The sequence below is a fragment of the Rhizophagus irregularis genome, chromosome 16, assembly GCF_026210795.1.
Source record: "Rhizophagus irregularis chromosome 16, complete sequence".
In the NCBI taxonomy this organism is placed as follows: domain Eukaryota; kingdom Fungi; phylum Glomeromycota; class Glomeromycetes; order Glomerales; family Glomeraceae; genus Rhizophagus; species Rhizophagus irregularis.
This window is the reverse complement of record NC_089444.1, coordinates 2,849,824-3,137,664: the sequence shown is the minus strand read 5'-3', so window position 1 is coordinate 3,137,664 and position 287,841 is coordinate 2,849,824. Positions and strand designations below refer to the sequence as shown.

The 287,841-nt window shown below is 26.2% G+C and overlaps 46 protein-coding genes across 48 annotated transcripts; 25 read left to right on the top strand and 21 right to left on the bottom strand.

Annotated features, from left to right (window-relative positions):
* The first annotated feature begins 6,446 nt into the window (after positions 1–6,446).
* On the top strand, positions 6,447–8,544 carry OCT59_008404 (uncharacterized protein). 2 transcript variants are annotated; one of them, XM_066142434.1, is made up of 6 exons: positions 6,447–6,673; positions 6,988–7,173; positions 7,242–7,351; positions 7,410–7,739; positions 7,811–7,892; positions 8,102–8,544. In XM_066142434.1, the coding sequence occupies exons 1-6, from the start codon at positions 6,473–6,475 to the stop codon at positions 8,102–8,104; spliced, it is 912 nt and encodes a 303-aa protein (XP_065999316.1). In that variant the 5' UTR covers positions 6,447–6,472; the 3' UTR covers positions 8,105–8,544. The 2 variants fall into 2 exon arrangements, with proteins under 2 accessions (XP_065999316.1, XP_025172368.1); XM_025320016.2 differs by lacking the exon at positions 8,102–8,544 and having other exon boundaries at positions 7,811–8,043.
* OCT59_008403 (uncharacterized protein) lies at positions 8,213–9,771 on the bottom strand (the record flags this gene model as incomplete). The annotated part of the gene is made up of 7 exons (XM_066142433.1): positions 8,213–8,484; positions 8,554–8,601; positions 8,664–8,785; positions 8,851–9,025; positions 9,106–9,236; positions 9,305–9,575; positions 9,645–9,771. The coding sequence occupies 7 exons, from the start codon at positions 9,769–9,771 to the stop codon at positions 8,213–8,215; spliced, it is 1,146 nt and encodes a 381-aa protein (XP_065999315.1).
* Positions 9,772–10,781: 1,010 nt separating this feature from the next.
* OCT59_008402 (uncharacterized protein) lies at positions 10,782–11,006 on the bottom strand (the record flags this gene model as incomplete). Its single annotated transcript, XM_025320015.2, has 1 exon — positions 10,782–11,006. The coding sequence occupies one exon, from the start codon at positions 11,004–11,006 to the stop codon at positions 10,782–10,784; it is 225 nt and encodes a 74-aa protein (XP_025172366.2).
* A 6-nt stretch (positions 11,007–11,012) lies between these two features.
* OCT59_008401 (uncharacterized protein) lies at positions 11,013–11,737 on the bottom strand (the record flags this gene model as incomplete). Its single annotated transcript, XM_066142432.1, has 2 exons — positions 11,013–11,396; positions 11,489–11,737. 2 exons carry the CDS (start codon positions 11,735–11,737, stop codon positions 11,013–11,015), a joined length of 633 nt encoding a protein of 210 aa, XP_065999314.1.
* Positions 11,738–19,231: 7,494 nt separating this feature from the next.
* OCT59_008400 (uncharacterized protein) lies at positions 19,232–20,738 on the bottom strand (the record flags this gene model as incomplete). Its single annotated transcript, XM_025327229.2, has 7 exons — positions 19,232–19,248; positions 19,321–19,575; positions 19,656–19,725; positions 19,790–20,006; positions 20,069–20,292; positions 20,368–20,535; positions 20,640–20,738. 7 exons carry the CDS (start codon positions 20,736–20,738, stop codon positions 19,232–19,234), a joined length of 1,050 nt encoding a protein of 349 aa, XP_025172365.2.
* Positions 20,739–21,371: 633 nt separating this feature from the next.
* OCT59_008399 (uncharacterized protein) lies at positions 21,372–22,061 on the top strand (the record flags this gene model as incomplete). Its single annotated transcript, XM_025327228.2, has 3 exons — positions 21,372–21,734; positions 21,800–21,949; positions 22,020–22,061. 3 exons carry the CDS (start codon positions 21,372–21,374, stop codon positions 22,059–22,061), a joined length of 555 nt encoding a protein of 184 aa, XP_025172364.2.
* A 2,601-nt stretch (positions 22,062–24,662) lies between these two features.
* Positions 24,663–26,184, bottom strand: OCT59_008398 (uncharacterized protein; the record flags this gene model as incomplete). Its single annotated transcript, XM_066142430.1, has 2 exons — positions 24,663–25,789; positions 26,103–26,184. The coding sequence occupies 2 exons, from the start codon at positions 26,182–26,184 to the stop codon at positions 24,663–24,665; spliced, it is 1,209 nt and encodes a 402-aa protein (XP_065999313.1).
* A 2,379-nt stretch (positions 26,185–28,563) lies between these two features.
* Positions 28,564–30,082, bottom strand: OCT59_008397 (uncharacterized protein; the record flags this gene model as incomplete). The annotated part of the gene is made up of 4 exons (XM_066142429.1): positions 28,564–29,325; positions 29,402–29,738; positions 29,882–29,921; positions 29,995–30,082. The coding sequence occupies 4 exons, from the start codon at positions 30,080–30,082 to the stop codon at positions 28,564–28,566; spliced, it is 1,227 nt and encodes a 408-aa protein (XP_065999312.1).
* A 5,471-nt stretch (positions 30,083–35,553) lies between these two features.
* On the top strand, positions 35,554–36,384 carry OCT59_008396 (uncharacterized protein; the record flags this gene model as incomplete). Its single annotated transcript, XM_066142428.1, has 1 exon — positions 35,554–36,384. One exon carries the CDS (start codon positions 35,554–35,556, stop codon positions 36,382–36,384), a length of 831 nt encoding a protein of 276 aa, XP_065999311.1.
* A 248-nt stretch (positions 36,385–36,632) lies between these two features.
* OCT59_008395 (uncharacterized protein) lies at positions 36,633–38,121 on the top strand (the record flags this gene model as incomplete). The annotated part of the gene is made up of 13 exons (XM_066142427.1): positions 36,633–36,635; positions 36,892–36,912; positions 36,998–37,026; positions 37,106–37,129; positions 37,208–37,230; positions 37,352–37,363; positions 37,444–37,487; positions 37,552–37,585; positions 37,664–37,698; positions 37,768–37,800; positions 37,885–37,891; positions 37,981–38,020; positions 38,112–38,121. The coding sequence occupies 13 exons, from the start codon at positions 36,633–36,635 to the stop codon at positions 38,119–38,121; spliced, it is 315 nt and encodes a 104-aa protein (XP_065999310.1).
* A 27-nt stretch (positions 38,122–38,148) lies between these two features.
* OCT59_008394 (uncharacterized protein) lies at positions 38,149–39,293 on the top strand (the record flags this gene model as incomplete). Its single annotated transcript, XM_066142426.1, has 8 exons — positions 38,149–38,155; positions 38,253–38,269; positions 38,515–38,556; positions 38,638–38,664; positions 38,741–38,778; positions 38,920–38,954; positions 39,027–39,046; positions 39,105–39,293. The coding sequence occupies 8 exons, from the start codon at positions 38,149–38,151 to the stop codon at positions 39,291–39,293; spliced, it is 375 nt and encodes a 124-aa protein (XP_065999309.1).
* Positions 39,294–47,094: 7,801 nt separating this feature from the next.
* On the top strand, positions 47,095–48,881 carry OCT59_008393 (uncharacterized protein; the record flags this gene model as incomplete). The annotated part of the gene is made up of 8 exons (XM_025327226.1): positions 47,095–47,380; positions 47,454–47,488; positions 47,565–47,674; positions 47,738–47,878; positions 47,994–48,282; positions 48,395–48,436; positions 48,528–48,564; positions 48,652–48,881. The coding sequence occupies 8 exons, from the start codon at positions 47,095–47,097 to the stop codon at positions 48,879–48,881; spliced, it is 1,170 nt and encodes a 389-aa protein (XP_025172361.1).
* Positions 48,882–50,943: 2,062 nt separating this feature from the next.
* OCT59_008392 (uncharacterized protein) lies at positions 50,944–52,472 on the bottom strand (the record flags this gene model as incomplete). Its single annotated transcript, XM_066142425.1, has 2 exons — positions 50,944–52,138; positions 52,216–52,472. The coding sequence occupies 2 exons, from the start codon at positions 52,470–52,472 to the stop codon at positions 50,944–50,946; spliced, it is 1,452 nt and encodes a 483-aa protein (XP_065999308.1).
* Positions 52,473–62,569: 10,097 nt separating this feature from the next.
* Positions 62,570–66,700, bottom strand: OCT59_008391 (uncharacterized protein; the record flags this gene model as incomplete). 2 transcript variants are annotated; one of them, XM_066142424.1, is made up of 11 exons in its annotated part: positions 62,570–62,830; positions 63,188–63,409; positions 63,505–63,684; positions 63,793–63,900; positions 63,978–64,403; positions 64,468–64,589; positions 64,803–64,842; positions 64,912–65,310; positions 65,383–65,793; positions 65,869–66,243; positions 66,317–66,700. In XM_066142424.1, 11 exons carry the CDS (start codon positions 66,698–66,700, stop codon positions 62,570–62,572), a joined length of 2,928 nt encoding a protein of 975 aa, XP_065999307.1. The 2 variants fall into 2 exon arrangements, with proteins under 2 accessions (XP_065999307.1, XP_065999306.1); XM_066142423.1 differs by lacking the exons at positions 62,570–62,830; positions 63,188–63,409; positions 63,505–63,684; ... (2 more) ...; positions 64,468–64,589; positions 64,803–64,842 and having other exon boundaries at positions 64,906–65,310.
* A 1,098-nt stretch (positions 66,701–67,798) lies between these two features.
* OCT59_008390 (uncharacterized protein) lies at positions 67,799–69,325 on the bottom strand (the record flags this gene model as incomplete). Its single annotated transcript, XM_066142421.1, has 2 exons — positions 67,799–68,972; positions 69,066–69,325. The coding sequence occupies 2 exons, from the start codon at positions 69,323–69,325 to the stop codon at positions 67,799–67,801; spliced, it is 1,434 nt and encodes a 477-aa protein (XP_065999305.1).
* A 6,895-nt stretch (positions 69,326–76,220) lies between these two features.
* Positions 76,221–77,818, bottom strand: OCT59_008389 (uncharacterized protein; the record flags this gene model as incomplete). The annotated part of the gene is made up of 2 exons (XM_066142420.1): positions 76,221–77,445; positions 77,562–77,818. 2 exons carry the CDS (start codon positions 77,816–77,818, stop codon positions 76,263–76,265), a joined length of 1,440 nt encoding a protein of 479 aa, XP_065999304.1. The 3' UTR covers positions 76,221–76,262.
* A 2,821-nt stretch (positions 77,819–80,639) lies between these two features.
* Positions 80,640–82,010, top strand: OCT59_008388 (uncharacterized protein; the record flags this gene model as incomplete). Its single annotated transcript, XM_025327225.2, has 2 exons — positions 80,640–80,697; positions 80,770–82,010. 2 exons carry the CDS (start codon positions 80,640–80,642, stop codon positions 82,008–82,010), a joined length of 1,299 nt encoding a protein of 432 aa, XP_025172359.2.
* Positions 82,011–86,571: 4,561 nt separating this feature from the next.
* On the top strand, positions 86,572–88,089 carry OCT59_008387 (uncharacterized protein; the record flags this gene model as incomplete). The annotated part of the gene is made up of 2 exons (XM_025332404.2): positions 86,572–86,828; positions 86,922–88,089. The coding sequence occupies 2 exons, from the start codon at positions 86,572–86,574 to the stop codon at positions 88,087–88,089; spliced, it is 1,425 nt and encodes a 474-aa protein (XP_025172357.2).
* A 1,867-nt stretch (positions 88,090–89,956) lies between these two features.
* OCT59_008386 (uncharacterized protein) lies at positions 89,957–90,415 on the top strand (the record flags this gene model as incomplete). The annotated part of the gene is made up of 1 exon (XM_066142419.1): positions 89,957–90,415. One exon carries the CDS (start codon positions 89,957–89,959, stop codon positions 90,413–90,415), a length of 459 nt encoding a protein of 152 aa, XP_065999303.1.
* A 1,156-nt stretch (positions 90,416–91,571) lies between these two features.
* OCT59_008385 (uncharacterized protein) lies at positions 91,572–93,108 on the top strand (the record flags this gene model as incomplete). Its single annotated transcript, XM_025320013.2, has 2 exons — positions 91,572–91,828; positions 91,927–93,108. The coding sequence occupies 2 exons, from the start codon at positions 91,572–91,574 to the stop codon at positions 93,077–93,079; spliced, it is 1,410 nt and encodes a 469-aa protein (XP_025172356.2). The 3' UTR covers positions 93,080–93,108.
* Positions 93,109–96,186: 3,078 nt separating this feature from the next.
* On the top strand, positions 96,187–97,149 carry OCT59_008384 (uncharacterized protein; the record flags this gene model as incomplete). The annotated part of the gene is made up of 5 exons (XM_066142418.1): positions 96,187–96,203; positions 96,330–96,499; positions 96,581–96,823; positions 96,901–96,993; positions 97,082–97,149. 5 exons carry the CDS (start codon positions 96,187–96,189, stop codon positions 97,147–97,149), a joined length of 591 nt encoding a protein of 196 aa, XP_065999302.1.
* A 934-nt stretch (positions 97,150–98,083) lies between these two features.
* Positions 98,084–99,606, top strand: OCT59_008383 (uncharacterized protein; the record flags this gene model as incomplete). Its single annotated transcript, XM_066142417.1, has 3 exons — positions 98,084–98,291; positions 98,495–99,155; positions 99,282–99,606. The coding sequence occupies 3 exons, from the start codon at positions 98,084–98,086 to the stop codon at positions 99,604–99,606; spliced, it is 1,194 nt and encodes a 397-aa protein (XP_065999301.1).
* Positions 99,607–101,042: 1,436 nt separating this feature from the next.
* On the top strand, positions 101,043–102,561 carry OCT59_008382 (uncharacterized protein; the record flags this gene model as incomplete). The annotated part of the gene is made up of 3 exons (XM_066142416.1): positions 101,043–101,299; positions 101,409–101,788; positions 101,942–102,561. 3 exons carry the CDS (start codon positions 101,043–101,045, stop codon positions 102,559–102,561), a joined length of 1,257 nt encoding a protein of 418 aa, XP_065999300.1.
* Positions 102,562–106,274: 3,713 nt separating this feature from the next.
* On the bottom strand, positions 106,275–107,825 carry OCT59_008381 (uncharacterized protein; the record flags this gene model as incomplete). Its single annotated transcript, XM_066142414.1, has 2 exons — positions 106,275–107,513; positions 107,760–107,825. 2 exons carry the CDS (start codon positions 107,823–107,825, stop codon positions 106,275–106,277), a joined length of 1,305 nt encoding a protein of 434 aa, XP_065999299.1.
* Positions 107,826–114,296: 6,471 nt separating this feature from the next.
* Positions 114,297–114,581, bottom strand: OCT59_008380 (uncharacterized protein; the record flags this gene model as incomplete). The annotated part of the gene is made up of 1 exon (XM_025329335.2): positions 114,297–114,581. One exon carries the CDS (start codon positions 114,579–114,581, stop codon positions 114,297–114,299), a length of 285 nt encoding a protein of 94 aa, XP_025172351.2.
* Positions 114,582–121,610: 7,029 nt separating this feature from the next.
* Positions 121,611–123,311, bottom strand: OCT59_008379 (uncharacterized protein; the record flags this gene model as incomplete). The annotated part of the gene is made up of 4 exons (XM_066142413.1): positions 121,611–122,477; positions 122,545–122,940; positions 123,015–123,136; positions 123,308–123,311. 4 exons carry the CDS (start codon positions 123,309–123,311, stop codon positions 121,611–121,613), a joined length of 1,389 nt encoding a protein of 462 aa, XP_065999298.1.
* A 185-nt stretch (positions 123,312–123,496) lies between these two features.
* On the top strand, positions 123,497–126,395 carry OCT59_008378 (uncharacterized protein; the record flags this gene model as incomplete). Its single annotated transcript, XM_066142412.1, has 12 exons — positions 123,497–123,595; positions 123,700–123,867; positions 123,943–124,166; positions 124,230–124,359; positions 124,511–124,580; positions 124,661–124,915; positions 124,988–125,185; positions 125,268–125,429; positions 125,499–125,663; positions 125,826–125,945; positions 126,026–126,200; positions 126,266–126,395. The coding sequence occupies 12 exons, from the start codon at positions 123,497–123,499 to the stop codon at positions 126,393–126,395; spliced, it is 1,896 nt and encodes a 631-aa protein (XP_065999297.1).
* Positions 126,396–130,246: 3,851 nt separating this feature from the next.
* OCT59_008377 (uncharacterized protein) lies at positions 130,247–131,072 on the top strand (the record flags this gene model as incomplete). Its single annotated transcript, XM_066142411.1, has 4 exons — positions 130,247–130,263; positions 130,437–130,489; positions 130,684–130,731; positions 130,801–131,072. 4 exons carry the CDS (start codon positions 130,247–130,249, stop codon positions 131,070–131,072), a joined length of 390 nt encoding a protein of 129 aa, XP_065999296.1.
* A 4,568-nt stretch (positions 131,073–135,640) lies between these two features.
* On the bottom strand, positions 135,641–140,395 carry OCT59_008376 (uncharacterized protein; the record flags this gene model as incomplete). Its single annotated transcript, XM_066142410.1, has 13 exons — positions 135,641–135,709; positions 135,781–136,158; positions 136,222–136,596; positions 136,665–136,870; positions 136,940–137,048; positions 137,119–137,508; positions 137,591–138,019; positions 138,095–138,442; positions 138,515–138,928; positions 139,025–139,384; positions 139,456–139,836; positions 139,909–140,197; positions 140,388–140,395. 13 exons carry the CDS (start codon positions 140,393–140,395, stop codon positions 135,641–135,643), a joined length of 3,756 nt encoding a protein of 1,251 aa, XP_065999295.1.
* A 4,179-nt stretch (positions 140,396–144,574) lies between these two features.
* OCT59_008375 (uncharacterized protein) lies at positions 144,575–146,866 on the bottom strand (the record flags this gene model as incomplete). The annotated part of the gene is made up of 7 exons (XM_066142409.1): positions 144,575–144,703; positions 144,784–145,017; positions 145,140–145,166; positions 145,239–145,637; positions 145,715–146,092; positions 146,164–146,547; positions 146,624–146,866. 7 exons carry the CDS (start codon positions 146,864–146,866, stop codon positions 144,575–144,577), a joined length of 1,794 nt encoding a protein of 597 aa, XP_065999294.1.
* Positions 146,867–148,505: 1,639 nt separating this feature from the next.
* On the top strand, positions 148,506–150,038 carry OCT59_008374 (uncharacterized protein; the record flags this gene model as incomplete). Its single annotated transcript, XM_066142408.1, has 2 exons — positions 148,506–149,547; positions 149,713–150,038. The coding sequence occupies 2 exons, from the start codon at positions 148,506–148,508 to the stop codon at positions 150,036–150,038; spliced, it is 1,368 nt and encodes a 455-aa protein (XP_065999293.1).
* A 13,892-nt stretch (positions 150,039–163,930) lies between these two features.
* On the bottom strand, positions 163,931–166,748 carry OCT59_008373 (uncharacterized protein; the record flags this gene model as incomplete). Its single annotated transcript, XM_066142407.1, has 8 exons — positions 163,931–164,298; positions 164,608–164,800; positions 164,891–165,070; positions 165,176–165,277; positions 165,344–165,724; positions 165,798–166,193; positions 166,263–166,464; positions 166,741–166,748. The coding sequence occupies 8 exons, from the start codon at positions 166,746–166,748 to the stop codon at positions 163,931–163,933; spliced, it is 1,830 nt and encodes a 609-aa protein (XP_065999292.1).
* Positions 166,749–175,513: 8,765 nt separating this feature from the next.
* Positions 175,514–176,817, top strand: OCT59_008372 (uncharacterized protein; the record flags this gene model as incomplete). Its single annotated transcript, XM_025319076.2, has 6 exons — positions 175,514–175,583; positions 175,652–175,888; positions 175,952–176,010; positions 176,093–176,299; positions 176,402–176,447; positions 176,525–176,817. The coding sequence occupies 6 exons, from the start codon at positions 175,514–175,516 to the stop codon at positions 176,815–176,817; spliced, it is 912 nt and encodes a 303-aa protein (XP_025174608.1).
* Positions 176,818–178,594: 1,777 nt separating this feature from the next.
* Positions 178,595–178,893, top strand: OCT59_008371 (uncharacterized protein; the record flags this gene model as incomplete). Its single annotated transcript, XM_066142406.1, has 2 exons — positions 178,595–178,615; positions 178,699–178,893. 2 exons carry the CDS (start codon positions 178,595–178,597, stop codon positions 178,891–178,893), a joined length of 216 nt encoding a protein of 71 aa, XP_065999291.1.
* Positions 178,894–184,400: 5,507 nt separating this feature from the next.
* OCT59_008370 (uncharacterized protein) lies at positions 184,401–189,917 on the top strand (the record flags this gene model as incomplete). The annotated part of the gene is made up of 16 exons (XM_066142405.1): positions 184,401–184,703; positions 184,786–184,876; positions 185,057–185,184; positions 185,248–185,592; positions 185,683–185,773; positions 185,915–186,072; positions 186,153–186,243; positions 186,388–186,545; positions 186,629–187,027; positions 187,110–187,490; positions 187,566–187,635; positions 187,756–187,964; positions 188,039–188,425; positions 188,505–188,975; positions 189,048–189,480; positions 189,724–189,917. The coding sequence occupies 16 exons, from the start codon at positions 184,401–184,403 to the stop codon at positions 189,915–189,917; spliced, it is 3,909 nt and encodes a 1,302-aa protein (XP_065999290.1).
* A 7,390-nt stretch (positions 189,918–197,307) lies between these two features.
* OCT59_008369 (uncharacterized protein) lies at positions 197,308–199,535 on the top strand. Its single transcript, XM_025319078.2, has 11 exons — positions 197,308–197,443; positions 197,531–197,552; positions 197,633–197,686; positions 197,772–197,871; positions 197,955–197,995; positions 198,085–198,189; positions 198,269–198,347; positions 198,439–198,618; positions 198,696–198,736; positions 198,813–198,986; positions 199,060–199,535. Exons 1-11 carry the CDS (start codon positions 197,351–197,353, stop codon positions 199,416–199,418), a joined length of 1,248 nt encoding a protein of 415 aa, XP_025174611.1. The 5' UTR covers positions 197,308–197,350; the 3' UTR covers positions 199,419–199,535.
* A 3,959-nt stretch (positions 199,536–203,494) lies between these two features.
* Positions 203,495–206,629, bottom strand: OCT59_008368 (uncharacterized protein; the record flags this gene model as incomplete). The annotated part of the gene is made up of 8 exons (XM_066142404.1): positions 203,495–203,741; positions 204,023–204,042; positions 204,200–204,331; positions 204,425–204,814; positions 204,889–205,281; positions 205,354–205,740; positions 205,816–206,211; positions 206,294–206,629. 8 exons carry the CDS (start codon positions 206,627–206,629, stop codon positions 203,495–203,497), a joined length of 2,301 nt encoding a protein of 766 aa, XP_065999289.1.
* Positions 206,630–213,005: 6,376 nt separating this feature from the next.
* Positions 213,006–216,645, top strand: OCT59_008367 (uncharacterized protein; the record flags this gene model as incomplete). Its single annotated transcript, XM_066142403.1, has 9 exons — positions 213,006–213,317; positions 213,388–213,457; positions 213,831–214,210; positions 214,289–214,358; positions 214,560–214,690; positions 214,762–215,151; positions 215,231–215,701; positions 215,776–216,208; positions 216,452–216,645. The coding sequence occupies 9 exons, from the start codon at positions 213,006–213,008 to the stop codon at positions 216,643–216,645; spliced, it is 2,451 nt and encodes an 816-aa protein (XP_065999288.1).
* An 8,451-nt stretch (positions 216,646–225,096) lies between these two features.
* Positions 225,097–225,597, top strand: OCT59_008366 (uncharacterized protein; the record flags this gene model as incomplete). Its single annotated transcript, XM_066142402.1, has 1 exon — positions 225,097–225,597. One exon carries the CDS (start codon positions 225,097–225,099, stop codon positions 225,595–225,597), a length of 501 nt encoding a protein of 166 aa, XP_065999287.1.
* A 726-nt stretch (positions 225,598–226,323) lies between these two features.
* On the top strand, positions 226,324–227,086 carry OCT59_008365 (uncharacterized protein; the record flags this gene model as incomplete). The annotated part of the gene is made up of 5 exons (XM_066142401.1): positions 226,324–226,432; positions 226,683–226,730; positions 226,800–226,844; positions 226,920–226,985; positions 227,052–227,086. 5 exons carry the CDS (start codon positions 226,324–226,326, stop codon positions 227,084–227,086), a joined length of 303 nt encoding a protein of 100 aa, XP_065999286.1.
* An 8,221-nt stretch (positions 227,087–235,307) lies between these two features.
* Positions 235,308–237,501, bottom strand: OCT59_008364 (uncharacterized protein; the record flags this gene model as incomplete). Its single annotated transcript, XM_066142400.1, has 10 exons — positions 235,308–235,628; positions 235,703–235,806; positions 235,873–235,993; positions 236,074–236,444; positions 236,527–236,640; positions 236,721–236,734; positions 236,824–236,907; positions 236,988–237,101; positions 237,189–237,252; positions 237,360–237,501. 10 exons carry the CDS (start codon positions 237,499–237,501, stop codon positions 235,308–235,310), a joined length of 1,449 nt encoding a protein of 482 aa, XP_065999285.1.
* Positions 237,502–248,871: 11,370 nt separating this feature from the next.
* On the bottom strand, positions 248,872–255,799 carry OCT59_008363 (uncharacterized protein; the record flags this gene model as incomplete). Its single annotated transcript, XM_066142399.1, has 17 exons — positions 248,872–249,146; positions 249,415–249,434; positions 249,641–249,735; positions 249,832–250,218; positions 250,286–250,669; positions 250,742–251,125; positions 251,198–251,572; positions 251,644–252,018; positions 252,095–252,481; positions 252,555–252,929; positions 253,001–253,375; positions 253,452–253,838; positions 253,912–254,307; positions 254,384–254,782; positions 254,863–255,258; positions 255,334–255,539; positions 255,784–255,799. The coding sequence occupies 17 exons, from the start codon at positions 255,797–255,799 to the stop codon at positions 248,872–248,874; spliced, it is 5,232 nt and encodes a 1,743-aa protein (XP_065999284.1).
* Positions 255,800–264,995: 9,196 nt separating this feature from the next.
* OCT59_008362 (uncharacterized protein) lies at positions 264,996–267,061 on the top strand (the record flags this gene model as incomplete). Its single annotated transcript, XM_025319082.2, has 11 exons — positions 264,996–265,088; positions 265,185–265,206; positions 265,291–265,344; positions 265,424–265,523; positions 265,601–265,641; positions 265,725–265,829; positions 265,899–265,977; positions 266,051–266,227; positions 266,308–266,348; positions 266,432–266,605; positions 266,703–267,061. 11 exons carry the CDS (start codon positions 264,996–264,998, stop codon positions 267,059–267,061), a joined length of 1,245 nt encoding a protein of 414 aa, XP_025174619.1.
* A 2,891-nt stretch (positions 267,062–269,952) lies between these two features.
* OCT59_008361 (uncharacterized protein) lies at positions 269,953–271,486 on the top strand (the record flags this gene model as incomplete). The annotated part of the gene is made up of 4 exons (XM_066142397.1): positions 269,953–270,091; positions 270,164–270,565; positions 270,635–271,369; positions 271,461–271,486. 4 exons carry the CDS (start codon positions 269,953–269,955, stop codon positions 271,484–271,486), a joined length of 1,302 nt encoding a protein of 433 aa, XP_065999283.1.
* Positions 271,487–271,738: 252 nt separating this feature from the next.
* OCT59_008360 (uncharacterized protein) lies at positions 271,739–273,972 on the bottom strand (the record flags this gene model as incomplete). Its single annotated transcript, XM_025319083.2, has 2 exons — positions 271,739–273,726; positions 273,816–273,972. The coding sequence occupies 2 exons, from the start codon at positions 273,970–273,972 to the stop codon at positions 271,739–271,741; spliced, it is 2,145 nt and encodes a 714-aa protein (XP_025174621.1).
* A 6,382-nt stretch (positions 273,973–280,354) lies between these two features.
* Positions 280,355–287,108, bottom strand: OCT59_008359 (uncharacterized protein; the record flags this gene model as incomplete). Its single annotated transcript, XM_066142396.1, has 15 exons — positions 280,355–280,770; positions 280,939–281,218; positions 281,305–281,679; positions 281,762–282,145; positions 282,225–282,599; positions 282,672–283,049; positions 283,122–283,508; positions 283,586–283,954; positions 284,017–284,391; positions 284,466–284,840; positions 284,906–285,280; positions 285,352–285,732; positions 285,797–286,168; positions 286,243–286,617; positions 286,692–287,108. The coding sequence occupies 15 exons, from the start codon at positions 287,106–287,108 to the stop codon at positions 280,355–280,357; spliced, it is 5,634 nt and encodes a 1,877-aa protein (XP_065999282.1).
* Between the last annotated feature and the right edge of the window lie 733 nt (positions 287,109–287,841).

Below are 287,841 nucleotides of genomic sequence, written 5' to 3'. Positions count from 1 at the left end.
TTTCTTTTTTTTCAAATTCAAATTTTCAGCTCTTATGAAAGTGTCTTTTGGTGCTTAAAATTTTTACCGGTCTTTTATTATTAAGATAGCCAAATGGCATATTTTTATGCCTATAATATTAGTTTTCATATAATATTTTAGTAATTTGTACCTTGCATTGGCGGAACTGTAGATTCCGTGCTATTAGTAAATATATATATAACTTTCACCGGAATTTAATAGCCAAGTTTTATGGTTCACTGGCGGATCACGAATTAAATATTAACTATATCATTAGTAAATTTCTCACACATCTTTTCCTAAGTAATAAGTTTCCGATTATTTCCGTCGTTTACACAGACTATTAATAGACAAATATCCGTCTAACGCCCCTAATAATAGAAAAACTAAAACCTTTGTCATTTTCACATGGGTTTTATTTCCATGTAGACACTGTCTAAACCCGCCAGCCCTTCCTCGACAAACAACAAATGATTTATTGATCGCTCGCGTATTTTCTTTTCACTGATCTTTAACCGAAAAATAAATTTGGAATTATTAATCGGAATTTACGTACCTTAATTATTGGAGAAATCGTGCCGCATAGAATAATATGCTTTTCACTTTTGTAAATCGTTCCTTTCAATATTTTAACGAAAAAATTCCTGTGTTATACACTGTATGTATCTTACCCTTGATTTTTTTCTTATTCCATCAAACCATCCATTATATAATAACAGTGATAATACGAACCCACTATGCTCTGCATGTTTGATTATTTCAATGATTCGATACTGAATTTATATATATGTATATATATTTCAAACATTCACATTAAACCGATCCGGAATGATTATTCGTACTATGATATAATAAAAAAAAAAATTATATCTAAATAACAAGTTGCGGTTTCATTTGATGAATCTAGGAGAAAAAGAAACCAATTATAAAAATAAGATAACAAGGTAAAAAAAAGCCACAACTTTCTACTTCTCGTCCAAATATCCCCAAGCAACAATATTCGAACACACGACCATAGCAGTCCAGAAAAGAATAACAGCGTAACGTTCACCATAACCTTTAACAAATTTAATGAATTTCATATAATAGAGAAGGCTAAGAAACCACAATTAAAAGAATTTGTACAGATCCCTAATCTATTTACGATGATTATATAAAGTCAATCAGTAGGTGTAAGTTTTTTTACAGTAAATGAAAATAAATTTATTTTTGAAATAAATTTTAAGATATTGGAAAGGTAGTAGAAATAAAATTATTTCTTGGGTCTGTTAATATATCAGTCATTGTATGATATGATGTAGAATATTTACAAGCAAATTGTTTAATATATATATATATATTTTTACCGGAAAAATTTTGTGAAAAAAGGGGAGATGAGATTTTAATTATAGGATTTGATATAAAAAAGACTCTGTTTTTGTTCGCCTTTTCATTCACTGAAAGTCAATCAAAAAAAAGTATAGTGGAATACTTTTGAAGCATGTTTTTTAATATTTCAAATATTTATTTGGTAAATAAATCGTTTAAACGTTCTCTTGATTAATATTAAAGTTTAGCCAATTTTACTAATTCATAAAAAAAATTTTCAATAATACGAACCAAGTTCATTTCCATATCCGGATTAATTTAATAGGTGTACTTCCTCTAAAAAAATTACTCTAATAATTGTAAGTCTTTTATACCTATATAATAATATATTTGTAGTTCGAAATTGTACCATTATTTTGCACAGAATACCCAAAAATTTTGATAAAGGCCCTAAAATGATTCAAAAAAAATGATTTTAACGTGATCTTAGACTAGAATCGAACTAGCCGAAGCACAGTCATGCTCTCCACCAGGATAAGATTTAAAAAAAAAACTTATCTGTTTTCTTAATCTTTTAAACACATAGGAGAAAGAAAAGAAACAGATTAAAAGAAGAGAAACACCTTAATAATATGGAAGAAACTAACTAGAGCTATGACTTCAAACACCAATCGGCAAACACAGAGGGATGCTATGGCTGACCAGCCGGGAGACAGAGGGCATATGCTATGGGTTTATCACGTTTCCAATAAACCAAGGTCGTCTACAATCACAATGTATATTATATTATACATATGGTCTAGTAAGTTCAACCATCTTCATTATACTGGTGACCAGATGTAAAACCTAGACATCACCAGAAATAATGGGCGTTTTTACTAATAAAACTGCAAAACAAACTCCTTTTGTACGAGAGAGATACCTCGTTACGCGTGACGACCAGATGTAAAACCTAGACATCGTCAGGAAATGGGCGTTTTTACTAATAAAACTGCAAAACAAACTCTTTTTATACGAGAGAGATACCTCGTCAAGGTTAACAGTTTATTAAAAAAAAACTGCAGAACCATAGGAAATTTTTTTTTCAAAAATGGGGTTTATATAAATAAATAATTTGATATTTTGTAACTATGACTCAAATGTAGTGTTACGCGGTTTACTACATTTTGATCAATATTACATGATGGTTTTTGATGTAAATGAAAAATTTACATAATATAAATTTTTATAGTCATCTATAATCATTTCATATCGGCTGATTGGAAAAATCAAGCCAATTAATATTTAAGCTCAGTTGATGGGTTCATTATATAACTGATGGGTTACTTATTGTCATTTAGCATATAAAATTATGGGAGGCTTTTCTGATCAGCCGATATGTATTTGAAAATTCTTATTAATTACAAGTAACGAATATCTCAGAAAAAAAGTAACTAAGTAACTATTATAACCAATTATGACTCAAACATAGTGTTACGAATATCTTAGCTATCATGTAGTATGGTAATATGAGTCATTTAATGTTATACTAAAAAAATATATTTATGGTTAATAGAAATCTATATCTAGTATAGAAATATTAATCGAAATTCTCATACGTGTTGAATTAGTTTTTCTTTCATTTATGCTTTAAAACCAAATAAGTAAATTTCGGAAAAAATCTGATAAACATAATAATGTTGGAGACACAGTCAATATATAAGTTAAACAATTATGAAGAATCATTATAGACTGGTTCAGGTACTAACTTTACGAAAGTTAATGATCTATCTATTAAATTCATAATATTTTGTCATTGCACAGATAACATACTATTGTTCAAAATCCAATAACCAATCCAAACATGTGATCAAAATCAGAATTGATCACTGATCGCAAAAATAAACCAATTAACGCCTGATCAAGCTACACACCAATAATTATCAACCCAAATCCCGATTTAATAACAAAATACACCGAAAGTTTTTTATTATAATATATTTGAACCTTAACCCTTCTTTTTACTCCTTTAAAAAAAAGAAGAAAAAGAGAAAAAGTAGGCTACCTTTTTTAAAAAATAAACTATGATTTTAAGGGCTAGCTATTTAGCTGTTATTAATAGTATAAGATTGATTAAAATTGTATAATATTGTTGAGAATGATTAGGTACATATTATACCTTCATTAGTACGATAATCTTGAATGGGTCTGTTATGTACTGTACATTATAATTATCCTCATAAATAATTTTTGGCGTAAATCATGAATTAAGTCTTTTCAAGTGAAATTTGAGATTTTCCTGAGTCTCTTAGAAAATTCTTCTCGATGATCGCACTTGACGAATTGAATTTTATAAATAAATTTATTGTCCGGTTATAATACAAGAGTTAAGCAATTTCTATGTGTTCAAGAAGTCATAGAAGTCATTAAATATATTTCAAATGACTTTTATCGAAAGCCCATAATCTCAGAATCAAAATCCCGATAGTTAATAACTTGACGGTCAACCCGAAATTTTTTTTAAAAAACAATTAAAGCGCATAAAAATTTAAAAATGCTGTGACGCAGTAACGGGTCTTAATTTATAATTAAGCAACAATTTTGAACTTAATTCCGGTCAAAGTCCTCATAATTCTGGCTAAAATAGCCATCATAATGTGGACCAGAGTGTACAGTATATTAATATATTAGCTAATATTAGTTTCATAAGGAGCGATCTTTTTTAACCAATTATACATATAATACTAATTTAAACAATAAAAATGTTTAATTTTGTGTCATTGCCCTTAGTATTAACGCAAATTATTTGTAAATTGAAATTGTTTCAAATAAATCATAAACTGACCATATACAATGCACAAATTACATTTCCATTTCGTATTTGTCGTCTTATTTTTTCATAAATAATTTTCTTCAAACCATTGAACTACATACATCAAGACATTCTTGATTTTTAGGATATTAATTAAGAAATCAAACACAGTTCTGATGGTAAAATGCAAAGGTAAATAAATGTCATGGCAGGTGATTGAAACGTTCATAGGTTGTCTTCTAAATCAGAAATAATTGCATTGAAAATTAACCAATCTCAAATTTATCCAGTCGAATCTCAGTCAGGTTTTGACTGTCAAGAATTCATCAGGATTCTGGTTGTCAGGATTTTGGATTTGCATTTATCAGAATTTTGGTGTCGGGATTATAGACCGTTGATTGTCAGGATTTTTGGAGATCTCTTGTTTGGACTATCAAAAATGGGTTTACCACAATATGGTATGACGAAAAACTAGAAATCGGTTTTCCTAAAAATTAAGGAGTTTGTTTGTCTGGCATCCAAAAGTTTCGATCTCCTATAATCAATAACCTTATAATACACGTAATTCATTGATATTTAATTTTTTCGCATATTCTATGTTCAAAACAATGGTTTGATCTCAACCAAGAACGTGATCATCAAAATAATCGTGAAAAAAACACGAAAAGACCAGTGATATATGGGCGGTATAGTCCATAGCCAATAATCACGTATATTAGTTCATCATGTATCACGATTACAAGCAGAATCATGTAATTTATTCTACTGCATCAATAAATAATTCGGCTGAAAAGACTATACATTGTATCTAGAATATTTTTCGAGATGTATGATAAATAAAAAAAGTGAGAACTAAAGTCTCACTTGGATAAAATAAATCGCGTCCTATATGAAAGTTGTAATCGAATATGCAACCTGAACTTGATAAACATCAGTATCGCGAGAACAAGTAATTGAAGTAATTGCATGTCAAAGCTTTATGTATAACAAAAAGACCTCCCTGTTGATTCTTGTATATCGATGGTATAAAGTTTTTTTATTATAATTTTAAATGGATCTGTTGATCAAGATTTTTGTGATGCGATCATATTAACGCAATTTCCTCCAAAAGTGTATTCCAAGATCATCCTGGAATTATATAATAAGATGATGTCCCGGTTAGTGAATCCTTTTATCTGCCTTGTGCAGTAAAACAAAATCAAACGAAAAATTCAAACTGATCAAATTTACCATTATTTTAAATCATCGATATCAACAATCAAACAAACTCATATAATCCACAAAGTAATAATAAGGGTATGTTGGTTTGATTTCTCGACTTGATTCTGGATTCACGTCTTCACGATGCTAATAATTTTTCGAGTTCAAGGATGTATCACCATTCTTGCATTCGCCGAGAAAATCGTGATCATGATCGCCAGCATGTTGTATCATTGGCACAATGAAATACTACGCAATATACCAAATATATTTTCTGGCAATGGCATCCGAATTCTTGATGCTTGGCGTAGTATTGTTCTAGCGATAAAAAAATCGAAACAACTTTATTATAACGCACTAAGTAACAAATTTCTTGAATATGAAGCGGTGTGGAATATTGTTGATTATAGCGACAAGTGTGAATCGGAAGCCCTCACCTTGTTTTATTTTTTTTTTATCTCATTGCTAATCTTCCTATAGATTCGAAATCATTTCATCTCGGTGTTCTCTTGTGGGAAATGATCTACTACATAGCCTGTGTGAGTGAGAGCGATATAAATAGACGAAAATTCTGTAGATATAAGAGATGTAATTTAGTGTAGAGAAAGATTATGGGGAGAGAATCTTGTAATTAGTAATAGATGTAGAAACGAAATTATTCAGAAAGCAAAACAAAGAAATAACTTTGATGCTGGGACTTGCATTAAATGGCCTAGGACCGCGTACTCCCCCCTCTTTGATAGCAGCATAAATTTCAATTGCTACCTCTAGCTATGTATTAGAAAAATCAATGATAAATTTTGTTCATACTACAGTCAGACCTCCATAATTGCACACCCCTTGGGACCATATGCATAATTTTCAAAATAGTGCATTTAAAGAGGGTGTGCATTTATAAAGGTAAAATAATTAGAGATCATATAAGCTTGGGACCGAACCAGAGGGTGCATTTAGAGAGGGTATGAGTGCAATTATAGAGGTCTGACTGTAATATACACGTGACTAAAAATTCAAGCACCCTAATAATTAGGGAATGATCTTACCGGTCAGCAGACAGGGGACACAAAAGCCAATTTACATATATGATTCCGTGTAACCAAGTGGTTTGTACGATATAATAATTTTTGCTTACGCGTTTATTGATCTTGTCCCAAAATTTTTCTTTCTTTAACCATGTCTGATAAAAAAATCCACCGATACTTTTTAAGCCGAGAATCTTCGAAATGGGATATTGTTGATTTTTTGGAGGAGTCTAGCGAAGAGCCCTTCGAAAAAAAGATAGACGTATATATTAAATCACTTAATAACCTAGCCAATTATAAGCGAGGAAAACAACGCGAAAGAGCGCTTACGCTTATTGACAAGTACAAGGAGGCAAGTAAAGAACTTTTTTTTTATTTTAATAGGAACAAGTAGCGTGGCACGAAAACTTCTCGTTTCTTCGCCATTCAAGACTTTTTGTTGAGCTATAAAACTAAAGTCGGGGCACGGGCGACCTTTTCGGTTCTTTTGCCTGATGTTCAAGACTTCTTGTCGACCTGGCTTTGGTCCCATTAGGGCACGGGCGACCTTTTCGGTTCTTTTGCCTGATGTTCAAGACTTTTTGTTGACCTGATGGGATGAAATCAGAGATAATTGTTAAAGACTATTCAAGAATATTACTAATATTTCTCAGTCTTTCATTTTAGGGATTTCGACCTGACCGCCAAAGGGCACGAGAGTGGAAGAAAGAGTGTAAGCCGGCTAGAAGGATTAGTGGACCCTCATTCCATTTTCACAAACCAAAAATTGTGGATAGCTCTGTAATAGGGGTAAACAACGGAATTTACGAAAATAAAAAATCAAAGAAAAGAAAACATGAAAATCAGGAAGAGGTAATCCTTAAATTACGATCAATTATATAATGAGGACTTTTCTTAATTCTTTTTCTTCATTGTTCTAGAATGCCCGAAAGCGATCGTCCCCAGATGTCAATGATCAATCCATGCTCTATGACAAGGCGATAACAGAAATTAGCATTGCACAAGAAAATAATATTGCTTGTCAGACGATGTATGTATCAACTAGTTCTTTTGTATTTTTTGAATCCTTCACTAACACGTAATTATAGGCCGTTATGCTGGGGTATTATTGATCTTAGGGTAGAAAATGTCTCACCGTGCCCTAAACATCCTCGTGCAAAAGAACTTCTTCCCCCAGCCGAAGTTCTAAGACTTCAAAAAGTAACCACCGAGTTCGTAAATAAAGGATCGAAGTTGAGTTCATCTACCTTGGCACTATTGGAAGTACTTGAATCAAATACTTTCAGTTTAAAAAAATTATGTAAAGAAAAGCGGGCTCACGGAATCAAAGGCGTTTGTTCCTTACTCCGTATTAACACGGACAAGGTGGACATATATGACAAAGACGCGCAATATATTGGAGAGTGTTTAGACTCTTTGTAAGTTTTTTTAATCATAATCTTCGATTACTCCTGTCAATACTCTTTCTCATTTAACATTATCGTTATAGTAACGAATGGATACGTACGTACGGCGGATACTCCCATATAGAAAGGACTGTTGATATGCATCTCATTGGACCATTTTCAAAGGTGATTATAAAACATGTAATGTATGCTTGACGTTGTATGTATTGTATGCTTATGTATGCTTTTATTGTATCTATACATGTATGGATATTAAAAATGAACGTATGCTATGTATGGCATACTTATTTTCGCCATACATAAGATTAGGATTTGCAAAAAAAAAAAATTTGAAGTATTATAAATAAAATTAATATTTTTTAATGTAATTCTAGTGATAACACAGACATTTACAAAGATATGACAATATTCACTCATAAGGAATTAAATTTATTTATATAGATTATATAGATATGATAAAAAAGCCTATAATATTCAATATTACATTAGTCAAGATTAAGTTCTTTGCGCAATTTAAGATTTTCCAATTCTAGTTTTTCGATTTCTGCTTGGGCTTTACGATCTGCTGTACGTCTTTCTGCCAATTTCATCTTACGTTCTTCTATTTCTAATTTTGAAATTTCTCGTTCACTATCACTTTCATTAATATCAATTCTACTTCTTTTGGCTTTTGAGGTATTTTCACTTGTGGACGCCTTTCTTTTTCCCTTTTTTTCCAGCTTCTCTCTATTAGTTACATCCTGTAATGGTACTTTTTCTAATATAATTAAAAGAAATTAAATGATTAATTAATAAATAAACAAGAATATTATATTGATAAGCTTACTTTTTAATTCCTTATTAGAAGTCTCCTTTTGACTTCTTTTATTAGTATCTATTGAATTAATATTAATTTTTAGAATAAATGGTTAAATTATATTTATTATTATTATTTACCTTTTCGTGTCATAGCTTTTGCCTTCCGTTTAATCTCACTTTTATCCCTTCTAGTATATGGAATCCCAAATTTGTCATTAATTTCAGCTGTCTTAAAGAGTCTTTCATCAAGCCGTCTGCCTCTAAAAAGAATTTAAAAATTAAAAAAATATGCTAGTTGAAATATATGATAATAATTAACACTAACCTCATAATTGCTGTAATAAGTTTCAATTGCTTTCCCTCACGGTTGGCTTGAGCATGCGCTGCTTTAGCTACATTAGTATTATTTCCATGGTGATCCCAAATTTCATTTTCCATATTTGAGATGTGCTTATTTAAAGATGCCAAAACATAGGGTTGACGATAATATTGAGTCCAATCTATTATATGAGTATTTAATATTATTAAATTATGAAACTAAAAAAATTAAATTTTTATGAATTATATTAATATTATTTACCCATTATACGTTGATTATTATATGATTCTAATTTTTTAAAACATCCATAAACTTCTTCAGCACTAGATTTAGTTGGAATGGATTTTGCTAATAGATATACTTCATTATCAAATTTTTTAGCTATCAAATTACTAAAAATAAAATGTATTAATATGTTAAATTTTTATATATCAAAGTTTATAATTTAAAAATTTTTTACCGATTAAAATGGACCAAGCATGATTTAAAAATGTATGTTAGATGTTCTTCCCAGTTTTTGCTAGGGTCTCTTTTTGCTAAAGCCAATCCTAATCCTTTTGCTTGACCTGCGTCAAGGTCTCCAAGAATGCATTCCCAACCTGTACCATCAATGTGATAAAATTTTACTGGTATTTCACTTAAATTTTCAACCACCTCAAAAAGTTGAGTGAATAGGCGTTGGTATGCATCAGCTGTAAATATATTGGTATAAATACGACAATAGGATAAAACTAAAAAAGTATAAAGTTAATTTTTTGTAATAGAAAGATAAGTAACGAATTTATAATTAAAATATTTACTTAATTTGTGAGTTTCATCATATGAATTGATTTCAAATTTGTTAATATCCCCATGCACTCTCTTGAATGTTAAATCAATTTGAAAACACTTTAAATTTTGCAATGCTTTTGCTTGGAAATCAAGCATGCATAAAATTAAAGTTTGGCCATCTTTAAATTGCTCTATAAAAAATAATTAATAATAAATTATAATTATACAGTATGTAAAAAATTCCAGTAAAGTACAACATATACTAATACTTACCTATCCCTTAAACTGTAGGGGTTAAAATTAATTTTAAAAATTTTTGAATTTTTAAAATATCTTAAGATCTAGTGATCATAGAAAGATGAAATTATATTTGTTAGATTCCTCTTATTAAGGCGCATTTAATGGTAATAAAATCATAACTCTAAAATTGATAGATAAAATGTTATATTAATTTATAAATTTTTAGATTTTATAAGTTATCCTGTCACATAATATTTGTAGAAGGACAATTTTTATTTCTATTAGATTCTTCTTATTGAGACGCATCAAATGGTGGTAATTTTATATTTCTAGGGTTAATAGATAAAAAGATATTTCAATTTAAAAAATTTAGCTACTATTTGTTATAATTTGTCGATCATTTACTTTTGAAAAATCATTATCCAAATTGAACTTTTTTTTCGATTTTTACTTAGAAAATACTATAGAAAACTAGCCAGTATTTTTTTTGTTTCAGTACCCACCACAGAATACGGGACAAATTCGAGCGTATTAATTAATAGCATCACGGGATCAATGATCAGGGATCAGAGCATATTATTTATATTTGAATTTTAATATTAAAATAATTAAAGTTCGTAAATTTTAGAAATGTAAGGATGCATTTGTTTATACGAGATTATCATAAATGTTGTAAATCATCATTAGAATAATGAAGAAAAAATAAATTGTTTCATTTGATGTATTGTTTTAATTTTATAAAAAAAAATACAATAAATTAAAAATTAATGTGAAAAATTTTATATATTTAATAAAGGAAAATAAGTTTTATGCAATCTCCGATACCTTTTTTGTTTATTATTGACTTTTTTATGCTTAGGAATTATATGGTTAAAAAAATATATATATATATTTTTAAAAAAAAATAAGAAAATAAATTTTATTATTTAAGTTTCACTAGAGGTTTCGTTTTTGGTCATGGTTGGAAGGGGGTTTTCTTGTAATGCAGATGCTAGTGATTGGCTTCGAGTCTTCCTGGTGGGAGATAGTTGTGAAAGTGTAACACGACCTCTTTTTGAATGTGGTGTAGATCCTCTTGGTGTACGAGGTGTGTTTCTTGAACTTGTTGACTCTTGGTTCAACCATGGTAGATTAATGGATTGAGCAGACATATTAGGTCAGTTGCTAAAAATTAGTGATATATCATCTAATTTCAAGATATGTTTCCCAAGTATAGACTCTTCAGTTGTGCTGGTATCTATGATGGATTCTTGATAATAGAGTAGGCCTGATAAAATTGCCATCGTAGATCTCATGGTTTGATTGATAGAATTAGTTTTATTGGCCAAATAATTAATATTTGAATTATGTCTCATCTCTAACCAAAAATCCTTTGGTTCTCTATCTCCAAGATTTTCTTTCACGTGAAAGTCAAGAACAGATTCGCCATCTACATTTTTAACAGTTTGAGTGGTCAAACCCGTCACCATTATGTTTATACCTACAGCTGGCATCATATCAAAATCAAGACTTGGCATAGGTTTAATGGATGTAGCGTTGACCTATTGATTCAATTTTTTCAAAATTAATAATTTGATACTAATTTTTATTTTATTTTAATTTTTGTTTTTTGAACTAAAAATAAATAACATACCATGTACCATCCATTGCAGGCAATTAATTTACCTCTCAAGTAAATTACCTGGCCATTTTCAAATTCTTCGATTTGTGTATCAATTTCTTTATCCAATGGAACAAACGCTTTAATTTTTAGATATATGATTTTGGTTGGGTCTTTATCACTCAGTCTGGATATTCCAGTTATTTCTTTTATGCTATATTCCTTTGTTAACCTCTGGGTTGAATTGTGAATGTAGCATATTGTACTCAACTTTGCTGGCATTAGAGATATAGAAGGTTAGAGCTCGAACAAGGGTCAGGTCAACCCGGGTGACCCGACGGGTTGACCCGAAAAATTCGGGTCGGGTAGCAAATTTAATGACCCGACCTCGGGTCGGGTCAGTCACAAGTCGGGTACCTGACCCGACCCGTTGACCCGATATATTTTGGGTCAATAAAAGACGTTTCAGCATTTTTTATATATAAAAAATGCCAACCCGTTTTTTTTGACCCAAATCCGACGTTTGTTCATAAAAATAATAATAATAAACGTCTTTTTTTAATGAAAAAACGCCGAACCCGACGTTATTTCATTAAATAAATCAAAAAAAACGTTTTTTAATGAAAAAACGCCGAAACCGACGTTATTTCATTAAATAAATGAAAAAAACGTTTTTTAATGAAAAAACGCCGAACCCGACGTTATTTCATTAAATAAATAAAAAAAACGTTTTTTTAATGAAAAACGCCGAATCCGACGTTATTTCATTAAATGAATAAAAAAACGTTTTTTAATGAAAAACGCCGAATCCGACGTTATTTCATTAAATGAATAAAAAAAAAACGTTTTTTAAATGAAAAAACGCCGAACCTGACGTTATTTCATTAAATGAATAAAAAAAAAATGTTTTTTTAATGAAAAAACGTATAACCCGACGTTATTTCATTAAATAAATCAAAAAAAAAACGTTTTTTTAATGAAAAAAGCCGACCCGACGTTTTTCATTAAATGAATCAAAAAAACATTTTTTTTTTTAAACATCAACGGGTTGGGTTGGGTACCCGACCTGACCCGATATAAAAAATGTTTTGGCGTAATCTAATATGTAAGAAAAATGCCGAAACATTCTTTTCCACAAAATAATTGTAAAAAAAAAACGTTTAGAGTTTTTTCTTATAATTTGATATATAAAAAACGCTGAAACGTTTTTTTTTGATCCAAAATATCGGGTCAACGGGTCGGGTCGGGTACCCGAACTGACCCATGATATTCGGGTCGGGTCATCAAATTCGTGACTCCCCCTCGGGTCGGGTTAAGTCAATTACCCGACCCTACCCAACCCGTTCGGAGCTCTATAGAAGGTAGATAAGATATTGTAATTTTTTTTTTTTTTGAGAATAAAACTGTATATTTGAAAAATATAAATATACGTTTTTTTTTAAGTAAAAAAAAATATCAGAGTATTTATATACGAATATTCAATAGATGAAATGATAATTGGATTTTAATTTGAAGAAAAAAAAATGTAAAGTGTATGAATTTACGACATGAAATTTTTTTTTATTTAAAAAAATTAAAAAAAAGACTTAAAAAAAATGGTTTAATTAAAATATAAGGAATTCTTTTATTAAAGTTTTTAAAAAAAATATGATAAAGAGTGGATTCTTTTTAATAATCATTCTTGCACTCCAGAATAAAGATTCATTTTTTTTAAAAAAAATTTTTATTTGATTTGATTAACTAAAGATGTATTTTTTTTTTTCGATAAAATAAAAGAGTCTGATCGCCGCAAAAAAACCTATTTTAGGATTTTTTTTTTTTAGAAGCACGAGTTAGGGTGTCCAGGATTTCATGGTACGATGACCCAAAAAGTATGGTGTGATTTAGACAAAAAGTGTGATTTGGTGTGATTTTAATTCTGGCCAGATTTAGTGTAATTTTGGCCGGAGTTAATAATATTATAATAGCGCAAATTTTATTATTTTATTTATTTTATTTATTAACATATACAGTAAATTTAATTATTCGCTATCTAATAAATCATAATTAACATTACCACCTAAATTAAAATAAAGAAAATTGAGCATCTGAATACTTTCTTCTTTAAGTGCAATCCTTTTATCTGATAAAATGCTTTTATAGCTAGAAAAACTACGTTCAACATCTACCCCAGACACTGGTAACCAAATATATACTAAAGTTAAAGCACTAAGTTCTGGTAATAAATGTGTTTTACCTCGCCAATATACATCTAAATCTATTAATTCCTCAACTGATTCATTAAGCCCACAATAAATAGCCCATTCTTGGATTAAATTATCAGTAGGAGAATGAAGCACTTCAATAATTCCATAATCTGTCATATTATGATGTGCTATATTAGATTGAATAAATCTTGGATCAAAGCATTGTATTGCTCTAAATAATGATAAAGCTGGATGATGAGATAAGTGTTTTTCGCATTTTTCATATGCCAAAGAAAAAGCCTGAGAAAATATCATGGCAAATGATTCCTCATCACAATTTGCTTCAGCTAATATTTGATCTAATTCATTTGAAATTGGAGGAGTGCTTCTTCCTGATGAAAGAAAAGCTTGAAGGCTAACTATTCTTGAATAAACAAATGGAGCTATTGCTTTGTTTCGTATTTTAAAGAATTCCAAATCATTAACCAATCTAATTAAATTCAATAAATGATTAGTAACATTATCAATTGTATAATTACTTTGATAATTTTCTCTTACCTGCCACAATTATATGTAATAAAACAAATAAAAATTCTAACATATAAAATATGATTTTGGTGTTGACAAAAAGTATTAAGGTATTGAATAGCTTTTGAATCATGATTAATAGAATATTCTGCATTAATAAATGTAATAACATGAGGATATAAAGGTTTAATCCAATGTAAAAATGAGAACCATGAATTCCATCGTGTCTTTACTGGTAATAGTGCTAAAGTAGGAGATTCAATATTATTTTGTGATAAATGTTCCTTCCAACGAATTTTTCTTTGTGAATTATAAACAAATATTGTTTTAAAATTCGCAACCAATCTATCAACTAATTCAAATTTTTTAAAATCAACCCATGTTTCCCCAATCAAATTAAGAATATGTGCTAAGCAGCAATTATGTTTCATTCTTGGTAAAAAAGGAGATAAATGTGAATATGCCAATTTCATATAAGAAGCATTATCAGATATAAAAAAAATAATATTTTTGTAAGGAATTTTGTAAAAATGAAGTGTATCCATGACAAATTGGGAAATAGATGAAGCATTTACAATAGATAAAAATTCAGTCCTAGCCAATTTAGTTTGATTATCAAAACTAAATAAAAGATTAACAGCATGACGACCACAACGATCTGTTGTTTCATCAATTGTTATACAAATAATCTTATCAATAATACTATTCTTTAAGTTCTGAAGTTCTATTTCATATGATAATGGAAGATATTTCTCACGAAGCTGATTTGCTCCAGTAATTAACCCTCCTAAAAATATAATTAATTCATTAATTAATTATTGAATTAAAATATTACATAAATTAAAAAATTACATACCATTTTTACAATATTTCATCAAAAATGGTTTGAGTTTTTCAATCTTTTCTAATGGAATATCTGCAAAAGTGAATGCTTCAACAACTTCAATATTAATTTTTTCTCTTTCATTCAAAGTATTTCCAGTTAATGAAGGTATGGTTCTTTGAATTAAATAATTAGAATTATTTGCATTTTTTTTTATTATTTTCATGTTTTAAAGTTTGAAGATGTTTATTGATAATGGATTTTATTTCATGGTCAACTTTTATATTACAAAATCGACACCACAATACACTGCCTTGAAGAATATAATTTTCTCGATATATGGAACTTTGAGATAAACGTACATGAGCGCTAACCATCTTTGTAAAAAGTTGATTATATTGTACGAAAAAAAAATAGATCGATTTATAAGATCTACAGCCAATCAAATCTAATTTACTGCGGAAAGTGTGAAAAATGTGAAATTTTGCCAAAAAATGCGGTCACACCAAAAATGTGAAAAAATGGCAAAAAATGCGAAAAAAGTGTGATCGCTCCATCCTGGACACCCTACTAAGAGTATAACGCCCACCCTCCCTCCTTATGAACCGATGGGCTATATATATTTTTTTTCATTTTAAAAAAAAAATAAATAAATTTCGGGTTACTCTACGCGTATTACGCAATATTTACTTACACAAAAAAAAAATTTTATTTTATACCCAATATAAATTTATCAATTTATTCAATTTTATACCAATATAATTTATCAATTTATTCAACAAATCAAAAAAATTTTCTTCATTATCTTCATATATAAAAAATTACTCAATGTATTATGCAATATTTACAAAAAATAAAATAAAGAAAATTTTACGTATTACTCAATATATACTGTATTATATAATATAAAATTTGTCAATTTATGTAAAAATAAATAAACCCATATATTACTGCAATATAAAATTTATTTTTTTCATAAAAATTTTACGCGTTACTCAAAATTAACTTATTACGAAAATTATTACGAAAAATATATTTTGTAAAAATTATTTTTTCTTCATAAAAATTTTACACATTACTCAATCAATCAATATATTTTCCAGTATAAAATTTATTTATTCATAAAAAAAATAATTTAAATCAAAGAAAAAAAACTGATCTTTATTTGTTTCCTATCTCTTTTTTTTTACTCATTTACTCAATCAAATTTCATAATTTCATAATTTTTACATTTACATAAATAAATAAATCGAATAAATTCATGTAAAAAAACTGGTATAAAAACAATTAATCAAAATATAAATTATTTCCAAATATATAAGTTGTTTACGATATAATATAAATTTTTATATATTAACTATATAAAAAAAGGAAAGATTCGGATGATGTGGCTTAAATAATTACAATATTACATAAATTACTCGTGCTAGGGTGTCCAGGATGGAGCGATCACACTTTTTTCGCATTTTTTGCCATTTTTTCACATTTTTGGTGTGACCGCATTTTTTGGCAAAATTTCACATTTTTCACACTTTCCGCAGTAAATTAGATTTGATTGGCTGTAGATCTTATAAATCGATCTATTTTTTTTTCGTACAATATAATCAACTTTTTACAAAGATGGTTAGCGCTCATGTACGTTTATCTCAAAGTTCCATATATCGAGAAAATTATATTCTTCAAGGCAGTGTATTGTGGTGTCGATTTTGTAATATAAAAGTTGACTATGAAATAAAATCCATTATCAATAAACATCTTCAAACTTTAAAACATGAAAATAATAAAAAAAATGCAAATAATTCTAATTATTTAATTCAAAGAACCATACCTTCATTAACTGGAAATACTTTGAATGAAAGAGAAAAAATTAATATTGAAGTTGTTGAAGCATTCACTTTTGCAGATATTCCATTAGAAAAGATTGAAAAACTCAAACCATTTTTGATGAAATATTGTAAAAATGGTATGTAATTTTTTAATTTATGTAATATTTTAATTCAATAATTAATTAATGAATTAATTATATTTTTAGGAGGGTTAATTACTGGAGCAAATCAGCTTCGTGAGAAATATCTTCCATTATCATATGAAATAGAACTTCAGAACTTAAAGAATAGTATTATTGATAAGATTATTTGTATAACAATTGATGAAACAACAGATCGTTGTGGTCGTCATGCTGTTAATCTTTTATTTAGTTTTGATAATCAAACTAAATTGGCTAGGACTGAATTTTTATCTATTGTAAATGCTTCATCTATTTCCCAATTTGTCATGGATACACTTCATTTTTACAAAATTCCTTACAAAAATATTATTTTTTTTATATCTGATAATGCTTCTTATATGAAATTGGCATATTCACATTTATCTCCTTTTTTACCAAGAATGAAACATAATTGCTGCTTAGCACATATTCTTAATTTGATTGGGGAAACATGGGTTGATTTTAAAAAATTTGAATTAGTTGATAGATTGGTTGCGAATTTTAAAACAATATTTGTTTATAATTCACAAAGAAAAATTCGTTGGAAGGAACATTTATCACAAAATAATATTGAATCTCCTACTTTAGCACTATTACCAGTAAAGACACGATGGAATTCATGGTTCTCATTTTTACATTGGATTAAACCTTTATATCCTCATGTTATTACATTTATTAATGCAGAATATTCTATTAATCATGATTCAAAAGCTATTCAATACCTTAATACTTTTTGTCAACACCAAAATCATATTTTATATGTTAGAATTTTTATTTGTTTTATTACATATAATTGTGGCAGGTAAGAGAAAATTATCAAAGTAATTATACAATTGATAATGTTACTAATCATTTATTGAATTTAATTAGATTGGTTAATGATTTGGAATTCTTTAAAATACGAAACAAAGCAATAGCTCCATTTGTTTATTCAAGAATAGTTAGCCTTCAAGCTTTTCTTTCATCAGGAAGAAGCACTCCTCCAATTTCAAATGAATTAGATCAAATATTAGCTGAAGCAAATTGTGATGAGGAATCATTTGCCATGATATTTTCTCAGGCTTTTTCTTTGGCATATGAAAAATGCGAAAAACACTTATCTCATCATCCAGCTTTATCATTATTTAGAGCAATACAATGCTTTGATCCAAGATTTATTCAATCTAATATAGCACATCATAATATGACAGATTATGGAATTATTGAAGTGCTTCATTCTTCTACTGATAATTTAATCCAAGAATGGGCTATTTATTGTGGGCTTAATGAATCAGTTGAGGAATTAATAGATTTAGATGTATATTGGCGAGGTAAAACACATTTATTACCAGAACTTAGTGCTTTAGCTTTAGTATATATTTGGTTACCAGTGTCTGGGGTAGATGTTGAACGTAGTTTTTCTAGCTATAAAAGCATTTTATCAGATAAAAGGATTGCACTTAAAGAAGAAAGTATTCAGATGCTCAATTTTCTTTATTTTAATTTAGGTGGTAATGTTAATTATGATTTATTAGATAGCGAATAATTAAATTTACTGTATATGTTAATAAATAAAATAAATAAAATAATAAAATTTGCGCTATTATAATATTATTAACTCCGGCCAAAATTACACTAAATCTGGCCAGAATTAAAATCACACCAAATCACACTTTTTGTCTAAATCACACCATACTTTTTGGGTCATCGTACCATGAAATCCTGGACACCCTAACTCTTAGATTTAGGATTCATTATTCTTATTATTAAATCTATAATCTAAAATCTAAGATATTAAATTCGCAGGCAAACTTTTCGTGTTGATCACAACCAAAAAAGAGTATACTTTGCAAGTGTTTTGATGATCATTTGACCGGGAGTCTATGGGGCACATTATTTTAAAAAATATAAAAAAAAATTGTACCACTATATTTCAGAGAGTACAACAGATTACCGAATAGGAAAAGGCTATTGTCTGTTTTTTACTCTACGATAAATATTGGTTTATATAATAAAATATTTTAAGGTATTTAAAAGTGTCTTTAATTAAAAAACAAAATTGCAGGCAAATTTGGCTGCAAAACAGTTTAAGGGATACGACGCACATAGTTATGCATATCAAATTTTTTACACTGAACACTATACATAACTCCTAAGTTTTCCTGCCCATAGGGATGCATATTTTTATAGCATTTAGCAACAAGAGATCTGAGTTTATCCACATTGTTTAGTGATGCATGTACTTCTGATAAAGTATCTTTATCAAAAGTTGCTTAAATGCTACTATTTCCTATTTAAAATGAAATGAAATATATGTTATAAATTATTATTAATATAATTAAAAAATATTAAAGAAAATCACCTGCTATTATTGAGCGTGAAGTTACACTATCATCCGAAGCAATAATGTTTTGGATCATTGCTTGCAGCTCATCCTTAATACCCACTGGTGTGCGTTCTGGTGGTGGTGGTGGATGATTGTGCGTACCTATACATACTAATGCAATATAGGGACATGCAGCCAAATCATATGGAATAAATTTAATGAACTGCACATTGCATTTTCGCTCAATTATAGTTCCTCGCATAACTTGACCATCTTGAATATGTGGAAATTCTTGATAAAATAAATTAGTTAAATTCATTATATAATTATATATATTTTTTTATATATTAATTAATTAAAATTAATTTTACCACATGAACTTATTCTTGAAGCACGTGAAACTATGGTGCAGCATTGATTTTCATTATTATTCTCGTCAATCTAAATTCATTATTACAATTAATAGTATCACATAAATTAATAATAAAACATATAAAATACTTACAACTCGTCCTTGAAAAATATCTCGTAATAATTCCAAGTCAATCTCCCCTGGAACTTTAATATAGCGATGCCATTTTTCTCTTCTAACCCATTTGTCACATCCAATAATATACTCTTCACCTCCATTTTTAATAATTCTTCTTAATTTTGCTTGGCCATCGCAAAGTTGATTGTTAGATTTATATTTACAAGCTGTTGATTTTGCAGCAAGAAAAAATCTAATAATATGCAATAAAAATGTTAAATTTTTTTTAAAAAACAAATAATTATATAAACTTACGTGTAGGTTTTAGTCTTTTTATTGTGCTGATGTTGGTTTAATTTGATAAACATTTCTGATTCCATATCAACTTCGTTATGCTGCTCATTAATAAAATCTGGATCTGCAAAGGAACAATGTTTGATACCTTGACATTTTCGCACATCTTTCTTTACTGGTACTCCAAAATAAGGACAATTTTGGATTGAAATTGATCCTCCCGCTCCATTATTAGAATATTGGATCTAATAAATAACAAAAATACAAGCAGCAAAGTTATTAATTAATGGCGAAAATTTTTAATAGTGAAAAATACTTACATCATTGAAACAAGCCATTGGGTTTGCCCAGCCAGTAACATTAAATACTGTGGCTATTCCTTGTGGTGAAGTTTTAGGATATTCAATAGGAAAGGCTGAATGTATAACCTCTGAAACTGAAAGGTATTTTGTGAAGAATGCTATCTGTTCTGCATCTTCATTAGCATCCTAAACAGATATTAAAATTTCAGAAACCCAGAAATCATATTCAAATAGTCATACTAAACCTGACTTTATTTAATATAAAATAAAAACATAATAAAAGAGCAAACCTGTTCATCCATTAATTCAGAATATTCATTTTCAGATATAGTTTCATCATCAGATATAGTCACAATATCTGAAAGAATAACAGGATTTACTTTAGACATAGTGATAAATGTAATAGAAATATTTTTAAATGAAAGTAAAGGTAATAAAAACGCGATAGCAATATTTATTTTTAAATGAAAAAGTAGTAATAGATGTAAAAATATTTATTTTTTAATAAAAAGAAAAGAAAGATTATAGTAATACGCGTTGAATTGTATTAGCCAGTACACAATCATTATGAAAAATGTGTAAATAGTTAAATTTGGAAATAAAATGTGTGGCATTAAATCAAAATTACCATATTTATCATACAATACATACATAATTAGAAAACACCATACATTACATACATTAAAAAGTTTTAATAATACAATACATACAAAGCTAACCATACAATACATGTTTGCTATATACCCCATTTTCAAAAACTCCAAATGTAAAATTTATATAGTAAGTCTGTCCTTGTTAATTATTTTCTCCCTGCTACTGTAAGTCTGTTTTACCAAGGTAATCAACAATTCTTTGCTTTATAGCGGGGAAAGTCACTCTGACGCAGATAGAGATGAAAAAACTTCTCGATCGCCATCAGAACGAACCGGAAAACCTTGTGACTTTATTTTTTGGGTAAGTTTTTTGCTTGACATTTGGTGTAAACATATGATTTCAACTGACAGAAACAAATCTGCAGAAGAATGGCAATGAAGTTGGTATCGGTGAGAACACTGGACCAACGCATAAGGATCATCATGCATAAGAAAAGCATCACCGATTTTGTTGACGTAATCAAGGTTGCCCGAGCTCAGCACATCAGTTTTCAAACTAAATGCATAGAAAAGAGCGGAAGTAATCCTCTCCCATTGGATATTCAGAATAAATTAAAGCTTGTACCAGTTCCTTTCTTTCAAGTGATCGGAATGACGATCCGATTTTATATTTTAATTCAAATTGACGGTGACTTATATGGTATATGGGAATGGTCATCCCAGGATTTGCCAAAAGAAGAAGACGACATCATTACTGCTGTGTTTTTATGTAAAAAATTTTTGATTCACAGAGTAGGTTTTTTCCTCTATCTGTTTTTTACTGGTTTGCTTTACTTCTGACCAAGGTACCATTTTAGAATCTTCTCAACAGAACTGGCCGCCTAAGTAAAAAAGTTATCACAGATTCGCGAATTTTTGGAGAAAATGTAGAGAACATGCAAGTTCCTCGATATGTCAAGGAGCCAATTAAACTGAGTTCTATAATAACTCCAAGAACAAAAAGAGGGGTAATTATAATTAATTATATGTCGGCTTTCTTAATATTTTACATCTCATGTAAATTTGTTTTTCTTGCAGTCAAGAAAAGCTTCATGTTCACCGTGTCCAAGATCGAACTGAGAAACATTTCTATACCACATATGTGATGTGCTTATCTAATCAAGGTAGTATATTGATTGATGGATTTCGAGATTGTCTTTTATTCAAATATTTTAATTTAACTTGCGTTAATTTAACTTGCGTATAACAATTTGTGTCATTTATTTATTTTATGAAAAGCAGGAGAATTACGATTCATAAGAATAAAGAAGAGCGGACACCATTATAAAACTTCGTCCAAATCAATAAGGAGCGGACCCTCGCTAGAAAAGCCGTCTATTCCAGTTCGGAAAAATTATATGCCGATCAATTTGATTTCGCCATGTGACTTCAATTGCTTTTGTATTGAATAAATAAAATCGAAAATTTTCTTGGCAAAGCGACTAGCGTAACACGGGAAACGTAGCGAATGAACTTTGTATTTAATTTTATATTTGTAAATATACATAAAGTAATTGTTATATAAATAGTTAAGTATTGTTCTAATATTGTATTATTAATGTTTGAAAGAATTTCTTTTAAAATTAATTCTTCCACGTATGAAATTATTTTTTTTTAAAAACTAATTTCTGTATTGTCAATCAAATGTTTCTTTTTTCGTCATTAATAATTTAATATTATAATCATACCAAATAAAGGCTTTAGAGCGAATTTCGGTTTCACAATTTGGTTTCACAATTTATGGAACAATATGTATATGTTGTGGCGAAATATGATACGATCAACACGATCAACACGAGAAGAAATAATTTAAGGGAAATTATGCGGCGCAGAAGCTTCAGCAAAATGAATTTTTTGCTAATTATTTTGAGAGATAGGCATATAACATAAATAAAATATAAATATACAAAGCTTAATAAAAATTTATACTTATTAAGGCTGGCAATATAAGCAAGATAATTAGTAAATTATTTAAGTAATCTTCATAATTAAAAGTTGGAATTAAAAAATTGGAAAAATAGATAAATTTTGATCCAAAATAAGGTAATATTCAGAATATAAAATTTAACGTATTTTAATTCTCTTAATTAGAAAAATTAGTAATATTTTTATGATTATATCACCCAGAAGACATCACCATAAAACTAATTTTAATCTTTTTTTTTTAAAAAAAACTTTCTTCGTGACCAATCTTGAACTTCTTTTCAAAACAATAATACTGATTTTTGGATCAGTTGTTTCAGTTTTCACAATGTATTGTATATTATCAATTCATACTTAATTGAATTTTTAATTCAGAGTAAAATATTAGCCAAATAAACTCGTTATATATAAAATTATTTACGAATCACTTAACAAATTGTTTATAGGTGAAATCGCTTAAGTGATTTTACTTAGGAAGAAAGTTAAGCAAAATTCTTTTTTTTTTTTTTTTTTTTTTTGATCATTTTTTCATTTTTCATTTTATTATTTTATTCATTTTTTATTAAAAAAAAATATATATATTTTTTATCCATTTTTAATTGAAAACAACATTTTTATTCATCCATTTTTTAATTAAAAAAAGTCTTTTGATCATTTCTCATTAAAAAACATTTATCTTTTTTTTGGTTTTTTTCGTATTTTTTTTTTCGTTTTAATTTCATTTTTTATTAAAAAGATTATTTCATTTCTTTTCATTTCTTTTTATTATTAAAAAACCATTTTTTTTTGTTTTCTTTCTGTTTATATTTTTTTTTAAAGAAATTGCTGTTATAACTTTAATACTCTCTAAGGATGTTATATACAAATTATGAACCTATTTTTGGTTACGTGTATATTTTTGATGGAATTTTTTTGTCACATCAAAATTATAATATGTCAGATATACAACGTTAATATTTTATAGTACATGACTAAAAAATTTTAACTGACCTGACCTTTTTATGTACAGTATATTTTGGAGTGCGATCTGATAGCTTTTGCTGAATGATCATTTGGAAAGGTTTATTTCCAAATCTAACTTGTCGTTCAAAATGCATAAAGTTACAATTGCGTGACAAATTCAGATAAGTAAAAAATAGACTCGTAATTTACTTTTTATAAGTTATATACTGAAAATTTGGGCATAAAAGAAATTTTTCTGTAATTTTATCATTAAATAACGCAGTAATTAAACTTACATCAGAAAATTAAAAACCCAAGGACACATGAAAGTTTATTTAGCACGTTTAAATTGCACAATATTTTTTACAAATTATGTCTTTCGAGTTCCCAAAAATCGTATATAATTCAAAAATTCAGTTTGATAAGATCTTTTTTTGGATGATTTCTCTGGCACTTTTTTTACACCTATTTTTAGTGACAGCTTTTTGTGCTAATTATAAAAATTAAAAAACTAATGAATAAATATAATTATTCCTCACTTATCCGATGTTCAATATACACCTATCCATCAATTTTTTTAGCAAATTCGGTAGTATGACCGTTTAGAGAAAGTCATTCTTATTTATTGTTCTTCGGTGTATCTTTACAACTGATTTGCTTTATATTAAAAAAGTTTCTATTCTTTTACAAATTATTTATTTTTATTGAAAAAAAGGGAATAAATACATTGAATCAATCAATTAGAGCATAGTTATTAATAATTATATCTTCCTTTTTGAAACAGAAATAAAAAATAAAAATTTGATCAATAACTTACTATTGATCAATTATTTGAAACACTTCACATTCTTCTACATCAAAATTATTTGTGGTTTTTCTAATTGATTTCTCATAAGAACTTTTTATACTACGACAATATTCTTTCCTTGTATAATAATTTAATCTCAATATAGTTAGATCGCCATCACCAAATGACGGACCCATTATAGATGAATTTATTAGAGCTTTACATTCATCCATTACACGACTTAAAATGTGATCTTCAATTCTATCATTATTAAAAGAAAATATAAAACTATCTTTAGTAATATTCCATACATTATCCGATTCCCATTTAATTGGATTATATCCTCCAAGAATTTCATTAGTATCTTTCACTTTAATAATTGTTACTGTGCGAGATTTGTTGTCACAAATTTCGTGAAATTTATGTCGTGTAAATCCATCGCGGGATCCGCGAAACAATAATTTAAATTCATAAGGAGAAGTTAACTCGTCAGTAATTTCTAATCTATCGATCCATTTTGATATCAATTCAGCATGTTGAGATGTAATAATTTTTGAATCAATAGTTCCTAAGTTAACTTTCTTAGTTATACAAGGTTTTGACTTATCACTTGGCTTGATATTAGGATCAGAAAGACTTATAAATGTTTTTAGTAGATTTACATGTAATTCTTCAGGTAAAATTTCTCTATAAGGAAATACCTCATCTAAAAATTCTTTAGACGTTAAATTATCGAAATTAATAAATGGAATAAATTGTTGTAAGGTGCTCTTTAAAGTGTTAAAATCGTCTTTTGAATAGTTTGTGACATTAGAAGGAAGTTCTGGATGTTGTGCGAGTCCCCATTTAAGAACGTATTTCCAAATTTGAATTTCACTCATTTGAAGATTGTCATTTTGAATTATTGTGATCAAAAGTTTTTCTGGAATTGAGGAGAAATTTAATAAGTTAAATATTTTAACTGGCTCTTTTGCCATTAAATCGGTACAATATTTTTGAAGTTCAGAGAAAGAATTATTTTCAAAGCTTGTTTGATATATTAAATTAAAATTTTGTTCCATCCAATTTGTTTTGTTTTTAATCAAAAAAGATTGTAAATAGGGAATTAATTCCTGAAGACTAAGTTCATTAGCGGCAACTAGGATTTGAATTATAACTGAATTATCATATTCATTTAAAGAAAGGTTTCCACCATAAATATACCTAAAAAAAAATAATTATTTATAGAAAAAAAAATTATTTTATTTAATTATTATTAAAAAGCGTCAACTATTTTTATCATTATAAAAATTTTTTTCTTACCTCAAAATTATTTGAAAAATTTCAGGAGAAATATTTGGTAATTTAATGTGTCAAAATATCATCATTTTTCTTTTTATTCTTAGTTGATAAAATTCTTCTCAAGTAAGGGGAACGATAGTGTAATATAACCATATGAGCACGAAATATTTTTATATAAGGATCATTACCAACTTCAATAGTAATATCATAATATTCTTCATCATTTAAAATCTCAAGTAAATTTTGTGATAATTTTGGTAATAGTTCCATTATTATTTTTTTTTCTTTTTTTTCTTTTTTTATAAAAGAAAATGAAAATGAATCCTAGTTTGTGGATGATTCAGCCTTATATAACTAGTGTATCTCGTACAACGTTGAACACTTATGCACGTGACTAAATTTTGCATATACGACAATCATGTTTTCTTACTAGTATTATGGGAACTCAAAATGAATTAAGCTATAATGATAATTTGGATCATTTGTCTTCCAATCTAACGACAAATTTTTCTTCGGGTTAGTAAAAAAATTAAAAAAGGCTCACAGATCTTAATGATCAACAAAGTTGGTTTTTTTACTTTATAAAAACAAAATGCAGTACGAAAAACAGAAAATTAAAAAATAAATTTATTAAAGGATTAGATTACGATATATTTATATACGGACGCGAGTAAAAGAGAAAATAAAAATTCGATAGGTTTGGTTAAAATGAGCGCGTCGAATAAAGTATTAGATAAAGAATATTTAAGGATATCAAATAATTTTGATGTTATGGAATTGGAGTTAATGGCAATCTTTATAGGTTTTACTTCAGAGGCTAAAGTTAAAATTTACACGGATAATATGACCGCGGAAACAATTATTTAATCGCGAAGAATTGAGAATTGATGTGGTCTACAAGGACAATTTGGAATATTCAATCTATAGCTTTGTGGAAATTGGTATATAAATTTATTAAAGATAATAATTTTACAACAATTATTAATAAAGTTAAATCTCATTCGAACGATTAAGGGAATGACATGGCGGATGCGTTAAGTAAAATGTCCCTCGAAAATAATGATAATTCAGAAATATTTATTAGTATAAACGATGAAGTAATATGAGAATATTTAGCTAATTGGAGAAAAATATTGATTAAGGAGAGCCCTAGAGAATTCATGAAAAAATTAAATCAATATAGGTATAAGGCGGAATGGTTATCCCTAGACATATGCAGGTCGATGCGAATGAAAATAATAGATATTGAGATTGGAAATTATCATTTGAGATAATCATGAAAGAATTTAGATCAGATATTTCATAGAATAACAATGAATGCGTGGCGTTTAATATTAAAAATTACTTAGAAATTTTACCTACGATGAGCTTTATTAAACAAAAGAAATCCAGAAATTTATTCACGAAGTATATGTATCAGATGTAATAGAACAGGATACATATTTGGATTTGTAGTGAAAACAATGTCACAATGATTCAATTAATCAATGTAGCATACGATCAGTTGAAAGAACGATTAGAAAAAAGTAGTTATTAAAGTTGATCATAGGTTACACGTCAAATTATTTAATATATTGAATGAACGATCTTTAATGATTAATGGAAGAATTTTTCACGAAGCTATAAAAGTGATAGTTTAATAACAAAAGTTTATTTTGTGAAATTTTAAAGATGCGATCAAAGAATTTGTATCACTAGCTAGGAAACATATATGGAAAATTAGATGTGAGGATATTAATCAATAAGAATTAAGCAAAGGTATTAATAGAAATGTTAAACAGACGGGAAACAGGAATTGCTCTTTAATTCCTTGTTATAATGTTAATGAGAAAGTTAAACAAAAGTTTGTCAAAGATACTTTGGATAGATGGGTAGGTTATCATTTAAAGACGGGAAATAATATTAAGGAAATATGTACGATGTTAGATTTATCGGATTTATGGAATTATCATAATTTAGTTGTATTTAGAAGTTCTAGGGAAGAATATTCTATATTAGATTAGATATTAGATTAGATACTTTATTGATGTGATACTTTTGTGTCTATATTATAATTGATTATTGATTATTTAGTATAATTTTTTATAATACTAATAAAGAGAGAGAAAAAAAACAGAAAACTAATGACATGACAGTTTATTTAACATAAAATGTTTTATAAAAATTGTTTTTTGAGTTGTCAAACATCACACTTTATAAAATCTTGGATGATTTCTTTGACACTTTTTTTTTACACGGCACAATATTTTAATGGTAAAATACAAAAATTAAAGAATTGTTAGATAAATTATAATTTATCGGATAATTCTTTCTATCTTAATCATCTCTTTCGGTAATTTATCCGCCCATTAATAATAATTCTGCCTTTTTTTTATAAATTCGATAGTATAATCACGCTTGGGAACTTCATTCGGTACATGTGGCGTCCGTTTATGCAAAGACGTTCTTATTTATTGTTCTGTGTATCTTTACAACCTTTTTTTTGCTTTTACAAATTTTATCGAGAAAAAAAAACAGAGAATCTATCAATTAGAATATAGTTTCATTTTTATGTATCATAAATTTTAATAATCCCAATTTATTAATAATTATATTTTTCTCCTTCAAAATAGAAATAATAAATTAAAACCTGATCGATATAATCAGTTACTATTGATCAATCATTTGAAAAACTTCCCATTCCTCTACATTAAATTTATTTTCAGTTTTTCTAATTGGTTTTTCATAACAGTTTTTTTTACTCCAACAATAATCATAAAAATAAGACTCTTGAATACCACTTATTTCACACAATTTCCATATATTAAGGTCACCATCACCAAATGTTGGCCCGCAATCACGACCATTATATATGGCTTTACGTCCATTCATTACACGACTTAAGATGTAATCTTCAATTCTATTAGTATTAAAAGAAAATATAAAACTATCTTTAGTAAAGTACCAAAAACCATTAGATCCCCATTTAATTGGGTTATATCCTCCAAGAATTTCATTACTGTTTTTCACTTTAACAAGTGTTACTGTGCGTGATTTGTTGTCACAAATTTCGTGAAATTTATTACGTGAAAATCCATCCCGAGATCCGCGAAACAATAATTTAAATTCATATGGAGAAGATTCGTCAGATTCGTCAGTAATTTCTAATCTATCAATCCATTTTGAGATTAATTTGGCATGTTGAGATGTAATAATTTTTGAATCAATTGCTTTTAAATTAACTTCCTTAGTTATACAAGGTTTTGAATTATCAGTTGGCTTGATATTAGGATCCAAAAGACTTAGAAATGTCTTTAATAAATTTATAAATAATTCTTCAGGTAGAATTTCTCTATAAGGAAATACTTTATCTAAAAATTCTTTAGATGTTAAGTTGTAGAATTTAATAAATGGAATAAATGTTAAAATCATCTTTTGAATAATTTGTAATATCAGAAGGAAGTTCTGGATTTTGTGCATTTCCCCATTTAAGAACATGTTCCCAAACTTGGATTTCACTCATTTGAAGATTATCATTTTGAATTATTGTGATCAAAAGTTTTTCTGGAATTGAGGAAAAATTCAATGAGTTAAATATCTTAACTGGTTCTTTCGTCATTAAATCAGTACAATATTTTTGAAGTTCGGAGAAGGAATCATTTTCGAAGCTTGTTTGATATACCAAATTAAAATTTTGTTCCATCCAATTTGTTTCATTTTCAATTAAAAAGGATTGTAAATAAGTGATTAAGTCTTGAAGACTAAGTTCATTAGCGGCAATTAGAATTTTAATTATATCTGAATCATCATATTCATTTAAAGAAATGTTTCCACCATAAATATAACTAAAAATAAAATTTTATAAATAAAAAATTTAAAAAAAAAATTATTTATTATTTATTAAAAAAGCGTCAATTATTTATCATTTTTTTTATCTTAAGATTATTTGAAAAATTTCAGGCGAAATATTTGGTAATTTAATATGTACTAAAGTTCCATCATTTTTCTTTTTATTGGTTGACAAAATTCTTCGCAAGTAAGGAGAACGATAATGTAATATAACCATATGGGCACGAAATATTTTTATATAAGGATCATTACCAACTTCAATAGTAATATCATAATATTCTTCATCATTTAAAATATCAAGTAAATTTTGTGATAATTTTGGTAACAATATATCAGCCATTATTTATTTTTTTATAAATTAAATAAAAGGAAAAGGAGAAATGAATTCTAATTCCGTGGATTGTCCAACACTCCAACTTATTATTGTATTCTGCCTAACGTTACATTTATGGCACGTGACTAAATTTTGTTACAGCGAAATGGCGTCTCCTATTTACATTTTAAGAATGCCCTTTTCACTAAATGTTTCAGAGATAATTTTCATTACTGGTATTATTTTAGCAATTTTATGGCTATACTAATTTTCGCCACTACTTCCATTGATTCTGGATGAAGAACCGGGTCCGATTGAACAACATCTGGAAATTTTTTCGATTTGTAATCATCCGGACCCATGTCTTCTGCTGTCATTATTTGGAATCCGTGCTAATTCCACGTCGGACCCAATGGGAACCTGGGGCGAAAATTATATTATATCCTTATTTTATTAAGTAGTTTAGGAAATTCAAAATGAATTCAGAAATGACGTCATTTCGTAAGGTAGATGATGTACATTTGTAGTTATTCATTTCCTAAAATGGATGATGACGGATGGTATAATCCTAAAATTTAAATGACGTCATTTCTGGCCATATCGATTTTCTTTCCTCACCCTTTCGCATTCACCAAGGGCAACATCTGCAACACCCATTATAAAACAATATTCGGAGTGTTATAATTCTGTCAATTTATCGGTGAAACTTAAAATATTTAAAATTTATTATATATACACCGGTTGTCTTTTTTTCACCTTGAAGTTTTGATCACCCTGTGTATTTTGTCCATTTTCCTTATTCAATTATTTGTCCAGACTTCTTTTCTGACATTGAATCTTGTTCTCTATACTCTGAAAAAAGAATCACTCAAATAGTTGGCGCCACGAAACAGTTTGAGTGGTAGTAACTATTCTTTGATTTGTTCAACTTAACCCATTATCCATTTATCCATTATCAATTGATTGAGAGTTTTCTTTGTCATTCCTCTTTCCTTTACGTCCTTACCCTCTTTTTAATCTGTTTTGATGGTTTCTATAAGTTTTCTGAAAGTTCACATTTTGCTCATTTCTTCGTTAACTTCAAAAAATCGCAACCGATCTTTGACCTTCTCGAAGTACTATGTCATCATTGATGAAAAATCATCATGTTTCAATTGTTTAATGATAATTTTTCATCATGATTCAACTGATTCATGATGATTTTTCACCATGTGAAATGAAAACTTTTCATCATGTGACGAGTTTCTTACCAATATACTGGTTTCTTATAATACAAATTTGGAAATTTTAGTTTTTATTCTGGTATTTGCTATTATCACGTTTATAAAATTATAAAATACATTGCAGTCAACTACAATAATGGAAATAATCGCTACCACCCGGTTAAGATTAAAATCCTAGACGTGCCAATCTTGTTCGTCCAGTCGTCTCTACAGTCTACACACACCCTCTTTACTACTTACTACCTTATCCTCCCAAAAAATAAAAATAACTTAAAATACAAGGAAAATGTATTATCTAACATTATAGAAATCTAATATATTCCCCGAAATATATATTATTCCTAATACCTTTTTCACCAAAAAATCTACTATCCAAAGAATTGAATAATATTATCTAACCTATTTTTAATATTTTTATTTTTTTCGTGATATTATATTCTTTTTCACAATTTTACATCGTTGGGATCAAAATTTGTTCTAAAATTTGTGAAAAATAAAATTTCGACAGCCAAATAAAATGTGTATTGCTAAATATCACCGCTGCCAGCGATTGTAGAATTTTGGGCAGAATTAAAAACGTCATGAAACTCTGCCCGTTAATATTTACTAATGCTAGTGCGGTGAAAATCACCTACGGTGAGTTTTAGGCATTTAGCAATTCTCAAATAAAATATTTGTAAATCGATAAATGTTGATGAATTATAATGAAATAATGAAAATACTCCAAATATCAACTATTAGTCTTTAAATGTTGTTTTACTCAATAAAATGATATCATAATATTTTAATTTTTAATATAAACGTTGTTTTAGTTTAGTTTTATGTTTATACATGTCCATTGGTCAAACGTTTCGTCATCAAGTCCACACAAAGGACATCAATTGCTCAAAGGTAGATAATTCTTCTAATAAAAATTTTAATTTTAACGATAACTTTCTTGAACTTTAATTAATATCAATGTAATGAATTTCTGTTATACGATATTTACTAGATTTAAAAATTCTTCTAAACCTTTAATTTGACTAACTTCTATTAAAACTTTCTTAATTTTTTTTCAATAATAATATAATTCCATCATGGAATTAAATCGAGTTAAAATTTGTAATTTTAAACGATAAAAGATAAATTCGAATAATACTGTATGTATTTTTACATATAGGTTAAATTATTATTTAATGTGCTGTAACTTTCTCAAAATATTAAATTATTATAAATAATGTTCTCACATAACATTCCCCAAAATATTATTCAACATTAATTTAAAAAATTTGACGAGGTAAAATATTCAATTTTTGATCATTTAATGTATTATAAAAATTAATCAAATTTTGCGAATCTGTAAAAATTGTTGCTGTATACTACCGCGATTAATTCACTTCATAGTGATGAAGGCAATTTTCTACATTCTTTGAGAAAAAAAGATTGTACTTTGTTATTTTCTTCAAAAATAAATCCACTAGTTATATTACAATTTTCACTTAATTAACGATCCATCCGTCAAATATTAAATTTGATCGCTATATTTTTAATAATTCATTTCTAGTTGGAGAAGGTTCAATCTATTTTAAAATTAATTATTATTTATTATTAATAATGGTTATTTTGCTAAATTTGAGCTACCATCGTAAAAACTATTTTTAAAGGGTAAAGATTTCGCATAATCCATAATATAATTAATTGCTTAAATAAAACTACCTAGTAAATTATTACTGTATTTTCTAATACTGCCTCTAGCTATAATAAAAACATCATCTCTTTTTAGCCGTAATTATACAAGGCGTTTGATAATTATCATAAACACAATATTTAGATAGTATATTATTTGTTTATGGCGTTGTTTTTTGGAGTAAGAACGCGATAAGGCACGTGCATTTATCAGTCAAATATTCTGTAAACCAATCAAATTTTAATATTTCGTGCATGATGTTCAAAGCCATAGGCAATAATAGACAACAAAATATAAATATTATTATATGAATTAGTAAACAACTAAGAAAAAAATAATTTAATGGCATATTGATATTTCTTACGATTATTGAGAATCCAAATCACGGGTATGAATAAAATTTGTTATAGAATGTTTCCAGATATAAAATATATCAATATTATATAGTACCATATTCTAAGAATTTCAAATTCCAATTAAATATACCAGTATTACATTTTTCTTAATCAAATAATGTTCATTTTAATCAATCTTCTTGTCAAAAAGTACCATACATACGCTTCTTTTGTTTAAAGGCTAATGTTTAATCTTCCACTTGATTTAACTCACTGCGAAAATGATAGGCTAGGCATGATAAAGGGCGCACATAAAATAAAAATTCCTAAATTATATTTCGGTAACATCTGTTTAACTTAATTGTCTGACATGATATGTAAAATTTGTTATTTTAGGCACGGAAGCAATCTTACAAGGTGTGGGAGTCAGTTCGAAGTTTTAATGAATTAGGGTTTTATTTAGCATTTGTGTTTAGCAAAAATCACTAAAAAGGTAAAAAATCAGGCGAAGTAGCTAAACTTATGATACGGATTATCATACTTTGAGAGAAAAAACAACGTATTATCAATCCTTATCGTAACAAAATTTAGTCTTCAGAAAGTTGTAATTAACCGTGACTAATAATTGTAGATTTGAGAATAAATATTAAAGAATCTTCTTTATGCTAAACGATAAAATTAAACTTGGTGTCCATTATTCCGACTTATGACTTAAAGACAAGTGGAATGAAGTCTCCCCATGTATGGTTGTTATGGGTCAATGCAAGCGTTGTAGTATTGTAGATCTATTAAACCGTCTCCAAAGAAGGATGTATATACTTTCCAATACTGATGATTTAAATCTTCTGGATCTAATAATCGTTGAATTGATAGTCACTTTAATTTGTCAAATAATGATTATGAATGGTCATTAAAAATTTATTATTAAACCTATTAAACCACGATTTTCTACATCACATCCGATCAATGAAGCTCATAACTCATGAATTGCCGATCATTTATCGATCATCACTAGTGCCGTTATATTTTTTTTTTTACTTCATTGAAAAATTTCATATATCAGAATATTACAGAAATTTACTGAAAATCTTATTTATATCAAATTTTAATTAAATAAATTTTTATCCAAATCAAATCATTACTGGCCAACTTTCATAAGTAACAATCTTTTTTAATTTTTAATAAGCAAATATTATAATTAGTTGAATTCTTTACAAGTAAAAAACCTGTATTAATGAGCGCAAATATTGTATTATTTTTTTCATAGATTATATATGATATAAAGAATATCTATGCAAAGTTTAAACTTCTGCCATGCATAATTTATCTTCTGCCATCAATTTTTAGTGCGATTATTCGATTTTATCACATAAATCACATAATACATCTATTAATTTTGCTCTAATTGAAAATTTCAGATATTAATGTATCTTCAAATTTTATTTATAAATTTATATTATTTTAACTTTTACATTTAATTTTTTTTAACCAAATCCAAGCATTATTGGCCAAGTTTTATAAGTAGTTTAATTATTGAGCGTTAAATGATCGGCAGGTGATAAAAGCTGAAAGCATGTCCGCCCTGTTTCATGTGTGTAGTATGCAAGATTGTTGTATAAGTATAGCACACAATATGAAGCTCTTATTGATTGTTGGGTCAGAGAAATTAAAGATAATCATCTTTTTCATATTCATCCAATAAACGATGTTCCAAAAAAAAAATGAAAACGAACACATTTTTATGGCGCAATCTAAAGTATTATAATTCCTGACACCATATTTTTTCATAATTTTGGACATTTTCCAGACATTTTATAGGTATACTGGACAATTTCCGAACAATTTTGGTGACAAATTCTGAATATTCTTTTTTCATAGGGTAGTTTTATGCAGTTTTACGTTGAATCTGATTCGATTTGATAACATGCAGACTGTCTTTATTGAAGATTACTAAAAACAATCACTAGAGAGTCTCTTTAATATGTGGGTTAGAATATTTATCGTGAATCGCATAAAAATAACCATTGTTTTGGAAATAGTGGAGATACATGACATAATTTGATGTATGCACTGTATGCACTTGGAAGATTATTTTCATTTAAATTAACGAATTCGGTTAAGTGAAAATCATTAAAAATTACGAATTCAATTTGGAATCACAAATGTTGATCCCACAATTTTTAAATAACCCATCTGTCCTCATCTCAGCGTTTTGATAAGATAATTTCTCATATTTTTCGCAAATATTTCTCAATTGTTTGCTAAAAATTTGCAATGACAGACTACGATCCATATAATGATTTCTGGGGAGATTTCCTTACAGGAGTCGTAGTGACCATTATAGCCACACGAATAAGTGATAAAACTAAGGATGAGAATGATGGTTGCAATAATAAAAAGACTAAGAAAAAGAACTACCTTGATATTTTGGATGACTTTATAATTTTTGGTTCGCTTCATGCCATGAATATTTATTATTTCTTCAAGTGGTGGAGATATGAAAATAAATTTACCAAAGCCTTTGGGGTCATTATATTTATCTATTCAATTTTCTTCTTATTTTTTGCGATTTTTTTTAATGTTAAAGATGTTAAAGATGAGAAAAAAAGGGGGTTTATGAGGGGACACAAATGTCTTATTTTATTTATCACAGCGCTTCTTTTCTTTGTTAATCCAAGTTCTATTAAACAAATTGAAGTCCCTAATGAATTTAGCATGAATAAGAATTTTCACAAAAATTGCGAGGTTGGTAATTTATTGAAATGGATTGCAGTATCATTCTTAGCGGCTGCATGGATCCTTTTTCTGTCTATTTGGTACAATCGATCGAACGAATGGTGGAACGAATTGTGGAACAAACAACGGTGGATTATACAGTTGAACATCAGAAAATTCGTTATACTTATTTTTCTTATTATTGCGATTTTAATTCAATCTGTCAGGAGTGGTTTAGTATTAAGTAATAATTTTTGGCAAACAAAAATCACAACAGCTCTTACTATAGTGGCAATAACCAGATTAATTGACATTTACAAAAATGGTGGTTCAAGTTTGTATGCGGAAATATTTTGGGGGAAAGATGTGGATGAGTCTACAAATCCATGATTTACATATGATAAACTAAATATTTGACGAAATATTTTTCTTTGTGTCCAAGATATAGATAAGTCAAATATATTGTTAACCATTTTAATTGCATTCCTCAAAAAATGGAATGAGAAAGCGAAGATAACAGCAGCAATAACCTTATATTATTTATTAGTGTAGAATACTATTTCAAGTATCATCAAACATGTAATTTTATTAATAAAACTATGATACCATTTCAAACATAAATATCTAATTACCGAATAATGGTAATAATGTAATATTACAAAAATTGATTATCCCATTCGAAACCGGCTGATCGGCAAAAGATAATCTTTAATATTTAAAAACTTTTTTTGACTTTCTTAGGATCTTTTCGACTTTGATTGATAGAGGTAAATAAATATAATTTTATTTTTTTTATAAAAAAAAAAATTTTTTCATGAATGGCGTCTTATTTTTTTCAGCTTCGGTCTAAAATTAACTTTATAGAAACGTTTTACTAACGTTTCTTTTTTTATGTAGGAATTACCAGCGAACTTTAAGGTGAAAAAGAGTTGGAACTTATTTCTATCTTTTTTTTTAATTTAAGAAACGTTAACGTTTTTCTCATTATTTTTTTTTTTTGTAGGGCACCGGCTTGAACGAACCAGCTTTATGGTAAGAAAGAGTTTTTTTTATCTTTTTTTTTTTAATTTAAGAATCGTTTTAACGTTTCTTTTCATTATTTGTTTTGTAGGACGATACAAAACCGAACTTTAAGGTAAGGGGGAAGGAGAAATTTTTTACTTTAAATTTAAGAAACGAACTGACGCTTCTTTTTCATTGCTTTATTTTGTAGGACGCTGGCTTGGACACAAACTGGTCTTTAAGGTAAAAAATGGGGAAAGGGGGAAGGAGGAAGAGGATTTTTTTATTTAAATATAGGAAACGAACTAACGTTTCTTTTCATAGTTTTTTGTAGAGCGCCGGCTTGGACTATAAGGAGGGAAATTCGGTAAGGAAGTTCTTGACTTTTTGTAAATAATTCTTTTCAACGAAACGTATAACATTCCGTTTTTTTTCTTCTTTTTATAGGCTGCTGGTTCTTCAGGGTCTTCGAACGCATGGATGTAATGGAGGTTCGAAATTTTTTTTTAAAAAATTTGTTTATTTTGTTTTTTTTTAATTTTTTTTTTTTTGTAGGTGTCAGTTTCTTCGACTTTGAGACTTGGGTCTGGTAAGTTTCGATTCGAAAATTCGAAACGTTTTTTTTTAATTTATTTTTTTAATCTCTCTTTTTTTTTGTATGTATTAGTTCTTTCGGCTTTAGGACTTGGATATGCTGATCTGGTAAGTTTCTATTTGAAAATAATATTTTTTTAGTTTTCTTTTTTAAAAAATTTTATCTTTTTTTTGTAGGTACTTCGGCTTGGACTCGGATATGCTGATATGGTAAGTTTCTAATCGAAACTTATTTGTAATAACATTTTTAATTTGTTTTTCTTATTAAAAATCATTATATCTTTTTTTTTGTAGGCATCCGGTTCTTTTGGCATTTAACTTTGGATGTTGGTTTCTTGGACTTTTTCAGTTGGATTACTCGACGTTGTGATTTCGGTGTTCTTTTTGTAGGATGGTACCTTGCTGTAGATCGGCGGCTTAGAATGAATTGGTCAGTTTCGGAGCAAATCTTTGCATCGAAACTTTTAAAATTTATATAAATATATATATATTTATTTTGATTTTTCTTTTCTTTTTTGTAGGTATCGGTAAATTGAGCTTCCTGGATCCTGAGACGATATGATCAGTAAGTTTCGAAATGGTTCATTTCGAAACTTTTTTAAAGTTGTTTTATAATTTTATTTTGAAAATACTAACCATTTCTTCTTTTGTCTATTTTGTAGGTCTCTTCAATTTTTGGGTCAGCTTCTTTTGTTTTATTCAGTCCATCCGACATAATTAGGGGTAAGCTTCGAAGTTCTACTTCGCTTCGAAACTTAAATTTTTTTTTGTTTTTCTTTAGAAACGTTAACTAACGTTTCTTGTTGCTTTTTTTTGTAGGATTCAGGATCGGTTATATGGGGTTTCGAAGGCATATACCTTCGAATTTATTATTTTTTTTTAACGAAACGTTTTACAAACGTTTTCGTTTTTTTTCTTTTGTAGGTCCAAGACGCCCATTTAGAAGGCTGGACTCCTATTTCAAAGGTATATATATACCTTCGAATTTTACTTTTTTTTTTATTTTAACGAAACGTTTTACTAATGTTTTCGTTTTTTCTTTTGTAGGTCTTGTGGCTTGGACGCGGGTTTAAAGTAAGTGTTTTTTTTTCTCTTTCTTTTTACTTTTTTCAACGAAATGTTTATTAATTTTTCATTTTTAATTTTGCAGATGGCTCTTCGGGTCTCTCTGGACACAGAATTCGTGAAGTGCTTTTCATCTATTAAAAAATTTATTTTAACTTTTTTGTTTCTTTTTGTCTTCAACCTGGAATCGGATTTCAATTTTTTTTAAAGCTTTTTTCGAAACTTATTGAAAAGAGACTTATTTTTTTTATTATTTTTTTGTAGGGACTTCAGCTCCGACTTAGATACCGGATTCCCAGGTATACTTCGAAACAAAATTTTTGAAACATTATTATATTATTTTTTTTTAACTTTTTATTATTATCTTGTAGGAATCCTGCCTTCAGGCAAAGTAAGTTTCGAAGTTTTAAAAATTTAAAAATTTTGAACTTATTTGTTTAAAGAAACAGTTTACTAGATACATGCAATTTTCCGAACTGGACCCTTTTCTGAAACATACAATATCTCGAATCCTAATATCTCAAATTCCAATACCCCAAATTCCAATTGAAACATGTCTATCCAGGTTACTTTGGTATGATCGTCCACAATCCCCTGAACGAACCCAAAAGACAAAAAAAATATTAGTAATTAATTAATGCTAAAGAAAAGAGGAAAAAGAAGAAAAGAAAAATTAAAAAGCAAAAAAATTAGAATGGGAAAAGATTATATCATTTATATGACTACTGTTACTATCGATTTGTGTCGGGGTCACGTGATAGTAACAGAAATTCGTGTCACGTTTATCGTAAAATAAAATGAAATAAAGTATATATGTAAAATTAAGAGTTATATGTATGATTTTAAAGTGTATATTTATTCAATGTAAATAATAACTTAAAATAATCAAGCAATACAATAAATAAATGCTAATACATAATAAATTTCATAAATAATATCAGAATAGAATATTGCTGCCTCTGCCGGCGATCTGCAATATTACCGAATAAACTATACTAAAATTTAACACTAAATAAACCTTAATCATCCCCTATTCCCCACTGTTCGCCCGCTCTATATATATTGTTCGAAAATTCGGTATAAATTATACTATGTATAAGTTAAACTTCATATAAATTATACCAAGTATAAATTACACTTAGTAAAAGTATAAGTTACACCGTTACACTGCGGATCGCTGCTAATTTCTTGAACTTTCCATGTGGCGCAGATCCGCGTAACACTACCTACCAATTTTCCTATCCCAGATATGTAGTACAAATCACGTGAATAGTATAAGCTACGTGAGTCAGCCAAAAAAATTACTATTAGTTCTACACATTTTTCCATGGCCGGAATTATTATAATGCCAGTCAGCGTCTAAAAAGGGAAATAAATTCCGGCCGGAATTATCTATAAAAGGAAAGAAATACATGATTATTTTGGTCAATTCTACGCACCTTTTTATGTCGGGGTCCTACTAGTAAGGCGCAGTAAGGCTGTAGAAAAAGCACAACAAAAACAAAAAGAACATTACAATAAGAAATTTAAACGAAAAAGCCGGATTTGAAATAGGAGATCAAGTATTGTTATATGACGCAGCAAAGGAAAAACAATGGAATGGAAAATTAAAAGAGAAAGGACCATATTATATTCACGACACAATTAGAAATGAGCATACAAAATTAAAGAATTAGACAGAAGGATTTTAAAAGCAACAATTAATGGAGAATTATTAAAGAAATACATTTTCAGCAAAAAAAAATAATAATTTTGTAAATACTATTTGATTGATTGAGCGGGTGGTCATAGGTTTACGATAAGATTCATTTCATTCGATATGGAATGCTTACGATAACTATTTTTTTTCTTTTTTACTAAGATTGGTTGTCAGAAAAAGTAATTGGTTTAAATATTATTGATTATTATAATATTCATTGTCGTACTACACCATCATTATTAGAAACACATTATATCAGTATCTCCTAATATTTTACAAATAACATTTTAATAACATAATATTTTAATGCATAATCCTAAGGGATTTAGTTATTGAAAAGTTTAAAATCATTTTATAAATCAAATAGGTAAATGTTATTATGAACAAAATGAATTATGGAAACAATTTTTGATTGAATATTCTTATGAAAATAGAATTGAAATTCTTAATATTCATAATTATGATAAAACATCAGGAATTAAGATATTAAAAATTCCTATAATAGGGCCACTTCATATTTCTTTGTTATGGGCGTGGTTTCTATAAAGAATGGTTAGTAGCTTAACATAATTGTAAATGCAATCATTGTTTTTTAACTATATCATTTGGGGTTCAAAAAAATGATATTAATGTTATTTCAGCATATTTATTCATAAATTAAAGTGAAAAGGGGGACACTTTGAAACACTGATTATCAAAAAAAAAAAAACTTTAAATAGAATTAAAAATAATTTAAAGGAATTAAGAAATTTTAAATTATAATAATAAATATTAACTTCGAGGGAAGTCATCACATATTCTAGTTACAAGTCTTATTATATTTTCAAAAAATTTATTTATTTATATAATCATATACGAAAAAAAATGATCAGTATATTTTGATATTTAGAAATGTCTAATCACCAAAAACATATACGCTAATAAAGTTATAATCACAAATTGATCTTGGCTATTTGATTATAAAAATCATCTGAAGTCTATAATAAATTAATTCGTGATCACATATAGGATTCGGGGATAATAATTTTACTACTTTTAGAATCTCGCGTTTTTTACATACACAACTTCTTTTTTAAAGTCAAAACGTATGGGAATATATATCAACCAATTTACCATCCTTTCTAATTTTACGCTCACGCAGCCCTTACAAACATCCTTTTTAATTCCCTACACTCCGTAATATTGACTTATAAAAAATATTACCAACCCAATATGAGTATAGGCTACCTCATTTTCCTACTAATAAAATAAAGATCTGCCATTGACAAAATCCTCCTTACTAAAGAATTACATTTATATAACAAATTTAACATTAATTTCCCCAGATACGAAGATTTTAGATGAACACTTTCCTATAGTATGCGACATACCTAACCTTAACTTCTATGACGTTAATTCATTACGCTACGAAATTACAAAATATCACATGAGAGTACCGATCGGTGTTCTGACTTCCAAATGTTCTGGTCAAATTTAAAAAGATATGCGCAAAAAAAAATTATTATGTTTTTACATAAAAGTAAGATTATAAGCGCGTAAAAAAAATTTATTTATTACTAAAATGTTAAATGTAATTTATACTTACGTGCCCTACCCGTTAAAAACTTATTTACAATTTACTAATGAAAATTATAATTCACTCTTGAGAATTTATTACATTCCCACCTAATTGTTGTACGCTTTTTCAAAGTCAAAGCTAGAATTCTATATGAAAAATTGCACATATAGGGCAAATTTTACGCGTTTGGAAAATTTTCGCGCGTGTAGGGCTACTATGATCGATCTACAAAATATTTATTTACTTAGCATCTATGAAAGCTTGACGATATAATAAAGTTCGTAAGACGTAAGATATCTAAACAAGATAAAAAAAACGTTAGTATAATTGGACCATACTCTATAAAAAAAAGCTTCCAGAAAAGTGTTGGTATCATGCTACCAAGTGGTTCACCTAGAACTTGCACAATAAAGACAATTCTTTTTTTGTTTTTTATTTTTTTTGTTTCGTTTTTTTTGTTATTTATTTTTAAGTCCCCACTATGTAGTCCTTTGGTAAACCACTGATAATTCATGACACCAACTATAAGAGCCAGGTACATAGGCTAATCCTGCTCCAGGAAAGCCAGTTTCTCCTATATTCTTACTCCTCAGCTTTTTTTTTCTGTAAACCAGTATCATTAAAACTATGCTAAGCAGGGAGCGCAAGCTTACCTTTATTTATTTTTGGAGTTGTTGCTACCTCTTGGAAGTGCCTTCGACGCTACAACAGTGGTACCAACTATTGCACTGAGCGCTACAGCCTACAGCCACTCCAGCCTTATGCTGGAGGAACGGCCTTCACAACTCAAGTATAAACAACGTAAGGAAAATTTTATATTAAATATACTATTTCCCATAGAAAGAGGTGTATTTTTTTAGGAAAGGAACTTGAAGTTTTGAATATACTTTTCGTAAAGTAATAATATTTTTAATATTTTTATATTTTTTCGTAAAGTAATAATGTTTTTCGTAAGTAATAATATTTTTGTAAAATAATAAAATGTTAGAAAGACGTTTGAAGTTGAAAGAGGCTTGGAAAAAGTTTGAGGGTGTATATATACTTGTTAAAAACCTTTTTTGATACACTATGACTAATAACACTTGTTATGACGATATTACATCATTTTCTCTATTACATAAACTTTTATCAACTGCCTGATTATCATAAAAATCATTTTTACCCAATTACTATAATTTTTTTATATAGTTATTTGTGACAAATTATTAGGTGTATACTAAGCATGACTCATAATTTATTATAAGTAAAATATCTTCTGATATTTATCGCAACATCTTAGATGATTCTTTAAACGTGACAATAATGGATGATCTTTTAAGTGAAGCATCTTATGAAGTATACGGTAACAAATGTTTAGTTTCTATTATTAATTAAAACATTAGCCCATAATTTGGGATCCTGTACGTAATCACGAAATTTATAGACGCACGATCGAACAAGTTGACGATCCCTTTTCCTTTAGTATAACATAGAGAACATTATATACACTTTACCTCTCCCAGATGAACTTAATAGATTAACACTCGTAGTCATACACTAATTTTAGTACCTTGCAAAGGATGTAGTTTACCCCTTATTATAGAGACTTACGCCCTAAATGCGTTATAATGAACAATACTTCCTCAATTGTAAAAATTTCGATTCATTCACGTAATTATAATTCGATACCTAGGTCTCACAAATCAGCAGTTTTTACGACTTCACCTTTAAAAATATTATACGTTAATACTCGAAGGGTATTTAAACTTTTCGGTTTTCATCTTCTTTTAATAATTCTCCCAATTTTAATATCAACTTAACGCAAAATTACCAATAAATTGACATCCGACTGACAAAATTGAAGCTTAAATTGTCACTTAACGAGTTAACGTGACGCCTCACGGAACATTTAATGGATATCAAACATTTAAAATAACTTTTACAAAAGTCAAAGTTCATCCTGTTGTCAATAGTTCCTATGTTATCTCATGTCGGTGTCATCAAGCCTATTAGTAAGCATTTCGGGTTGATTGCTTTAGGAACAAGCGTATCTCCTTCCTGACGGGCTTTCTAGGCAAGTGTATCAGGCTATCAGCTATCACAACAAGAGGCGTCTAAAGAAACATCAACTGAGCGAACGCCTAAGGAAACATCTAAACCTGTCGCACATTTTAAATCCCCTACTACCTCTAGGCCTGTCACGCACACCTACCTTCCCTTTTTTCTCCCAAAGTGCGAACGTTATTAATGTTACAACTACGCTGGGGCTCCAGATGAGCAGGAATAGGATATTTTTTTCATTAATATATTAAACATTTTTAACGTTCTAGCAAATTTTAGCGTTAGTATTTTTTTTTTCATATCTATAATGCAGTAATGCAATAAAATTTATTTTCTGATGAAGCTATATTAGTAGCCGGAATTAACGTTAACTCTATCACGTGCAAGTGCATACCTCCTAAACTCGGGCCAGTTTGTATGTTAATATCATACACCCCGTGAATGACGTTCCATATAAGCACCCCTTTTTTGCACTTAATGCCGGCCAAGATCTTCATAATTCCGGCCAAAATCGCCATAATTCTGGCCAGGGCTGGGATCTATTTATGCTTACTAACCGCAAAATACCAATATTTCGATATGGATAAAGATTTCCTGCGACTTATATGTCTTCAACGTCAACTTCGATAATAGACAATCCTTTCTTTATACTGCAGTGCGGAACATCACCTTTCATTTTACTCTTAATTCCTTCACCTTTAGCCCCTACCTCTTTTTTATTTATTTTTTTTTACGAAACTAAAAAAATAAAATTTAGATTTTTTTTTCTTTCATAAAAATTTGCTTTTATAAACAAAATGGCACGAATTCTTGAATTGTACTTATTAGTCTTCGCTATTTTACTTGTGAATTTTATCTCTGATTCTCCAGTTGAATCCGTTACGAAACGTAGAGCTTTAAATTCTCGTAGTGAAGTATTACGGTAAGCAATTTTTTTTTCTTTGAGATTTTTTTTAATAATTTTTTAAAAAATTTTATTTAGTGTCGTAACCAAATTATATTATATATCAATGTACTGATGTTATACCATCTTTGAGCTCATATAAAAATAATATTATTTATGCTTTAGAAAATCGAATTGAATGAACTAAAGAAAAAATTTAATAACTATAAAATGTAATTTGTTTTGTAGATTTTACATTTCGATAATTTAAAATTATAATCACAATATAACAAAATATTCAAATAATTTTTTTTTTAGCTAAATTGATTCAACATTGCATAATAAATATAATGATACTAGCTTTTTTTAAAAAAGTTATTCCATTTACAGGTATATACTCTAAACGATTGATCTATTAATTTATTAGTGTCACTTTTATTATCAATATTCTTTTATTATATTGATCGTTCATTGGTCCTAAATATTTTTATTATTTAAAAATAAAACAAAGAATCTATCGTTCGTTACTTGGCATTACACATAAATACTTCATCTATCGGAATCACAATATTTTCAATTCCGATTATAACTCCGCGATCGAAAATCAAAATATTTTTTATTATTTAACAATAATTATACGGATAAAATATTATCAAAAATGTTAGTTATGTACATATCTGGTGAATTGATTAATTATGAACATTTCGAAAATCAAAAGTAACAATATATTATATGAAACACGCGCGTTTCAAACGAAACGCCTAAATGAGAATTGGATCAAGCGAGTTTTTGTAATAATTTATAATAATAATAAATGACAGTAATAATAAAAGAACTAATTTTAGAAACTTTTTTTTTTTAAAAAAAAAATAAATTTTTATAATAGATCATATTCATTTTTAAAATCAATATATATATATATATATCGATGAATAATAGATTAATTCTCGAGTTTGAATTCAATTTAGAGTATATAACGTCATAATGTGACACAAAAGATTCAAAAATGGGATGATGATTTTTATTTTTAAATATTTGATATCTTTTTTTGGATTTTATTTCACTAAAAATACAATCACATAAATTAAAAATTTCTATTTCTTGACTTTTTTGTTTTTTCAATAATTATCATAATTAGATATTTATAACTACACGTTTCATCGTTTCAAGTATCGTATTATTCACTTTTTAGGTTATTACATAAATAGGGGTTTTTTAAAACGTTTGAGTACATATTATCAAGAAACTAGTGATTGTTACAAAATAAACCTAAAAATATTATAATGATAACGGAAATTTTTAAAATGCTGTAATGCATTTTTATTTCAAAAAAGGTTAAAAGTAATAATACACAAAATTATCTATAAAAAAAAAACAATATTTATTTATTAGAATAATATGAAAGTGCTTTTTTCTTTTAATGTTATTAATGATTAGCATTAAGCGTTTTAATGATTTATACAAATCCGCAAATAAGTGTCCATTGTGATCACATTTAACAATAATTGATATCCATGTATATATATGTAAAATTATAGGGGTTAGAATATAAATAGATTTAGGTTAACCTTTTTTGTTACCAGAATCACATGACAATTTCACGGGTCTTTGATCCGGATTTACGAATCCTTTCTTTCACGTGACAAAATCAGATTTAAAACGAGAGGGGAATTTTGTGATCATTCTTGCGTCATTTTGTAAACAATTGCGAATTTTTAGGAGATCATCATGATTGGATTTGCAGTGATTGTGTCATTGAAAAAAGATCTCCATTACAGCAATTTAAGATTTTTTAATATACATTAATTATCTCTATAATTATCATTTATCTATATTTGAAACATAATGTAATAATGATTGATTATTTAATCGGTACAGCCTTAACAGCCTAATTTACAAATTTATGATATTCTTTAATATTTACATGAAATATAGCATAAATATATCTAAAAAATACATTATTTTACGAATTTCATTCGTTAGTGAGTAAAAATTTCGGAGATTATTTAATTAATTGATGTCATTTCGTATCTTTTCCAGTTACTTTTTAGAGATTAACACGGGGTAAACTCAAACTAAATGCATCAAATTATTTTGGAATATTGATTTAAGAAGTTGATGTATAATCGTGTTTATCCAAAGTTCACGTATATATATAAAGATTATTTTCTTTGGATTGCTTTTTCTTAACATTGTTATCCTACATACAAAAAAAAATAAAAAAAAAAATTTTAAGGATAAAATGTGTTCTAAATAATAATGTCTCAATTATCATTAATTTTCATGATTTATTCGTTGCTCTTTTTTTATCCAATTTTTATAAACGCCGAAGAAAACTACAGTTCTGATAATAATCCTGAACAACAAAGGTTAAATGATAATGAATTTCAAATTATAGTTTATACTTATTATGTTGTAGGATCTTTAAATGCAATTGGATGTTCCTTCGTATTTTGTAAAACTTTTATAAAATGGATGTTTTGTAAAAAAAATAAAAATAGGTTAACAATGAGTTACAGATTACCTTTCTATACCGCCATTTCAGGTATTTATTGTTCGCTGATCACTATGACGTTAATTGATGCGATATATATAAATTTTTTTTCCTGTTTATTTAGATTTTGGAATTTTTATTTCTGGTGCGATAAATATCGTAAGTTTTCACTTAAGTCTAAAAAATATTAAAAATATTATAAAATACCAATTACATATTCTTTTAATGATCGTAGGCACATACGGCAATATATGCGAGAGTATGGGAACAACCAATGTGTACAATAGTAGGAGCATTATCTTGGTTTTTTGTTTCATTAAATTTATCTCTTTATGGTGTAATAAGGTATGAAATAAGATTTACTTCACTTTAAATATATACTTATTCTTACGTAATTAATTTTATTAGCATTATGACTTACATAAGAGTATGCAGAGATATTTTTTTTGATACTGGTAAATATGATTATAAATTATGGACAATTGTCTTCTTAATTATTACGATATTACAAATAATAGCCGGTCCATTTTATGGACCAGAAAAATATTGGTATGTTAAAAAAAATATATATTTAAATAACATTTTTTGATTTTTTTTTTTTAATCATTATAATAACCTTAATTAACCTTAATTAACCTTTTTATAATAATAATCTTTTTTTTAGGTGCATTGGGAAATCGAAAAATATTGTATTTTCAGTAACAAATTTTACTTTATATTTTATATTATTATTTACAACTTTAACATGTTATATGTTAATTTATAAAACAATTGAAGCAACTTTTGCTGAAGGAGGAGAAATTAATAATTATGATGATGAGAATAATGATAATAGGGATAATAGAAATGATAATAGAGATATTGAATATACAACAATATCTGATACAAAATGTATGATGGAGAAGAAAGCTTCAGTTAAAATTGCTAGTTATATTTTAGTATTCTTTATTCAGGTAAATAATTTATTTGAAAAATAATTATATATATATATATATATATATTTTGAAATGTGACGATTTGCGATTAAATTTACAAATACTAATTAATAAATGTATTTAATAATAGTGGACTCCAGTACAGGTTTCTAATATCGGATCGTGGTGTAATGTAAGTTTTCAATATTATATTGATATTATTATATAGTATAAGATAAACTACAATACGCTAAGCAATTGAACCAACTTTTTTTTTTAATTAGATTGATAAAACATGGATTTATGTTGTTGCTGTGATAGGTAATTAATTTATAAAACACGATATTAAATAAAAATTACTTCAATTTTATTTATCAAAAAAAAAAATAAATCTTTTTTTTTAATTAGGAGTTAATTTAGGTGGAATTGGAAATGCAATACAATATATGATCAATGAAAGAAAAACTTTTCATCCTACACAATACAAGTCGACTACCTCATTACATATCAAAACAAAACTAGATGAGGAATCTTATCCAAGTCCTGCTTCAATTGAATTAAACGATTTACCCATTAATATAATTATCGAAAATAATAATGAAATTAATGTTGAAAATGTTGAAAATGAAATTGTTTGACTCAAACTTCTTTCAAATAATTTTTAACATAATGAACGGTTAAAATATTTAATATACACTATAAATCTAAATTTAAGCTATTATTATTGTATCATTCTTTATTTATGATAAATTAATCTAAGATATGTATTTTTAATGTTAAAGAATAAAAAGTATTAATTATGTTATATGGATTCATGTCGTTCGTTTTAATATTTTAATTTACAAGTCATAATAAGGCCGGGAGTGTCATATATTGGTGTGGGTTTAAATGTTTAATAACGAAAATAATAAAATTTCACCAAAATTATCTTGAAATTTTCTTGAAGCGTAAAAAGTACAAAATGATTATTTATTACCGTATTACTTCAGTTACTAGGACAATATTAATTAATTACTCATTTAATTAATTACTCTATTAATTAACTGGTTAAGCAATTCTTATTTATTTGTTTGTAACATGTCATAAACTATTAAATAATTTTATATTTTATCTTGGTAAATTCAAATAAGGAATATTTCAATTATTTGATTAAAAATACTTAAAATACTTAAAAGTTTTTAATGTTCGTATCTTTAAATATAGATTGGGTCTGGTTATCATTATACTACTTGTTATAAGCTCCAAAACAAACATGACATGAATCACAGACTCACATTATTATTAAAAAGTGGACTAAAGTTAGATAGAGAAACTTCTTACACATTTGACGGAAGTTGGCACACAGTATTTGCATTTCACGTCTCCAATTTATTATGTTGTTCGTTCAAACAATGACATAAAAGTTTCGCATCAGCAAATTTTAACTTCCCTATTTGTGCTATATAAATTTGGTACGGCTTATAGTCATAAAGGATACCTAATGTTAACTTATAATTTGAAAGTAAATTTCATCAATTAGAACAGATTCAAATTAACGTATACTTTCATAAGAACCAATCTTAAGTTTGACATTCAAGTTAAATAATAAAAATTTATTAAGTATAAATTAGTTAATGGGCAGTCAGGCAGACATGAAATCTTGTTATTAGTAGCACGTATTTAGATTTCGCATTAACTCTTTATATAAAATACTTTTTCTAAGGGGTTCTCAAGCGACTCCTCAATGGGATAACATAGTGATACTCAATCATTACGACCAATTTAAATAAAGATCACGATTATATTTTGAGCAACCACTCTTCGCTTACTTAATTATCATATTGTCCTTCAAAGAGTCGTAATAAATAAAGTAAACTATGCAACAAGCAAAAGAAATATCTCCAGCGGTAATTCAAAATGCTCTCTTTGTAGATTACACAAACCTTCAAATGTTGATGAGTCTCGGACTGTGTAACAATAAATTAGGCAAGAATAATGCGAAAATGTGCCGGAGTTTATCTGTTAGGTATGGGGAAGATTTCTATCCAGAATTCTGGTGATGCCTCTTTTTTCATATTTTCAAATTTTTGGACGAGATGGTTATGATCCATATGACTTACTTGGTTGCTTGTGGTGCTTGAATTATCCCATCAATGATAATTGATAAATTTTAGCCAATCAGCGTAACCCTATGGAAAAAAGTTGTTTTAGACCTCCAGTTTTATTTATCGGAATTGAAACTCATTTAATCTTTCATGACCGATATTCCTGTAATTAAATTGAAAAGAAACGACATACAGAAAAATTTTAAGATTATCCTTTACGGTAAATTTAGTTTGTTTAGTCTTCAAAATAAATTTTCGAAAATATTCAATCACGAGAATTTATATTATGGTGGAGAAAAATTTTGTTTACCGTAAAAAGAATAAGTTTTTCAGACGATTTTACTTTCCTGAATATATTTTATTTTTATTTTTTTTTAGCTTTATTTAAATTCTAAATACGATTTTTTTGGTAAATATGAAAAAAGTAAGTTTATCTATTTTATTGTCGCTGTATTGCTGAAGCTATTCTTTTTAATTTAACAAGATTATTCTAATGAATAAATATACATATATATAATCAATTGATTAGAATATAACATCAATAGAACATAGTAATTTTCTAAGCTTTATTAATAATTATATTTTAATTCAAAAAAACTCATCGCTATTAATTTTTCTACGCAATTTGAAACACTTCACATTCTTCTACACCAAAGACATTTTCAGTTCTAATCGATTTTTCATAATGTCTTTTTGCACTATAACAACCTATACAACCCCATATAATAAGATCACTTCCACCAAATGATGGACCATAACTAGGATTATTTATTGTAGCATAATTCCCATTCGTTACACGACTTAAAATATAATTATCAATTTTATTATTGCTAAAAGAAAATATAAAATTATCTTTATTAGCGCCGTTACTGATGTCTGATTTCCATACATTTGGATTATACCCTCCAAGAATTTCGTTACTGTCTTTCACTTTAACACATGTTACTGTGCGTGGTTTATTATCGCAAATTTCGTGAAATTTACCTCGTGAATGTCCGTCACGAGATGCGCGAAATAATAATTTAAATTTATACGAAGAAGCCAACTTGTCCGTGATTTCTAATCTATCGATCCATTTTGAGATTAATTCAATATGTTGATAAGTTATAATTTTTGAATCAATAGTTCTCATATTTTCATATTCCGAAAGACCTAAAATATGTTCCGATTCATCATCAAGAACTGGAAGACTTGAAAAAGTATATTCCGATTTATCAACTGGTTTGCTATTAGGATCTGAAAGACTTAAAAAAGCTTTTAATAAATCTTTATATAAATTTTTGGGAAATATTTTTTCATAAGGTAACACTTTTTCTAAAAATTCTTTAGAAGTTAAATTATAAAATTTAATAATTTGAATACATCCTTGTAAAGTATTCTTTAAGCTTTTGAAATCATCTTTTGAAAAGTTTGTAAGGTCAGAGGGAAGGTTGGGATTTTGAGCAAGACCCCATTTAAGAACATATTCCCAAATTTGAATTTCACTCATTTGACGATTATCACTTTGAATAATTGTAACTAAAAGTTTTTCTGGGATTGAAGAAAAATTTAAAGAATTAAATATCTTATCTGGTCCTTTAGAAATTAAATCAGTACAATATTTTTGAAGTTCCAAGAAAGAATCATTCTCATAGCTTGTTTGATATATCAAATTAAAATTTTGTTCCATCCAGTTTGTTTTATTTTTAATCAAATAAAATTGTAAATATGTGATTAATTCTTGAAGATTAAGTTCGTTAGCAGCAACTAAAACTTTAATTAGGTCTAAAGTATCATATTCGTTCAAAGAAAGTTTTCCACCGTATATATACCTGAAGTAAAGAAAATATTCTTAAATTAAAATATTATTAAAATAAAATTTATTTAATCGTCTTTAAAAATTAATTACCTTAAAATTATTTGAAAAATTTCAGGAGAAATATTTGGCAATTTAATATGTACCAAAGTTCCATCATTTTTCTTTTTATTAGTTGACAAAATTCTTCGCAAGTAAGGGGAACGATAATGTAAAATAACCATGTGAGCACGAAAGAACTTTACATAAGGGTCATTACCAACTTCAATAGTAATATCATAATATTCTTCATCATTTAAAATTTCAAGTAAATTTTGTGATAATTTTGGTAAAAGTTTATTATCATCCATTCTTTATAAATTTTTTAACGTTAGCGAAAAGAAAAAGTATTAATCCAAATACGTAAATGTTAGACCTTATATAATTTTCATTGTACTCTGTGCAACATAACATTATATTATGGACAAAAATAAATATGGTTAAACCTGCGTGTAATTCATGTGTAACAAAGAATATATATTTATCTCGTTACTGCGTATGAATAAAAGGCGGTGATTGAACAAAATAAATTTTTGGTTAAGCGTTAAATAATGAAAATCATAAAAGGTATAAAAAAGATAATTGTAACATGTTCAAGATATTTGTGAGTTTCAGTGCAGTAATAACTAACTAACAAGTTTATAGTATTACTGATAATACAAATTGAAATAATATGATATAAAATTTGGTATCATCCTTCGCCCATAACAAGTGTCGACAAATAAAGAATTTTTTGATAGTATCGAGTAAAATCTTTTTGAATAAAATACAAAATAATCAATACGGAATTAATGAAAAAAATTTCAGAAATAATTTTACATTAAATTTATTTAAATTGATTTTTAAGTAACCAATCAATTCTTTTGGCAAGTTCGTAATTTTTTGAAATATCGTAAATATTATGTAACATGAATATTCTTTAAATAAAGTAAACGAGTTTTTCATACCGAAATTAGATTTTTAGGTAGTAGTGGTAATTGTACATCCTCCGTCTAAGGAAAAAAAAAATACAAGAGAATTTTCTTATTTACACGAGATTATAAAATTTCATTTTTTATTTTATTCGTATCGACTAATTTTGAAAACCGTAATAATTAAATTTACGCATCATTATTTATAGAAAATATAATAATTTATAAATCTATAAAATTCAGTGGGGAAAATTTTATATTAATCATGTGTTTATTCATAAAATTTTTCTATCTGGCGTTATATAAAAAATGTATATCATTTAATCTTTTGGCGTAAGTAAAAATGTCTCAAGTTTTTAATAACCAAGTTAGTATACTACTTTTGATTGTAACAGTATTCCAAACGACCGAACTATTATATATATTTGACATTGCGTATACAAAGTTCCGATAATTTTATTCGTTAACGTTATAAACCAATAAATTGGTTTAATCCATTCTATATACATAAGAATCAGAAGGACAAAAATGAAAAGACCTTAAAAAAGGTATTTTAAAATTCTAAAGCAGCTCATTGTTTTACGTTACTTCGCATTCAATCGATGATAAAATTACGTTACCGTACACGTTATAATAGTTTTTAATGTAAATGTGCCATAATTCAGGTCATTGAATCACTTTGAGATTTTTGATGATAATAACAATAACTTATAAAAATTGAGAAATTTGAGAATTATTACTTACCACAATTACAATGAGCATAGCATTTGTAGCAATATTCACAAGCTTCTTTATTACTTATGGCGCCTTCACCAAATCTCGCGATGCAGTGACAGCTATCTCCATACGTTTTGCCAGTACTTCCACAGCAATAGCAGCCTAATAATAAATAATAATAAATAAATTTTAATTAGTTTATAGTCTACGCATAGGAGAATATTAGGCAAGTTATATCTCATATCAAAATCTCAAGTGATTCAACGACCAATTTTACTCACACATTATTTACATCTACGATTTGTAGAAGGAAGGAGAATATTGCCGCTTTAAATATTATTTTTAAATGATGAGATTAGATTTGTACAATTGGTTACGATCATTTAAAACGAAAATGATCGGCTAAAGGCGTTAAGTCTTATGTCATGATTTTCATTTGAATATCAAAGCCACATTCCTTTAGCGGTTACTCCACTCTTGAAACGCATGTGTGTTCTTTGTCTCATTTCTATTCATATAATCACAATTTAAAAAATATTATCTAATCTTTATTAACAGTGAATGCCCGATATAATGAACCTTTTTTTTTGGAAAGTTAACGAGATAATTTTTGTTAATTTAAATAGTCTATAAAAAAAGATAATTTTTTCTCTTATTTAAACGATCAAAATTATAATTTAAATCTTTTTTATTTGTCCTTTTATCATTTGTTACGTTAAATTAAGAATTATTTTAAAGTTGAGAATTTTACAATTCCAATTACCATGACAACGGCACATAATAGTTTACTTTAAACCAGTTATGGGAGTCCAATTGAAAAAAATTTGGACTATTGGGCTTGGACTAATTGGTGATAGTCCATTCCAACCGATAGTCCGATTGAATTCTTATAGTCCCAGTACTTTTGAATTAATTCATTAATATTATTAATCCAACAATTTTATTTCAAGCTTAATAATTTTTGTAAATAAAAATAATTAGTTGATTATTTTTGATTCTATATCTTCAAACAAAATTGTATATATGATTATTTAGAATAACTAGTAATAGTACAAAAGTGACAATTTATCCAATAAAATATGGATTTGGACTTATCAAAGTCCAATAGTTCAATTATCCAATTGTTCAATTGTCCATTGGCCCCAAAAGTCATCATTACAACTTTCTAATTAACTGAATTTAATCAAGAATGATCGTTACCGACGAATAATTAATTCAACAAATTATATTTTAAAAATTATATTTTAAGGATTTTTTTTAATGTTGGATTTAAAAATTTCTATGAATTCTTCTCTAACATAATTATATCGTTCTGTTTTTTCTACCCTTAATCAAATTTTTACGTGAATAATAAATAATCTATCTTAAAGTTTCATTATTACTGTAATTGTAGAAAAACTAAAAACGTGATAGCTAATTAATGATTTCGAAAATACAAACTGTTTAAAACATTTTGTTCTCTTGATAATTAATAATTTTATAGGAAAATTATATAATCATGATTCTTATCAAATACCAGATGCTTTATTTCAGTGTTTGACGTTACAATTGTTAACGATCAACGCCGCCAAAATAACTACTGTAGCATGCTAGATCATTATAGTATATGTGGTGTAAAATAATGTCGTACAAATACAAATTATCACATATATAAGGCCGAACAATTAACAAATTTGAATTAATTCCTTTTCTTTCCTTTTTTAACGCCGAAATTATAAAACATGGAGGAGGATAATAAACTTTTACCAAAATTATCACAAAATTTACTTGAAATATTAAATGATGAAGAATATTATGATATTACTATTGAAGTTGGTAATGACCCTTACGTAAAAGTTTTCCGTGCTCACATGGTTATTTTACATTATCGTTCTTCTTACTTGCGAAGAATTTTGTCAACTAATAAAAAGAAAAATGATGGAACTTTGGCACATATCAAATTATCAAATATTTCACCTGAAATTTTTCAAATAATTTTAAGGTAAAACAAATGATATTTAGGTTATTCTATTTTATTGATTTTATTAATAATGTATATATATATTTTTTTATTTTAGGTATATTTATGGTGGAAAACTTTCTTTGAATGATTATGATAATTCGGATATAATTAAGGTTTTAGTTGCCGCTAATGAACTTAGTCTTCAGGAATTAGTTTTATATTTACAATTTTTTTTGATCGAAAATAAAGAAAACTGGATGGAAAATAATTTTAATTTCGTTTATCAAACAAGTTTTGAAAATGATTCATTCTCAGAACTTCAAAAATATTGTATTAATTTAATATCTAAAGAGCCAATTAAGATTTTCAATTCATTAAATTTCTCTTCAATTCCAGAAAAACTTTTGATTTCAATTATTCAAAATGATAATCTTCAAATAAGTGAAATTCAAATTTGGGAAAACGTACTTAAATGGGGACTTGCTCAAAATCCTGAACTTCCTTCTGATATCACAAATTTTTTAAAAGATGATTTTAATACTTTAAAGAATACCTTACAACAATATATTCCTTTTATTAATTTTTACAATTTAACTTCTAAAGAATTTGTTGACAAAGTATTTCCTTATAAAGAAATTTTACCTGAAGAATTATGTACGGATTTATTAAAAGCTTTTTTAACTCTTTTAAATCCTGATAGTAAGCCAATCGACAAATCAAGATCTCAAATAACTAAAGAAATTGGATTAAAAACTGTTGATTCAAAAATCATTACATCTCAACATGCTGAATTAATCTCAAAATGGATCGATAGATTAGAAATCACGGACAAGTTGGCTTCTTCGTATGAATTTAAATTATTATTTCGCGCATCTCGTGACGGACATTCACGAGATAAATTTCACGAAATTTGTGATAATAAATCTCGTACAGTTACAATTATTAAAGTGAAAGATAATACCGAAATTCTTGGAGGTTATAATCCAATTGAATGGGGATCTGATGGAAAATATGGAACTACTAAAGATAGTTTTATATTTTCTTTTACCAATGATAGAATTGAAAATTATATTTTAAGCCGTGTAGTGGATGAAAAATGTGCTATGTATAATTGGTCTGCTTATGGTCCATCATTTGGTGAAAATGATCTTATTATGTGGAACATATTCAATATTAATTATTGCAAAAAATTCTCTTATGAAAAATCGATTAGAAAAACTGAAAGTAAGTTTGATGTAGAAGAATGTGAAGTATTTCAAATTGATAGTCATTGAAATTTACTTCTCTATCATTCTTACTCTTTGAAAAACATTTATGAAGAACATAAAAGGTTGAATTCGCTACTTACTATAGTCTTTGACGCGTAAGTTGGGGAGCTAGTTTTATATTTTTTTTATCTTTGTATAAATTAATACATATATTAAAACGATCTAAGTTAATAAAAATAAAGCTAAGTTGGTGTAACTGTTCCAAAATTACAATTTATTAACTCATCAAATAAAATAGTTATATATCAAGTATATTAAATAAAGGAAGTTTTAAAGATACAAAACGCTTAAAGGACGAAAATCGAAGGACCGATGAAAAAGAAACTGGGGAGAAACGGCTGATTCCGGAAACACCATCGCCAACACGATTTTTGAAGAATATAGAGAAGTATAAGAAGAGGTTGAAGCAACAATAATAGAGAGGAGAGCAGATTTTAGATGGGCTGATAGGGTAATTTGTAGCTTATAATCGAGTTATATTATTTGTTATTTCTAGATTAGCGAGAGCTTCCCTTAAATTTAGTTTCTTAGAGAGAATTCTTTAGTCTTTAGTAGATAGTTTTTAATTTTAGTTAGGTCCTATTAGAGTGTATCAGGTTTGTTTGTTTTTTTAGTATTTAATTTTTTTTGTTATATTTGTTTTATTTGTATTAGGATAGATTGAACTCTGTTATAGAGGCGTTTCGTGTTGACGAACGTTTCTAGGTATTTCTAAAAGGGATTTGTCTGTCCTTAATAAAGAGATGCGTTACAGTTTGAAAAAAAAAAAAGTTTTAAAGATACAGGAAACAGTAAAAAGTAAATAGTTAACTCTTTTTATAGCGAATTTTGATATAATGAATTTCACAATACAACAAATCTTCAGCATGGTATCGATTTTAACATATGAAAAAGTTCTTTTCATATTGAATATCATCAATTAATTTTATATATATCGTTTAACGAAGTTATTTTTATAACTCGCATATACAAAATAACTCTTTATATGACGAATTTTCATTTAAACGAATCTGTTCTTCGTATAATGAAGATTTTCACAAGATAAATTTTGGCAAAATAATACAAACAAAGTGTATCACGTGCAATAAATTCTTAAATTTGTAAATATCACGATTAATATGTGGCAGTTTGTAAATATCACGTCTTTATCACGCAATTATCATACTTATACGTATGAGATTGTCATACATTTCGTAATTCATTGGTTACTTGGCGAAAGCTTATTTTCCCATAGAGCTCATCATTATAATATAGTGTATCCCAGTTTCTTTTGTTTTATTTTCATTAAATAAAATACAATTAAGCATTCTACAATACTACGATTTATACAAAATATGAAAGAAACCATTCAAAATGCAGAGTTCGAGACTTTATTGGCACACGATAGTTCAGAAGATTTTTCTGATACTGACAGGCAAGTAATAATTTGCCTTTTTCATGACATTGTCTAAATGAAAAAAAACAAGACATGTGGGATTTTTTTTTCTTGAATAGTATGTCCGATGATGTATGCAATGAAAACATAATATAAGAAGTAGAAAATACCGACAAGAGTGACATTTCAAAGATTTATGTCGGTAAAACATATCAAGTTGGGATCATGTAGCAAATATCATGAAGAAATTTGCTGCTGCAGTGCTGCTAAAGGTCATGGAATGCGAATTGGTGGTGAAGTATTGAAGCGAACTTATTTGTGCCGGCGCCGGAAAAGCCAGGTCTAATTAAAAGGGTCCTACAAGTGTATCATCTTGTTTAATATATGGATTAAAAAGAGTAAGGGTTATCTTGAAGTCACATAATTCAACGACCAACATATTGGACATGAATGTCATCCATCAGCAAGTCAATTTATTCCAACATAACGAAAATTACCAGAAGAGTTCCTTGAAGAAATTCATTTTAATGTTATAAATGCAACAGAACAATATCGGATTATTCGAGAAAAATTTAAGACTAGAATATGCCGACTGGATCTTTATAATGCTATCAGTAAATTTCGACGTGAATCAACACCAGGTGAAGAAGATGCAGGAATGTTATTAAAAAGGCTTCATGATAAAAAACTGAGGATCCACGATGGATAATTTCAATGAAATTTGATCAAATTACTTCTTCATTAACCCATCTTTCTTGGATTAGTCCTGAATAGCAGATTTTGTGGTTGCGATACCATGATGTGATAATGCATGATAATACTTACAAAACAACTGGTATAATCACCCATTGTCTCTTTTTGTTATTTCAGACAATAATTTAAAGAATCGAATTGTAGCACAAGCAATTGTTGATGATGAAACACAACTTTCCTATGAATGGGCCTTTCAATGTGTAAAAGAAGCAACTGGTGCGTCATCAAAAGTTTTTGTAACTGATGGTGATCTTGCAGTTAATGCCACAATAACAATACAATTTCCGAACACTTTTGACATACATTGCGTTTGGCATATAAGCCAAACTTACCAAAACAGTTGAAATAAAAGCTAAATTCTAGTTTTGATGATTGGATTTCTATAAAGAAGAAATAGTTTAAGGGAAAGAACAATTTAACAAAAGGTAGTTGAATTATAGTGTATAAACTTTTGTACAATTTGAAATAATGGTATTAGCATATCTACCAAACTTCAAAATTTCTGATATTCAATTATGTAATATTTTGTAAAGTTTATATTAAAGGGAATATATAATAAAAAAAATGATCGAATAGAGCTAATCGGATCAAATTTAGACATTTATAATATCGATTCTAAGGAGTCATACATATACGTAATGGTTATACCAAATAGTCATTACTTAATGTTAAGACACATAGTGGGGAGATGGTTTGAGGATTTGGGATATTTCTCTAATCATGATTTTTATACGCAATTTTTTAATACATTCTTTACTAATAAGATGTCTAGCAATAATCTCTGAAGAATTCTAATATTTTTTTTTTATTATCATAGTATGAATCGCAATATGTAATTTTTTTCTTTTAAACAAATAATAAACCAAAGACGCGTTTTTACTTTACTTTGGTATATTTTGTCGTGTGATGTAGCGAGTGTTGTCCCACGCTTAGAACAAACGATGAGTTCCAATTAGTCTATATGTTCTTACGCATATACTTAGGTATTATTTTTTATTTCCATTTCCATCATTCTGTATTCACATAATTACTCGTTAACATAATAAAACCTAACAAACATGATAAACACAATTTATTTTCATTACCGAATGTATGGAATTCCCAATTCTAAGAAGCACAGAGTTCTATGAATTCTATGATTTTTTTCTCACGTACATATAGGATAACTATTGAGTACTCTTCGGATAAATGAGCAACTCATTATTTCCATCTTTTCACTTACAGCTTAACTAACTTCCTCGTTCTTATTAAAAATGATATATAAAGACGTTTCACAACTTGGAAATTTCCACTAACAATAGAAGAAGCGAGTAGTATTCATCCTGAAGTGGAGAAATTGTTGAATCGAGAAGTAATCAATTACACAAAGAAAAAGATCATCAATGACTGAAAACAACTGCAAATACGACTCCAGGTGTGATTGATACTCTTAACAGGTTAGTTTCATTCGAATAGACTCTTTTTGAACGAGAAAAAGAGATAACTGATAGTGAAAATCCCTTGCGCCAACGTGAAGAAGAATATGTGAATAAATTGAACAAGCGAAAATAGAAATTCAGAAAACAATAACCAAACAGATTAAATGGATATCGAAGCTTGTCTTAGTGCTGAATCCAAACGTTTACAAGATGAACATGAGAGATTTGCTGATAGCTTGCGTTTATTAAAGAAAAATCTGGAGGACAAATATAATAACAAAATGTAACGCATTGAATCTCATGAAACTGAAATGTTGGAAGAAAAAATAAAAAAATCACACAGTTATTCCATTGCCTTTACCAAGGATGATATTCAGATAATAAGAAAAACTCTTGCTTCTGCTGATAAGTCCATAAGAATGCTGGAAAACAAAGTTTAACAATTAGAAGATATTATCTCCGCTAAGAAGAAAAAAATTTTTACTCTTTTTGACCTGTTTTTTTCTTTGTAGTGATGATACTATATAACTGAAAAAATACAAGAAGAGATAATGTGAATTCACAAGGTAATCAGTCCTAGTCAGGGAGGTTATAGATAGTTCCTTCTTTTTGCCAAACTAGCAATACTTGTAATTTCGTGAGACTGTGAGAGCTATTTTTGTCTATCTCCGAATCTATCCTTAATTTTTTAGCAAAAAATCGTGGCTCCAATAACAAATGAGAAAAGCTAATAGTAATATTAGGAAAGTTTTATTAGCGATGAAATACTTTATTTTTTTCATTTATTGCTTTATTTTTTTGAGACCTTCAGTAATTTTAATATATCAGAACTTCAATTTTAAATATAATGACTTTGGAATGTCTAGTGTGAGAGAAGTCCCATTTCTTGGTCATTATAATTGTGTCTTTAAATTTTCTAAATAATAAAATTTTTTGTCATTGTATTGTGTTACCTTTTTATAGGTTAGTTATTTCTAAAAATTTAATTACATTTGTTAAAATCAATGATTTCTGACAAGGTTGATTGAATTGGTATTTATAGTTTTTTAATTGATCTAAAGAGAAAATATGTAATATTAATCTTTCACAATAAACATCATTATTGAAGACATTGAAATTGTGTAATTATTCTTTTTTTTATATCTCTTTTTATTACTCAAGTATTACAATAGTATTTACACTTAGTATATTTGTTATCATATTTGATTTTAAAGAGAGAGATATTTATATACTCAATCGAGGAGAGACTTTATTATTAAAAAACATATTACTTTTACTTTTATTCTATGGTTATAAATCCCTACTTTTGCAATTCTTTATTTGAGTATCAAATGATACAATGGCCTATTTAAATACATTATTAATAATAATCCAGGAACCTAATCAGATATTTTACTAAGAATATTAAGAATGAATTTATTTATAACATTATTTAATGTAACACTAAACTTTAAGTTATTCATTATGTGTATTTGTTTGATAAGAATATCAATATGAATATGTCTTATAGACATTATTATATATTTGGCAAATGAATTTATTTTATCACTTTCATTTTTTTTTGTTATATTTGCTAATTCTGATTATTGAATGTAAATTTATTATAAAAAAAATAACCTTAAATATCATTTAAAATTTACATATATTACTTTTATTCAATACTTACATACAGACATGAGGAATGGAAGTATTATTTTGAAAATAAATAATACAAATGTATCAAACAATTTCACTCATATATTTTATAGAAGACGGAATTATCTCTTACTATTCTGAAAATATTGATTTACGATGATGTTACACATTTTTAAATAATGGAGGGATATATAATATATTATACAGTTTATCCAATTACAAACTGGTTTATTTATGTAAAATAAAAAACTTACATAATATAAATACAGTGTTGGACAAAAACTATGTACTTAATTGCAAATTTCCTATAAATAAAATAACAGTTATAAAATATCAAATCAGGAGGATAATTTAATTTAATGATAAGAAAAAAATTTGTACTATCACTATCACTTGATTAGATTATTAAGATCTTTTGTAAAAGGATTAAGTAAACGAGATGTATAAATAGCCTGTGAATGAATAGCTGCTTGGTAATTTTTAATAGATGAAAAATTGGCTTTTCTATATTCTTCTGCTTTTTTGAATTGCATTTCAATTTCTTCATTCTCAACAATGTAGAAATCCACTCCAGATGACTTATAAAACGATGTGATTAAATCATTTACTTCAAAAATATTTGGTCTATTGTTTGGGTCTGAATCCCAACACTTTTTCATTAAATTAATATAACAGCTTGGTGCTTCTGGTTCATATATTTCAGGTCTAATTCCTTTACAAATATCTAATGTTAGATGGTGGTCATGTGCACAATTGTAAAAAGGCTGTTGTCCAGTTGCTACAAAATACATTATCATTCCAAAGCTATAGATATCTGCTGCTTGAGTATAAAGCTTTCCTTTTAATACTTCAGGAGCCACATAGGGCATAACTCCATAAATATTCATTTCATCTTTATTACCAACTTCTCCATATAATCCTGTGTCCGAAATTGATATATAATTCATATTAAAATCTTTTATATTACTTAAAAATAATATATTTCCTGTGTGAAAATCATGATGAACCATATTTTTCCGATGAATTTCTTTAAGACCACAAATGATATTATCCAATACAGATAATTTAGCTTGCCAATCAAAATATTCATAATTCTTATTTATCCAATCATTAAGATTTCCCTTTTTAGCATATTTGAGAACTATAATATATTCTTTTGTATCCGGATTTTGAGATATTCCATATATATTAAGAATATTACTACTCCTATTTATTGAGTACTCTTTAACCTATTAAAATACATTGATATCAAAAATAATTTAAATATATTATTATTTCTTTCGTATAAAAAATAATTAAAAATGATTTTTAAAAAATTTTATACCTTATTTAAGAATTCATTACTAATATTCTGTGAATTATGTAAACATTTTAGGGCAATTACTCTATCTGGATTCCTTTCATATATTTCTTTAACTTTATCATATTCTAATAGACCATCTTTCCATTTTGCTGAATATACTGTAGTAAATCCACCTTTACCTATTTCCTTAATATTATTAAACTGATTGTATGGTATCCATTCAAACAATATATCATTATAGTCATTTATTTTTAATTGCATTTCTTGAATAAAATCATCAACTATTTCATTTCCACTCAAACAATTTACTAAGTTCATTAAATCATTTTGAACCAAAATATAATCATTCGTATTTGGATTTTGAGATATTCCATACAATATAGGGGATGGCCCATATTTTGTTGAATATTTTTTAGCCTAATAAATAATAGAAAAAATTAATACATTTATATATTATTAAAATGTAGTACAAATATTTATAAGAAATTTTATACCTCATTTATTAGGAAATCAATAGAATTTTCTGAATTATGTAAACATTTTAAAGCAACTCTTTCATATGAATATCTACTAGAATATCGACAATTAATATTACCAATATTATCAATGTGACAACCATAGTATTTTGAGCATTTTGTTGGACCATCCTTCCATACTGCTGAGTATACTGTCACAAGGTTATTTTTGCTTGTTTCTTTAATATCATCAAATTGATCATATGGTATCCATTCAAATACTACATCCTCATGGTTATTTATTTTCAATTGCATTTCTTGAACGAAATCATCTATTTTTTCATTTCCACTTACCCAAGTAAAATTTTCTTGAACCAAAATATAATCATTTGTATCTGGATCTTGAGATATCCCATGTATTTTAAGAAACTCCTTACAAAATTTACTTGTCGAATATTTTTTTACCTAAGTTATAATGATATGAATAAGTATATTTTATAAAAAAAGAATGGCAATTAAAATTTTATACCTCATTTATTAGAAAATCAATGAGATCTTGTGAACCATGTAAAAGTTTTAAAGCAAATGTGGAGTTTCTTGTATATTTACTACAAAAATTATCATAACGTAATGTATCATCTTTCCATACTGCTGAATATATTGTAATGGAATTATTTTTCAAAATTACTTTAATTTCATCAAATAGATTGTAGGGTATCCATTCAAATATTATATCATTTTTGTTATTAATTTTTAATTGCAATTCCCGAATGCAAATATCAATTTTTTAATTTCCACTTGACCATTCCAGAACTAAAATATAATTGTTTGTATTTGGATCTTGAGATATTCCATATATATTACAAAATACTCTGTCAAACATATTTGTTAAATATTTTTCAGCCTAAAATATAAAATAAAGTGATAAATATACTATTAATAGTATTAAGATATTTTGATAAAAATGTTATACCTCACTTATTAGAAAGTCAGCAGAATTTTGAGAGTCATGTAAACATTTTAAAGCAACTTTTCTATTTGAAAATCTTGAACTTACGTATTCATGACCCCAAGTATTGAAATCTAATGGACCATCTTTCCATATTGCTGAATATACTGTTATAGGGCCATTTTTGTCTGTTTCTTTTATTTCATTAAACTGATTGTATGGTATCCATTCAAGCATTATATAACCATAATCATTGCTGTTTATTAATTGCATTTTCTGAATAATAAAGTCATCAATTTTTTCATTACCACTTGTCCATGCAAGAACTAAAATATAATTATTTGTTTTTGGATTTTGAGATATTCCATGTATACTACAAATTTCTCTATTATACATGACTGGTTTTGTTAAATATTTTTCAGCCTAATTATAAAACAAAGTAATGAATATACTTATTATATTAATAGATGTTAAGAATATTTATAAATGTTATACCTTATTTATTAGAAAGTCAACAGAATTTTGTGAGTTATAGTATTTTAAAGCAACTTTTTTATTTGAATTTCTTGTGTAATTACTATAATTTTTACCATAATATGGTTGTTTATCACAATACAATGGACCATCCTTCCATATTGCTGAATACACTGTTATAGAACTATTTTTGACTATTTCTTTAATTTCATCAAGTTGATTGTATGGTATCCATTCAAATACAATAGCACTATAGTAATTCATTTTTAATTGCATTTCTTGAATGAAATCATCAATTTTTTTATTTTTACTGATATAATTTGCCAAGATTATAGAATTATTTTGAACTAAAATATAATCTCCTGTAACAGGATTTTGAGATATTCCATACAATGCTTGAAATGCTTCATATTTTGATGGATATTTTTTAGCCTAAATATAAATAAAAGAAATTGTAAATATAAATATATTGATTAATGCATTTAAATATTTGAAGAAATTACATACCTCATTTACTAAATAATCAATGGATTCTTGTGTGTTATGTAAGCACTTTAAAGCGACCTTTTTATTATTTGAATCTCTTGTATAACTACATTGTCGCATTGGACCATCTATCCATATTGCTGAATAAAATGTTATAAGGCCATTTTTGCCTGTATCTTTGATTTCCTTAAACTGGTTGTATGGTATCCATTCAAGCACTATATCACCATACTTATTAAATTTTAATTGCCTTTCCTGAATGAAATTGTCAATTTTTCCATTTTCACTAATCCATGTATAATTATTTTGAACCAAAATATAATCTCCTGTATCTGGATTTTGAGATATTCCATACAATACTTGAAGTGTTACATGTTTTGTTGAATATTTTTTAGCCTAAATATAAATAAAAGAGATAGTAAATTTATTAATTAAAGAAAGTATTTAAATATTTAAGTAAATTTCATACCTCATTTATTAAAGAATCAATAGATTCTTGTGAATTATGTAAACATTTTAAAGTAACTTTTTTATTTGAATCTCTTTTATAATTGGCAACAAAATCAAAATTACCACTTAATCCAGCAAGCTTGCATATAAGACCATCCTTCCATATTGCTGAATATACTGTTATAAGATCATTTTTTTCTGTTTCTTTGATCTCACTAAACTGATTATATAGTATCCATTCAAATACTACTTTGTATCCGTAATCTTTATTATAGATTTTTGATTGCATTTCCTTGACAAAATTATCAATTTTATCATTTCCACTAGTCCAACATATTTGATTTTTTTCTAAATATTTTTGAATGTTAGATATCTCTAAAGAATTTTTTTTGGAAAACATCATTATATAAACGCTTAAAAAAAATTCATTGATATTGAAGTATTTCGATTATATTTATATGTAATTCACAAGTGATAAATTTGTACACAAAAATTCCAAAAATGATAAGCTTATGTAAGTATTACATAAGCTTTCGAAATGGTTGAAATCGATGTCAATCACGCAGCACAAAAAAATTACATATACGAAAAGAATTCAAATCTTTATAGCTTTGAACAAATGAATTTTTAGATCATTTATTGATTAATAATATTATATGCTTGATTTTATGATTTTATGAAATTTTATACAATAAATTAATTTTGGGTGTTCATGACGTATATGATTGATCATTAAAAATGCGTAAATCTTACACTTTTTCTATATTGTAGCACAAATAATATTACATAATAAGAAGGTATAAATAATAATTTTATCAATTTTTAGTTACTACTGTATATCAATTTAGTTTTTAAAATAACATTTCATAATAAATTGCAAATAAGCAATATAGTAAGTGAATTCATTTTATAATTTCATTATTAAATAACGTGACTTTATTTAAACCAATATGACAAAATAGAGATAATTCAACAACAGATAATAATTCGAATTTATAATTTATGAAAATAATTTTATGGCACAAACAAATAAAATCTGGGTACATTATTGAATTTTGAATAATATATAGTCTTTATTTTCAAACAAAAAAATAATAGACATATGATAAATTATAGCTAACGAATTGTCAACAATTCCATATTTTAGGTTTTTATTTATTCTTATTTATATACTTTGTATCTTTATCTCAATAATACTTACACTTATATAAAAAAAATAAGACAGTTTATATTTTAGATTCTATAAATTGAATCAAATACGAATACTCATTATGAAAGTACACTCATAATTATCTAATTTATTTATTTTCGTATTTTATCATTTCCTGTATTTCCTGACTTTAAAATTCATCATTATACAGTACTTCCGATAAACTATTTGATATATGTTTGGTTAGGAATAGATTTAAAATTAAAAAGCTTATTAATAGTTAAAATAAATTCATCTATAGAAAATTGAAGTATTACTGTTTTGTGCGTTTATTTATTGTGATACAATCAATTATTGCTCAATTATTTGAAACACTTCCCATTCTTCTACGAAAAACTCGTTATCAGTTTTTCTAATTGGTTTCTCATAATATCTTTTTTTACTACGACAATAATCATATCCTGCCGAACTATCTAATTTCCATATAGTAAGGTCGCCATCACCAAATGACGGGCCTCTTATAGATGAATTTTTTAGAGCTTTACGTTCATTCGTCACACGACTTAAAACGTGATCTTCAATTCTATCATTATTAAATGAAAATATAAAACTATCTTTAGTAATAACCCACCCACTAACAGATTTCCATACAAATGGATTATATCCTCCAAGAATTTCGTTGCTTTCTTTCACCTTAACAATTGTTACTGTGCGAAATTTGTTGTCACAAATTTCGTGAAATTTATTTTGTGTAAATCCATCACGGGATCCGCGAAACAATAATTTATATTCATATGGAAGAGTTAACTCGTCAGTAATTTCTAACTTATTAATCCATTTTGAGATCAATTCAGTATGTTGAGATGTAATAATTTTTGAATCAATAGTTCCTAAGTTAACTTCCTTAGTTATACAAGGCTTTGACTTATCACTTGGCTTGATATTAGGATCTGAAAGACTTAGAAATGTTTTTAATAAATTTATACATAATTCTTCAGGTAGAATTTCTCTATAAGGAAATACTTTATCCAAAAATTCTTTAGAAGTCAAGCTGTCGAATTTAATGAATGAAATAAATTGTTGCAAGGTGCTCTTTAAAGCATTAAAATCGTCTTTTGAATAGTTTGTAACATTAGTAGGAAGTTCTGGATGTCGTGCAAGTCCCCACTTAAGAACGTGTTCCCAAATCTGAATTACACTCATTTGAAGATCATCATTTTGGATTATTGTGATCAAAAGTTTTTCTGGAATTGAGGAGAAATTTAATGAGTTAAATATCTTAACTGGTTCTTTTGTTATTAAATCAGTACAATATTTTTGAAGCTCGGAAAAAGAATCATTTTTGAAGCTTGTTTGATATATCAAATTAAAATTTTGTTCCATCCAGCTTGCTTCATTTTTAATCAAAAAAGATTGTAAATAGGGAATTAATTCCTGAAAACCAAGTTCATTAGCGGCAATTAGGATTTGAATTATATCTGAATTATCATATTCATTTAAAGAAAGCTTTCCGCCATAAATATACCTAAAAAATAATTATTTATATAAAAAATTATTTATTTAATAATTTATATTAAAAAAGCGTCAATTATTTATCATTATAATTTTTTCTTCTTACCTCAAAATTATTTGAAAAATTTCAGGAGAAATATTTGGTAATTTAATATGTGTCAAAATATCATTATTTTTTTTTTTATTATTAGTTGATAAAATTCTTCGCAAGTAAGGAGAACGATAATGTAAAATAACCATGTGAGCCCGAAATATTTTTATATAAGGGTCATTACCAACTTCAATAGTAATATCATAATATTCTTCATCATTTAAAATTTCGAGTATATTTTGTGATAATTTTGGTAATAATTTATTATCGGCCATTATTTTTATTTTTTTTTTATAAATTTAATAAAAGAAATGAGTATTGTGAAATGAATCCTAATTCGTGGATGGTTCAAACCTTATATGACTATTGCATTTCGTACAACGTTATACATTTATGCACGTGACTAAATTTTGCATTTACGAACTCACATATGTCCGATCTGCGGAATCGGCCTAAATTAAGGATTTAATTGAAAAACGTGATATTTGCTTCACTGATAAAAAAAAAAGTAAATAGACTTTACTTTTGAAATAAAGAATATACTATCCATAAACGCAAATAAACAACGTGAAGATGGTTTTTAACGTTTATAGTATAGAAAAGTTTTTTACATTACTTGTATATTGAATATAATTTGGAAAATGGTAACCGTTAAAGTCCGTCGCAGGATCTTTTTTTATTTTTTTAATTATAACATTAAACAAAAAAAAATTGATTACAAAAAATAGCAAAATTATCAGTATTACAAAAAAAGGAATATGGTTGAAAAGATTTTTTAAAACATATTGAAAATCATTGAACGTCAAAAAATTTCTTCAGCATTCTAGTGCTAAGAATGTTATTATAGAAAAGCTTTGTTTATTTTTATTTAGTTTATAGTTTATTTATTTATTGGGCTTATAGACGGAAATCGGAGACTTAGAGGTGGGTGGTTAAGATGGCTTAATCATCCGATCGGCGAATGGTGAATTTGCGAATTCGATTTGGAAAGGTGTATGTGGTTTTATTTTATAAATAGATAGATATACGAATATTACACAGCGCCGAAAGAGGCAGTAATATTGTATTTTATTTGTAAATAAATAAACCCTGCCGATTTGTTTCCAATTTCTTACACATAAACTATTCGTCTTATTTTATCGCAGTGTTCATTATCACTTATTAATCATTTTTTTACATGATTTATTTCCGATTGTCAGCTATTTAACATACATACATTCTAGATTATCTCACCACTGGCTATTTAACATCATATTACCTTACCGATTGTTAACCGATTTATCTTTCTGTTATTACCTCTATAATCATCGAAAATTGGTAGTAACATTATTATTAGTATTATTATATTGATAAATTTACTATTGTATAAAATTATCATATGAAAATTGGTATAATAAAATAATATTTACCTATGAAACATCTGTGAGCTGTCATTAAGAAATTACATTTGACATATATGTTAAAGAAAAATATATTCCATTTATTATATTACTTTATAAATCCTCCCTTCACTTTTCTAACTAAAATTTGATTGCATCTCTTTAATTAAGCTCGAAATTGGTATTTTGATATCTGTTTATTCCTAATACATGTTATGTATATTATGTTAAACGCACAGCTTTAAGTAAATAACTTGCACTTTAAATTTTTTTATACTGATACTATTAATGCAATCTTATAAACAAGTTTACATGGTCATTTACTATTATTTAATCCAAACTGAAATATTTAGATGTCCACATTGGACAATTTTATATTTAAACGAGTCAAGAATTCATCATATGTAGTTTAGAATCATATGGTATATAACACCCATTTATCGTACATCAAAAAGAAATTTAAGCTTGAATAATAGTAATGGCAACTCATTTAATATAGTCCTGATATTTAACTCAGTATAATAGAGTAAAGTGACGTGAGATAGTCCATCATAGATCCTTAGACCTATTATATATATAGTAAATCAAACTGTCACAAATATGACGCTATCTAGGTTGTATTTCTCCCTTAAATGTAAAAACAGAACTATTAACAAATGTAAATATGATGCATTATAGACAAATTCATGTCTTCATAAGTTTCTAAAAAAAAATTTTTCAAGAATATCTTCACCATCAACATATGTTAGTCATTAATAAACATTCTTTAATTTATATTTTACTTGTATTTATTAAGTATAATTTATGAAATCCATTATTATGCAACAAAATAATAATAAAAATTAAGGTAATTAGCTATAAAAAATACTGATACATTACATTAATTTTTTTAAGTAAAAATTAGTATGCAAAAATAAGTTATTTATTTTAATTATTCTTATAAATATGAAGCAATCGAATTATGATCACACAATGACTATTTTATAAATACAAAATTAAACTTTACTTTAAACAAAAGTGAGAATCAAAAGCCAATATGTTGTTATTGAATCTTATATAATTCATAGTGATGTGGACTTAATTGGAATCAACTGTTAAAATATTTTTACCTTTTAGCGTTTTAGTAGTTTTAGATAGTTGTTGCGATTGTTAAAGCTATAATGATCTTACCCGAGGTGACGTAGCCCTGAGCTCCTGACCCAAAGTTTAATAATAGTTTGTTAAAACCTAAGTTTAAAGTTAAAATTAACTTTTGAATATAATATGCATTTGATGAACAATCTGTAGAGAGAAATAAAGCGAGACGATCCTCGCGGCATGAATGTTAATGGACTGGTCAGTAATTTGTGTTATGCCACACATTCCTAAATTTATCATAATAAAAGTAACGAAAGAGTCTACTGTATGTAGGTAGACCTTAGTTTAAAACAATTTCAACAACGTTGGTTAATTGCTTTAATTATAATTATGGTTAAGTCGGCATGACTAATAATTTACTGGAAAGTTAGCTTCTTGAATAAGAACTTGTTTCTATAAGATGAAACGGTTGAGATTACAGTACTAGTAGGTACGGTCCCATAACTCAGAAAAATATTAAATGTATTGTAGCTGCAAATTTACGAGACTGGGATATGAAACAATAGTAAATTATTAATCAATCTTACGAAATAATGTTAGAAAATAATTTTTTATAATTAACCCAACACTGTTTTATCTCTATGTTTCGAAAATTTATCAATGACTAAATAAATTAAGAATGTTAAAAACTGGATTGAAAGTGTTCTAACAATCATATTATTTAAATTTTAAAGATTTACCAAACTAATTTTTTTTTTTTCGTTGAAACCTCTGCGTCGCGTATTTCATTGAGAATCGTGTTCACATTGTGAAATCAAATTAATATTCGAAAAATTTAATATTTTTTTTACAGTATTAAGAAAAAATTAAAAATTTATTCAAAACAGTAAAAGGTCACAATTTGATTAATAAGACAATATGTCAATATTAGAGTAATACTTATTTATTTTTAACAACTGGGCCGTTGTTCAGACCATGATTTTTGACGAGCTGCGTAAAGTTTTTTTTTATAAATATAAAAATTCGTTTTTTTTTGTCAGACAATAAATTTGAAATGTTACGTGTGAAACATACTATTTGATATAATGTACATTAAAAGGAATAATTTCGTTTTAAAATACTTTCTTTACTCGTCGAAAAAAATTTTCTCGTATTCATCATTACGTCATAATGTCAATTATTAAATTTTCCTTATAAAAATCTCGTTGAAAATATTTCACCATTAAATATATTTATGAAAAATTTATTCAAAAATATATATAAAAATATAAGTAAATAAACTTATTTTCACCTTTAGAAAAAAAACTTATTTATTTCTCTTTAAAGTTGTTTCTTCATATCATCCAGAAATAACTTATTGAATGGTCGGTCTAAAAAACAATTCGTACATAAAATTTATTTATGGAAATCCTCAACTGAATGAGGTCATGAATTGAATTTATCATTTGAATTAGAACTATTGGATCATTTCATACACAATTTGGAAAGGTTTAATACATTCTAAGAATTAAATTATGAAGGGAAAAAACTCAATTGAAGTTTAATTTCTGCTATCGAGGTGGACCATTTAGTCCTCGTGTTAGACACTGTAAGGTAGTTATATCTTGACAAGAAATTTACTTCAAAATTTTTTTTGATGGATAGAATATTTTGTCAACTTGTATGAACACATTATCTTAAAGATCTTTCCAGTTTAGATTACGTTTTTGTTTACGGAAAAATGATTTTAAAAAAGAATGTTGCGTAATACTAATATTTACTAAAATTAGAAACGGTCTTATCTTTTATGTGCAAGAAAAAATCTTATTCTATTTGAGTTTTGATGTTCAAAAACGATCTAATCAAATTTAGTATCATTTGTGGTAGGTATTCCAATTGATTCCTATTATTTATACTTTTATCAAAGAGTCGGAGAACTCATGCGACACAAATAAACAAACCAAAAAATTGTTAAACATTTTTTACATATCTTTTTTTTGCGTAGGATATTGTTACACGAATAAACTTTTTATTTTTTTAAAAAAAAAATAAATGTTAAATAATCTTTTATAGTAAATTTATCAGTAAAGTAATACATTAGTAAATTTTAATAAAAAGCATTTTATTATTTTTATTTTTCTATTTATTTAAATAAATTTTTTTAATAAAAAATCTAGTTTTTTCTTGGGATAGGTTTTTTTCTTAAAAAAAAAAGGTAGAAAAAGAAAATAAAAAGTAGATTTTTTTGAGAAATACGACTTTTTAAAAGAAGAAAAATGAAAAAAGGGAAAAAGAAATAAAAAATTTTTTTTTTTTTAATAGAAATAGAAATTTCATTAAATTAAATTAAAGTTATTATATTAGCGTCAGATATTATAATCGTAATTATTATTGTTAAAGAATTAAATAAACATAAAAATGCTATATTTTCTAATTCAAAAAGTAAATAAATAAATAAAAAATACAATAAATAAATAGTCATCCTGGTTGTGCAGTTTTCTAGATTCAGATCGAAGAACTTAGATAAACGGATAACTAAGCCCAACCTTTTATTTCCAAAAAAGTATATTGTTTTGAAACGGTCAAATAACTATAATAATAAAACATGATTTTGACATATTAAATCATAAAATTTTTGTTACGGTATGTTGGCTTACTGTATGAAGTTTTTTTTTCTGTGGCGTAACTTTACGTCAATAAATGCAGAATGAACATGTACTGTATATTTAATATTTTCTCCATTAATTCCTTTTAATTTAAACCATGAAAGTAAAATATACGAATAAATCTCTTAAGGTTTTTCTTGTTCTTAAATTTCAAATATTTGGGTTAATACCGATGATCTTGAAGACTTTGATCTAATAGAAGGAATTACGTATAATATTGTGCATTCTATGTCAGAAAAGAACTTGGTTAATGTTGATGGAAGAGTTCAAGTCGGTGCACCTAATAAATCTGACCCTAATCAACATTGGACCCATACACAAACCTACACACAACAACCCACATACAGTACCTAGTAAAGGAAAACGTAAAGAAAGAGGAGGAGACCTTAAGGAAACTTTTATTCAGACGGACAGACGGATATTTTAGTATAGAAGTTATATAGTTCGGATATAAGAAAATGCAGGGTGACGTAACTATCAAATCATCTACATAACACTTCGCTACTTTCCGGACAATAAGTAACTACTTATTCTTATTTGCTTTTAAAAGTTTTTAACAAGTAATATAGTTGTAAAAAGTATAAAAGCTTTGAATCTAAAGTAAAACTTGGTATGATTTTATTTGTTGATTTATCTACTATTTATTTTATATCATAATTGTACCGTCCAAAAAAACCTTAACCGGTTAATATTAAAAATATTTTAAAAACTTTTTTTACTGCAAATTTTGATTTTACTTGCATATTTAGTTATAGGAAGACTATGTATGTATCACTAAAATTATTATAAATAAATAGAAAAAAATTCGGTATTAAAACTTCAAGTTTAGGAACACGTGGCCACAATTTACATGTCTCTGGGCTGCATTATATAAATCTGACTAGAATTATGATAAATATAGTTTTAACCGGTTAACCGATTTTCAAAATACTTTAACCGGTTAACCGTCTTAACCGGTTAATTAACCGGTTAACATTAACCGGTTCCAATCCCTATTTTAAACTTAGGCAAATTTTATATATTCAAAAATCTGATGGTGGGAAACTTATGTGATTTTTATAACTCCTTGTCAGTAATGATATTTATTTTAATATCATTAGAATCACCTTATTTAAGGCTTTATTTTGGTATAATTTTACTTTATTTGAATCATAACTCATAAGCTACAGAAAAAATAATTTTTTTGAAATAATAAACAATACATACGAAATTAATAACTTAAATAAATATAAAATTTATTTTTCTATGAATTATTATTATTAGACTATTATTAGATTCTGCTCAGATAGAGCCTTCAATTTAGCATGATTTTGTTTGAGTTTTTTGAAACTTTATGCACGTGTTAGCATTGTCCATCCGATCATTTCCATAATAGTTTTTAAATTTTTTATCATTAACTAAAGGCCGATTCCGTATATGATGTTTTTTTACAAAGTATTACGGGTGAATTAAGCTATAATGATAATTTGGATCATTTACCTTCCAATCTGACGACAAATTTTTCTTGGGATTAGTAAAAAAATCGAAGAAGACTTCATTGTTATTATTATATATGTTGCATGCTAAAAACTTGATTTTTCTATTCAATTAAAAACAAATTTTTATCAAATGGCGCAGCAATTAGTATGAAAAAACAAATATCAGAAAATTAGCAACCCTAAAGATGACATAGCAGTTCGTTTAGCACGTTTAAAATTACAAATATTTTTTATAAAAATTGTTTTGAGTCATCAAACATTAATTTGTTTATGATTAAATTCACTTTATAAATCTTGGACGATTTCTTTGACACATTTTTACCCGGTACAATATTTTTAGTGCTATAAATTATCATTTTAACGAACAATTATTTCTAATTTAACCCTCACTTCCGTTAATTTATCCGCCTATTTACAATTCTGCTTTTTTATTGATAAGCCGATAATATAAGCAGATTCACTCGCTTGGAACTTTATTCGGGTTTATACAAAGATGTTCTTATTTATTGTTCTGTATACTAACGTTACAACCTTTTGGTTTTATATTAATGAAACTCTATCTTTTTTACTATTATGGATCATAAACCCAATTTATTAATGATAAATTAAAAACCTGGTCAATGTAATCAATTACTATTGATTAATTATTTGAAAAACTTCACATTCTTCTACTTTAAATTCATTTTCAGTTTTTCTAATTGGTTTTTCATAAAAATTTTTTTTACTATAACAATAATCCAACATTTGAGTAGATTTCCATATAGCAGTTTTCCATATAGTAAGGTCGCCGCCACCAAATGATGGACCGCGATTTGGTCCGTTATTAATGGCGTAATTTTTATTCTTTACACGACTTAAAATGTAATCTTCAATTCTATCAGTATTAAAAGAAAATATAAAACTATCTTTAGTAATACACCACACATCATCAGACTTCCATTTAATTGGATTATATCCTCCAAGAATCTCATTGCCGCTTTTCACTTTAACGAGTGTTACTGTGGAAGTTTTGTCGTCGCAAATTTCGTGAAATTTATTTAGTGAAAATCCATCACGGGATCCACGAAATAATAGTTTATACTCATATGAAGAAGTTAACTTGTCAGTAATTTCTAATCTATCAATCCATTTTGAGATCATTTCAACATGTTGTGATGTAATAATTTTTGAATCAATGGCTTTTAAATTAACTTTCTTAGTTATACAAGGTTTTAAATTATCACTTGGCTTGATATTAGGATCCGAAAGACTTAAAAATGTTTTTAATAAATTTATAAATAATTCTTCAGATAAGATTTCTCTATAAGGTAATACTTTATCCGTAAATTCTTTATTGGTCAAATTGTAGAATTTAATAAATGGAATAAATTGTTGTAAAGTACTCTTTAAAGTGTTAAAATCATCTTTTGAATAATTTGTAATATCAGAAGGAAGTTCCGGATTTTGTGCATGTCCCCATTTAAGAATATGTTCCCAAACTTGAATTTCACTCATTTGAAGATTATCATTTTGAATTATTGTGATCAAAAGTTTTTCTGGAATTGAGGAAAAATTTAATGAGTTGAATATCTTAACTGGTTCTTTCGTCATTAAATCAGTACAATATTTTTGAAGTTCGGAGAAAGAATCATTTTCGAAACTTGTTTGATATATCAAATTAAAATTTTGTTCCATCCAATTCGCTTTATTTTCGATCAAAAAAGATTGTAAATAGGGAATTAAATCCTGAAGACTAAGTTCATTAGCGGCAATTAGGGTTTGAATTATAACTGAATTATCATATTCATTTAAAGAAAGGTTTCCACCATAAATATACCTAAAAAAAAAAAATAATTATTTATAGAAAATAAATAATAAAATTATTTTATTTAATTAATTATTATTAAAAAGCGTCAACTATTTTTATCATCATTATAAATTTTTTTTTCTTACCTCAAAATTATTTGAAAAATTTCAGGAGAAATATTTGGTAATTTAATATGTGTTAAAGTTTCATCATTTTTCTTTTTATTGGTTGACAAAATTCTTCGCAAGTAAGGAGAACGATAATGTAAAATTACCATATGAGCACGAAATATTTTTATATAAGGATCATTTCCAACTTCAATAGTAATATCATAATACTCTTCATCATTTAATATTTCGGTTAAATTTTGTAATAATTTTGGTAATAATTTATTATCAGCCATTTTTTTTTTTTAAAAAAAAATTCAATTAAAAAAGAAAGAAATGAATCCTAATTTTGTGGATTGTCCAACCTTATTATTACATTCTGCATAACGTCACATTTATGGCACGTGACTACATTTTGTCACGGGTATGAAGCGATCACACGTTTTCATTTTAAGGATTACTTTTCATCATATTACGAGTATTTTGGGAAATTCATGAATTAAAGCTGTAATAGTAATTTTGAAGTAGCACATTCTTTAATCACGTTATGAAAATGTGACGAATCGAGATAATATTACTACAATGGTTTTATAAAAAATTTACATCCGAATCCCGAAAAAAAAGATTTCCGACGCTAGTCGGACATCGAAGAAGGACTCCAAAAAAAGGAAGCGTCCGGAATGAAGGATGATCAGAATAAGAAGCTATTTGGGCAATATAAATATAATGGACAGAAGGTTAAGACCCGGCCAACTAATAATGGAAAGGCCAACAAAGAGTTGTTAGTAGAAATTAGTGCCTTTTAAAGAAGCATGATAGAGGATTTGTTAAAGTAATGACAATAAATTGTAACAAAAATTTAATATTAATCAAACTTGCATTAGTTCATATTATTTTATTAGATTTTTTTTAAAAAAAGTTCGTTTCTCTTTTCTTGAGTTTCGTATCGAAAGAGAATTTTAAATTACTTAAATCGGAAGATTTTTTACGATCCCTTCCATATTAAATTAGACCAATTATTGAAACTGTCAAAATATAATCGTACTCTTTAACCCCTTTGTATACAGTTCACCCTCGCTATAGTGAAGCTCATGGGCTGAAGGTTAAGATTCACTATAGTAAGGGATTCACTATAGCGAAGGTGGACTGTATTAAGAATTATTATTTATATAGAAAATCCGTACCTGAGCTTTTCTTTACTATAGCAAATTATTCACTATATAAAAATTCACTATAGCGAGGGTGAACTGTACACCAATTTACTTTTCTTAATTAATTTTGCCAAAAAAAAGTACGTGGCCTTCACTGCATTTTCATATTAAGATTTTATTTTTATGATCGTAATGGGACACAAAAATCGGCGTTGACGTGAAATCACTAATCATATAAATTTAACGAGTCGCTTTCTTGTTTTTTTTTCATAAAAAAATTTGAGCATAGATATATTATGAGGAGCCAATAAAGGGTTAAAATCTATTATTTTTAATCATTAATTATTGTATTTTATTTGTTCAAGTATTAAGTATTTTAAAAAGTTCATTAATTAAATAAATAAATTAATTAAATTTAAAATATTTTTTTTTTTTTTTTAAAAAAAAAAGAAAGAAACCTATTATAAAATTAAATAACCGTTTGAAGAATGCTAAAATTTCTAATTATAAATTTCAACACTATTTCAACTTATAAAATAATATAATGCCTTGTTTCCACGCCAGATTCTTCTACAATTTCAAATAACGGTCAAAAACAATTCTATATAGCCTTTTAAAAATGAGTAAGTTAATTAGAAAATTTTTTCCCATAAAAAAAAAAATACAGAAATATTATAAAATAGCAAGTAAATAAAAAATTCATACTGAAACTTACAAAACTACCGTCTACCGAAAACGCTATCTAGTATTACTTCTCGTCTATAAATATAAAAAAAAATTCATATATACATATACAAAAATTTTGATCATTAGTTGGAGAAATTTTCATATACGGTAATATCAATTTCATAGTATGTATTAATTATATTAACAAAATTTTTATTTCGTTGTCTCGCAACAAGTTAAAAAAAAATATTTTATTAGTACTCACAATGTCATTCTAGCACTATTCCATGAAAGTGTAATCCAAGCGTGTTCGTTCTGTGATCTATAAAAGTTGATCCAAAGTGTGATATCAAGGTCAAGCAGCAAATAGATTGGAAATTTCTACTAAAAAATGTCTGTTTATTAGAATACACTAATACACTAAAGAAAAAAAGAAAAAAAAACAGTTTTTAATGATCGGCGTGGCTTAGAAATTGTGTTTCATGATCAACATCAGGATCAACCATTTTTGAAAACGGCTAAGGCTTTAAAGTTTTCATATTATGCACAATTGCATGACTATCATTTTTTTCTTCTTTAATATGAGCCACATCAATCAAAAAATTTTTTTAATCGAGTACGACTATGAAAACTTAATTCATGAAGTTAATGACAATGATACTAATAATAAATAAAAAAATATTACGTCTATGGTATTACCATTTCTTTATATAAAAAAATATAATAAACGCACATGTATATTATGATAACAATGTAATACAAATAAAATTTTTCATTTCGCCTCGAGTTCTTTGAAAATCTTGTTTTACAATTGATACTACTGACCCGGAATGATCTGCATTAGAATGAATATTCAAATCTGAATAATGTAACTTATTATGCAAGCCCTAATAAAATTTTGTTGGAGGCTTACGTATTGTAGAAATCAATTAACCTATTAAAAGATTATTACCCAGTGTTGTTCTATGAATTTCCTTTTTAAAAGGGAAACCGTATTCTCATAATGGCAATATACATGAGAATGAGAAGAATAGCCGACAATTGAAAGAATAGATTGAAGATCTTTAAAAGAAATAGAAGAAGATTATTTAATTAAAATTTAGTATCATTGATGATAACAATGAAAATTTCTATTCAAGGGAATTTGGTAAGTCAATATAATGTAAACTATTGATAGAAAATTTCGAATTCCAAAAACTATATAAACCCTCACTCTTCTCCCTTCAAAAACTCTCCAGTTCGATCTGAAATAAATTAAAAGTTCGAAATCAAAATAAAATAAAAAGTCTAAAATTCAATTATGAAGATAACAATAGCTATTTGTTTGGCAATTTTGGGAGTTTCAACCCTTAATGATGGTGAGTATATATCTCGATTATAAAAAATACAAGTAAAATGTTTTTTTCTAATTTCATTTTATATATATGTAGTTACTGCTGCTCCTACTCCTAATGGTGGGATTGAATTAAATAATAAACGTGACGAGTCACCTTCTTCATATTATTATGATGATAAGAAGAAGGAAGACAAAGATGATCATTATTATTACTACAAATATGATAAAGACGACTACTACAAGAAAGATGACCACAAAGACGATTACCACAAGAAAGATGACTACGAAGATAAGGACAAGAAATACTACAGACGTAATGCCTTAGCTTCACCAGATGATTCCTACAATGACGATTACTACAAGGATGATGATTACAAGAATGAGTACTACTACGAAAAAGATGACCACAAAGACGATTATCATAAGAAAGATGATTACTACAAGAAAGATGACCACAAAGACGATTACCACAAGAAAGATGACTACGAAGATAAGAACAAGAAATACTACAGACGTAATGCCTTAGCTTCACCAGATGATTCCTACAATGACGATTACTACAAGGATGATGATTACAAGAATGAGTACTACTACGAAAAAGATGACCACAAAGACGATTATCATAAGAAAGATGATTACTACAAGAAAGATGACCACAAAGACGATTACCACAAGAAAGATGACTACGAAGATAAGAACAAGAAATACTACAGACGTAATGCCTTAGCTTCACCAGATGATTCCTACAATGACGATTACTACAAGGATGATGATTACAAGAATGAGTACTACTACGAAAAAGATGACCACAAAGACGATTACCATAAGAAAGATGATTACTACAAGAAAGATGACCACAAAGACGATTACCACAAGAAAGATGATTACTACAAGAAAGATGACTACGAAGATAAGAACAAGAAATACTACAGACGTAATGCCTTAGCTTCACCAGATGATTCCTACAATGACGATTACTACAAGGATGATGATTACAAGAATGAGTACTACTACGAAAAAGATGACCACAAAGACGATTACCATAAGAAAGATGATTACTACAAGAAAGATGACCACAAAGACGATTACCACAAGAAAGATGACTACGAAGATAAGAACAAGAAATACTACAGACGTAATGCCTTAGCTTCACCAGATGATTCCTACAATGACGATTACTACAAGGATGATGATTACAAGAATGAGTACTACTACGAAAAAGATGATCACAAAGACGATTACCACAAGAAAGATGATTACTACAAGAAAGATGATTACCACAAGAAAGATGATTACTACAAGAAAAATAAAAAAGATGACAAGAAATCTTATTAAAGTTTTTTTTGATAATTGATTACATGAGTGAAAATAGATTTTTATATAAAATTTATCTATCTACTAATTAATTACCTTTCAGAATTTTAATTTGTTTCAAACTTTTTTTTTTTATATTGTAAAATATCGATCTTATTTGAAAAAATGTGAATAGTTTTTTTTTATCTGTAAATTTTTAAATAGTCCCCTTCTCCTTCCCCTTTTCTTCCTATATATATTTAGTAAAAGAAAGGATTATAAATATAATAATCTATTATTACAAAAAAGAGATAGGTTAAAATATTTAATCTATTTGTATAAAATTAAGTGTAACATTTGTCATAGAGTTCAAAAAAAAAGAATAAAATGAAAATTGGATACTTACTAAATTATTCTTATATTATTTCATCATTTTCTTTTTATTTTTCGTCTTATTAGTAAATATTAACTAATATAAATTCAATATAAACTTTATAATATATTAACGCATTAAATTTATTTATTCTAGAATAATAATAATAATCAATTTGAAAATTCCATATAGTCTAACTCGTTGTACTAGAAAACGAAAGAACACGAAAGAACACAAATAATTTTATCCAAAATAATTTTTATTCACTATTAATTTTAACTTACTAAATATTTTATACATATGCTAACCATATATATACTATCGTAACATTTTAAAAATAAGCCTTGGTTAAACTTTATCGTACAGTGATGTTATGATGCCACGTACAGTGACGTACTATATTATAATTTTTTTTTTCTCACTATAAATTTAACAATTTACCTGTAATAATTATTTCAAATTCTGTTACCAATTAGATCAATTAGATTAAAAAGTTAAGTTTCAACAATACAAATTCAAATAAAAAAGATTACTATATAAAGATTGGTTTCTTCAGATAGATTAAGAATAAATTCGTAAATTTTATGATCTTAAATTTAATAAGCATTTTTTTTAATTTATTGACACAGTTTAAAACATAATTCATGCGTCCAATCGTATTTATATAATTTATTATCAAAAAATTTTAGGAAGGCGAACGTTTAATAATATTCAAAAAATGAATTTCTGATTTAAAAAAAATGAATTCACGAACAAACTGAACCAAAATAAAATCAAATGGCGTTCATTATGCATACGAGTACAAATTATTAGACGTGAAAAAGTTATGTATTGATATTAATCGAAAGAATGGGCAGGTAGTTAATGTTAAATATTTAGTAAAAATGGAAATAAATATTAAAATAAATTTAAATTCATCTTTAAAGTCAAATTTACTAGCAATATAATGATTATTTTAATTAATTTTAGCATTTAAGTTAAAGAAACTATGACATATTTTAATACCTTATTTAAAATATAATATTTTATTTAGTTCATAAAATAGTAGTTACAACTTACAAGTGACCTGTGCAATGAATGCACCCTATCAGTTTTAACGACCACCTAATAATAAAATATCAAAGAAATTTCGTATCCCATTTCTTCAACCTTCTTAATATCAAGATTACAGTCATAGGCTGTCAAAAAATTGATTGTCATATTTTATTTAGTTAAATAAAAGAAAGTGTAACAATTTAAATTATTTTAAATAAATTGTACAATAATATATAAATATATATTAATCTATAGGTTATAAATAATCGTTGTTATAAGAAAATATAAACCTGGTTTTCACTATATATTATAATAAACTAATAATCTAATTGAAATATAATGAAATTTCATATGTAGCGATTAATTACTAGTAGAATTAATATTATTATCAGTAAAATGTAGTGCTATTATATTCAATGGATTATATCCTCCAAGAACTTTTGCTAATATCTTCGCATCATTCATTTGTATTTAGTCAAAAAGGACTAGTATAAAGATGTTAATTTCCAAAGACCAAATATATTTGAAGTTGTACTTCAGTATATCTGTAACAAAGACTGATCATTGTTCTTTAGCGATTTTTATCGATGCAGGATCATGCATGAAGTATTGGAGATTTAACATTTCGTATAAAGGAAAAACAATAACTTTTTCATATCAATTTTAGTGCGGAAAAATGGAATGAACCGTTTCCGGTCACCGGTACTCTGAATGAACGCACTCTTTCCATATCAGTAATCAGGATTTTAATTATTTTTGAAGAATAACGTTAAGTAATTTAATATGTATACAGTTTTGCAGTTAAGTATTAAAAAATGCAAAAATTTTACTTTTTATAAGGAGATAAAATTTTTTTATATAAGATGAACGATAATTTTTATAAGGAGATAAAATGCTTCTTATATAAATAAAATACATTTTATATGATGAATGATAATTTAAAATGTCCATATATAGAACTTCTAGTAATATTATAACATTCTTTCGGATATCATTAAATTTCAGTGATAATTTTGATAATATCTTTTAATATGAAAGTTGAGAAAGAGTTTTGCCTCATTTCGTAAATGAACAGTTGAGAAAGTAAATGGACAGTTATTTAATATTATTCGTGTAACGTAAAAAGTTCTGTTCCACTGCCACAATACTGCCACAATACTGCCACAATTAATATAATCAATTAATGATAGATTGCGATAAACATCAATATATCTAAGATGTAGCAACTATAGATTGGTTAAAAAATTCTCTAATATCAAAATATCAAGTAAAATGCTAATCACATGAGTTTTGGTCATTTGGTCGCACATAAACTTGCATTATCGTTGGAAGACGATGATGTATTTTATCTATTGATAATTGATCGGATTCTATTATAATACTAATTTTAGAAAGTATCGCTTTGAAAAAAAAGGAAAGTATGGTTTGTATCAAAATAGGAAATGGCTAAACCTCTTTTTTTGCAGCGAGTCGAAAAGCGGAGTAATTCAATATATCGAAAAGGTATTAGTGATCGACGTGCCAATAGTTTCGTGCTACGAAACTTTATGCATCATCATATGACTAAAAACGAGTTTAAACCATTTATGGATAGGTGTCGGTAATTTGGTAATTTAGTTCCCCCTTTTTTGATTCTTTTTAATCCTTTTAAAAACGATTATATTTTTACAATCAAATGTAGGTAACAATAAGACAATAAAAACTATTTTTTTTTTTTCTTTCGTAAATTATTTAACTGACTCAACGTATTAATTTATTAAATTTTTAGATAAATATAAATACTATATTATATGATGTTTAAATCATTTCAAATATGGAATTTGTTAAATATTTTTTTGCTATTAAGCATAACTCAAATTACCTATTCAGTCCCAAATCAAAATTGGACTTTTTGGAATTATTCAAATAATGGACAAAATAAATCTTGTGCAAATTATTGTATTCTCACTTTTTCTATCATAGGATTTGTAATTTTATTATTAATCATATTTGCGATTTTGATTTATTATCGCAAGAAAAAAAGTTTAGAAATTAGAAGGAGTGATAGTATGTCAGAAGTTTATACTGGTTATTAACGTTAATAATTAATAATAAATTATTTTCTTTTCGTCATTTAATGACAGAAATAAAAAATATATTTTGTTACGTTTAATATACAGTAATGTTTTATACGTTAAACATGTTTAATATGTTACAAATTTTTTTTTGAGATTAATTATAATTTAATTATAATTATTAGAAATTAACGATTATTATATAGGAAAATTATAATCTTTTTTTATTTTTAGTTTTTAAAGGATAATAATATTGTCTTTTTCAAATAAAATAATTAAAAAATGTTTTTCTGCTGACTTATTACTAATTAGTCTATATTATCTTATTATTTAATTCAAAATGTTCAATAGATAATTGGTTGAATACCTAAAACTCAATAAATCTAGAAGTAGAAAAATAAATTAAAAATCGTTTATATTAATTAAAGAAAAAAAAATTAAACGATATCAAATAAAAATCTGCATACCGATATATTTATATACAATATCACTTATATTCCCAAATGTATGATTTTTCTTATTGTTTGTTTATCTGCAAGTAATTAATAATATTCATTAATGATCGTTTATATCCCCATATAAATACATATTTTAATGTCATTACTAATAATAATAAATAAAATATCAGTACTCAGTAGAACTTTTCTCATGTCCATTATTAACATTATTATTCAATTATATTATCATCAAGAATTAATAGTAATGTGTTATAAATAAATATATCAAAATAAGAAAAGTTAAGAAAATCAAACAATTAAAAATTAAATATGTCTTGATATTCACCAGCAGTAATAAAGTCTATAGAAAATAAAAATCCCTAACGAAAGATCCTAAATCATAATTATAGCACGTAAACTCTCTTTGACAAATTTTATCATAAAAATTAAAAACGACGCAACAGACAAATTAAATAACCAGTGTATTCACATTGTAAATTAATTATAATTAATACCCCAGGACAAATAAACGCGGAAGGTTGAAAAAATTTCGTAAATTTTTTAATCACGTGCTATAAAATGATACGTTGTACAGAATTGCAATTATATAAGGTTTGGACCATTCACAAATTAGGATTTATTTTCTTCCATTCTCTACATATTTTTTTTTTTCATTTCATTTTTTAAATTTATAAAATTAAATAATGGCTGATAATAAATTATTACCAAAATTATCACAAAATTTAATCGAAATATTAAACGATGAAGAATATTATGATATTACTATTGAAGTTGGTAATGACCCATTCATAAAAATATTTCGTGCTCATATGGTTATATTACATTATCGTTCTCCTTACTTGCGAAGAATTTTGTCAACTAATAAAAAGAAAAATGATGGAACTTTGGTACATATTAAATTACCAAATATTTCTCCTGAAATTTTTCAAATAATTTTAAGGTAAGAAAAAGAATTTATGATAAATAATTGACGCTTTTTAAACAATTAATAATTTTTAAATTTTTTTTTCATAAATAATTATTTTTTTTTTAGGTATATTTATGGTGGAAACCTTTCTTTAAATGAATATGATAATTCAGATATAATTCAAATCCTAGTTGCCGCTAATGAACTTAGTCTTCAGGATTTAATTCCCTATTTACAATCATTTTTGATCGATAATAAAGCAAATTGGATGGAACAAAATTTTAATTTGATATATCAAACAAGCTTTGAAAATGATTCTTTCTCCGAACTTCAAAAATATTGTACCGATTTAATGACAAAAGAGCCAATTAAGATATTTAACTCATTAAATTTCTCCTCAATTCCAGAAAAACTTTTGATCACAATAATTCAAAATGATAATCTTCAAATGAGTGAAATTCAAGTTTGGGAACATATTCTTAAATGGGGACATGCACAACATCCAGAACTTCCTTCTAATGTCACAAACTATTCAAAAGACGATTTTAACTCTTTAAAGAGCACCTTACAACAATTTATTCCATTCATTAAATTCGATAATTTAACGTCTAAAGAATTTTTAGATGAGATATTTCCTTATAGAGAAATTTTACCTGAAGAATTACATATAAATCTATTAAAAACATTTCTAAGTCTTTCGGATCCTAATATCAAGCCAAGTGATAAGTTAAAGTCTTGTATAACTAAGGAAATTAACTTAGGAACTATTGATTCAAAAATTATAACATCTCAACATACTGAATTGATCTCAAAATGGATTAATAAGTTAGAAATTACTGACAAGTTAACTTCTCCATATAAATATAAATTATTATTTCGCGGATCCCGTGATGGATTTACACGACATAAATTTCGCGAAATTTGTAATGACAAATCCCGCACAATAACAATTATTAAAGTGAAAGGCAGCAATGAAATTCTCGGAGGATTTAATCCAATTAAATGGAAGTCTGATAATGTGTGGAGTTATACTAAAGATAGTTTTATATTTTCATTTAATAATGATATAATTGAAGATTACATCTTAAGTCGTGTAATGAATGGAAGTAAAGCCATATATAATTTAGATAATTGCGGTCCAATATTTGGTGATGGTGACCTTACTATATTAGGATACGATTTATTGGGCGAATATTGTCGTTGTAGAAAAAGATCCTATGAAAAACCAATTAGAAAAACTGAAGATGAGTTTACTGTAGAAGAATATGAAATTTTTCAAATAATTAATCAGTAGTATGTTACATTGATTAGATTTTAAATTTATTATTTCTATTTCAAAAAGAAAAAATATAATCATTGATAAATCAAGATTATTAAGTTTATGAAGTATGCTCCAACAACAGTATTAATGCTTTTTTTTGTCAACAAGCAAATGTGTAGAAATAGAAGCTTTCATTAGTATATAGCAAGAAGGTGTTGTAAAGACATAAAGCAGCAATAAATAAGAACGTTTTATCCCAAAACGAACACTGTATGGAGTATAGACTGAATGAAGTTTCCAAGCGAGTAAATACTGGATTATTGATGGATAGGATGTGTGCAGATCAGTCACTGGAAAGCCTAAATAGAAAGGACTTAGTATTTATTAGCTTTTTTAATTTTTTTTTATAATATTCACTATAAAAAAATTGTCATTTAGAATTGGGTAAAATATATTGATATACAGTATAAGCCAAAGAAATCTTCCAAAAAGAAAAAAAGATTTAATTTTTAACTTATTGTTTGGGAAACTCAAAAGCATAATATTATTCTTTTTAATAAAGTTATTACATGTGATATTCATTTAGTTAAACATTTTTAAATGTATTGTATGATTTATTAAGTTTAAAAGAATTTACTAATGCCGTAGATTGTTTTTTTTCGTAATTATTACTGCGCCATTTGATATGTAAATTTCAAAGATGAAATTTATTTACTTTGTTTTTTGTTGAATGAAAAAATTATTTTGGGTAAAGTTATTTGCTTATCACTAACTGCTAATCATCAGATTGAGACCAAGTTATACTATCTAATAAAAACATCGATATATAATAATTCTATAAAATTTGTATAATTATAACTTTACGCACGTTGAATGATATGTCATATTGGAGGATAAACAAACGTACGAACGTGAAGAAAATATCACATGATCAATATTCAGTCACGTGACAAATTTTTTACGTTGTACAGAATACATTTCCACAAATTAGGGTTCATTTTCTCCACATACTGTATTTTTTTTCTTTCTCGTAGGAAATAAATAATGTCTAAGAATAAATTATTACCAAAATTATTACAAAATTTAAGCGAAATATTAAATGATGAAGAATATTATGATATTACTATTGAAGTTGGTAATGACCCTTATATAAAAATATTTCGTGCTCATATGGTTATTTTACATTATCGTTCTCCTTACTTGCGAAGAATTTTATTAACTAATAAGAAGAAAAATGATGGTACTTTAACACATATTAAATTACCAAATATTTCTCCTGAAATATTTCAAATAATTTCGAGGTAAGAAAAAAATTTTATAATGAGAATTGACGCTTTTTAATAATAATTAAATAAATAATTTTTTTAAATTTTTTTTTATATAAATAATTATTTTTTTTTTTAGGTATATTTATGGTGGAAAACTTTCTTTAAATGAATATGATAATTCAGATATAATTCAAATCCTAATTGCCGCTAATGAACTTTGTCTTCAGGAATTAATTCCCTATTTACAATCCTTTTTGATCAAAAATAAAGCGAACTGGATGAAACAGAATTTTAACTTGATACATCAAACAAGCTTTGAAAATGATTCTTTCTCCGAACTTCAAAAATATTGTACTGATTTAATGACAAAAGAGCCAATTAAGATATTTAACTCATTAAATTTCTCCTCAATTCCAGAAAAACTTTTGATCACAATAATTCAAAATGATAATCTTCAAATGAGTGAAATTCAAGTTTGGGAATATGTTCTTAAATGGGACATGCACAACATCCAGAACTTCCTTCTAATGTCATAAAATATTCGAAAGACGATTTTAACGCTTTAAAGAGCACTTTACAACAATTTAGTTATTCCATTTATTAAATTCTACGATTTAACTTCTAAAGAATTTATGGATAAAGTATTACCCTATAAGAAAATTTTGCCAAAAGAATTATATAAAGATTTATTAAAATCATTTTTAAGTCTTTTGAAACCTAATAGTAAGCTAAGCAATAATTTAAACCCTCATTTAACTAACTTAAAAGCTATTGACTCAAAAATTATAACATCTCAACATAACGAATTGATTTCAAAATGGATTGATAGATTAAAAATCTCTGACAAGTTAGCTTCTCCTTATGAATTTGGATTATTATTGCGCGGATCTCGTGATGGATTTGCACGAGATAAATTTCATGAAATTTCTGATGGTATACCTCGCACGGTAACAATTGTTAAAGTGCAAGGTAGTAACGAAATTCTTGGAGGATATAACCCAAATAAATGGGAATCGGATTTTGTGTGGGTATTACTAAAGATAGTTTTATATTTTCTTTTAATAATGATAGAATTGAAGACCACATTTTAAGTCGTGTAATGAATGAAAATTTCGCTATTAAAAACGGAAGTATTTGCGGTCCATCATTTGGTAATGGAGACCTTATTATATGGGAACTTGGCTATTGTCGTTGTAAAAAAAGATCATATGAAAAACCAATTAGAAAACTGAAAATAATTTTGCTATAGAAGAATGTGAAGTATTTCGAATAGTTGGGCAATAATAAATTATATTTGATTAGATTTTTAATTCATTATTTCTATTTCAAAAAAAAGAAAAAGTATAATCATTAACAAGTAACACTATTGAAATTTATGATATAAATGATATAAATAAATTAATTTTTTTTTTCAACAAACGATAGTGAATAGTCGTGTAAAAGAATAAAAATTTTCATCAGTATATAGCAAGAAAGGTTGTAAAAAATTTCTTTGCCTAAAACGAACACTATATGAGCTGAATGAAGTTTCCAAGCGAGTAAATACTGAATTATTAGTGGATAGAATGTATGCGGATAAATCACTAAAAAGCCAGGGATTAAAATAGAAAGAATTTATTTATTAACTTTTTAATTTTTTTATTTTACTATAAAAAAATTGTCATTTAGAGTTGAGTAAAATATATCAGTATATTTTTGAAAGTAGCCAAAGAAATCTTCAAAAAAAAAAAAAAATTTAATTTTAACTCAAACTTAAAGCATAATATTATTCTTTTTCATAAAGCTACTTACATGTGATATTAGTTAAACATTTTTAAATGTATTGTATAATTCACTATAGTCGTTTAAAAGAATTTACTAATACCATAGATTTTTTTTTCGTAATTACTGCGCCATTTGATATGTAAATTTCAAATTATTTATTTTGTTTTTTTGTTTTTGCTGAATAAAAAATTATTTTGGGTAAAATTATTTGCCTAACACTAATCATCAGATTGAGACCAAGTTATATCTTATAAAAACATCGAATGACATGTAATATTGGAGGATAAACAAGTACTTAATAAAAAGATGAACGGGATGAAATATCACATGATTTTTGGCTTATTTAGTCACATGCCAAAATGTTTACGTTGTACAGAATACATTAGCTAATTATATAAGGTTGGTCCATCATTCCATCCACAAATTAGGATTCATTTTCTCCCACATACTGTATTCTTTTCTTTTCTCATAAAAAATAAAATAATGTCTAATAATAAATTATTACCAAAATTATTACAAAATTTAACCGAAATATTAAATGATGAAGAATATTATGATATTACTATTGAAGTTGGTAATGACCCTTATATAAAAATATTTCGTGCTCATATGGTTATATTACATTATCGTTCTCCTTACTTGCGAAGAATTTTATCAATTAATAAAAAGAAAAATGATGGAACTTTGGCACATATTAAATTGCCAAATATTTCTCCTGAAATTTTTCAAATAATTTTGAGGTAAGAAAAAAAATTTTATAATGATAAAAATAGTTGACGCTTTTTAATAATAATTAAATAAAATAATTTTTTTTTCTATAAATAATTATTTTTTTTAGGTATATTTATGGTGGAAACCTTTCTTTAAAAGAATATGATAATTTAGATATTATTCAAATCCTAATTGCCGCTAATGAACTTAGTCTTCAGGAATTAATCCCCTATTTACAATCTTTTTTGATCGAAAATAAAGCAAATTGGATGGAACAAAATTTTAATTTGATATATCAAACAAGCTTTGAAAATGATTTTTTCTCTGAACTCCAAAAATATTGTACTGATTTAATGACAAAAGAGCCAAATAAAATATTCAACTCGTTAAATTTCTCCTCAATTCCAGAAAAACTTTTGATCACAATAATTCAGAATGATAATCTTCAAATGAGTGAAATTCAGGTTTGGGAACATGTTCTTAAATGGGGACATGCACAACATCCGGAACTTCCTTCTAATGTCACAAGCTATTCAAAAGATAATTTTAACACTTTAAAGAGCACCTTACAACAATTTATTCCATTTATTGAATTCTACAATTTAACTTCTAAAGAATTTATGGATAAAGTATTGCCTTATAAGAAAATTTTGCCAAAAGAATTATATAAAGATTTATTAAAATCATTTTTAAGTCTTTTAGAACCTAATAGTAAGCTAAACAATAATTTAAACCCTCATTTAACTAACTTAAAAGCCATTGATTCAAAAATTATTACATCACAACATGTTGAAATGATCTCAAAATGGATTGATAGATTAGAAATTACTGACGAGTTAACTTTTTCATATGAGTATAAACTATTATTTCGTGGATCCCGTGATGGACTTACACTACATAAATTTCATGAAATTTGTGATGGTATACCTCGCACGGTAACAATTATTAAGGTGAAAGATAGTAACGAAATTCTTGGAGGATATAACCCAATTATATGGGAATCGAGTTATGTGTGGGGTGTTACTAAAAATACTAGTTTTATATTTTCTTTTAATAATGATAGAATTGAAGACCACGTTTTAAGTCGTGTAATGAATAAAAATTGCGCTATTAGAAACGGAAGTGCTTACGGTCCATCATTTGGTAATGGAGACCTTATTGTATGGGATTTTGGTTCTAGTCATTGTAAAAAAAGATCCTATGAAAAACCAATTAGAAAAACCAAAAATAATTTTGCTATAGAAGAATGTGAAGTGTTTCAAATACTAGTTGGGCAATAATAAATCATATTGATTAGATTTTAAATTCATTATTTCTATTTCAAAAAGAAAAAAATATAATCATTGATAAATCAAGATTATTAAAGATTATGATGTATGCTCCAACAACAGTATTGACGCTTTTTTTTATTAACTAACAAATGTGTAGAAAACAGAAGTTTTCATTACTAGTATATAGCAATAAGGGTGTAAAGGCATAAAAGAGCAATAAATAAGAACGTCTTATCCTAAAACGAACACTATATGGACCGAATGAAGTTTCCAAGCGAGTAAATACTGAATTATTGATGGAAAGATTAGTCACTGGAAATGAAGCCTAAATAGAAAGGACTTATTTATTAGTTTTTTTAATTTTTTTTTTTAATATATTCACTATAAAAAAAATTGTCATTTAGAATTGGGTAAAATATATCAGTATATTTCTGATATATAAGCTAAAGAAATCTTTATTAAAAAGAATAATATTATGCTTTTGAGTTTCCCAAACAATAAGTTAAAAATTAAATCTTATTTTTTTTCTGAAAGTTATTTACCATTTGATATGTAAATTTCAAAGAAGAAATTTATTTATTTTGTTTTTTGTTGAATGAAAAATTATTCTGGGTAAAATTATTTGCTTATCACTAACTGCTAATCATCAGATTGAGACCAAGTTATATATTATACAATTTTATAGAATTATTATATATCGATGTTTTTATAATTATAACTTTTACGCACGTTAAAACGTTAAATAAACAAACGATGAAAATATCACATGATTTTGGTTGTAATTATGCCAAAATGTTTACGGGAAAATCTCGGCCATCCTTAACCTGATCCACCGGTCCAAATGCTTATCCTGGGCCAGTCAAATTTGATTGGCTAATTTCAATCAATAAAATCAATAAAATCAATTTTTTTTTACTTAGCCACACGAGTTTATATACACACAATAATACATATTAAAAGTTTTTTACCACACATCTTTTACTTATAAAAATATTGTAAGTATTATAACTACAACTATTTAAACATATGAAAATATAAATATAAAGAGTAAAAATTAATTGTGTGAACTCGTTCTTTAATATTTTTTTCTAGTAACTATGAATACTTCCGAACCTGAACCACAACAATCTTCTGAATTAAAAATTTCGGATATATTTAAAAATCATGAAGAATTTGTAGCAAGAGCTCAAAATTGCGCGTCATATTGCAATTTTCAGATACGGTTGAGTAAAGTAGGTCGTGATAAAGAAAAAAATATTATAAGAAAAACAATCTTATGATCACGCGCAGGTGTTTCTGAAAGTAAAGAGGATAAAGTCAACTCAAGAGATCGTAAATCTCAAAGATGTAATTGTCCATTTTTTATCAGAGCTTTACTTGATAATAATAGTGGACTTTGGCACATTTTAGCCATGAATTTGGAACATAATCATGAAATGGTTGCTCCTGAACACAAAATGTTTCTTAGTAGTGAAAGAATAATTCCTCAAGAAATTAAAGATCGAATTATAGTTTATCATCAAGCAGGCTGTAATGTACCAACTATTCGTTCAATTCTTAAGCAAGAATATAAAGACTTAGAAACATGGATCTATAATGATATTTATAATTTCATATATCAGTTAAATGGTAAACAAGAACAACGCTTTTTTGAAGCAGAAGAATTTATAAATATCTTAAAACAACTTAAAAGAGAAATTGATGGATTTGAATACGAAGTTAGAGTTGATGTTAATACAAATGAATTACTTCAAGTAATTTGGATGTATCCTGATCAAAAGCGATATTATAGCAGATTTTTAGATGCTATTGTTTTTGATAACACATATAAAGTTAATAGGTTTAATATGCCATTTGGGATTTTTACTGGAATAAATAATTTCGGTCAAAGTGTATGCTTTGCTGGAACTTTAATGTGTCGAGAAACAATAGATAGTTTTGTATGGGTATTTAATACTTTTTTTAAGTTTGTTAATAATTATTCACCTAAAGTGATGCTTACTGACGAAGACAAAGCAATTTCTCAGGCGATAGAGATCACATTTGGACAAAATACTAAACATGTTTTATGTATATGGCATCTTTGGAAAAATGTCATCAAAAATATTGCTAATGTTCTAGGAACAAAATGGCGGGAGTTCACTAAATCATTTTACGATTGCATAAGAGAATATGAAGTTGATAATTTTATAATTAAGTGGCAGCAACTTAAAGAAAATTTTCCAGATTCAAAATCACATTTAGAAAGAATGGATAAAATAAAAGAGAAATGGGCGCCTTGCTTTATAAGAGATACATTTTTAGCAGATATGACAAGTACACAGCGTGGTGAATCTATGAATAATTTAATGAAAGGTTATATGGATGCTTCCCATTCATTATTGGATTTTTTAAAAGCATTTGAATCAGCATTAGAGCAGCGTGAAAATGATTTACAATTAGCTAAATACAAGCAAATTCATGAAAATGCTTTTAAAACATTAAGTCCACTTGAATATCAGGCCTCAGAAATATACGAGTTATTTATGTATTGAACTATTAGATTCAAGGTATGTTATATATTATAAATATCTTTTTTTATTGTAACAATGTACTAATACTATAAAATGCATGATTTTTTTAAAAAAAAATAGAACTGAAACGATGCAAACTTATCAAATTTACCGTTTTAATCATGAAACCAAAACTGGAAGAAAAGTGGTACATAATGGTGAAACAAATAATACACTACCTTCTCAGGAATTATCTGCCGACATATTATTCGTGTAGCAACACAACTTAATTTAAATAATCTTCCAGAATCATTATTTCATAATCAACCCTATAAAAAAAGAAAATTCGGAATCTGTCCTGAAAAGTATGGAAAATGTCCGGAAAATTTCCGTGCGTCCGGAAAACATTCGGAAACGGTCACGTTTTGGAACACTTTCCGGATGCACAAATTCCAGACATTTTCTTGACACTCCAGAATTTGTCCAGAATTTGTCCAGAATTGAGCGTCCGGAAAATGTTCCAAAACATGACCGTTTCCGAATGTTTTCCGGACGCACGGAAAATTTCCGGACATTTTCCATACTTTTCAGGGCAAATTCCGAATTTTCTTTTTTTATAGTGCAATGGAGAAAAGATCCAAGTAATCTTGTTTTAACGCAAAATTTTCATTTATTTTGTAATAATATTCAATCTCCAAATGACAAAATTATTGAATGTGTTGAAGATTATGAATATTTGTTATTAAAAGTCTTTCATGAAATAAAAGGATTGGTAAAAAAGTACCCGGAAATGGCACAGGAATTTTATACTACAAACAATATTTTATTACAAAATTAAATAGAATAAAAAGTGCAAATAATCAAAAAACTTGTAAAAGTACAACAAAAAATTTAATTAGAAATCCCCAGACTGCTACTAATAATTCAAAAAAAAGAGGTATTTGTAATTGTTTTTTTTTAAATTAATTTTTATTAATGTGATTATATTATTAATACTAGTTTTACTACGTTAAATTAGAAAAAAAAAGTAAAGTAATGAATGACTTATCAAATAAAAAACGGAAAACAAGATCCAATAATAGCAGTGGATTGTCATTACAAGAAAAAGAAAATATTCCCAAATATGATGATAAAAAAAATGATAATATTAACGCATCTAGTTCAATACATAGGGTATTTCAGAATTTACCACAAATATCAGTGACGGAATTAATGGATATGGAAATAGTGGAAATAGACAATGGTTTAAGCAAAAAAAAAGGTATAGTCTTATCACTATTTATTATATTTCAAATTTAAATATCAAAAAGGTATTAAAGATTAACTATACATTACTAGATAATGAATTATTTTGTCTTTTTTGCAATCAATCTTTGCCTAATCCTTTACCAAAAAAGTTGCTTGATTATTTGAAAATATTACAGAATAAAGGTATAAAAATAACATTTATTTATTATTATTTATCTTTATGATTATAAAAATTTTCTCAATTTATCGTTACATATTTGTTTGTTTTTAGATAAAATATTAGAAACTGATCGCGCAGAATTTTGTTTTATGCACTATGCAGAAACTGCAATTGTATAGTAATTATTTTGATGTAAATAATCTGTCAATAAAAAATTTTTTAATAGTAAGTGTAATTCTTGCACGAAATAAATACATTATAAAAAATTATGCATTTTTTAGTTGAAAATTTAATTTTATTCTGTCTGTATTTTGTATATAAAATTCAGTATGAAATTTATTAACTTGTGCTACAAAAATATAACAATTTTTGCCCAATCAAATTCGAGGTCCAGGATAAGGATGCTCGAAAATCTTACCACACCACCCTCGGTTACACAGTGACATTTAGCGTCACATTGTCACGTGATATCCGCGTTCGCATTTTTTATATTTATCTGAGGGACGCAAAAATATGAATCTTGACCCGTCACATGGATTAATCTTGACCCACTGCATGCACGTTGTCGATCACATATATTTTACAATACACCATGAATAGGATCGACAACGTGCATGCAGGTGGGTCAAGTTTCACGTACGTGACGGGTCAAGATTCATATATTTGCCTGAGGGACAGTTTTTTTTACTAGCCTGATCCTTATTTGTCACAACATCGGAAATCACACCAGGACCCAGAAATATATATATAGGGGTCAGGTGATGAAAAAATTTTTTTACTACGCATTTTTTCAGGGCCGGAATTATGATATGTCAGTCGGTTACTATAATAGGAAATAAAATTCTGACTGAAATTATCAAAAATTATCTAAAAAAGGAAAGATTTTCATGATTTTTTTAGTTCAAAATACGCAAACTCAAACCTGACCCTTTTATATATATTTCTGGGTCCTATCACACCCCAACAAATATTTTGTGTAACCGAGGGTGGTGTGGTAAGACTACCCATGTTAGAATACATTAGCTAATTACATGAACTCCATCGGTCCATCCACAAATTAGGGTTCATTTTCTCCATATTGTATTTTTTTTCTTTTCTCGTAGGAAATAAATAATGTCTAATAATAAATTATTACCAAAATTATTACAAAATTTAACCGAAATATTAAGTAATGAAAGTAATGAAGAATATTATGATATTACTATTGAAGTTGGTAATGACCCTTATATAAAAATATTTCGTGCTCATAGTATGGTTATTTTACATTATCGTTCTCCTTACTTGCGAAGAATTTTATCAACTAATAAAAAGAAAAATGATGGTACTTTAACACATATTAAATTACCAAATATTTCTCCTGAAATTTTTCAAAAATTTTGAGGTAAGAAAAAATTTTATAATGATAAAAATAGTTGACGTATTTTAATAATAATTAAATAAAATAATTTTTTTTTCTATAAATAATTGTTTTTTTTAGGTATATTTATGGTGGAAAACTTTCTTTAAATGAATATGATAATTCAGATATAATTCAAATCCTAATTGCCGCTAGTGAACTTAGTCTTCAAGAATTAATCCCATATTTACAATCCTTTTTGATCGAAAATAAAGCGAATTGGATGAAACAAAATTTTAATTTGATATATCAAACAAGCTTTGAAAATGATTCTTTTTATGAACTTCAAAAATATTGTACTGATTTAATGACAAAAGAGCCAATTAAGATATTTAACTCATTAAATTTCTCCTCAATTCCAGAAAAACTTTTAATCACAATAATTCAAAATGATAATCTTCAAATGAGTGAAATTCAAGTTTGGGAACATATTCTTAAATGGGGACATGCACAACATCCAGAACTTCCTTCTAATGTTACAAACTATTCGAAAGACGATTTTAACGCTTTAAAGATTACCTTACAACAATTCATTCCATTTATTAAATTCTACAATTTAACTTCTAAAGAATTTACAGATAAAGTATTACCTTATAAGAAAATTTTGCCAAAAGGATTATATAAAGATTTATTAAAATCATTTTTAAGTCTTTTAGAACCTAATAGTAAGCTGAACAATAATTTAAACCCTCATTTAACTAACTTAAAAACCATTGATTCAAAAATCACTACATCTCAACATACTGAATTGATCTCAAAATGGATCAATAGATTAGAAATTACTGACAAGTTAACTTCTTAATATAAATATAAATTATTATTTCGCGGATCCCGTGATGGACTTACACGAGATAAATTTTATGAAATTTGTGATGGTATATCTCGCACAGTAACAATTATTAAAGTAATAGATAGTAACGAAATTCTTGGAGGATATAATCCAATTAAATGGGAATCGGATTATGTGTGGGGTATTACCAAAGATAGTTTCATATTTTCTTTTAATAATGATAGAATTGAAGACCACATTTTAAGTCGTGTAATGAATGAAAATTGTGCTATTGTAAACGGAAGTATTCGCGGTCCATCATTTGGTGATGGAGACCTTATTATATTAGAATACGATTTATTTAGCGTATATTGTCGTTGTAAAAAAAGATCTTATAAAAAACAAATTAGAAAAGCTAATATTGTATTTACTATAGAAGAATGTGAAGTTTTTCAAATAATTGATCAGTAGTATGTTGCATTGATTTTTTAAATTTATTATTTCTATTTCAAAAAAGGAAAAAGTATAATCACTAACAAGTAAACATTATTGAAATTCATGATATAAATAAATCTATGCTCCAATTAAAGTATTAATTCTTTTTTTTCTCAACAAACGATAATAAATAGTCGTTTAAAAGAATAGAAATTTTCATCAGTATATAACAAGAAGAGGTTGTAAAAATTTCTTTGTCTAAAACACTATGAACTGAATGAGGTTTCCAAGCGAGTAAATACTGAATTATTAATGGATAGAATGTATGCCAATAAACCACTGAAAAGTCAGGGTCTCAGGGATTAAAATAGAAAAAACTTATTTATTTTTTTATTTTACTATAAAAAATTGTCATTTAAAGTTGGGTAAAATTATCAGTATATTTTTAAAAGCCAAAGAAATCTTCCAAAAAAAAAAAGATTTAATTTTAATTCATTATTTGGGAAATTCAAAAGCATAACATTAGTATTCCTTTTCATAAAGCTATTTACATGTGATATTAGTTAAACATTTTTAAATGTTTTGTATGATTTACTAAGTTTAAAAGAATCTACTAATGCCGTAGTTTGTTTTTTTTCAACTACCCCAGTGGCAATTTAGCGATCACGTGACCAATTTTATCGATCATTACCAAAAATTGTAAGCAGATTTAACGAAAAAATAAAAAAAATAAGAATAAAACACAATATAAACGCCATAAATTTTTTAAACTTACATGGTTTGTGTATTTTTGAACGCTCTACAAATTTACCTATACGATAAAAATACGCTTAAATATAAATTTTTGACTTTTTATATGATAATTCGTAAATAATTAATTTTACAAAATTCTGTATTCAAAACTACCTTTATTGCCTAAGTAAACTTGCAGACCAAGCAAATTTAGGTATAGTGTATGAATTTTAAAATTAGAAAATGTCTGTAGTAAGTTTTATTCAAAAAAAATAATAACAATAAATTTTTTCGTTAAATCTGCTTACCATTTTTGGGAATGATCGATAAAATTGGTCACGTGATCGCTAAATTTGTCGGTGCCACTGGGGTAGTTTTTTGCAACTAAATTTTCATGATTACTGCGCCATTTGATATGTAAATTTCAAAGAAGGAATTTATTTATTTTATTTTTTTGTTGAATTTTGTGCCTGACACAGAGTGAGTGTCACTAATCATCAGATTGAGACCAGGTTATATCTTATACAAATTTTATAGAATTATTATATCGATTTTTTTATAATTATAACTCAAACGTTCGAAACGTGATGAAAATATCACATGATTTTTGGCTGCAATTATTTAGTCACGTGCCAAATGTTTACGTTATACAGAATATATTTAGCTAATTATATAAGGTTGGTCCATCACAAATTAGGATTTATTTTCTCCACATTTTTTTTTTTCATAGAAAATAAATAATGTCTAATAATAAATTATTACCAAAATTATTGCAAAATTTAACCGAAATATTAAATGATGAAGAATATTATGATATTACTATTGAAGTTGGTAATGATCCTTATATAAAAATATTTCGTGCTCATATGGTTATTTTATATTATCGTTCTCCTTACTTGCGAAGAATTTTATCAACTAATAAAAAAAAAAATGATGGTACTTTAACACATATTAAATTACCAAATATTTCTCCTGAAATTTTTCAAATAATTTTGAGGTAAGAAAAAAAAATTTTATAATAACAATTGACGCTTTTTAATAATAGTAATTAAATAAAATAATTTTTAAAATTATTCTTTTTTTATAAATAATTATTTTTTTTTTAGGTATATTTATGGTGGAAACCTTTCTTTAAATGAATATGATAATTCAGATATAATTCAAATCCTAATGGCCGCTAGTGAACTTAGTCTTCAAGAATTAATCCCATATTTACAATCCTTTTTGATCGAAAATAAAGCGAATTGGAGTGAACAAAATTTTAATTTGATATATCAAACAAGCTTCGAAAATGATTCTTTCTCCGAACTTCAAAAATATTGTACTGATTTAATGACGAAAGAACCAGTTAAGATATTCGACTCATTGAATTTTTCTTCAATTCCAGAAAAACTTTTTCTTTCGATAATTCAAAATGATAATCTTCAAATGAGTGAAATTCAAATTTGGGAACATGTTCTTAAATGGGGACTTGCACAAAATCCAGGTCTTTCTGCTGATGTCACAAATTATTCAAAAGACGATTTTAACGTTTTAAAGGGTACTTTACAACAATTTATTCCATTTATTAAATTCTACTATTTAACTTCTAAAGAATTTACAGATAAAGTATTACCTTATAAGAAAATTCTGCCAAAAGATTTATATAAAAATTTATTAAAATCATTTTTAAGTCTTTTGGATCCCAATAGTAAGCTACTAAGCAATAATTTAAAACCTCATGTAACTAACTTAAAAACCGTTTATTCAAAAATCATTACATCTCAACATACCGAATTGATCTCAAAATGGATTGACAGATTAAAAATTACTGACTATAAGTTAACTTCTCCTTATGAATTTAAATTATTGTTTCGCGGATCCCGTGATGGACTTACACCACATAAATTTCACGAAATTTGTGATGGTATACCTCGCACGGTAACAATTATTAAAGTGAAAGATAGCAATGAAATTCTTGGAGGATATAATCCAATTAAATGGTATTCTAGTAATATATGGGGTTTTACTAAAGATAGTTTTATATTTTCTTTTAACAATGATAGAATAGAAGATTACATTTTAAGTCGTGTAACGAATAAAAGTTTTGCCATAAATAATGGAGATCCGTATGGTCCATCATTTGGAACTAGAGACCTTATTATATGGAAACTTGGTCATTGTTACTGTGAAAAAGGTTCTTATGAAAAACCAATTAGAAAAACTGAAAATAATTTTACTGTAGAAGAATGTGAAGTGTTCCAAATAGTTGAACAGTAGTAGTTTTCAAATTTATTATTTCTACTTAAAAAAGAAAAAAAAATTTTAATCATTAATAAATAAATTTGATATAATCACATATATTGATCTGGATGGGTAGCACTTAGTAATATAGCTTTTTTTGAATTTACAAAATAAAATATAAATAAAGTGACTAGGCGATCTGCTTCAATCAGCAGTATTAATGCCTTTTTTTCCTCAACAAACAAAAGTAAATACTTGTGTAAAAGAATAAGCTAGTAAAACAAGGATAGGTTGTAAAGATATAGAAGAGCAATAAATAATAAGAACATCTTCACCAAAACGAACACTCAGACGAATAAATCTACTTATACTATCAAATTTACTGAGTCGTCAATGAATAGAATGTATCTGTATAAATCACTAGAAAGTTAGAGGTTAATTTATTTATTAGCCTTTGAAATTTATTTATATATCATAAAAAATTGACACTAATAATTTAGTAAAATAGTCAAAGAAATAAAAAAGATTTTATAAAACTCAACTTTTAAATTACGAATGATTAATATTTGGGAACTCAAAGACATTATTATTATTTCAATATATAATTTTATACGTTTAAATTGAAATAATTTACCGATGTCAGATTTTTTTTTTTTGTAATTACTGCGCTATTTGATGAAAAATTTCGAAAAAAATAGTACTATTAGGGTAAAATTTGTGCCCTATAAACGAAATATGTTAAATTCGTTTTATATCTGTGTTCATGTGTAAAAAAGTCTAAAAAAGCCCCATTTTGTCTGTACCATTTTGTCCGTTATTGCAAAAAACAAAATTAAACAAAATGGTGCTTTTTTAGACATTTATTACATATGAGCACAAATTTAACTTAGTTCGTTTTATAGGAGTGAGATTAATAATTTTGTGCATGTTAAATAACGAGTTAGATTAGAAGATGATTTTCCTTATATCCAAATTACTATTTCAGTTTATCTTGAGCTTAGTGAATAAAGCGGAATATGATAGTAATATGGTGACGGCATTAGCGCAATTCTTTTGTTCATCTTATAATATTAATGGAGTAATGAATATGGGGCAATATAAAAAGTTTTTTCTATCCAGCGATCATGCGTATAATATTAATCACGATTAATGTGTCACAGGATTTACTGCTTATCTATCAAGATATGTCTCAGTCCTTTGGACGATCACGCAGAGATGCGCATAAATTACTAGTGTATATATTGCCGGATTCGAGTGACGAATACCAACTGAGGTATAACCCAGAGTGTTATTATTATTCCTACTAGTTAATCAGAAATGTAAAGCTTCTTAAGACGGAGATAAGATGTAAACTATCGAATTAAATAAATATTTTTATTATGATATTGTAGTGAATAAAATACTGATTTGATCGAAACCCAAGTTTAGTTGATGTTGTATATTCTATATTACCAAAGGAAACCTTTTACTGATGTGAATTGTGTTGTCTAATGGACCTCTTAACATTTGTGAAATGCAAGAAATAATAGATAATACTAGTATGTAATAGTATTGTTTGTTATTGATAATAAAATCCATTCGCAGAAATAGCATTATATCACAACATTTTATTAATACATAGTTCGAGACGTAGCCATGATACATTGGGTGTTCCATGTTTCATATAATAAATATTAGACGCTCATTTAAAGCGGATAATTGGATTATTGGAATTTCTGCCAAATTGCAATATATGCAGAATTTATAAATATAATTACAGTGTTACTAATTTTTTTTAGAAAAATATTTATCAAATAATCTGCATTATCTTGTAAAGATTTAAGCTATGTAACGGTTGATTCGTTCTTTCCATTAAATTATCTGAAAACTTTTAAAATTTGACAACTCATGTTATATTAACATTTGAGCAATACAATTGATTTAAATAAATAAATTATAACCTTAGTTAGAAATATGAAATGAGCGATTTTTGCGTAAATTCTAAAGAAAAATTATTGTTTTCGAAATGTTAATGACTTTTTTTTAAAATAAAAACTATCTAGTATTTTACGAAAGAGACAGATATTTAGAGTACTTCCACGAAATTTGAAATGAAATTGTTAAGAAGAGTCTAGAGTTATAAAAGTTTGAAAAAGAATCATTTTTTAATAGGAAACTTCTTATAACTGAAAGCGAATTATAATTTATTTTAGAAAATCTCTAATAGTAAATTTTTATATGATACCATACATAATTTTAGGAAATACCTTATGAAAAAATCAAATTAAGGATAGAAATTTTATCATATATCACTGGGGTGTTCCATCAATTAAGTAAATCAAAATTATCTTCTGAATATTATTTTTAATTGAAATAGATTGCGAATTTAAATCATCAAGTATAATGTTGAAGTTAATAACAAAACAGTTAAAAATAAGTAATATAACCATCATGATAATAAACAATACATCCGAAGAAATACCATATTTCTGTATATCAAGAATATACTTCGTATGAGATACAAGACAGAAAATATATATTTACTAGCAATAAGCGTTTTCAGTGAACCCAATTCTTCAAGAATTTGTTTCTTTGATTCCGTTAATTTCTCGTCTAGATTAGGGATGCCAATGGTCAGTTCGGTTCAGTTTCGGTTTTAAAACTGCAGTTTTCAACCAAAATTGACCTGACCGCAAAACTGACTGATAAAACTGACTGATAAAACTGGACTATAAAACTGGTTGCAAAACTAAATAAAATAATGTTATGAAAGGACTAATTATAATTTCATTGAAATAATGCCGATTTTGTGATTTTTCAGAAACAAAAAATCACGTGATCAATGCATATAAAAATTGAAGTTTTGCCAATAATTTCTAAAATTTTAATGTATTCTTGATGAAAAAGCTTAATTTTACAATAGATAACGCTGAAAAGGTTTTATATTCTATTACATAACCTTATCCCCAGAGTTGCTTGATCAAATTATTTGAAGCTCATATCAATTCCCACAAATCTATCAATCCATCCTTTTACCTTTTGTATATGATTTATTATTAGATATATGTATATAATAACATCTGGAGATATCGTTGTTCGTTATTCAAAGACCCAGGATTGGATACAGATACCGCATCGTCACGAAATAACAACAATTCCTTCATCTAACATCGGTTACATTAATCCCTATATGGATGTCAGACTTCGCTACAATTAAGAAGGTAGGTTATCGCCACCTCTTCGAATTTTTTTCACAATAGTTGTTGGTTTAATTTCTTAACATTTTCCATTAGATAATTTGATAATCTTCCTTTTATTGACATTTAGTTACCACTTCCCTTATAAATTCTTTTTTTAGTTTAATAGCATCTCGGTACTAGTTTATTTGTGTTCCTATTTTTATTATCGTATCATCTATCGGGTCGCGTAAACTTTGTAGATTACTCATAATCAATTCCTGTATGTACCATTCTTCTTGTCAACAAAATAAAATAAAATAATCCGGACACGCATGTCCGCAGTTGATCGATCATATACGCCTTAATAAGGATCAAAAACACCTGCATGAGAAAAATAGAAAAATTCTTTTTTAGTTTGCAAATTACATAATAAATTACCAGCATGAATATGATAGAATTATTATAATAATACATGATATTAATTTAACCCAACTATACATTATTATAATATACATGATATTAATTGCTATACATTATTATAATAATACATGATACTAATCAGTAAAATCTAACAAACAATAATATCAATCATTACTCCAACGAATTATCAGTATATCTGACCCTTTTAGCTTGAGGAGTGAACTCCGTAAAACTTTTTGGACGTGATTTGACAGCTCTCTTAGGAAGACGTGGTAAAGCTGACATTAGCTTTCCATTGCGTATAGTATTTGTTTTCCTATTAAGCAGTGCTTTAAGTGCAATTCCATCTTGACTTACATCTGTCCTCAAATATGCCACTAAATTCAATGCATTTGCAACATCAACCTCTTGATTACCAGTATGAAGTTTGAAAGTGATGTTGTTTTCTTCATAAGCATAAATCAACGTTCCCTTTTCCTCATCATAGATTGCTCTCATTAAACCCAGATGAATAGTTGTCCCATTTATCAAGCCAATATGAAGACGAGTTGAATTTACTTCATCTTCCGATAGATAGAATGCAGCTGTGAGAATGCGATTATATTCGAATGCAGCTTCTGCTGTCACGACTACTTCGTCCTTATGGACTGAAAATCCATCAGTCTCAGACTCAACTATAAAAAAGGGAAACTGTTGATCGATACTGTTAAAGATAACAGCAGCAAAATCGGATCTAGCTGACCCGTTCTCGCCGTTACCTGGGATTTGGTGATGATATTCCCAATTTACATCGATATCATCATCTGAATAAATAAGGAATGTATCAGAAAAGATTTTGGCCCATAACTGTGATTTTATATGATTTTCTGAGGGTTTACTCCCTGGGCCTCGACATGGTGTTGGTGAATAGAGAAGGACTGAAATAATTGTTGTTAATGTTGTTGCTATATCAATAATGCAACAGTTTTCCTTCGTACGAAATCCACATAACGTTGCTATCCATTTTTTGAAACCACAGTTTGTATTGTCCACAACTTCCTTGGAAATCAAACTACGCATAATTAAAACCGCGTGATGAATCCGTTTATTTTGGTTTTCCATAAGGACAAATTCTAATAAAGACATGTTAATGGCCGGTCTAGGTAAGCTGATAACAAATTCGAAGTTATTGAACAGAGAATGGTCCACAACAGACCACTTAAGCATATGAGATAAGTGTCGGGCTCGTTGTGATTCTTGTTCTACATGATGACTCCGCATTTCTTCAAGAACTTTTCTATATGGCAAAAGTAATGTGCCAATATGTGGCTCAAATGTTAATTCTTCAACAGTTGAGTTAGGTTCCTTCTCATTCTCAATTTCGCGTGATTGTTCATCATATGAAGGCGGAATTTCGAGGGTTCTCTCATTCTGTATGGTAAAAAAAAGATTAGCAAACAATTTGCTAAGTCAGCAGGAGACAGCACAAGTCACAACGAGCATATGCTAGGCTGTGGCTCGCTTCCCACCTCGGCCAAAATTGGCCTCAACTCGACCATCAGTCGCGGAGTACAGCTCCCACAATGTGCACGCTGCAGCGATGTAAAGGCCAGACACTCTTCTTCCCCGTGCCAGCAGCGCAGGGTGTAGTACAAAATGTTATAAAACAGAATGTACATGTCGTGGCGTACATAAGGCTGAACGCTCTTCCTCCCCATACCAGCAGCACGGGGCGTAGCACATTTTCAGCAAGAGACAGGACAAGTCACAACGAGCATATGCTAGGCTGTGGCTTGCTTCCCACCTCGGTCAAAATTGCCTCAACTCGACCATCAGTCGCGGGGTACAGCTCCCACAAAAGAACAAAATGTGCACGCTGCAGCGATGTAAAGGCCAGACACTCTTCTTCCCCATGCCAGCAGCGCAGGGTGTAGTACAAAATGTTATAAAACAGAATGTACATGTCGTGGCGTACATAAGGCTGAACGCTCTTCTTCCCCATACCAGCAGCACGGGGCGTAGCACATTTGCTAATTCATGAAAATACTGACCTTTAAGTTATTTTGCAGAAATAACGCTTTTTGACTTGCCCTCGTATTGGGCTTTAATTTCTTAATTAATATGTTCAGTTCTGCGCCTAAAGCGTTATGTGACTCGCTTCTTGAGGAATTGGGTATTTTTTCAATGAAAAATTTATCCCATGTTTCCGTATTCCCCCATTTGGTATAGTGTTTTTCCCAAAAATCTGATATACGGGTACACGTTAGAGTATTTAGAATTTGATATTGTAAAGAACAATAAATACTTACCCCGATATCGTACTTCTTTCAGAACTTCTTCAGGTAAGCTTCCTGTTGGCATGTTATGTTATGTTTTTAAAGAAAATAATGTCAAACGATATTAAAAAAAGTAAAAAATCAAACAGAAAACAAGAGAACTGTGCGCGTTTGAAAAAATAATAAAAAATTTGATTCTGAATTTATTGATTATTTGCGTAATACGTAATATTCATTTGTAAGACTCATTTGCCCTTATTTGATGGTTATGGCTTATTGATTATTTGGTTTTATTGGTTATTTAAGTGATTTATTGATTTAATTTTGATATTCCGCTCCATATTTTTTTACTATATATCACATGTTTTCCTTCTGAGATTAGACTACATAATAGTCTATAATATTCCCATAAATAAAATTAGTTTTATCAGTTAATTGAAGTATAGATATATAGTATTGTTTTAATAATTTTTTTTATATTATACATTTAACATAATAATAATTTACTTACAAAAAGTATAATATAATATATGGGGAGTACATATAAATTACGATATAATTCTTTCATTATAAAAGAATTAAATTTTTTTTCATATATCCTAATTAATTTCGGTATGTCAGCCAAATGTTTTGCTTTGATCAATTGAGCTGCTCATTCCTAAATTGTAGTCAAATTTTATAGAAAATTTGCTTAACTTATAATAATGTAAAAATTCGTTAACTCTGATTTTTCATTTTTAATTAGAAAATACCATGAAATTTATTATAAAAGTATCGTTTTTGGATATAATCATTTTTTTTGATACTTTAATTATCAATTTAATTACAAAACATATTTGCATATTTTTATAAAATAACTCATGTTTATTTTAATAAAGTAAATTTCAAGTTAAATTCTATTTTGTCCTATACAACTTTTCCAAATACAATAAAGAATAAACTAAAAAGGTTACTAATAAATATCCCCACCATTTACAACTGGGTAGCAAATTTTACATGTATTGATTTATCCGTTCCCAGGAGATTTTGCGGTAAAAATTAACTATTAGTTATTTCCTATCTTTTTATCATCGTGGCTCCAACGATCAATGATATCTATGGCTTTGATCATCAAAAACAACTGATCGTTTGGTATATATATCTTTAATATTAGTCCAGAAATTTTGCTTTTAATAAATTGATTTTAAGATACGAAATTTAATGTTTGGAAAGCAAAAGACAAAAGTATTTGAGCTATCTGTTAAATAAACTGTCATCCTTTAGGGGATTCGAATCACGTGACTTAGAACGTGAGAAATTTTCTTTTAATACTAATTCATATTAAGATGTAAATTATTTTACAGTTTCAATTAGCGGAAATATCTATTATAAAGTATTGTAATGGAAAAATAGTTAATTTTAAATTGAAAACTGATGGTAAACATTATTATGGTAATAAACTGGTTTAAGATTATGGCTTTACTTGATTAGTTTACTTTCTGTTGCAACAATTCATTATTATTATTATCCGATCTTTTGTTTAAATTTAAAAATTTATTATTAGATATTTAATAATTAACATACTTAGTATTTAGTAATTGCATTATTTTTTTATTTTTTTTTATTCTAATAAAAAAAATCATCTTAATTTCTTTTGTTGCATCTTCTTTTCGGTTGAAAAAAAACAATTTTATATGTTTGGGATATCTGTATCTAATCCACAATAAAAATTTTCACAAAAAATTTTCATTATGCTATAACTTCCTTTATTAACTCTATACATTATTAGAACTGATATTAAAGTCAACAAAAGCAATCTCAAAACTTTTTGTAAATCTTGTATAGAAGAGTTGAGAGAGAAAGAAAAAAATCGATAATCCAAAAATTTATTGGGTAAAATATAATAACGAACAAGAGAATACAAATTATTATGAATTTCATTATTATCTTTTTTTCTATTATTTTCTATTTCTTTTCTTTGTTTTTCTTTTATAATTTTTTTTTATATTCATTCTTTTATTCAGACAATGAAAATTTAAAATAATTACCAAGATTATAAAATATTCTAGGTTTAAAAATTCTTGATGCTTTCATATTTTATCCTAATTTTTATATTATTAAATTACCAATTATTTTTTCACTCTTTTTTTCAGCATTTCTATATACTATCTTTATTGTTAAATCCTATTTTATTTATTCATCCTTTTTTTCAAAAAAGTTAGTAAAAGAAATCATACTAATTTAATTGAGATTCAGTCCGAAAAAAAATAAACCATAGTTATTACCCAAGAAATTATTCTGATGATTATATGGTATCTCTAAGGTCGCATTTATAATTTCTAATTGACGTTTTTAATCTCAATATTATTATTATATTAATACTCACTAATCATCGAAATATAGCCACAAATTTCCTAGCCTAACCTATTATCTAACAATCCGTTCAACCTAATCGTTATATTTGCATGGTTTACTTTATTGACCTTTTTTAAATAGTCTTAACATTTTTCGTTAATTGAAAATTTACCCACGAATAAAAATTAGCTAATAATAAATAACGAATCTTATACTCGTATCGCAATTCCTTGGGTTTTTAATTGCTGGAATCATTTTTCCATATATTCCATATATACATTTTCTCATAAAATTTGATGATACAATAAGATGAATATCTAAAAATAGAATCTTCAATTTCCAAAATGAAGAAAATAAGAACAACGAACACTGCAATCACGTGGGCATTATGTTTAGACTACCCACATAAATAACCGTTTACAATTGTGTTACCACATCGTGCGCAAAAGCAATTATTCATATGAATACTATGAATAAATTTATACTGTAATACATACAATACGTACAGGTAACAACATAAGATGACTCATGTAAATAGGTTGTGGCTTTTAATTGATTATGTATTACTTAAACATGACGAGTCAGGAATTGGCCGTAATCTCGGAACATCAATTTTAATTTCGGAATTTTGACCAATCAAATTTAATTTTCCATCCCTAATTGGAGTTCCTTAACTTACGTATCATGTGTACGATATTAACGTACGCACTGGCTGGAGTTAAGTTTAACGCTATCACGTGCAAGTGCATGTCGTTACGGTCTCAAAATTATCAGACTACTTTTTGCTCGTAAAAAGGAGATCGATTAATCATAAAAATTTACATCGCATCAATAAAGTATCTACACTAAATACATGACTAATAACTTAGTTAGCCTAAACTAATCCAAAATTTTTGATTAGTACATAAAAAAAAAACCTATAACTCTTATCAGTGTAAATACTATAACTTATTTATACCCAATATAATAATATTATAAATTCCTTTTACTATAAAACCAATCACGAGAACCTAGCAGCGACACCAACTTGTCTCTTATTTTAATTATATTAATTTATACCAAGATAAAAAAAAAATATAAACTAGTTCCCAACTTACGCGCCAAAGACTATGGTAAGTCGAACTAATGATTATCAAAGGGTAAGAATGACAGAGAAGTAAATTTTCAATGTCAATCAATTTGAAATATTTCACACTCTTCTACATTAAACTCTTTTTCAGTTTTTCTAATCGATTTTTTATATGAGGATTTTTTGCAATAATTAATATTGAATATGTTCCATATCATAAAATCACTTTCACCAAATGATGGACCATATAAAGAACCATTATATATAGCATATTTTTCATTCACTACACGGCTTAAAATATAATTTTCAATTCTATCATTGGTAAAAGAAAATATAAAACTATCTTTAGTTGTTCTATAGTAAACATTAGGTCCCCATTCAATTGGATTATAACCTCCAAGAATTTCGGTACTATCTTCCACTTTAATAATTGTAACTGTACGAGATTTATTATCACAAATGTCGTGAAATTTTTCTGGTGTATGTCCATCACGGGATGCGCGAAATAATAATTTGAATTCATATGATGAAGTTAACTTATCTGTAATTTCTAATCTATTGACCCACTTTAGGATTAACTCAGCATGTTGAGATGTAATAATTTTTGAATCAACAGTTTTTAATCCAATTTCTTTAGTTATTTGAGATTTTGATTTGTCGATTGGCTTACTATCAGGATTTAAAAGAGTTAAAAAAGCTTTTAATAAATCCGTACATAATTCTTCAGGTAAAATTTCTTTATAAGGAAATACTTTGTCAACAAATTCTTTAGAAGTTAAATTGTAAAAATTAATAAAAGGAATACATTGTTGTAAGGTATTCTTTAAAGTATTAAAATCATCTTTTGAAAAATTTGTGATATCAGAAGGAAGTTCAGGATTTTGAGCAAGTCCCCATTTAAGTACGTTTTCCCAAATTTGAATTTCGCTTATTTGAAGATTATCATTTTGAATAATTGAAATCAAAAGTTTTTCTGGAATTGAAGAGAAATTTAATGATTTGAATATCTTAATTGGCTCTTTAGATATTAAATTAATACAATATTTTTGAAGTTCTGAAAATGAATCATTTTCAAAACTTGTTTGATAAACGAAATTAAAATTATTTTCCATCCAGTTTTCTTTGTTTTCGATCAAAAAAAATTGTAAATATAAAACTAATTCCTGAAGACTAAGTTCATTAGCGGCAACTAGGACCTTAATTATATCCGAATTATCATAATCATTTAAAGAAAGTTTTCCACCATAAATATACCTAAAAAAAATATATATATGCATTATTAATAAAATCAATAAAAAAGTATAACCTGAATATCATTTGTTTTACCTTAAAATTATTTGAAAAATTTCAGGTGAAATATTTGATAATTTGATATGTGCCAAAGTACCATCATTTTTCTTTTTATTAGTTGACAAAATTCTTCGCAAGTAAGAAGAGCGATAATGTAAAATAACCATGTGAGCACGGAAGACTTTTACGTAAGGGTCATTACCAACTTCAATAGTAATATCATAATATTCTTCATCATTTAATATTTCAAGTAAATTTTGTGATAATTTTGGTAAAAGTTTATTATCCTCCATGTTTTATAACTTCGGCGGCGTTAAAGGAAAGAAAAAAAATCCAAATTTGTTAAATGTTCGGCCTTATATGTGATGATTTGTATTTGTACGACATTATTTTACACCACATATACTATAATTATCTAGCATGCAATATGATCGGCGTTGATCGTTAACAATCATAACGTCAAAACACTGCTAATTTTCCTGTAAAATTATTAATTATCAAGAGAACAACCTGTTTTAAACAGTGTGAATTTTCGAAATCAGTTTTTTTGCAATTACAGTAATAACAAAACTTTAAGATAGATTATTTATCATTCACGTAAAAATTTGATTAAGGGTAGAAAAATAAATCTAAAGAAGAACAATATAATTATATTAGAGAAGAATTCATAGAAATTCTTAAATCCAACATTAAAAAAAATCCTTAAAATAAAATTTTTAAAATATAGTTTGTCGAATTAATTATTCGTCGGTAACGATCATTCTTGATTAAATTCAGGAAACAACAAGGATTGGGATGAAAGATAAAAGGAAGAATAATTTTGAATTTGATTATTTATTTCTTGACGGATTTAATTAGAAAGTTGTAATGATGGCTTTTTGGGCCAATGGATAATTGAATTATTGGACTTTGATAAGTCCAAATCCAAATTTTATTGGATAAATTGTCACTTTTATACTATTACTAGTTTTTCTTAATTATCATATATATAACAAATTTAATTTGAAGATTTAGAAGAATCAAAATAATCAGCTAATTATTTTTTATTTACAAAAATTATTAAGCTTGAAATTAAATTGTTGGATTAATAATATTAATGAATTGACTCAAAAGTACTGGGACTATAAGAATCGGACTTAGAATGGACTACGAAAGAATTTGATCACCCAAGATTAAATTCGACCCCTGCTTTATCGTCCCATGATTAACGTGACTAAATTATACTAAACTAAATGTCTAACCTATCTATTTATCGTTGGAAACATTTTTTTTTTTACGTGAAATCACGTGACTTAGGCGTGTGGAGCCACCGAGTACAATATCCGTCTTATCAATATTTGCATCTTTCAACACTTGTTCAACGAGCTTTAATGTTTTACGGAAGAGATCATTAAGTTCTTCAAATTTCGGAAAAATATTTACCATCATGAAATGATTTAATTTCGATACGAGTTGACATTTGAGAAGATAATGTTCGCTTAATTTACCCATAGCTTTTAAATCTTGTGAAACATCTACCTTATTTTTCATTTTATAAAGTTTAACGGAGTGGTCAATAACTCGGTTGTCGAAGTCCCCAAATGTGTATCGCCGGCAGCTCAAAAATACAATCATAATCTTCGATTAACAAGAGAGAAACATCAAAGACACCACCACCAAGATCATAGACAAGAATATGACGCTCCCCTTCGGAATTATCAAGACCATATGCAATTGCAGCCGCTGTAGGTTCATCTACAATGCGGAAGACATTAAGTCTAGAAATTTATGCCAGCATCTTTTGTGACTTATTTTTGAGCGTCATTGAAGTAAGCTGGGACTGTAACCACTGCACGTGTAACATTTTTGCCTAAATATAATTCGGCAATTTCTTTCATTTTACCAAGAATCATAGCCGAAATTTCTTCAGGAGTAAATTTTCTTCTTCACCTTTTACAGTGATTTGAATAATAGGTTTGTCATTACCTTGTATGAAAAGTGCTTAATATCTTGTTGAACTTCTTTATTGTTAAAACGACGACCAATTAGTCGCTTAGAATCAAAAATGGTGTTCTTAAAGTTATTTTAATATTGATTCTTTGCCGCATCGTCAATTAAACGTTCATCATAACATAAGAAGGCGTGATACGGTTACCCTGGTCATTGGTCAATATCTTCAACTCTTCCGTTTACGTATACTCCAACACAAGAATAAGTTGTTCATAAATCTATACCGATAACTGACGATATAATAGAACTTATAAGTTTCAAAAGAACAATATTCAGCAATTAATTTAAAACTGTTCCAATGTCAGATTTCTCATCATAAATTACCATCGCTATTACAATCGGAATAAATATTACAATAAGAATAGTTATTAACTGTGAACATAACACTACAATAAATTTAAAGAAAGTAGCTTTCTTCATTTTTAAAATGTTCAAGAATTATCGATAAACCGGACAATACGACAAAAAAATTGAAAATTTGAGATAAAAGTATTTTAAATAAAGAACTTTATATAGTGTTTTCTCAAAATACGAAATCAAAATAAATGTTGGCGGTTGGTAATTAAAATTTATGTAACTAGTTCCTTTCCTTTTTGGATAATGCCAGGCGGCATTACGTAATTCCGGCCCTGAAGAGACGCGTATAGTAAACGAGTTCCGTCTTTCTGTTCAAACGTTTATATCTGTAAAATTATTAATCATATAAAACAGAAATAGTCAATCTAATCAAATATGACTTTGTGCAAAAATTAAAAATGACTGTTCCCATAATACTGGCATCATCCCCTTTCACACCATTTTCCTCGTTTCTTGTAGACCGAAATTTTTTCTGAAATTTTTAAAAAATTTTTTGTTTTTCAAATTGAAGATTTTTTTTTCAAACTAAAAAAAAAATTTATTTTAGTTTTTTTTTTAAATTGATTATAATTGGTTTTCATTTTATTTTTCAGTTTATTTAAGTTTTTTTTTTATTACTTATGAATTATTAATTATTAACACTAATAAAAAAAGACTAAGTTACTAATTCGTATTATTGTTGTTTTTATTTATTTGGTTGTTCCCAACTTCTGTATTTTCAGATAATAAACTTTCTTACATTAAATTTATTGTTAATATTGATTATATTGATCATGCGATCATGCATATTTGTAATTTCTAAACAGTCCAGGTTTGACTATCCGCTTTATTTAAGGCAAAAAATGATGGTTGTAGATTAACCGATATAGAAATTTACTATTGTTTGAACTATTTTTTTTTAACGTATTTACTTTTTTTTAAAAAAAAAACTTACTACGTGACGCTCGTCAGAGTCATATGATAACTAATTTCTGAGTTAGTAAAGAAATCAGAGTTAGTAAAGATGACTTATGTATCAAACAAAGTATTAGTCATGGTTGATAACAATATTTATTCACAATAGAATATAAATATTTTGTCATTGTACATTATCACGTGATAATAAAATATAAAAGGGGACACCTTCCTATCAAAAAAGCCACCACCTAATAAAAAAAACTCTTCACAAAAAAAACTCTAACAGACAGGAAAGGTTGTTTCCGAGTTCTAAACCCTCCTAACAAAAAAAAAGATGGCGCTAACTCCTAATTCAAATTTTATGATCACTTTCAGTGCTCTTGAAGAAATTAAACAAATAATTTTTGTAATTATCGAGAACCATTTTATAAATTTTGTATTATCCTCCTCAAAATAAATAATGACACTGAATTTTATCTCTTCTTTTCTGGCTTCAAAATAATCTCAGGTTTACTGGCTCAAAACACTTAAGGAATACATATTGGATGTTAAAACCTACTGTTTAACAAATGTTACTGTTTACTGGAATATTTAAAGAGGTGGGTAAAGAGTATTCTATCACCCACTGGCCATAATCCTTGACTGCACACCGCGAAAGCAACGTGCGAAGGTTTATGAGGGCTGACCGAACGGCTTTAAAGGGTTGCAAATAGATGACTGGGGCCCATCGTACGAGAACCCACCCTAAGGTTATATCTTTAAAAGTGGAGCCTTGGTTAAGGTACCTGAATATAAGTCATCAGGTTTAAATTCACCGTCTTGAAGATATAGTAGTTGGTCTGACAAGTGCTCTGGAGCCACTCTTGCAAAGGATCTGATGGTCATAATAGAGAATATAGATGGTGGTGAAGGATACCATAATATATATAGTCACTCCTGAAACGTATGCTTATCCCTAAGGTTGTTGGGTTATGGTGTACAACCACTTGTCAAAATGGTCACTGTTTACAATACAATTTTGATATTCACTATTATAGCCTGAAGTGAATGAGCTAGAATTAATATAAGCTTTCAATGTTAATTTAGGGACCTGCAGAATGGCATGAGCGGAAAGAAATGCAACAAAGAGAATTCCGCTTTAAGAAATTAAATCGGTTCTTATTGTTTCAAAAGAGAACGTTCATGGAAGTTCTATGCTGAGGCCTGGTTACAACTAAAACTGTCACAGTATGCATCCATGGAGATTTTATATCATTGAGCGGAGCCGGTCTAATGTAAGTTTCATTTAAAACAATTAAAAGAGTGTTTTATTTTGCAGTGAATTTTTGCGAAAGTTAAATGTGGCGGCGAGGATTCTCATAAGTTCTCAACATGTAATTATCATACTAATGCTATTGCCATACTTTTTTCGTAAATTATGCATCAATTTTCTATAAAAATAATGTGAAGTATTGTTAATACTATACTCAAATGCCTTCTTTCAGGAAATTTTGAAGTTGTGGCGCGTGAACAATCTAAAAAAAGATCGTATAAAGAAAGTCAACTCTACAATAGAGCAATCGAAGTCACGTGATTACACGTAAAAATTTTTCCAATGACAAATTTTAGGCAGGTACGGTTCGTTAACGTTAATTGATTTTTGTACCTCTCAGATTTTGAATAATAAATAACTTTAAAATCAACCATGATAAACGATTCAATTACTGGTATATAAATAATTATTAATCACGTTAATTACGTTACAATATTACGGCTGTAAGAGATCACCATTTAGAAAATAATAAATGTGATACACATACTTATCTTTTTCTCTTTTCATTTATTACATTATCATACTCAAAAATATTTTCAGAAGATTTGTCCAAATTAACATGTGAATCATAAGTATTTTTCAGAATGATTTTCAACTTTACATACAGTACATGTATTTTAGTTAATAGATTATGATATCATTTAGCAATTCCATTATTATACCATTTTCAATTCCTATCTGGAACTATAATTTTATTGAAATTACTTATAAATAAATATAATTAAAAAAATTTGTGTGTAACTGTAACGTTTAGATCACCTATATAAATAAATTTTAATTGTGCAACCTGGTTAGTTTATTACGTGTATTTAACAAAAAAGTGAGATTTATATGCCGATCATATAATTCCGGCTAGCGTGTAATATGCTCAGATAATTAGGCGCAGCTTTGACTAATGAGCATTAATTATAGCAATTATTATATATGACATTATAATACTTTACTAGTTTAATTCAGAGTGACAATGCGTGTATCTACAATCTGTTAAGACTGAATAATTTTATATCCATTTCATTTTGTTTTAAATCACCTTTAAAACTATGTAAGTAAAATCTTGATAAAACTAACTTTACATTCATGCATTTTAGTTGATATCATTTAGCGATTCTAAGATGCATAATAAATTATACAAAATATTGTATATCCATTATGATTTTTTTTATAATTAATTAGTATTAACTAGACGATCAAAATTATTATGGGAAATTCCATTTTCAATTCCTACCTGGAATTCATATGTCTGTAAATATCTTTAAAGTTTTATTATTGTGTCAAACTGGGTAAATTATGGAGCAATGATTCCGATATTGCCTACAATTCATGCTGACTAATTGTGTAACATATTTTAATAATTAAGCACAGATTTTGTTAAGGATTAATTATGTACAGTGAAACATGTAAAAATTTGGTTTAATAAATTTGCGTAACATAATTTTGTTTTGTTTTGGATTAATGTCCTATGTTATAGCACTCTGCTGTTTAAATGTACACATTCTAGTATGCTTAAGCCGATGAGAATGTTATATCTTTCTCCGTTTTAAAATAAATTGATAAAAATTATCATTTTTACATTGTAAGTACAGCCACGTTGTAATTGGGAAAGTGACTTATTGTGCAACAATACAAATCTTATATCAGGATGGATTTTATCATTATTTTGCAATTTTTTTACGGTCATGATTTTTTCGGTATTTTAATTTGATTGATAATTTTGATTAATTTAAATACAATCTTTTTTTTTGATAAATAAAAAAAATTACCATTTTATTCTATTTTTTTTTTATTTGTAGAATGGTTGCTCCACAATCCAGATGTAAATTACTGTATATTATACAGGAATTGAGCATAGAAGTCTTTGTAGATAATCATCTTTATACAACAAAATTCCTTGAGAATAAAACCGCTGATATTAATTCAATTCAAAGAATTTACCATCATTTGAATATCAAGTGAGTAATTTTGTATCATATTTTTGGATTAAGTAATTGGGATGTGTAAATAGCTCGTGGATGAGTTACTATTTGGTAATTTTTAATGAATGAAAGATTTGCTTTTCTAGTACTTTCCTCTGCTTTCTTGAATTACATTCCAATTTCTTCATTTTCTATTATGAAAAAATTCCTATTAAAACTTACTTATGAATAATAAAAAATAATGTTTAAATTAATTTATGAAGAAATTTTCTATTATAAATGATTTTTGTATCTCATTTAAGAATTTATTGCTAATATTTTGTGAATTATGTAAACATTTTAATGAATTATGTTTATTGGTAATATACAGTAACTTGTCCATGAAATACAGTCATAGAGAACCCCTTGGTCAGGAGTAACATTATATGGTCATGCAACTTTTGTTGTGTAGTTTTTGCATATTAACACAGTAACAGTACTGTATCTGTCCTAGTGATTCCGACTTAACTGATGGCCTTTAAGAGAATTATAATTACAGAAAAAACAAACATTGTTGCAAATGTTTTAGCTTGTTAAATCACTAAGCAGTAGGCTCCTTTTCTAATGATAATTTTAACAATACAAAAAATTTTGTGGAGATTGCCACCACTGAAAAGTCTAATTTTTATTACAAGGAGACTTTTCATTAAAAAATTTCTACACTCCGTTATTATTCTATAATGAAAAAAATGTTGGAATGTACTGTTATCTATTATGTACAAAAGTTAATTTTAACTTTAAACATAGATTTTATCAACTATCATTTAAACTTTATACAGCTTTAATAATTGTAACAACTGGCTAAAAACAATTTAAGATAAGTCAGTATCACTAATCTGTTCATTATACCGATGTTTTATTGGATAATGACCAATTTTATTGGTTTTTTTCATAAACAGTAAATCAATTTTTGGACTTTAATAATCTATAGGCTTCCCAAAAGCTAGACCAAGCTTGCCTACTTCTTTAATAGACTAAAAGAAAAGGAAAAACGCACAAGTTTCACCTTATAGCAAGCCTAGTATAGCTAAACCTATTGCAGGTAAGAAGAAATAACTGACTACTACCGCTTCACCAAAAGCTATTGCTTTTTGTAATGACTGAACCCGAAGAATACTAATACTTTTTTTTTTTAAAAAAAAAAAATTACCCTCCAAACAAGCAAAATATTATTATTGCTTTTTTTTATAGTACTTCAAAAATTGGTCCGACCTGAATAATTCTAAACAATATTCTAACCTACCTAAATACTAAAGTCATTAAGTTAATATCAATATATTCCTGCTGAAATTATTTACATATACCTTGCAATTTGCAAAAATAAAACTTTCAAGGCCTTTCTACCCTTTAAACTCCACACAGCAATCACTTATAAATAATAACGCCATATTTTTATAATTTTTAGTATCATGGCTAAAAGTTAATATCATTTATAAAAAAACATTTTTTGTCTTGAAGAAATTCCTTCATCCCAATATTCTTGCCATCCTCAATATTTCTGTTAAGCTCGAAATAGTATAATAGGAATTAGTAATGTCCTTTAACTCTTATTGGTCCACAGTAATACACTCATATCATTAAAGTTAATTTTCATATTTGATTATATAATGTCTATAACACTCACTGAAAAATCAACAAATTCAAATTGATTTTATAGAAGATTAATTAAGTAGTTTCTGAATATCTGAAGAAATTATAATATAAAGAAATTAATAATAAAATATTTTTTCTTAAGGGGATCCTCAGAGAATAAACGTGGATTTGATTTGATGTTAATGATTGTGACAAAAAGAAAACAACATATCATATAAACTTAAAAATATTAATAAGATGTTATTTATTTAATTTGCTCAATTACAAACCGATTTATTTATAGAATAAAAATTTACATTACAATTTATAATACTATAACTATATATACTAAATAATCTATAATCAGTGTTGAGCAAATAATATAAAATATATATTGTAAATAATTGTAAATGTTTTGCAAAATAACTGTGATAACCCAAGTATGCTGAATTTCGTTCTTAATTATTTGTATATATTTAATTAAACCTTGCAATCTAAACATTCAGAGTTATCATTATATTTTGGAAGATCCTTTGTAAAAGGGTTAAGTAATCGAGATACATAAATAGCCTGTGGATGAGTAGCTGCTTGGTAATTTTTAACGGATGTAAGATTTGATTTTCTATATTTTTCTGCCTCATTAAATTGCACTTCAATTTCTTTATTTTCTACAATAAAAAAATCCACCCCAGATGATTTATAAAATGATGTGATTAAATCATCTACTTCAATAATATTTGGTCTATTGTTTGGGTCTGAATCCCAACACCTTTTCATTAAACTAATATAACAGCTTGGCGCTTCTTGTTCATTTATTTCTGGCCTAACTTCTTTACAAATATCTAATGCAAGATGATGATCATGTGCACGATTGTAAAAAGGTTGTTTTCCAGTTGCTACAAAATATATGATCATACCAAGGCTATAGATATCTGCTGCTTGAGTATAAAGCTTTCCTCTTAATACTTCAGGAGCCACATAAGGCATAACTCCATAAATTTTTGTTTCATCTTTATTACTAACTTCTCCAAATAATCCCACGTCTGAAATTGATATACAATTACCAAAATTATATCTCTCACTTAAAAATAATATATTTCCTGTATGAAAGTAATGATGAATATATTTTTTTTGATGAATTTCTTTAAGACCACAAATAATATTATCCAATACAGATAATTTATCTTGCCAATTGAAATATTCATAATTTTTATTTATCCAATTATTAAAATTTCCTTTCTTTGCATATTTGAAAACTATAATATATTCCTTTGTATTTGGATTTTGAGAGATTCCATATATACTAAGAATATTACTTCTTTTGTTTATTGGATAATTTTTGGTCTGCTTAAGTGAATAAAAAAATCAATATTTTATAATGGATTTTTAAATTGATTATTAAAAAATTACATACCTCATTTAAAAATTTATTGTTGATATTTTGTGAATTATGTAAACATTTTAAGGCAATTATTTTATTTGGATCCCTTTTATATATTTTATTATCTTCATCATATTCTAATAAACCATCTTTCCATTTTGCTGAATATACTGTAGCAAATCCACCTTTACCTATTTCTTTAATATTATCAAACTGATTGTACGGTATCCATTCAAATACTATATCATCATGGTCATTTATTTTAAATTGCATTTCTTGAATAAAATCATCAATTATTTCATTTCCACTAAAACAATTTACTAAGTTTATGAAATTATTTTGAACCAAAATATAATCATTCGTATTTGGATTTTGAGATATTCCATACAATACAAGAGTTGCCCCATATTTTATCGAATATTTCTTAGCCTAATAAATAACAAAAAGAAATTAATATAGTTATTATTAAAAGACAGTATAAATATTTATAAGAAATTTTATACCTTATTTATTAGGAAATCAATAGAATTTTCTGAATTATGTAAGTATTTTAAAGCAACTTCTTTATTTGAATCTCTTGTGTATCCACCGTGATGATAATGCAATGGTCCATCCCTCCATACTGCTGGGGTATATAGCAAACATGTATTGTATGGTTAGCTTTGTATGTATTGTATTATTAAAACTTTTTAATGTATGTAATGTATGGTGTTTTCTAATTATGTATGTATTGTATGATAAATATGGTAATTTTGATTTAATGCCACACATTTTATTTCCAAATTTAACTATTTACACATTTTTCATAATGATTGTGTACTGGCTAATACAATTCAACGCGTATTACTATAATCTTTCTTTTCTTTTTATTAAAAAATAAATATTTTTACGTCTATTACTACTTTTTCATTTAAAAATAAATATTGCTATCGCGTTTTTATTACCTTTACTTTCATTTAAAAATATTTCTATTACATTTATAACTATGTCTAAAGTAAATCCTGTTATTCTTTCAGATATTGAGACTATATCTGATGACGAAACTATATCTGAAAATGAATATTCTGAATTAATGGATGAACAGGTTTGCTCTTTTATTATGTTTTTATTTTATATTAAATAAAGTCAGGTTTAGTATGACTATTTGATTATGATTTCTGGGTTTCTGAAATTTTAATATCTGTTTAGGATGCTAATGAAGATGCAGAACAGATAGCATTCTTCACAAAATACCTTTCAGTTTCAGAGGTTATACATTCAGCCTTTCCTATTGAATATCCTAAAACTTCACCACAAGGAATAGCCACAGTATTTAATGTTACCGGCTGGGCAAACCCAATGGCTTGTTTCAATGATGTAAGTATTTTTCACTATTAAAAATTTTCGCCATTAATTAATAACTTTGCTGCTTGTATTTTTGTTATTTATTAGATCCAATATTCTAATAATGGAGCGGGAGGATCAATTTCAATCCAAAATTGTCCTTATTTTGGAGTACCAGTAAAGAAAGATGTGCGAAAATGTCAAGGTATCAAACATTGTTCCTTTGCAGATCCAGATTTTATTAATGAGCAGCATAACGAAGTTGATATGGAATCAGAAATGTTTATCAAATTAAACCAACATCAGCACAATAAAAAGACTAAAACCTACACGTAAGTTTATATAATTATTTGTTTTTTAAAAAAAAATTTAACATTTTTATTGCATATTATTAGATTTTTTCCTGCTGCAAAATCAACAGCTTGTAAATATAAATCTAACAATCAACTTTGCGATGGCCAAGCAAAATTAAGAAGAATTATTAAAAATGGAGGTGAAGAGTATATTATTGGATGTGACAAATGGGTTAGAGGGGAAAAATGGCATCGCTATATTAAAGTTCCAGGGGAGATTGACTTGGAATTATTATGAGATATTTTTCAAGGACGAGTTGTAAGTATTTTATATGTTTTATTATTAATTTATGTGATACTATTAATTGTAATAATGAATTTAGATTGATGAGAATAATAATGAAAATCAATGCTGCACCATAGTTTCACGTGCTTCAAGAATAAGTTCATGTGGTAAAATTAATTTTAATTAATTAATATATAAAAAAATATATATAATTATATAATGAATTTAACTAATTTATTTTATCAAGAATTTCCACATATTCAAGATGGTCAAGTTATGCGAGGAACTATAATTGAGCGAAAATGCAATGTGCAGTTCATTAAATTTATTCCATATGATTTGGCTGCATGTCCCTATATTGCATTAGTATGTATAGGAACGCACAATCATCCACCACCACCACCAGAACGCACACCAGTGGGTATTAAGGATGAGCTGCAAGCAATGATCCAAAACATTATTGCTTCGGATGATAGTGTAACTTCACGCTCAATAATAGCAGGTGATTTTCTTTAATATTTTTTATTTATATTAATAATAATTTATAACATATATTTCATTTCATTTTAAATAGGAAATAGTAGCATTAAAGCATCTTTTGATAAAGATACTTTATCAGAAGTACATGCATCACTAAACAATGTGGATAAACTTAGATCTCTTGTTGCTAAATGCTATAAAAATATGCATCCCTATGGGCAGGGAAACTTAGGAGTTATGTATAGTGTTCAGTGTAAAAAATTTGATATGCATAACTATGTGCGTCGTATAGGTAAGTATTAGTATATGTTGTACTTTACTGGAATTTTTTACATACTGTATAATTATAATTTATTATTAATTATTTTTTATAGAGCAATTTGAAGATGGCCAAACTTTAATTTTATGCATGCTTGATTTCCAAGCAAAAGCATTGCAAAATTTAAAGTGTTTTCAAATTGATTTAACATTCAAGAGAGTGCATGGGGATATTAACGAATTTGAAATCAATTCATATGATGAAACTCATAAATTAAGTAAATATTTTAATTATAAATTCGTTACTTATCTTTCTATTACAAAAAATTAACTTTATACTTTTTTAGTTTTATCCTATTGTCGTATTTATACCAATATATTTACAGCTGATGCATACCAACGCCTATTCACTCAACGTTTTGAGGTGGTTGAAAATTTAAGTGAAATACCAGTAAAATTTTATCACATTGATGGTACAGGTTGGGAATGCATTCTTGGAGACCTTGACGCAGGTTAAGCAAAAGGATTAGGATTGGCTTTAGCAAAAAGAGACCCTAGCAAAAACTGGGAAGAACATCTAATATACATTTTTGAATCATGCTTGGTCCATTTTAATCGGTAAAAAATTTTTAAATTATAAACTTTGATACATTTTATTTTTAGTAATTTGATAGCTAAAAAATTTGATAATGAAGTATATCTATTAGCAAAATCCATTCCAACTAAATCTAGTGCTGAAGAAGTTTATGGATGTTTTGAAAAATTAGAATCATATAATAATCAACGTATAATGGGTAAATAATATTAATATAATTCATAAAAATTTAATTTTTTTAGTTTCATAATTTAATAATATTAAATACTCATATAATAGATTGGACTCAATATTATCGTCAACCCTATGTTTTGGCATCTTTAAATAAGCACATCTCAAATATGGAAAATGAAATTTGGGATCACCATGGAAATAATACTAATGTAGCTGAAGCAGCGCATGCTCAAGCCAACCGTGAGGGAAAGCAATTGAAACTTATTACAGCAATTATGAGGTTAGTGTTAATTATTATTATATATTTCAACTAGCATATTTTTTTAATTTTTAAATTCTTTTTAGAGGCAGACGGCTTGATGAAAGACTCTTTAAGACAGCTGAAATTAATGACAAATTTGGGATTCCATATACTAGAAGGGATAAAAGTGAGATTAAACGGAAGGCAAAAGCTATGACACGAAAAGGTAAATAATAATAATAAACTAGGGTAATTTGGTATTGTTAGTGAGTTATAATATAATTATTGCATTATTCAGTAATTATTTATATATATTTTAAGTAATATAATAGGGTTTATATTAAAAAGTTGATTTGTATTTTGTATATTTATCAAATAATAAATTTTATGGTTTATTTTGAGTTTATTAGTTTTATTAAAGAAATATTATATTTAATGATCAAAATGAATTAATCCTGTAACATGTTAAATGGTAATAATATAAAGATAAATATAAATATAATAGTTTGTATTGATTTTAATAAAATATTAGATATGATGATAATGTTAAGTATACGTCAAGGTTGCATGGGATGATCTCCCTCCTGAATATTATCGAAAATTAATTGATAGTATGCCTCAGAGGGTCAATGCTGTTATTTTCGCGAATGGATATAGAATTAATTATTAAATTTTTGTAAAATTCAATAAAGGAAGGCGTAATGAACATGTTAAATTTTTATTTTCATTTTATAAAACATATAAAAATTTTTTAATTTTGAAAAGTGGCCGGATCATTTAGGCCACCATCTGTATGTAACATGATCTGTCCATGTTATTTGATTGGCGGTCGGGTCATATTATACACAATTCTTTATTGCTAATATAATTTTCCGGTTAATGAAATTTTAATCACTTTTTTTACAAAAAAACTTAGTTTGTATTAATAATAATTTTTCTATTCCCATCCTCTTGGAATGAATGATGCAGCTATCCAGTTATTTTCAGATTTTGTAATTACAAATTTTTTTTAAATGAATATTATTCCTTTTTCAGTCAAAGCCAATTTTTTTTCCATCATTGTAATTCTTTTATTTATTTAGTGTTTTTAATAATTTTTTTATCACTATAAAAATTTGTTTTTAAATTTTCTATTAATAAAATAGTGGCAAAAAAAAAAAATAATAAAAATTGATATGAAAATATAGAAACATAATATGGACGAAATTATATTTATTTTGTAAAAGATATTTTGCGATGTGATTTTAACATGATTTATATAAAGAAAAAAACTCCATTAATCCATTTATATTTTGAAACAATAAAATGATATATCTTTTTTTTATACTGTATATTCATACTGTATGCTTATAAAAAAATAAAATCTCCATATTTTTTAATATTCCACATTTTAAAGTACTTAATTAAATTCATATATTTATTATTAAATTCAAATAATAGAATAGCATCTGTTTTTTAATACTAATATATTTCATTAATTTATAATGTTTCATACATTGCATTTATTTATTAAGTTTCATTTATTCACATTTATTGTTAACCTTTTGTATACATGCAATTTACTTTATATATACTGCCTATTATCAGAATAAGTATGTTAATTATGTAATCATTTATGAACTTAATAAATAAACGCGTTAAAAAAAGAATCAGAATAAGTAAAAATTGGCAAAAAATCGGATAGCCAATTTTTGGCTACATCTGTCCAATTTGTGACTTTTACAGCCGATTTCATAGATCGTTAGTGTATTACCAATATAAAAATGTAGATTCCATAATCCATATACAATTTTTTTGTATGGTAAAAAATAAAGAAAAATTTATATTGTAATATTAAATTTAATTTTAAATAATAATGCTTTATTAAGTAATATTAAATAAAAATTTAAATTTTAAAAATACATTAAAGAATGTAAATTTATTTGCAATTCAGTATAGTATGATCATAAAAAATATAAATTACTCCACTGCATTTTCATGAAAATTGGATTTTGACTGCTAAACAACTTTTAATTAATAAAAGAAGTCGATTTCCTTTGACCAAAATTTCAAAATACGTTCTGAAGTGACAAAACAGAAAAAATAAAATTCATGAATGAGTACCGTTGTGAAAAACGTGAATAACCCTTCAAGTATTAACTGTACCTTCATGAAAATTAATATCCAAGCAGATTATGACCCACTGAAAAACTTTCAATTAATATAAGAAGTCAATTTACTTTGACTAAAATGCTCAAAATACGCTCTGAAGTGACAAAACGGAAAAAATAAAATTCGTGAATGAGTATCGTTGTGAAAAACGTGAATAACCCTTCAAGTATTAACTGTACCTTCATGAAAACTAATATTCAAACAGATTATAACTCGCTGAACAACTTTCAATTAATATAAGAAGTTGATTTACTTTGACTAAAGTGCCTAAAATACGCTCTGAAGTGACAAAACAGAAAAAATAAAATTCGTGAATGAGTACCGTTGTGAAAAACGTGAATAACCCTTCAAGTATTGACTGTACCTTCATGAAAATTAATATCCAGGCAGATTATGACCCGCTGAACAACATTCAATTAATATAAGAAGTCGATTTACTTTGACTAAAGTGCTCAAAATACGCTCTGAAGTGACAAAACGGAAAAATAAAATTCGTGAATGAGTACCGTTGTGAAAAACGTGAATAACTCTTCAAGTATTAACTGTACCTTCGTGAAAATTAATATCCAAGTAGATTATCATCTGCTGAACAACATTCAATTAATATAAGAAGTTGATTTACTTTGACTAAAGTGCTCAAAATACGCTCTGAAGTGACAAAACGGAAAAAATAAAATTCGTGAATGAGTACCGTTGTGAAAAACGTGAATAACTCTTCAAGTATTAACTGTACCTTCATGAAAACCAATATTCGAACAGATTATTACTTGCTGAACAACTTTCAATTAATATAAGAAGTCGATTTACTTTGACTAAAGTGCCGAAAATACGCTCTAAAGTGATAAAACAGAAAAAATAAAATTCCATTGTGAAAAACGTGAATAACCCTTCAAGTATTAACTGTACCTTCATGAAAATTAATATCCAAGCAGATTTTGACCCGCCAAAAAACTTTCAATTAATATAAGAAGTCGATTTACTTTGACTAAACTGCCCAAAATACGCTCTGAAGGTAAAAAAAATTTGTAACTTAGTACTATCATGTAAAAATGTAAATAACTCCAAAAATATTAACTGTGCTTTCATGTAGATTAATATCTTAACAGCTTCAAACTTGCTGAACTACTTTTAATTAAAGAGCAAGATTTACTTTGGCCAAAATGCTCAAACCATAATTTGAAATATGTGTAAACAAACTATAATATTTGTTTATATTTAAATTCTGAGTTATTTAATTTAAATATGTTTGTGTTTATATTTAAGGAAAAAAAATAAAATTTTACTTCTATTTTATTAGGTTTTTGTAAATGAAAAGACAAAAAAATAATCAGCTGAAAAAATAAAAAAATTCTTTGTTAATAACCGTAATACATGATCACATGTTGCAATATTAAAATCGGAAATCCTATATTTAAATTGGTAATACGTATTACATACTGTATATGACCGATAGGCCAAATTATATCTCCTGCTATTACAATTGTAAAATAATATTAAAATTATGAATAAATTAAAAGTTTTTCTAATTTGAAAAATGCAAATCTTTCTGAATTACTCAAATTTTCAAATCTGTTTATTATAGTATAATCAATAGTTAATTTTCACTGCAAAATCTCCTAGGAATGGATAAATAAATACATATAAAATTTACTACCCAGTAAGGTTTTTTTGGATGGTTCTAACCTCTACTTATTATTTATTTTATTTATTTTATTTTTTTTATAGAGAGAAATTGTTATAATACATGTATTATTTTAAAATTAACATTTTAAAAATTAAATTGAAAAACTATAATTTATTAATTAACAATAAAATGTTTTTTGTTAAAATTATTTAAAAATTTTTTAAATTATAGCGAAAATGCTACAACAGTAAATAATATTATAATAGCGAAATTGATCAGCAAACAAATGAAAACATGCAAATATTGAATGATGTCTCAATTTAACAGGTATTTTCAGTGGCACAGGAAGAGTTTTTGCGAAAAGTTGGCATTAGAAGTTTTTTTCATTGTCATTGTCATTGACATTGACATTGACATTGTCATTGACATTGACATTGACATTGTCATTGTCATTTACATAAAGTTATATAAGATTAATTTGAGAGTTTTTTACCAAAAAGGAAATTTTTTTATAAAAAGAGAAATGATTTTCAATTTCGAGGCAATTCAGCAGGTGTTTTAATAACAAATTGAGAAATGATTTCCATAGAAAATCTCGTGATAAAATTTATAATAAATTGAAAAATAAATGATCAACAAATGATCAACAAAATTGTTACTAGTTTTATAAAAAACGCCCAATAATATCTTTTTATTGTTTTAATATAATTTAACCATTTATTCTAAAAATTAATATTAATTCAATAGATACTAATAAAAGAAGTCAAAAGGAGACTTCTAATAAGGAATTAAAAAGTAAGCTTATCAATATAATATTCTTGTTTATTTATTAATTAATCATTTAATTTCTTTTAATTATATTAGAAAAAGTACCATTACAGGATGTAACTAATAGAGAGAAGCTGGAAAAAAAGGGAAAAAGAAAGGCGTCCACAAGTGAAAATACCTCAAAAGCCAAAAGAAGTAGAATTGATATTAATGAAAGTGATAGTGAACGAGAAATTTCAAAATTAGAAATAGAAGAACGTAAGATGAAATTGGCAGAAAGACGTACAGCAGATCGTAAAGCCCAAGCAGAGATCGAAAAACTAGAATTGGAAAATCTTAAATTGCGCAAAGAACTTAATCTTGACTAATGTAATATTGAATATTATAGGCTTTTTTATCATATCTATATAATCTATATAAATAAATTTAATTCCTTATGAGTGAATATTGTCATATCTTTGTAAATGTTTGTGTTATCACTAGAATTACATTAAAAAATATTAATTTTATTTATAATACTTCAAAATTTTTTTTTTTGCAAATCCTAATCTTATGTATGGCAAAAATAAGTATGCCATACATAGCATACGTTCATTTTTAATATCCATACATGTATGGATACAATAAAAGCATACATAAGCATACAATACATACAACGTCAAGCATACACTACATGTTTTATAATCACCTATACTGCTGAGTGTGTTGTTACAAGACCATTTTTCCTTGTTTCTTTAATGTGATCAAATTGATAGTATGGTATCCATTCAAATATTACATCCTCATGGTTATTTATTTTTAATTGCATATTTTGAATGAAATCATCTATTTTTTTATTTCCACTTATCCAGGTAAAATTTTTTTGGACTAAAATATAATCATTTGTATCTGGATTTCGAGATATCCCATATATTCCATATATTTCATCACCGAATTTACTTGCTAAATATTTTTTTACCTAAAACTAGGGTAATTTGGTATTGTTAGTGAGTTATAATATAATTATTGCATTATTCAGTAATTATTTATATATATTTTAAGTAATATAATAGGGTTTATATTAAAAAGTTGATTTGTATTTTGTATATTTATCAAATAATAAATTTTATGGTTTATTTTGAGTTTATTAGTTTTATTAAAGAAATATTATATTTAATGATCAAAATGAATTAATCCTGTAACATGTTAAATGATAATAATATAAAGATAAATATAAATATAATAGTTTGTATTGATTTTAATAAAATATTAGATATGATGATAATGTTAAGTATACGTCAAGGTTGCATGGGATGATCTCCCTCCTGAATATTATCGAAAATTAATTGATAGTATGCCTCAGAGGGTCAATGCTGTTATTTTCGCGAATGGATATAGAATTAATTATTAAATTTTTGTAAAATTCAATAAAGGAAGGCGTAATGAACATGTTAAATTTTTATTTTCATTTTATAAAACATATAAAAATTTTTTAATTTTGAAAAGTGGCCGGATCATTTAGGCCACCATCTGTATGTAACATGATCTGTCCATGTTATTTGATTGGCGGTCGGGTCATATTATACACAATTCTTTATTGCTAATATAATTTTCCGGTTAATGAAATTTTAATCACTTTTTTTACAAAAAAACTTAGTTTGTATTAATTTTTCTATTCCCATCCTCTTGGAATGAATGATGCAGCTATCCAGTTATTTTCAGTTTTTGTAATTACAAAATTTTTTTAAATGAATATTATTCCTTTTTCAGTCAAAGCCAATTTTTTTTCCATCATTGTAATTCTTTTATTTATTTAGTGTTTTTAATAATTTTTTTATCACTATAAAAATTTGTTTTTAAATTTTCTATTAATAAAACAGTGGCAAAAAAAAAAATAATAAAAATTGATATGAAAATATAGAAACATAATATGGACGAAATTATATTTATTTTGTAAAAGATATTTTGTGATGTGATTTTAACATGATTTATATAAAGAAAAAAACTCCATTAATCCATTTATATTTTGAAACAATAAAATGATATATCTTTTTTATACTGTATATTCATACTGTATGCTTATAAAAAAATAAAATCTCCATATTTTTTAATATTCCACATTTTAAAGTACTTAATTAAATTCATATATTTATTATTAAATTCAAATAATAGAATAGCATCTGTTTTTTAATACTAATATATTTCATAAATTTATAATGTTTCATACATTGCATTTATTTATTAAGTTTCATTTATTCACATTTATTGTTAACCTTTTGTATACATGCAATTTACTTTATATATACTGCCTATTATCAGAATAAGTGTGTTAATTATGTAATCATTTATGAACTTAATAAATAAACGCGTTAAAAAAAGAATCAGAATAAGTAAAAATTGGCAAAAAATCGGATAGCCAATTTTTGGCTACATCTGTCCAATTTGTGACTTTTACAGCCGATTTCATAGATCGTTAGTGTATTACCAATATAAAAATGTAGATTCCATAATCCATATACAATTTTTTTGTATGGTAAAAAATAAAGAAAAATTTATATTGTAATATTAAATTTAATTTTAAATAATAATGCTTTATTAAGTAATATTAAATAAAAATTTAAATTTTAAAAATACATTAAAGAATGTAAATTTATTTGCAATTCAGTATAGTATAATCATAAAAAATATAAATTACTCCACTGCATTTTCATGAAAATTGGATTTTGACTGCTAAACAACTTTTAATTAATAAAAGAAGTCGATTTCCTTTGACCAAAATGTTCAAAATACGTTCTGAAGTGACAAAACAGAAAAAATAAAATTCATGAATGAGTACCGTTGTGAAAAACGTGAATAACCCTTCAAGTATTAACTGTACCTTCATGAAAATTAATATCCAAGCAGATTATGACCCACTGAAAAACTCTCAATTAATGTAAGAAGTCAATTTACTTTGACTAAAATGCTCAAAATACGCTCTGAAGTGACAAAACGGAAAAAATAAAATTTGTGAATGAGTATCGTTGTGAAAAACGTGAATAACCCTTCATGTATTAACTGTACCTTCATGAAAACTAATATTCAAACAGATTATAACTCGCTGAACAACTTTCAATTAATATACGAAGTTGATTTACTTTGACTAAAGTGCCTAAAATACGCTCTGAAGTGACAAAACAGATAAAATAAAATTCGTGAATGAGTACCGTTGTGAAAAACGTGAATAACCCTTCAAGTATTAACTGTACCTTCATGAAAATTAATATCCAGGCAGATTATGACCCGCTGAACAACTTTCAATTAATATAAGAAGTCGATTTACTTTGACTAAAGTGCTCAAAATACGCTCTGAAGTGACAAAACGGAAAAAATAAAATTCGTGAATGAGTACCGTTGTGAAAAACGTGAATAACTCTTCAAGTATTAACTGTACCTTCATGAAAACCAATATTCGAACAGATTATTACTCGCTGAACAACTTTCAATTAATATAAGAAGTCGATTTACTTTGACTAAAGTGCCGAAAATACGCTCTAAAGTGATAAAACAGAAAAAATAAAATTCCATTGTGAAAAACGTGAATAACCCTTCAAGTATTAACTGTACCTTCATGAAAATTAATATCCAAGCAGATTTTGACCCGCCAAAAAACTTTCAATTAATATAAGAAGTCGATTTACTTTGACTAAACTGCCCAAAATACGCTCTGAAGGTAAAAAAAATTTGTAACTTAGTACTATCATGTAAAAATGTAAATAACTCCAAAAATATTAACTGTGCTTTCATGTAGATTAATATCTTAACAGCTTCAAACTTGCTGAACTACTTTTAATTAAAGAGCAAGATTTACTTTGGCCAAAATGCTCAAACCATAATTTGAAATATGTGTAAACAAACTATAATATTTGTTTATATTTAAATTCTGAGTTATTTAATTTAAATATGTTTGTGTTTATATTTAAGGAAAAAAAATAAAATTTTACTTCTATTTTATTAGGTTTTTGTAAATGAAAAGACAAAAAAATAATCAGCTGAAAAAATAAAAAAATTCTTTGTTAATAACCGTAATACATGATCACATGTTGCAATATTAAAATCGGAAATCCTATATTTAAATTGGTAATACGTATTACATATATGACCGATAGGCCAAATTATATCTCCTGCTATTACAATTGTAAAATAATATTAAAATTATGAATAAATTAAAAGTTTTTCTAATTTGAAAAATGCAAATCTTTCTGAATTACTCAAATTTTCAAATCTGTTTATTATAGTATAATCAATAGTTAATTTTCACTGCAAAATCTCCTAGGAATGGATAAATAAATACATATAAAATTTACTACCCAGTAAGGTTTTTTTGGATGGTTCTAACCTCTACTTATTATTTATTTTATTTATTTTATTTTTTTTATAGAGAGAAATTGTCATAATACATGTATTATTTTAAAATTAACATTTTAAAAATTAAATTGAAAAACTATAATTTATTAATTAACAATAAAATGTTTTTTGTTAAAATTATTTAAAAATTTTTTAAATTATAGCGAAAATGCTACAACAGTAAATAATATTATAATAGCGAAATTGATCAGCAAACAAATGAAAACATGCAAATATTGAATGATGTCTCAATTTAACAGGTATTTTTAGTGGCACAGGAAGAGTTTTTGCGAAAAGTTGGCATTAGAAGTTTTTTTCATTGTCATTGTCATTGACATTGACATTGACGTTGACATTGACATTGACATTGTCATTGTCACTGACATTGACATTGTCATTGTCATTTACATAATAAAGTTATATAAGATTAATTTGAGAGTTTTTTACCAAAAAGGAAATTTTTTTATAAAAAGAGAAATGATTTTCAATTTCGAGGCAATTCAGCAGGTGTTTTAATAACAAATTGAGAAATGATTTCCATAGAAATCTCGTGACAAAATTTATAATAAATTTAAAAATAAATGATCAACAAATGATCAACAAAATTGTTACTAGTTTTATAAAAAACGCCCAATAATATCTTTTTATTGTTTTAATATAAATCATATAATAAGTATTTATAAGAAAAAAAAAAATAACAAAATTTTGTACCTCATTTATTAGAGAATCAATAGGATCCTGTGAACTATGAAAAAGTTTTAAAGCAACATTTTTATTTAAATCTTCCATTTCTTTACTATAACAATTGTCAAATTGTAATAGACCACCATCCTTCCATACTGCTGAATATATTGTAATAGAATTATTTTTGCTAATTTCTTTAATTTCGTTAAGTTGACCATAGGGTATCCATTTAAATAATAGATTATTTTTGCTATTAAATTGCATTTCCTTAATGAAGCCATCAATTTTTTCATTTCCGCTTACCCATTTTAGAACTAAAATATAATCATTTGTATTTGAATCTTGAGATATTCCATATATATCCCAATTTTCTCTGTCATACATATTTGTTAAATATTTTCTAACCTATATAACAAAATTATGAGTACTTATTAATAGTATCAAGAATATTTTTATAAAATTTCATACCTTATTTATTATAGAATCAATGGATTGTTGTGATTTATTTAAACATTTTAAAGAAACTACTTTATTTGAATCCCTTGTATATTTTTCATCCAACCAATTCATCTTTAATGGACCATCCCTCCATATTGCTGAATATACTGCAATAAGGCCATTTGTGCCTGTTTCTTTAATTTCATTAAACTGATTATATGGTATCCATTCAAATTTTACATTATTGATGATTTCTGATTGCATTTCCCAAATAAAGTCATCAATTTTTTCATTTACACTTATCCATGATAGAACTAAAATATAATTATTTGTTTTTGGATCTTGAGATATTCCATATATATTATAAATTACTATGTCAAATAATTTTGTTAAATATTCTTCAGCCTAAAAATAAAACAAAGAGATAAATATACAATACTAATAGTATTAAGAATATTTATAAAATGTTATACCTTATTTATTAAAATGTCAACAGAATTTTGTGAGTTATGTAAATATTTTAAAGCAAATTTTTTATTAGAATCTCTTGTATAATTACTCCAATTATCCTTTTTATGTAATGGGCCATCTCTCCATATTGCTGAATATACTGTTATAAGGCTATTTGTGTCTGATTCTTCAATTTCGTTAAACTGATTGTATGGTATCCATTCAAACACTATATCACTATGGTTATTAATTTTTAATCGACTTTCTTAAATAAAATTATCAATTTTTTCATTTCCACTGTCCCATACACAATTCCTTTGAACTAAAATATAATCTCCTGCGTTAGGATTTTGGGATATTCTATACAATATTTGTAATGCTTTATGATTTGTTGGATACTTTTTAACCTAAATATAAATAAAAAAATTGTGAATACATTAATTAAAAATGTATTTAAATATTTTAAGAAATTCATACCTCATTTATTAAAGAATCAATGGATTTATGTGAATTATGTAAACATTTTAATACAACTTTTTTACCTGAGTCTCTTGCATAATTTTTATTCCTTGTATCAATTTTCTTATATAATGGACCATCCTTCCATATTGCTGAATATACTGTTATAAGACCATTTGTGCCTGTTTCCTTAATTCCATTAAACTGATTGTATGGTATCCATTCAAGAACTAAATCATCATAGTTATTAATTTTTAATTGGCTTTCTTGAATTAAATCATCAATTTTTTCATTTTCACTGTCCCATGTATAATTCATTTGAACCAAAATATAATCTCTTGTATCAGGATTTTGAGATATTCCATACAATATTTGAAATGCTTTATGTTTTGTTGGATATTTTTTAGCCTAAATATAAATAAAGAAAGGTTATAAATATGCTAATTAAAAAAAAGTATCTAAATTAAAAAAAAATTTCATACAATCATACCTCATTTATTAAGGAATCAATAGATTCTTGTGATTTACTATGTAAATATTTTAAAGCAACTTCTTTACCTGAATCTCTTATATATCCACCATAATCACAACCATAATTATAATGCAATGGACCATCCTTCCATATTGCTAAATATACTGCAATAAGGCCATTTGTGCCTATTTCTTTAATTTCATTAAACTGATTATATGGTATCCATTCAAGTACTACTATATCTTCTTTATTAACATTATCATAGTAGCTACAACTAATTTTTAATTGTTCTTTTTGAATGAAATCGTCAATTTTTTCATTTCCACTGATCCAATTTCCCAAGTTTATAGAGTTATTTTGAACCAAAATATAATCTCCAGTAACTGAATTCTGAGATATTCCATACAATACTTGAAATGCTATATGAATTGTTGGATAGATTTTAGCCTAAATATAAGCAAAAGAGATTGTAAATATACTAATTAAAAGAAAAAGTATCCAAATATTAAAGAAATTTCATACCTCATTTATTAAATAATCAGATTCTTGTGATTTATGCAAATATTTTAAAGCAACTTCTTCATCTGAATCTCCCTCTTTCCATATTGCTGAATATACTGTTATAAGGCCATTTGTACCTGTTTCCTTAATTTCACTAAACTGATTGTATGGTATCCATTCTAACATACCTTTTATATCATGGCTAATATTAATTTTTAATTGCATTTCCTGAATAAAATCATCAATTTTTTCATTTCCACTTGTCCATGTTAGAACTAAAATATAATCATTTGTTTTTGGATTTTGAGATATTCCATATAATACTTGATTTGATTCACATTTTATTAGATTATTTAGATATTTTTTGGCCTAAATATAAATTAATAAGTTAATAAATATACTAATAATAATAGTATTAAGAATATTTATAAAATGTTATACCTTATTTATAAAAAAGTCAACAGAATTTTGTGAATTATGTAAATATTGTAAAGCACCTTTTTTATTTGAATGTCTTGCATAATTACCATAGCAGTTACTATGCAACGGACCATCCCTCCATATTGCTGAATATACTGTTATGGAACCATTTTTGCCTATTTCTTCAATTTCATTAAACTGATTATATGATATCCATTCAAGTACTAAATTATTTCCATTATTGACGATTTCTGATTGTATTTCCAAAATAAAATCATCGATTTTTTCATTTCCATTGAACCAATTTGCTATATTTACTATGGGATCATTTTGAATTAAAATATAATCATTTGTATCTGAATTTTGAGATATTCCATATAAAACAAACAATTCTTCATGTTTTATTGAATATTTTTTAGCGAAATAGTAAATATACTAAATCAAAAAAAGTATTTAAATATTTAAATATTTTACCTTATTTAGTAGAAATTCAATGGAAGCTTGTGAGTTATGTAAGCATATTAAAGCAACTTTTTTATCTGAATCTCTTGCATAATTTTTATCATCATTACATATATCCCATGTATCAATTTCCTTATATAATGGACCATCTTTCCATATTGCTGAATATACTGTTATAAAACCATTTGTGTCTATTACTCGAATTTCATTAAACTGATTGTATGGTATCCATTCAGGCACTACATTATAATAGTTATTAATTTTTAATTGCCTCTCTTGAATAAAATCATCAACTTTTTCATTTCCACTGAACCAATTTAACATGTTTATAGAATTATTTTGAACTAAAATATAATTTCCTGTATCTGGATTTTGAGATATTCCATATAATACTTGAAATTCTTTGTGATTTGTTGGATATTTTTTGGCCTATATATAAATAAAAAGAGATTGTAAATATATTAATTAAAAAAGTATCCAAATATTAAAGAAATTCATACCTCATTTATTAAATAATCAATGGATTTTTGTGAATTATGTAAATATTTTAATGCAACTTTCTTATCTGATCTTCTTGCATCATAATTACAACACAATGGACCATTCTTCCATATTGCTGAATACACTGTTATAAGACCATTCGTTTTTGTCTCTTTAATTTCAAAAAACTGATTGTATGGTATCCATTCAGGCACTATATCATAGTTATTTATTTTCAATTGCTTTTCTTGAATAAATTCATCAACTTTTTCATTTCCACTGAACCAATTTAACATGTTTATAGAATTATTTTGAACTAAAATATAATTTCCTGTATCTGGATTTTGAGAAATTCCATATAATACTTGAAATTCTTTATGATTTGTTGGATATTTTTTAGCCTAAATATAAATAAAAGAGATTGTAAGTTTACTAATTAAAAAAAGTATCCAAATATTGAAGAAAATTCATACTTCATTTATTAAAGAATCAATGGATTCTTGTGAATTATGTAAACATTTTAATGCAACTTTATTATTTGAATCTCTTGTATAACTTTTACTACCATGCATATTAACTTTCTTATATAATGGACCATTCTTCCATATTGCTGAATACACTGTTATAAAACCATTTTTGTTTGTCTCTTTAATTTCAAAAAACTGATTGTATGGTATCCATTCAAATACTACATCGCCATCACAACAGTGATTAATTTTTAATCGCTCTTTTTGAATAAAATCATCAATTTTTTCATTTCCACTTGTCCAGTTAAAAACAAAAATATAATCTCCAGTAACTGGATTTTAAGATATTCCATACAATACTACTTGTGATATTTCATACGATGTTACATATATGGCAAGCCGAGCTGGACTAAACTATCAGGCATTGGTCGGGTGAAAAATCAAGCATGGATTGACAAAATGTTACACCGTGCCTGACATTTTACCTGTTCATGCTTGATATTTATCTGTCCGTGCTTGATATTTATCTGTACGTGTTTGATATTTTTATCTGTTCATGCTTGATGTTTATCTATCACGTGCTTGATATTTTTATCTGTTCATGCTTGATGTTTATCTGTACGTGCTTGATGTTTTATCTGTACGTGCTTGATGTTTATCTGTACGTGCTTGATATTTATCTGTACGTGCTTGATGGTTTTATCTGTACGTGCTTGATGGTTTTATCTGACCATGCTTGACATTTTTATCCGTCCGTGCTTTATGTTTTTATCCATCTGTGCTTGATATTTTTGTCCGTCTGTGCTTGATGTTTTTGTCCAACTGTGTTTGATTTAATCCAACTATGTTCGATAATTTTATCTTTGTCAAAAATTAGTTTCTTTGTCAGCACAGGGTTGATATATTGTCGGTCACATGTTTTTAAGTTTAGCGTAGTTTTAAAAAAAATTTTTTTTTTATTGGCTTTTTTTTATAAACAAATTTTGTAGAGAATTTTTATTTTTAATATAGGCAAAGGCTTTGTTTGGTAGAATTTCTTTGGGAATTTTTTAATAAGATTTTTTTTGATAAAAAATTTCGTTAGAAAATTTTTTTTCATTGATAGGGATATTTCTGAGTTTTTTTTTTTGATGATAATTTCGGAGAATTTTTTTTAATAAGATTTTTTTTTTGACATATACTTAATTTGTTGGAACAATTTTTTTTTTTAACAGGAGAGATTTTTTTTTTTTGATAGAGAATTAATTGAGATTTTTTTTTTTTGTAGAAAATTATTTGAAGAATTTTTTTAATAGGGAAGATTTTTTTTTGATAGATAATTTCGTTACTAGAAAATTTTTTTAACAAGTGAGATTTTTTTTTGATAGAGAATTTTGTTAAGAATTTTTTTTTAATAGGAGGGAGTTTTCCTTGATAAAGAATTCTTTTGGGAATTTTTTTTAATAGTATTTTTGACGGAGAATTTTATTAGAGAATTTTTTTTTTTTTGATAGAAATTTCATCATAGAATTTTTTTTTTAATAGGTAAGATTTTTTTTTTTTTGATAGGATCATTTCGTTAATAATTTTTTTAACAGGAGATTTTTTTTTTTGATAGAAAATTTCGGTAAAGAATTTTTTTTTAATAGGAAGGAAGTTTTTTTTCTATAGAAATTCTTTTGAGAACTTTTTTTTAATAGGTAAGAATCTTTGAATTTTTTTTTAATAGGGAAAATGTATTTTTTGATGGAAGATTTTCGTTAGAAATTTTTCTTAATCAGGGATATTTTTTTTGATTGAGAATTTCATTAGAGAATTGTTAGTTGAAAAGCCTTTTTATTTTTTTGATGGAGAATTTTGTTAGAAGTCTCAATAGAAAATTTTATTGAAAATAGTTTTTTTTTAATAAGGGTATCGAGAATTTTGGCTTGAAATTTTTTTTTTAATAAAGAATTTCATTAGAGATCTTTTTTTTTATAAAAAATTGATTGAAAATTTATTGGAAAATTTTTTATTAAATTTTACAATTTTAATAAATTTTTACTCCTCTTCATCTTCCCATCACTTCTTTTAATCTTCCATCGCTCCTTTTCATCTCCCACCACTCCTTTTCGTCTTCCATCGCTTCTTTTCATCTTCCATCACTCCTCTTCGTCTCCCATCACTCCTTTTCGTCTCCCATCACCCTTTTTCGTCTACCATCGCTCCCTTTCGTCTCCTATCACTTCTCTTAATCTTCTCATCACTTCTTTTCGTCTCCCATCACTCCTCTTAATCTTCCCATCACTTCTTTTCGTCACTCATCACTCCTCTTAATCTTCTCATCACTTCTTTTCGTCTCCCATCACACCTCTTTGTCTCCCATACTTCTTTTCGTCTCCCATCACTCCACTTCGTCTTTCATCACTTCTTTTTGTCTCCCATCACTCCTCTTAATCTTCCCATCACTTCTTTTTTTTTATTTCCCATCACTCCTCTTTGTCACCCATCACTTCTTTTCGTCTTCCATCACTCCTTTTCATCTCTCATCATGTCCTATTTCTCCTTTTGGTTCCTATCATTTCTCATTACTCTTTTTTACTCCCTTTCATCTTCTATTACTTTCCATTACTCCATTGTTATTTTATTTTTTTTCCTTGATCATTGTAATTTACTTATCTTTTTTATTTATTGTTATTGTTTCTTTTATTTGTACATTTCAATAAAAATAAATATGGTGATTTTATTCTTTAAAATCGTAAATGTGACTTAAATTTTAATATTTGTAAATAAAATTTCATTAAATAAGATTATTTTGAATAAATATGTTTGCAAAAAAAATTTTTTAAAAAAATATCTTTTTAATAATAACCGATCAAAAATTAGATACATATTTGAAAAAAAAAACCCAGGCGATGATCGCCCAGGCGACATTTAGCAATCCCAATTTTATTTATATATATTAAAAGTATTTAAAATAGTAGATTTTCAAAAATGTTTTTATGCCAATTAATGATAAAAAGAAGAAACACTGCAAACAAATTTCTGCTATATACTTTTCTTAAAGTTAACATTATTAACTTTTTAATTTATGTCAGCTCATGCGGAGCTTTACTAGTATATAAAATTTGCTTAATTTACTATGCTACTTAGGATTCTATCATAGTTTTTTTTAATTTTATCTTAATCTTATTAATGTAATTTAGTGTTTTTTTAATTTTATAAAAAAAGATCTCTAATGAAATTCTTTATTAAAAAAAAAATTTCAAGCCAAAATTCTCGATACCCTTATTAAAAAAAAAACTATTTTCAATAAAATTTTCTATTGAGACTTCTAACAAAATTCTCCATCAAAAAAATAAAAAAACTTTTCAACCAACTATTCTCTAATGAAATTCTCAATCAAAAAAAAATATCCCTGATTAAGAAAAATTTCTAACGAAAATCTTCCATCAAAAAATACATTTTCCCTATTAAAAAAAAATTCTTTACCGAAATTTTCTATCAAAAAAAAAAATCTCCTGTTAAAAAAATTATTAACGAAATGATCTATCAAAAAAAAAAATCTCTCCTGTTAAAAAAATTATTAACGAAATGATCTATCAAAAAAAAAAATCTTACCTATTAAAAAAAAAATTCTATGATGAAATTTCTATCAAAAAAAAAAAAAAAATTCTCTAATAAAATTCTCCGTCAAAAAATACTTTCACTTATTAAAAAAAATTCCCAAAAGAATTCTTTATCAAGGAAAACTCCCTCCTATTAAAAAAAAATTCTTAACGAAATTCTCTATCAAAAAAAAATCTCACTTGTTAAAAAAATTTTCTAGTAACGAAATTATCTATCAAAAAAAAAATCTTCCCTATTAAAAAAATTCTTCAAATAATTTTCTGAAAAAAAAAAAAGAAATTCTCAATTAATTCTCTATCAAAAAAAAAAAATTTCTCCTGTCACAAAAAATTGTTAAGTATATGTCAAAAAAAAAATCTTATCAAAAAAAAATTCTCCAATAAAATTTCTATCAAATAAAAATTTTTAATGAAATTATCATCAAAAAAAAAACTCAGAAATGTTCCTATTAATGAAAAAAATTTTCTAATGAAATTTTTTATCAAAAAAATCTTATTAAAAAATTCCCAAAGAAATTCTATCAAACTAAGCCTTTGCCTATATTAAAAATAAAATTCTCTACAAAATTTGTTTATAAAAAAAAGCCAATAAAAAAAAAAAAAATTTTTTAAAACTACGCTAAACTTAAAACATGTGACCAACAATATATCAACCCTGTGCTGACAAAGAAACTAATTTTTGACAAAGTGAGCATAGTTGGATTAAATCAAACACAGTTGGACAAAAACATCAAGCACAGACGGACAAAAATATCAAGCACAGATGGATAAAAACATAAAGCATGGACGGATAAAAATGTCAAGCATGGTCGGATAAAACCATCAAGCACGTACAGATAAAACCATCAAGCACGTACAGATAAATATCAAGCACGTACAGATAAACATCAAACACGTACAGATAAAACATCAAGCACGTACAGATAAAACATCAAGCATGTACAGATAAACATCAAGCATGAACAGATAAAAATATCAAGCACGTGATAGATAAACATCAAGCATGAACAGATAAAAATATCAAGCATATACAGATAAATATCAAGCACGGGACAGATGAAAATCAAGCATAAACAGGTAAAATGTCAGACACGGAGTGACATTTTGTCAATCCATGCTTGATTTTTCACCCGTCCAATGCCTGATAGTTTAGTCCAGCTCGGCTTGCCATATACATATAGTGCTTTATGATTTGTTGGATAGTACTTTTTGGCCTAAATACAAATAATAAAAGTTATTGTAAATATACTAATTAAAAAGAAAAAGTAACTAAATATTTGAAGAAATTTTATACCTCATTGATTATCAAATCAATGGATTCTTGTGAATTATATAAATATTTTAAAGCAACTACTTCATTTGAATCTCTTACATAACTTTTATCCCATGTATCAAGTTTGATATATAATGGACCATCCTTCCATATTGCCGAATATACTGTTGTTATAAGGTCATTTTTACCTGTTTCTTTAATTTCATTAAACTGATTGTATGGTATCCATTCAAGAACAATATCACCAAAGTTATGCTTTTTAATTGCATTTCTCGAATGAAATCACTAATTTTTTCATTTTCACTATTCCATATATAATTATTTTGAACTAAAATATAATCTCCTGTAACTGGATTTTGTGATATTCCATATAATACTTGATGTTTTGTTGGATATTTTTTAATCTAAATATAATAAAGTATATTATAAGCACATTAATCAAAAAAAAGTATTTAAATATTAAAGAAATTTCATACCTCATTTATTATTGAATTAATGGATTCTTGTGAGTTATGTAAACATTTTAAAGAAACTTCTTTATTTGAATATCTTGTATAGTTTTCACCCGACCAAGAATTCTTCTTTAATGGACCAACTTTCCATATAGCTAAATATATTGTTATAAGGCCATTTGTACCTGTTTCTTTAATTTCATTAAACTGATCATATGGTATCCATTCAAATACAAAATCATTTCTGTTATTGATTTTTAATTGCATTTCCTGAATAAAGTCATCAAATATTTCATTTCCACTGATCCAATTTACCAAGTTTATAGAATTATTTTGAACCAAAATATAATTTCCTGTATCTGGATTTTGAGAAATTCCATACAATAGTTGAAATGCTTCACTATTTGCTGAATATTTTTTAGCCTAAATATAAATAAAGAGATTGTAAATATACTAATTAAAAAAATATGTAAATATTAAAGAAATTAGTAATTCCATACCTCATTTATTAAATAATCACTAGATTCTTGTGATTTATATAAGCATTTTAAAGCAACTATTTTATTTGAATCTCTTACATGCAACCTTTTATCCCATGTATCAATTTTTTTTAATGGACCATCCTCCCATTTTGCTGAATATACAGTTATAAGGCCATTTTTGCATGTTTCTTTAATGTTATTAAACCGATTGTATGGTATCCATTCAAGCATAATATCATTGTCATTAATTTTTAATTGTCTTTCTTTGATGAAATCATCGATTTTTTCATTTCCACTTGTCCAGGTAAGAACCAAAATATAATCTCCTGTATCTGGATTTTGAGAAATTCCATACAATACTTGAAATGCTTCATGTTTTGTTGGATACTTTTTAGCCTAAATGTAAAATAAAAAAGATTGTAAATATATCAATTAAAAAGTGTCCAAATATTTAAGAAATTCCATACCTTATTTATTAAAGAATCAATAGATTCTTGAGAATTATGTGAGCATTTCAAAGCAACTTCTTTATCTGAATCTCTTGTATAATTTCCATATTTTTTATTATGACATAATGGACCATCCTTCCATATTGCCGAATATACTGTTATAGGACCATTTGTGCCTATTACTTTAATTTCATTAAACTGATTGTATGGTATCCATTCAAGCACTTCATCATCATAATTGTTAATTTTGAATTGTCTTTCTTGAATGAAATCATTAATTTTCTCATTTTCACTATCCCAAATATAATTATTTTGAACCAATATATAATCTCCTGTAACTGGATTTTGAGAAATTCCATACAATACTTGTAATGTTTCATGTTTTATTGAATATTTTTTAGCCTAAATATGAATAAAAAAGATTGTAAATTTACTAGTTTTAAAAAAAATTACTTAAATACTTAAAGAAATTTCATACCTCATTTATTAAAGAATCAATATATTTTTGTGAGTTATGTAAGCATTTTAAAGCAACTTTTTTATTTGAATCTCTTAAATCCCATGTATCAGATGTTTTAATATATAATGGACCATCCTTCCATATTGCTGAATAGACTGTTATAGAACCATTTTTGCCTATCTCTTTGATTTCATTAAACTGACTGTATAGTATCCATTCAAATACTACTATTCCATTATTATTATTGATTTTTAATTGCATTCTCCGGACAAAGTTATCAATTTTTTCATTTGCACTGGTCCAACATATAAGATTATTTTCTATATATGTCAGAATGTTTGATGGATTTTTTTTAGAAGATATCATATAAAAGCTCAAAAAAAAAAAATTTATTAATAATATCATATTGTGACCATTATATATATGTAAATGTAAATCACATGTAAGAAATTTGAACACAAAATGATAAGCTTATGTAAGTATTACATAAGCTTAGTAATAATTTTTTTAAAATGACTTGATAACAAACTATATTAAAGCCACAATAATTAGTATTCTCAATACGTTATATGTAAATGTATATTATATGTATAAAATTTTTATTAACAATTTAATAATAAATATTTATATTTGTTGCTGTAAGAACAAAAAAAAATAAATAAAATTAAATATAGTAGGTTTATATTAATATACATAAATAATGTATATAAAGCTTACTTTATAATATTATGATTGATTTCATAAAATTATCTAATTGAATTACATTTGGTTTGAACATTATTAAATTGAAATTTAGTGCAAGAAATTAAAACAAATATTGTTAAAGTTTAACTTAAAATAATATATTCGAATTTTTTATCAGCTTGGTTTATTTATCTTGTAGCATAACTTATTAAAATCTTTATAAAAATGCTAAAAATGAGCGTAAATATAAAAAAAAATATCTTATGATCGCTGTAACTTTGAAAAAAAAATCTCGGTTAAATTAATTTTTGTAATATCCTTTGTTGCGTTTCAACAAAAAATATTTATAACAATTTTTTTTATTTATCTCATTTATAATAAAATCATAAAAAATTTTTCAGAAAAATAATCACGTATCTGAGTTTCTTTGAAATAAAAACTAGAGAAATGATCATTTATCAGAGATTTTCCCAGAATTTTTTTATAGGGATCTAGGAATCAGAACAGATGAACTGAACGTTTTTCTTTTGACTAAAGTTGTCACCTAAAATTATTTTAATATTTATTTAAGCAAAAAGTTCCAATTTGAACTATAAAGTAATACATTAATATTACCTAAGACCAAATTATTAATCCTAAATGTCAAAAGGAAAATTATAAAGATATTAGACTACTAAATATCATGAAGTGCATCTTACGAGTAATTGTGAATGAAATAACAGAGGAAGCTCATGAGCAAACGTAAAGCGATGACAAAAATGAGCAATATTTATTTCTTGATAAAACAAAATTTAAATTTAAATTTTGCATTACGCATGGAAGTATAAACAGATAAAAACGCAAAGTAGTTCTTCTCTTATCACGTGGCGTCAACCATTCTGTCTACCTTTCTAAAATAAAAATATAAAAATAAAAAAATTTCTTTCATAAAAATATTACATAACACAATTAACACATCTTTCAAAAATCCTTACCAATCTATTTAATAAAATTGGTCATCTATTAATTGTCAGTTTTGGATGTAAAATCAAAAATATTTGGTTCAATTATAACCCACTAACAGGTTTCTGTTTGCATAAAACTGCGCCTAATTATTGAAACATGTTACACACAATTAATTGACATGAATTGTGCGATAATATTGCATATAAATTACCCAGTTTCGGTATAATAATAAAATTAGATACCTCCCTCCTTCCCCTTTTTCAGTTACAATATGTCATGTTCAAAAATATTTTCAGGAGATTTACCTGAATTAACTTATGATATTATAAAATATTTACAGAATGATTATTCAACTTTATATTCATGCATTTTAGTAAACAGATTATGGTGTCGTTTAGCGATTCCATTATTATGGGATAATCCATTTTCAATTTGTACCGGAAACTATAATTTTATTGAAATGTATTTACATAATAATTTAAATAATGAATTTATAACGAAATTAAATGAATATAAAATTATTAATAATTCATTATTTACGAATACACTGTTCAATTATCTTAGTTTTTTAAAATATTTGAATACACATAAGTTTATCACTTCTGTTGATAAGTGGTTTGAATCTGTCATTAGGAATAGAAAATTCGAAATTAGAGATCTTTTTAAAGATTTTGATTTGGTATCTAAGTTAATATTTAAAATTTTTATTGAAAATGAAATAAAATTACATACTCTTGAAATTTGGATCCCAAGTACTTATTATATAACATATTTTAATGAAATTCTTGAGTTAATTTTACAAAATCAAAATTTTATTCACAATATTGAAAATTTGAAGCTTTATATCAACTTTTATGATGAAAATATGGTAATTAATAATCATATATTAAAAGTAATTCATTTACATCAAAATCTTAAGAAAATTTTAATAGGTAGTGGTTATGAATCTTTATGTCAATCATTATTATTATCAAAAGATTATAATTGTTCAAATACCTTGAATACAATTACTTTCTATTACGTCGATTTTAGAGTAATAATCAATCTTGATAAAATACTTGAACAATTAAATGTTTTAGAATCTATTCATATTATTAATTGTTCTTTCTTGAATGATAATAGTTTTACTCAACAAATTATTAATTTATCTAAACCATTTAAATTGAAATCTTTAATTTTAAATGAGGTACTACAATTTAAATCATTTCAAAAATTATTACTAAAATCTGGTGATTATTTGGAAAATTTCGGTTTGGAACTTAATTATGGTCTATCATCAAGACAAGCGTTGTTAGGATTAATTATAAAACATTGTAAGAATATCAAATTTCTTGATTTATGTGAATTTGAACATCAGACTACTTAATTAAGATTTTGTTTAATATTTTCAATTAAATCAAATATTTTATATCTTTCAATCAATATATGGAAAGATAATAATTTAACAATTGGTAGTTCAATCATATTAAAAAATCTAGGTCAAGCTCTCCCTTCTAAATTAGAATACCTAAGTTTGATACTTACTGTTAAAGAAAGTGATTTTAAGGCATTCTTAGAAAATTCTCAAGATGTTTTTATTAATAAATTATTAATAAAACTACAAAGAGGTAGTGATAATATTTCACATTATATAAAAGAATATATTATGAAGAGAGAAAGAGTTAAATATTTGGCTATTGAGAGTATTAAAGATAATAATCAATTGTCTGATTTGAGAGATGAAGTGATGGAATTCAATATTAGAGTTCGAAGTTATTATGATTTATTTATTAGCGCTAATAAATTTATTAAGAATATTGATTAGTTATTAAGATGAATAATCATATATAATATTTGTAAATTATTACAACTGATTAATTAAAGTTGTTTTATTCCAAACGTTGTAAGTGATCTACGTACATATTACAAAGCCCCACCCATGAAGTGCAATGCAGATACAAGGATTAAAATAAAATAAATAAATAAATAATAAAACACATTTAATGAATATAACTAAGGATTACTATGTATGGGATGACTTCGCCCCATTTGGTTGCAAATTTTATAATAAAATTCATTAACATGAAATAAGTATGAAATAAATAAAAATTTCATATATTAATTTTTTTTTTATATTTTATTTCATATATTTTATCCCCATATATTTCTTTCATCCCATATTTTTTATTTTATATATTTTTTATCCCATATATTTTTTATTCTATATATTTTATCTCATATTGTTAATTTAATTTTTTTGATCAAATCAGAAAAAAATTAATTAGGGAATTTTCGCGCTCATTCTTTATAACATTTCTACTGTCAAATTCTTATTATAATTTTTGAATTTTTTTTATTAATTTTTTCAAGTAGTCATATTAGTCATTTCAAAAGTCATCAAACATCAACAAAAAAAAATCGGTTTTCTCACGTTCATATCAAAAAATTGTGAATCCAAAATTATGAAATCAAAATTGTGAATCCAAAATTGTGAAACTAAAATAGTGAAACTAAAACCGCTTTAAACCTTTTATTAATATGATTACTTTACAATAAAAAAAGATAAGAATAACGCCCAATTTGCTCAAATATTTGGCTGGCATACCGAAATTAGAAATCTGCTTGGAGCGAAGCGAAGGACTATAACGATAAGATAAAGTATATTATGTAGAACATTTTCAAATTTCAAAAATTTTTTTTTTTAATGAAAGCATGCTCTCCAATAATTTTGTAAATTATAGTTTAAATACTAAATGAATAATAAATAAATATTTATTGTCAGATAAATATCATATTATTGTTTAATATTGAGAATTTTTGTTGGATTTTCTTCATTGAATTTATCAATTTCACTCATTGTTACTTTAAAATAATAAACTAAATATAATGAAATTACGGTATACGAGAATGATATGTATTATATTAGTTACACCGGTGTTATATTCTCATTCAAAATAATGTATTTCCTGATTTGTTAATCATTGACATACAAAATTTACAATAAGATTCATTGAGAAATGTTTTCAATAACATAAATAGAATACGTGCCACGCTTTCAAAAAAAAGAGTCTAATTTCTGAACTTTCTTGTCGTGTTGATATAGTTATCTTGGATTGCTATATTTGTTTTGTTTTAATTAGCGGTTTAATTTTATTTTTTAAAAACAAGAAATAATAAACGACTTCCTTGGCGAGAAAAAAAATGAATTTAACATACTATATATTCTCGAAGCACATAATGTCAAGTACAATGATTAATTACTATATCAGATACTACTGTCCCCAGTTCAAAAAATTTATGATAACACTATGTCCGCTATCACCAGCATCTGCCACATACCGATAGACGAAGTAGAGTAAAACTGGGGGTCTAGCTTAATGCTATTTTTCTCGGATTTTTACTCTATTAATTCTAACATAACTAAAATAATTCCTAAATAATAAATAAAGTCTATATTTGTTTACTAAATACAATACATAAAAGGCAGTCCGCGTAACAAAAAATTTACAAATTAAATTTTGAAATTTTATTAAATGATCACAAGTCCGCAGTAGTCAAAGTAACATCCGAAATTATTTCTATGTTAGGTACTTAGGTAGTGCTAGACCTATTCCTTATACAAATGGAAAAAAATTGATCATCATAAAATAGTATAAAGAGTGTTTGTACTCCAAACTTAAATTTTTACTGCATTTCCTGCATTTCTTGCTTATTTTTATTAATTAAATTTATAAACTAAAAACAATGTCTTCAAAATTTTGGACAGAATTATCTAACGATTATGAAAAACTTTTTGAGACAGAAATTGGATATGACGTTATTATTTATGCTGGTGAAGAGCTTGATGTTAAGGAAATTCATGCTCACTCAAATATTTTATCTATTAGGTCTCAATACTTTCGCTCCACATTTTCTAATGAATGGACTGAGAAAAAAGATGGAAAATTTATTCTCAAAAAACCAAATATTTCTCCACAACTATTTAATATTATTCTTAGGTATTTTATAATGTTATAATAAATTTTAACATTATGTTATAAAGGGAAAGTCTAATTAATATTATATTATTGTACATTAGGTTTATTTATTGTGGAAATATTGAATTAAAGAATTTACAAGGTCCTGATGTATTGAAATTGTTAATTGCAGTTGATGAGCTTAATATTCATCCTTTGGTTTCTCATATTCAAGAATTTTTGATTCAACAACAAACTGAATTTTTATACCAAAATCCAACTGGAATTCTTGAAACTGTTTACCAACATGAATCATTTACAGATTTATGGAATTTCTGTCTTGAAAAAATTTGTGAAGAACCTAAAGTTTTATTCAATTCTGATAATTTTATTGATTTAAAAGCTCCTTTATTAGAATTATTATTAAAAAGGGATGATTTAAATATGGATGAAATTGATATTTGGGAAAATTTGTTAAAATGGTGTTTTTCTCAACAAAATATGAAGAATGAACCATTAAAATGGAATAAAGAAGATATTACAAAGATTGAGAGGGCATTGTATAGATTTATTCCTTTAATTAAATTTTATGATATTAAGCCTACAGATTTCTTTTACAAAGTTTATTGTTATAAAGATATCTTACCACAAGATTTAATTCATAATCTTTTAGAATTTTATATAGTACCTAATATGAAACCTAAAGATAATTTGACACATTCAAGAAAACCAAATTTTAAAGATTCAACCTTGATTGGATCAAACCATATTACTATTTTTGCTTCATGGATTGATAAAATGGATTCTTCACATTATAATAGAAAAAAAATTCCTTATGACTTTAAATTATTATACTGCTCAAGTCAAGATGGAAATGATACTAAATCTTTTCATAAAAATTGTGATAATAAAGGAGCCACTATTTTGATCACAAAAATTAAAAATTCTACACAATTAATTGGTGGATATAATCCACTTGATTGGGATAAAAGTGATACTTGGAAAACTACAGCAGATAGTTTTTTATTTAATTTTACAAATGAAAAAGATATTTCTACTGCAAAAAGAAGTTTAGTTAGTGTGCAGAATAGGGCTGTTTTTTGTGGGCCTAATTATGGACCAACCATGGGTAATTTATACTGTCATAATAATAATTGGTTTTATACTAATCATGATAATGGAAATTGTTATCCTAAAATAGGAATCCCAGCAAAATTTGAAGTAGAAGATTATGAAATATTTCAAGTAATTAAAAAATAATAAAAAAAAAAGATTTAAATTTATGGATGAAAAAGAATTTAACAATAACCATTTTTTGTGCACTTAAGCAAGATTCGTGTTTATTAGAGCCTAAATTTAACCCTCATATCAAATAATTCGATAGATTTTTTTTTGTACCAAAATGAATGATCATATCTTGGAATGCATTAGAACAATCATGAAAAATTGGGGGAAATTGTGCGTTTTTATGGATTAGTTAATAACCATAAGTCCAAATTTAATGAAAAAGTCTCAGATAAATTTATATATATGTTAGATACCCTATAAAAAAAAATTTCTTTAAAATGTACTTAAAATATACTTATATATTTTTAAAATATATCTAAAATATACTTAACATTTTAAAATATACTTAAAATATACTTAAAATTGCGATTTTAAGTATATTTAAAGTGTAAAATTTTGTACTTAAATTATACTTAAATTATATTTAAATTGCAATTAAGTATATTTTAAATATAATTTAAGTATAAAATTTCATACTTTAAATATACTTAAAATTGCAATTTTAAGTATATTTTAAGTACATTTAAAAATTTTAAGTACATTTTAGATATATTTTAAAATATATAAGTACATTTTAAGTATATTTTAAAGAATTTTTTTTTTCATAGGGATATAGCGAAGCCAACATTTTTTAGAATTTTTTTTTGACTGAAAAGGAAATAACTTCCCATTTTTGTTTACCTTTTTCTCTTTTTTGTAAAAAACGTTTTTTTTTTTCGTTGAAAAAAAAAATTATAGAAATAAAAAATGAAACACCTTTCCATTTTTGATTTGCATCTTTCACTTTTCATAAAAAAACATTTTTTTCGTTGAAAAATCTAAAAAAAAAGTTTTACAAAAATAAAAAAGGAAACACCTTTCCATTGTTGATTTATCTTTTTCTCTTTTCGTAAAAAAGACTTTTTTTTATAAAAATAAGAATGGAAATGACTTTCCATTTTTGATTTACCTTTTTCTCTTTTGTAAAGACATTTTTTTTGTTAAAAAAAAAATCAAAAAAAAATTTTTTCTCTTTCGTAAAAACATTTTTTTATTTTTTTTTTATATATAAATAGGAGATGCGGGAAAAACTAGGATAAGATAATATAACATTCCGAGTTTTTACAAGAAAATAATTTTTAAATTAATCCTTTCAATATCTTTGAAGTTAGTATCAAATATCAAAATCATGGACTTACTACAAAAAATTTCATCTTATACAGTTTTTTTTCGTTCTTTTTTTTTCCATAATATGATACAAAAAATGTCATTAAAATAAAATAAAATAAAAAATAACAATCTTTCGTTGAAACTTCTTCGCCGTGTAATTTCATTTTTTTATTCTCGATTTTTTTCACAATATATATATAAATCAAATTGTGATTTGTGAAGCCAAAATCCATTCTAAACCTTTTATATGATTACATAATAATAAACGTAATAAACGCAAAATATACCAAAATTAATTAAGGAATACAGTATTCCGAAAAAAAATAAAAAAAAATATTATTATTATTCCATACATGAAGGAATTATATTGTAATTTTATGATTTTTTTAAATTATAATCTTAAATATACGTGTAATATGTGTAATATGAAAATAATTTTTTTTTCTTCTAATATTAAGGCGATATAAGAAAATAAATAACCAAACTTTATCTTTTACAAATATCAAATTCGCTATCGTCAGAATTAACTTTTGTATCGATTTTTGAATTAACTAATTTTAATGCGTAATTTACTTGTTACTGTACGTTTATTTGGCATGTGATAAAAGTATAACCAAATAAAATTCTTCCCAACTTCAATTTTTAATATGAACTCAAATTCACGGAAGAATACCATTGGTGCACAAATTTACAACGAGTGACACTTTACAATAACGTAAATAAATTGTGATACATATTCAATTTTACATTTTATCAAAAGAAGAAGAGGAAAACCGGCTTTAGTTCTTGAATTCCTTATCGCGCTGATAGTTATTTTGGCTGTCATATTTAATTATTAATTAATATTTTAATTTATTGTTTTAATTATACTAAGAAACAGCTACTTCTTAACGAGTAACAATGTTTAAAAAAATGTACATTGATAGTAATTGCATTTTCTTAAGCTACAATAGTTGTCCATTTCATAAAGGATAGTCCGTCCTACAAAAAAATCATACAAATTACGCGCACTTTTATTATCATTTGTTAATGAACTGAATGCATTATTATAATTTTAGTTTGGAACCAGTTGCATTATTGAAAACCTAATTTAATTTTTTTCTTTTTTCAAACTCCTTAACTTTCAAACTGGTTTTTTACAAAACCAATTTGTGCATCCGGTTTTATACCTATAAATTTATAAATTCGGTCCAATTTTATAATTCCGGCCAGTAAAAATAGGAGGCAGGCTACGTTCCAATAAAAAATATCTTAATATAGTACAAAAATTTTTTTACTATAGTTTTTTTAGATAGATCACATTGATTTTATACATTAGTCAATGGTTTATATGATGAAAATAATATTTTTCGTTGAAATTTCTGCGCCACGTAATTTCATTAAGAATGATTTTTTTTTCCACAATAATTGTGAAACAAAATTGTGAAAACAAAATCCGTTCTAAACCTTTTACTGATATGATTACATAATAATTGCGCCACATTTGAGAAATTAATACGTTGTAATTTATTATATGTGCTCCTTATTTTAATAGTTCTGTAAATTACAATTATATAGAATATACAAACTGATTTTATTTTTGTAAAAAAACTATATAGTATTAGGCAAAACTATAAATTAATTGCAAATTTCTATGGAATAACAGTAATACAAATATATATCAAGTGTATAACTATTAAGATTCTTTATATAACTAGTGTACTTTTGGATATAGTGAGTGAGTTTTATACTAATACTACTAATAAATTAATAAAAGATTTTTTTATAACAATAGATTGTGTTTAGTGAGATTTATAAAAAATTTAATGAGATTTCTTTTTAGTAATAGTTTGGTATAAAAAAATTTTCTGGGATTTTTTTTTAATAACAATATGTTGATAGTAGACAATTAACTTGTTAATAATTGTTTTTTAGTAAGATTTTTTTATAGTTCACAGTAACACTAATATTACTAGTAAGTAATATAAATGAAAGATTTTTATAACAATAGATTACATTTAATAAGGTTAATAAAAAAATTTTCTGAGATTTATTTTAATAACAATAGGTATGATAAATTTTTGGTGATTATTTTTTTTAGTAACAATAGATTGGTAATAGACAATAAAAAATGTTGTGAAAACATTAAAAACTGAACTGATAATGAATTGGTAAATCAGATCAGTTTTGGTCACAGTAATAATTGTCTATTACCAATCTATTGCTACTAAAAAAAAAATCACCAAAAATTTTATCATATCTATTGTTATTTAAATAAATCCCAGAAAATTTTATATATTGACTATACTAATTTGTCATAAAAAAATTCCAGAAACTGATCTATTATATTAATAAAAAATCTAAAAAATTTTTTATATCTCTCCATTATAATATAGTACTGATCTGTTGTTATCAAAAAAATTTTTTATATTGATTTATTGACTCTATTGTTAAAAAAAAATTCAGAAAATATATTTATATCAATCTATTATTAAAAAAAAAAGTTAAAATTTTTTTATATCTATTCATTGTACTATACCAATCTATTGTTATTAAAAAAAGTCTCAGTAAATTTTTTGTATTGATCTATTGTTATTAAAAAAAATCTCCCAAAATTTTTTTTATAGGTCATTAAATATAATCTATTTATAAAAAATCTTTTATTAACTCATTAAACTAACTATTAATACCTATTAGTAGTAGTATTACTGGAAAAAATCTTACTAAAAAACAATTATTAATTGAACAAATTTCTAATCAGTTGTCTATTACCAATCTATTGTTATTAAAAAAAATCACAAAAAAATTTATTAAATTAGTCCATTGTACTATACCTATCTATTGTTATTAAAATAATCCCAGAAAATTTTATATCTAGTAACTATTGTACTATACCAATCTAGTATTGTTATTAAAAAAAAAATCCTTAAAATTTTTTATTTCTATCCATTATACCATACTGATCTATTGTTATTAAAAAAAATCCAGAAAATTTTATACTGATATAATGACTTATTGCTAAAAAAAATCCCAGAAAATATATTCATATCAATCTATTATTAAAAAAAAGAATTCAGAAATATTTTTTTATATCTATACATTGTATTATACCAATCTGTTATTAAAATAGATCCCAGAAAATTTTATTATATCTATCTATTGTACTATACCATTCTATTATATCTCAAAAAATTTTTTTATTAACCTTATTAAATGTAATTAAAATCTTTTATTATCATTACTTATTAGTAATATTAGTGTTACTATGTTGAAGATAGGGCCGTCTGGCTAAGATAACGCATTACAAATGTTGTCTACCTACTGAGTCTAACGATCACTTGACAGTGCACACATGGGGTACTATACGTATGACGAGTGGTTTGTAGTTTAATTATATTAGAGTAGCTTTTAGAATCATACTATGTATACATATTCTTTTATTTTTCTACTTTAATAAAACTGCAAATGCGCTGCGATTAAAAAAAAAAGTAATATTAGTGTTACTGTGAACTGTAAAAAAATTAATAACTTCCATTAATAAGTTACCAATCTATTGTAATTAAAAAATAAATCACAGAAAATTTTTATTATATCTATCTATTGTGCTATACCAATATATTGTTATTAAGGAAGAATTCCAAAAAAAATTTATTATATCATCTATTATATGATACCAATTTACTGTTATTAAAAAAAAATTCCAAAAAATTTATTACATCTATTTATTGTATAGTTAACCCTATTGTACTATTACTACTATGCTGATATATCGTTATTAAAAAAAAATTCTGGAAAATTTTTTATACAAAGCTATTTTTATTAAAAAAAATTTCATAAAATTTTTTCATAAATCTCATCACTAAACACAATCTATTGTTATAAAAAGATCTTTTATTAATTTATTAGTAGTATTAGTATGCTTTTAAAATAAACTCACCCATTATATCCAAAAGTACACTAATATAATTAAAAAAAAATCATTGCTTTTTTAATTTTTAATAACAAAAACGTCAAGTCTGACGTTTTTAATTAAAAAAATATTTTTTTTTGATTTTTAATAACAAAAAACGTCAAGTCTGACGTTTTTAATTAAAACAAATGTTTTTTTTGATTTTTAATAACAAAAAACGTCAAGTCTGACGTTTTTAATTAAAAAAAATATTTTTTTGATTTTTAATAACAAAAAACGTCAAGTCTGACGTTTTTAATTAAAACAAATGTTTTTTTTTGATTTTTAATAACAAAAAACGTCAAGTCTGACGTTTTTAATTAAAAAAAATTTTTTTTTTTGATTTTTAATAACAAAAAACGTCAAGTCTGACGTTTTAATTAAAAAAAATTTTTTTTTGATTTTTAATAACAAAAAACGTCAAGTCTGACATTTTTAATTAAAAAAATCACTTTTTTTTGATTTTTAATAACAAAAAACGTCAAGTCTGACGTTTTTAATTAAAAAAATCACTTTTTTTTGATTTTTAATAACAAAAAACGTCAAGTCTGACATTTTTGATTAAAAAAAATATTTTTTTTGATTTTTAATAACAAAAAACGTCAAGTCTGACATTTTTGATTAAAAAAAATATTTTTTTTGATTTTTAATAACAAAAAATGTCATGACGTTTATAATTAAAAAAAATATTTTTTTTTTGATTTTTAATAACAAAAAACGTCAAGTCTGACGTTTATAATTTAAAAAAAATATTTTTTTGATTTTTAATAACAAAAAACGTCAAGTCTGACATTTTTGATTAATAAAATCATTTTTTTTTTGATTTTTAATAACAAAAAACGTCAAGTCTGACTTTTTTAATTAAAAAATTTAATTTTTTTTTGTTTTTTTAATCAAGTTTTTGACATTTTAAAACAATAAAAAGATATTATTGGGCGTTTTTTATAAAACTAGTAACAATTTTGTTGATCATTTGTTGATCATTTATTTTTAAATTTATTATAAATTTTGTCACGAGATTTCTATGGAAATCATTTCTCAATTTGTTATTAAAACACCTGCTGAATTGCCTCGAAATTGAAAATCATTTCTCTTTTTATAAAAAAATTTCCTTTTTGGTAAAAAACTCTCAAATTAATCTTATATAACTTTATGTAAATGACAATGACAATGTCAATGTCAGTGACAATGTCAATGTCAATGTCAATGTCAACGTCAATGTCAATGTCAATGACAATGACAATGAAAAAAACTTCTAATGCCAACTTTTCGCAAAAACTCTTCCTGTGCCACTAAAAATACCTGTTAAATTGAGACATCATTCAATATTTGCATGTTTTCATTTGTTTGCTGATCAATTTCGCTATTATAATATTATTTACTGTTGTAGCATTTTCGCTATAATTTAAAAAATTTTTAAATAATTTTAACAAAAAACATTTTATTGTTAATTAATAAATTATAGTTTTTCAATTTAATTTTTAAAATGTTAATTTTAAAATAATACATGTATTATGACAATTTCTCTCTATAAAAAAAATAAAATAAATAAAATAAATAATAAGTAGAGGTTAGAACCATCCAAAAAAACCTTACTGGGTAGTAAATTTTATATGTATTTATTTATCCATTCCTAGGAGATTTTGCAGTGAAAATTAACTATTGATTATACTATAATAAACAGATTTGAAAATTTGAGTAATTCAGAAAGATTTGCATTTTTCAAATTAGAAAAACTTTTAATTTATTCATAATTTTAATATTATTTTACAATTGTAATAGCAGGAGATATAATTTGGCCTATCGGTCATATATGTAATACGTATTACCAATTTAAATATAGGATTTCCGATTTTAATATTGCAACATGTGATCATGTATTACGGTTATTAACAAAGAATTTTTTTATTTTTTCAGCTGATTATTTTTTTGTCTTTTCATTTACAAAAACCTAATAAAATAGAAGTAAAATTTTATTTTTTTTCCTTAAATATAAACACAAACATATTTAAATTAAATAACTCAGAATTTAAATATAAACAAATATTATAGTTTGTTTACACATATTTCAAATTATGGTTTGAGCATTTTGGCCAAAGTAAATCTTGCTCTTTAATTAAAAGTAGTTCAGCAAGTTTGAAGCTGTTAAGATATTAATCTACATGAAAGCACAGTTAATATTTTTGGAGTTATTTACATTTTTACATGATAGTACTAAGTTACAAATTTTTTTTACCTTCAGAGCGTATTTTGGGCAGTTTAGTCAAAGTAAATCGACTTCTTATATTAATTGAAAGTTTTTTGGCGGGTCAAAATCTGCTTGGATATTAATTTTCATGAAGGTACAGTTAATACTTGAAGGGTTATTCACGTTTTTCACAATGGAATTTTATTTTTTCTGTTTTATCACTTTAGAGCGTATTTTCGGCACTTTAGTCAAAGTAAATCGACTTCTTATATTAATTGAAAGTTGTTCAGCGAGTAATAATCTGTTCGAATATTGGTTTTCATGAAGGTACAGTTAATACTTGAAGAGTTATTCACGTTTTTCACAACGGTACTCATTCACGAATTTTATTTTTTCCGTTTTGTCACTTCAGAGCGTATTTTGAGCACTTTAGTCAAAGTAAATCGACTTCTTATATTAATTGAAAGTTGTTCAGCGGGTCATAATCTGCCTGGATATTAATTTTCATGAAGGTACAGTTAATACTTGAAGGGTTATTCACGTTTTTCACAACGGTACTCATTCACGAATTTTATTTTATCTGTTTTGTCACTTCAGAGCGTATTTTAGGCACTTTAGTCAAAGTAAATCAACTTCGTATATTAATTGAAAGTTGTTCAGCGAGTTATAATCTGTTTGAATATTAGTTTTCATGAAGGTACAGTTAATACATGAAGGGTTATTCACGTTTTTCACAATGATACTCATTCACAAATTTTATTTTTTCCGTTTTGTCACTTCAGAGCGTATTTTGAGCATTTTAGTCAAAGTAAATTGACTTCTTACATTAATTGAGAGTTTTTCAGTGGGTCATAATCTGCTTGGATATTAATTTTCATGAAGGTACAGTTAATACTTGAAGGGTTATTCACGTTTTTCACAACGGTACTCATTCATGAATTTTATTTTTTCTGTTTTGTCACTTCAGAACGTATTTTGAACATTTTGGTCAAAGGAAATCGACTTCTTTTATTAATTAAAAGTTGTTTAGCAGTCAAAATCCAATTTTCATGAAAATGCAGTGGAGTAATTTATATTTTTTATGATTATACTATACTGAATTGCAAATAAATTTACATTCTTTAATGTATTTTTAAAATTTAAATTTTTATTTAATATTACTTAATAAAGCATTATTATTTAAAATTAAATTTAATATTACAATATAAATTTTTCTTTATTTTTTACCATACAAAAAAATTGTATATGGATTATGGAATCTACATTTTTATATTGGTAATACACTAACGATCTATGAAATCGGCTGTAAAAGTCACAAATTGGACAGATGTAGCCAAAAATTGGCTATCCGATTTTTTGCCAATTTTTACTTATTCTGATTCTTTTTTTAACGCGTTTATTTATTAAGTTCATAAATGATTACATAATTAACACACTTATTCTGATAATAGGCAGTATATATAAAGTAAATTGCATGTATACAAAAGGTTAACAATAAATGTGAATAAATGAAACTTAATAAATAAATGCAATGTATGAAACATTATAAATTTATGAAATATATTAGTATTAAAAAACAGATGCTATTCTATTATTTGAATTTAATAATAAATATATGAATTTAATTAAGTACTTTAAAATGTGGAATATTAAAAAATATGGAGATTTTATTTTTTTATAAGCATACAGTATGAATATACAGTATAAAAAAAAGATATATCATTTTATTGTTTCAAAATATAAATGGATTAATGGAGTTTTTTTCTTTATATAAATCATGTTAAAATCACATCACAAAATATCTTTTACAAAATAAATATAATTTCGTCCATATTATGTTTCTATATTTTCATATCAATTTTTATTATTTTTTTTTTGCCACTGTTTTATTAATAGAAAATTTAAAAACAAATTTTTATAGTGATAAAAAAATTATTAAAAACACTAAATAAATAAAAGAATTACAATGATGGAAAAAAAATTGGCTTTGACTGAAAAAGGAATAATATTCATTTAAAAAAATTTTGTAATTACAAAAACTGAAAATAACTGGATAGCTGCATCATTCATTCCAAGAGGATGGGAATAGAAAAATTAATACAAACTAAGTTTTTTTTGTAAAAAAAGTGATTAAAATTTCATTAACCGGAAAATTATATTAGCAATAAAGAATTGTGTATAATATGACCCGACCGCCAATCAAATAACATGGACAGATCATGTTACATACAGATGGTGGCCTAAATGATCCGGCCACTTTTCAAAATTAAAAAATTTTTATATGTTTTATAAAATGAAAATAAAAATTTAACATGTTCATTACGCCTTCCTTTATTGAATTTTACAAAAATTTAATAATTAATTCTATATCCATTCGCGAAAATAACAGCATTGACCCTCTGAGGCATACTATCAATTAATTTTCGATAATATTCAGGAGGGAGATCATCCCATGCAACCTTGACGTATACTTAACATTATCATCATATCTAATATTTTATTAAAATCAATACAAACTATTATATTTATATTTATCTTTATATTATTATCATTTAACATGTTACAGGATTAATTCATTTTGATCATTAAATATAATATTTCTTTAATAAAACTAATAAACTCAAAATAAACCATAAAATTTATTATTTGATAAATATACAAAATACAAATCAACTTTTTAATATAAACCCTATTATATTACTTAAAATATATATAAATAATTACTGAATAATGCAATAATTATATTATAACTCACTAACAATACCAAATTACCCTAGTTTAATTAAAAAAAAAAAAATTTTCCCATTTTAATAAAAAATGATCAACATACTATTTCATGATCTGTCAAGTTAACATTCTTTTTGAGCAGCACAGTTAAACTCAGCGCAAAAAGTTTCCATAGTGAATGTTCACTTTCTCTGTACATGTACATGTACATGTTCATGTTCTTGCTCTTGTACTTGTACATGTACATGTACAGTACTGTACTAATATTTAAGATTAAACTGAGAGTTTTTTACGAAAAAGGCAATTTTTTTTGTATCCATGGCAACTATGCATGTGGATGATTTTCAAAAACGGAATAGAAAATTTTGGTGAAAATCTGACTGAAATGAAATGATCAACCAAAATTTTTGCCTTTTAAAGTAAAAAATCACCTTAAAATCCTACTTGGGTGTTAATATGTTTCATTTGGATTTCATTTAGATTTAAATTGCTTGATCTAAACATTGAGAATTATCATCATATTCTGGAAGATCTTTTGTAAAAGGATTAAGTAATCGAGATGTGTAAATAGCTTGTGGATGGGTAGCTATTTGGTAATTTTTAATAGATGAAAGATTTGCCTTTCTATATTCTTCTGCTTTCATAAAATGCATTTGAATATCTTCATATTCCACTATATATATGAGTAGATCCCTTACATATGATCTATGAAATGATGTGATTAATTCTTCCACCTCAAAAATATCAGGTCTATTATTTTTGTCCAAATCCCAACACTTTTTCATTAAATCAATATAAAATCTAGGTGCTTCTGGTTCATTTATATCAGGTCTAACTCCTTTACAAATATCTAATGCAAGAAGATGATCATGTGCACGATTGTAAAAAGGTTGTCTTCCAGTTGCTACAAAATACATTATCATACCTAAACTGTAGATATCTGATTCTTTGGTATAAGGCTTTTTTCTTAATACTTCAGGAGCCACATAAGGTATAACTCCATAAATTTTAGTTTCATCTATATTACACACCTCTCCACATAATCCCATATCTGAAATTGATATACAATCACCAAAAACATTTATATTACTTAAAAATAATATATTTCCTGTATGAAAATCACAATGAACTATATTTTTTTGATGAATTTCTTTAAGACCATTAATAATATCAAGCAATGCAGATAATTTATCTTTCCAATTAAAATATTCATAATTTTTATTCATCCAATGATTAAAATTGCCTTCTTTTGCATATTGGAGAACCATAATATATTCTTTTGTATCTGGATTTTGAGATATTCCATATACATTAAGAATATTACTTTTTTTATTTATTGAGTATTCTTTGACCTATTAAATATAATTATAATAAACAATAATTATTATATTATACTTTATTTAACATATTCATTACTACAAATTATTAAAGAAATTTCATACCTCATTTAAAAATTTATTGGTAATATTTTGTGAATTATGCAAACATTTTAAGGCAATTAATCTATTTGGACTCCTTTTATATAATTTTTTATCTTTATCATATTCTAATGGACCATTTGTCCAATTTGCAGAGTATACTGTAGCAAATCCACCTTTATCTACTTTCTTAATATTATTAAACTGATTATATGGTATCCATTCAAATACTATATCACTATGATTATTTATTTGTAATTGCATTTCTTGAATAAGGTCATCAATTTTTTCATTTCCACTTGCCCATACCAGAACCAAAATATAGTTATTTGTATTTGGATTTTGAGATATTCCATATATATTACAAATAACTCCGTCAAATATATTTGATCTTGTTAAATAATTTTTAGTCTAAAAATAAACAATAGAGATAAATATTTATACTAAGTATTAGGAATATTTATTGAAATGACATACCTTATTTATTAGAGAGTCAACAGAATTTTGCGAGTTATACAAATATTTTAAAATAACTTCTTTATTTGAATCTCTTATATAACTTTCACCCCACATACCAATTTTTTTATATAATGGACCATCCTTCCATATTGCTGAATATACCATTAGAAGGTCATTTTTGCCTATCTCTTTAATTTCATTAAACTGATCATATGGTATCCACTCAAGCATTATATCATTACAGTTACTAATTTTTAATTGCATTTCTTGAATGAAATCATCAATTTTTTCATTTCCACTTGCCCAGATAAGAATCAAAATATAATCTCCTGTATTTGGATTTTGAGATATTCCATATAATGCTTGAAATGATTTATAATTTGTTGAATATTTTTTAGCCTAAATATAAATAAAAGAGATTGTAAATATATTGACTAAAAAACAAATTTAAATATTTGAAGAAATTTCATACTTCATTTATTAAAGAATCAATGGATTCTTGTGAATTATGTAGACATTTTAAAGCAACTTCTTTATTTGAATCTCTTGTATAATTACTCCAACTATACTTCTTGTATAATGGACCATCTTTCCATATTGCTGAATATACTGTTACAAGACTATTTTTACCTGTCTTTCTAATTTCACTAAACTGATTGTATGGTATCCATTCAAGTACTATATCATTATAGTTATTAATTTTTAATCGCCTTTCTTGAATGAAATCATCAATTTTCTTGTTTCCACTAATCCTATTTGACAAGTTTATAGTATTACTATGAACCAAAATATAATCTCCTGTATCTGGATTTTGAGATATTCCATATAATACTTGAAATGTTCCATGTTTTGTTGAATATTTTTTAGCCTAAATACAAATAAAAGAGATTGTAAATATATTATTTAAAATGCATTTTAATATTTAACAATTTCATACTTCATTTATTAAAGAATCAATAAATTCGTGTGAATTATATAAACATTTTAAAGCAACTTCTTTAACAGAATCTCTTGCATAACCAGTATTAGCAACAACATTATCATCATCATAATAATCCAACAACTTGTATAAAGGACCATCCTTCCATATTGCTGAATATATTGTTACAGTATCACTTCTACCTGTCTCCTTAATTTTTCTAAACTTATTGTATGGAATCCATTCAAGCACTATATCTTCATAGTAATTAATTTTTAATTGCAATTTTTGAATGAAATCATCAATTTTTTCATTTCCACTGGTCCAATTTGTAAAATTGGTTTCTAAATGTTTTAGAATATTATTTTTTGCCAAAAATATATTTTGAGAAAGCATTGTTTTTAAAAACAAAAATTTTTTTCAAATAAAAATCTTATTTATAATAAACTATTTAGCGTACAAGTAACAGGTAACACAAAAAATTTGCATAAATTACCTATGCATTATGTAATGGAGCTTTTTAGTAATATTTGATGTCGATCATATCACAAAATTATTCAAAACAAAAATTTTTTCTGGTTAAATTTTTTATAACTTAATTACCCTAGTTATTTAATAAAAAAAAATTTGTATAAAGCACAAGTTAGTAAGCTTTTAAACATTATAATTTATTTAACTATCCTTTAAATTGTAAGGGTTAAAATTAATTTAATAATCTTTGAAGTTTTAAGAGCTCACATTATTACATTATTAAATTATTAACAATTTAATAATAAATATGGTGCGAACCCATTATTTTTGATTAGTAATTTGAAAACAAATAATGGGTATGCACCATTTTTTAATGGTTTAATAAAGAAATGACATGAACCATTTCTTGTTAAGTGATTTAGATAATAAAAAACAGGTTCACACTATTTAATTATTAAATCAATTAAAAACTGTGCAAACCTGTTATTTATTATTAAATTTTTTAATGAAAAACAGGTTCACACATTTATTTATTAAATCAATTTAAAACAGGAGTGAACCTATTATTTATTGTCAAATTGCTTAATAACAAATGGGTGAAACATTTTTTTAATAAAATAATGGTATTATTAGTTTCAAGTCAACAAGTTATTCAGGTTATATTGATGTTACAACCTGAACTGATGCCAAATTGCAATTGCTAAACAAATATAAATTGAGCAAAATAAGCAATAAAAATAAAGAAGAAGAAGAACTAAGAATAGAAGCAGAACCAATCAAAAAAGTTAATAGTGAAGAAGGAAACCGCTATCTAGGAATATTTTTTAGACACAATAACAAAAACCCAATAAAAAAAAAAATTCAGAATTTGTCCTAAAAAGTATGGAAAATGTCTGGAAATTTTCCATCTATCCAGAAATAGAGCTCTGCACGGGTTGGGTCAGGTCGGGTTACCTGGTTAACCTGAACCAAAATTTTTTTCAGGTCAGGTCAGGTCGGGTAAACCGTTCTGACCCGACCCAACCCATTTGACCTGAAAGTATTCAGGTCACTTCGGGTAACTCAGGTTACCTGAAGTTTTATTATTAAATATTGTAAAAAAATGGGTTGTAACGTTTTTTACTATTTGTTTTTATATATAAAATGCCAAAACTATTTGTTTCAGCATTTTTCCTTTTGATTTTACATGTAAAAACACCAAAACTGATAGTTTCAGCATTTTTTTTCAATTTTACATGTAAAAGCGCTGGAATAATTAGTTCTGGCATTTTTCTTTTTAATTTTACATGTAAAAATGCTGAAACTGAGTTTCAGCATTTTTTTTCAATTTTACATGTAAAAGCACCGGAATAATTAGTTCCAGCATTTTCTTTTTGATTTTACATGTAAAAATGCTGAAACTGATATTTTCAGCATTTTTTTTTCAATTTTACATGTAAAAGCGCTGGAATAATTAGTTCCAGCATTTTTATTTTGATTTTACATGTAAAAATACTGATACTGATAGTTTCGGTGTTTTTTTTTGATTTTACATGTAAAAGCACCAGAATAATTAGTTCTAACGTTTTTATTTTGATTTTACATGTAAAAATACTAAAACTGATAGGTTTGGCATTTTTTTTTCGATTTTACATGTAAAAGCGATGGAATAATAATTAGTTCCAGCATTTTTCTTTTTGATTTTACATGTAAAAATGCCAAAACTGATAGTTTCAATATTTTTTTCGATTGTACATGTAAAAATGCCAGAATCATTAGTCCTTTTTGATTTTACATATAAAAAATGCCAAAACTATCAGTTTCGGCATTTTTTTTCAATTTTACATGTAAAAATGCCAGAATCATTATTAGTTTCAGCGTTTTTAATTAATTTGACCCAAATATATGTCGGGTCAATGGGTTGGGTTGGGTACCGACCAGCACTGACCCGACCCGTGCAGGTCATGAATTTGATGACCTGACCTGAATATTTCAGGTCAACCCGTTGGGTCACCCGATCTGTCGGGTCAGTTTGCGGGCTCTATCTGGAAAACATTTGGAAACGGTCATATTTTGGAAAATTTTCTGGACACTTGATTCTGGACAAATTCTGGACAAATTCTGGAGTATCAAGAAAATGTCTGGAATTTGTGCATCTGGAAAGTGTTCCAAAACGTGATCGCTTCTGGACATTTTCTGGACATTTTCCTGATACACAAAAATTTTCTGGACATTTCGTGACATTTTCCGGATATTCTTTTTTTATAGGAAAGAGAAATTTATAAAGACAAAATAGCTATGATAATTGATAGTGCATGTAATATTTTTAATTGGAAAAAATTAAACGAAAAACAGATAATAGCAGTTTGGACCATAGTAATTATACCAAGAATTAAATATCAATTAGCAGCTATAGTTTTAAACAAAATGGAATGTATAAGTATAATGGCAAGATTAAACGTGATAATTAAAAAGAGAGCTGGCTTGATGAAAACAACACCAAATTTTGTTTTATATGAGAAAGAAATCTATGGAGTGAAACATATATATGATTTACAATTTGAAATGCTATGCAAAAATTAGTTACTTTATCAAGCGAATGGAAATAAAAAATTGAAAAAACTTTTCGCAATAAAAATGTCTTAAGAACAGAAAAACATTTGGACTTCAAAATGCTCAAGTGAAATGAATATAAAGATAAAATGATGAAGACATTTATCTTTGTAATCATAAAATAATAAATAAAAATGATAACCATCAAATCAAAAGATGTAAAATAGATTTAATAGATTTAATAAATGAAAAAAATATAATTAAATCTGTAATATCAAGGAAAATAAGAATATCATGTTTTTAGAAAATATTCTGGAAGCAGACAGAATGACACTTATAAAATGGAAACACCTATGTAAAGAAAAAGGTGTAAGTACAAAAGGCAAAATACCTCTTTAATTTAAAGATGTGTAAAGGGCAATTTTAGAAGATAGTAATAAAAACATTTGAAAGATTAAAAATGAATATATTAGACAAGCAGAAAAAAATAAAATTCATATAAAATATTTTGACGAAAATGAAAAACCAATTAGGAATAGTATAATAACATGAATAGTGACAGTTTTCCAATTTTTAGTGAAGATAAAAAAAGATCAAAAAGCAAAACTTATAAAAGGATAGGATTGCATTTAATCTTAAGTACAGATGCAGGAGAATTAGATTTAAATAATTCACCATTTTTGAAGAAATGCAAAGGATGTGATAAAAAATATTAGTAGGAAAAAAAATGCAAAAGAATTTTTGATTTATATAGAAAATGAAAATAGTAGAATAATAGAAAGAAGAAAAGAAGAAGATGCAATTAAACCTTTTGAAATGTTAAATAATATAATGTTAAAAAATGAATGGTTAAATAAATATAGTAAAGAAGAAAGAAAAGATAAGGCATATAATGAAAGAATTGAGATGATGGACAATTTAATTTAATCTGATAAAGATTTTATGTATATTTGAGAACAACGATATTATGGAAAAAAAGAAAAATTTTTTTGCATGATAGACGTATTAAAAATTAAAAGTATCATAAATGACAAAGAAAGAACATATTTTTATAATATAATATGGATAATTAAAGAAATAGACCAATATTCCAGAAATAACGAATTAATGATAATGAAATATGAATGTACTAATGAAAATGAATTTAAAATCTTAATCAGAGCGATTATTATAGGTTTTTTGATGATAAGTGATTATAGCAAAATTATTCTGGAAGTTAATGAATATGTTTAAGAATTTTACATGAATTCATTAAAAATTTAAGTAAGAGAAGGAAAATTGATAATGAATTTTATATTGAGTTATTATATATAGACCAATTTATAAAAAATAATAATATAGATATAATTGATGAAAATGACCGAGAATATAGAGAAATATTAGATCTAAAAAAGAAAATGAGAAAATTATTGAACGATAAAAAAATTTCACAAATGATAGAACATCATTTTGAATTAGTTGAATCAGCACTTTTAACTAATGATTATAATTTGATTTGGAAGAAATGGATTATAACAGAAGGTTTTTGGCAATGGTCAATGGAGAAAGAAAATCACAGATGCGATATGGAAAAATGAAATCCTAAATAGTGAAAAACTGAATGATTTATTTATGTATAATTTCAAAAAAGAATTTGATTGGCAATCAACTCTTGAATTTATAAGTAATCAAATCAACTTCACATTAAAGCAATGTAATCAGCAGTGGTGAAAGTTCACTTTCTTAATAATAAGGTGTCATTCCTAGTGATAGTTTGGCAAAGTTTCCCTTTTTACCTAGGTTTTTACTCCTTCAGGTTGGTTTTTTGCCTTCTGCTTTTTGGAGTTTTTCTGGAGGGTAGGCAAAATTGATCGATATCAGGTGATTTGTAGCTCTTTTCTTTTGAAAGAGTTGGGCATAATTTAAGGAGGAGTGCAGATATTGCTGATCAGAGGGGAGGAGGTGGCATGTGTTTGGACTATCATGGGTTTTTTACTTAGACTAAAAGTACACAGTTTGTCTATTAGTTTAGGCTTCCTTTGATGGTGGAATTGTGATATGATGCCTATTAGTTTAGGCTTGCATAGTTTATTAACTCTGGTAATATAGTCACTTGGTGAATTTATTTTTATCAACCAGTGTGGGGGATTTTTATCAACCAAGGGCTGGCAGTTTTGGTTCTGATAATCTGTGGGGTACAGGCTTTATTTCACCTAGTCTCATTAACTGGCATGTCAGAGGTAGTGGTCTTATCTGGGTTTTTGTGCCTGTGGGATGGTGATTTGTTTCCATAGACTTCACAACAGTGCCTTCTTCCTAATAAGTATCCACCAGTTTGAGTAGATTATTTTCACACTGTTGTATATTAGTATTTTTGTCAATTTTGACTTATATGTATTTTCTACTTAAATTCGCGTTGTTAACCAATTTGGTATGTTGAATAGATTAACTATGATTTGCAGTCAGGGAGATTAAGTACGTTTAACTATGACTGAAATCCAATCAAACAAGACATGCTTAAGGTAGTGAGTTCATTTATAGTGTAAAAGGTTATACTTTATTATAGAACTTTATAATTACAAGAATAAGAACTAAAGGAACTAAAGTGAACTGAAGGAACTTCCCTTATAATGAAGGAAAATACCAATGTTATTTATATAAAAGTTACTACATATAAAGATATAATAAATATAATAGATATAATAAATATAAGAAATATAACTAATATAATAAATATAATAAATAAATCAAATAAAATAATTATATCGATTATATTAAATATAATTAATATAATAAATATAATAGAAATAATAGGCTAAGTAGGCTGCGGCTAGGTCGGCTTGGCACAGTTGGGCACAGTAGATCCTAATTTTCCACATGATCTTCTGGTGTAGTAAATTGTAACTCTACACGTGACTAGGGGTAACAGCGTCCATATTAGATATCTAACTGGAACCCATTAATAAAAATAAGAATAAAGATAAAAACTAGTTCACATCACGATCATCACGTCTTTAATTACTGTATAAACAAAATATCTTTTAAAAAAATTTATCCATATAATTAAGTTATAGCTAGATTACCCTTTATAAATTAATTTTGAGCATGTCTCTGCCAAATTTCCATCTGGAATTATAGCCAAAATAATTTTGATCTTAATGAACACAAATCATTTTGTTGGCTATATGACCTTTTTGTTCATTAGGTTAGTATAATGAACGTTGGATCATTTTTAACTAATGATTCATTATCAATGTAACTAAATCGGATGATTAAAGAAAAGGGGCAAGTTATGATAGAATTTAATAAATATAAAGAATTTAATATTTTTGTTCATACTACAGCTTATATATTTTATCAGTTCAAAACATTTAGTTAACAAATCTAACAATTCAAAATTTTAGAAGTCATTGAATCTTTAGCCAGTTATATAAAAATTTATTCAAAAAAAAAAAATCAAATATTTGATATTATGAGTAACTCAGTATATAGTAGTAAATTTACGGTTGCAACAATATTGCTATAAAATATTAATTTATTTTATATTTTGGAAAAAACAATTGATACCATAAAATACCGTAAATTGTTAAATCAAATTTAAAAAAAAGTAAAATTATTAACTAAAATTTTCCAAAAATTTAAAATTCAGCTGGTTGGACCCAACTGTTACAGTTGTCATTGAAAAGAATTAGGTACAATTTTTTTTTAAATAAATACTAGTATTATTAAAGTAGAAAATTTTCTGAATAATTATTTGGCACATTTAACTTTTTCCCTTCCCGCTTCACAAAAGCGTTTCTTATATAATTGTTAACGATTACATCATTGTTAATATTATAAATTTTTATAAAGAAAGTTAAGAAACCAAAAAAAATAACAATCTGAAATGATTTCATTCCAGGAATTACCACCAAAATTACCACTTCATATATTACAAATAATTTTTGAAAGGATAGAAAGGAAATTTTTTATATTTTTAATATTTTTAATATTTTTAATCTTTAGAGGAAATTTTTATAAGTTAGTATGATCGTATTTTAAGATCTTAAATATTTTCAGTTTTTTTAAATTTGGACTGCTGTATTTTTCACTTTGATTGTATATATTCAAACTCGTGATTAATAATAAAACTAGGATAGTGTAATACTAAGAAAATAATTGAGTGAATCAAACCAAAACTTAAAGTCAAAAATTGATTCACTTTCCAAGATAAATAAATATCTAAAGATCATATTTATGAAATTGACGGTAACTTACCAAAAATCATAAATTCCACAATAAATAAATATTCTAATAACTAGATATCAGGATAAGTTATAACAATGGTTTTATTAATAAATTAAAATTATTATTTTGAATAAAAATCACTGTTATTATCTTAAAAAAAATTTTTTTTTTTACTACGAACGTTAAAATTCTTGCTGACAGAATTAAGTACAGTAAATGTAGTATCTAATATAAAAATATGGTGATAAAAGAGGAAAAATATAATACATTGTTCCCACTTAAAAAAAATATACTAATTTTGTAATTATACATTCGCGACCTAAATGAAAAGTAAATACTTGGATAATTCATGGCTAATTTCCCTGAATATTATCGTAGTATAGAAAATAAAAGTCTAAAAGATTCGTTTAGGTATTAGTCACGTGTAATAAATTTTATTGAATGATTATCACGGGATTCAAAATAAGGTAAAATGCAATATTATTACGAAAATGATATTGCTAAAGATTTGCATAATATGACTCTAAAAAAATCACTTCATTTAAAATTCTAGAACTTTAATGATTAAATAATTTCCATTCATGAAATAAATCGTCTGACTTTTCGAGTAAAGATGAGCTTAATTCAAAAAGCTTAAGATACACCATGTAAGGATGTCAATGACCCTTCGAAATTCTTTAAAATAATATCCTTTTTTTTTTAAAACAAAAAAAAATGATGAATAATTCTACGAAACTACTTGAACGATACAAATTCTTCTAATCGGATACGAACAAAATTAAGTTTATATTCTTTTTCAAAATAAAATTAAACCAATGGATAATTAAACGAAGAGAATATAAAACCTTCTTGAAATCCTTTATTAAATAATGAAGATTGAATTTTGGAATTGGTGAAATACGTTCACTTACTTTTGACTGATGTAGTACTAGTTACGTAATGATAATAGAAATTAAAATGCGTATCAGTGTTTATCTCGATACAATTATTACTACTGCGCCATCAGCTAACCAAAAAAAAATAATAATATCAGATTTATATAAAAAAAATTAAAATATAAAAAAGATTAATCAAAATTTAAGTTGTTACTTAATTACATTTATCAGTTCTATATATCAGAAAGTGAGATAATTTAAAACTTGTGAAAAATCAAGAATTTATATTAAAGTTTGCTATTTCGTTTAATATATTATAAATTTGAAAACTTAAATATTTTTATTTTATTTTCTAAAAAAAAAAAAACTTATCATTATTACTAGTAGGGAATTGAGTCATATTGTCCAAAACTTAAGGTTTATCACGTGCTTTTCTACTGAGAATAAAGTACCATAATTATTACTATAAAATTCTCTATTACCCAATAAATTTTTCATTAATTAAATTTTTCTATTAGGACGCATTATAAATTATAACTGTATTATAAATCAGAAAGCAAATATTTAACAAATTTAAATAATTACGTAAAATATGTTACAAATAAACGCTAATTTTGCATTGATCGTCAAAAATTGGAAATTGTGCAACTAGTCTATTTTATTAATAATATAAGGAACATCATTATTAAGCACCACGTTGTACAATTGATGTAATAATTCAAAACAAATATGACGTCTATCTGCATTGCAAATTTCCTAAAAAAAAAAAAATTATCGAGATCTAAATTAACAATGCGCTATTAATGTTTTTACTATTATTAATAATTGAATAATTTTAATAAAACGATCAGAAAAAAATTTTTCTTTATTAATATGACGGCATTAATGTTTGATTAACTGAAACTAGTCCTAAACTGGAGAACACTATTGACATAAATACCAAGATTTATTAGTAATATTCGATCTGCGAATGAAACCTTAAATTATCAAGCATTTTTGTAAAAAATTAAGACACGGATTATTCGTTGAATGAAATTTCCATAATGAGTTTACTATCTATGGGGGAGGTACTTATAAAAGAAATCAAAATTTTCAAACTTAGCCAACTGTGAAATTTTCAAACTATTAACAGACTATCAAATAATAAACTTTTTTATTTTTTAAAAAAAAAACAAATAAAAAACAATGCCGGTCAAATTAAATAACAATTACGATTTATCAAATAACGTTATAATACTTACTGGTGCAACTGATGGTAAATAAATTTAACTTATACAATTCCACTTCAAATAATTCAATCACTTACATTTTATATTATTTAAGGCATCGGTAAAGATATGGCAAGAATTTTAGCTGGATTTAATCCAAAACGATTGGTTTTACCAGTTCGTAATAAAGAAAAAGCAAACGATGTATTGGAATATATTAAATCTTCTAATGGACATGCAAAAAATGTTGAAGTTTGGGAAATGGATTTAGCAGATTTACAAAGCGTAAAAAACTTTGCTAATAAATTCATCAAAGAAGTTGGAGAATTACATATGTTACTAAATAATGCAGGTAAATTAAAAAAATGATGATTTAGTTTCTGTATTTATCTATTCAACGTATCTTTCACCGTAGGAGTAATGTCTAGCAATCAAGTTATTAAAACAAAGGATAACCTTGAAATACAATTTCAGGTAAATTTACAATTATTTTTTTTATCTACATCGTTTGTACAGCATTCGCTTTATAACATTTATATTTTATATATTATTACAGGTCAACCATTTAGCGCCATTTTTACTCACTTTATTGTTATTGGATACAATAAAAAAATCGGTTTCCGCTGAATTACCCGGAAAAATTACATTTACTAGCTCATCTGCTCATTTCAATGGTGAGATTGACTTTGACAACTTACATCTCGAAAAACGTTCTAGCTATTGGAATCCTGTTAAAGGAAATTACGCAAATACTAAATTGATGGTAAGAATTTCATTTATTGGTATGTATTTTATTCAATGATAAAGGCTTTAAATATTTATAATTTTCTTCTTTTTCTTTTTCTTTTTTTTTTTAAAAAAAAAGAATGTTATTGTTGCCAGGGAACTAAGTCGTATTGTTCAAAACGAAAGTATGTATAATAAAAATATGAAGAAAAACTCATTTTTTACTAGCATGTTCTGTAACTTTCTTTTTTTAATTATGTAGATATTAGAACGTATTCGCTTCATCCTGGTGTAATTAGTACAAATATAAACCATATGAATAACAGTTATACAACTGCTTTTGTAAATTTATTAGTAATGATGTTTGAAATATCAGCTGAACAAGGTGCCATTAATACTCTTTATCCTGTACTTTCTCCCGAAAATAAAGAAACGGGAGAGTACTATAACGAAGGAATTAAACAGGGGCCAAATAAAGTTGCAAATGATCAAGAAGTTGCAAATAAATTGTGGAAAGTTTCTGAACAATTATTAAGAGAACGTGGGTTGATTTAAACATCAAGTTTTCTTTGGTTTTTTTGTAATAATTTTTTTGTATTACACAGTAAATTTTAAATATATAAATTTAAATATTTTTTTTAATATGAGTTAACTTATTATAAATATTGTATGTATTTTTAAAGAATAGTATAAAAAATAAATTCTTTATTCGATAATATTGAATACCTCATTATTCGCGTGTTTATATATATAATTTATATCAAATCATTAGTCGCGTGGAATGTACTCTATAAAAATTTTTCGAGGTTTTTATTCTGAAAATCTCGGACAGTGATCAATTTTTAAAGTAAAGCCTTAATTCGTTACGTTTGAATAATACCTGAATGAACAAAATTATAATTTTACATTTTCGAATAAATTAACTGAGCTTTATGTTCATGTTTATTTAGTAATAGACCTACTATCCGAACATCGCTAAAAAATATGTTCAAGCTAAAGATATTAATGGAAATTGTTAAATTGATTGATGAATTTGAAGCTGCCGTTCAATTTCTGCAATTTCATTTAATTATTTTCTTTTGCTGCAGGTGATAATGATGAGAATATTGAATAGATAAATACAGATCAACCCTTTCAACTATTTAAATTTTTTTTTTAAAAAATTTACTTATTGTATATTATCTAAAATTAGAAATGGATCAAAAAGAAAATAAAAGATGCAGATATTCTTTATTTTGAACATAGCGAATTTAAAGACGTTGAAGAAATTGGTAAAGGAGGATTTGGTGCTGTAAATAGGGTGGTAACTAATGATGGAATGCAAAGTTGCACTTAAAAGCATTATCGAGAAGAAAACTTCAAAACTTAAAGATGATGATATTAAAAATTTTTGTAAATGAGGTAAAAAATTTATTTTTGTTCAATTTACTGTATATAAAGTTAAAATTTAACATATTATGCTCATTTCATTCTTTGTTCAGATAAAACTTGTTCGTATGATTTGTTTTCATTAAAATGTCAATAGCTTTCTTGGAATATCAAAGGATTATTAAAAATTTTATTAATAATTTAACATTTAACAACTTAAATTTCATTAATCTATTTAAATGAATAGATGATATTGGGAATTATATTATGGTATTGGAATATGCCAATAAAAGAAATTTAAGAGACTATTTGATAAATCAAAAAATGGAGAGATTTAAGGAAGAAAGATTCATTAGAATGGAAGGATAAGATTCTTATGGCATTGGATGTTACTTGTGGATTAAATGTTTACAATCCAAAGACATAATTCATAGAAACGATAAACCAATAATTTTATAATACATTTAATATTTAACGTATCGTTTCTTTAAATAATATTAATAATTATCACACAAAAAACATATTAGTGAATGATGGTGGATTATTAATTACAGACTTTGGATTATCTGGAATTACATCTAGTTCAGTAGCTACTAGGATGAGAATGATTGAATATATTGAACCACAATGTATAAGAACATAAACTATAAAGAGACAAAAAATCTGATGATTATAGTTTAGGTGTTCTATTTAGGGAATTACAAGTGGACGTCCTTCTTTTTTCAAAAAGTATCTTTGCATTATGTCGTCGCATTTGTGGTGGATATAGAGAAGAACCAGTTGAAGGTACGCTTTTAGAGTATAGTCAACTTCATCAAAAATGCTGGGATGGAAGTACGACTATCTCTCGTGGAATCGAAATCGCAACCTGTATATTTCATAGGTCTCAACTTCACGAAAATTAAAACTTCTCATATATTACTTGTTGGGTGGCAGCACATCAATTTTAGAACAACTTAGCAGAATGTTTAATGATGAATTTAAGGTTGTAGACCAAATTTTGTAACCTGTTGATTGCGAATTAAATGAAAATAGAACGTAACGAGTCAAACGGTAAAAAAAAGTCAGAACGACATGATGGTAGTAATAATTAATAATAATAATAATGACGGTAGTGCTGATGATGATGATGATGATGATGATGATGGTGATGGTGATGGTGATGATGATGGTGATCGTAGTAGTGGAGATAAGTGCAAAACTGATATAAAATTCTCTTCTATAGCATTTTCCGAATGTGAAGAATATTTTCAAAATTTGTAATCCGTGTTCGTTTAATGCAAAAAATTGATAATATGCTGATTCTAGACGAAAGAGGTACAACATATACACGCTATAAATAATCGGAATATTCATATCCGTATCCGAGAATATATTATATCAGGTGGGTTGTTCACGAGTAGAGAAGGGGAGGAAATGTCGAAACCATTGTGCTTGAATTCTGAGGAGTGAGGACAACATTTCTCTGTAATAACCCATCCCGTCATCCGAATAAATTATCTAGTTTTAGGAATCATTTTTATTACATTTAATAAAAATAAATAAAACTATTGTTATTTTTATAATGGATGTCAATAAAACCCTAATAAAAACTCTATTAAACATAATGATAATGATAAATGGATATTTATTAATATATTCATTGACCAATTACTTTGGATATTTCTTTCTGGTCATTTAACCATTTAAAGGATCATCATTTGCCATTTGATTTTGATTGGTTGATATCTTATCACATGATTTAATTGAAATTATACCCTGAATAGTCCGATTCTAGTAAAATTTTATTTATCGTTATTCCTAGATATAATTAGTACTTATCTAATATTGTATTACACACATTCAAATAAATTCCCTTATAATGAATGTATTGAATGTTGTGTACTTTTCCTTGAAAATAATTTGTTTCTGAATAATTTATTACTTATAAAAAATAAATTAAAATCTACAATAGTTATTTTAGCTTTTTTTTAAGTTGCCATAGTTCCTGACAGGGCGTTCTAAATTGTTCAATAGAAAATTTTTTTTTATGTCCTTTATTTAATAAAAAAATCTTAGATAATTAATTTTGAGAAAAAAATTCTCATATATAAATAAATTAATAATTTGTTTGTTTTATTGTACTTTTTTAATTGTTTAGATTATTGAAAAAAATCTTTCGTAACTGTATGTTGATCATATGACTTCTGACCAAAAAAAAAATCTTAATTTTTTTTTTATCGCCGCAGTGTGTAAAATCCATGCGCACAATGTGCTAGTGATTGTATCCGGATTCAGCATATCCGGTTAAGCTAAAGGATATCCGATAAAAATGGATATCCGGATAAATTTTTTTTTTAGTTGACGGGTATCCGGATGATTATCACGTGATCCGGATACACTCCGTTTCACCCGTTTACCAATTAAATTTTTTGGATTGCATTAGCTTGTGACTTAATTCTTACTTATACTCAAACTTTATTAAACTCGTGTTTAAGTCCGTGACTGATTTCTTTTTTTAACTCTTACTAAACAATAATACTAATTAAATTACTTGGCTTTAAAATTCATACAATTGATACATGTTATTGACGGATTATTTTCAGATATCCGCTAATAAACTCATTAAAAAATCCTTTAGCAATCCGCGAAATTAACGGATTTATCCGGATACTATTCGGATGCTATCCGGTTTATTTAAACCAGATATCCGGATATGAAAATCCTTAACGGTGACGGATTTTTTTATCCGGATACCTAGCGGATACAATCATAGTGCACATTTTCGTACATAAAAAATTTTATTCTGTGCACAAAAAAATAATGGTGCACAATTCTGTGTACAAAAAATTTGATATACATCGTATATATATTCGTATTACATCGATGCATATTTAACATTATACAAATAAGCAATAATTGATAACGTTATGGTAAACTAATTTTTCTTTAACTTTTTTAAGCGTAATAAGAATGGAAGATATCATAAAATATCTAAATGATTATACTCCTCAAGAGAAAAAAACTAACCAACCAACAAAAAAAAAGAAGTCGAAATGATAAAATTACAGAGGTTATTCAAATTAGTGATGTTGAAGATAATGAAATTAATAGTGAAGAAGAAGAATTAAATGAGGTTATTAATACGAAAATAAAAAAATAAAAATAAATATGTGAAACGGGTCATGGAAAATTTATCGGTACAAGTTCTATAAAAAATTTTTATCCGAATATTTCCATTATTTTTGTGAAAAGGATACATTCACGGATACCCATGTTAGAAAGAAGAAATTTCCATGATTTAAGGCAATAAATCCATGAAAATGATTCACGGAAAAAACATGGAAATATAAAACACGGATCCAGGAGGTAATTAACGGTACATAGGATATCGATAAATAGGTATATAGAGGTCTGACCATATAACTGAATTAGACCATGAATTAGTAACAAATTTAGAATTTAGATTACCTCGATTTGAAATTCTTGAAGATGCTGTTAGATCATTTCATACACAATTTAGAAAAGTACAATGCACACTAAGAGTGACAATTAATCATAAACCAAGATGGAAGAAAAGTTCAATTAATTCAATTGAAATTTTTGGTTCCATTATCTATGTAGATTGTAACAGCTGTGTAAGGTCCCTAAATCTTGACAAGCAATCTTACCTCAAACATTTTTTGATGTAACTAGTGAAGCTTTGATAAAATTAAAATTAATGTCTCAAGATACCTACGTGTACATAAAATTAGTTTGTATTTAAAGCCTTTATTTTTTCAATTTCGCAGACGGATGACCGAAGAATGACAAGACTCCCAACTGGTATTGATGACTCCCATGGGTGGTAATACAATATGCTTTGATAAAGATTCCTTCAATGTTCCTCCGATAAAACAAAGAATATTTCACATGTCAATTAGAAAGCAAATCCAAATTAAAGTTATTTTAAACGGTTACGTTGTAATGTTATAATAACACGAAACAAATAAATTTCTTGGATAGTAAATCCGCGACCGACAAAAAAAATCCTATGGATTACTTTCTGGCTCCAAATTTAAATAATTAGAATATCCTTTTTAATAACTAACAAGAGAAACTAATAGAAAAATATATTTGGCGATGAAATATATTATACTTTTTCATTTTTTTGCCTTCCTTGGTTTCCTCAGCTTTTTTTAGTTTTTTTTTCCTTGTCTTTTCCTTTATAATACCAATATTTATTTAATTCTCTTTTAAATTGTTCCCTTCCTTTTATTATTGAGCATCCTTATCCTAGACCCCCGGTTCAGGTTTCTTATTCTAGACCTCTGGGGTTCAGGCTTCTTATCCTAGACCCTCCTTAAATATGATTGGTTTAATCAGCTACTGAAATCCATTGGACAAGACTTATTTTTGCATAACATTTATCTTAGAAAATTTTTCACAATGTACTGTATACACTGTATACACACGTAATAACCATCTTAGAAAAATTTTCATAAATTTTTTTATAATATATACATTAATACGCGTGTAACATTTTTATCAGAGAAAATTTTCATAAAATTTTTTTTATAATATATACATTAATACGCGCGTAACATTTTTATCTTAGAAATTTTCATAAATTTTTTATAATACATTATACGCTAATACGCGCATAACATTTATAGAAATTTTTCAAGATTTTTAAATTAATTTTTTTATTAAAGCAATATTTTACAACGAGATACGAAGTATGAGCATTTTTCTTGGAATATTTTATGACAAAAAATTAAACTAAACCAAATATTAGAAATGTTTATCAAATATTTGACAACTGGGTAAAGAATTATCTATTATATTATTATTTATTCTCTCCTTACAAAATAACCTTGTGTCAAAAAAATACCATTATTAAAGTGAAAATATTTCACAAATTTCCATTGAAATTTTGTAAATACAAGTATTCAAACAATTTTATTTTTCAACATACCAACCAAAGCCAATTAATTTAACCAGAATGCTAAAATTATACCATGAAAATCTACAAAAAGCACGTACATGTTAGTAAAATCACAAACTTTAGTTGAAAGAAGTTTCAAACAATACATACCATAATAATTTAATCCAAAACTTAAAGAAACCAGAATAAACTTACCTATTGCAAGTATTAAAGCGTAATTATTAGAGAAAGAACACTTTGTATTTATTAAAAAGATTTTTTTATTGTTCTAATAAACACTATTATGAAAATAATGGTAATAAAAAATATTTATTATGAAAAAAAGAAAAATAATTTGTATAGAAAAAAATAATATAAAAGAAAAAAACCAAATGAAAGAGCAGAGTAAGAAAGAGAGTGAGCGTAGCGTTTATTTCGTGTGAAAAAAAAAATGGTGGTAAATAAACAAATGAGGCTGATAATGATCAGCTGTGCCACAAGGTCTAAGATAAGAGGTCTGGACCCCCCAGGTCTAGGATAAGAAGCCTAACCCCCCGGTCTAGGTTAAGTTTTCTCTTTATTATTAGATTTAAGTTTTTATAAAGATTTGATTTAAAATTTATAAATCCTATTGCCTTTTTGTCATTTACTGTCCAGCGGCCGGGCTAAGAGCGCGCTTAATTTTTTTTTGTATCATATTATATATATATATATATTATCCCATATATTTTTTACCCCACATATTTTATCCAATATTGTTAATTTAATTTTTTTGATCAAATCGGCAAGGAAAATTAATTTGGAATTTTCGCGCTCTTTTTATAACATTTCTATCGCCAAATTCTAATTATAAATTTCTAATTTTTTTCAAATAGTCATTTCAAAAGTCATCAAACATCAACGCGATTTAATACAAAAAAGATTCGTTGAAATCGCATAATTTTTGTTAAAAGAATAATTTTTTTGGTCACGTTCATATCAAACCAAAATCGTGGGAAACCAAAATTGTGAAACCAAAACTGTGTAACTAAAATTGTGAAACCAAAAATTGTGAAACCAAAATAGTGAAACTAAAAAAATAAAGATCCAAATATTTGGCTTACATACTGAAATTAATTAAAATAATTATGTCGTAATCTATTTGTGCTCCCATATGTAAATAATTTTGTAAATAATAATTTAAATAGATGTGTAATAGTTAAAAATTATTTTTTACGAATTGGCTTCTCTTGTAAGATAAATTGTGTAATATCGAGAATTTTGTTTGGATTTTCTTAATTAAATTCCACTTGTTGTTACTACTTTCAATTTTAATATTTAAAAATAATGAACTCAATAGAAAGAAATTAGCGTTTGCTGGTACGAGAATAATATGTATTATATTAGTTACACCGGCGTGTAGTTTACGTGCCACATTTTCAGAAAAGGGGAACTTGTTGTTTTAATTTATTTTTTAATACAAGAAACTATAAACAGCTTCTTTGACGGGAAAAAAAATGAATTTAACATACTGTATAACATAATGTCAAATACATTGATTAAGTTATATTAGATAAACTATTTTCTCGGATATTAATTCTAATATTGCCTGAATTAAAATAATTCATTCCTAAATAATAAATAAATTCTGCATTTGTTTGTAAAATATAATTAAATACAATACTACCCAATATATAGAAAATATTCTGCTCTACAAAAAAATTGCATACATTTTATTAATTTTTGCGCACTTTATTATTTGTGTTACCTTTTGCCCATGTGTGACAAAATAATTTCTCATATTAAAAATTTAATTTGTTGCATTGTTATGCATGATTTTCGCGTATGACGATCCTTATAGTCATATATAAATTTTTCGTTCAAAAAATTTTTTGAATTTTGAAAAATGTCCTTCCAAAATAAAGATTTGAAACGTTGGACTAGCGGAAATGTAAAAATTGATAGTTTTATTCAAGAAAGACAGTTAAAAATTAATGAATATAAGGGTGCAGTATTTGAATGGATACCATACGATCAGTTTAACGAAATTAAAGAAACAGGCAAAAATTATCCCATAACTGTATATTCAGCAATATGGAAGAATGGCCCATTAAACACTAAGAAGTTTAATACAAAAGATTCAAATAAAGAAGTTGCTTTAAAATGTTTGCACAGCTGGCGAAATCCTGTTGATTCTCTAATAAATGAGGTATATATATCTATAAAAATTATTATATTTATTATCACATTTTTTAATATATATGATGTTAATTTATTGTTTATGATTTTAGGCTAAAAAATATTTAACAAAAAATAATAATATACTTGTATTGCATGGAATATCTCGAAATCCAGATACAGGAAATTATATTTTAGTTCAAAGTAATTTTGCAAAACTTATAAGTTGGGCAAGTGGAAATGAAAAAATTGATGATTTCATTCAAGGAAGGCAATCAATAAATATCAATTTCAATGATCATGTAATATTTGAATGGATACCATACAATCAGTTTAATAAAATTAAAGAAGTAAGAAGAAATGGTTCTATAACTGTATATACAGCAATGTGGAAGGATGGCCCATTATACAAAAAGTATCGGTATCATTATTATAGAAGAGATTTAAATAAAGAAGTTGTTTTGAAATGTTTACATAACTTGCAAGATCCTGTTGATTCTCTAATAAATGAGGTATAAATTTCTATAAACATTATTACATTTTAAATATAATGTTAATTTCTGTTTATGGTTTAGGTTAAGAAATATTCAACAAAAAATGAATTTCTTGTATTGTATGGAATATCTCAAAATCCAGATACAAGTGATTATATTTTAGTTCAAAATTATCTTATCCGAACTAGCGGAAATGAAAAAATTGATGATTTCATTCAAGAGAGGAAATTAGAATGGATACCATACAATCAGTTTAACGAAATTAAGGAAATAGGCAAAAATGGTTCTATGACTGCATATTCAGCAATATGGAAAAATGGCCCATTGTATAAATATAATGGTAAATATACAAGAGATTCAAATAAAGAAGTAGCTTTAAAATGTTTGCATAACTTACAAAATCCTATTGATTCTCTAATAAATGAGGTATAAGCATCTATAAAAATTATTATATTTATTATAATCACATTTTTTAATATATATATAATATTAATAATTTCTTGTTTATGGTTTTAGGCTAAAAAATATTTGACAAAAAATAACAGTATACTTGCATTGTATGGAATATCTCGAAATCCAGATACAGGAGATTATATTTTAGTTCAAAGTAATTTTGCAAACCTTATAAATTGGACAAGTGGAAATGAAAAAATTGATGATTTCTTTCAAGAAAGGCAATTAAATGCTTATTCCTATATGGGTGTAATTTTTGAATGGATTCCATACGATCAGTTTAATGAAATTAAAGAAGCAGGCAAAAATGATTTTATAACTGCATATTCAGCAATATGGAGGAATGGCCCATTGAATAAATATAATGGTAAATATACAAGAGATTCAAATAAAGAAGTAGCTTTAAAATATTTGCATAACTTGCAAAATCCTGTTGATTCTCTAATAAAAGAGGTATAAATTTCTAAATGCTGTTACATTTATTATTATATTTTTTAATATATATAATGTTAATTTCTTGTTTATGGTTTTAGGCTAAAAAATATTCAACAAAAAATAACAATTTACTTGTATTGTATGGAATATCTCGAAATCCAGATACAGGAGATTATATTTTAGTTCAAAGTAATTTTGCAAACCTTATAAGTTGGGCAAGTGGAAATGGAAAAATTGATGATTTCATTCAAGAAAGGCAATTGAAAAATATTAATTCCAATGATGATGTAATATTTGAATGGATACCATACAATCAGTTTAATAAAATTAAAGAGGTAGGCAGAAATAGTTCTATAACCGCAATATGGAAGGATGGCCCATTATACAAAAAGTGCAATTTTGATCATGATTATAGAAGAGATTCAAATAAAGAAGTTGTTTTGAAATGTTTACATAACTTGCAAAATCCTTTTGATTCTCTAATAAATGAGGTATAAATTTCTATAAATATTATTACATTTATTATTATATTTTTAAATATAATGTTTAATTTTCAGTTCTGTTTATGTTTTAGGCTAAAAAATATTCAGTAAAAAATAAATTTCTTGTATTGTATGGAATATCTCAAAATCCAGATACAAGTGATTATATTTTAGTTCAAAATAGTTGTATAAACTTGGCAAATCAGATCAGTAGAAATAAAAAAATTGATGATTTCATTAAAAAAAGTCGATTAAATATTAATTCCTATGACGATGTAGTATTTGAATGGATACCATACAATCAGTTTACCAAAATTAAAGAAATAGGCAAAAATGGTTCTACAACTGCATACTCAACAATATGGAAGAATGGCCCATTACAGTATGATTATGCAAGAAATACAAGAAAATTTAGAAGATATCCAAATAAAAAAGTAGTTTTTAAATGTGTGCATAACTTGCAAAATCATGTTGATTCTATAATAAATGAGGTATAAATTTCTATAAACATTATTACATTTATTATTAAGGTTTTAAATACAATATAATGTTAATTTTCTTTTTATGGTTTAGGCTAAAAAATATTCAACAAAAAATAACAAATTACTTGTATTGTATGGTATATCTCAAAATCCAGATACAAGTGATTATATTTTTGTTGAAAATAATCATTACATATGGAAAAGTGGAAATGAAAGAATTGATGATTTCATTCAAAAAAGGCAATTGAATGTTAATTCTTATAATGATGTAGTATTCGAATGGATACCATACGATCAGTTTAACAAAATTAAAGAAGTAGGCAGAAATAGTTCTATAACTGTATATTCAGCAATATGGAAGACTGGCCCATTGCATATGATGGGTTCATCTTATACAAGAGAATCAAGTAAAAAAGTAGTTTTAAAATACTTGCATAACTTGCAAAATCTTGTTGATTCTCTAATAAATGAGGTATAAATTTTTATAAATATTATTACATTTATTATTACATTTTAATATAATGTCAATTCTTGTTTATGATTTTAGGCTAAAAAATATTCAACAAAAAATAACAAATTTCTTGTATTGTATGGAATATCTCAAAATCCAGATACAAGTGATTATATTTTAGTTCAAAATAATTTTGTAAACCTTAAAAATTGGATAAGTGGAAATGAAAAAATTGATGATTTCATTCAAGAAAGACAATTAAATATTAATTCTTATGATGATGTAGTATTTGAATGGATACCATACAATCAGTTTAATGAAATTAAAGAAGTAGGCAGAAATGGTTCTATAACTGCATATTCAGCAATATGGAGTAATGGTCCATTATACAAAATAAATAAGTGGAGTTCATATTATACAAGAGATTCAAATAAAAAAATTACTTTAAAATGCTTGCATAAATTGCAAAACCCTGTTGATTATCTAACAAATGAGGTATAAATTTCTATAAATAATATTGCATTACTATTGCATTTTTAATATAATGTTAATTCCTGTTTATGGTTTAGGCTAAAAATTATTCAACAACAAATAATGACAATTTACTTGTATTGTATGGGATATCTCAAAATCCAGATACCAAGGACTATATTTTGGTTCTTAATAATGAAAATTATTGTAGCATGTGTGATGAAATATATACAGATATCCAGTATAAATGGTGTAAACTATGTAATTTTTTGTACTGGAAAAGTGGAGATAATAAAATTGATAGTTTAATTCAATTAAAAATTAATAAACCGAGTGATACAAGATTTAAATGGATACCATATAATCAGTTCAATAAAATTAGGAATATAGGAAAAGGACATTTTTTTACAGTATATTCAGCAATATGGAACCATGAAGAGGTTGCTTTAGTATGTTTCAATGATTCACAAAAATTTTTAAATAAGGTATGAAGGTATAAAATATTTTTAATTTAAATTAAATTTTCTTTGAATTTTTTAGTGATGTATCTTTATAATTTAACAGGTTAAAGAATATGATAATAGTTTCAAAATGTATGGGATATCTCAAAATCTAAAAAAAAAGGATTACATTTTGGTTCTTGAAAATGAATATTGTACAGAATATGGTAAAACATATTGCAAAAATTGTGGTGAAAAATATGGTCATGTTGATCATACATGGTGTAGACAATGTCTAATAACTGCAACTTCCATTAATAGTAGAAATGAAAAAATTGATGATTTAATTCAAGAAATGCAATTAAAAATCAATTCTCCTTTTAATATAATATTTGAATGGATACCATATGATCAATTTAATTACATTAAAGCAATAGGTAAAGGTGGATTTGCTACAGTTTATTCAGCAATATGGAAAGATGGTCCAATAAAATATGATGTTGATGAAGAAATGTGTACTAGAGTTTCAAATAAAAAAGTTGCTTTAAAGTGTTTAAATAATTCACAAAATATGATTGATAAATTTTTAAGTGAGGTATGAAATTTCTTAATAAATTTATTTTAATTGGAATGCTTTTTTAACAATAATTTTTATTTATTAAAATAGGTTAGAGAATATTCAATTAACAAAATGGATGATATTCTTAATGTATATGGAGTATCACAAAATCCAAATACAAATGATTATATTATAGTTATTGAATATGCAGATGGTGGAAGTTATAATAATTGGATAGATATAAATTATAAAGATTTTGATTGGGGAAATAAAATACAGACACTTCTTAGTATCATTGAAGGTCTCAAAGGAATTCATAAAAATCAGAAGGTTCATCATGATTTTCATACAGGAAATATATTGTTTTTAACAAAAAACTTAAATAATCTTAATAGGAAATCGTTATTTATATCAGATATGGGATTATGTGAAAATGTGAATAATACAAGTGAGGTAAAAACTTATGGAGTTATTCCTTATATGGCACCTGAAGTATTAAGAGGAATGCCATATACTAAAGCAGCAGATATATATAGCTTTGGTATGATTATGTATTTCACAGCAACTGGAAAACAACCTTTTGACAATTGTGCACATGACCATCATCTAACATTAGCGATATGTGATGGAATAAGACCTGAAATAAATGAGCTGGAAATACCAAAATGTTATATTGACTTGATGAAAAGATGTTGGGATTCAAATCCAAATAATAGACCAAGTGTTACTGAAATAAATGTTGGGATTAAGTCATTTTATAATTTTTATAACTCATATAAAAAAGGTGATTCAAATGCAACTGAGATTAGAAAGCAATTTAAAGAAGCAGAAATTTACAGAAAATCACTCCCTTCCCTCAAGAAAAACAAACAACATCCAGAAGCTATTTATACATCTCGATTACTTGATCCTTTTACAAAGGATCTTCCTAAGTATGATAATTCTGAATGTATAAGTTGTGCAATCATTGCTGATTGATTATGTCCATTCAGATTAAATCTTTATTTAACAATAATATAGTATTTAGCTTTCAAATATTTTTATAATATCGAATCTATCAATTAGATTCTCCAAGCTTTTTGATATCTTACTAATATAAAATTTAAAATGCAGAAGGCTAACTAATTGTTGTCTTCCATAAAGTTTATTTAATATCATGCACTGATGCTTGTCTTTTAATATTTTATATCATAAGTCACCAACCTTCTTTCTCTATTATTGACACTGATAATAAATCAGATTATAACTTTCAATATTATTGATACCTTTTTGGAATATAGAGAAATTATATTCTTTTTTGTAGTTAGTATTGTTCAACACTGATTATAGAGTATATGTAATTTTTTATTTACATAAATAAATCAGTTTGTAATTGAGCAATTGCTTGATATTTTTGATATGCATAAATAATAATTACAAATGATTAATACCTTAACTTGACACATAAAAATGAGTTATTATTATTTTAATCACAATTATTAAAACAGTCAAATAAATATCTTAATACAAATAATGAAATGCTTTTAAAGACTTTATTGTAAGTAAGGTATGGTGTGTAATGTTATTCCATAAACAGCTGATCAGTGGATAGCTGCAGACATGAACACTTTTACCAACATCTGCCACCTGATGGTAAAAATAGATAATACTTATGATTTCATATGCTTGGTTTCTTATCTCTTTTTAATAGCACTACTTTTAAAGCATTTCTTATTTATATTTTCAATCTGCAATAAGTTCACCTTATCTAGTGCTTTGATCTGTATCCGGATCAATCTGGATCAATCTGGATATTTTTTTTCAGATATCTGGATTTTGCAGTTTTCATCCAGATTATAATCTGGATGAATAATATATGGTTGAAACCGGAATTCAGATGAATCTTTATACATTTTTTTTTGCATAGCACTGTAAATTTATATAATTAAGATTTACAAATTATTTATAAAACTAAGTAAATTTTTTTTAAAAAAAAAACTCTCTACTTCTGTACATTTTCATTAAAATTCCGCAGTAAAGTGCACAAGTTAATATTTTTTAACACTTCAAAAAGAAGGACCACAGGAGTGGCCTCTATGGAAAGCACTCCTCTTCCCTTTTTGACCTCAAGAGAGTTGTGGATAGGCTCTACAACCGTTCCACCTGGCCGGACATATGGAAACACTGGTGACAAAGTTTATTCCTTTCCCACCAGATGAAGATGAATATGAACTCTTGTCTGTTAGTGCAGAAACTTTTGAGCAAATATCTTACGACTCATGGCAATATAGCCAACAAGAAAATTATCTCAACTTCAATGAAGTTGATAGTAAACACTCTATTTGGGCCCACAACTGGACTTCCTCGACTGCTGGATTTTTCACACGACCATCTATGCTAACACCTTGGGCAAAACGTCCATTCGTTCATTAGACGCAGCACTAACTGAAGGTGTTCATGGCAGGAACAATCACCACTTTTAGAAATCTACTACGAATACATTGACTTATTATAGATTAATACTGCACTGCACGCTAACATTTCACAAATTTCTCATATAGGAAAATTTTTTATACAACGAAAAGAACATTCCAGAACTATTTTAAAGCCAGTCACATGACAAATGACGTAAATATTATTATGAACCTCTCTTTACTTTGCGGCAATGGCTTCGATAACTCCTCTTGAGGAGATCCAATATCGAATCTAACTACAACCCCACCACGGAGTTACTTACGAAATATCAGTGGCTCTTATCTTACTTTCTCTTTCTATTGCTGGCTTTTCTCTTTTATTTTGTGGTGGTAGTCTAGGTTATTTAGAATCTTTTTCAACTTTACATATAGATGATAGAAATTTTTTCAGCATCTGGGTTTATTTGTAGAGGATTTTTTCTTGGAATACATATTTCCCTATAGTTTTATCTTTATCTTTTTGTTTTTTATCTCTTAGTCTTTTTACCTTAGTGCATAGTGGGTGGGGTAGGTTAATTCATGCTCTTCCACCAATTAGTTTATATATCAACCAGGGTGGCACTGTCTTACATGGCAGTTTTGTTCACGATTTGTTTAGATTTACTTTTGGCTTACGAATAGTTTGACCTTGTAATTTGTGTCATGAACATGTTCATGTGGATTTAAAAATAAAAATAAAATAAGTATTTTTTTTTTTTTCATTAAAGTGCGACTATAGACAAAATTTCAAATACTGAAAAGTGAAACCACCAAAAACACTTGCATCACATATTGGTCAACTAAAGTTTAAAATGTAATAATTTACTAAACAAAGAATCACTTTCACATTCAAGTGTTCAAAAGAAAAAAAATTTATTATTATTTTTTTTTACAATGAAATAATTATTATTATTTATAAATGAAAAATTATTCAGATCAAATTACAAAAAATTGAGATACTATAAAATTTATATAATTATAATAACTTTTTTAGAAATTGAAATCTTAGTGTTATATAATTTGATTAAATGATTCTTTAATTTTTGAAAGAAGATCTCATTTTAACATTTTAAAAATAGCCTTACTAACTCAACACATCTATCTATAGCAATCTTTAGCTGTATATAAAAATATCTTGTTTATCAAAATTTCATAATTATAGTTACAAAGAAATGTTAAACAATAGTCTGAGACAATGCTGAAATAACATGAAATTGTTTTTAAAAAAAAGTATTGAATAAAATTGGAATTATGAAAATTTCGCGGTCTTTATAGATAATTTTGGCCAAATTTGTAATTCTGGCCGAAATTAATATCACGTGACACCGAAAAATAATTTAGCCGCCGGGTAAAAAAATTTTTTATTGGCTAAGCATGAAAATTTTTAATGTTACATAAATTTGTAATTCCGACCGGCGTTATACAGGCCGGAATTATTGCCGATCAGTTGTAAATCAAATCCGGATAAGAATCCGGATAAGAATCCTGATAAAATTCGGGTCTTTTATTTTGTGTAACCCGGATGACGGTTTTCATCCGGATCGAAGCACTAACCTTATCCTTATATTATTCTTTACTTTTACATCCAAACTTGGATAATTTCTCCTGAATATATTTATTTCATTCATTTTATATACAGTATAAACATTAATTAACTCTCATTTTTTGCAGTGAAACCACAATGATAACTCTTATTGATAGTAATTAATATTTTACTTAAAAGTTAGTGAAGAGCCAAAATCTTCAAAACCCATTATACAGTATATCCTGTATTTATACATTTTGAAGTTACACTAAACTATCCAAATCCTATAATTCCTCCAATTCCATATCTTCTAATTCCCAATTTCTTATACAATATTCTACGTATTCTACTAATAAACTACAAATACTACTTCATTTGAATAAAAGAGTCATTATGATTATAATCAATCAAATATTTTTTATTAATTCACAAAGATCATATCTAGTCATATGCATGTGAAAGATATAGCTTCCATCATTTTCAATTGAAATAGTGGAAAATAAACTGCAAAGGTTGGATGATTACGTTATATTTTGAATAATTATGGGACTATCAGTCTTGTACAATAATAATTTGCGGTTTAAAACGATCTTTATAGGTTTTTTTTTTCATATATTTTTTTTGATGTAATGCTTGGTGTGTGTTATGTTCGCTAGAAAAATTCCTAACGATTGCACACCTTCCCCTCATCACGCATTCTCTTCTCCTTTCACATATTCTTTCTTTATTTCCTTTGATTTTTTTTCTGTGTGAATTTTCTGATGGCGGCGAAGATTACTAACAACTGAGAAATGACGACCACATCCCTCAATTGGACATTTAAAGGGTTTTTCTCCAGTGTGACTATACATGTGTGTCTGCAAAGAACTTGGTCTAGTGAACATTTTTTGACAAATATTACACTTGTACCTTTGAGTTGAGGAAACGGTCTTCAAACTGAAGGTGGTCATCATGGCTTGAAGCGTTGGGACAGTTGAAGGCCTTTGTTGTCCTGGTGATGACTTTGGAGTGTTCACATTTGAGTTAGGTGGCAATCCCAAGTTATTACCATTGGAATACCTTCCCATCGAGATAGGATAATCTTGTGGCGTTGGTGGCAATTCCGGCGGAAAGCCGGTCCTGTGATGCTGCATTCCATTTCGATCATAACCTACAGATTCTGTAATAGTTACATTTTCGGGAGTAAGGTAGGCCGTAGTGGTGAGTGCTGCAGATGCGGGATATGAAGCTGAAGCATATGTTGTAGGAGTGGAAGGATATGCTTCGTGGCTTCCATGACCTCCACTAATAGTAACCGGTTTGGTATCATGTAATTCACTTGAGAAGGATGGGGGAGAAGAAGTTGTAACTTGAGAATTTTCTGTCATTATTTCGTACTAAGTTAGTCAAATCGTAAGGGTCTTAAGATACGACAACTAAGTGAAGTATTTATAATTAGTAAGTCAAGAAAAGGAAAAAATGAATGTATTTTATATATAATTTTCAGATTTCTTTCTTTTATCTTTGATAGCTATTTATTAATTACTTATTAAAAAACAGGTTTCTTATTATGATGTCTGATCATTTTATTATTATTATTATTTTTAAGGCTGATCATTTATTAAAAAAATTTTTTTTTTCTTCTTGCGTGTTTTTTTTAATAAAGTTAATCAATTAATAATAAAATCAATTCGGGAAAAAAACTCTATTATTCCCAACACCCCATAATACTAAATATTTCCTAATAATCATAATATATAAAATTATACATGTAAATTTGATTATCTATTTATAATGAATAAATCACATTGACTACATATTACAAGCCACAATTACATTATTATTAGCCAAGCAATAATTTGATTTTGTCATTTGTCAGTCTGACCAATTATTACTCTAATTTTAACTGTATTAACAGTTGCATCAAATTCAGTCAAATTCAGTCATATGTTATTTGAATTTACTCATCTGACATCACTTTACTGCGCACGATGTTGATTAGTGATGGTGACGCATATTTTCTAGCATAATGAGATATACTTCTCTCAGAATATTCTAAAACGAAGATAATAAGGACATCATATCATATTTTCGTAAAAATACACGAATCTGCTATATTAAACAAACTATATAAGAAAATGTGAAGGTCATCGGATTTTTGCGTTACGGCAAAATTATAATACAAATTAGTAAATTAAAGATTTACCCATATTCATTAGTTAAATTGACTAAGCTAGGAAGGGTAAATGCAGAAGGTAGTGACACTATTTCTTAAAATATAAGTTTTTTTTTTAATTAATTATAATTTTTATTATTTATAAGCTGTAACCTGTTGCGTTAAAGCAAAGATTAATGACCTATACACATATAAGTTATTGAAAAACATATATATATATACTGTATATATAAAAAAAAAATTATACCGAAAAATATTAAAAATTCAGTTTTTTTTAAAAATTATTAAAATATCAACTGATCAATTTTAAAATTGTTTTTTAAACATTTGAAATAATCTTTAAAAAGATCCAATATCTTGAATCGTATTTCTTCTATATAAATTGTATAAATTCACGAGTATATAAATTTACGAGTAATATTGCATAATAATGTAATGTTATTGTTGCATAACGACGTAAATTAATAATATGTACGCTCCAAATGATTATAGTTTAGATAGTTTATATCCGGATTAGAGATGCAAAAGGTTAACTTTATTGTATTGTATAGTTTAACCATCATAAAGGAATTATTTTTATCCCCTATGTACAACGTTAAATAAAGAGAAAAGAAAAAATAAGTTCTTTTTTATTCGGCCGCTTCCGTATACTAATAACGTGCATGTGAATTTTTTAAAGAGCGTAGAATTTGGATCCATTATCTGTAAAATTGTGACTAAAATTTATTTCGACTTAGAATATAGCAATAGACTCACTATATTATATATTTATTTATTTATTTATTAAATATCAAGGCATCTTGATTTTCTTTTTATCTTCCTTCTTTACTTGGCTCTCTCTTATCTTTTTCGTTATATTGTTTGCAATTTCATATTTTAATCCATCCTATATCTCTTCTAATCGAACTATCTGTATAAAATATCAAAACACTTTCATTTGTTATTTATCACCTTCATATAATTCTTTCCTATATTTTCTCAAATCTTTCATTTATTCTTAATATTTCATTTCTATCCTCTTTATCAAATATAACGTCCAGTTTATCCCATTATTCGTAATCAATACTCTAGTTCTTATTGTTTACTTTTAAATATTGATTAATTCTCTACTTATTTGAACTTACATCATTTCTCTTTAATTCTCTATAACATACTACTTCTTTGTTACTTCTTCCTGCTTCTCTGGTTATCTGTTGCCATGTTTTTAACTTATTTTCTTTGTGTTATGTATAGTATATGATATCTACTGATTTCAAACTCTTGATATTTTTGTTAAGAATTTTTGCGCTCAACATTTCATTTATCGTAATATACCCACCTTTGACTACACTCGGATAACCATTCGGTGAATATTTGAATTCTAAGTTCGTTACTGCAACATCACGATCATTAACTCAGTGAATTTCCCGTTAAACCATTTAATTAAACAACTCTTTGTGCCACTTATGGCTTATTTTTTTTGAAAAAATTATCTATTGTATAAATATACTGTATTGTTACACTGGATAAGTCGCAACATTTTTTTTAGTTTTTATTGTAAAAAATATTTTTGCTCAAGTTTAAAACCAGTGCTACTTATTATTTTTCTTAATAATACCCTAAAACCTGTAGCAATTTTTTAATTCTTTCATTTGATATAATTTTTAAAAATTATTTGTTAAATGAAAAAAAATAAATGAGAATAAAACAATCTGATACTTCTAATCATGTTGCGAAATATAATAGTGATAAATCGGTGTAACTGATTGAAATCTTTGAGAATATGATCATTTGAAATTTGATGTAAACTGACTACATTTAATGAAACTTTTTAAAAGTGTTAATTAAAAGTTATAAAAATATAAATATTTCTTTGAAATAATGAATTTGATCGAACCAATCATGCTCGATCATTATTCGGACCAAGTTAAAAATTTTTCATGTTTAAAAGAAAGACTGTTTGGTACGTTTAACAATTAATGAGTTTCTTTTTGTTAAATAATCTTAAGAATTCACTATAGCTTATTGATTAATCACATGTTAAATTACATGTGACATTAAACGTGATCGATACACGTGTTTTCACAATTGGTTTTTTTTGGTCACTGTGTATTTATCATCTTGGTAGTACAAATTTTCCAATCGTTAGACAAAATCTTACTATATTAGGATAATACATCCATGTGTATGATATCATTAATTTACCCAATAAGGAAATTCTAGATCCACAGATTTCTTTTTTTTAAATAAACAAAAAAAAATTTTTTTTTTTTCTTACCGAATAATTTATTTTTTAATTAATTGATCAACTAATTTAATTATGTCAGAAATCAACCTAACAAACGAATATGCAAACACTGCAATAAAAGCTATCGATGATAAATCAGAAGATTTGAGATCCATCAGTTTAAAGGTATATTAAAGCACATTCATTATATCATGATATTTATTTATTTAGTAATCGGTTTTAAAAAATATATTTTTATTAATATTAATTTAGATTCATGAAAACCCGGAATTAGGTTCAAATACAATAAATAATTTTTGATACATTTTTATCCTATAAAAAACTTTTTTATAATTATAGAATATATTTATTTAGCTTTTAAAGAAACATTTGCTCATAATTTGTTAGTAGAATATCTCAAAGATCAAGGTAAAATTTTTAGTTAGGGTAAAAATATTAAATTACATTATTTTTAAAAAATATTTATTTAATATTATTAATCATTTCAAATTAGGATTTAAGGTAACTCCTAGTGCATACGGCCTTGAAACAGCATTTGTAGCAGAATTTACGTCTAAAGGTGGTGAAGGAAGGGTTATTTCGTTTAATTCCGAGTAAGTATAATATTAGCAATTTATTTGTTTATCTTTATCAAACAAATCATTATTTAACAAATCATAATTTTTCATTGCAATAGATATGATGCACTTCCAGAAATTGGCCACGCTTGCGGTCACAGTATGTTGTATTTCTCAATCATGTATATGACCAATCATTTATATTGTTATATTCTAATAAATTGTTCTTGTTGAATAATATGTTTTTAGATCTGATCGCAATTGGTGGAGTTGCTGCCGCAATAGCAATAAAGGCCGTATTTGAAAAACATGAAATTCCCGGAAAAGTAAAATTATTTGGTACTCCTGCTGAAGGTTAATATCTTGAATATGAAAATATCTATTAGTTAATTTGTTATTGTCATTATTATTATTTACAACTTTTCAATTTCAGAAAATGGTGGTGGAAAAATTATTTTGATCAAAGCAGGTGCTTATAATGATGTAGAAATTTCTTTAATGATTCATCCTAGGTAAAGTTATATAAATAAGGTTAATTTTGCTTTCTTAAAAGAAAAAAAAAAAGATTCCTAATTAAAATGTATGCATTTATATTTTATAAAGTCCTTATGAAGGAAGTTTTTTCAGTCATTTTGCTAATGAGTCTTATAACATTGAATATTTTGGAAGAAACGCACATGCTGCTGGTATACCATGGGAAGGAATTAACGCATTAGATGCAATGATTTTGGCATTTAATAATATTGGATTATTAAGACAACAAATCAAGCCCACAGAAACTAGGTAAATTATTGTGTTATAAATTTATTAAGTGTAATAATTCTTTTTTTCTTTTTTTTAATTCTAAATTACTTTTTTAGAATTCATGGAATTATAAATAATGGTGGAAAAGCGCCAAATGGTATTTCAAATATTATATTTATTATTATATTAAATTATATAAACTATTTTGATTAATCAGTTGTATCATGTTTTAGTTATTCCTGATTATACATCTGCGAGTTTCACTATTCGTGGGAAAACACTTGAAGTTCTAAATGCTCTGAAACCACGTGTTTATGGATGTTTTGAAGCAGCCGGTGAAGCAACTGGATGTACGGAGGCAAATGGGACCAAAGACGTTAAAATTTTCCGGAAAAGAAGGGTTTTTGGTTGGTTTATTTTTATTGATAGGTTAATTTAATGTAAAATATATATTTAATAATTTTATGATTTTCTTTTAAGATGTGAAAGCAAACGTTACTTTGGGTGAAAGATATGAGGAATATCTTAGGAAATTTGGTAAAGAAATTATACCGAAATCAGAACAAGATGGAGTATTCCTAGGTTCAACTGATCAGGGAAATGTGACTTATGTAGTTCCTAGTATCCATGCTTTATATGATATAAAACCTCCTAAAGGAAGTGGAAATCATACGATTGGTTTCACTGATGCTACTAAAACTGAGTTTGCTCATAATGCTACATTATTTGCATCAAAAGGAATTGCATTAACTGCTTTAGATTTTTTAATTGATGATGAATTTGCTAAAGAAGTTAAAGATACTTTTGATGGTGGATTTCATTGGGTAGATTCAATGTAATATTTTTTCATGTAATTTATTTTACTGTATAAATATTATTCCATATTATAATTATTATTCGTAAAATTTAAATTTTTAATAAATTGAATGTTAAAATAACATGAAGTAATAATAATTTATGAAACCAACTTGGTGATGTGTTTAAAATTAGTTTATTGGTTGATACAATTGTTTGATTCTAATAATCTCAAGTTGAAAAAATAGCCCTATTAGTTTATAATATAAAGTAGGATAAAGGTAATAATAATAAGTAAATAAATATAAAATACTTGTTGAGTTAATTTGAATTATCATCTGGGTAGTGTTCACATCGGTGGTTGATCTATTAGGTACTACCGGATGTATTTAGTGTATACTAGGGATGTATCCAGTCCAGGGAACAGGGCAACTATCCATTATCTTGGTCAGTACAGTGCTTCGTATGTACAGTACATGTTATACCAATATTTGGCATATCATGCTAATTATATAATGATTTGAATTTATAACATATAAAAATTACACATAAATTTGTTAAATACATGGTTCAACTTGATTGTTTGTTTAATATACCACCCCTCTCTATTTTTTTAAAAAATCTAAATTTTGATAAAATATATAACAACGTATATAGAATTTTTCAAAGATTTCCAAAGGTTTATTACTATATTTATTTCATTTAGTTTGTTTTAATGAAACCCCTCTTCCCCCTCATCAAACTTTTCAGAAATCTGGATATTAAACAAATAATTAAATTGAAACAGCGTTAGTTATATTAATTTGATATTAAAATCTAAATCTAATATTATACTTAATAATGATTTGATGTGGCACTTTATACCACATCAACAAATATAAGCTACTTGAATGTTTAAAATGATAATATTCTAAAAGAATGCGTTTTAACATAAAAATAGTTTAAAAAGAATTCTTTAAAAATTTTTATTATTTTTATTGTGCTCATTAAATATTCTTATAAAATATTGATCACTACCATTTCAGTAAAACATCAATTTGGCGAAATGGCTTTGACAGAGTCCTTTAGCAAAATGTCCATTAGCAAAAGAGCTATATTTGAGGCGAGATAGGTTTTATTAGTGAAATGAACTTCAGCAAAAATTCTAGATACTTCATTTAACTTAATATAACTCACTATTATATTTTGCATACTGTAACATATGACTTTTCCTAGGATATCTAATATATATGCACTGGAAGAGAAATAAGTATACTTATATAAAGGAGGAAGTTTAGTTAATTTTTGACTGGTTTTCATTATTGACACAGATATTGGTTGAAGCAGCAATATTATTTTTTTTTGTTATACTTATTTTTTATTATTTATCAAATCTATATAACTAAAAAAAATTTGGTGATAGTGTGATACTTAAAGTCATGAATAATTTATTGGCAATTGGTTTTACTATTCAATTTCTTTTTTAATCAACTCATTATTTAGAAAAAGTAATAATATTCCTTTTCACAATTTTCATAAGTATAACGTCCATAAATAAAAATTCATTCCACTAAACACCAAAAAAATATTTATCTTCATTATTTTATTTATTAATAATTAATTTGAACAAACATTTTTTTTTATCAATTACTTATAACATTATCATAATTTTATATCTAAAAGATTACTTTTTCCGGAAAAGTAGTTTATTTTTAAAATAATGAAAAACAAAAGATTTTAATTAGTTTCCTCTTAAACTTTATTCCCAATTTAATACTATGAATCGTACGATCACATTATTTCATGATGTATCAACCGTATCACATGTGCTATTTTGATGATCATTTATAAAAAATTATTTTATAGTTTTAAGACCTTGGAATATATCTGGAAAAAGTAATAAAATATAAAATGAGAGAATAAATAATTAAAAATAGAACTAAAGCATGGATTAGTATGACAAAAATATATTGGCATGTCCAAAACCTTACCATCTGCCTAAATTAGACCACACCAATTTAATAGTTTGTTTGACGTCCTAACTTTATATAAAAATTGAGGGGGGGAGGGGGTCAAATTAAGTAAACATTTAAAAACAAACATATAAATTAATTGAGTAATTTAAATTTATTTAATTTTTTTTTATCCAACTTCTAGTAACTTTAATCCTTCCTTGTGTTGGCCAATTGTAACCTTTACTTTCACAAGTTTGGAAAATGGATACAGTTCACCCTCACTATAGTGAATTTTTATATAGTAAATAATTTACTATTGTAAAGAAAAGCTCAGGTACGAATTTTCTATATAAATAATAATTCTTAATAAAGTTCACCTTCGCTATAGTGAATCCTTACTATAGTGAATCTTAACCTTCAGCCCATGAGCTTCACTATAGCAAGGGTGAACTGTATATAGTAGTAAGCTATCATTTGGCTCTAATAACTCATTTTTTCCCGAAAATAAAAACAATAATTTCTGTTTTTAAACAATGACATGAATAATATACAGCTTCAATTAGACTACTACAATAGATTTTTTGTCTAACATATACTTTTTCGTAAAGATTTTGTCCACAAACATAAATTACATTATCTATTAAAATTTCTAAACTGGTTTTTTCCTTTTTTTTTCGTCACTCAATGCATTTTTATTAAAAATACATCTTGGTTTATTACAGATAGTGCAATTAATAAGTTTACATATATTACTATTATTAATTGTATTACTAGGAGAGAAATATTTTCTTTGGTAGATCCAGATGCATTAGGAAGAAATTCTTTTAAATATTGTACAGATCAGTAATATTATTATAAGTCACGTGATATAATATATGTTTGTTTATTTTTAAAAATTTTTCAAAAACGATTTGGTCGATAATTTAGGCCAATGGTAAGGTTTGGGAATGGTCAAGTTTTGTCAACAACAGCCACACAGAAATAATCATAAATTATATTACAATTGTTTTGACATTTTTGATGTTAATTTAAATTAGTTAAATATTTTATTACTACAGTTATATGTCCATTTTTATAAATGTACAAGTTGTACTACAACGAAAGCATTCAAAAAAGAAAAAAATATTATTTTTGTCATTTTATTATATAAACCAATTGTAAAATAAAAAAAATGCTATACATTTTTCACTAAAATAATTCATAAATATTTTGTTCATAACTCTATTTTATTTATATATATAATATTTTATGTAATATATATATTGATTATAAACATTAATTCTGGTGTGAATCAACAAGCGACTGCTAGTTTATTACTGTTTTAGTGCATTTATATAAATACATGGATACCTGACACTGTGACACACATCACTTATTATTAAATAAACATTAGGACATAATTAACAATTAAATTTCCAGTTGTAATAAATTTTTTATTATTAAGTAAATTTTGTTTACTATATTAAAAAAAAAACTCTTCATTCAAACAAAATATAATTTTACATAAATCAAATAGTATAAAATTTTCATAATATGTATAATTTATTGTGATAAAATAGTATCGGATGACCTAACTAGAAAGGATAGGCTAAAAAACCCTATTAATTAAAATTGTATACAGGATGTTATTATCCATGCATGGTATAAATCGGTTATTTCTGATCTTATTATCACTATAACTGCATATTAGGGAAGCTTTAACGTAGTTTTTATCAGCAGGACACGCAAAAATACAACACACCCAAATATCACAATTGTACAGTTCATTTTTAATACAAGAATTTATTGATAGTTAATTTGAGTTAATCCCTAACTTATACAAACCTAACCTAGCACACTTTAACTCAAGAAAAATCCAAGTAAAAATAATTTATTCAGCCCATTTTATAACGTATTTAAATAATATTGTGAAGTTTCAGTGTTATTTATATAAAATAAAATATAAGAAAAATAATATAACAAAATAATAAATAAAATAAATAATAAATATAATATCATATATATCATATATATATTATATATATTACAGTATATGATATGATATGATATAATAAATATAACGTAAATTAGATCTACATAAATTTGATTACTTCGTTTGCTAATCGATTTTTACCGCGCCATGATCTACGTTAACATATTTCATTGCAAATTTCCTACAAGTAATTATATGCCTCTTAAAAATTAAGTTATATTGCACAATCCAGACATTCGGAATTTAGATCTTTTGTTAAAGGATTAAGTAATCGAGATATATAAATAGCCTGTGGATGATGTGGATGAGTAGTTTCTTCAATAGACAAAAGAATTGCTTTTCTAAATACTTCTGCTTCTTCAAATTGTATTTTAATTTCATCATTGTCTGCATCATTTTCTGCATTATAAATAGATGTAAGTAATAGTGAGATGAATTCCTCCACTTCAGTAACATTTGGTCTATTGTTTAAGTTTGAATCCCAACATTTTTTCATTAATTTAATATAACATTCTGGTGCTTCTGGTTCTTTTATTTCAGGTATATTTCCATTACAAATATCAAATGCTAAAAACTTATCATGTGCATAATCGGCAAAAGGTTGTCTTCCAGTTGCTACAAAATACATAATCATACCAAAGCTATAAATATCTGCTGCTTGAGTATAAGGCTTTCCTCTTAATACTTCAGGAGCTATATAAGGCATAACTCCATAAATATTTGTTTTATCTGCATTACTAACCTCTTTGCATAATCCCATATCTGAAATATAAACAACGGAAGAATCATTACTGAATAATATATTTCCTGTATGAAAATCACCATGAACTTTTTGTTTTTGATGAATTTCTTTAAGGCCATTAATAATATTTAATAATGTAAATAATTTATTTTTCCAATCAAAATATTCAAAATATACATTTATCCAATTATTAAAACTTCCAACATTTGCATATTTAAGAACCATAATATAATCTTTTGTATCAGGATTTTGGGATATTCCATGTATATTAAGAATATTACTTCCTTTAGCTATTGAATATTCTTTAACCTATTAAAAACATGTAAATATGTAAATAGTTATTATTTTTTTAGATTAAGTTTATAAGTTCTATTTTCAATTATTCTTTAAAAAATGTCATACCTCATTTAAAAATTCATTGGTGATATTTTGTGAATTATGCAAACATTTTAATGCGATTACTCTATTTGGATCCCTTTTATATATTTTGTTATTTACATCATATTCTAATGGACCAACTTTCCATTCTGCTGAATATACCGTAGAAAAACCACCATAGCCTATTTCTTTAATATTTTTAAACTGATTAAATGGTATCCACTCAACTACTACGTCATTATAATTATTTATTTTTAACTTCATTTCTTGAATAAAATTATCAACTTTTTCATTTCTACTTGTCCAGATAAAATTTTTTTGAACCAAAATATAATCTTTTGTGTCAGGATTTTGAGATATTCCATATATTTTAAGTATCTCTAAGTCAAATGTTTTTGTTAAACATTTTTTAACCTAAACATAATAATAAAGATAAGTATATTTTTCAGAATAATGCTATAATAATCTGAATTTGTTGAAATTTATACCTCGCTTACTAATGATTCGGGATTTTGCGAGTTATGCAAACATTTTAAAGCAACTTCTTTATTTGGATCTCTTATATATTCTTCATGCCGAATATTCCAATATAATGGACCATTTTTCCATATTGCTGAATTTACTGTTATAGAACTATTTTTGTCTGTCTCTTTAATTTCATTAAACTGACTGTATGGTATCCATTCGAATGCCACATCATGATGGTCTTTAATTTCTAATTGCATTTCTTGAATGAAAACATCAATTTTTTCATTTCCACTTATCCAATTTGTAAGGGTTATGGAATTATTTTGAACTAAAATACAATCTTTCGTATCTGTACATTGAGATATTCCGTATAATATGTGAAATGATTCATTTTTTGTTGAATATTTTTTAGCCTAAATATAATATAAACAATATATAAATATACTATGCCATAAAGTATTCAAATACTTGTAAAAATTTTATACCTCGTTTATTATAAATTCAACAGAATTTTGTGAGTTATGCAATAATTTTAAGACAACTTCTTTATTTGAATCTCTTGTATAATCTCCAACATAACGCAATGGACCATCTTTCCATATTGCTGAATACACCGTCATAAAACTATTTTTGCCTATTTTATTAATTTCATTAAACTGACTATATGGTATCCATTCAAATACTACATCATTTTGCTTATTGATTTTTAATTGCCTTTCTTGAATGAAGTCATCTATTTGTTCATTTCCACTGGTCCAATTTGTGAGGTTTATAGAATTATTTTGGACTAAAATATAATCATCTGTATCTGGACTTTGAGATATCCCATATAACATAAGAAATGATTCATTTTTTGTTGAATATCTTTTGACCTAAACATAAACAACTGAAGAGATAAGTATACTATGCTAAAAAAAAGTATTAGTAATTATTGTAAAAATTTGTACCTCATTTATTACAAATTCGATAGGATTTTGTAAATTATGCAAAATTTTTAAACCAACTTCTTTATTTGAATCTCTTGTATAATCATCTTCCCAATTATTGTAATGTAATGGACCATTTTTCCATATTGCTGAATATACTGTCATAAAATTATTTTTGCCTGTTTCTTTAATTTCATTAAACTGACTGTATGGTATCCATTCAAATATTATATCATGATGATCTTCAATTTCTAATTGCATTTCTTGAATAAAATGATCAATTTTTTCATTTCCGCTTATCCAATTTGTGAGGTTTATAGAGTTGTTTTGGACTAAAATATAATCTTTTGTATACGGATTTTGAGATATTCCATACAATATAAGAAATGATTCATTTTTTGTTGAATATTTTTTAACCTAAACATAAACAAGAGATAAGTACATATACTATACTAAAAAAGAAGTATTAATAATAGTTGCTGAAATTTGTATTTTGTACCTCATTTATTACAAATTCGACAGGATTTTGTAAGTTATGTAAAATTTTTAAAGCAACTACCTTATTTGAATTACTCATATATTCATCTCCCCAATTATTGTAATGTAATGGATCATTTTTCCATATTGCTGAATATATTGTCATAAAATTATTTTTACCAGTTTCTTTAATTTCATTAAATTGACTGTATGGTATCCATTCGAATATTGTATTTTCAACTTTTAATTGCATTTCTTGAATGAAATCATCAATTCTTTCATTTCCGCTGGTCCAATTTATAAATTCATTTTTTAAATATCTAGAATGTTTTGAGCATTCAATATCTTGAGAAGACATTATTTCGAAAGCTCAAAAAATTTTTTTGAATTATAAAATTTGTTTATGTAGTGATCACATTTCATGCGTAACAATCATAAAAATGTAATATGACGTTATGGGTTCAACAAAATATTATTATGTATAAGATCGTAGGTTTCACAACGGTCGGCATTGGTCAGTCATTGGTCGGTCACAATAATATCAACAATAATAATCAAAAAATTTGTTTAGTAATCTTATTTAACAATAAATTGTAACTTAAATTACAATTTGTAATAAATTACTTAAAAATGATCGGTCAAACGGTCAGTCAGAAATCTTTGCCGATCGATATCGATACCGGTTAATGGTATATACCTTTTGTTAGACTGCATATATCACACACGCAATTTTCTAGAATGGATACCCTTTATGAATTAAGCAGTTATTGTAGTTTATAAACAAATGCACTATTTATTTCTATCATTATTAAACCCATTTGTTATTTTAGAAACCTAGAGTAGTGTTAATAAATCGAGTCATGCAATATTAAAGTTAATAGGTTAAATTTAAGCTATCTTTTATTTAATTGAGTACATTCAATATGTTATTTGCTTTTTAAGTTATTTTTTTTTTATTAATCATTAATAAACCGTTTGTCATTTCTAGTTCTTTAAAAAAATAAAACAAATAGCTGATAGCAATCCCGTATAAACTATGACATAATTAATTTCGTTGTACGCGGTACACCAATGTTTGGCGTTTTCTTTTTTGCCCCATTATTATTGTAAATTTGTAATCATATCAGTAAATGGTTAAGACCGGATTTTGGTTTCACAATTTTTGGTTTCACAATTTTATATGTAATAAAATTACGTGGCGCAGAAATTTCAACGAAACATATGGCCCGTAAGCACAAAAAGTATATACAAAAGTTATTATCTGAATATACAAAAGTTATTATTTGAATATACAAAAGTGATTATTTGAATATACAAAAATGTATATTCAAATAACAACTTTTGTATATTCACATGTATTAAAGTGGTCATTTGAATATACAAAATTCAATATGCTACCAATTTGGCCAAATCTAGAATTAAAAAAAAAAAATTACTGCTTAATTTGGAAATCTACTATATATTCAAATGATAACTTTTGTACATTTAAATGATAACCATTTTTGTATATTCAAATGATAACTTTTGTATATACTTTTTGTGCTTACGGCAGGCCATAAAAACATTTCATTTTATAGAAATACCATACATTTTTTATTAGAATTTACTTGATGATAAAATTCGGGTTGACTCTGATGACTTTTTAAGAAAAACTAATGTTATAATATGCGCGATTTACTCTTTTTTAGCAGCGCGTTTTTTTTGCTAATTTTAAAAGATACAATACGATTAATTGTAACGCTCTAATAAAATAATGTTGTACGTAAACTTGTATTTTAAATATTCAAAGTTAATAAATCTTTCTAATATTTGTAATTAAATAAGAATAATAAATATAAGACTTATAGTGGTGAGAAAATAATTTGGAAAACTTTAAAGTGAATTTACTCAATAACCAGTGATTATATTTGCAAAATAGTTTGATTTATTTAAAAGCACAATACAATGAATACAATGAGATTTAAACCATATACAATTAAATTTCGTTCTTTCTCTCTTTACCCTAATAATTTCCTCAAAACTTAATTTTATTGGTTTGATTAAATTGTTTATACCTTTTTTTGGGTCAAATTTTCCAAATTTTGTGGTTTTTATTTTTTCACGTCCTGTTAATAAATTGCACAATTTTTGATCATGTTAAGTGGTTTATTTTAATTAGCCAATAGTTTCTTCATAGTTTCCTATTGTTAGCATTAGTGAGCAAATAAAATTTTCTATCATATTATTAATATCATGAAATACTTTTTAATTAATATGCCTAGAAACTATTATTTGTTTGCAATGGTTTTTCAACCAAAATATTAGTCATTGTCATAAAATTCTGCCTAATGTATTAATTTATAATATTTATTGCGGTATTTGTATCATATTTTTGTCGATTCCATTGGGCTTTTAATCAAATTTTTAAACCATAATAAAATCTGGAGACTCTAGTGACTTAAATACTGCACTTCTTAAGTATAAACTTATTTTTTGTTATTTTTTTTGATAAAACCTTTTGGTTCTGAGTTATTTTTTCTCGAGAAGTTGTTTAAAGGAAGAATATTTATTTAGAGGCATATTTTTTTACATTAAATTGTTCTAAATTTATGTCACGCATAAGTTAAATAAAAATTTATAATGTTTTTTCTCTCATTTCAAATAATAATTCTTTTTATTGGATAAATTATAAAAAGCGATCATTTCGGTAGAAAAATAACTAGTTAAATGTTTGGAAATAGGAGTTCCATTTTGGATGGTAATGAAAAAATCGAAAAAAATATATATCCAATAAAAATTTAGCGAGGATGCACCGATTAGGAAATTAATAACCATCGAGAATTGGCGATGTACCGATATTATACTGATATTATAAAATTTTAAGAAAACTGTTATATAATGAGTAATGTACGTACGTAAATAAAATACTTTCGTTTTAAAGTACTTTCATTTCTTATTTACCCATTATATAATTATATTTATTCCGGTTGTATAAAATTTTGTTTTAAAAAATATAAATAAATGACTACACTCTAGGAAAAACCCTTTTTTTCAATTAATCTCTTTCTAGAATATGGCAGCAATAATGAGAGCATTTGTGACTTTATCACCTTTACCAACAAACTACCTTAAATCAGGCTAATTTTTTTTTCATATCTGGAAAACAGTTCATTTCAAAGGGGAATAGAAACAATATAAGTTTCCCGCACGCGGATGCTACTAAAAATAATACATTAAATTTCATTGGGAGAAAAACTTCTGGATGAGTCGATCTAAAAAAAATTCTTGCGATTAAATTAAACTTTGCAAAACTGAATTGAATAATGAATTAATAGCAGATTTAGATTTATCTTGAATTTGAAATTTCTGAAGATGTTATTGGATCATTTTATACAAAGAATACAATACAATACATACTAAGAGCGACAATCAAACATAAATCAAGAAGGAAGAAAATACAAATGAAGTTTTGGTTCCATTATTTATGTGGATTATTACGGCTGATCAAGAAATAAAACCTTTCAATTAGTAACAAATTTTGCTAGATACGTACGTCCCTATAAGGACCCCGAAATATTTGTGTAAAGGTCAGGTGATTTCAGAAAATTTTACTATTAGCTGTACGCACGTTTTTCAGGGCCGGAATTATGCTAATGTCAGTCAGTTACTAAAATGGTAATAAAATATTGACTGGCATTATATAAAATTATTTAAAAAAGGAAAGATCAACACGATTTTGGGTTAAAAATCGCCTTACCTTTTTATATATATTTCGGGTATCTTGGCATGAATAGTAAAGCTTTGGTAAAGTTAAAATTAACGTCTCAAAAACTTGATTTACGTGTACGTAAATTTAGTATGTACTTAAAAACTTTGTTTTTTCAATATTCCGTGGATGGATTACCTGAAGAATGTCAAAACTCAAGACTCCAAAACTGGTAATGATGACTTCCGTGCGTGCAAATATAATATTTGTAATAAATATATAATTTTATAAGGGTTCCTTCAAAGGCTTACCCTGCTGGTAGAACAAAGGATATATCAATTAGAAAGCAAATCCAAATTAAAAGTCACTTTTGAATGGTCACGTTATAATGTTATGATCACGAGAGAAATAATCGTAGAAGAATTTCTTAGATGATAAAACTGCGGCTGATATGAAAGATTCTATGATTACTTTTCCGGCTCCAAATTTAAATAGTTAGTTAGAATATCCTTTTTAGTAATGAACGAGATAAACTAATAGAAAAATACATATATATATGGGTTAAATTACGATGATTTGGCCCTGTACCCACTCCTGTACTCCCTATTACGGCATTACGCGAATTTTTGCTATTAATAGGGAGTGTTTAAAACCGGTTATTAGCTTTTTACTACAACTACAACGTGCTTCTGATTACGAGTACATGTAACTACTTTACCATTACGTACTACCTAACTACGTAATCATAATTTTTTTACATGACTACATGACTACGTGAGCACAAAAATATAATCGACTACATTACCTATCACGTACTTACGTAGCTACGTAATCATAGACTACCCAGCGTACCCTACAAAAATGTCACGAAATGGCCGGCATTAAGAGATTAAGAAATTAAACTATGTGACAAATAATGTGTGACGAATAGGATTTCACACTTCGAAAAAATTCAAGTCCCTCAGATACTTATGAAAAATGGAAACAAGGAAGGGTGTGGCGTATGTGACAAAAAACGGTCACGTGATTTTTCGTGACATTTTTGTAGGTAAAAATAAATTTATGTAATTGTAAAATTTACTATTTGTACTGTATAATGTAGTCGCTTTGCAGTATTGTGCTTACATGAGTCTATGACTACGTGATATCTATGACTACGTGAGAGTACGTGATATCATGTACTCGTAGTCACAACTGCATTGTAGTTGTAGTAATTAAATATATAATCGTTTAAAACATATAAAATAATTAGGGTATTGTTACACGTCACCTAAGATATTTGTTGGATTATTTAAATAATCCTCTTATTTTTAGTTTTTTTCCTTGTCTATTCCTTTATATATTAATATTTATTTCCTATTCAAGTTTTTCTCTTCCTTTTATTGTTAGAAAAGAAACCATAAATCACATAAGATTCCATTATAATATTCTAAGATTTTATAAAAATTTAATTTTTGATTTAGTAATATTTTTATATCATACAATATATTGTATATTTTTTTTATATCTGTTTCATACATTTTATCCCATTTTGTTAATTTAATTTTTTTAACAAATTAGCAGGAAAAAAAATTAATTAGAGAAATTTTATAACATTTCTACAAAGTCATCAAACATCAACACGATTTACTACAAAAAAATTCATCATCAAAAAAAAAAAAACTTGTAACAGTCCTTTATTAAAAAAAATGTATATTGTATAATTGTGAATAAAATAATATAAATATTTTTCAGTTTTATATGATTATAAGTGTAAAGTGTATTTAGTATCGTACGATTTGAAAACCTGTACGGTACGGTTGACAAAAAATTCCAAAAATTACGTACCGCGCGAATAATTCTCAAAATAATCCAAAATTGTGAAACCAAATTGTGAAACCAAAATGTAAAACCAAAATTATAAAACAAAAACAAATTATGAGAACTAAAATTGTAAAACCAATATTGTGAAACCAAAATAGTGAAACTAAAATCCGCTTTAAAACTTTTACAGTATTGATATTATTACAATAAAAAAATAAGAACAACGTCCAATTTGCTCAAATATTTGGCTGACATACCGAAATTAATTAACACGAAAAAAATAATTATGTTGTAATCTATATGTGCTCCCCATGTGTAATATTATGTAAATTATAATGTATGTGTAATAGATAAAAATTATTTATTTACGAATTCGCTTCTATTGTATATAATTGTTTTATATCGAGAATTTTTTTGATTTTCTTCGTTGAATTTATCAATCCCACTTATTGTTACTATTTCCAACCTTAATTTTTAAAATAATGAATTAGAAAGAAACACATAAATTAACGTTTGCGAGATACAAGAATATTAGTTACACCGGTGTTGTATCCTTCCTGATTTGTTAATCAATGATGTGCAAACAAATTTTCAAAGATTACGTGTCACATTTTCAAAAAAAAAAGGGTTTAGTGTCGTGTTGATCGTTATTTTGGATTGCACATTTGTTTTGCTTTAATTAACGTTTTAATTTTATTTTTTAAAAGAAATAATAAACGACTTCCTTGACGAAAAAAAATGAACTTAACATACTGTATAACATAATGTCAAACACATTGATTAATTATAACAGATAGCTTAATACTATTTTCTCGGATTTTTACTCTATTAATTCTAGTATTACCTGAAATAAAATAATTCCTAAATAATAAATAAATTCTATATTTGCTTATAAAAATATCAAGCTACTATACTCTACAATTCATAAAAGATAGTTCGCTCTACAAAAAATTGTTGCGCACTTTTACTTTTTGTGCTACCTTTGAAAATATTATAATAAATGGTCAACAGTGTTATTGCAGTTTTACCTATGTGAAATACGCGAGAAGGGTCTGACAAAAAAATTTGTTAACCCAAATATTAAAACAATGGTTTCCACGCTCGTATTATTATGCATGAAACCTAATCCCTTGGCACAAAAATAATTTGTTAAATTACTATGCATTGTTATGCATGATTTTCATATATGATGATCATAATAGTTATAAATAAATTTTCGTTCGAAAATTTTTTAAGTTTTGAAAAAATGTTCCAAATTAAAGATTTAAAAAATTGGACTAGCGGAAATACAAAAATTGATAGTTTTATTCAAAAAAGACAATTAAAAGCTAAAAATTATAATGATGTAATATTCGAATGGATACCATACGATCAGTTTAGCGAAATTAAAGAAACAGACAAAAATGGTTCTATAACTGTATATTCAGCAATATGGAGGAATGGCCCATTATACAAAAAAAATAAGTGGACTTCATATTATATAAGAGATCCAAATAAAGAAGTTTCTTTAAAAATTTTGCATAACTTGCAAAATCCTGTTGATTCTCTAATAAATAAGGTATAAATTTCAACAAATATTATATACATTTATTATTAATTTTTTAATTAATATTAATTTATGGTTTTAGGCTAAAAAATATTCAACAAAAACTAATGAGTTTTTTGTATTGTATGGAATATCTCAAAATCCAGATACAAGTGATTATATTTTAGTTCAAAATTACCTTATCCGAACTAGTGGAAATGAAAAAATTGATGATTTCATTCAAGAAAGAAATATTAATCTTTGTGATGGCACAATATTTGAGTGGATACCATACAATCAGTTTAATAAAATTAAAGAAACAGGAAAAAGTGGTTCTATAACTATATATTCAGCAATATGGAGGAATGGCATATTGCATAAATGTAATGGTAAATATACAAGAATTTCAAATGAAGAGGTAGCTTTAAAATGTTTGCATAACTTGCAAAATCCTGTTGATTTTTTAATAAATGAGGTATAAATTTTATATATATATTATTAAATTTATTATTAATTTTTTAACTAATATCAATTTATGGTTTTAAGCTAAAAAATATTCAACAAAAAAAGACAAGTTTCTTAGATTGTATGGAATATCTCAAAATCCAGATACAAGTGATTATATTTTAGTTCAAAATCATCTTATCCGAACTAGCGGAAATGAAAAAATTGATGATTTCATTCAAGAAAGGCAATTAAAAGCTAATCACAACAATGATGTAATATTTGAATGGATACCATACAATCAGTTTAATGAAATTAAAGAAATATGCAAAAATAGTTCTATAACTGTATATTCAGCAATATGGTGGAATGGCCCATTATACCATTTCTGGAAATCATATTATTCAAGAGATTCAAATAAAGAAGTAGTTTTAAAATGTTTGCATAACTTGCAAAATCCTGTTGATTCTCTAATAAATGAGGTATAAAATTTTATAAATATTATTACGTTTATTATTACATTCCTTAATATAATGCTAATTTTCTGTTTGTGATTTTAGGCTAAAAAACATTCAACAAAAAATGACAAATTTCTTGTATTGTATGAAATAACTCAAAATCCAGACACGGGTTATTATATTTTAGTTCAAAATGATAATACTGTGAACCTTATAAACTGGATAAGTGGAAATGAAAAAATTGATAATTTCATTATAGAAAGGCAATTAAATATTAATCCCTATGATGATGTAACATTTGAATGGATACCATACAATCAGTTTAACAGAATTAAAGAAATAAGTAAAAATAGTTCTATAACCACATATTCAGCAATATGGAGGAATGGCCCATTATACAAAAAAAATAAGTGGACTTCATATTATGAAAGATATTCAAATATAGATGTTACTTTAAAATGTTTGCATAACTTACAAAATCCTGTTGATTCTCTAATAAATGAGGTATAAATTTCTATAAATATTATTACATTTATTATTAGTAATTTTTAACCTATATTAACTTATGTTTTTAGGCTAAAAAATATTCAACAAAAAATAACAAGTTTCTTGTATTGTATGGAATATCCCAAAATCCAGATACCAAGGACTATATTTTGGCTCTTGATAATGAAAAATATTGTAGCATGTGTGATGAGATATATTCAGACATCCAGTATAAATGGTGTAAACTATGTAATTTTATGTGCTGGAAAAGTGGAGATGTTAAAATTGATAGTTTAATTCAATTAAAAATTAACAAGCCAAGTGATACAAGATTTAAATGGATATCATACAATCAGTTTAACAAAATTAGAAATATAGACAAAGGACATTTTGTTACAGTACATTCAGCAATATGGAAATATGAGGAAACTGAGGTTGCTTTAGTGTGTTTCAATGATTCACAAAAATTTTTAAATAAGGTATGAAGGTATAAAATATTTTTAATTTAAATTAAATTTTCTTTGAATTTTTTAGTGATGTATCTTTATAATTTAACAGGTTAAAGAACATGCTAATAGTTTCAAAATGTATGGGATATCTCAAAATCCAAAAAAAAAGAATTACATTTTGGTTCTTGAAAATGAATATTGTACAGAATATGGTAAAACATATTGCAAAAATTGTGGCGAAAAATATGGTCATGCTGATCATTCATGGTGTAGACAATGTCTAATAACTGCAACTTCCATTAATAATGGAAATGAAAAAATTGATGATTTAATTCAAGAAATGCAATTAAAAATCAATTCTCCTTTTAATATAATATTTGAATGGATACCATATGATCAATTTAATTACATTAAAGAAATAGGTAAAGGTGGATTTGCTACAGTTTATTCAGCAATATGGAAAGATGGTCCAATAAAATATGATGTTGATGAAGAAATGTGTACTAGAGTTTCAAATAAAAAAGTTGCTTTAAAGTGTTTAAATAATTCACAAAATATGATTGATAAATTTTTAAGTGAGGTATGAAATTTCTTAAAAATTATTAGTTAAAAAAAGCATTCCAATTAAAATAAATTTATTATTTATTAAACTAGGTTAGAGAATATTCAATTAACAAAATGGATGATATTCTTAATGTATATGGAGTATCACAAAATCCAAATACAAATGATTATATTATAGTTATTGAATATGCGGATGGTGGAAGTTATAATAATTGGATAGATATAAATTATAAAGATTTTGATTGGAGAAATAAAATACAGACACTTCTTAGTATCATTGAAGGTCTTAAAGGAATTCATAAAAATCAGAAGGTTCATCATGATTTTCATACAGGAAATATATTGTTTTTAACAAAAAACTTAAATAATCTTAATAGGAAATCGTTATTTATATCAGATATGGGATTATGTGAAGATGTGAATAATACAAGTGAGGAAAAAACTTATGGAGTTATTCCTTATATGGCACCTGAAGTATTAAGAGGAATGCCATATACTCAAGCAGCAGATATATATAGCTTTGGTATGATTATGTATTTCACAGCAACTGGAAAACAACCTTTTGACAATTGTGCACATGACCATCATCTAACATTAGGGATATGTGATGGAATAAGACCTGAAATAAATGAGCTGGAAATACCAAAATGTTATATTGACTTGATGAAAAGATGTTGGGATTCAAATCCAAATAATAGACCAAGTGTTACTGAAATAAATGTTGGGATTAAGTCATTTTATAATTTTTATAACTCATATAAAAAAGGTGATTCAAATGCAACTGAGATTAGAAAGCAATTTAAAGAGGCAGAAATTTACAGAAAATCACTCCCTTCTCTCAAGAAAAACAAACAACATCCAGAAGCTATTTATACATCTCGATTACTTGATCCTTTTACAAAGGATCTTCCTAAGTATGATAATTCTGAATGTATAAGTTGTGCAATCATTGTTGATTGATTATGTCCATTCAGATTAAATCTTTATTTTAACAATAATATGGTATAAAACTTAAAATGTAGAAATCTTACTAACTGTAACATTTTACATCTTCCATAAAGTTTATTTAATATCATGTATTGTTTCTTGCTTTTAATATTTCATATCATAAGTCACCAGCTTCCATTTTCTATTACCAACGCTGATAACAAACCAGATTATAATTTTAAATATTATTGATAATTTTTTGGAATATAAAGGAATTATATTTTTTATTTATTTGTTATTATAGTTAATTATTGCTCAACACTGAATATAGAGTATATGTAATTCAGTTTTTATTTACATAAATAAATCAGTTTGTAATTGAGCAATTGCTTGATATTTTTAAGATGCAAAACAATAATTACAAGTGATTAATACTTTAATTATTAGTAAACATCATAATACCTGACATATAAATAAAATCGTGAATGATTTAATGTAAATTATTGTTTTAATCATAATTAAGCAGTTAAATAAATATCTTGGTGCAGATATAATACCTTAGGGATCTGAAAGAAAAGTATGAACTTTTTACAGATTGTTCTCTTTCTGGTATCAGCAACACATATTCACCTCACCTATTATCCAAAGGTAATTTTTAATTCATACAATTCTTCATTTATTATTAAAATTTTTTTTTTTCAAATCGTTTCTGGATGATTCCACAATTTATAGATAATATTATTTCATCATTTCTTGTAAAAGTTTAAAAAAAAAAATCCACAACTTTTTAATTACATGATACTTACTAGATTTAGTTGAACATTTTACTTAGTATTTATCTTACCTATCATGTAGAATTTAAATAGAAAATCGTAATTTGCCAAAATTGAATTGCGTTTCCTTGACACCATAGTATTTAAAAAAATCTCTATCTTTTATTTGTTTGCAAAATTAAATAATAAAAATTTTTTATTAACGAAAAAAATTATCACATAATTAAAGTAATTATATCAATCACTGCGCATGTAATAAAATTTAAGGGCAAATTTTTCTTATTATGATAGCCATATTAAAAATTATGGTGCCGTATATGGCGCGCCGATGTGGACAGATTGGTATTTTATTAATACCAACTCCTGCTATTTAAAATAATACTAGCACTTGTATTTTAAAATTACTGAATTTGCCTAAAATGGCAATTCCTTTTTATATTATTAGACAGATTTGTATTTGTTTAATACCAAATTTCTCTAATTAAATATTACCAACTCTTGTAATTTTAAAATTAGTAGATCTTTTTTCTTTAATAGACAGATTCATATTTTTTTATTGCCTCCTTTTTTCATTAGAAGATCTTTTTTCTTTAATAGACAGATTTGTATTTTTTTATTATTAGCTCTGACGATCATTTTTATTCGCTAAATCTCATTGCAGGTGATCCTTACCGCAGGTGATTTTATTCCGGCCAAATTATAATTCCAGCTAGAGTTAATTGTGTAACCTAATAAAAAGTTTTGACTTTTTTAGTAACAATGTGGTATAAAAATTGCACCAATGAGTTCGGAAGATGCCCGTTTCTAATCAAATATGCAGTTAAATTTTGTGTAGCCTCACTGAATAAATCACTTTACTTAAGAAATCTATTTCGTAATGGTCAAAAGTGGTCTATTTGACCTTAAAAGTGGTCAAACTTGACCTTATTGATGGTTAAAAGTGGTCAAATATGCCCTCGCCTTTAACTACAAATTATTAGTATAACCAAACAGAAATTTTCGAAAAATTCCTATGTGCTATATGACCACTTTTTAGGGTCAAATAGACCACTTTTGACCATCAATTAAGGTAGCTGATGGTCACGTTTGCCACTTTTAAGGTCAAATAGACCACTTTTGACCATTACGAAATAGATTTCTTAAGTAAAGTGATTTATTCAGTGAGGATACACAAAATTTAACTGCATATTTACTTATAAACGGGTATCTTCCGGATCTATTAGTGCAATATTTATACCACATTGTAACTAAAAAAATCAAAAACTTTTTTATTAGGTTACACAATTGAATTTGGCTGGAATTATAATTTGACCGGTGAAATCACCTGCGGTGAGATTTAGCAGATCTGCTAATAAATAAAAATGATCGTCAGAGCTAATAATAAAAAATATAAATCTGTCTGGTAAAGAAAAAAGATCTGCTAATAAAAAAAGGGGATAATAAAAAATATAAATCTGTCTATTGAAGAAAAAAAGATCTGCCAATTTTAAAATTACAAGAGTTGGTAATATTTAATTAGAGAAAGTTCGTAATAAATAAATATGAATCTGTCTAATAATGCAAAAAGAAATTGCCATTTTAGACAAAAATCTGCCACTTGCAGTAATATTAAAATACATGAGCTGGTATTATTTAAATAGTGGAAGTTGGTATTAAAAAAATACCAATCTGTCCACGTCGGCGCGCCATAGCCGTATAGTTATTAATTATATAGACTTATGTATGTAGATCAAAATCGGCTAAAATAAATTTTATTGGTTAAAATTGATGATTTTCGAATCCATAATTCTGGCCAAATTTTGCTTAATTCCGGCCAATTTTATAATGCCGGCCTAAATTTTATAAAAATTGAAAAATGCAGTTCAAATGTAACATCACATTTATATAAAATAACTTTCAAACTAAATATAGAAAATAATACTTCTTGACAACATCTAAGAGTGTGTTGATAAATTTCTTCAAATACTTTTTGTTTTTTAAGGTGGATCTTAACTAGAAGTTGGTACATTTTATTTGCTAAAAATAAGGAATAATGAGAAAAACTTGAAATTTGTCAAATATAGTAAATAATATAAACTCCAAATTAAGACAGAAAGTATTTTATATAATTTTATAACAAAAAAAAAAGCTAAAAAAAATATTAACTCAAATAAATTTTCAAATAAACCCAGAATCTATAAAGAAAAATTTCCCTTTTTTTCATTATATTTGTATAATAGTATTATAAATTCTTTATTATTTCAATGGTTTTAATTACAAAACAAACTATTTTCTAATTTAAAAAACAATTTGAATATTAAAATAAAAAAATTTCGTGATGAAATAAATAGGAATCTAATATTAAAACATGATTGGACAAAAGTGGATTTACTAAAAATAATGAAAATTTTGTAGTTTTTTTTTAATTTAAAACAAATATATTATTCAAAAATAAATCTAATAATACTCTTCCCTTCTTTTTTTCCTATAATAAATAAAATTTTATCATTATTTCATATTAAAAAATAGAGAAAATTTGATAAATTCAATAATAAACAAAATTCTTATTGGGTGACCGACCTTATTAACTTAATAAAAGCTGTTTCTTTTGAAAAGTTACACCTAAAAATAAAATATTTATTATTAGTTAAAGGATTCTCATTAAAATTTATTGAAGTAAAAATTCTTTTTTTTATTAAAAAATCAATTTTTTTGTGTTTATACAAAAACTACCCGAATAACTACCATTAAACCCTTAGAAAATCTTTTTTCTCTTGCAAAATACATATATTTTTGCTATTAAAACTATATATTTGTCCAAACTTTTAAAAGGATCTCAAAAAAAGTTCATTTTTTAACGTAAACTTCTTGTATATGCGAAGAGAAAAAAAAATTTCAAAAATGGAAAATTAACTTCAGAGACTAGTAAAGCACATGATGTTCTATCAAATTACTTAATTTGTATGGGAGTTACATATTAAAATTGACAGTTTATTATGAAGCGCCATACTGATCAAAAGTCTGGGGTTTAAACCCCAGATCAAATCCCAGATTTATCCGGGGTGAAAATGGATTAATCCATATTTCATCCCAGATTTTCCTATATTTCACTCCGGATTTGATCCATATTTTATCCCGGATCTGATCCATATTTTATCCCGGATCTGATCCACATTTTACCCCAGATTAATTCCTTAAATTTCACCAAAAATTACATCACACCCAATTGTCAAACCCCGGATTAATCCATATTTCATCCCAGATTTAATCCATATTTTACCCCGGATTAATCCATATTTTATCCTGGATCTGATTTATATTTTATCCCGGATTTGATTTTATCTATATTTGATTTTATCCTGGTGATATAAATCCAACATTACGAAGTCAATTATTAATTTTAGCCAGTTAGAATTCTTGCCAATCAACCAATAAAATTAAATTCTCCTTACGCTGCTCTTTTTAAAAATTTTTAAAAAAAACCTTAATAATTAATCTTAACTCTAGTTAGCATTATAAATTTAGCCAGAATTATGATTACTAAATATATAAATTTCAATATTATATAATTTTAGCCAATCAAATTTATCATAATTTTTATATTATATAAGTAAAAAAATTGAGAAAATTTTTTATTTACTTAATCAATTTATTTTATTAAAAACTATTTAATGATAAAATTTTATAAAATTCTAATTATTAGATCATCATATAAAATACAAGAGATACCTATTATAGAGGTATTGCACTGAATAAATTTCAGTCACCTGGTGATTATCATCTCCAGTAATAGAAAAATTCTGAAAATAAAATTTAAAAAAATTTTTTATAATAAAGTTTCTATTTATATATAGGATGTTTAAACTTTAAATATGAATTATATATATGATTATTATAATACTAAATATTTTTTCAATAATACCAACAAATTTTCTCCCCTATATAATCTAAAAATATTTATTGTTTATATTTATCTAAAGGGCTTGGTTTTTTTTTTGCCTTCCAATTATAAAATTGTTAGATAAGAGAAATAAAATAAATAATACCAAATGATTGATATGAAAATTTTCCTTTTAAAAAGTCATATAACCTTATGTATAATTTTCCAATTTTATTGGAACTAAATTTCAATAAGTGTAATGTCAGTTCCTATAAAAATGAAAAAAAAATAATTAAAAAATTATTTTATTTTTGAAAAATATTTTTTGAAAACTTACCTAAAATTTCAGTTATATGATATAATGTGAGAATGGAACCAGCATTACAAACTTGGAAACTTGGCTGAAATTAAGCGTAAAGGGTATGACATCTGGTAATAATTTAAAATCATGTAATCTCTATATTTAAGGATAGCCCTGAAATTTGAAATTAATTTAACAAAAATCTGAAATCTGAAATTCTGCCAAAATTAATTCATAATTAAAATTAATTAACCCGTAATTCCAGCCAAAATCGAAATTCAATAGTTCCTGCTGGAATTAAGTGCATAATTCCAGCTGAATTTACATATTTAATTTCAATTTTGGCTGGAATTTCAGATTTCAGAAGTTTGGAATTACGGATTATGGGTTCAGAATTTTGGAAAATCTAATTTCAGGGTCATCTTTATCTCTATTCAAAACATCTCATGTAAACTTTAATAGAAATTTTACTTTATTTTAAAGTTATAAGAGAGGTTTCTAAAATGATCTCATAAACAAAAAAATCTGATCACATGACTTAAAACCTGTGATATAGTCTAAGGATAAAATATAATCCGGATAAAATATAGATCAGATCTGGGATAAAATTGAATCTAGGATAAATCAAATCCGGGATAAAATATAGAATCAAATCCGGGATAAAATATAGATCAAATCCGGGATAAAATATGGATCAAATCTGGGATGAAATATGGATTAATCCGGGGTTTGACAATTGGGTGTGATATAATTTTTGGTGAAATTTAAGGAATTAATCTGGGGTAAAATGTGGATCAGATCCGGGATAAAATATGGATCAGATCCAGGATAAAATATGGATCAAATCCGGGGTGAAATATAGGAAAATCTGGGATGAAATATGGATTAATCCATTTTCACCCCGGATAAATCTGGGATTTGATCTGGGGTTTAAACCCCAGACTTTTGAACAGCATGGCGCCTCATAGTTTATCATAAAATGAAGTGACTCAAATATGGTTACACGAATTTTTTTAATATGAAAATGATTTGCATATTACATGCGCGGTGATTGATATGGATTTACTAATTCTGATAATTCATTTCTTTTTTTGGTTTAGTTAAATTGGAATTATAAAAATATTTTATTTTGGCGATAGTTATTTTATCCCCATTTTTGTTATTTGTACCCTTCTGGCCAACATTATGCACTGACACGTGATATCGCTCGGCCAAATTTTCCTTAATTCTGGCCATGGGGTATGAATAACAAAATTGGGGGGTATAAATATTAAACAATGGCCTTTATTTTTGTTTAAAATTAAAAAATATATTTGCTGTTTAAAAAAAAAGCATTAACTATAAAATTTCTTATCACATTAAATCGTAAATGTTAATTTAAAACTGGTGATTGGTTTATATATAAAATTAATCTAAAAAAACTAAAAAATAAAAAAAGCGATTTCTATTTGTACACGGGGTGTTCGAACACGAGCTTCCAAAAAGTAAATTTTCTATGCTGATCACTTAATGTTGGGCAGAATTAAATTTAACGAAAACAGGAAAAAAAAGAATTAGTTAAATAAATCAAAATTGACATTCAAAATCAACTTTGATGCTTTAAGTAAACTTGCAGAACAGACAAAAATACACATACTGCATGTTCCTTTTAAAATTATATTTATTAAAATTTTTTTTTACATAACTTTTTAATAAAGTCACGTGATACGTGTATGAACACACCCGTGTAAATTAAAAAATTTTCAATCAAAAAATACCTTTGTGAAGAGATTTTTTTTTAATATTTTTAATAATTAATAAGAGTATAATAAAACAGATTCTTTTTATTAAATAACAGATTTTTTTTTGCAAAATTAATAATGATAAATAATAATTATTTTAAGATTTTTTTTTGTCAATAATATCTTTTTATTTCAAAGTTGAACTAAAATAAAAGATTTTTTTTGAATGATTTTAATAACAAATAATTAGATCATATTTTTTTTGTTAGAAATCAAACTAAAAATCAACAATTATACAATATACAGTATGTAAAGCTCAAGGCGCCTCAAACATTAACAATATCATATGCTATAGTATCATTGAATTTACTATTCACAGGACAAGCATATGTCACTAATAGAATATCAGAAAATAGTATAATAAATTATATTATCATTTTGATTTTAGTTTTATAAATACAAAATTTGACATTTCTTAATACAATGTACAGTATAGTTAGTTATTTATTAGTATTATTTATAACAATAAATGTTCAATTACAACTCCTGTTTCTAATTACAATTTATTGCCTCACATATAACAGTTTAGAATGTCCTGTCAGGGACTAAGGCAACTTGTTTAGCAATAAGCTATGCTTAGACGCTAACTTTCTGATTATTTCATTGATTTTAATAATTGATAAATGAATTTAAAAAAATAAGGCAAAACTCGTTCAGACAATTTATGAAATTGTGAAATTTTTGTTGGCTCGCACTCTTTTTGATTTTATTTAAACTTGCAATAGTTACCAAAGTTTGTTGCTTTAATAATGACGTCCGAAGGACTACACAAAATGTTAGCTGTCCGTCCGGCACGTGATGAAGTAAACAACAATAAAATTTGTGCAACATCTAAACATCCGTTCTTATGGTCTACAACAAAATTAATCAAACCAACCACTTTTCTCAGAATAAAATAAAAAACAAACCAAAATAAAATGTTTTATTCCTAGTATTGTGACGATTTGAAAAAAAAATTTAATTTGGCCAAATCTGACATGTTTTTTATCAGATAAGATAGAACGAGAATTCTTTATGAATAAAGATGACTTAAAATAATCTTCAAATTTTAAGTAAAAAAAAAAAAATATATATTTAATTTTTGTCATAAATTGTAAAATAAATTGACTTGAAGGCTTGTTTTATTAGTTCAAACTGTCAGTATATTAGGTTGAAAATATAAAAAAAAAATGCTTTAATAATTACTCTTCTTATATTGGTTCAGAATTGGTAAATGATCAAAAAAAAAAAGTTGCCTTACATATGCTCTTTAATTTATACTGTACACTATATTTTATTAATAATTCCTCGAAGACTATCGCTATATACTACAAAGTTAAATAAAAATTGTAAATTTTTAGTAAATTGAAATTTACAGTTCCTAAAAACTGAGAATTAACATTACGGTGATTATGCCTATTTGACACTATCTTTTACATTGTAAAGAAATGGGTTATTACGAAAGTCGTGCTACGTATTAAATAGTAAGAGTTATTCCGAAATTATGTCACGTTGTACCTGACTTACAGTGTGATCTATTCAATGTGCCACCGCATTTATAGAATTCTTTGCTGGTATTCTTGTTAAAAGTCATTCGAAAAATCTTTTCCATGTTTACAGTTCTAAATTAGTTATTAGTACGATTATTATAATTAGAAACTTCTACGGATTATATTATTATGGAATTTTCTGAATTCGGATTAAAAACTCCTTGCTTAGAAAACAATATATATATTTAGGCTTTTTTGTCTCAAGCAAAAGAGAATTTTTTCTTTTAAAAAAAATTAACCGATGGATCAATTAACAAATCATAAACTAAAAATTGATTTTTTATTATCAGACAACACATTTTTAGGCCTGCCACAACAAACTACAATTAAACGAAATCGTAAACGTAAAATGACAATATTATGCAGCGAATGTAACCAAAAAAGGAAACGTTTAGATGAAAATCATCAGATTTGTCAGGTTTGTTATAAAGCGAAATCAGTATATATACCAAGTGAGAACAAAGTTATTGATGATTTTATTAAGCATACATTAATTAGTGGCAATAAATTAGCTGGAAAAATGGCGTTTGTACCTTATGATCAATTCAAAAATGTAGAATTCATTGCTGAAGGAGGTTTTAGTAAAATTTATAAGGCTACTTGGATTGATGGTCCAGAAATGCATAGTTGGAATAATGTAAAAAATAAATATAAAGATCATAAAGTCGTTCTTAAAAAGCTTAATAATTCTAAAGGCATTACATCTAAGGAGTTGAATGAGGTGATTATAATTATTTATTAACTTAAATTTGAGTTAAGTAATTAATAAACTTTTTATTTTAGCTCAAGATATTTTATGAATTTTCTTTAAATTGGAAAAGGGGGGCGTAAAAGAGAAAAATATACAATATATAAATATCAAAATAATGTTAGTAAATATTTTGGGATTACCCAAGATCCCGTTACCAAAGATATCATGATTATTATGCCACATTATGAATTAGGTGATTTGACAAACTATATAACTAATGATTTTTATAGTATTGATTGGAGGACAAAGTTGAGTAATATAGCACAAATAGTAATTGGTCTTGTCAATATACATAGTGTAAATATTTTACACAGAGATTTTCATAGTGGAAATATCTTTTTTCATGATGGGTATTTTGTATATTTAGGTGATTTTGGATTAAGTAAATCTGCAACTGAAATTACAGATGATGATAATAACAAAGAGAATTATGGTATCATTCCTTATATGGATCCAGAGACTTTTAAAGGAAAAAAGTATACCAAAGAATCAGACATATATAGTTTAGGTATGATTATGTGGGAATTTATGACAAGTAGAAGACCTTTTTGGAATAGAAGTCATGATGCGGAACTTATAATAGAAATATGTAATGGTTTAAGACCACCAATTGTTACAAATGCGCCCAAAGGGTATATTGAATTAATGAAAGAATGCTGGCATTCTGATCCTAATAAAAGACCAGTAGCTACTGATATTTATGATAGAATTAATAAAATGCATAAGCGTGAATGGGGAACAGTAACTAAAATTATACAGTCGTCAGATATTGGGCCTGTAACAAAAAATAATTCAGGTGCTATTTATAGAAGTAGACCTTTGAGTGGTATGATTCAATCTGCAATGTTTACAATGTCTACAAGAAGTTTAAGAAGCCAGTCTATAACTGCAAAAATCGATAAATATAACAATATTGAATATTTAATTTTGATAAAAAATTAATAATTATACTCCGTTACTATTTAGAAGTATCTAATTATCATCAAAAAAACGATATATCTTTTAATAGTAATTATTTATTTAAGGGTTAATAACTAATATAATTTTAAGTAATATTAATAAGTTTATTTTTTAAGATAAAAGAAAGTTTGACGACACTCAAATCGAAAACAGTTTTAATGAAGGTATGATAAAAGCCAAAATTTATATATAAATGTGAATGAATTCAATATTTACTAATTTAAAATTTCCAGGTAAATTTATTAAAAAGGTTAAATTAATCGAAAATGAAAATAATGGTAAAATATTTCGCGTATTTGTAATAAAAATAATTTGTGCTTAAATTTAATTATTTTTCGTTTTCATTTATTTAGATTATACTACGCAAGAATTTGAATTGGACATAGATATAAATTCTGAACAATGCTTTGATAATGAAAGTAAGTGATTATTATACTTTTAAAAATTTTATTATCTTAACCTAATTTCTTTAAATAAAAATATAGGATATATTACACATGAACTTGATTTTGATATATGAATGTTGGTTTTTATTAAAACTTATTAGAGATTTATACTTTTTCTTTTTAATAATAATATTTTTTTAAAAAATAGTTTTATCAGTTTTATATTATTATTTAGTTTAACATTAAATAAAAATAAATTTATTGATATTTTAAATATAGTATAAAAAAGTTTAATACAAAATACGATAAATAACTAACTTATTAATAAGCGTCAATTAACAACTTTGAGAAATCAAATTGTATAATCCAGCGTAATTTTGAATTTTTGCATCGTTCATTATATTAAATGTTTAGCTAATAAATATTTATTCACCAAAAATTAGGCAAAAATTATTTACTAATATAGAGTCATTTATAACTAACGAAAACTTCTACATATTATCTCAACATTTTTTCAGTATTAATTTTTTCAATTAAATACGATAGAATCATTGGTAATATTTATTTCTATTGTATAAAATTATGTATATTGAAGAAAAAAACCATCGTATATGTACAGCCAAATATAAACGAGAATTGTATTTTGTAAAACGAATTTAATAGTTTATTCCTTCTCTCAAGATTTGTTTAGATTTTTGTAACAAAATCAAGGTATTTTATTGCGTAACCTTTGAATTGGTCTAATAATCATCATACAAATTATTTTTAGTATATCATTTTTTTTTATCTAATAGAACGGATAAATTTGGTTTATTTGTACTTCTAAAATAGTTCCAAAAGTATTTTTAATTTATACTTTTTTTATAATAATTATTAAAATGAATATTTTTCACACAGGTATTTAAATGATATATGCACTAATTATAAAATAAAAAATTTGTCTTAAAATACTTAATAGAAATAAAAAAAGATAAGAATATGAAACGTGATAAATATGAATTTTAAGAAAAATCATTATAAATCTTCAAAATAAAATTCTGTTCCAGCCGGTAAAATAATTTTAAATAAAAAGTTAATTCCTAAAAATTGAACTTTATCAATGGCAAAATTGCTATATATTCAATCAAACAAAATTCAATTAGTTATACAAAATTTTTTATCTTATACAATTTGAAATACAATTTGAAATACTTCATATTCTTCCACAGTAAATTCATTTTCAGTTTTTTTAATCGATTTTTCGTAGAAATTTTTTTTACTACGACAATAACTACCAAAATCAAGACCCGTCCCCCAATATAGTAAACACTAAAAATCTGTAGCATAACATTCATTCATTACACGACTTAAAATATAATTCTCAATTCTATCATCATTATTAAAAGAGAATACAATGCTATCTTTAGTAGTGCCATAACTACCATCAGACCTCCATTCAACTTGATTATATCCCCCGAGAATTTCGCTACCATCTTTCACTTTAATAACTGTTACCGTACGATTTTGATTATCATAAAATTTTTCTCCTGAAAGTCCATCACGAGATCCGCGAAATAATAATTGGAATTTATATGGAGAATTTTACTTGTCCATAATTTCTAATCTATTGATCCATTTCGAGATTAATTCGATATGTTGATATGTAATAATTTTGAATCAATAATTGACTTGTTATTAGGATCCGATAGACTTAAATAAAATTTTAATAAATCTTCTTTGGCAAAATTCTTTTATAAGGCAACGCTTTATCCATGAACTCTTTTGAATTAAGTTATAAAAATTAATAAAAGGGATACATTGTTGTAAAGTATTCATTAAAGTATTGAAATCATCCTTTAGATAGTTTTCGACATCAAAAGGAAAATTTTGAGAATAAATTCAATTTAGAATTTTATTTTAAAACTATGAGTGACTATGATCAAAAATCACATAAATGCTTCGAAAGAGTCTAATTATTTGTATTGTATATTGACATTATTAAGTTTCAGAGATCAAACATTATATTAAATATAATTTGATTGATCTTTTTAATTAATTAAACTTTCTACAGTTTATTAAATAATATTTTTATTAACATCAGTTATTCACAGTTATAAAAGAGAATAGGGAATAAAACGTACTGTACATTATGTATACAAGAAAAATTTTAAATCTCACTCCCTATAATTCTATAACTGTGCGAAATAATTAAAATATTACCAAAAAGTATTCCAGTGATGCAATAATATATTGCTTTATTAAATTATTAAAAGTTAATTAATTGACTACACGTTCTTTATTTGCTATCTTTATGATAGCTGCATTATGATTTATACCAGCCCCCATCATTATACAAGGGAAAGTAATTGTTGTTGGTTATGTCTGACGTAAGCGACTGGACTTTTAAGTCTTTTCATGTATCTCATTGATTATTTTATAATAAAGTGATCAATAACATATGTAAAAATGCCTAATGCTTACATAGGACATATATAATACAAATCAGCTTAATATTATATATCATATGAGTGATTTCATAAAATCAATTAAATCATCGTCTAATATTTTTTTAAGGGTGATAAATTTCGTATATTTTTATAATACGTACGCTAGAAATATTTATTCCATGAACTGATTAACTAATGCTATGGAACATAGTAAGTGGATAATAAAAGTATTAATGGTTATGTCATAATTTGGGTATTTAGAGAATGAAAGTGTTTCATTTTTGAAAATGTCTCACTGTTCATAAACATCGATCCCAATGTTTATTTTATTTACTTTATTTTACTTTAAGAAGAGCGTTTATTATTCTAGTCAATCTATTTCACAGATAGGAACGGCACAAGTCCGACTATACTGACTATTAAAAATTGAGCTATAATACCTAACCAAAACAAACAAATCAGGCTCACCCTTCGATAAAAAGATATATAAAAGACTGCGGGATGGAATCAAAAAGATCCTTCAACATAAGTTGCCGCCTGTTGATACTGCCAGAGGCGAAGTCGTTCACACTATTCTAAATTTGTAGTAATGGTGATCTACTTGTGCAAAAGGGATAAAGACTCAAAGAAAAGTAAAAAAAAACAAATTATTTAGTGTTAGATGGTCCGGCGGCCAAGGAGTCATCTAAATAACCTGTCATCAGATACGATTTTTTCTCTTGATGTAGCGTTTTATGAGAGTCCAAATTGTTGTTAACGTTAACATTTCGATTGTTAGGGCGTCGTTCAATTTCCTTTGTGTTGTCAGACGTATCTGAACGAAGATCGCAATATTGTCATTGAGTCGCTCACCGAACTAGAAGTGGGTTCGGTCGGTCAAGGAGTAGATTTATCGCCCGTAGGCCCATTATCAGTATCCGTAGGATATTTTTTGATGCGTTTACGTGTTTTTGCTTTGAAACTAAAGATAGGTAACAGGAACGGTATCCACTAAGACATCCTTTTTGAGATACTTAAGATGTTTGATCAGCTTAAGGATGTATTGTGATTTTAAAAAGAGAAAGCGATGCTTTCTGACAGTAAGAAACTTATCTTCTAAGCTTGTAGGCATCAAAGAATCTTTCGGACTTGAAAACCTAACGCCAATGGCGTTGAAATTTTTTTTGTTGTTTTTGGCGTTTACCTGGTTTGATACTAGGAGTATGTTAAAGGTCTGAGAATTTCTTCTTGTACATATATCGACTACCTTTCGTAAGAATATGTTTAATACCATTAGATTGGTATGTAAATACCTAAACGGCGAGAATAAACCAGTTTCTGTTTGCGTGAATGCCAATTGCTGAACAATTTATTGGCGTGTAGGATTTTGTTGTTAAGTGGAACCTTCGGTTCAGTAGTAATGTTCTTTTTAATATTGTTGAAGATTTTCTTCCAGAATGTCTTTTGGTGTAAGACGCAAGCGCATCGGTCGTAAAACATGATAAACGGACTAGAGATTTACAACATTTCTGATTCGACAGAACCGTAAAAGGAACATATGATTTTTGGATGAGCAATTTTTTCCTGCAGGTACAGTTATTTCTTGAAACCAACTCAGTTTTCGTAAGTGACGAGGCACAGAACAAAGATTCCAAAATAAAACCGATAACGTTTATAAGAAAAATTAAAAAAAGCTTTTGTTGAAATATTTTTTTTCGTTTGACTGAGAGCAGGTGATTTAATAATGTGGATGCGGTCCAATAATTTGGAGCGGATAAGATCAAAATATTTTTGTCGAATACGTCGAGGTAGAACTTTTTGTAGGGAAAAAAAGTGTGGAAAGTTGACTCGTGGATAACGAATTGTATAGATTGACGACCTGCTAACCCAAAAAGAAACTTCTTGAGTCAAATATTTATTTATTTTATTTATCTCTGTCAAGCAGGAGTACAATAGGAGTCTAAACTATTTCCTAATGAAAAATTAGAGCAACATTGCAAACACTTACACCCACGTAACTTGAATCGGAGAGCACCGCCTGTTAAGTACTAAGACTAGTAAGAAACAGTATAATATAAAAAGCTAAACTAAAAGGAACAAACTGATATAAAAGAAAAAAAAAAAACTAATTATACATATGTTTTGAAGGCGCGTATAATATTATCAAGCTTCAGTAAGCTATAAGTGATCCGTATTTTCTTTCGACTAAAAAGTCGCCACCTGTAAATACTGTTAGAGGTGGAATGATTTACTCTATTCTGAATTGTATAGATTATGAATGGTGTAGTAAAAGTTATCTACAACTAGAAAAAATATAAATGACTCCTAAAATAAAATAAAATAAAGAAAAAAAAAATTATCCTAATAAACACGACCTTCGACCGGCGTGGGACGTAACTTTTTGTCTTTGTGTGGACCAAATAAATCAAGATTAGTGTTAGTTTTTGTTGTACGTTTGTTAGGTCATTTCTCTAATTCGCGTGTTTCGTCCGATGTATCCGATTCAGGATACCGATCATTCCATCTATGATCGTCCATAATCGTCGTAAGGATTTGCGGTTTGTAACAATTTCTTCTAATTTTTCTCGTTTATCAGGTTTGACAACTATTGGATATACGTCCATGAAAATTGTTATTATGAAGCGTAAGCGCATCTGTAGTACAGGTGCGATGATCGAGTATCTTCACACTCGTCCCGTGGTTTATAGCGTTTAGTGTCATTGATTTTCATGAGTGATCTCACGCTCACGTATTTATACATGCTTTTCGTTCTTTGCGTTCTTTTTTTGTTAAAATTTTTTTCACATGATCCTTGGTTTTATCTCGTAAATGTTGAAACCATTGTGGTGATCCTAGAGTAAAAGTTCCCTTCTTTGTTAGAGTATATTGGCCTGTTAGGTATAAATTGATGACGTACCTCAGGAACATGAATACTTGGAGGAGGAAGATGGTTGAATGGTGTAACTGTAGCACCCGTTGATGAAGAAGCTGAATTGTCCAGTAATTCTGGACTAGGGTGATAGATAGATAAAGAGGTGGATATAGGTAATTGTTTTTAATATAATTTTGTGCGCGTAGGGTAAAATTAAAGAAAAATGCCGGAAAGTCATAATCTTCAACAGCTGGTATAATAGCCTTTTCCGATATTGAGGATTTGAGGCGTTTAATCATTTTGGTGACGGTTTGTGATTCAACAAATAAAAAATTACGTCTCCTTGCAGCAAGGAGTTTATATTCGTCAGTGATCGGGGCGTTTGGTTTGTTAGGTTTAAAAATTCTTCTACAGTGTTGTTCAAATCGTTTAGTCTGCTTTCGCCGCGTGCGCTGCAAAGCATTAGGGGTGTGTATAAAGTTAATTGATTTTTTGTACATATATCGACTACCGTTACCGGTAATGAAACATTGACCATTGGCCTGATATTTAATGGTGTAAGATGTCTAATCTGCAAGAGAAGACCTCTTTATCTTGATTATAACGCCAAGCCCTATATATTTTGTGTGAAATTTCTTATCGTTTTCGTTAGGAGGAACGTTTTGATTGTTCGATTTATTTTCCAAGTTAGTGAAAACTTGGTGCGCGAAGATTAAATTTTGGTGTATGATGCAAGCGCGTCTGTTGTGTGACATGATAAAAGGACTAGGCATCCTGTCTTTTTGGGGTTAAATTCTTCAAAGACTATTTCATCTAAGGTGTCTGTTTTAGAGTGAGCTCCATTTTTCTTTATCCATCCAGGTTTGTCATAAGTCACATAAATACCAAAATAAAATCGATAACGTTTGTAAGAAAATTAAAAAATGTTCTAGTTGTAATATTTCTTTGAGCGTCTTTATCTGCATGTGATTTAATATTAGCGACTCTTTGTATAAAATATTTTTGTTGAATTCGTCGAGACAAAACTCTTTGTAAGGAAAAAAAGTGTCTGAGCATTGTGCTAATTTGGTATTTGTGATTGGGAAATTTACTCTTGGAATAGGAGTACTTTTCATGCGATATCATTTGTGTGTATCTTTAAATGAATTTCGTTGGTGTTGGTGTTCTGATCGGCTAGCTCAAAAAGGAAGCTTCTTTGATTGTTTGATTGTTGTAACCGGTGTTTGTTTTCGTCACGTGCAATTTATTCAAAAGAATTTTTTGACGGAGAAAAGACGATAGGTTTTGAAAAAGACATATTGTTATATATGAAATATTATGAAATAAAGAAGTGAAAAATAACCAAAAAAAAAGTTTATAGTGGGTAGACTATGGTTACGCTGAAAAAATCAGGTAGTTGTTTGTTATCTATAATATATAAAAAAGGGTGTTCGATAAACTTCACTGAAAAACAGCTGTATAATTCTTTTTAAGGCCGAAACCTTAACCATACGTATATACTATTAGGTTTGGAGTGTTTTTTATTCGCACTTGATTTGGGTTTTAAGTGAAGTATTACGAGAACACTAGAAGTTTTAAAATTTCTGCTGCGCCATTTTACAAATTTTGAGGATTAGCGGTGAGAGTTTTTTAGTACATCTTTCTTTGAGTGTCAAATTTCGTAGATCTTGTAACTTGACCTATTAGGTTTGGTCACGTGAAATTTTTCAGAAAGAATTTTACGATGGAGGAAAAGTAATTGTTGATATTGGTAAAAAAAATTTTGTGTATATTGTGTAAAGAAACTTCACTATTTATTAGGCATGGAGTGTAAAATATCCACACTTGGGGAGAGTTTTAGGCGAGGTATAACGGGTAAATACTATGGCAACTTTTTCAATAAAAAAATAGTAACAACAGAATGTCACGTGAATTCCGCATTATAAGAGTGTTGTAAAATTCTATGCGTCGAACAGATTTCAATTTAGAAGATTTTAAGAAACAATTTGTCTATAAGGAAATTTAACGGCAAATTTCAACCTTAAAAATTTTATTCACAAAGTGTGAAACGGAATCAGAAAATGTGAGATCACAACCAAAGTTGTTAACTTAGATATGAAGGTTTTATTACAGAGTAGTGTGAGATCATCTTCCAAAGTTTTTACTAAATTAATTCGTAAAAATTTTTTTTTGAAATGGTGGTGTTTACTGAAACATAGAAACCTATCTAGTTAAAACAAACTGATATCTTAAATGGGCTTTTTCACAAAGACGAATCTAGGTTAACTCACTAAACTAAACTCTAGATATAAAGAATTTTGAGACTAGAATGTGATTTGTGGATAACAGTAATCAAAAAAGCATCGCAAGGTGCAAAAAGAACTTTTATCAACATTTTTTATTAATTCTTGGATACTCTTTTAAAACTATCAAATCTCTTAAATTGTTTTTGATTGTTTCTTTCACGAGAGAAAAATTTATTCAAATTACGAACTTCTTTTAAGCGATTTTCTAATTGTACTAACTCCCCTGGTTTAGATACTCTAAAATAATTTTTAAATCTGTTCATATTCTCGTCATTATGAATCTTTATGTATAAATTTTTCCTTAGAATTTCAAGAGCTAATTTTGTTAATTTTCGATGAGAATTTGCTAGCGAGACTAATGTCTTGAAGACAATTAACGATTATTAGCTAAATTTCAACAATATCTAGAAAATTTTTCAAAACCCATTGCCTAAAGCATCGGTTAACTCAATTTTGTATTTCTACTAACGATCGATCCAACATATTATAACGCGTTTTGTAATATCCATTAACCTAATAATTAATATCTTAATAATTATAATTTCATACTTCCACCCATGTAATCAGCAATGTATTAGCATGAAGCAACATAAAAAACCTAATCTATTTTTTAAATAAAATTTCGAAAAAAAATTATTTGCTTTAAATGAAAACTCAAGAACAATAAATAACTTGCTTTTCCACTTTGAATGATGTCATTTAATGATCTCATAATTTCTTCCTAAGAAATGGATATAAAAAATTATTAACATAACTCATATTTAACCGCTTTAAATTTCCATTTACTTTACCTTTAGATTAATGTGGGTATTATATTAATTAAATCACTAATACCCTGTTCTTCCCGATATTTATCCCAGATGTGATTTCGAATTTGGTTAACATTTCCACCAACAAATAGTCTTCCTATTAAAATAATTTTTTTCTCTGGGAATAATATCTTAGATGTATGAAAAAGTATTTTTAAACGTAAATACAATTGTTGATATGCTTTGCATATCGACTTTTCATCAATAGAGCTTTTTATCTCTCCAATCTCAATAGTAATAGTATCTTGATCAATCAACTCATTTTTACATCTAACATCAATCTCTATATTTTCGAAAAAAGGTGACTAAGGAATAAAATTCAACAATTTAGTCCTAAAAATAATGAAAAAACTTCAAAAAGTTTTGCAATTTCTTTTACCTGGTTGAATTTAATAGAGTCTTCGAAGTTTATTAAATGAGCTGTAAGTATCATTACTCCTAAATTGGAGTGATGAATTAAGAATTCTAATGTATCATCTGCCGCTAATAAACAAAATAGAATTTAATTTAATTCTTCTCTTTAAAATTCAAATAAAAGAAACTCCTTACATTTAGCTTTATCAAGCAAATATTCTGCTCTTTCGCAAAGGGCAAGATAGCCTTTTTTATTATGCGTTTTTGGGTGGCATTTTACTTCTTTAATTCGTTCCACAAGATCATCTTTTATGTCCTGAAATAATAATTATTATTACAATAATGAAATTATCTTTACTATAAATATTAAATACTCAATAAATAATAACTACTTACCCAGATATGCTTAGCTAGTTTTTTATTGTAAAATTCTATCGTATAACCTTGACTGCTATATTTCAAATTCATAATAGAATTTATGGGCTTTAACATTGCACTTGGCAATGAAAGTCTGGTAATTCCGTTTGTGTCAAATAGCAAAAATTTCTCTGAATAGCGTTGTCCGTATCTTTTCGAGATTTCAGATCTTGCAATCATTTCAAAGATATATCCACTATCTTTCTGCATTTTGTCAATCTTGTTGTCTATATGTTTAAATCTTTCATTGGTTTGTTTTTGGAATTTGTTTGATTTACTTTCCAATTTATCTAATTTATTTTCTAACTCATCTAACTTTTTTAGCCTTTCTAAAATTGCATCTAATTTGGCTATTATTAAAAAAAGAATAATAAAATCGATTTAATAATGTTACAGCAGAATCATAATCCAAAATAAATTATTTTAACATACCATTTATATCATTATTTCTATTGCTTTCTATTTTATTTTTTTTCCCTTGAGTCTCACTCTCACTTTCCTCTTTTTGGTCTTCTTGTTTAAATAGTTTCTCTTCAACATTTTTTTCTAAATAATCAACGTTTTTGGGATCTCCTCATTAGTAAACCAGACAGAAAAATAATAGTATGGTATAAAAGTTTAAATACCCTTTTGTCTATATCTATAGTATAAAGAACAAATGAAATTATAGACATAATATAATAGATAGTCAATATACATAATACGTTAAGATTAATGATGATAACTTACGAAATAGTTTGTTCCTGGGTCATTTGCCAAAACTCTACAAACATAGATTCTTCCGTTTCGATAAGCTGTGGCTGTTCTTGTTGCCTAGACAAGTCAGAATATTGGACGCAGATTAAAAAAACAAAATGAAATATAAGATAATTAATACATTTAAATTAACTTACGAAATCAGTTCCTGGGTAATTTCAATTTTATCTTCTCCAGTTTGTTCTTCGCTAGAGTTTTTAGATGTGGTTGGAGCAAGTGAAAGCTGTGAAACATGTATTTGCATTTGTTGGCTAGATAATTTTTTAACGCAAATCAAAAAAAGAAATTAAATTTATACAGAAATAAATTATATCTTAATTTATTAAATGATTTTTTACTCTTGATTTTCGGTTGCCGAATAGTGTGCAGTTCCTTCCTCTTGAAACATTATAAGTGTAGCTCCTAATATTATGGCAGAATCATATAAAGAAACAATGTATTATACAGAATACTGAAATCATAAATACATATTGAATTTCAGATATCTAATACAAGTTATAAGTAATTACTTTCCCCATATCCAGGTTCAGTTACAATATCAAAGTCATTTCCTTCTGGTGTTTTTGCAGTTATTATTTCTTTTTTTACATCGTTGAAAATATTATCATCGCGACTTTTAGCATATTCGAATTCGTATTTTGTTTGAAACATTTTTGATATCTTGAACCAGTAGTGCGAAAGCGATAGTTTGAAGCAGAGAAGAAATAAGTTTTAAAAAAAAGTAGTTATAAAGAATAAAAGTCTTGAGAAAGTTTGAGAGCTTTTATACTTTTTGACTTTTTTGATTAATAATAAAACATACTCCTGATAGTTGGTTTGTTATGACGAAATACAGCAGATAATTATTATAATTAATAAAAAAATAATTAATATTATTAATCACTACATTAAACGATTAATCATTACTCATTAGATTTGCAATCATCACCTGAATTTTTTTTTTAAAAAAAAAAATCTTACCACACCACCTCGCGTAGCACAAATATTAATAGTGCATAAAGGGCGAGACATTTTGCGCCTTCAAAAAAATTATTATTTTATTTTATTTTAAAAATTAAGACAGTTACGGGGCATTACAAGTATGGGAGCGGAGTACTCTACAAGAGACTCGAAACTACACCTATCTAAATAATAACCCAACCCTCGAAAGAATCGTCCTGCCTACTTTTGTATAAAGGAGTAACCAGAACTGTAAAACGAACTAGAAGAAATAAAATAAAAATCCGGAATCCTATAATATGAAGAGAAAAAAGAAAAAAAATCTAAAAACAATACATTGTAATTATAAAAATCTATACTATAATTAAAAATTATTCAAAAAAGAAGTCCAAACAGCCAGTCGCCAATTCAGATGTGGATGATTCTCGTATCTAATTATTAACATTTGGGTGGTTGGAGAACAAGGTGCGTTTCCGGTCCGCAGGTGGCACGTGACGAGCGTTCGGCGTGGTCCATATTGCTTGCTTTAGTTTTTGTAATTTTGTAATAAAGTTTAATGGTCACATGACGTCTTACTGATACTTGTTGGTATACGAATTGATAAAATAAGTAAGGCTGTGTGGGATAAATTGATGTAAAAGTAAGTAATAATATGAGATTGATTCTGCACTTCAGAGAAGAGTTCGGATTGTAAAACATCTTCCTTTAAGAAATATGTAATACGCTCCGCTGAACTATATTCTGTAATAAGGTCAATTAAAATTTTTTGATGTTCCCGTAGGGTTTGATTTAAGAAAGGGAGTAGTTGGTTGCAAAATCCCAAGTGGGAATTAGTGTCCTTGTGATTTGTACTGATCGGACAAGGAATACCCTCATCCGGGCAGAGCGATGGATAGTGTTTTAATAGGATGTCTCCACACGAGAGGATGTGATTGAGACATTCTGTTTTAAAGGAGTCGTGTGCTGTTGTACGGGATCATCTGTGTGATTTTGATGAAGCCAATCCCTAGTAAGGGACCAGTTGATTTCTTTGTCATTGAGAATAGCTTGAAGTGGTTTGTTGTGGAGGAAACTATCATACGTGTAAATTTGCGTAGGCATGGTCAATAGGCCCTAAGGACGCTTATATGGGAGTCATGAGGGTATCAGGAATTTCTGGACGTTGATGGTGATAGGAGCTTCATTCGCTAGTCCGTCGACCAAATAGTTAAAAGGGTCACCAGAATGTACTTTGACTTTGATGAACGAGATTGATAATTCTTTTTTCTAAACTATTGAGTCAATTACACGCCAAGCTTTGTGGTTGTTGATTTTTAAAATACGTCAGTGTGAAGTAAGTTTTGTAGGACCCCAGATAATTATAATCAAGGTTATGTCCCCTATGTTAAGAATTTTTAAAAATTTATTATTGCCATCTTAATTTATTTTAAAAGATATAAATGTAAAATTTTAATAAAATAGTGCCTTCCTACTATTTATAACTTTGTAATTTAAAAAGTAATATTTAATAATGTAGTTTTTTATTTTTTTGAAAATTTCTATGTAAACTGATAGTGAAAAAGTGTATAATTTTTTGCCAAATTTTGCCTTGTTACACAACTTTATCTCTAATTTTAATCAATAATTTTGGTATCAAATGATTCTTTTCTTTAAAAGAAACATTTTTTCTATATTATTTTATAATATTAACTTAATAAAATTATAAGATAAATAATGTATAAAGATTAAAACATAGTCGGATGTGACCTCAACTATAATTATCCGGGGTGTAAATAGTAACGTCAGGACAGGTAAGAAGTAATGTAAGATAGCGTAGGTTTCAGCTTTTATAAGAGAGGGATTAAACGCCGTTGAACCTTGGTATATAACGGGAGGTCATTTGTCCTCAAAAGAATTCTAAGTCGCTGAGATAAATATAATTAACACGAACGCTGTCATCACGTGACCTTCCTGAAGTAATTACTACATAAGTATTATCAATTCCACTTTTACAGGTCAAACTCATATAGTTATCTAGTATACCTAATCCAAAATCTGTGGTACAATAGGTCAGTTACAGTTCCAGTGGACTCAGAAATATGTTGATGAGAAATAAACTATAAAAACACCTGAAGGGTATTTAATTATAGAAATATAACTTATATTGATGATCATGGACCGATCCAACCCTAGTTGTAGGTTTACTTACCAATAAAGTCATACTGTAAGGTCTGATCCCATGATAGAATCACGTTGCCACATCAGCCATACAAAAATAATCCCTTTATCAAAATTGTGACACGAGTTATAATATCTATTTTATTTATCTATCTAATTAAAAAAATTTTGTCATATTTAGATTACCCTGTATAAATAACTTGAATTGTGTAACATTGAAAAGTGTGATATTCTTGCGTTCGTAATTAATTAACTGACTATCATAACCAATCTTTAAACTAATACATTTCCAGTTAATTAAAATTTTAACTTGATTTTTTTTATTCTAATGGATTAATACTAACAAAAAAAAGTATAATTTTTCTTATTAATTGCATTTATTTGCGGTCATTTCCGCTCTCTTAGTTACCACGAACCAATAATAATTTTTTTTTATTTTTCAGTTTTTACCTTAACTACCTTTTTAGTCTTTTTTTTTTTATTAATTTTTTTATCTCTCTTTTTATCATTATTGTTTCTTTTGGTTAACTTAACTTTTTGTTTTGTTTATCAAATTTTTTTTAACCCAAAAAATTTAGTTTATTCTTTTTTTTTGGTTTGGTCAAGACTATAGAACTATGTCCTATGGCTTTTTTGATGATTTAGTGAGATTTTTTTTAGTCAATAATATTGTTTCTGACTAATAAATTTGTGAAAATTTTTTTTGATATTAACGAATTTTTTTTAGTGAGATTGTTTTTAATTATATAGATATTTTGTAATTAAATCTATAATAAATTTTTGATAAATCTATATATCTAAAAAAACTATATAACTAAAAAAATTTGTCTGACGTTTGGATTAGTCTCTGCATAACTGATAATAATTTGAATTGTGTAACTTGAAATCCCATGCCATATAATTAAAACCCGTGACATGCCTCCACCTGATCTATTTATTCCAATCAAATACAATTTCAGTTAATAAAATTTTACCTTAATCGGAATTTTTTTTTTGATTATTAATTTTAAATTTTTCATTTTTTTTCAAACTGAAAAAAAAATTTTTCCCTTTCTTCTTTCGGTTTAGTTTTTTTTTTTCAAACCGAAAAATTTTGTTTTTTCTCATTCTTTCCCGTTTAGGTTTAATTTTTTTTCCCAAACTGAAAAATATTTTTCGGTACTTATTTTTTTTCAGATTCCTTTTTTTTTGAAAATTTCCCTTTTTTTGAACCGATTCTTTCTTTATCCTTTTTCTTTCCCCCAAATTTATTTTTAATTTTTTTTCTTTCAATTTTTTTTATAATAACATGTAGAAAGATGATTAAGATTTTCAATTAAATTGAACGCTGGATAAATAGTTTGATTTTCAAATTCATAAAAATCAAAAAAAAATTGATATTTTTACAATATTTTATAATTAATTAATTAAAGAAATTCTTGATTTAATAATAGACTATTATAACCAAATCCATATCCGAAATTCTCTAAATAATCACCAGATTTTTGAATAAAAAATTTAATTCAAATGGTTTAGTTAAATTGATAATTTATTGAATAAAAATGAGTATCAAAAGAATAATAATAAATGAAATGAGCAGATTTCTAATATTTAATTGTTCAAATATTTTTCCTAAGTTGATTATAAGTTTAAAATTGACGTAATATAAAATAATAAGAGATAATTATAAAATTTATAATTAATTAATAAAAATATTTGTTGTATTTTCATAATATTAAAGTTTTTTCAAAATACTTCTAAAAACTTAATCAATTTTTATTGATAATTATTTTTTCACAATTCCTAATTCATCCGAATTTCACTCTACACTCAAACATCAAATCATTAATATAAATAGCTACATTATTTAAAAATAATTTATTATTTATATCATTCTAATATTATAAATATAATTTAATGGGTATCAGGACATTTTGCCGAAAGCCATTTTGCCGAAACCCATTTCGCCGAAGCCATTTCGCCGAAGGTATATTTCGTCGAAGGGATGTTTCGCCGAAGAGACATTTCGCCGAAGGGCCATTTCGCCGAAGGGACGTTTCGCCGAAACCCATTTTGCCGAAGCCATTTTGTCGAATGGCTATTTCGCCGAAAGGACATTTTGCCGAAACCCATTTCACCGAAGCCATTTCGCCGAAAGAACGTTTTGCCGAAACCTTTGGAAATCTGCGTTTCTTACATAGGTAAATCGGTCAATTTTTAGCCGAATTGGCTGAAATTTTTACTGAGAAAACTCTGACATTGGATCTATTTTATTCAAGTATTAATTGTAACATTTGTAAATCTTACAATTTCACAAATAATTCTTAAAAAAAGTTGATAATTGGAAAAATTAAAAATTTTTTTTTACAAAATAAACTGTTAGCCTTAAAATAGGATAATTTTTTTATTTTTTTTATATTACTTTTTTTTAAAAAATCCATTAATATACGTTAAAATGTATATAAATATAAATTATGAGCCTTCTGGTTCACACTTTATTAATAAGAAATTGCAAGGCATTTTTACTATAATTTTGTTAATTAACAATTATTTTTCCAGAATTATGAATATCCAGAAGTCCACTTGCAATTTGTTGTAATTTATCAATTTTTGAATAATAATCTAATTTTTTATTCATATAGTAATTTCTCAAATTTCCATCTTTACAGTATTGTAAAACCATCATATAATCTTACATGAATTACGAATTAAGGTTCATGAAGAGATCAAGAGATTAATAAATAAATAAAAAAAAAATTTATTTTCATGATTGCACGATTAATAATTTTATAAAAGTAATATTTCTATCATTTTCGGCTAAATGGCTTTCGGCGAAACATCTTTTCGGCGAAATGGCTTCGGCAAAATGGGTTTCGGCGAAACATCCTTTCGGCGAAATGGATGATTCGGCGAAACGGCTTCGGTGAAACATCCTTTCGGCGAAACGTCTCTTCGGCGAAACATCTTTTCGGCAAAACATCCCTTCGGCGAAATGGCTTCGGCGAAATGGGTTTCGGCAAAGTGGCTTTCGGCAAAACGTACCGTAACCAATTTAATGCATATTTTTTGTTACCTAATTATTACCATATTAAATTTAAAAAAACTCATTGGTCCCGGTGCGAAGCAACGGGTGACAGCTAGTTTATTTAAAAAAAATTTTGTCATATTTAGATTACCCTGTATAAATAATTTGAATTGTGTAACATTGAAAAGTGTGATATTCTTGCGTCCGATCTATTTCGTATTTATTCATATCATAATTAAGGAAATTTGATTGACCTTCCTGACGATAACCAATCTTTAAACTAATACATTTCCAGTTAATTAAAATTTTAACTGGATTTTTTTTTATTCTGATGGATTAATACTAACAAAAAAAAAAGTATAATTTTTCTTATTAATTGCATTTTATTTGCGCCATTTCCAGCTCTTAATTACTGTACCACGACTAACCATTTCTATAATAATTTATTTTTCAGTTTTTACAAAACTACCTTTTTAGTCTTTTTTTATTAATTTTTTTATCCCTCCTTTTATTATTATTGTTTCTTTTATTTTTATTGGATTTTTTTAGGGGATTTTTAATCAGAATTTATCAAAATTTTTGGAATTTTTTTTTAATCCAAAAAGTATTGTTTATTCTTTTTTGGTTTGGGTCAAGACTATAATCAGATTAGAACTATGTCCTGCTGCTTTTTCAATGTTTAGAGATTCTTTTTAGTCAATGGATATTGTTTATGACTAATAAATTCACATTAAATTTTTGATATTAACAATTAACGAATTTTTTTTTAATGGGATTGTTTTTAATTATAAAGTATATGAAATTCGAATTAAAGTCACTTTTAAGCGGTCACGTCATAATGTATGTTAACGAGAGAATAATTGTAGAAAGAAATTCCTTGATAATAAATCTGCGGTCTATGTGAGAAATTCTATGGATTACTTTGCTGGCTTCGTATTTAAATAATCAGAATATCCTTCTTAATAATGAACGAGAGAAACTAATAGAGAAATACGAAAAAAAAATATTTGGTGTTTTACACCATAATTGAGTTTCCTTTTCCAATAAAAAAGGAAGGGAAAACTTGAAATAAATATAGAATTATAAAGGAAAACAGGTGAAAAAAAACTAGGGGATGCGGAAAAACTAGGAAAAGATAATATAACATTCCAAGTTTTTATAAGAAAATAATTTTTAAATTAATCCTTTCAATATCTTTGAAGTTAGTATCAAACATCAACATGGACTTACTACAAAAAATTTCATCTTATACAGTTTTTTTTCGTTCTTTTTTTTTCCATAATATGATACAAAAAATGTCATTAAAATAAAATAAAATAAAAAATAACAATTTTTCGTTGAAACTTCTTCGCCTGCGTAATTTCATTTTTTTATTCTCGATTTTTTTCACAATATATAAATATTGTGAAATCAAATTGTGATCTGTGAAGCCAAAATCCATTCTAAACCTTTTACTGATATGATTACAATAATAATAAACGTAATAAACGCCAAATATACCGAAATTAATTAAGGAATATTCCGAATTAAATTATAATCTTAAATATTAGTGTAATATGAAAATAATTTTTTTTTGCGAATTTTTATATTTGTAAAATAACCAAACTTTATCTTTTACAAATATAAAATTCGCTATCGTCAGAATTAAATATCATGTGACTTTTTATATCGATTTTTGAATTAACTAATGTGTAATTCACTTGTTATTGTACGTTTATTTGGGAGACTTAATATATTAATAGTTTATCTTGAGGTATCCGGTTCGATTCTTAGTTTAAGTAAAAAAAAAATAAATAAAATGTAATTAGTAGTGAGGCAAGGTACTCAGTTAGACGCTTAATGTAAGTAAAAAAATAATAATAAAATGTGAAAACAATTAAGAGAAAAATTTTATTAATTTTACTCATGTGATAAAAGTATAATCAAATAAAATTCTCCCCAACTTTAATCCCTTATCGCGCTGATAATTATTTATTGTTTTAATTATACTAAGAAATGGCTACTTCTTGACGAGTAACAATGTTTAAAAAAATATACATTGATAATAATAATAAATAAAAATAAACTATTGCATTTTCTTAGGCTACAATAGTTATCCAATTTATAAAGGGTAGTCCTACAAAAAAATCATACAAATTGCGCGCACTTTTACTATCATTTATGTTAATGAACTGAATGTTTTAGCCGTTACATAGAGAGGAGTGACTTAGGAACCAGTTTCATTTTTGACAACTAAATTTAATTTTTTCTTTTTCAACCCCTTTTCAAACCAGTTTTTTACAAATTGCATCCGGTTTTATACCTATAAATTCGGTCCAATTTTAATAATTCCGGCCAGTAAAAATGGGAAGTAGGCTACACAAGGTCTTAAAAAGAAAAATATCATGCTATTTTCTTTAATGTAGTACAAAAAATTTTTTACTACAGTTTTTTAGATAGGTCACATTGATTTTATACATTAGTCAACGGTGTATATGATGAAAATAATATTTTTCGTTGAAATTTCTGCGTCACGTAGTTTTGTTAAGAATGATTTTTTTTTTCACAATAATTGTGAAACAAAATTGTGAAACCAAAATCCGTTCTAAACCTTTTACTGATATGATTACATAATAATAGCACCACATTATTATACGTGCTCCTCATTTTAATAGTTTCTGTAAATTACTCCAGATAAATGTCATGTTATGCTTAATATCGAGAATTTTTTTTTTGTATTTTCTTCGTTGAATTTAACAATTCTACTTATTGTTATAAAACTATTCGGTAACAAAGTAAAATCAAATAAATTTTTTCCAACTTTAAAAGACAGCACATAAGCTAATTTTATAGCAGGATACGAGAATGATATCTGATATTGATGTAATATTTCCTGTTTTGTTTTAATATGTTCATTAAGATATATTTTTCGATAACGCAAATAGATTACGTGTCACATTTTTCATCGTGTTAATAATTACTTCAGATTGTTATATTTGTTTTGCTTAATTATACCTTACGTGACTGCTGCGCCCAAATCATGTGACTTACTGCGTCGTATTTCTTATTTACTGCGCTTCCAAATCTTAACGTCATTTTTAAAGCACTCTGAAGTCTTTGGGTTTACATTGGTAAGTTATTATTAACGCCCTTACGCCCTTATTTAGCCCTAATTAGTTGTTGTGAACTGCGTTATTCTTCATAGCCATGTGAGTAAATTTATTGATCTTCTCTCACGTTTTAATATCTTCAGAGTTTCGCCAATTGTGGTATCATTTCACTTAGTGATCTTGCCACAGTAGATTCAAGTTACCATTTATGATCATTGCATTATCTTTATCCAAAGGTGCTGATTTAATGCGCAGTCAATCTTCAAAAGTTATTAAAACAACTTGAATAATGGGATAGAAAAAACCTTCAGTTCTACTAAGTGATACTAACCTTAGATTCACAAATTAAGTAGCTAGAGTTTTAATTTCTTTTTTTTTCTTTTCGTAGAAATGTAGCAGGTTTTAAGGAGGAGTGAAATGTATTTTTTAGTTCAGTAGTCCCTTTCCTTTTATTTTTTTTACTTTCGATCATACATCTGAGTATCCATTTGGATGCTTAAATTTTTAAAGCTAGATAGTCAGTGCCTCGGTGGTGGGTGTAGCCTATGCTTGAATCCTTCATTGCGATCAGTTTATATTAGTTCAGTTACTGAATGATTTTTTACTTTTACAAGTTTTTTGTGATGATTCAGAGCACTACCAGTATTATAACTAAATAAACAAATAATAAGAGTAGTTATTTGAAGCCACTATATGTGCTGAGTATCAGAAGATGCAAGTTGATTATACAGAAAATGCAAAGTGTAACACTTTATGTATCTAAAGAGAATGATTTAAAATATATTGTCAGATTACATTGTCATACGTTTGGTATGATTATATATATTGCAATTGTAGAACACTAAAGTTACCCCTATGAAAAAAAATCATCCAATTTTTGTACGATATTTGTTCAAGTCCATGTGGAAATTGTACAATTATTGCAGATTTTTGGATAAAAATAGCTATGAAGTTTTTCAAAGCATATTAAAAGTATGCAATTTTTGTACAACTTAAATTTAGAATATAGAAAATGTTCAATTTTTGTGTGATCTTTATACAACTTAAATTTAGGATACAGAAAACATTCAATTTTTGTACAATAAAAATTGTGATTATTGTACAACTTGAAAATAGACTTAAATTTAGGATACAGAAAGCAATTTTTGAGTAATCCTACTATACTACTTTCCATCTTACCTGTATGGTTACATTTGACCACTTTTAGGGTCAAATAGACCACTTTTAACCATTACAAATAGATTTTCCTAAGTAAAGTGATTTATGCAGTAAGGTTACACAAATTTCAACTGCATATTTGCTTATAAACGGGCATCTTTCGGACCCATTGGTGAAATTTTTGTATTATCTTGTAACTAAAAAAAAGTCAAAAACTTTTTATTAGGTTACACAATTAGTTCTGACTGGAATTATAATTTGGCCAGAATTATGCGGTAAAAATTAACTCTTAAATTATATATGTTGATCACGTGATCTGATCGTCAAAATAAATATGACGCGAAATGTTTTTGTTTGTTTTTTTAACCTTTTAACTTTTCTTCAACTTTCTTTTAAAATATCAGGTAAGAAAACTTGTGTTCTTTATCTTTTTATTTTCCTAACTTTTTACATTTTAATGTTACTAACTTGCTTTCTTCACTAACTTCATACTTTTTTTTTATTACTAACACTAATAATTTACTTTCTTCTTTGATACTACTAATTTACTTTCATGTTATTAACATACTTTATTTTATTTTATTTTCTTACAAATTTTTATATTTATGATTATATCAAATTTAGTATTTTATTTATGAAATATTGTGTATATTTTTTATATTTTAAGTCAATAAAAATTCATAATTCACTTTATAAATTGCCTGTTATTACTGTAAAATTTAACCTATAATTCCTAAAATATGGCCTAAAATTTGAGTCAAAAATAGGATAATTATTGAATGAATTACCATGCAATAATTGTGTGATTTATTGCAATTTTTAGCACAATTATTGTATGGTCAAATATACAGAAATCGTAGTGAATTTAATTGAATGATTTTTCAACAAAAATCACACAGACTTTTTTCATAGGGATACACATTCTCTTTTTTAGTAAGAGCTACTGCATCTTCTTAATATATTTATTGCTAGGTCTGATCTATGTTCATATTCTTTTTGATAATGCAATTAAATTCTTATTGTATTAGATAATTAAAAAATAATACAAACTGATAATTATACAGCAGTATATATTTATAATATTATACAATATATCTAGGGATCTTTAATAGAAGCTATAAAATAAATTTCTATTGGAGAATATTGTTCTAGTTGATTTATGTTTTATTGACGTACTAGGCAATACATACAGTATATACTTACTTGTGATATTTTGTATCCCAAAACTCTATATTATAAAATATAAATCTAAAAATATTAAACGTTATTACTGTTCCTAGGATTTATTTGTAAACTCAGTTCAAATGAATATTTTATTTACATTGTATTAAAGATTAAATTTTAAAATCCTTACTTCCTTTTTTGTGTTTATTTGTCATCAAATAGTTATAATTTTCATATGCTATACTTTTATAAATATAAGCAAGGAGTGCATGAGGAAGTAAATAAAATAAACAATATGAATTCACACATATTTTATCATAAAACGTCAATATTAAAGTACATCATTCCAGCAAATGTTTAAGGAAATATTACACCAATATGTCCAATTATAAACTGATTTTATTTTTGTAAATTAATTGCAAATTCTATAGAATAACAGCAATACAAATGTATATCAAGTGTATAAATTTTTAAAATTCTTTATTATCATATGTTTCATTTGGATTAGATTTAGATTACTTGATCTAAACATTGAGAATTATCGTCATATTCTGGAAGATCTTCTGTAAAAGGATTAAGTAATCGAGATGTGTAAGTAGCTTGAGGATGGGTAGTTATTTGGTAATTTTTAATAAATGAAAGATTTGCTTTTCTATATTCTTCTGCTTTCTCGAATTGTGTTTTAATATCTTCATTTTCTACTATAAAAAGATCCCCTCCATATGATTTATGATATGATTTGATCAATTCTTCTACTTCAAAAATATTTGGTCTATTATTCTTGTCTAAACCCCAACACTTTTTTATTACATCAATATAAAATATTGGTGCTTCTAATTCATTTATTTCAGGTCTAAGTCCTTTACAAATATCTAATGCAAGAAGATGATCATGTGCACGATTGTAAAAAGGTTGTCTTCCAGTTGCTACAAAATACATTATCATACCAAAACTATAGATATCTGATTCTTTGGTATAAGACCTTCTTCTTAATACTTCAGGAGCCACATAAGGCATAACTCCATAAATTTTAGTTTCATCTATATTACCAACCTCTCCACACAATCCCATGTCTGAAATTGATATACAATTACCAAAAATATTTATATTACTTAAAAATAATATATTTCCTGTATGAAAATCACAATGAACTATATTTTTTTGATGAATTTCTTTAAGACCATTAATAATATCAAGCAATGCAGATAATTTATCTTTCCAATTAAAATGTTCATAGTTTTTATTTATCCAATGATTAAAATTGCCTTCTTTTGCATACTGGAGAACCATAATATATTCTTTTGTATTTGGATTTTGAGATACTCCATATACATTAAGAATATTGCTACTTTTATTTATTGAGTATTCTTTGACCTATTAAATGTATTTATAATGGAAATAATTAATATATTATGCTCAAATTAACATCATATTTATTACTACAAATAAATTATTAAAGAAATTTCATACCTCATTTAAAAATTTGTTGGTAATATTTTGTGAATTATGTAAACATTTTAAGGCAATTACTCTATTTGGATTCCTTTTATACATTTTTTTATTTGTATCACATACTAATGGACCATTTTTCCAATTTGCAGAATATACTGTAGCAAATCCACCTTTATCTATTTCCTTAATGTTATTAAACTGATTATATGGTATCCATTCAAATACTATATCACTGTGATTATTTATTTGTAATTGTATTTCTTGAATAAGATTATCAATATTTTCATTCCCACTTGTCCATCCCAGAACTAAAATATAATTATTTGTATCTGGATTTTGAGATATTCCATATATATCACAAATTACTCTGTCAAATATTTTTGATTTTGTTAAGTAATTTTTAGTCTAAATATAAATAAGGAGAGATAAATATACTATATTAAGTTTATGAATATTTATTAAAATGACATACCTTATTTATTAAAAGGTCAACAGAATTTTGTGAGTTATGCAAATATTTTAAAGCAACTTCTTTATTTGAGTCTCTTGTATAATTTTCACTCCACATATCACTTTTCTTATATAATGGACCATCCTTCCATATTGCTGAATATACTGTTACAAGGCCACTTTTTCCTATTTCTTTAATTTCATTAAACTGGTTGTAAGGTATCCATTCAAATACTATATCATCACAGTTATTAATTTTTAATTCTTGAATAAAATCATCAATTTTTTCATTTCCACTTGTCCATATATAATTATTTTGAATAAAAATATAATCTCCTGTATCTGGATTTTGAGATATTCCATACAATACTTGAAATGCTTTATGTTTTGTTGGATATTTTTTAGTCTAAATATAGATAAAAAGAGATTGTAAATAAATTAATTAAATTGTACTTAAATATTTGAAGAAATTTCATACCTCATTTATTAAGAAATCAATGGATTCTTGTGAATTATGTAAACATTTTAAAGCAACTTCTTTGTTTGGATTTCTTGTATAACTACTATAACTATATTTATTGTATAATGGACCATTCTTCCATACTGCAGAATATACTGTTATAAGGCCATTTTTGCCTGTTTCTTTAATTTCATTAAGCTGATTGTATGGTATCCATTCAAACACTATATCATCATTGTTATCAATTTTTAATTGCCTTTCTTGAATGAAATCATCAATTTTTTCATTTCCACTTGTCCAGATAAGAACTAAAATATAATCTCCTGTATCTGGATTTTGAGAAATTCCATACAATACTTGAAATGCTTTATGTTTTGAGATTTTTGTCAGATATTTTTTAGCCTAAATATAAATAAAAAGAGATTGTAAATATATTAATTAAATTGTACTTAAATATTTGAAGAAATTTCATACCTCATTTATTAAAAAATCAATGGATTCTTGTGAATTATGTAAACATTTTAATGCAACTTTTTTATTTGAATCTCTTGTATAACTACTATTACTATATTCCTTATATAATGGACCATCCTTCCATACTGCTGAATATATTGTTATAAGGCCATTTTTGCCTGACTCTTTAATTTCATTGAACTGATTGCATGGTATCCATTCAAGCACTATATCATCATAGTTATCAATTTTTAATTGACTTTCTTGAATGAAATCATCAATTTTTTCATTTCCACTTGTCCAGATAAGAACTAAAATATAATCTCCTGTATCTGGATTTTGAGATATTCCATATAATGCTTGAAATGCTTTATGCTTTACTTGATATTTTTTAGCCTAAATATAAATAAAAGAGATTGTTAATATATTAATTAAATTGTACTTAAATATTTGAAGAAATTTCATACCTCATTTATTAAGAAATCAATGGATTCTTGTGAATTATTTAAACATTTTAAAGCAACTTCTTTATTTGAATTTCTTGTATAATTACTCCATATATTCTTTTTGTACAATGGACCATTCTTCCATACTGCTGAATATACTGTTATAAGACCATTTTTGCCTGATTCTTTAATTTCATTAAACTGATCATATGGTATCCATTCAAACACTATATCATTATAGTTATCAATTTTTAATCGCATTTCTTGAATAAAATCATCAATTTTTTCATTTCCACTTGTCCAGTTGAGAACTAAAATAAAATCTCCTGCATCTGGATTTTGAGATATTCCATATAATACTTGAAATGCTTTATGTTTTACTTGATATTTTTTAGCCTAAATATAAATAAAAGAAATTGTAAATATATTAATTACAATAAGTATTTATTAAATATTTGAAGAAATTTCGTACCTCATTTATTAAAGTATCAATTGGTTCTTGTGAATTATGTAAACATTTTAATTCAACTTTTCTATTTGAATGTCTTGTATAACTACTATTATTATATAATGGACCATCCTTCCATACTGCTGAATATACTGTTATATGACCATTTTTGCCTGACTCTTTAATTTCATTAAGCTGATTGTATGGTATCCATTCAAACACTATATCATAATAGTTATCAATTTTTAATTGCTTTTCTTGAATGAAATCATCAATTTTTTCATTTCCACTGTTACAATTTGCTAAGTTTATAAAATTGGTTAGAACCAAAATATAATCTCCTGTATCTGGATTTTGAGATATTCCATATAATGTTTGAAATGCTTTATGCTTTATTTGATATTTTTTAGCCTAAATATAAATAAAAGAGATTAATATTTTAATTACAATAAGTATTTATTAAATATTTGAAGAAATTTCGTACCTCATTTATTAAAGCATCAATTGGTTCTTGTGAATTATGTAAACATTTTAATGCAACTTTTTTATTTGAATCTCTTGTATAACTACTATTACTATATTTCTTATATAATGGACCATCCTTCCATACTGCTGAATATATTGTTATAAGGCCATTTTTGCCTGACTCTTTAATTTCATTGAACTGATTGCATGGTATCCATTCAAGCACTATATCATCATAGTTATCAATTTTTAATTGACTTCCTTGAATGAAATCATCAATTTTTTCATTTCCACTTGTCCAGATAAGAACTAAAATATAATCTCCTGTATCTGGATTTTGAGATATTCCATATAATGCTTGAAATGCTTTATGCTTTACTTGATATTTTTTAGCCTAAATATAAATAAAAGAGATTGTTAATATATTAATTAAATTGTACTTAAATATTTGAAGAAATTTCATACCTCATTTATTAAGAAATCAATGGATTCTTGTGAATTATTTAAACATTTTAAAGCAACTTCTTTATTTGAATTTCTTGTATAATTACTCCATATATTCTTTTTGTACAATGGACCATTCTTCCATACTGCTGAATATACTGTTATAAGACCATTTTTGCCTGATTCTTTAATTTCATTAAACTGATCATATGGTATCCATTCAAACACTATATCATTATAGTTATCAATTTTTAATCGCATTTCTTGAATAAAATCATCAATTTTTTCATTTCCACTTGTCCAGTTGAGAACTAAAATAAAATCTCCTGCATCTGGATTTTGAGATATTCCATATAATACTTGAAATGCTTTATGTTTTACTTGATATTTTTTAGCCTAAATATAAATAAAAGAAATTGTAAATATATTAATTACAATAAGTATTTATTAAATATTTGAAGAAATTTCGTACCTCATTTATTAAAGTATCAATTGGTTCTTGTGAATTATGTAAACATTTTAATTCAACTTTTCTATTTGAATGTCTTGTATAACTACTATTATTATATAATGGACCATCCTTCCATACTGCTGAATATACTGTTATATGACCATTTTTGCCTGACTCTTTAATTTCATTAAGCTGATTGTATGGTATCCATTCAAACACTATATCATAATAGTTATCAATTTTTAATTGCTTTTCTTGAATGAAATCATCAATTTTTTCATTTCCACTGTTACAATTTGCTAAGTTTATAAAATTGGTTAGAACCAAAATATAATCTCCTGTATCTGGATTTTGAGATATTCCATATAATGTTTGAAATGCTTTATGCTTTATTTGATATTTTTTAGCCTAAATATAAATAAAAGAGATTAATATTTTAATTACAATAAGTATTTATTAAATATTTGAAGAAATTTCGTACCTCATTTATTAAAGCATCAATTGGTTCTTGTGAATTATGTAAACATTTTAATGCAACTTTTTTATTTGAATCTCTTGTATAACTACTATTATTATATATCTTATATAATGGACCATCCTTCCATACTGCTGAATATACTATTATAAGACCATTTTTGCCTGACTCTTTAATTTCATTAAGCTGATTGTATGGTATCCATTCAAACACTATATCATCATATTTATCAATTTTTAATTGCTTTTCTTGAATAAAGTCATCAATTTTTTCATTTCCACTATTACAATTTGCCAAGTTTATAAAATTGGTTAGAACCAAAATATAATCTCCTGTATCTGGTTTTTGAGATATTCCATATAATGCTTGAAATGCATTATGCTTTACTTGATATTTTTTAGCCTAAATATAAATAAAAGAGATTGTAAATATATTACAATATTAAAGTATTAATTAAATATTTGAAGAAATTTCGTACCTCATTTATTAAAGCATCAATTGGTTCTTGTGAATTATGTAAACATTTTAATGCAACTTTTTTGTTTGAATCTCTTGTATAACTACTATTATTATATTTCTTATATAATGGACCATCCTTCCATACTGCCGAATATACTGTTATAAGACCATTTTTGCCTGACTCTTTAATTTCATTAAGCTGATTATCGTATGGTATCCATTCAAACACTATATCATCATAGTTATCAATTTTTAATTGCTTTTCTTGAATAAAATAATCAATTTTTTCATTTCCACTGTTACAATTTGCTAAGTTTATAAAATTGGTTAGAACCAAAATATAATCTCCTGTATCTGGATTTTGAGATATTCCATATAATGCTTGAAATGCATTATGATTTACTTGATATTTTTTAGCCTAAATATAAATAAATAAAAGAGATTGTAAATATATTAATTACAATAAGTATTTATTAAATAATTGAAGAAATTTCATACCTCATTTATTAAAAAATCAGTGGAATCTTGTGAATTATTTAAACATTTTAAAGCAACTTCTTTATTTGAATTTCTTGTATAACTATCATAAGTATACTTCTTGTGTAATGGACCATCCTTCCATACTGCTGAATATACTGTTATAAGACCATTTTTGCCTGACTCTTTAATTTCATTGAACTGATTGTATGGTATCCATTCAAACACTATATCATCATAGTTATCAATTTTTAATCGCATTTCTTGAATAAAATCATCAATTTTTTCATTTCCACTGTTACAATTTGCCAAGTTTATAAAATTGGTTAGAACTAAAATATAATCTTCTGTATCTGGATTTTGAGAAATTCCATATAATTCTTGAAATGCATTATATATTGTTGGATATTTTTTGACCTAAATATAAATAAAAGAGATTTAAATATATTAATTACAATAAGTATTTATTAAATATTTGAAGAAATTTCGTACCTCATTTATTAAAGCATTAATTGGTTCTTGTGAATTATGTAAACATTTTAATGCAACTTTTTTATTTGAATCTCTTGTATAACTACTATCATTATATTCCTTGTATAATGGACCATCCTTCCATACTGCTGAATATACTGTTACAAGGCCATTTTTTCCTATTTCTTTAATTTCATTAAACTGATTGTATGGTATCCATTCAAGCACTAAATCATTATAGGTATTAATTTTTAATTGCCTTTCTTGAATAAAGTCATCAATTTTTTCATTTCCACTTGTCCAATTTGTAAAATTGGTTTCTAAATATTTCAGAATATTATTTTCTGTCAAAGATATATTTTGAGAAAGCATTGTTTTCAAAAGCTCAAAAATTTTTTTCTAATAAAATCTTATTTATAATAAACTATGTAACGTACAAGTAACAGGTAACACAAAATTTGCATAAATTACTTATGTACGTAAGCATTATGTAATAGAACTTTTTAGTAATATTTCAATGTCGATCATATCACAAAATTATTTGAAACAAAATTTTTTCTGGTTAAATTTGCATAACTTTATACAAATTCTTTTTTATTATTTAGATAATAAATAAATACTTTGCATCATGCATAATATGTGTTTGTGAAACCATATACAACACATATATTCTAACTGTAGAAAGTTGAATAAAATAGGTATTATCTCCATAGCTGTTAATATATAGTTAATGTATAAAGTTTATTTTTATTATTTTATAATATTATGTAGTTGATTTATGAAATTTATTCAATTAACTAACACTTTTTAGATCTTGTGCATTATTAAATTGAAATTTAGTGTGAGAAACCAAAAAAATAAAAATAAAATTTAATTGCCAGTCCATTGCTCAATTAATTTGTAGATCCAGTGCAGATCATTGGTCAGAATAGTCCATTTCGTCCAAATTTCAAATTGACGAATGTTGGACGAAAGTTGATCTAATTTTAGCCGATCATTGCCAAAAAAATTGTCAAAATTATTATGGACAATTCGCACAGTTCGCCTGCCACTTGGCAATCACAAATTGGCAAAAATTCATTAAAAAATCGGAAATAAACTATTCATCAACCTTTTACTAGTCATTCGTCTAAATTTCAAATTGCCAAATGTTGGTGAAATTAAGTCTAATTTTGTCTAATTGTTAATGATTTTTATGTATTTAGCTTATTTTAATTTTGCAATAACAATAAATAAATTATATTTTGTTTTTTCACTTAATTAAAATTACACATTAAAAATTATCATATTAAATATCAAGTATCTACAGTATCTGTCTATTTATACCTACCATCTACCATTTACCATTTACCATTTACCATTCACTATCCATTGTCAACCATTGTCAACCATCATCAACCATCGTCCACATCCATCATCTACTATTCATCATCCACCATCCATCATCTAACATCATCCACCATCATCCACTCATCCAAAATTATCTACGTATATCCAAAGCTCAAGAACCAAAAGCTGAAATCTACAAAATAGAAAAAAAAATCAAAATAAAATTAAAAAAATACTTGTTTTAAAAAAAGTTTTGAAATTTTAACTTCAAAACTTACCCATATATCCAAACCCAAGAACCGAAAGCGAAAATCTACAAAATAGAAAAAAAAATTAAAATAAAATTAAAAAAAATAATTTTTTTAAAAAAAAGTTTTAAAGTTTTACTTTGAAACTCACCCATATATCCAAAGCCTAAGAACTGAAAGCTAAAACCTATAAAATAGAAGAAAAAAAATAAAAAAATTTTTAATTCTTTTAAAAAAAAATTTCTTAAAAAAAAAGTTTCAAAGTTTTACTTCAAAACTTACCGTACATCTAAACTCCAAAGCCCAAGAACCGAAAGCCAAAATCTACAAAATAGAAAAAAAAATTAAAATAAAATTAAAAAAATACTTGTTTTAAAAAAAAATTTCAAAGTTTTAACTTCGAAATTCACCTATATATCCAAAGCCCAAGAACTGAAAGCTGAATCTACAAAATAGAAAAAAAAATAAAAAAATTTAAAAAAAAATAATTTATTTTAAAGAGTTTTGATTCCTTTGCTTCGAAATTCACCTATATATCCAATACAAAGCCAAAACCTACAAAATAGAAGAAAAAAAAATCAAAAAAATATAATAAAAATAAAAAAAACCAAGATTCGTATTTGTACTTACGAATCTTGGTTCATCTATTTGTCAGAATTCCACCCAACCTATAAAAAAAAGAGAGGAATGGTTATTAGTAACCATTTGTAATATTAAAAATAAAAAAAACAAAACCAAGATTCATATATACTTATGAATCTTGGTTTTCTGATCTTTAGAAGTCCACTCAAACCTAAAAAAAATGAAAAGAATGGTTATTAGTAACCATTCATTAATATTAAAAAAAACAAAAAAAAAACAACCAAGATTTGTATATACTTACAAATCTTGGTTTTTTCTGTACCTACAAAAAAAAGAAAGAAACGATTAGCAAATTGTTCCTTTAAAAAAAAGAGTTTTGAAAAGATTCTTCAAAACTTACCTTTGGGATTTCGGTATTTACGTCAGAACTGATCCCTGCAAAAAATAAAAAAAACTTAAAAATTAAAGTTTTTTTATTATAGTTTCAAAATTTTTTGAAACTTATCTTGGATTTCAGTATCTAAGCTGGAACTGATAGCCCTATAATTAAATATAAAAAAAAATGTTAAAAAACATTTTTTTTAAAGAAGTTTCAAAAATAGTTTGAAACATATCTGGAATATCAGTGTCCACGTTGGAGCCAATTTCCTATACAATAAAATAAAAAATAACATATAAAAATGTTTTTAAAGAAGTTTCAAAATATTTGTTTCAAAACTTACCTAGAATATCAGTATCCACACCGGAACCAATATCCTACAAAATAAATAAAAAAAACATTTTTTATTGTTAAAAAATGTTTTTTAAGAAAGTTTCAAAACTTTTGTTCTGAACTTATTTGGGGAAATGGTATCCACGCTGAAACCGATTTCCTAAATAAAAATAAAAAAAATGTTTTTTTTATTAAAAAACGTTTTATTAAAGTTTTGAAACTTTAGTTTCAAAACTTACCTGAAATATTAGCGTTCACGTAGGACCCCGAAATATACATAAAAGGGTCAGGTCAGAGTTTGCGTATAATGAGTCAAAAAATCATGTAGATCATTCCTTTTATGGATAATCCCAGCCAAAATAATATTTCCTAATTTAGATAATGGCTGAAATTATCGTAATTCCGGCCCTGAAAGAATGCGTATTTTGGACCACTTCTGGACCTGACCTCTACATATATATTTCGGGGTCCTGTTCACGTTGGAGCCAATTTCCTATACAAAAATAAAAAAAATTAACATTTTTTAATATAAAAAACGTTTTTAAAGAAGTTTCAAAACTTTAGTTTTGTAACTTAACTGGAATATTGGCGTCCACGCTGGAGTCAATTTCCTATACAAACAAAAAAAACATTTTATTAAAAATGTTTTATTAAAGAAAGTTTCAAAAATTATTTTCAAAACTTTACCTGGAATATCGATATCCATGCCAGAACTAATATCCTACAAAAATAAATAAAAAAAAAACATTTTTTATTGTTAAAAACCGTTTTTTAAGAAAGTTTCAAAACTTTTTGTTCTGAAACTTATCTGGGGAAATGGTATTCACCAAAGCTGCCACCCGAAATTAGGGAATTTTACCATTTGCTGAAACCGAAATGGTAAAATTAATTTAGGAAAAATACTTAATTCCGAAATGCTGAAACTATTCCGAAATTCTGATTGGCTGTTATAATATCACATGACCAAAATTAAAATTTTTACCAAAATTATAACTGTATTTTGACACCATAATTCTGGTTCTGTAGCGATCTTCCTGACACGTGTAGCTTCGTTTTAAGCCTATGTTCGCTTTGTGTAATGTATATACCATATAATGTGTTAAAAATTCTTGATCTCCGCATCTTTAAATATTGTATAATAGCATGCGAGTATTCGGTAAATTGATCCCATTCCTAATATTTATCAGACAAACATTTTTTATAGGGATGGTTCATTACGAAATTAATTTAAATAACTTTATTTGCGATAATTATTTTTATGGTATCATGTAAAATTAAAGCATTGGATGTTCGTAATGACAATGTTTCTAAACTTTTAAAAATTTGATTTAATCTGAAAATTAATCCATCAGAGTATGATTTGCGCGCAAAATAGATTTTAGCATAATATTTATAATGAAATGATCCATGAACAGTGAAAGTATTTTATAAAACAATAATGTAAAAGAATTTAAGCATTATTAGATTGACAATATTTGATCTCTGATCTCTTTTGAGCAATTGGACGTTTTCTTATCATTATCGTTAATCATATTAAGTAAAGGGAATTTTAATTACAACTTTGTTTCACAATTTGGTTTTGCAATTTTGGAACAATGTATTATACATTATGGAAAGAACTACATGGCGTAGAAATTTAGGTGATTATAAAACATGTAGTGTATGCTTAACGTTGTATGTATTGTATGCTTATGTATGCTTTGATTGTGCCCATACATGTATGGATATTAAAAATGATGTATGGCATACTTATTTTCGCCATACATAATATTAGAATTTACAAAAAAAAATTTAAGTATTTTTTATTATAAATAAAATAAATGTTCCTTATATTCATAGATGATGACTCAAGGAATTAAATTTCATTTTCAGATATAGTTTTGTCATCAGATATAGTAAAGAATAACAGGATTTACTTTAGACATAGTAATAAACATAATAGAAATATTTTAAATAAAAGAAAGAGAAGATTGCAGTAATAAAAACGCGTAGAAATATTTATATTTTTTTTTTTAAATGAAAAAGTAGTAATAAACAGGGTAAAAATATTTTTAAATAAAAAGAAAAGATTATAATAATACACGTTGAATTGTTTTAGCCAGTACATGAAAAATGTGTAAATAATTAAATTTGGTAATAAAAAGTGTGGCAAGAAGTTATCCTTAAATTAAATAATACATGAACTACCACATTTATCATACAATACATACATAATTGATACATTACATACATTAAAAAGTTTTAATAATACAATACATACAAAGCTAACCATACAATACATGTTTGCTATATACCCTAGAAATTTTAATGAAAATATTTCACTATTATTATTTTATTTTTAATTTTAATAAAAACACTATACTGACAACCATACATTTTTTATTAAAAAAAAAGAAAAAAAATTTAACTACGAATAACTTTTTTTTATGTGTAGTAAATTTGTGTTGCCTTTGATTACTTTTTGATAACTTTTGAAACGGCTATTTGAAAAAAATTAATATTTTAAATTTTAAGTTAGGATCAGCTCAATGTTTAATAAATTTTTAAATGTTTATTCCTGTCTTATAAATAATGTTCATTAAATAACAATATTTCTACTATATCGAGGAATGATAAGTAAAATTATGTTAAATTTTGTTGATAGATTATTTCTTACAATAGAGGTACAGTATATATTTATTCAAGAAAAGTTTTAATAATTCTGAATATTTTTGATTTAGATAATGTGGGGTTCTTTATAGCAAGAATTAATATTTATTTCGCGAAGCATATGCCAATATTAGTTGAAATGAAAAAAAAAAGAGGTAAAGAATTTTTCTTCAAATGCTGAGTCAGGGATAAAGCTCCGAACGGGTCGGTTCGGTTCGGTTTTTTTGCGGTTCGGGTAGAACCGAAAACCGAAATGGAACCGAACCGGAACCGTCCGGTTCGGTTCGGTTCTATCCGAAATTAAGAAAAATGCGAAAAAATGAATACACGACCATCCAGTGATCGTACAAGGACGAGCCATAGCTCGTTGGAATCCTCTCATCGAGACGCGTCGAATGGTGGTAATATCAAGTCTCTAGCATCGATAGATCACGAGATAGCATATGGTGAGTGTTTCTTAAAAAATTTGCATTAGAAAACGATCCATTGATGCTAGAGACATGAAATTACCACCATTCGACGCATCTCGACGAGACGAATCTAATGAGCTATAATTCGTCTTTTTACAATCACTGGATGGTCGTGTATTCGTTTTTTCGCATTTTTTTTTTAAATTTTCGAACGTCAAAAATTAAAATTCCGATACAAGCGATTAAACGCTATCTATTGATCACACAAAGACGAATTTTAGCTCATTGGATTCGTCTCACTGAGACGAGTCGAATGGTGGTAAAATCAAGTCTCTAGCATCGATAGATCGTGAGATAGCCCATGGTGAGTGTTTCTTAAACAATTCGCATTAGAAAACGATCTATCGATGCTAGTGACATCATTTTACCACCATTCGACTCATCTCAGTGAGACGAATCCAATGAGCTAAAATTCGTCTTTGTGTAATCAATAGATGGCGTTTAATCGCTTGTATCGGAATTTTAATTTTTGACGTTCGAAAATTTAAAAAAAAATGCGAAAAAACGAATACACGACCATCCAGTGATTGTAAAAAGACGAATTATAGCTCATTAGATTCGTCTCGTCGAGATGCGTCGAATGGTGGTAATTTCATGTCTCTAGCATCAATGGATCGTTTTCTAATGCAAATTTTTTAAGAAACACTCACCATGTGCTATCTCGTGATCTATCGATGCTAGAGACTTGATTTTACCACCATTCGACGCGTCTCGATGAGAGGATTCCAACGAGCTATGGCTCGTCCTTGTACGATCACTGGATAGTCGTATATTCGTTTTTTCGCATTTTTTCTTAATTTCGGATAGAACCGAACCGAACCGGACGGTTCCAAGTCCAAAACCGAACCGAGAACCGAACCGAATTTTTTGCCGGTTCCGGATCGGTTCCCGGTTCAAACCGGAACTGTTCGGAGCTTTAGTCAGGGACGATGTTTCTATGCAATTGCATAATTTTGCATTAAACACATAAATTATGCAACAACACATAATTTAGGTTCATTGCATCATAAAATTGCATAATTCGAACCTCCCTATATTAGAGCGCATAATTCCGCAGTAAATTGATTTTAATTTGTTGCTGATCAGGATTCAGGAGTTGATAAAATGACCGATACACTGATTATCAACGTTTACCATCTTTTTTTTCTTTTACGATTCCAAAAAAATGAAAAATCGCGTCAGTTCATATTAGATGTAGTGAATATGAAGACGTTTTTCGAGTTGATGATAATATTCTCTTTTGCAATTATTGCAATGTTTCTGTAGAATGGAAGCGCAAATCTGTTGTAGACAATCATTGTAATAGTCAAAAACATATTTCTAATATAAAAAGCTGTGAAGAAAAAAGTAATAAAACACAGCAGCTTACCCTCTCCTCTACTCAGGCAGCTGATGAGTCAAAAAAACAACTTATAGAAGACCTTATAGAAGCGTTTGCAATAGTCAATTCTTTACTTCCATTTTTAAAAAAACATATTAAAAACGGAGGTTCTATCCTTAAAGCGCCAACCCTTAGACAAATTTATCTACCTGATGTATTTGACAGGCATTACCAATCTCTTAGGTTATTTTTTGATTCAAAACCGGTGGCTATAATTATGGATGAAACCACTGATGATTGTGCATGAAGCGTTGTAAACACACTGTTTTGTTATCGTAATGAAACAAAATTAGTTTCAGTTGATTTTCTTGAGCGTGTTAATAATACTACGATGGGACAAGTTCTTACAACAATCCTTACACATTTTAATATATCCTTCAATTTACCTCGTCTATTTCTATCTGACTCCGCCGCGTATATGAAGAAATGTTATCGTGACGTTCTGTCTCCACTAATGCCTCAGCTAATTCATGCACCGTGTTGCACGCATATTTTAAATCTTATCGGGTATGTTTTTTTTAATTATTTTTAAATTTATTATCAAGATATAGAAAGGGTAGAATTTGATTTTAATTGCTGAAAACTAATCAAATATAATAATCTGTTTAACATGTGATATTATATTTAAAAAAAAGTTGAAGTGCGTTCTGTAAGATAAGATTTAAAAATAAAGTATTTTGTAATATATAGTTTTTAAAAAGGAGGGATGTGATTACAAATTCAAGTGTATTTATAATAGATAGCGGGAGAAAAACAATCTTATATACTATAATAATTAGAAAAGAAAAAATTGATTAGTGAGAAGTGTAAATAATGTAAATAAAATTTAACTTAAAAATTTAAACATTTAAATTTTAAATTATAATAAATTCAATATTTCATAAAAAAAATATTTATAGGGATACATGGAGAACGTTACCTCAATTTCGTATTTTAAAAGACTTTTTGGATAAAGTCAAAGAGGTTTTTGTCAATTCTCCTTCCCGGAGAGGTCGATATCTAACCTATTTGAAAATGCATGGAATTTCCTCACCATGCAAAATTCCTTTGTACAACAAAACATGCTGGAATTCTTGGTTCCGGATGATAATTTACGCAAAGAATCATATTATCTATTGGCTTAATTTTTTTAAAGAAGAATTCAATGATGACAAAAAACACAATACGTTAGCAGCCATTAATTCTTGCTTACAAAATGAACAAGAATTAGGGATCATTACTATTTACCTTAATTTTATTTCATCTTACGCTAACGAATTTATTCAAGATCTTGATTTTTTTCAACAATTAAAAAAACCAGTTTTCCCACTTGTTGAGTTACGACTTCAACATCTTACTGCTTATATTGAATCCTATAGGAATTCAACCGATTTTGGACCATCTTTGGAAAATTTAATTACTCAGTACCGGTTTGATATAAATGAATTTTATGCTATTTTCCGAATGGCATTTGAAGTGGCTTATAACAAATTTATTGCACATATTCCTAATCATCCATCTCGGCCACTTTTTAATGCATGTCAAGTTTTCAATCCTAAATATATCTATGCTGGAGATCTTTTACGAAAGAATATTAGACAATATAGTGTAATTAAAGAATTTACCAATCCATCAGATGATTTATTACAGGAATGGGGAATTTATTGTGGCTTAGAGAATGAATTTTTAGGCGAAATTGAATTGGATCAATACTGGTTAAATAAGATGACCCAATTGCCGATCCTTTCTAATATTGCTTTGGATTACATTTGGTTGCCAATATCAAGTTGTTCTGTTGAACGAAGCTTTTCAATGTACAATTCCCTTTTAGATAATGATCGACAAAATCTTTCTAAAGATTCTCTTAAAAGATTAAGTATGATGTATTTTAATGGTCGTAGGATTTAAAATCAACTTTTAATAAAGGAGTAAATAAAATTTTGACGGGTTTTTTACTATAATAAACTGTGCATAATTTTACATAATTTCAGATTTTGGCGCATAATTTGCACATAATTGTAAAAATCATATGTACTTAAAAATGCATATTTTGCTTTTATTGCATACATAATTGATAATTTATTGCATCATAAAATCATCGTCCCTGTGCTGAGTTTACTTGATCAAAGATCGATCGTCAGTTGATCGTCGGACAAAATTTTTAAACTATCCTTTTTTGATTAAAAGATGGTAGATCAATAGTGTCATCATGGTACTTCTAAGTACTATCCTAATATAGTAAATTCCGGCCCAGTCTATATATTATACCGGTTTCAACAATTTTTTTTTTGTTTACTAAAATTATTAATTTTTTTTTTCAATTAAAATTAATTATGTTAATTATCAATTTGGTAAATGAATGTGCAAAAACTGCAGAAGAAGCTATTAATAATAAGTCAGAAGATTTAAAATCCATCAGTTTAAAGGTACATTACGTACATTTATTTTATCATAATATTATTTTATTTTATCTCGTATCAAGGTTTAAAAAAAAATTATTTATACGTATATATTTAAATTAGATTCACGAAAAACCGGAATTAGGTTACAAATACAAATAAATCTTTGGTATATTCTATCATGTAAAAAATTTTTCATAATTATGTAATCTTTTTTTTTATTATTTAGCTTTTAAAGAAAAATTTGCTCATGATTTATTGGTTAAATATCTCAAAGACGAAGGTAAAAATTTAAATAATATTTATTACATTTTTTTTTTTCAACCAATCTAATAATATAATATTAATCGTTCCTAATTAAGGATTTGAAGTAACATGTAATGCATACGGTATTGAAACAGCGTTTGTAGCAGAGTTTTCATCCAAAGGTGGTGGAGGAAAGGTTGTTTCATTTAATTCTGAGTAAGTGAAATATTAATAATTAAGTTATTTTTTGGTTCAACTTTATCAGATAAGTCATTAATTTCTTATTGTAATAGGTATGATGCTCTTCCAGGAATTGGTCACGCTTGCGGTCACAGTAAGTTATATTTTCTCAATCATGTGTATAATCAACCATCTCATATATCTTATTAAATCATCCTTATTAAATAATGTATTTAGATCTGATTGCGATTAGTGGAGTTGCTGCTGCAATTGCGATAAAGGCCGTATTTGAAAAGCATAAAATTCCTGGAAAAGTGAAATTATTTGGTACCCCTGCTGAAGGTAATATACAAAATATTTATTAGTTAATTTATTATTTTCATTATTAGTATTAATACCTTCTCATTTTAGAGGGTGGAGGTGGCAAAATTTTTATGATCAAAGCAGGTGCTTATGATGATGTAGACGTTTCTTTAATGGTTCATCCTAGGTAAAGTTATTAACTAATAAATTTTTTTTTTATACGCACAATATTAATTTATATGTATTTTTATTTTATAAAGTCCTTTTGATGGAAGTTTTTACTCCTATTTTGCCGTAGAATCTTTTGATGTTGAATATTTTGGAAGAAACGCGCATGCTTCTGGTATTCCATGGGAAGGAATTAACGCATTAGATGCTATGGCTTCAGCATATAGTAGTATTGGATTATTAAGACAACAAATCAAGCCTACAGATAGGTAAAATATTTTTCGTTATAAATTTTTTTTTTAAAAAAAAAAGTGATGATTTTTTTTTAATTCTTAATCAAACTTTTTAGAATTCATGGAATTATAACTAATGGTGGAGAAGCGCCAAATGGTATTTAAATATTATGTTTATGATTATATAAATTATGTTGACTTATCAATTGATTAATTTTTTATTTTTATATTTATAATTAGTTATTCCTGATTATACGTCCGCGGATTTTATTATTCGTTCAAAAACGATTGAAGAACTAAATGATCTGAAAACACGTGTTTATAATTGTTTTGAAGCAGCTGGTAAGGCAACTGGATGTACAGAAGCAAATGGGACTAAGGATCCTAAAATCACTCCGAAGACCAAATATTTTGGTTAGTTAATTTATTGATAAATTAATTTATATTTATATAAATATGAATCAATATTTAAATAATTTAAATAATTTTTTTTATTTCTTCCTATCTTAAGATGTGAATTCAAATATTCCATTGGGTGAAAGATATGAGAAACATCTTAGAAAATTTGGAATAGATTTTAAGCCAAGAATAGAACAAGTTAATACAGTATTAGGATCAACTGATCAAGGAAACGTAACTTATATAATTCCTGGTATTCACGCTTTATATGATATAAAACCTCCTATAGGAAGTGGAAATCATACGATTGGTTTCACGGATATTTGTAAAACTGATCTTGCACATGATGCTACATTTATTGCTTCAAAAGGAATTGCATTAACTGCTTTGGATTTTTTGATTGATGATGAATTTGTTAAACAAGTTAAAGATGCTTTTAATGGCGGTCCTAGTTGGAAAGATTCGATGTAATATTTTATATTTTTGTATCATATTTATTCATTTATATTCATTATGTATTATTTATTATTATTATCGATTAAATAAAAATTTAACCATTGATGTATATTATATCTAATAATATTGGGTGATGTATTATTGAAATCATCATCATCATCTTGATGTAAATGATAATGTTTAGTATATACGAATGTTTTGATTCCTAATTTGTAATTTAACATCTTATGTAAAATTAAAGAGCAATATAAAGGTGATGTTGATGATGGACATCATATACTCCTATTGAATAAACATATGAGATACCTCCGTAAAGGGAGTATCAAACATGAAGAGAGTATTAAAGTTAAAAACTCATCATTCAAGTTACTTACCTGCATACGTCATCAAATCAAGTAAACGAATTATATTTTTTACTAAAAAATAATTTCATTAATCGTTGAACGTTGATTTATGATTTTAACGTATTATTATTATTATTTCCGTTAATTCTTTTCCAAAACACTAATATTACACTTATTAATTATTATCCTATTTACAGCCGTTTGGTGATGTCGCAAAGACGTAAACCACTAGTATATAATTCCAATCGTCATCCATTTTTCTGATCCGACTTAGATATGTCATACCTCTTTTACGGTGATTTCTGGACTTTATAGGAAAGATTTTATAAGGGTCTTTTCTGCTTTTTTTTACATTGCAGTCTTAATGGAAGTTTAATTATATTTAGAAACGTTTTGACATTTCTTTCCCTTTTTTTTCAAAAATAAAATTTCCCATTGTTAAATACGGTAGGATGTGAATCGAAACGTTGGTTAAATTATCAATATTCAAGAAATTTAAAACATACTATACATAAATCATTAAGGATAAGATTCCTGATTTGCCTGAATCTTTTACTTAACACACATGACTGATCATCGTTGTAGTCCAAATTCACCATATATTCATCATATACTCGTTAAGGCATTCAATCTCGAATTCTTGGACATAATCGATAACATTCATTAAACAGATTTGATTACAGTATTCAGCAACATTTATAATTACGTAATAATCACAATTTTTTATATATCAACATTGTTACATCGTTAAAATCAAAGAAAGTTATAAAAGTTCCTGTAATAGTAGAGTTTTAACTCGTCATAATTTCTATATCCAAATTAAAAAGTTACTTGACTTCAAAATGAGTATCACCCATTTGTATTACTTTAGGCGTACCTAACAATTCATGTCATCCTGTATAATTTCTAATTACGTATGAGAATACTCGTCTTTCTTTTTTTAAGAAAAGAAAAAACGTCATAAGATTGATATCAAATTAGTTGAAAAGCTAACGTGACGACTCAATACACGTTAATAATATACTGTTTATATGTTTATAAAAAGAGACGTTAGTGATGACGACTTAACAGGAATTCAAAATAACTGATTATCGTATTCGTGAGACGTTTAAACAGTATATAAAAATCACATTATTTCGAAATTTTAAAATCATTATTTCATTAATTTTATAATTTAAAAAAAAAAGCGAAAAAAAGTTCTACTTTTATGTAAATTTTGATTTGGGCGCTTTTACATCTTAAAACCTTTACAACATCGTTAGTTTTTTTTCGTTTTAATTATTAATATGATAAAATTCATCAGTCAAGTCGGAATTATTACTTTATTGTAAACACGCGAATTATTTCTATAAAAATTAGCAATTACTGACTGTAGACTGTAATATTTAGTATTTATTTGTGGATGCAATATCTTACTAATTAAAAAAAAGGATATTTACTTAATAAAATGCGTTGACGGGTCGGATGCTCAACTTTTATTTATTTATTTAACTTTTTTTAAAAAAAGAATTAACTCAAACTAACTTTGAAAAAATTCCGACGGATATTTTCTATTTTGAGATGATTTACTGGATAATATTAATATCATTTACGTGAATTAAGGTTATGCTAAAACATGTGTACTAGAGTCATTATTTGTAATTATTTACATGGTTTGCTTATAGTTAAAAAATAATGAACTTCAGTTAATATTATCTAGAAGTGGCAACTCCTGCTTAATGTCTCTCTTATGTTATCCTATTTTAGTTATAGATCGAGTTTATGCAACAGAATATATACCTACAGTACATGATGGATTGAATATTACATATTTTGTATAAAAATTCATTCATATTAAAACAGTTCCGTTTATTAAAATTTATCATAATTACAAAAAATAATACTACGCATTACATTTGCATTGGAAAATTACGCCAAGTCGTTTATTTACACACTTGGCTATTTTTCGGCATAATTTCGTTACACTTATAGAACAATCAAATTTCTCTTGGCCGTGAAAAAAAAAAAATATTTTATTTAAAAATTTTATTTTGTAAATAATAACGCAAAAAAAAAAATAATAATAATAATGATTTCTTTCAAAACGTAAATTTTACGGTTTAACAAAAAATGAGTCATTTTACCAATTTTGATTATAATAATAATTAATTAATTAATTAATTATCATAACGGAATAAACGGAATTAATTTTACCTGTTTAACGTAAAAATACGTAAAAAAATCGAAAAAAATTCGGAATTTCACCTCCGAACAAGTGAAAAATATTTCACAAAAGGTTAAATAATTCTTACCATTTAAGTATTTTTAAAATTGTTTATTTATCATTCAATTAAAAATACACGAACAAAATTAAAATTACCATATTAAGTTAGATCATCGGATAAATTTCGGCGAAATTTTTCTATTGATCTTTTACATTTTTAATCGAATAAAAAGATTTTTTTTCTCCAAATTTATCAAGCCTCTTGGCATTTTTTTTTCTATATATATAAAGATTGAGTACCTATCATCTTTCCAATTGTAATTAAATATTACAATATATATATATATATATATAACGAAATGCAAAAAGGAGAAGTTCCAACTGTGATTATTATCGGTGCGGGTCTTGGTGGTCTTACCCTTTACCATTCTTTGATAAAGAATAAAGATAAAAAAGAATTTAATGTCAAAATCTTTGAACGAGAGTCCACTCCTCAAGGTATATACTGTAAATATTGACCTTAAAAATATGTCACGTGATCTGACTACAATTTATTTCTCGTATATAAAGATCGATGGCAAGGATTTCATATAGGAATATCCGGTTATGGAATTAAATCTCTTATGAGATGTATTCCACCTTCAGTTGTTTCAAACCTTCCTAAAGCAATGCCAGATCCAGTTCCTGGAGAATATCATAGTATTTCAATAACTGATCATACAGGAAAAGTCTTAATGAAACCTTTAATTAAACAAGTTAAAGATTTTTATGAAATCACGAATACTCATAACGGATTTATTCTTACTTATCGTGATATACTTAGAAATGTTTTATGTGAAGGTGTACCAATTCAATGGGGTAAAAAATGTACTGGATATGAAGAAACTGAAGAAGGTGTTTGGGTAAATTTTGAGGATGGATCACGAGAATTTTGTGATATTTTAGTTGGTGCAGATGGAGTTCATTCTCCAGGTAAAATTAAATTTCTTTACCTATAATTCAATACAATACGTATAATTAATTTATTTATGTTCCCCCCAGTTCGTAAACAAAAAGTACCTGAATTAGAAATTTTCGATTATGGAGTAACTTTTATTAATGCGGATGTGGCAGCTCCTAAACATATTATGGATAAATTATTAAAAATCCATGATAATTGTTTATGTCAAAAAACTCTTGGATTAAATGGTGATACAACGTTTGTTGCTTTACGTTTAATTCCACTCGAAAATTTTAAGGATAAAAGTGAATTTCATTATAGAACAACAATTGCTTTAACTTATCTTACTAAATTTGATGAAGGTCCTGATAGAATTAAAGTTGATGATAATGATCCCGCATCAGCTGTTGAACATGCTAAATTCATGATACAAAAATTAAGACCAAAATGTGAATATACTGATATTATGTTAGAATTATGGGATTTGGTTCCTAAATCAGCTTCAACTGAACAAGAAAATTATCCTTTTAAAACTTATAATACTATACAAAGAAGAAAAATGCAAGATATTAATCCTTTATCAGTTAATTCATGGAAAACTAGTAGAGTAACATTAATAGGTGATGCCGCTCATGCTATGTGCCCTGTATTGGGATTAGGTGCAAATAATGCTATTCAAGATGCTGATAGACTTTCTCAAGCGTTACTTAATTATTATTCACCAGAAAATTATATTTCTTGTATTAAAACGTATGAAAGTGAAATGTTAAAACAAAGATCTGCAGATGTATTAAAATCTAGATCTGCCGCGTTAAGACAATCTTCGCCAGTTGGAGGTTATTTTGATATTTTAATTAGGAATACAATTATGAAAATCATTAATTTCACGATTAATATTTATTATTATGTGAATTCTTTTATTTTTAGGAATTAAAAAATTATTAGTTTTTTAATGTTTATTTTTTGAGAAAGTTATTATTTTATATTTTAAAATTTTTTTATTTATTTTTTTATTTTTTTTTATTATTGATTTTTTGATACAAAATAAATAAATATTTTCACTCGAAAATAAAATAAATTTTTTTACTCGAAAACAAATAAATTTTTTACTCGAAAACAAATAAATTTTTTACTCGAAAATAAATTAAGAAATCTATACAATGAAAAAAAATTTTTACTAGTATAAATAAAATTGTTCAATAATTTTAATATTCATAATCTTCATAATCGTCATAATCGTCATATTTACCATCAAATTCATCATCATCATCATCATAATCAATATCATAATCTCTTGGTGAATAAGCAACTTTACTAGATTGATTCCTTTTACGTTTTTCAATTTTGGTACTTTTAGGTTGTTTACCACGTTTTGTACCCGGTTTACGATTAACTTTTAACTTTGAACTACCAGGAGTTAACTTTGGTCTAGGCATCTTTGTAGTAGCTACATTCTTTGTACGAGATTTAGGTAAAGGAACAAATACAACATCATCTTTACAAATCGTACTTGGTGACATAACATAGTAACCAGTGGGTGATAAATAAAACAAAGGAGAAAAATATCGTTGGTTTAACGCAATTGAAGAAGTATGATAATCGTAAATGTAAATGGCGGATTTTGGACGTCGCTTAGATTCTATAGATTGACATACTACGAGAATACAATGAGGAAGATAAGGCATAACTTGTGTTATTGTTGAGTCGGTATAAGGAAGTTTGTCACAAAGAATTCTATGTGGAAGACGTTTATATGTCATATTATCAATAAAAGTATCTTGTAATTCATTTGGATTATAACCATCTATACAAGTATATCCATACGACTTTGTTTGTTTTCGATTATTATTTGTTGTATCTGATAATAAAACCTGTAATACGACTGGAACTTTCATATCACCGACCAATCTTTTCGCAGATAAAAATAACCAATCACCATCTTTAGGAAAATTATCTTTAGTCCAAAATGAAGTGTCAATCATTTTACAAGATGTTAATCCCGTATTTATTTTCCATACTAATTTGAGATTATTTTGTGTTTTATCCAAAGAAGAATCCATTTGTTGTTCAACTGGATGATAAATTAAAATAGTTCCTCCTAAACATGTAACGATTATTTCCGGTAAAATATTATCATCCTCTTGTATATATTCATAAGAACCATTTTTTGAATTTCTCCACCTGACGGTGATACTATGTGCTTTTGTTGGTAATATCTCTGTATATTCAATAAAATAATCTTGATAATTGGAATCTTCCTTAAAAGAAGTAACATTTCTAATTTTTCTAAGATCCCAACATTTAATTACATTCTCATTGTTTTGATTAATATAATTAATAACCATAAAATCATTTTGATCTAAATAAAAGATCATTGTAACTTTAGTATCAAATTCATGTGAACCTAAAATCATTATATCTCTTAATGCTATTTTAAGTTTTTCATCATTAGCTAAATCAATTCGTTGTTTTGAGTGATTTTCTACAATTAATTTCGTGGTAATTTGAATTTTTCCAGATTTTGTTAATACTACGAAAAGATTATTTGATAAAGCCATATCGTATATAGGTGGATTATTAACATTAAAATGACATAATGGTTGTAATTTATCAAAAGAAAATATTTTACAAGTACCCAATGATACATATGATGAATACATATAATATTCTTTTCCAAATTTCATACGTACAATATCATTCCAATTATGAATATCTCTAATAATATCATTATAAGATGTTGTTATTGCTTGTTCATCAAATAATAAAACTTTATGATTATCATCTTGATTAAATTTAATTATTTTTAAATATATTTCAATTCTTAAATTTGGTACTAAAGTAAAATCCATATTTGATATTGTTGGTCTTTCTTTTAATGGTTCAATATTAGAGAACCAATTTCCATTACGTCGAATTAATGGTTGTCTTGATGCAAATGCTATCGCTATACCATTTTTAATCATGTTTACACTAATTATATCATATATATATGAATTTAATGATGTCATTTCTTCAAATAATTTATATTTAATATTTGGTGGAGTTTTTATAATTGTTTGTACATTTTTCCATGATTCTTTTTCATAATATTCTTTATATAATAAAATGGTTTTATATGTTTGACCATAAAGAAATAACGGATTCGAGATTTTTTCATGTCTTACTTCAAACATTTTTTGCCACGTGTGATCATCTATGAAATGCATAAAAAAGGAGTTAAACTAAATTTAGAAATACCGTTGATATACACAAAAAAATTTTTAATTTTTTTCTTTTATTTACCTTGTAAAATATCATTCCATAATCTACACACAAGTCTCATTTTAAAAATATTTTTTACAGATACTGAACAAAATATATTAATTATTAATTCTTGTGTACCTAATACTTTATGACTTATATCATCAGTTATTTGAAGATCTTTCATTAATTTCTCCATGATTGTTCGTTTTTTTTTTTTATTTTTGATTTAAAAAAAAAAACGGGTGATTGATTTCAATCGGGTTAGAGAAAAAAAAAATAATAATTTACAATCGGTAGGGGTTCTTTTATAATTTTAATTTACTGCGTAATTATTGTATGACAATTTCTGTGTCATTTTTTTTTTTTTGCGCCATACTGCGTAATATTCTGCGTAATTTTTTTTTAACGAATAATAAATCGAGTATGTTGTGAAAGCGCCATTAAAAATGTTGGCGTAAAAATTGTAAATGCATGAAATGCATGATCAACCTTGTATGATCTAAATTTAAAATTTTGTACAAAAAAAATGTTTAAAATTTTTTTTTAATGCGCCCCAATATTTGGTATAGGATCATTTTAAAAAAATTTTTTTAACTAATCAAATTTTTTTTGATTTAAGAAAAAAAAATTATTTTTCTCTTTATATATCTTTTTCCATTATTTTAAAAAATTAACTTTTTTTTTTTTTTTTTTTTTGTTAAATGAGTTTTTTAACGATTGTATTATTATTTTTACGGTTGGTAAACATAACACAAAAAAAATACAAACAATACAAACAATACAAAAACGAGTATATCAAAAAAAAATAAGGTTAGCCGCTGCATTCGCTGATTTGTTGATCATCCGGTCGCGGAAAAATCGTGAAATTTGAAATTTTACGGAGTTCTACGTCCGAACCGGATCAGATCATTAGGACATATTAGGAATGCGACTTCTTAATTCTTTATACTAACAAACTTGATACGTAAGAAGAGATAAATTGTATTCTGATGACTTTGTTTTTTTTTTATTATTAAATGTTCTTTATTGGATCTTTGTAAAAAAAAAAAATATTTTATTAAAATTTCGACATCCTCTACACATGATTGGATGAAAAATTTAGTAGAATGATTTTCGTATTTCTTTTTTTTGCAAAAAAAAAGTAAATACCACAAAAATAAAGCAAATTATTTCTGAATAGATGTTTCTAAAATTGGTCAAGTAAGGCATATCGGCCGATTGAGGAAGTCCCTAAAATTTTGGGGATATTTTTGCGATCAGTAAGAGGGACCTTCATATCAATTGTCAGCCAATAAATTAAACTAACGCCACTTAAAGATACTTCTGGTGACCGCTTTACATTTATTATATATATACTCGCATCAATACTCTAGAAACTCATCTGTTATAAACAATAAATATTTTGACGGATCATAGTACTTGGGACGAAGAGGGACAATGGGTTAGATGTGATTTACATAATAATATACATAATAAAAAGAGGGTTAGACGCGATTCTACATAAGTAAAAAGGGGCTTAAACGCATAAAAAAGGAAATTTTTTTGAGTTTTAGAGAATCAGATTACGTAATATTAATAGTTTAGGGAAACAATTAAGTAAGGCCCAATTTCCCCAATCAGCCGATATGGAATAAATCAATTTCATTATCGTTAGTGGAATAAAATCTTTAATTAAGACTTTGCAATAAAATTTCTAAATGCACTTTTAGGAAGTAACTGTAATAAAATTTCTAAATACACTTTTAGAAAGTAATCACTTATATCATAGACAAACAGCATCTACAGGCAAAACAAATGTTTTGTCTCTTTAGGTTCTTTTTTTTGAATCGTTGTAACCTGTTGAATTCTGAAATCTATATGGAAATAATATTTTATATGATTAAAACTTCCGTACCATATTATATAATTGTTACCACCATATTATAGGTAAATTGACGACAAATCCACTTTAAATATAATTGTTTGGAATATTGTGAAAAAATATCTTATTCATTTTGACTTTTTATAGTGGTTAACATTTTACGTATTCTTTCTATTTGTAAACAGTACCAAGTGTCTAAATACACCAACCCATCCAAACAATCGTAGGAAGATAATTGAAACTCATTAGATTCATCGTAACGAGACGTATCGAATGGCGGTATTTTCATATCTTTGACTTTAATAGATGAAAAGTCATCGGTATTTTTTGGCTTAGAAACTTTTGACGGTAATTCATCACCTATTGATCACAGAAATACAAAAATATCGTGTCTCATTACGATAATTCCAATGACTCTATAATCACTGGATGGCGAGAAAATGCGGTTTAGCGCTTTTGAAAAAGTGCCGTCCAAATACTTGATGTAGGTGACGTATTAGAGAAATGATATTCTGTCCCCATGGAGAGATGCCTTTGTACTTATTGTGTTGCAAAATAATGACCTATTGATATTTTACAAAAATAACTAATAAAAATTTATGATCTTGAAAAATGATGTCATATTTCATGTGACTCTGAACTCAGTCTGAAGATTAATATGTGAATACTGAATTTTGGAGTATTTTTAAATAATTTTACAATTACTTATTGGTTTCATTAAATATATAGTCGGCTCTCGATATGACGAACCCTCTGGTTTTCATCTCAAGTTCGCTACAAGATTATAGCGAAGAATTTAAAGAGCTGATTCATTATAACAAGGGATGCTTGACGTATTTGATTGGTTAAATGTCACGTGTTAGGAAATTTGCAAGTTCGTTAAATCGAGAGTTTACTGTATTTAGTTTTTGACTCGCTAATACTGAACTAATTTATCAAATAATACTTCCAAATTTAGCTATCAAACAAAAGTTAAAATACGTTAATGTAATGAAAAAGATTAATATAATATTGTATTTATAATTAATGTTAGATAAAAAAAAAACCATATGTTTCGTTGTAAATGTTTTATAAAAAAAATGACTTTTATAATTAATTATATTTTTAAGGGATAGTCCGTTAGTCAACGGGTGTGCACGATTGGCAAAAATGGAATGCCGTGTTCTTCCAAAATAAAGTCCATGGGTAAAAAACTAATACTTTACAACTTTGGGAATATAGAAATGTAGGTTTTTGCATATCATTTTGTGCAATTTTCGGGATAAAATAAAAAATAAAATTTGTGCGACAGAGATCGTCAAATTTGCTGCATTTTGAAATTTTATATAAAAACTGCGCATCAAATTTGTGAACTTTTTATTATGACAGATTATACATATTTTCCATTTAAACTATAATTTTAAATTAAAATAAATTTATAATTATAAAACACAATGAATAATTCTAATTTTTTAATAACCAAAAACTTACTGATTTTGGCATTTTGCTAAATAAAAATTTAAAAATAACAAAAAATCTAGTTTAATAATCAACTTTTAACATTAACAAAAGTTGTTTATTTTGTCAAATTGCACCTATGAACAAAGTTTTAAAGGTGATTCTTCGCTTAGTTATCTATCTCATTTTTTACCATGGAAATAGTTTACGCAAACTATATATAAAAGTCACGTGATTTACTGCAATGCAATAATTTTGATGATCTCTGTCGCACAAATTTTATTTTTTATTTTATTTGAAAATAACTCGAAATGATAGGCAAAATCTTCATTTTTATATTTCCAAAGTTGCCAAAGTATTAGTTTTTTATTCATGGACTTTACTTTGGAAGAACATGGCATTCCATTTTTGCTGATCATTTTCTCTCGTTAAGTGATGAATTGTCACTTAAAATATAAAAACAATATAAAAAAAAAATTCATAATTTGTAAATTAATAATGCTACATTTATATCTAATTTATATTAGTAGTAATTGTAGTATTGGTTCATTTATTTAGATCAAATTTATTACAAATATCTAGTTGCTAAATGACACAATTATCAAAGGGCTGTTAACCAGTCGCTTCAAGATACGTAATCATACCAAAGCTTTAGATTCCTCCTGATTGTTACCGATTGACTAGGTGAAAAATTATTTGGCACACTTACACCGGTCACTTTGTTAGTGTACCATGGACAATAATTGCTCTACCAGAGATTATAATCAAGATGAAAGTATTCACTTGGTCCCATCTATCACATGGTTTCTCTTTGATAGTGAAATGTTACAGTACATCGCGGGAACAGCTGACGGTAAATTATTATTTCACTTACTTGAAACCTAATTGAACAAACGTTAAAAATACCAGAATTTGCACGCCACATTTTTTATCCAATTATTTTTTTTTGATTTTTTCATTTCCTTTGTAACTTTTAGTGATTGTAATCTTGAACATTGTAATACATTCTTGCTGTTATTAGGTAAATCTGGTTCAGAAATCTGAAAATTAGCATTTTTGTATACCCAAACTACTATATATATGACTTTCATTAATAAAAGCGTTCAATAAAGAAAATATACATATGAAGAAGGTAATGGCTTAAAATTCGGTTACCCTGAATGTATCCGGGATGATGAGGAAGGTAAAAAGTATATAACATGAGTGTTTAATAATACAAATTAGATTTGTTTTAAAATTTATCAAACTAATCTGCAATATAATAAACTAGTTTCACGCAGTACCAAGGAATTTAAAGATAAATATATACTTATTATTGAAATTTTATTTATAGAAAACTTATATAGTATTAATTTAACTATATCTTTGTTTAAATATTTTAGCTCGTAAGTTAATAATCTATTAATTTGAATTAATTGTTGAATCACTTATTTTGTTATAATACTTATTAAATAATAATTTAATTATTAATAAACTATACATGGCTTTGAGTTTGCGTATTTTGAACTAAAAAATTCATGAAAATCTTCCCTTTTTTAGATAATTTTTGATAACACCAGTCAGAATTTTATTTCCTATTATAGTAACCTACTGACATTATCATAATTCAGGCCATGAAAAAATGCGTACAGCCCATAGTAAAAAATTTTTTTTATTACCTGACCATATGTATATATTTCTGGGTCCTAATAAATTTTTAAATAAAAATAATGAAATGAAGAATTCTACTTATAACAATATATTATTACAATACTAAACTATTTTGGTTAAAAAATAGGATTTGCATCAAATCTGACACTATCTTCTCAGATGAGAAGATTTAAGAAGAAAGTATTTTTTTTTTTGAGATGTCTGGTAAAGACCTAAAACATTAATTTGTGAATGTTAACAATATTGTTGTGAACAGAAAATGCAGAGCGGAAAAAACAGTATAACACTATGTATATCCAAAGAGCATATTCAAAAATGATATTCATAAATTTTGGATTGCATTGCTATACATTATATTGCACAATTAAGGATGGTGGAAAAATTTTTGGTTGACCAACTTGAGTTGTTTCATTCCAATGATTCCATTCGGTTCGGTGCATCAGTTCCAAATCAGTTTGTTAAATTTTGATATGTGCTGACTTGGATCTGAACCGACAGGGCGGACATCTTCATTTTATCACTTCAATAATTCAATTGCGGTTAGTCATTCTCAATTCTCAATTTTATCACAAATGCTATTATATGTATTTTTTACTTCAATAAAAACTTTCGTATATATTAAAATATTATCAAATTTTATTGAAAACTCGTTTTATGTTAAATTTTATTACATAGGTTTTTATCCAAATCAAATCATTATTTGCCAGCTTTCATTAGTAACAACCCTTTAATTTAAATGGCACAGGGACCAAACTAAGACTGACCAAAAGACCATCAGTCCGTCTTACAATTTTTTTTTTATTACTCTAGTAAATGTTTCTTGTATTAAACAAAGAAAAGTCTGTCCCACTCTTACTACTTCCTAAAAAAAGTGATTAAAAAATCAAAAAAAAAAGAGTTTAGATTAGTGTAACTGACCTATTAATAATATTGTACAATACAATATATCTAGAAATCTTTTTAGAAGCTACAAAATAAATTTCTATTAGATAATATTGTTTCAGTTGGTTTATTTTTTATTGACTAATGTAGGAAATACATACTTGTAGTTTATATTGATATTATAATTACTGTATTGTCAAAACTTTATATGATAAAATACAAATATAAAATATTAAATGTTATTGCTTCTATCTCATAGTACGTAGATTTTATTTTTAAACTCAATATTGCATTGTATTAAAAGACTTAAATTCCAAAATTTCTTTTTACTTTTTTATGTTTTATTTGCCTTTAAGTAATGATTAAGATTCTGTTTACAGAAAAAAAAAATAATATCTTACTTAAGCATCATTTATAATTTTCATATGTCATTCCTATTAAATACTTTTATAAATATAAGAAATGAAGAGATTTATTTTGCTAATGAATAAAAAAGCAATATAAATGTACTAATTCATACATATAATTTATAAAGATTATTTCATTTAGTGTCAACATTGCATAATTCTTACTATTAAATCAAAGAAATATTATACTCAATATACCAATTACAAACTAAATTTATTTTTGTAAAAAACTTACATATCTTTAGTGTTGGATAAACTATAAATTAAGCTATAAAATTTATATCAAGCAAATAATTTCATATTTTTTTTTAAATAAAATTTTTTATATGTTTCATTTGGATTTAAATTACTTGATCCAAACATTGAGAATTATCATCATATTCTGGAAGATCTTCTGTAAAAGGATTAAGTAATCGAGATGTGTAAATAGCTTGTGGATGGGTAGTTATTTGGTGATTTTTAATGAATGGAAGATTTGCCTTTCTATATTCTTCTGCTTTTTTAAATTGCAATCCAATTTCTTCATTTTCTACTGTAAAAAAATTCCTATCATATAACTTATAAAATGATGCAATTAATTCATTTACTTCAAAAATATTTGGCCTATTATTTGGGTTTAAATCCCAACACTTTTTCATTAATTCAATGTAACATCTTGGTGCTTCTGGTTCATTTATTTCAGGTCTAACTCCTTTACAAATATCTAATGCTAAATTATAATCATGTGCATAATCATCAAAAGGTTGTCTTCCACTTGCTATAAAATACATTATCATACCCAAACTATAGATATCTGATTCTTTGGTATAAGGCTTTCTTCTTAATACTTCAGGAGCCACATAAGGCATAACTCCATAGATTTTAGTTTCATCTATATTACCAACCTCTCCACATAATCCCATATCTGAAATTGATATACAATTACCAAATTCATTTATATCACTCAAAAATAATATATTTCCTGTATGAAAATCACGATGAACTATATTATTTTGATGAATTTCTTTAAGGCCATTAATAATATTTTTCAATGCAGATAATTTATCTTTCCAATTAAAATATTTATAGTTTTCATTTATCCAATGATTAAAATTGCCTTCTTTTGCATATTGTAAAACCATAATATATTCATTTGTATTTAGATTTTGAGATATTCCATATATATTAAGAATGTTACTTCTTATATTTATTGAGTATTTTTTAACCTATTAAAATATATAATAAAAATAGTTATTTCATTATTATGTTTATAAAGAATTTTTCTTATAAATATTTTAAAAGAAATTTTTACCTCATTTAAAAATTTATTGCTAATATTTTGCGAATTATGCAAACATTTCAAGGCAATTACTCTATTTGGATTCCTTTTATATGCTTTATTAGCTGCATTATATTCTAATGGACCATTTTTCCAATTTGCAGAATGTACCATAGCAAAACCGCCTTTACCTATTTCCTTAATATTAACAAACTGGTTATATGGTATCCATTCAAACATTATATCACTATGATGATTTATTTTTAATTGCATTTCTTGGATAAAAACATCAATATTTTCATTTCCACTTGTCCAGTTAAAAACTAAAATATAATCTCCTGTATCTGGATTTAAAGATATTCCATACAATATTTGAAATGCTTTATGTTTTGTTAAATATTTTTTAGCCTAGTAATTATAAATAAAAGAGATTGTAAATATACTAATTAAAAAAAAATAAGTATTAAAATATTTAAAGAAATTTCATTACCTCATTTATTAAAGAATCAATAGATTCATGTGAATACTGTATACATTTTAAAGCAACTTCTTTATTTGAATCTCTTGTATACTGACTATAATGATAATGCAATGGACCATCTTTCCATATTGCTGAATATACTGTTATAAGGTCATTTTTACCTGTCATTTTAATTTCATTAAACTGATTGTATGGTATCTGTTCAAATACTATATCATTATAGTCATTAATTTTCATTTCTTGAATGAAATCATCAATTTTTTCATTTTCTCTGAACCAATTCTCCAAGTACATACAATAATTTTGAACCAAAATATAATCTCTTGTATCTAGATTTTGAGATATTCCATACAATACTTGAAATGCTTTATATTTTGCTGAATATTTTTTAGCCTAATAATAATTAACAAAAATTGTAAATATATTCAATTAAAAAAAGTGCTTAAAAATTAAAAGAAATTTCGTTGCATACTTCATTTATTAAATAATCAATGGAATCTTGTAAATTGTATAAATATTTTAAAGAAACTTTTTTATTTGGATCTCTTGTATATTCTTCATTCTGATTATTCCAATAAAATGGACCATCCTTCCATATTGCTGAATATATTGTTACAGAGCCATTTTTAACTATCTCTTTAATTTCATTAAACTGACTGTATGGTATCCATTCAAGCACTATATCATCATTGTTATTAATTTTTAATTGCCTTTTTTGAATAAAATCATCAATTTTATCATTTCCACTTGCCCAGATAAGAACTAAAATATAATGTCTTGTATCTGGATTTTGAGAAATCCCATATAATGCTTGAAATGCTTCTCGTTTTGTTGAATATGTTTTAGCCTAATTTTAAATAAAAGAAATTATAAACATATTAATTAAAAAAGTATTTAAATATTTAAAGAAATTTCATACCTTATTTATTAAAGAATCAGTAGATTCTTGTAAATTATGTAAACATTTTAAAGAAACCTTTTTATTTGAATCTCTAGTATAGTAATTACTCTTTTTATTCTTTTTGCATAATGGACCATCCTTCCATATTGCTGAATATACTGTTATAAGTCCATTTTTGCCTGTTTCTTTAATTTCATTAAGCTGATTGTATGGTATCCATTCAAGCACTATATCATCATAGTTTTCAATTTTTAATTGCTTTTCTTGAATAAAATCATCAATTTTTTCATTTCCACTTGTCCAGTTAAGAACTAAAATATAATCTCCTGTATTAGGACTTTGAGATATTCCATATAATATTTGAAATGGTTTATACTTTGCTAAATATTTTCTAGCCTAATTATAAATAAAAGAGGTTGTAAATATACAAATTAAGAAAGTATTTAAAATATTTAAAGAAATTTATACCTCATATATTAAAGAATCAATGGATTCTTGTAAATTATGTAAATATTTTAAAGCAACTTTTTTATTTGAATCTCTTGTATAGTTTTCATCCTTCCAATACCACTTTAATGGACCATCCTTCCATATTGCTGAATATACAGTTATAAGTCCATTTTTACCTGTTTCTTTAAGTTCATTAAACTGATTGTATGGTATCCATTCAAGCCATTCAAGTACTATATTATCAAAATGATTAATAATCCTTAATTGCCTTCCTAGAATAAAATCATCAATTTTTTCATTTCCACTTGTCCAGCTAAAAACTAAAATATAATCTTCTGTATTTGGATTTTGAGATATTCCATATACTACTTGAAATTCTTTATATATTGTTGAATATTTTTTAACCTAATTATTATAGGTAAAAGAGATTGTAAATATACTAATTAAAAAAAAGTATTTAAATATTTAAAGAAATTTCATACCTTATTTATTAAAGAATCAATGGATCCTTGTGAATTATATGAACATTTTAAAGCAATTTTTTTATTTGGATTTCTTGTATATTTACCATACTGATAACACAATGGACCATCTTTCCATATTGCTGAATATACTGTTGTAAGTTCATTTTTTCCTATCCTTTCAATTTCATTAAACTGAATGTATGGTATCCATTCAAGCACTTTATTATCAAAATTATTAATATTTAATTGTCTTTCTAGAATGAAATCATCAATTTTTTCATTTCCACTTGTCCAGTTAAGAACTAAAATATAATCTCCTGTGTCTGGATTTTGAGATATTCCATATACTACTTGAAATGCTTTATATTTTATTGGATATTTTTTAGCCTAAAAATTGTAAATATACTGATTAAAAAAAGAATATTCAAATATTTAAAGAAATTTCATACCTCATTTATTAAGGAATCAATGGATTCTTGTGAATTATGTAAACATTTTAAAGCAACTTCTTTATTTGAATCCCTTGTATAATTACTCCAACTATACTTCTTGTATAATAGACCATCTTTCCATATTGCTGAATATACTGTTGTAAGTTCATTTTTTCCTATCCTTTCAATTTCATTAAACTGATTGTATGGTATCCATTCAAGCACTATATCATCAAAATAATTAATATTTAATTGCCTTTCTAGAATGAAATCATCAATTTTTTCATTTCCACTTGTCCAGTTAAAAACCAAAATATAATCTGCTGTATCTGGGTTTTGTGATATTCCATATAATACATAAAATTCATTATATTCTATTGGATATTTTTTAGCCTAATTATAAATAAAAGAGATTATATATTAATTAAAAAAAGATAAGTATTCAAATATTTAAAGAAATTTCATACCTCATCTATTAGGGAATCAATGGATTCTTGTGAATTATGAATACATTTTAAAGAAACTTCCTTATATGAATCTCTTATATAATTACTCTGTTTATTCTTCTTATGTATTGGACCATCCTTCCATATTGCTAAATATACTGTTGTAAGTTCATTTTTTCCTGTCATTTTAATTTCATTAAACTGATTGTATGGTATCCATTCAAGTACTGTATCATCAAAATTATTAATATTTAATTGCCTTTCTAGAATGAAATCATCAATTTTTTCGTTTCCACTTGTCCAGTTAAAAACTAAAATATAATCTTCTGTATCAGGATTTTGTGATATCCCAAACAATATTTGAGATGCTTCATATTTTTTTGGATATTTTTTAGCCTAAGTATAAATAAAGAGATTGTAAATATATTAACAAATGAAAAATATTTAAAGAAATTTCATACCTCATTTATTAAAGAATTAATAGATTCTTGTGAATTATGTAAACATTTTAATGCAACTTTTTTATTTGAACCTTTATAATTTAAATGCTTCCCATGATATAATAATGGACGATTATCCTTCCATATTGCTGAATACACAGTTATAAGTCCATTTTTACCTGTCTCTTTAATTTCATTTAGCTGATTGTATGCTATCCATTCAAATATTATATCATTATAGTTTCTAAATCCTAATTTCTTTTTTTGGAGAAAATCATCAATATTTTTGTTTCCACTTGTCCACTCAAAAACTAAAATATAATCTCCTGTATCTGGATTTTGAGATATTCCATACAATACTTGAAATGCTTTATGTTTTGATAAATATTTTTTAGCCTAATTATTATAAATAAAAAGATTGTAAATATACTAATTAAAAAAAAGTAGATATTTGAAGAAATTTATACCTCATTTATTAAAGAATCAATGGATTCTTGTGAATTATGTAAATATTTTAAAGTAACTTCTTTATTTAAATCTCTATAATTTATATGCTTCCCATAATATAATAATGGACCATCTTTCCATATTGCTGAATATACAGTTATAAGTCCATTTTTGCTTGTCTCTTTAATTTTATTAAGTTGATTGTATGGTATCCATTCAAGCACTATATCATCATAGTTTTTAACTTTTAATTGCTTTTTTAGAATAAAATCATCAATTTTTTCATTTCCACTTGTCCATATACAATTATTTTGAATAAAAATATAATCTCCTGTATCTGGGTTTTGTGATATTCCATACAATACTTGAAAAGAATTACATTTTGTTGGATATTTTTTAGCCTAATTATAAATAAAGAGATTGTAAATATATTAACAAATAAAAATATTTGAAGAAATTTCATACCTCATTTATTAAAGAATCAATAGATCCTTGTGAATTATGTAAACATTTTAAGGAAACTTTCTTATTTGAACTTCTATAATTTACATGTCCGTAATGACATAGTGATGGACCATCCTTCCATATTGCTGAATATACTGTTATGAGCCCATTTTTTCCTGTCTCCCTAATTTCATTAAACTGATTGTATGGTATCCACTCAAGCACTACATCATCATAGTTATTAATTTTTAATTGCCTTTTTAGAATGAAATCATCAATTTTTTCATTTCCACTTGTCCAGATAAGAACTAAAATATAATCTCCTGTATCTGGAATTTGAGATATTCCATACAATGCATGAAATTCATTATATTCTATTGGATATTTGTTAGCCTAATTATAAATAAAAGAGATTATATATTAATTAAAAAAAGATAAGTATTTAAATATTTGAAGAAATTTCATACCTCATCTATTAGAGAATCAATGAATTCTTGTGAATTATGTAAACATTTTAAAGAAACTTCTTTATTTGAATCTCTTGTATAATTACTCCAGCTATTCTCCTTGTATAATGGACCATCCTTCCATATTGCTGAATATACTGTCATAAGTTCATTTTTTTCTGTCTCTTTAATTTCATTAAACTGATTGTATGGTATCCACTCAAGCACTACATCATCATAGTTATTAATTTTTAATTGCCTTTCTTGAATGAAACCATCAATTTTTTCATTTCCACTTGTCCAGATAAGAACTAAAATATAATCTCCTGTATCTGGAATTTGAGATATTCCATACAATGCATGAAATTCATTATATTCTATTGGATATTTGTTAGCCTAATTATAAATAAAAGAGATTATATATTAATTAAAAAAAGATAAGTATTCAAATATTTAAAGAAATTTCATACCTCATCTATTAGGGAATCAATGGATTCTTGTGAATTATGCAAACATTTTAAAGAAACTTCTTTATTTGAATCTCTTGTATAATTACTCAAGCTATTCTCCTTGTATAATGGACCATCCTTCCATATTGCTGAATATACTGTCATAAATTCATTTTTTCCTGTCTCTTTAATTTCATTAAACTGATCGTATGGTATCCATTCAAGCACTATATCATCATAATTATCAATTTTTAATTGCCTTTCTTGAATAAAACTAACAATTTTTTTATTTCCACTGGTCCAATTTGTAGAATTGGTTGTTAAATATTTAAAAATATTATTTATTTTCAAAAGTATAATGAAAATGGCGACAATAGTCAAAATAGTGAAACATATCTTCAAATAGAAGAATGTGATAAAATTATTTTGAGAAAACATTGTTTTCAAAAGCTCAAAAAATCTTTCAAATAATCTTATTTATAATAAATCATGTAACGTACAAGTAACGTTTCACAAAAGAATTATTTAAATCACTTATATAAGCATTACATAATATTACATAATGGATCATCTATGTTGATTACGTCACAAATTTTTTATAGTGTTATACAAATTCTTTTTTAAAATTTAGATAATGAATACACGTCATGCATCATGTATAATATGTGTTTATGAGTTAAAAAAACCCTCTAATTTAAATTACATTGAAATATTGAATAGAAAAGTCACTACATTAGAATCACATTAAACCCACACTAACTAGAGAATCTCCGACCTCTTTGACTTTAGACAATACGTTAAATTTACATGAAAATATTCAATTCATATTGGTTTTTTTTATCAATACGGTAATTAATATTTATATTTTAGCTGTAGAAAGTAGAAACTAAATAAAGTAGGAATTATTTTCATAGTTGTCAATATGCAGCCAATATATATAAAGTTTGCTTATTTTGTTATTTTATAATATTATGTAGTTAATTTTACGAAATTTATCTAATTAACTTATATTTTTTAGGTTATTGAAATTTAGTGTAAGAGACTAAAAAAAAAAAAATATAATTAACATTTAATCTAAAAAAATATTTTCTAATCCTTTATCAATTTGGTTTATTATATACTGTACATGTATGTACAGTACATAACTAATTAAAAATTTTTTTTTAAAAAA

What these genes read in the sequence shown, in the direction of transcription:
- OCT59_008404 (XM_025320016.2), top strand. Translation starts at nt 6,473, where the DNA reads ATGTCTGATAAAAAAATCCACCGATACTTTTTAAGCCGAGAATCTTCG. An exon ending in TTATTGACAAGTACAAGGAG is followed by an intron (nt 6,674 to 6,987) that starts GCAAGTAAAGAA and finishes CTTTCATTTTAG; the next exon opens with GGATTTCGACCTGACCGCCA. An exon ending in AACATGAAAATCAGGAAGAG is followed by an intron (nt 7,174 to 7,241) that starts GTAATCCTTAAA and finishes TCATTGTTCTAG; the next exon opens with AATGCCCGAAAGCGATCGTC.
- OCT59_008369 (XM_025319078.2), top strand. Translation starts at nt 197,351, where the DNA reads ATGTCAGAAATCAACCTAACAAACGAATATGCAAACACTGCAATAAAA. An exon ending in TGGCCACGCTTGCGGTCACA is followed by an intron (nt 197,996 to 198,084) that starts GTATGTTGTATT and finishes ATATGTTTTTAG; the next exon opens with ATCTGATCGCAATTGGTGGA. An exon ending in ATCAAGCCCACAGAAACTAG is followed by an intron (nt 198,619 to 198,695) that starts GTAAATTATTGT and finishes TTACTTTTTTAG; the next exon opens with AATTCATGGAATTATAAATA.